At 38.6% G+C, this 288,358-nt stretch overlaps 8 protein-coding genes across 20 annotated transcripts; 6 read left to right on the top strand and 2 right to left on the bottom strand.

The window, feature by feature from the left end:
* The first annotated feature begins 1,728 nt into the window (after window positions 1-1,728).
* Window positions 1,729-23,375, top strand: cica (capicua transcriptional repressor a). Its single transcript, XM_056242034.1, has 19 exons — window positions 1,729-5,442; window positions 7,607-7,738; window positions 7,884-8,037; window positions 9,610-9,709; window positions 10,002-10,184; window positions 12,314-12,446; window positions 12,560-12,847; window positions 13,372-13,469; window positions 14,806-15,640; window positions 16,678-16,817; window positions 16,915-17,075; window positions 18,100-18,275; window positions 18,434-18,844; window positions 19,285-19,457; window positions 19,583-19,707; window positions 21,089-21,240; window positions 21,364-21,495; window positions 21,588-21,713; window positions 23,065-23,375. The coding sequence occupies exons 1-19, from the start codon at window positions 1,899-1,901 to the stop codon at window positions 23,334-23,336; spliced, it is 7,335 nt and encodes a 2,444-aa protein (XP_056098009.1). The 5' UTR covers window positions 1,729-1,898; the 3' UTR covers window positions 23,337-23,375.
* Window positions 23,376-27,059: 3,684 nt separating this feature from the next.
* On the top strand, window positions 27,060-51,076 carry gsk3aa (glycogen synthase kinase 3 alpha a). 2 transcript variants are annotated; one of them, XM_056242050.1, is made up of 10 exons: window positions 27,060-27,421; window positions 28,451-28,638; window positions 38,681-38,764; window positions 39,158-39,268; window positions 40,694-40,824; window positions 41,799-42,003; window positions 44,417-44,512; window positions 44,871-45,057; window positions 46,271-46,348; window positions 49,004-51,076. In XM_056242050.1, the coding sequence occupies exons 1-10, from the start codon at window positions 27,166-27,168 to the stop codon at window positions 49,054-49,056; spliced, it is 1,389 nt and encodes a 462-aa protein (XP_056098025.1). In that variant the 5' UTR covers window positions 27,060-27,165; the 3' UTR covers window positions 49,057-51,076. The 2 variants fall into 2 exon arrangements, with proteins under 2 accessions (XP_056098025.1, XP_056098026.1); XM_056242051.1 differs by lacking the exon at window positions 46,271-46,348.
* Window positions 51,077-74,236: 23,160 nt separating this feature from the next.
* On the top strand, window positions 74,237-196,187 carry LOC130076798 (glutamate receptor ionotropic, kainate 5). Of its 12 annotated transcripts, none has more exons than XM_056242038.1 (23): window positions 90,263-90,540; window positions 90,835-90,878; window positions 93,514-94,607; window positions 94,758-95,074; window positions 147,889-148,062; window positions 149,124-149,288; window positions 150,833-150,930; window positions 154,892-155,057; window positions 158,395-158,573; window positions 159,008-159,061; window positions 161,945-162,106; window positions 162,774-162,926; window positions 164,255-164,359; window positions 164,726-164,833; window positions 166,163-166,366; window positions 170,211-170,324; window positions 171,910-172,019; window positions 172,149-172,322; window positions 175,486-175,651; window positions 176,755-176,980; window positions 192,313-192,441; window positions 193,947-194,125; window positions 195,163-196,187. In XM_056242038.1, the coding sequence occupies exons 5-23, from the start codon at window positions 147,939-147,941 to the stop codon at window positions 195,775-195,777; spliced, it is 3,231 nt and encodes a 1,076-aa protein (XP_056098013.1). In that variant the 5' UTR covers window positions 90,263-90,540; window positions 90,835-90,878; window positions 93,514-94,607; window positions 94,758-95,074; window positions 147,889-147,938; the 3' UTR covers window positions 195,778-196,187. The 12 variants fall into 12 exon arrangements, with proteins under 12 accessions (XP_056098014.1, XP_056098018.1, XP_056098013.1 ...); XM_056242035.1 differs by having other exon boundaries at window positions 93,514-94,143; window positions 94,184-95,074; XM_056242039.1 differs by lacking the exon at window positions 90,263-90,540 and adding an exon at window positions 74,237-74,304 and having other exon boundaries at window positions 90,840-90,878; window positions 93,514-95,074.
* Window positions 196,188-205,624: 9,437 nt separating this feature from the next.
* si:ch211-264f5.6 (carcinoembryonic antigen-related cell adhesion molecule 5) lies at window positions 205,625-217,863 on the top strand. Its single transcript, XM_056242019.1, has 9 exons — window positions 205,625-205,673; window positions 206,404-206,688; window positions 207,299-207,580; window positions 208,589-208,852; window positions 210,900-211,178; window positions 212,067-212,321; window positions 213,049-213,169; window positions 216,649-216,694; window positions 217,238-217,863. Exons 1-8 carry the CDS (start codon window positions 205,625-205,627, stop codon window positions 216,665-216,667), a joined length of 1,554 nt encoding a protein of 517 aa, XP_056097994.1. The 3' UTR covers window positions 216,668-216,694; window positions 217,238-217,863.
* A 23,827-nt stretch (window positions 217,864-241,690) lies between these two features.
* Window positions 241,691-247,348, top strand: zgc:174904 (uncharacterized protein LOC564690 homolog). The gene is made up of 6 exons (XM_056242056.1): window positions 241,691-241,828; window positions 244,336-244,464; window positions 245,445-245,615; window positions 245,703-245,884; window positions 246,128-246,243; window positions 247,072-247,348. The coding sequence occupies exons 1-6, from the start codon at window positions 241,744-241,746 to the stop codon at window positions 247,229-247,231; spliced, it is 843 nt and encodes a 280-aa protein (XP_056098031.1). The 5' UTR covers window positions 241,691-241,743; the 3' UTR covers window positions 247,232-247,348.
* Window positions 247,349-251,137: 3,789 nt separating this feature from the next.
* On the bottom strand, window positions 251,138-257,166 carry pdk2b (pyruvate dehydrogenase kinase 2b). The gene is made up of 11 exons (XM_056242053.1): window positions 256,995-257,166; window positions 256,375-256,516; window positions 254,218-254,289; window positions 253,928-254,112; window positions 253,641-253,730; window positions 253,477-253,554; window positions 253,287-253,363; window positions 253,097-253,195; window positions 252,528-252,638; window positions 252,333-252,446; window positions 251,138-251,755 (listed from the first exon to the last, which is right to left on the bottom strand). The coding sequence occupies exons 1-11, from the start codon at window positions 257,110-257,112 to the stop codon at window positions 251,612-251,614; spliced, it is 1,230 nt and encodes a 409-aa protein (XP_056098028.1). The 5' UTR covers window positions 257,113-257,166; the 3' UTR covers window positions 251,138-251,611.
* A 15,014-nt stretch (window positions 257,167-272,180) lies between these two features.
* On the top strand, window positions 272,181-279,057 carry LOC130076792 (uncharacterized). The gene is made up of 5 exons (XM_056242020.1): window positions 272,181-272,316; window positions 272,945-273,689; window positions 273,979-274,197; window positions 274,782-274,890; window positions 278,911-279,057. The coding sequence occupies exons 1-5, from the start codon at window positions 272,214-272,216 to the stop codon at window positions 279,055-279,057; spliced, it is 1,323 nt and encodes a 440-aa protein (XP_056097995.1). The 5' UTR covers window positions 272,181-272,213.
* Window positions 279,058-281,766: 2,709 nt separating this feature from the next.
* LOC130076804 (4-galactosyl-N-acetylglucosaminide 3-alpha-L-fucosyltransferase 9-like) lies at window positions 281,767-282,940 on the bottom strand. The gene has a single exon (XM_056242055.1). The coding sequence runs from the start codon at window positions 282,896-282,898 to the stop codon at window positions 281,903-281,905; it is 996 nt and encodes a 331-aa protein (XP_056098030.1). The 5' UTR covers window positions 282,899-282,940; the 3' UTR covers window positions 281,767-281,902.
* Window positions 282,941-288,358: the final 5,418 nt, after the last annotated feature.

A 288,358-nucleotide genomic window follows, 5' to 3' on the forward strand; every position in this document is an offset into this window, starting at 1 on the left:
CGATCCATATACTTCACATCGCGGATGCAAACATCGTGATATCGATGATAAAATGATATCCTGCAGCCCTACTTTTGAATATTAACCATAGTATAAACGTCCTTGTCAATTATTTGAGGTGCAACATAAAGCTTGTGAGCGGCTTATCTACTTGGAATTGCTTGCCCAAGCATAAAATCGATGTATTGTTGCCAGATATCGATTACAGAAAACAATCTAAATGCAGTTGATGTCAAACTAAGCAACTAAATAAAACTAACGAAAATTAAACCATAACTGTATTTTGATGTTTTTCCTCAGATAAAACAATTTGTGAAAATCCATGGAAAACATATTCTCCCACATTTTGACAAATTATAGGCTACATTATCTGGCAACATGGCTTGGGTCTCGAGTCTAGTTTTCTTGGGTCTGTCTCAGGTCGATTTTTATTTTTTTAAAACTGAATGCTTGTTGGATTCGGGACGATTCAGTCAGGTACAGATCTCAGGACCCTAGAAGACTTCTAATGAGTTGAGTAAAAATAAATAAATAAGCAAATAAATAAATAAATATTGAGTGATGTCAGTATAAACCCCAATCCAGCCAGTTTGAGACAAAAACTGAGTGCACCTTTAAATAGAATCTTTCATTATTTAGGCTACACTTTGTGTTGTCTTAAATGCATTGGAATAGTTTAGTGACCCAAAACCTATACTCATCTACATGCCCAGGCAATATAAGTCTTAACAGGTCTTAGTAAAGTGTTTTATGATATAATTTTCTTACTGAAGGTAATATACTGCATCAGATTTGCATATTGCCTGCAAACTTGTCTATGCTAGTGTGGTTTCTGTGGGTTCTGCTCACAAGAATGGGACAGTTTTGCACTGCGGACCTGTAATGATCTGTTACATATTCGTCAATTCGAGCATGCATTGGTTCATCAAAAGAGGTAATTTATGTCCTGACCTTTAACCATAATATAAATTAGATACACATCCTTAATTTAATAAAAACCTGCAGTCAGTCATATTGTATAGTCATAAACCCTGCACGCATTTTTTGAGATATTCAAATCTTCAATTAATTCTCATTTGACTACACTGGATTATTTGTAATCTGTATTTAAACTGGGTTGTAGCTCCATCCAAGTGTCTAAATATATTTATGCAAACATTAATGTTGATAAAATATCTCAATTGGGTTTTAAACACAATCCTCTCTGTAAGTTTGGATGATGAAGAAAAGGTGTTTTGGTAGGAGGAAAGAACGTGTAAGTAGTAATGTGTAAGGTTGGTATTGTACATTGAGATGTTGTAGTGCTGTGACAGGAAGTGAGGACTGTAGGGGTGGATTGCCTTTGTAACGAATGTAAAAAGGTCATTTGAAAGAGCGAGCGAGAGAGAGCCTTAGAGTCACAGAAATACCACTGAACAAGGAATTCCCCCGCCTCCTCCGATCCAGCCAAAAAACCAAAGTGTGTGTGACTTGTCTGGGCAAGCATTTTTCTTTGTATTCCGTCTTTGTCAAAGTTTTTAGTATATAGTTGTATTATATCCACGTTCTAAGGCTAAGGTATATAATATCACTCTTATGATGTTAGATTAGGCACTAAACTCAAAGCATTATCTCCTTGCTCTAACTTGTTTTTTAATTATGCTGTATTCTATACTCCCTATTCTCTCTATGCGGATTATAAGTCTGAATAATAAACTGATCCATCTCATGTGCTGTGTTTTATTACAGGGTTTAATTAAAGAAAGAAAGGATATCGCAAACAGGAAGAGGCTTGTACAAGAACAGAAGAAAAAGACAGAGAAGGGGCGGGATGCAAGAAGGAAACAGAGTGGAAGATATCGATAGGCTGGGACTTGCAGGAAATCAGGAGGATTAGAGACTCTCTTTGAGCAAAAAAAATGAAGCCCATTAAAAAGCAAGAAAGGCGGTCGCCCCCCTCCACTCGTGCCAAGGGAGTTAAGAAGAGGATGGTGGATAGTAGCCCACAGGAAGAGAAGAGAGAAACTGAGGAAATACCCCAAATTTCAACTACCTCTCCCAAGAGACATATCTCCTCAAATTCTGACTCATCACAGGAGGGGCCTCTGAGAAGAAGTGGGTCTCCAGAAAAGGAGGGGATCCACAGTGATGGGGTCCTCAATATAGCAGTGGATTTTGGGAAGACGGATGAACCCCCCGGGAACTCCAAGTCTGCTGGAACACAGAGTGACAGCAACAGTAGCACGACCAGTGCCAGCAATAGCCCCAACCCTTCGTCTAATCGTAAGACGGCCACTTTTAAGGCCCGCGTGCCCAAGAAGAAATACACTTCGGAGCACTGTGCCGGAAACCATGGCAATGCCAACACTCCCAGCACACCCCCACAGAGCAGCAGCAGCTCTCACAATAGTACTGGTGCTAACCAGGTCCCAGCTGCCTCTGCTGCACACACAGACCCACACAGTCAAAGCCAGCAGGCTGTGGACAGCATCACTGAGTATGGACACAACAACATAATGGGGCCCACAGGAAGAACTGCAGGTGAGTGCGGAGAGAAGGATGGGACGAGCGTATCCAGCCCACAGCGTTGCTCTTCAACCGATACGGCCAGCGAACACTCGGCCGAACTAGAAGTAACAGCTTCAGGATGTGATTCTCACTCCAACTCTCAAAAGCCACAAGCACATAGCACAACACCTTCACAGGAGAGCCTGTCATCTGGGTTAGCCGGAGTCCTCGCTAAAGGTCTTAAGAATCAGAGAGTTCTGGCCCGACAGGGTCCCAGATTAGGGGAAGGCTGGCCTCACGATCGGGGTCGGGGTATGTCAGGAGTGTTTCGCACTGGTGTCGTACGGAGAGTTAGTGAGGCGCATGGGAGTGTGGAGGTGCAGCTAAATGGAGAAAAGACCATATGCAAGTACCCTTTTCGAGTGGCTACTGATTCTGTTGATCTCATTCTAGATGCGTCACCTCCTGGTGTTGCCCCGGTGGCTATAGGCACACAAGTTTGCGTCCCCTTTAAAGGTGGTGATGAGGGCAGCGAGGGAGCCCAACAGTGTTACAGAGAAGGTATAATCACTCAAGTAGATCAACATCCAGCTGTTTCTTTCCCATACCGTGTCCAGCTACGGGAGGAACTATCTGATGAGAGAAAGGAGAGGAGAGCTGTAGAGGATGATGGAAGGGCCATCAGTGCTCAGGCCGTTTGGGTATCACGACAAAATCTTCGCCTCCTGGTTCCTCCTTGGGACTTAGAGCCACCCCAGCCAGCAGAGCCAGGGATTGATTGTAGGAGGGTAAGAGAACGAGAATGGGAGGAAAGAGAGGACATGGAGGTGTTTCGACTGACAGCGTTTAAAGTTCAGAGTTTGTTGCACCCTGTCACTGTACCTTTCACCTCATCCCATTCTTCGTCTTCTGCCATTAACACTGCCATCACGTCTGTATTCAGTGTAGCCCCAAACAGAGACTATGATCATCACAGAGAGAAGGATCAGGAGAGAGACCTGCATATGCACTTAGAGAGAGAAAGGGAACAAGATCGCGAAAGGGAGAGGCACAAGCATCATCCTCTTCATCCATCCACCCCAGAGGAGGACATGGAGGTCAGCCGTCTCAGTCAGCTAAGGGATGGCGGCATCACTGCAGCCATGGGTAGCAAAGCTCTTGGTGTTTCTTCTCAGCATCGGCACATTCTTTCTAAACCAAACTACCTCAGCCCCGGGAGAGGGCTTAGCACCCCAATTGCACCCCATCTGCCCCTTGCTCCTCACCCAAATCACCCCCCTATGCTCCTGGGCCTAGATTCAGCCACAGGTGCTGCAGTCATCTCCTCCACACCCCAGCTGCCTCCGTTGCCTCCAAGCTCTTCTCGAGGCTCCCTGGACAAGACCCCCAGCTCCAACTCGCATGGTGCATCAGGGGGAGGCTCTGGATCCTCGTGCTCCTCGTCACGTTCCCGCACACCCCTCACCGCCGCTCAACAAAAGTACAAGAAGGGCGATGTGGTATGCACCCCTACAGGCATACGCAAGAAGTTCAACGGCAAGCAGTGGCGCAGACTGTGTTCACGTGAAGGCTGCTCAAAGGAGTCACAGCGCCGCGGCTACTGCTCACGACATCTCTCCATGCGCACCAAGGAGATGGAAGCCGGAGGCGGGGTGGGCCGAGAAAGAAGTGGCGCCAGTAGCACGGGCACTCTCACACCTGACCTTCGTTTAGGTGGACGCACCAGCAGCGAGTATGACTGGGACGACAACTCACGAGACAGCAGTGAAGCAAGCAGTCGTGGCGGGGACTCTCGACCACGTCTGGTGATGACTTCTCTCATACCGCAAGAACTGCCACGTGAACTATCCCGCTTTGACTTTGATGAGTGCGAGGCTGCAAACATGCTGGTCTCACTTGGCAGCTCTCGCTCATGCACGCCCTCATTCTCACCCGTATCCAATCAGTCACCATTTTCCCCTGCACCTTCCCCCTCACCCACACTATTTGGCTTCCGCCCCGCTAATTTTAGCCCCATCACAGCACCTTCACCTCTGACCCCTCGCCGCCCTCGTCACCTCAGTGGCACAAAGATCCCGGGCACCCCCGGCACAGAACGTGAGCGCCACATCTCTGGCATTGTGCCCACTTTTCAGACCAACCTCACGTTTACTGTGCCTATGAGCCCTAGTAAACGCAAGTTGGATGCCCCACACCCCCCGCTGCCCAGTGCATCAGACTATGCGAAATCTGATCCCCAACTCAATGACCCCAGCCTCAGCCTCAATGCAGCAGCATTCAGGGTTCTTTCCCCCCAAAGCCAGCCTACCACCCCCTCTTCTCTGTCTTTCCCTCGACAGAGGAACATCACAAGTCGACCCTCATCCTCTGCTGCCTCCACTCCACCCCCAATGCTGGTTTCTCCCACACCACCCTCACCCCTGCCTCAAGATCCACGTCGTATCGTTCCCCTACGCGATTCACCTGTCATTGTTCGTAACCCAGATGTGCCGTTGGCAAAATTCAGTGATAGTCCCCTGAGCCGTAGAGGAAGCTCACGCTCTAGGGAGCACAGCCAGCCTCCTCACCATGCTGTGGGTCTTCAGGCCCCCGTTCCCATTAACGGTGCTGCCACCAACGGAGCCGTTCTCCTCCGCAATCCTGCTCCCACCTTAGTCCTGGTGACCTCCTCTCAGTCATTGACACCTGTGGCTCCTGGACATCCCACACATTCAAACTCTTCCACTTTAAATGTGTCCACCTCTAATGCAAACACTGGACCTGTCCTGGCAATATCTGGCTCAGGAAGTAAAGAGCAAGAGAGGAAATCAGGTGGCCATGGAGATGCCGGTGGTGCTCTTCCACAGCCTGTGGCTTGTCATCCTTCACCCACAGCCCTGTTGCCCCTCATCTTGCCAGCCGAGTCCCCTCACCCTGCTCCTCGCAAAGACATCATCATGGGACGACCTGGCACTGGTAAGAGTCATGAAAGATAAATAAAAAACAATTAGAACACTAATTATTATTGATAATTACTACTTATTATTGATCAGCGTAGTCATCCACAGAGTTTTGGTTAAACACTACTGTTCAAAAGTTTAGGGTAAAATAAGGTGTAATATGTATATTTTTTGTTGATAAATTAAAGGGGTCATGAACTGCTTTTTTTTTATTTTATAATGTTCTCTGAGGTCCACTTATAATGTTATCAAGATTTTTACATCGAAAATAATAATAAATTAGAAGTAATAAGCTATTTTCTATCCTGTTTTTGACCCTCTCTTTCGATCACTCCATTTTGATGGGTGTGCCACATTCAAGACTCGGAAGTAAACGCCCACTGCTATGATTGGGCAACAGTTTTGCATTTTAAAATAAGTAAGTACTTGGAGTTACCAGTTATAACTGACAAAGGATGACTTTGTTTCGTGTAAACGGAATTATGAATGAATGTACCATCTTTTATCGCACTGGGACTCGTTCCTATTGGCTTTTCATAGTTCATCCTTTTCGATAAAGTGAAAAACGTACACATTGTCATTTGCAGTGTCGTGTTCTAAATGAAACGTGTTGTTATGTCTTACTGATGGCATGTAAACACCTTAATCGCATTATTACCACTCTGACCAAAGTGTGCATGTGCTCGAAGGTACACGGATGCAGTGTGTTGTTCACAGAACGTTTATGAATGAACTCTGTGACATTATTCTGAAGTTTTCTCTTCCAAATCACTAAACTCTGTCAACACAACTCGCGGCGCAGTCTCTGCGCCATGCTTCACCCAGACGCGAACAAATGAACAGTGTCTTACTGATGCGATCTGACTGGAACTTCGTTAAAAAGTTCACCCACGCTTTCTTAATGTCAGGGTCACAAGGAAGGCAATGCAAAGACTGTGTTTTTACACAACTTGGCACTGCAAAGCGTCTTGTAATTTTGTTGCTGGAGTAATCCTGTTTGCATCTCTCGTATTTACGACTACATGACATGTGCGAATCAGTGGGCGGGGCTAAAGAAGCAATGATATAAAAGTAGGTGTTAATCTTCTGCAGAGTCATTTTTTCTCGCATTATGCTGTAATAATGTGACAAAATCCAAAACGAGTTGTTTTCTGACCTTGGTTTCAATAAAAGCTGTTTTTGGACTAATGAGGAAGTTTTGAGTTTTGAAACTTGCAGGATACTTTTATAGCACAATGCCCTCTTATATGTCAAAAGATCAAGGACATTTTTATTTCTCAATTCATGACCCCTTTAATACTTTTATTCAGCAATGCATTTGATCAATGCATTAAATTGATCAAAAGTGACAAAAAAATATGTATAATGTTACAAAAACATTTCTTTTTCAAATAAATGCTGTTCTTTTGAACTTTCTAAATCCTGAAAACAAATATCACGGTCAAAGTTCTTTCTCTGCCTAATTTTTTCTCCTGAAAAAGATTCTCATGCGTGTCTCTAGTTTTTCAGAGAAGATAAATGTCACACACTTTGCTCAGATCTCCCAAGATAACAAAGTCAGTTTCAATGTTCTTTCCACATTGATCTTATCTATATTCATTTTCTGCCTAGTTTGTTTATATTTTATATTACGAAAGAGAAAACTAAAAATTTTGTTGGATTCATTTGTGCAGGCTAGAATATGCTGTTTTGTAAGATGGAGGACACCAACAAACTCTTTCTATTTCCTATTAGACTGGTAAACTGTAAAAATAAGGGGGGCTCAGATCAACTTTGGTATGCTGGTCAGCAGCAGGTGTGTTTGGGTGTGTGTAGTGAAGAATGCTCTGTGCTTTCAGGGTCAGTGTTTCTTTAGACAGTTGCACCATGTCTGAAATGATACACAGGAACTTGCCCAGACATGCACGGCTAGAGGGTGATTGGACCTCCCTGATACTCATGAGTACTTCATTTGAGATATATATTTCACTGAATGACAGATGCTTAGGACATGTTACACACATTCTTAGTGTCACCATTCATTGATACACAGACATATGTATATGAATGGCTTTCATTCAAGTTCATTCTGACACAGAGAGGTGCTGTTTCAACAGTTCCCTCTTACGAGAACAGAAATGTAGGTTTTCCAAGACAATCATGTGTGTATATATAAAAGGTTTGTCTGTTTCTGCATTTAGTTTGGACCAACGTGGAGCCCCGCTCTGTGCCAGTGTTTGCGTGGCATTCATTGGTTCCTTTTCTGGAGACCAGCCAAACAAAAATGTCCACGCAGCCTGCAGATGGCCTAACACTTGTAAATCAGAGCAAAGGTAACATTTGATAGAAAAATGGAACACTATAATTTGACATTGCAACATTTTCTTGTATGACTGCATAGAATTTTCACAAAATCGCATTCAGAATATACATTGATGTTTTTAGTTGATTTTAGTTTGAAACTGAATAAACTTGCAGAACCTCGCTGTGGAGTTGCCCTTGTTACTGAAGGACTTGTTGACCATCCAGCAGCACCAGAGAGAGGTTCCCCATCTTGCCCCCCTCCTTCTGCTGAAGACCCACCCGTGGAGAGAGGAGGCGACAGTGAGACCGAGAGTGATGCTGACGACCTGTAAATATCCGTTTGCATCTCGTCAATGTATTAATAGTCGTGGGCGAAACATTTTTTCAAATAAAATCTTTCCCCCATAAAGTATGTATGTTATGATATAATAATTATGAACCAATTATTATTATTTTTTTTTTTAAATGTAATCTGCCTATATCGCCCACACCGATCAGCCGCAGCCAAAAGTATTGGCAGTGATATAAATTTTGTGTTTTGCAAAGTTTGCTGCTTCAGTATTTGTAGATTATTTTTTCACGTTTCTATGGTATACTGGAAAATGATGATAAGCATTTCATTAGTATTAAAGGCTTTTAATGAAAAAAATTTTTTTTCTCAATATATGCAAAGAATCAGTATTTACAGTGTTGACCCTTCTTCATAACCTATGCAATTCGCTCTGGCATGCTGGTTATCAGCTTCTGGCCCAAATCCTGGCTGATGGCGTTACAAAATTGTGACGTGGTGCTCCATCATGTTGGAAAATGCACCGATTATCACCAAATTGGGAGAAATTCATCTTTCAGGGCGTTTTGATACCATTCTTTATTCATGGCAGTGTTTTGAGCAGAACTGTGAGAGAGTTCCCTCCTTTAGATGAAAAGCAACCCCACAAATGAATGTTCTCAGGATGCTTCACTGTTGGCACGACACAGGACTCAATGGTAGAGTTCACCTTTTCTTCCCCAGACAATTGTTTTTTCCAGATTTCCCAAACAGTCGTAAGCAAACTGCATCAGAGAAAATACCTTTGCACCAGTCTTCAGCTGTCCTATCCTTGTACTTGCTGCAGAATTTCAGTCTGTCCTTGATGTTTTCCTTTTCTTCACACCCACCTGCTGCCAATATTGAGTAAGCTCTGCACTGGTAGTGACATGATCCCGTAGATGAATCCTCAGGAGGAGACGGTCCTGGCGCTTGCCAGACACTCTGGGATGTCCTGAAGCCTTCTGCTGTTGAACCTCTCTCCTTGAAGTTCTTGATCCAGTAAATTATACTTTATGTGCAATATTCTTTGCAGCAATTTCCTGACAAGTGAGGCCATTTTGATGCAAAATCGCTGCACATCTTTCTCTGGAGGCAACAATTGCTAACACAAGAACACAATGATAGGAAGCACTTCTTCCCTCCTTTAATAGCAATCAGTCTGCTCTCATAATCCAATCAGTATGAGAGTGAATTCACCTGACTAGTACTTGATCACACTTCCCATGTGCTGATGATGTGATTTGTGTTTTCACTGAAAACAGTCAAATTTGGGTTTTTGTAATAAAGTTCATATTGTTTGGCCAATGAAGCTTTTGGGAATGATTTAAAATGTATTTGATCACTCTGCACAACAATCTAGAAACAATGTGAATCAACACCACAACAACGAAGCACAAAATTTATGTCACTGCCAACACTTTTGGCCACGGCCATATATATACAATGTACATTGTTAGAAAGGCCACCCCTGAAAACAAAAATGATATCCACCTCGATAAGGCATTTTGAGACAAAATTACATCTGATTATTTTTTGCACACTTAATTTTTTAAAATCTAATTCTCACTTTAAAAAAAAAATGTTTTTCAGGTTTTTTCCAGTTGTAGCTCAAGACCCTGCTCCATCCATCAGCTCAGTGAAAAGGCGTACACAATCTCTCAGTGCACTCCCGAAAGATGTTGACAAGAAGGTAAGTTTCAGTCTTCTATTCCTGTTAGTGTCTTCATTCTGAGGTTTTGTCCTAGTTGGCTGCTAGTGACATACAATACAGAAATTTTCTAAGTTGCTTGGTTTTCTTTGAGTAGTACTGGAAGTACCTCTCCACCTCGCTTTTAGCGAGGACAGAAAAATAACCCCAGACCCTTGTCAAGGGGTTTAGGATACAATTGTTAAGCATTGTACTTTTAACCATTAATTTCCCTTATTGTCTTCTGTGCTTCTAATTTCTCCTCTCTTTCTGTCTCTCTCAAACCTACACAAAGAGGGAAAAGGACCACATCAGACGGCCAATGAACGCTTTTATGATCTTTAGTAAGAGGCACCGGGCACTGGTTCATCAGCGGCACCCCAACCAGGACAACCGCACTGTCAGTAAAATACTGGGCGAGTGGTGGTATGCGTTGGGACCCAAAGAGAAGCAGAAGTATCATGATCTTGCCTTCCAGGTACACTCGTGAAATATTGCACAAGAGGAAAATGTAATGCCAATCTGTGTTTTTTTTTAAAACAAATTTATTACATGGAGTTGAAACATTTGATGTTTTTGCATTTGAATTAGTGGTAGACCGATAAGAGTTTTACAGCAGTCAATATACATTACGTACTGTAGATGCAAATATTTGGAAAGCACTATGGCTGATGACCAGTTTGATGACTACAGTTCAAAAGTTTGACTTGATAAGATTTTTTAAATGTTTTTGAAACATTACGCTTTTGTTTTCTTTTGCTCATCAACAGTTGTATTGCTTAAAGGGTAACTAAACACTAAACCAACTTTTTTTAGTTAAATGATCTGTAAGACTGGGGCTTTATTAGTGCTGTTCATTGATTCGAGTAACTTTTTTGACATTTGGGTATAAAGTGTTTTAAAAGGGTCATGAACTGGCTTTTTAAATTGTTTTATATTGTTGTCTGAGGTCAACTTATGACGTTCGCTTGGTTTTTACATTCAAAAACATCAAAATGAATAAGTAATAGGCTATTTTCTACCCTAGTTTTGAGCCTAGCTCAAAAACGCTCGGTTTTTATGGGCGTCTCGCATTGAAGACTTGGAAGTAAACGCCCACTGCTGTGAGTGGATAACAGTTTTGCATATTATAATGAGTTTCGTGTAATGCGCGGATCGGTGGGCGGGGCTAAACCGGCCGTGTTGAAGTAGGCGTTGATCTTCTTCTGCGGGGGTGGTGTTTTATCCTCTTTGTCGTCATAGTTCCCCACTTTGAAAAACAAGTCGTTTGCTGAGCCTGGTGTCAATAAAAGCTTTTATTGGACTAACAAGGACGTTTTCAGTTCTGAAACTTACAGGATATTCTTATAATTTGATGACCTCTTAGATGTCAAAACCTCAAGGAAAATTTGATTTCTCAGTTCATCACCCCTTTAAAGGAGCTGTATGTAAGAAATGTATTTCAATTAATCATAAAATGGCCCTGAAATGTCACTAGACATTAAGAAATCATGTACATTTCAAATACTTATATCACTGACAACAGTAGTCTGGCCAGGATATTGTCATTTAAAAAGTGCAGTTGCAGCCCTCAACTGATGTTGATGTTGTCATGTTGTGTTTTGGTCTGATGCTCCACCCTCCACCTATCTACCAATCACGAAGTCAGTAGTGTTGCGGCATCCGGGTTGCCAGCTCTGCTCTAGTTACCACAGCTGCAGCTCGTCACGTTCCTGCTGGATCCTGCAGCCGATCTGGCAACCTCGAGTCAGGGAGGAGGGGGAGGGGATACACCACTCTACAGTAATTTGAAAGTGATTGCAGTACTAGTTTTGGCCACAATCTTACATACAGCTCCTTTAATTCTACAATATATGGTGTAAAAACGTCTGAGTGCTGCCCTCTTCAGGTTGAACGGTGGCTACTGCAGTTGAATTTTCGGTGAGAGCTGACATAAGCAGGTTTCAGCTTACCACGCCCTTGGTACCAGCTACCACGTCCATGGCAGTATAAAAACCATCTTGTTTTGTCAAAACCAATGTAGCGAGTCAGGAGTTGGAATTGCGAGTATTGAAAACGATCAGGATAGAGTATACGTTCATCCCCTCTATCTCCGCTGGGCTCCGCCCACTTTCCCAGCATTTTTCAAATATTGCCAGTGGGTGGAGTCAGGCTCTGACCAGGGGTTTAGTTACCCATTAACATGTTAGTGGAAACCAAACCATGTTTTTTAGGATACTTAGAAGAATAGAAAGTTCAAAAGAACAGCATTTTTGTAACAATGTAAAATCGTAACTGTCGCTTTTGATCAATTTAATGCGTCCTTGCTAAATAAATTTATTTTGCTAAATATGTTTGCTTCTTAAAAAAAAAAAGTAAAAAAAAAAAAATCTTACTGGCTACAAACGTTAATATAAAAAAGTAAAACAGTAATGTGTATATACAGTATAATAATTTATCATTTAATAATACTATTTAGTAATGATACATTTATGAAATTAATCAATTAAAAAAATTGTGCACATTACATTCATGTAAAAATAGTAGAAATTAGATTGTGCATGATCCAACATTTTGAAAATCTTTATTTATTCAGCCTGTTAACAAATTTCTCTTGTTCTCTTTTAGGTGAAGGAGGCTCATTTCCGTGCTCACCCTGATTGGAAATGGTGTAACAAGGACAGGAGGAAGTCCCTGTCTGAGGGCCGGGGAACTCCAGGGGCCAAAGAAGCTCGCGAGCGCAGCGTGTCTGAAAGCACAGGTCCGTGTGGGTGTTTGTTAATATGCGTGGGCGTTTGTTGGTCTTGTGAAACTATGAGTGCACAGTAGTGTGAAACACAACTGATGTAGAGTTAACCTTCTTTGTCTCCCTAGAGGCCCATTCCACATCTCAGGGGACAGACCACAAAGGAGCAGGGCCTAGCTGGACTTCCCCTCGATCTGACGGTCACAGAGGATCAATGGGCGGGCAGCTTCATCGGCCCCGCGCCTTTTCCCAGAGCGCTGTGCACACTCTGGAGAGGAGGGAGGAGGAGACAGATCTGGAAAGTGCGGGTCTGTTTCAGCCCCGCACCCCTGCTCACCCTCAACAGCCGAGCGAGGATGTGACCAGTGATGAAGAGCATATGGTGATCTGTGAAGAGGGGGATGATGATGTCATAGGTAAAGTACATGCATTATATACATCTTTGTTAATAATATAGCTAGCAACAACCCAGAACAGCATGCAATGCCCTAGCAGAACTCCGTAGCATCTTTATGGCATGTTTTGCATATGCAAGCACCACTAATAGTTTCTTCAGAAAAGGAAAAACTAATGATCTGTCCGGCGTTTTAATGTCAAATATTAATTTTATAAACCAAATTTTTTGGGATCTGTTGAAAACCCCTGATGTGTAGATAATGCTGTTACATGTGGAATGTACCCACCATTAGAAAATGATGCTTTTAGCTATTTTGTTTTGATTTTACAAGCGTTTTGCGTTCCATTCTCATTGTCTCATTATTAGTCAGTCCTGACTGATTCTTGAGTCTGTGTCTCCCACGAGTCTGTGGCACCACCGCCATCAGAACATCATGCATTGAATTTGGAAAGGCAAAATCCCCTCACTGCTCAGCTCTCTCAGTCTCATGAGTGTGAGATATGCCAGCCCTGGTCTCACAGCTAACGTGTGATTCCTTCACAGAAGACTCGTTTGCAGACGGCTCCATTGACCTGAAGTGTAAAGAGAGAGTGACAGACAGCGATGATGAAAACGACCATGCAGATGAGGCTGACAGCAAGGTAACACTAAATACATCACATGGCTAGCTGGCATGACAATCCCACAGTGTTTCATTTATAGTTCAACTAAAACTATTTTAAACATTTTTTTCTGTTTAATTGATATACATGCAGTTTTTTTGGGGGGGATTTTTTAAATTAATAAACATTCTGTACTACAATTACTAAATTACTGACACTTTTCCATTATACATTTGTGCAATTTATAAGATAAAATCTTGATGTTTGAAAAAATGTCACTGTTATTTGGCTACTAACCTCATCCAGCTGTGATACGTTGTCTAGACTCTAGAGAACAAAGTTAATGTTTATATTTCATTGGTGAAAGGAACGCTTGTTAAGGAATATGCTTTAAATTAGATAAGCCTTATTACCATAGCAACAGAAATGATATTTGCTCTCATCTAATTATTATTTATAAAAGCAGATTATTTCAGCATCTTTGTTTGTCTGGCAAGTAAGCACTATTTCTTCAGGGTTTACTCTTGAGGTTTTCCACGCCAATGGATATATCCACAAGGCAGCAGATGTCGTTCTTTCTCTTAGATGGTTCACTGACCAAATTTTTGCCTTAAAGGTATAGTTCACCCAAAAATGAAAATTTTGTCATTGGTTTGGAATGGCAAGAGGATGAGAAAATAGTGTTATTTTATTATAAATAAAATACTATTATAGTTTTTAGCAGTATTTGTTTTTATTTGAATATTTTCCATTTTCATTTGACTTTTATTCGTTTTGTTGTTTTTGTCATTTTTATTATATCTATATTAGTTTGAGTTATTTTAGTAAATCAAGTTAACCTAAATGAAAATGAGATTTGTTGCCTTTCATTATATTTTCATGCAGCTTTTCCATACATAAATAATATGTAGTGATCACATTTTATCCAAAAAGGACCCAAAAAAAAGCACGTTAAAAGTAGTCCGTATAACTCTTGCACAACATTCCACTTTGAGCCTTCCTAGAGATAAAACAGTAAAGCATGACCCTAAAAACGACACGGTCATGGGTTCAATTCCCAGGGAACGCACAAATTGATAAAAATTATTATTGATCAGAATGTAAGTTTCTTTGCATAAAAGCGTCTGCCAAATGGATAAATGTAATGTCAATGTAAATTCCAAGTCCTCTGAAGCCATACATTAGTTTTGTGTAGAAAGTTGAAGTGGTTTTTCACTTAAATCCTCATATTCTCTATTCTCCACATTTGAATTGTCACATCAAACTTACAACACAGTGTCATCAACGTCAAATCCAGCACAAACCTAATTTTTAATCAGAACGTGAATGAAATGATCAGTGTAGTCTGATGTAACAAATGATCCTTTCCTTTCAGCGCACCTTCCAACCAGTAGTCCGTTCCTCTTTGGCGCTCTCTCTGGCTGGCACAACTGGCAACAAAGATAAAGAAGGGCGTGAAGAGAACCTGGAGAAGAAAAAGAGAGGGATGGGTGGTGCAGAGCTAAATAATGGGGGGCCCAAAGGAGGAGGTGGAGGAGGGCATGTTCCGTTCCATATTAACTCAGCCTCCGTCAGTAGTATAAAAACCACTTTGCTGCATGATGCGGGGACGTACTATTCACACGGCACTGCAAGGATGGCCCCCACCATAGTGACCAATGTTGTTCGACCCATCACTAGCACCCCTATCCCCATCGCCAGCAAGCCAGTTGATGGGACCCTACCTCCAGACGGGAAGCCCAAGCTACTGATAGGTGCCGGTGGAGCAGGAGGAGGTGGGTACTTTTCCTCCTCTTCTCCCAAACCTAATGGGCAAGGAGGCTTAGTTACTGGCCTAGTCTTGGGAGGAGCCTTCCCAAACCAGCCCACTGTTCAGCTCATCACCCCACCTCATCCTACTCCATGCAACGGAGCCCCTAGTAACAGTGCAGGACCCCTTCCCCTACTTCATCACCAGTTCCTCCCCACTGCCTCTATTACACCCTCTAGTGGCGGGAAACCTGTAACACAGGTGCAGTACATCCTTCCAACTCTGCCTGCAACTGCCAATCCCAACAGTCCCTCCTCCCAGCAGACCTCCAGCGTCCTTGCCCTGCCTAGTGCCACACCCACCCATGTGACCCTGGCCAATGGTGTACATTCGGGGGCGGGACAAGGGATAAGATATGCTTCAGTCCCAGCAGTGGGAGGAGTCAGCCCAGGAGGTGGAGGTGAGATTTGAGGCGGTTAAATTGTTGTGGTGAAATCTAGTGCGATTTAAGTTAAATTCAGGGTTCCCACGGTTTTGAGTTTTTTCAGGCCTGGAAAATTCCTAAAATCTTAAAATGCATGCAAATTATTCACTTAATTTTGCTTCGTTTAGAAAATATATATTGGTTTGATTAGAGTACACTACCGTTTAAATGTTTAGGGTCGTAATGTTTTTGATAGAAGCCTTTTATATGCTCACCAAGGCTGCATTTATTTGATCAGAAAATAATGATATTCTGAAATAAATATTATTACAATTTTAAATAATTTATTTTCTATTTGAATATCTTTTGAAATGTAATTTATTCCTGTGATCAAAGCTGAATTTTCAGCATCATTACTCCAGTCTTCAGTGTCACATGACATGATCCTTCAGAAAACATTATAATATGCTGATTTGAACAGCATTTATTTGAAATAGAAATATTTTGTAACATTACAAATATCTTTTACATTCACCTTTGGTCAATTTAATGTATCCTTGCTGAATAAAAGTATTAGTTTAAATAAAAAATTATTATATATTTTTTCCATAACAATGACAAAAAATAATTAGCTTAATAATTTTTTTTTAAAAACAGTCATTTTTTTAAAAACCTTTTGACAACCCTAATATTTTTATGTTTCTGCTTTAAAGGTTTAACAAAACAAAACCTCTGGTTTTGAATCGCTGGACTAGATATTGCTTTTTGTGTAAACCAAGCCCAATATTTGATGTGTGAGTGAATTGGTTCTTTTCAATAAATCAGTTCACAAATGACTCATTCATGAAGAAGTCACTGAAATTCATTTCAAAACATGTGGGAAATATGTGATGTGTCCACATCCAAGTCAGAGTGAGCTTTAGCATGTTTTTATTCATGATTTTGAGAGATTTAATGAGGTTTCTCAAGCTTAGAGGGATCAGGATTATGCACACAGTGTTTGGGAAATTAGGCACTTCATCAAATCTATTCTCGGTCTCTACTATATCAGTCCTTTTCATCTCTCTGCACAGTTCAAGCGCAGTCCCCAGTCTTGCAGAGCAAGATGCTTGTTCCCATGGCAACTGTCGGAACAGGATCTACACCTCCACAGCCAATTTCCCTGGTGGGCCCACCCCTTCCTGTTCAAAATGGGGCTCAACCAGGAAGTAAGGTAGATTGACTTGAGTTACTTCCCTGCTACATGAACAAGAAGTATTTATTGTACTAACAATAGATGAGTCGGACTCATGCGCTTCTTTGCTTTTCAGATCATTCAAATTGCACCAATGCCTGTGGTCCAAACAAATGTGCATCCTGGTGGATCAGTGCATACCGGCAGCTCATTTCCTGTCTCTATGCCAACCGCGACTGTCATGGCTCCAGGGCCCACCCCTTCTCAGACGGTGCTCTTGACGCCACCACCTACAAGGTACTCCACCGCCCACTGTCTCTTTAAAACTGCTGCCAGACATCTGAGTACTGAAACATAACATAACCTAACCTAACCTAGTGACTGTGCCAAGTAGGACATGCTCCTGGATCAACATCCTTGTTGGTCCTGGGACAACATCCTATAAAGTTTCAGAAAGGGTAGGGTTTGAGCTGGGGTTAGGGGCACCCGATACCAAAATTACTGACTAATATGTTAGTTGACAAAGTTTTATTTTCGTCAGTGATAATGAAGATGAGACAAAAAAGACGTATAATGTGACAATATTTAAATAATTTTAATTAAAACACACTGTTAAAAAAAATAACATAGTTAACAAAAAATCTTCTGTAGTCTTTATAATTGATTTGTATTTTTTTCTTATTAAATATGTAATTAGGGGTGTGCTATACATACATACATACATATATATATACACAACAATATCTACAATAATGTTGTAATTGTTGTTTTAACGATGTGCAATCTGACATTATCAAGTACAGTATGTCCCTCACTTTGCAAAAGCCAGACAAAAACACACGTAGAGAGTGCATTCACTGTGATGTTGCCTTTTCAGTTTAAGTTAGACTACTGTGTGCATGCTCTTAATGCATGATTTACTCTATTAAAATGCAGTAAAAATGTATATATATATATATATATATATATATAATATAATTCATATATATATAATCATGTCCCTTGCAATTTGTCATTTACTAAAATTATGTGCCAGTTCAGTCCGTGTAAAATGAACTAACATTTTTCAATTTGACGTGAAGAATGAATGACTGCATTTAAAGAATTTTTTTTTGGTCAAAACACAAAAGCTGTGTCTAAAACTCAACTTAGAAACGGTGTAAAAGTGAATACTTTTATTCCTTTTTTTCAGTCGTTCATCCTCTGACTTTAGGGGTAGTTAGGGTAAGGCGTTTGCTCCTTTGACAGGATTGTTAAAAAAGATCCAGGTACATGCTTTACTTGGGAAAACCTAACTTTCTGCTGTGCTTTTGTTGTTCAGGATCACATATGTCCAGTCCACTCCTGGAGTTGCGACTCCTTTGCCATTGGGTTCTACACCTGCAGTCTCTTCCACCCAGCAGACCCCGTCACCTGTGGGTCCATCTCCAGTGGCGACTCTTGGCTTCACTGCAATTGCCCCAGCTGGTCAGGCCTTGGTTCAGCCTATTGTTGCAAGTAAGTATGTTACGTCCCCTGGCGTTATAAAGGGGTATGGGGAATAACATTAACTGTTGGAGTTTGACTTCGGACCGATGTATAATAGCTGACAGTTCTTTAAATCACCAACACATATTTAAGACTGTATGACAAACATTATCAAATTTCTACCACAGGTCAGCCACCCCTCCTGGCTCAGTGCCCACCCCCGAGCGGATTGTCACAACCTGCACAAGCCTCGACAGCCACCCGTCAACTTGTGACCGCCATTTACCCCAGCTTAGCCGGAGGAGTTGTGTCAGTGACAGCCGTGCCACAAAGCACACCAAGTTCCACATCAGTTCCGGCATCATCCTCAACGCCTCAAGCGAAGACCTCCTCAGCCGTGGCTGCGCAACCACACACGCAGACAGATGCGCAGCTGCAGTCTCAGGTAAACATGCAAATGGAAAACGAAAGAGGAGCAGAATCTAGGAAAGAGATGGAGAAACAGAGAGACCTGGTGGTGTCAAAGGATGGACATCAGGCGCCACCTAGTGGTTTGGAGGAATCGGTGCAACCCATCTGTACATCACACAAACATAAAGGTAAAAGTAACATCATAAACTTCAGTTGTACAGTAGTAAAAAAAAAGTTTTACCAAATTTCAAAATACTCTTTCATTTTTTTAGTTTAACATATTAATTTCAGTAGATTAAAAATACTGAATTTTCACCAAAAATACTTTATTGTGAGACTTTCATTCAAAAGTTTGGGGTCAGTTTTCTTACAAATAATACTTTGAATACTTTTATACACTTTTAATAATACTTTTATTCAGCAAGGGCACATTCAATTTATCAAAAGTGACTTGAAGAATTACATTTTAATACTGTCACCATAATATAAGCTTCAAAAGATGCTTCAAAAGTATATTTTGGCCTTTTCGACGTCTTTAACAGCAGTTGTTATTAAATATTGATCAAGCATTTGTCTCATACAGAATGGGTTTGCAGTCTCTCAAAGTCAAATTCAAAATGTTCAACAGGTCAGCATTGCGAAGGGAAGGAGGACGGAAAGAAAGGGAGCAAAATGGAGCGAGAGTATGCGAGAGATGTGGGAGGGGGCCTGTCTCAAACAGAGAGAGTTGAAACAGCAAGAGCAATGGACGGGGAGACGGAGACTCAAGCTGAGACCAACAACAAAGACGAGAGTCGAGAAGTAAGATGCTTTTTTTAGCTGTACAATCCAACTTTGATCAATTTAAACAGTTCTCATACAAAACTTCATTGTGCAAGATCGAATCACCATGTTCTCCATTGATCAAAATCAATTTTTTCTTTCAGTCAGGGCGCAGGGAATCTTCTGTTTTGGACCCCCCGCCACCGCCTTTGCAGACTGACACTCCTTCAGCTAAAAAGGCCAAGTTCCGCCCACCTCCACTGAAAAGCACTGCTGATGCTGGTGACAAGTGAGTGGCTTTGCCCTAGATTACACGTTGACTAGACTAGCAGTGTCATTTTATTATTTATATACTATAATAGTATTTATTAATATTTTAAATGGCCTTTTATGTTTATTAGTTTAAGTTTTAGGAATTTTGACTTTGACTTAAAGGGATCGTTAACCCAAAAATGAAAAATTCTGTCATTACTCACTCACCCTCATGTCGTTCCAAACCCACAAGACTTTCGTTCATCTTCGGAACACAAATGAAGATCTTTTTGCTGAAATCTGAGAGCTTTCTGTCCCTCCATTGACAGCTACACAACTGACACTGACGCTTCATAAAGTTCATAAAGAGATCATAAAACTAATCCATATGAATTGAGCTGTTTAGTCAAGATTTTCTGAAATCGCTTTATATGATGAACAGGATGAATTTCACATAAATATTCATCAATGCACACATCAGATATGGTAAACGGAAGCTCAAGCATGTTCGCTTGACGTGCGAGAACCAACGTCAACCAACCAAAGTTTTGACTAAACCGCTCTATTCATATGGTTTTACGATCTCTTTATGAACTTTTTGAAGCGCCAAAGTGTCTGTTGCATTATAGCTGTCAATGGAGATAGAGAAATCTCTCAGATTTCATCAAAAATATCTTCATTTGTGTTCCGAAGATGAACAAAATGGCTTACGGGTTTGGAACGACGTGAGTAATTAATGACAACATTTTCATTTTTGGGTGAACTAACCCTTTAAACTGGTTTTATTTCAGGTAGTTGCCTAGAAAACAGTTGTATTTTTTGTTTATTTTTAGTTATTAATCTATTTATTTTTTATGTTTCATATGTTTTAATTTATTTAACAATTACAACACTGGTCGAAGCCATTGGCATGAACATTATTAATTGTATCACTGGGTGGCCAAAAACATAATATGCAGTAAATTCTTGGCCAGTGAATTGCAAACATGTGGTCCAGTATACATACTTAACGTACATCCTTGCGATACTGTACTATTAACTCACCTTAGTACTCAAGGGTTCAATAGACCTTCAAATATATGTGCCATTGCCATGTTGACAGTTTACTAACTTCACACTTCAAGATTCTCCTCAAACGTTTGCTCAGCCATGACAATATTTGACCTGGAAGGGAAAACTGACTGTTGCAGACCGTTTAAGCCTATGCATTGTGACACATTTGTTTGCACTTATGTTTAAAAAAAACCTTATTCTTTTCATTTACGCCAAAATGGTAGTCATTGGTAGGCTTGTCCCTGCAGTTCTGCTCACCTCATTGAAGAACTACTGTATATGTGATGTACATTATTTCCCTGCTGGTATGTCATATTCATCATTATATTTCATTTTCTAAAAAATATATATTTGCTCTTTCTCAGGACGCTGTTTGGCTCCACTTTTGAAGAGCGTCTTAAAGAGCTGCCGGAGTTCAAGCCTGAAGAGGTGCTGCCCTCTCCCAATCTACAGAGTCTAGCAACTTCCCCTAGAGCCATACTGGGCAGCTACCGCAAGAAGAGGAGGAACTCTACAGGTGAGAGCAAATTATAATTAGAATGAGAATTCTTTTATAAAGCCATTATTTTAATTGTACCGTTTTCCTCACTTTTGCTTTTTTGTGTGATTTTTGATCTTTCTCTTTTCTTCCCTTCCCTAGATCTAGACTCGGCCGACGACCCCAGTTCACCAAGGAGGAAGAGTCGTCGCCTGTCCAGCTGCAGCTCAGAGCCCAACACACCCAAGAGTGCTGCCAAGTGTGAAGGGGACATCTTCACCTTCGATAGGGCTGGTGGGCTCATTTTCATGTATAAACTCACTCTCATTATCCCATACATAATGATATTTATTTATACATGTTTTCTTGTCTTCTGTGTTTATCAGTTGGAGAGACGGAGCATATTTTGGAGGAGTTGGACCGCGTGCCGCCCTCCTCTCTGCGTCGGATGCTGGACCAGCGGCGTGCACTCGTCATGCAACTCTTCCAGGAGCACGGCTTCTTCCCCTCAGGTAACATCAAGTTACAACATATCCCAGTATAATAAACATGAATGAACATCAGAAGGTATGTTGAAAGATACAGTACAACTTACCAAAATGTAAGTAGCATAAAAATCAGTTCGTTTTAATATTATAGTAATGTACCAACTGGGGTTCCCTGTATAGTTTACACCATTAGTTGAGTGATATTTTTTCCTTGAGGAAATTTGCCATGTACTGTACCTGATAGGCCGCTATTAATCAGTATCGAATCGCAAACTTGTGAATCGTAATCGAATAGAGGAATTTGTGTCAATGCCCAGCCCTGGTTTTTACTATATTTTCTTTCAAAAGCATAAAAAAAATCTCCAAACTTTTGAACAGTAGTGTACTTTTTAGAAAAATAACCACTCAAACCACTCAATAAAAATGATTGTGTACATTTATAATTGTAATGTTATGAAAAAATTATTTACATTTCAGTTTCGACTATTAATTATAAAAAATAAAAAAAGGCTATTTCTGTAGACTATTTCACAGATATCTGATTTGTTAGTCAATGCTATTCATATATATATATATATATATATATATATTAGGGCCGGGACTCGATTAAAAAAATTAATCTAATTAATTAGAGGCTTTGTAATTAATTAATCGCATTTTAATCGCATAAATATTTGACCTGAGAACTGTGAGAAGTAATTTTTTTCACATGGATTTTTAGGATACCATTGAATAATGACTGCATACATAAGCTTAAGCAACAAAATATTGTTTATTTTTGTTCAACCAAGTCCAGCAGACCAGTGCAATTTTTGCCATTAAGTGTAGCAATAGCATATTGCAACAAAATAGCATATTGCTACACTACACTAATAGCACTACACTAATAGCCATAATAGCCATTAAGTGTAGCAATAGCATATTGCAACAAAATAGCATATTGCTACACTACACTAATAGCAATAGCGAATTCCTTGTTGCATAGCTTGCACACAACCATGCTCTTATCGACGCGTCCATCCGTTCGTTTTTTGTAACAACATTTCCCAGCCACCGGCCAACCAAAGCGATCTCGTCAGCTTCTTCGTCATGAACGCTAGTTGGTGCGCCAGTATAATCGGTCCGCCGAAACTCATCCAGTGAGAAACGTTCCGCGGTGCAAAAATAAGTGCGATTAAAAATAATGTTTTGTGTAATTAATTAACGCGTTAAAGTGTGTAATTAATTAATCTTAATTAACGCCTTAAAGTCCCGGCCCTAATATATATATATATATATATTTTTTTTATGCTAACATTACAACAACTGCAAAAATTCCTCAGCCATCATTGGGAAGGTGCAACTTAGCATGCATATTTCATTTTTTCTGTTACAGCGCAAGCCACAGCTGCCTTCCAAGCTCGCTACTCTGACACGTTTCCCAACAAGCTGTGCCTGCAGCTGAAGATTCGCGAGGTAAGGCAGAAGATCATGCAGACCGCCGGCAGTTCTGAAATTGTGGGAGGCGTGGCTCTTGCCGGCTCTGACTTCGCCTCTACATCTGGACCATCCAATCCAGCGCCCAGGGAGAATTCCGAGCCAGAAGAGAGGACCAGGGCCACGGAAGAGCCAAAGAAAGACGCGGGCGATCCGCAGGAATCGAGATGAAGAACGGAAGGATGAAAGATGAATGTAGGGATGGATTGTAGAAATGTGTAAAACCATTTCCGCTGACAGTACAGCACTTATGTGGATTCTGCTTCATTTCTAATCGAACTGATTTCGTTGCCATTGCGTTCACTTCGTTGATGTTCTGTTGTTATGCACAGTTACACACGCAAACACGCACATGTTCACACACGTTATGCAATTACATAACAATATCACTTTCACACATTAATGACTTGCACAAGGAACTATTACAAAACAGCGCACGTGGTCGCACTCATTTGCATATGCCACTGGTGTTGGGGCAGTCATTGGTCCACCTCTGCATTAGGGCGGGCATCACTTTCTGTCAGAATTTTAGAGCCCTTCAATGCTGCACCACAGGCAGCACCAAACCAGCCTGTCTGCACATGCTCAGTAAACACCCCGCATGGGGCTAGCACAGATTTTTATCGAATGGACTGGATGTTTTAGAAGAGAAATTAGACTGTTTGAGGTACCGGTAACTTTCGATTCAAAACGGGGATGGGGTGGGGGGTGGTTGGCGGGGGACAAATGCGCTCGCACTTTCATTTTTCGAGACCGAGGAAAGCAATAGCCGGGGAGGAGAAGGGTCTTCGTGCAAATGTTACACCCCGTGGCGGGGTACATGCATCGGCTGTTACTGTTCTTCAGCACGGGCTGTAAATTCACAACAGGTTTTTTTTTTTTTGTCCCAGAAGCAACAATCTCAAGACTCGTAATCACGTAGACCAGCGGAGCAGAAAACAGAGGCTACAGCGACCACCACAATCGCATAACAACAACAACAACAACACAGCACACTCACAGCGAGAGAGGAAAACATTGTCCTAACCTCGGAAGAATCATACAAAAGAAGACGAAAATGAATAGAGACACTACCCCTCTTTGAATCAACGTGTAGATATGCTTTGTCGTTTTGTTGTTGTGTCGTAACGGTGGAACTGACTGATATCTTTTTTTGTATTAGCTTGCGCCTCTCTTCTTCTTATTATTATTACTATAGTAATATTTTCAGCATGGACTAATCCAGCTATCTAAGTGTTGGAGAAATTACGTTGAAAACAAAAAAAAGACTGTGTTTTAGCCTCTTAGCTGAAGCTCCTCTTCTCTGGCCGCCGACTTAGGCTTTTCCCTGTACACTGTATATATATATATATATATAAAACCGTGATGGCTGGGGAGGGGGGCAGAGGGTGGGCACGAGGCTCTCTCTGTGTTCTTTTCCTCGTTTCTTTCTTTCTTTTTTATATTTCAATCAGGTGTTTGCACAATATATGGTCTTAGACCATGATTTAAATCAGGAAAGTATTTGTTTTTAGATATTTAAAAACTAACCGACGACTTTGTTCCATTGCGTTCGATTCTCCCTTTCCGCAACCCCGTAAGGAAAGTCCTTATTTTTTCATCTCCTTAAGACTTTTAACTGAAGTGTTGATGGAAAGCGCCACTTTAAGCACTGGTCTGGAGTCAGAGCAAGCTTTGTAGCCTGCGAGGACTTTGATTCAGGATTACGCAAGGGAAAGCTGACCCGAGACCAGCGCTGGGGCGGCATTTCTCAGGATCTCCTCTTTCTTACTCTGCCTCTTCTTTCATTGGTGCAATAGGACGTGGGTGGGAATTTTTTTGAAGTAGACGAGTGACCTGTTAGTGCCATAGATTTTCACTGTACAAGCTGTAATAAAATGATATATATGTTGAAAAGAGAGTGGGAAAAGATTTCAGAATTTAGAAGCGAGTATCGAGAGAGAAATCCAAACTGAACAAACTAAAATCTGAAAAAAAAAAATGAAAAAAAATGTAACCTAGCACTTTCTTGCGTCTGGTTTTGCTGAAAGAGAAGGAGTGATGAGTATAAAAATGCTACTCAGTCTTCACTTGAATGTGTGACAATATAAATGTATAAATATACCTATATATTTCTATATGTCCCATGATATACAGATGTCTGTGTGTGTGCGAGCGTATGTGCGTACATTACATGCACCTTGACAAATCGAATTTACTCCCAAGCAAATGCTATTCATATTTTCCCTGCCAGAAAAGCAGTGGCACTACATCAAAAGACTGTTAGCATATGCTGGCTACTGACCAACTCAATTCTTAACTTGACTTATCTGCCCTTTCTTTCCCTCCCCCAGCAACAGACAAATGCTTGCACACACACACACACACATACCTGCACATGTATGCGTGTACACCTTATGATTGTGTATCCAATAAACTGTCGTTACTTTGGAGAAGGAGTTTTAGAATGAGAAAGGTGAGTGTAACTCATCAACAGGCATGTTGACCATGTGCAATATTTCTAAACGAGATTATTGAAAAAATTAAAGACCTAACACAATGCTTGGTTTTTGTGCAGTTCTTTTGTGGTTGTGAAGCGAAGTGATGTAGTATATAAATATGGTTTCGAAATTTTAGATGCTCATGTTGTCACTATGTTTTCTGGTCCTGTTTGTAAATTAGATCTTAAAACAGTAACTAAATATCCATAATTATATACAGATTCTTTTTTTAAATTATTATTAACTCACATGTGTGTGTGTGTGTTTTAAAATGATATTCTATATATAATATGCATGAATAAATATATATTTTTAATTAGATTTCAAATATATATATATATACTCTAGAGAGAGAGATAAAGATAAATCCACAAAATAAATGAATACACTGAATAATATAGGTTATTTTTATAATCTGTTTTGATATTTATTATCTTTATCTGTCTTATTTATTAGAGACAATAGTTTTTTATTAATAAGAGTTTTAATGTATTTTTATGACTATGGTTTTTTTTTTTTAGTTCTTTCTTGTTGATTATTTTATGTGTATAATACACTAATAACTAATTGTGCATGATAAAGTTAGATGCAGGTAGTGACCCCTCTGCTCAGGTGTATGACACCTGCAGTTTTTTTAATATATTTTTTCAATATAGTGAGCCTACAGTGCGCTCAGTGTTGCCAACTTAGCGACTTTGTCGCTATTTTTAGCGACTTTTCAGACCCCTTTAGCGACATTTTTTTTAAAAAGCGACTAGCGACATATCTAGCGACTTTTCACACAAACGTCAGTAATCTCCAGATGTTGCCAGTACTGCGAGCGCGAGGTCTTGCCTTCTCCCGGCCGTCTCTCTCTCTCTAACGGCGTCTACCTTGTTCAGTGAATGGCTGAGACGAGCAGCAGCACAGCTCGCGCCAGTTTTTTTTTTTTTTTTTTTTTTTTCACGGACTTGTCACTTAGGCCTATCAGCTTCTCTTTTGTTTTATTTTTAAAGAGTTTTGTTTGACCATTTTAATTCCGTTCTTTTCTTGTGCTTATTACTTGTAATACTCACTATCACAGAGCTTTCACCCATTTCCCGAACTCTCTCAATTCAGATAATTTTACACATATAAAAAAATTTAGTCATTCACTAGCCTATATCATAGTTAGCCTACTTGTTCTACTGTCTGACAAAAATAATATAGGTAATGAGAACAGCTTTATTGGACATTCATATTATATTATATTAAAATACAGAATGTGAGCATGAATTTAGAGAGAAAACACATTAGGCATGGCAGAACGCAAGTACGACGCGATGACGTCATGAATATGCTAATTAGCGTATGACGTCATCTAGCGACATTTAGCGACTTTTAGGGAAGGCGTTAGCTACTTTCCTTAGAAAATAGTTGGCAACAGTGAGTGCGCTCGAACTGCATTCCCCATGAGGCTGCGCGTATTCTCAGCGCGTGAGAGAGTGGGTGAACGCTGAGGGTCGCGGCAAAACGTTTGTCATCTTTTCGTTTTTAACTGAATGTTTCACCCAGCACCAGGACAAGTCGTCGAGGGAACAGCTGATCATCGCCTCCCAGCCTCGGCAAACTTTCAGTCAGATATGAGCGGCAGCGGGCGGCCCAGGACGAGCTCGTTCGCTGAGCCTCAGGGGGCGTCCGGAGCCGCTGCAGCATCCGCCGGAACCACCGCTGTCGTGGGGAGCAACGCAGGAAAGTCCGGGGTCTCACAGGCCTCGGCGGATAGTTCATCGGCTTGCTCAAATTTAAAACTAGCCAGTGAGTATATACGCGAAGTTATCTCAGTTATGAGTGTTTAATGAACATATCGCTTGTATAATTAAATAACACACCCATGCTTTCTTGATATTGACTGTTATGTCATCTCCACGAAACTAGCCCATGCTAGCCAAGGAAAATTGGCAAAATTCTGAGTTAAGTTATTATAAACGAGAGCTATTGACTTGGCCTCAAAACCTTTTGAGGTGTGTAGACAGCCTTTTGGGACATTAACACGAAGTCCTGTTGCGTTACCATGGTACAGTGATGCTAATACCATGGGTACTTTGATATAACATGGTACTGATTTCCATATTCATGTGCATTGATATTTACATTGTACTTGGTAAACCATGGTGCTACCAGAGGAAGAAAATAAATACCATGGCAATACTATGCCCAAAAACATTGCAGTAGCCTAGTCAGTATTTTGTAGTGTATATGCATTGGTAACATGTGGATAATGTTATCTAAATAGGCTGCACACTAGGCTTTAAAACACTATCATCAACTTGAGAATAAATGGTTGACAACCAGTTCAAGGCTCTTTCATTACAGTGATTGTTCAGATAGGCAACTAACTAACTACCTGTCCCGACACGCCCACTGTCATAATGTCCTGTGTGAAGGACACAGGCAGGACAGGCCCGTATTTAGTGAAATATGTTTCCTTTACAATGACAAATACACTGTTTTTTTTTTTACACTTTTTACTAAGTACACATGCACAAGGTTTGGTTATGTTTCTGTCCAAATATGCATATCAGTCTACAGCTTTTATACCACTTGACACTTTGCAGTGAGTGATGTTTTCTGTAATTTACTTTTTTAATTAAAATGTTTTCTTAATATTTTATTAACCAATACACCCTGAATATGCCAAGTAGGTAGGAATATATGTATATTTAGAGAATGGCTTTTTGAATTAATGTAGTTGCTGCAAGACTGTATTGGCTAATATTTGCTCATTTGCAGGAAGCACCTCAGCTTTGATTAATCAAATCTAATGTCTCAAATGTGTTTTTTTAGGAGATAGTGGGAAGGTGACCACAGTGGTTGCCACCCCAGGCCAGGGCCCGGATCGCCCGCAGGAGGTGTCCTATACTGATATCAAGGTGATCGGTAATGGCTCCTTTGGCGTGGTGTACCAGGCACGCCTCATTGACAGTCAGGAGTGGGTGGCCATCAAGAAGGTACTTCAGGATAAGCGATTTAAGGTACGACACACACATTCAAGCGTATTGGTACGTTGACCCAATCTGTTTAATAATATATTTTTTAAGTATTTATATTTAATATAATATGGTTACTTTGTACTAAATTACAGACGAAGTTGTGACAAAGTATTATAATATTATTAGTCTTTGATATTAACAACAAAAGATATGGAAATCGCATTTAGTTGCATTACAGAACAGACCTGGAAACCATATGGGTTGTGACCAGTGCTGTTAACTAAAACCATTAAAATGTGTTTTTGGTAATTGACATAAAGCTGAAATCAAAACAATTTTGTGTGTATATATATATATATATATATATATATATATATATATATATATATATATATATATATATATATATATATATATATATATATATATATATATATTAGAGATGAAACGGTATAAAAATTTCATATCACGATTATAGTGGCCAAAATAATCATAGTAATCAGTTAATATCAGTTAAAATGTGCTGGAAAATGTTCAAAAAGTACTGCTACACACTGAAATCATTTAACCAAGTTTTATAACAAAACCTAACAAATAAATTATAATTAGCAGCACTGTGCAATTTTTGGTTTGGCTAACTAATATAAAGTTCAGACATTATTAAAGACAAATATACAGCCAGATAACAAATAAACAAACTACAAGCAATAGCACAAATAAATGCAATGGGACAAAGATACAAATTAAATAACAGTGCTGTTAGGGCTGGGCGATATGGCCAAAAAAAATTATCATGATAATTTTTTTTATATCAGTCGATATCGATAATTATCACGATAAATGTCAAATCTTTATTTCTTTCAAGTTTAAAGGCAGATTTTTGCTCCTAAGTGAAAGTTGTAGAAACCAGAGCGTTAATTGGTGGTTTTAAACTACTCTTTATTGTCAGAACATATCATGACAAACACTTGCCAAACAGGTGAACATTTCACAAATCTAAGGTAAAACATCATTTGTCATTTTTCCTTAAATAAATATCTGAATAAAAAAAATATATTTCTTAGTTTCTGCATGTGCTAATGGGGGATATATTTTTAAGTCTTGAAACTAGGGATGGGCATTCGATTAAATTTTCTTAGTCGATCGTCGGGAGAATTAACGATCGACTATCGATTAATCATTAATATTTTTTATAATAAAATTAATTATTTAACTTTTATAATTCAAAAATGCAATGAAAACAAAAATACAGCGTGTTTTTCCTCGATGAGACCTTTATTGCAAAATCAACTTGTGGAAGACAGTTAAACTACGTTCAGTCAGGCAAAATGAACATATATGCGCGTGCATATGCGGTGCTCTAAAGCAGCGGAACCTGCAACTGCGAGCCGGCGTTCTTAAACCGAGACCTCATTTGTTCTAAAATAATAATAATGAAAAATCATGTTAAACAATAACTTAACCAAAAAAACATAATAATACTTAGATCTGACAGGTTTTGTCAAAATGTAACTCAAAACTATCCAAGCCAGAAGAAAGAGGATGAGATAGCCTTCCTAACAATTAGGCTAACTTAACAAATTAGGCTACTTAAAGCCTCGTGAAAAATAACTAACGTTAGTAACTCGCATACAAATTCTGCACCAGTCTACTGATTTTTGTTGAGAAATATTAACATGTTGACATGATCTGGGGTCAGACGCGACCGCAACCTGGTGACCGTCAGTCCTGCAGCCGAAAACACCCGCTCTGCGGGGACTGATGTTGCCGGGATGCACAGGTAGCTCCGCGCTAACTTGGCCAGCCCGGGGAATCTTAATTCGTTCACTTTCCACCAGTCTGTAGGTGTGCAATTCAGCGGTGGGGGAGTCTCCCTCAGAAAGTTCTGAAGTTCTGCTTCGATGCTTGCCTCGCATTGAGTAGTAGTAGGCCTACTATAGTGATCCCCAAGGAGTTGTGCCATAGCAGATGACTGGGAGGTCGTGACTTCAGTGTTAGCGCTCCCCTCGTCCGTGTCAGACAACGCAGCCTCGACCGCCCCAGCCTGTGGGATAGCCGCCCTATCGGTCCCCTGACTCCCCACCGCCTCTCCCAGTTCAACCAGTTTCACATTAGCAGCCAGTCTCTGTGCTGGTGTAAGAAAGCCCAGGTGCTTGTGACGAGGGTCCAGCATTGATGAGATCATGGGGGCGAATGACACAAACTCATCAGACTCAATCTGTATAAATATATGATGGGAAATCAATAATCAGGAAAAAAATGCTTTTTACAAAACGAAATATTAAAATGATTATTCTTATGGAGTAACAGTTTTATTCTTTGCGGGGCTTGTTGATTAAATCTAAATAGGTAACGAATAAACGAATAAATGTTGTTATATTTTTGTTGTTTATTTTATGAATAAAAAATATTAAAATGAATATTTTATGGAGTAAGAGTAACAGTTTTATTCTTCGCGGGGCTTATTGTTTAAATCTAAATAGGTAACGAATTAACGAATAAATGTGTTATAATAACTTCTTTTTTATGAATAAAATAAATATTAAAATAAATATTTTTATGGAGTAACAGTTTTATTCTTCGCGGGGCTTATTGTTTAAATCTAAATAGGTAACGAATTAACGAATAAATGTGTTATAATAACTTCTTTTTTATGAATAAAATAAATATTAAAATTAATATTTTTATGGAGTAACAGTTTTATTCTTCACGGGGCTTATTGCTTAAATCTGAATAGGTAACGAATTAACGAATAAATGTGTTATAATAACTTCTTTTTTATGAATAAAATAAATATTAAAATAAATATTTTTATGGAGTAACAGTTTTATTCTTCGCGGGGCTTATTGCTTAAATCTAAATAGTTAAAACAACGCAGATAACAGGAAAGTATCCATGTAATTATGTGTAAACTAAGATAAAAAGATGTAGCTTACATTCATTCGTTGGATGAGAGAGGAACGCACTTTTGTCTTGAACTCGATGAGTCTGGGCCCGTCTCCTTCACTGCGCATGAGGTGGATATTGATGAGGCCGAAGGTGACGGGATAAGTGTTCGAGATGGAGACGTCTTTCTCTGCAGACATAACCGTGGTGGCACATTTAAGTGCTGACAGTACGGGCTGTGTGTCCTCCATCAGCTGCCAGTACTCGTCCTTCAACTCCAGGATCCTGGCATCTTGAAGCTTGGTCACGGTTCGGTCCGACAGCACAGCAACAACAGCCCACCGCTGCTCCACCAGCCGATCAAACATCTCGCACACGGAGTTCCACCGTGTTTTACACGACTGGGTAAGCCGGTGAGTTGCGAGGCCCATTTGCTCCTGTTTCTTTTGCAGCGCTTTGGTTGCTGCAGTGCTGTGATTAAAGTGGCTAACGAGTTTACTAGCCGCTGATATTACCCGATAAAGATACAGTGCAAATCCGTCATTTATGGCCAACTGGAGGGTGTGTGCAAAGCAGGCAACGGAAATCCAGGGCACTCTGGTGTGACTGTTGGCAGCTACAATATTGGCCGCGTTGTCATGAACGCATGCAATAACTCGGCCTTCAAGTCCCCACTGCTCTACCGCTCCATTCATTTTCTCAGCGAGGTGGTCAGCTGTATGCCGGCCTGGCAGACTTTCTGTGAGCAGGACCGCTGAGATCATTTGCCAGTCATCACTAATGTAGTGGCAGGTTATGGTGATGTAGCTCTCAGTTGTTAAAGCGGTCCAGCAGTCTGTAGTTAGAGCAACTCTCTCAGCTTTGCTCAATTCTTTTAACAGCTGCTGCTTTCGTTCTTCGTAGCGAGTTTCTACCAGTCTGGTGATGGTACGTCGTGATGGAATTTGATATGCTGGTTCTAAAAAATGTATCAGTTCTCGAAAACCATTGCCCTCAACAATACTTAAGGGCAGAATATCCATCTCAATGAACTTGCAGATCCCTTGGGTAATTTTCTCTGCTCGTTGTGCATCACAGCTCCGAGTCCGAGCTAACGCCGACTTGATGCTAGGTTGAGACTGAGAGCAGGATGCACCGCCACCGACATTAACCAGGGACGGATGCACTTTGTTTAAGTGGTACATCATTTGAGTCGTGGACGTGTTGTACTTATACACAGCATCGCAATGTTTGCAGTGAACTATTTCGCTTTTTAAATCAAAATGGTCCCACGCCACACTTCGCCGTGACCTCTTCATGATTATTGTTTTGAAATTAAAACGGAAGATCACAGATAACCGAGTAGCCTATATGGTGTCAAATATTGCCCCCGGGTGGTAAAATGTTTAATTGCTGCCACACAGTGAAATTCATTTAATTGCATCAAGACTCACACTACGAAACGCAACCTGCATCAGATTTATAAAAAAAAAAAAAAAAATCATTCGATAATCGATAACAAATTAACGGGATCGACGAAATCCTTAACGATCAATTATCGATCGTCGATTAATCATGCCCATCCCTACTTGAAACAGGTTTGTGTTGCCTGACTTTGATGGCACGTATCTTCAGCACAGTTTGCAGTGCAGGCTGCAATATTAATATTACATGTTTGTCTCGAAACGCATATTTGACAGTGAGTAGACAGTAAATTTGCATCCTAACTCAAGCTAATACTACTATGTTAAATTTATGTTCATTAACAAAAACAGTAACCTCTGTTAAATTTTATTTGGTAAAATGTAATATTCTGAGTTTTATTAAAATGAACCTATGGTCATCCAGCATCATGCATTTAGATCATGATAACCACAGATAAAGCCAGGCATAGCCTATAGCACCTCACTATCATGGCAAAATGTAACTTTATGGTTTCTATGGTATTTGTATGAAAAAAGTAGCCTAAATACATTATTAAATACTGTAATTATATTCCATTAGTCATTTAAAACATTCTCTACATTAATAATATAATACAATTCAATATGTATATCCCACATTTAATGGTGCAGTTGATATTACTAGGCTAACCGTACAGTAAATCCATGGTAAATGGATTCAGTATCAATTCATATTCTGACTGTATCACCGTGTTTCTCCTGTTTGTCAGCGCTGTTTCATCTGCCTTTAAACTGGTTTAAGACATTAGTGTTCTTCGCTTTTTCAAGCGCTTCTCACTGGATCTCGTGACCGAGGCCGATCAGAGTAAACGCGTCTGCTCTAGTGAGCTCGCTCGCGCTGCCGTTTGGACTTTGAGCCGAGCGGATAAACAGTCCGTGAGGCGCGTGCGGTTCAAATGAGTTCCGCTTTTGGCGCATACACATTATCAAACATTTATCGAACTCTTGATATACTTTTTTCAGGTAGGTCTAACATTATACAGGTACAGAAACTGAAAAATCAAATGTCAAGCAAATGCAGAGCTAACCTTGTTAAAGCTACAAAAGTTATTCAGTCAAGAGCAGTGAGTGATTTTCTCTTTGTCTTGTGTTGTTTGATTTAACAGTAATGGAAGACAGCAGACGGTTTATTAGACTGCTGTCACTTTAAGACCGAAGGCACAGATTCAATATGATACACATCTGATTTCTTTCTCAGCTGTTTATGTTCTCTTAAGACATAACTGACAATGTTTACGAGGTTACTCGACAAGATGGGCATTTTGACATCATTGTGTGTGTATTTGTCTGTTGAAGTGCAAGAAGACATGAAGGAGAACTCAATTCTGTGATTGTGCGCTGTCTGAGATCCAGCTCTCTGTGTGTGTGCACAGAAAACAGCGTGCAAGTATTGAATCGAGTTTTCTTTTGCGTACAAATAAACTTTCGTCACAATCCCGATCACTAGCCCGATCAATTCAGTCAACTGTCCCAAGAGTCTTTCATGCTGGCTGTAAACATTGCTTTCAGTTCCCTTCAGAGATACATTCTTGTAATTCATTCATTCCTATGTAATTTCCCTCAGCGCTCTTGTAAAACCTCTCACTGCTTTCTGCCGGGGTTTCACACAGAACCTATGCTGCGCCTGCGTGAGACTGTTGTTAACTTGCTTAAAGCTGGACAGTATTTACCTTGAGTTTTTCAATCGCTGTAATCAAATATGGTTTTAATGATAATTAAAACATGAAACTGTAATACTAACCATTGGGAATTTCATCATGATTTATCGTCAAACGTAACCGCTTCATCCCCAATATATATATATATATATATATATATACACTGACGAGCCAAAACTTTGACCACTCATAGGTGAAGCAAATTTCGTTGATTATCTCCTAACAAGGCCACATGTCAAGGTCTGGTTAAATTATATGGAAAGCAAACAGGTTTTATGGGCCTACAACTGGGTCATAGCATCTCTGAAACTGCAAGGCTTGTGGGTTGCTCCCGATCAGAAATGGTGAGAACCTACAGACTGTGGTCTGAGGAGGGACAAACCACAAACTGGCGACAGGGTGTTGGGCTCCCAAGGCTTCTCGATACGCAAGGCCAATGAAGGCTATTCCTTCTGGACCAGATTGACAGAAGGCCTTTTTGGCACAACTTGTAACACAAAATTTGAATGATGGAGGAATGTGTCACAACACACAGTGCATCGCACTCTCCTGCATATTGGGCTGAGTAGCCGCAGACCAATCAGAGTGCCTATGATGACTCCTGTCCACAGCCGAGAATGTGTACGTGTGCACTGTTTACCTGGGGAAGTGATGACACCAGGATGCACTGCGGGACGACATTCATGTGGACGTAAATTTGACACATGCCACCTACCTAAACATCGTTTCAGTCCAGGTACACCCCTTCATGACAATGGTGTTCCCTGGTGGAAGTGGACTCATTCAGCAGGATGTTGCACTCTGCCGCACTACACACATTGTTCAGGACTGATTTTTAGGAGCATGATGAAGAGTTCAAGGTGTTGCCATGGACTCCAAATTCCTCCAATGTCAATCTGATTGAACGTGTGGGATGTACTGGACACACCAGTCCATTGTGGGTCCATCTTGGACATGAAGGATCTGCTACTGATTTCTAATGTGCCAGATACCACAGGACACCTTCAGGCGTCTTGTAGAGTGCATTCCTAGGTGGGTTGGCTGGACACAGAGGACCAACATCCTATTACAACATAGTGTACTGTCATATGGTGCTTTTCCACTGCTGGTACGGCTCGGTACGGCTCAGTACGGTTCGGCTCGGCGCGGCACGGTTCGGATCGCTTCGCTTTTCCACTGCTTGGTACGACTCGGCACGGCGCGGCTCGCTTTAGCTCGGTTTGCTTTTCCACTGCAGATAGTACCGCTTCAAAGTGGGTGGGATTATAGTCGGACCGTTATAGTTTATCCGCTCCTCGGCAACCAACGAGACGAACGTCTGCACTTCGTCCACTGACCACGATTCAGCCATTTCTTTTTTATGGAAGTTTTCTTTCTTTCTTTTTTCTTCAAGCAAGTCAAGCAAGTAGTTTTAAAACAGGTGCTACAGCGGTGGCTGTTGTCCACTGGCTATTTAAATCTAGTGGGTTTAGTGTCTCGTGTCGCAAATACAATGACGCTGATAGTGACGATTCTATCTGTCTGACCAATCAGTGATCTGTAGTGTTTTCACGTCACATTTTAGTATCGGTACGGTACGCTTGGAACCTCAACAGACCAGGTACCATTTAAAGCGAGCCGTACCGTACCGTACCATGTAGTGGAAATGCGCCATAAGTGAGCCGTACCGAACCGAACCGAGCCGTACTGTACCATGCAGTGGAAAAGCGCCAATAGTGTCTTTGCTTATCAGTGCTAATAAATATTAGATGGAAAAATGTACATTTTTGAAACTTAACTGAAAAGTAGAAATGTTGCCTTGGCAACTAACTAGTAATTAAGTTGAAGTACTAAAATTACAAAAACTGAAATAAAAATGGGCTATATAGAAATATAAAAAACACTAATAAAAAATACGAGAGCGTGTAATAAAATTTTAACTAAAATTAAAACGAGCTAATTTAAAATGTTCAAATACTATAACAGGAATAACACTGGTTGTGGCCCACAAGTTGGTGGTTTAAAATGTGAGGATTACAAAAAAAAAGAAAGAAATAAAAGTATATATTAAAGGGTCACTTCACCCATTTGCATTAAGGTTTGTATTGTTAGAAACCCAGTTATATATTATAATGATGGTGGAATTTTGCTTGTTTTTTTTCTGAGATGGGAGAAAAAAGGATTTAAGTGTTTTACTTCCGTCCTATCGTGACGTAAATATCGTCATTTTGCGTCACGATAGGACGGAAGATAAATTTCATTGCATATTAAGAAAACTACAGCCTTTAGCTCATTATTATTCAAGGGCGTGGGACCCACTGACCCCACCGGCCTATTACAGATCAGTGGGTGGGACTAAACCTGAAGAAACTAAACTATTAATCCGCCATCTTGCTTGGAAGACAGCAAGCTAAGCTAACAAGCGCTCAAGGAGTTAGATTTACCATAATGCCTGAATTTACGACACACGATATGGAAGACGAGGATTTTGAAAATCTTTTGCTCGAAACTGATGTTCGTGGCTATTTATACGAGCCACAATATAGCGAAGAGCAGCTGAGGCTGATGGAGGAACAAGAGGCGGCTGCGTTGTTGTGGGAAGAATGAGACGGGAATCGGCGAACATTTACACATTTTAATAGTAAAATAAACAAATACAAAACAAAAGTATAAGCCAGCAGCCCCGCACTGCTGGCCACACACAACAGAAACAAAACACACCATAAAATCAGGCCTGTTCCTCTCTCGATCTGCCCTGTCGCTCCTCGTTTTATGCGTCCGCTCCTCGGTGAGAGACGCGAGAGAGACCCGTGCGTCTCACAGGTGTCGTTCATTATCACTCACGCCACCGGCCTCGCGCCGCTCTCACGTCCCTCGTCCTGCTCGCCACAGCCAACTAACTATACATTTTGTGTGAAATGAATTTCTAACTCTGTTGGCAGCTAACGTTAGCCCTGTAGAGTAGACGAAAGAGTGATTTCTCTGATGTTTGCGACTTTGCGCTGTTCTGGATTAGTGGGAGTGGCTTGCGGAGCTGTGCAACGTGGTGCATTCTGGGAGTTGTGGTCTTACACACAAATGCGCCCTAAAGTTATTTTCTGTCTTTTCTCGGTCAAGAGGGCACCAAATTCAAAATTTCTTTTACATTTCGACTACATATATGACCCACTTTCAATAAAGATTAATGTTGAAATGGGTGAAGTGCTCCTTTAAAGGGGTCATCGGATGCCCATTTCCCACAAGTTGGTATGAAATTTTAGGGTCTTCATGTAAAGTTTGTAACATATTTTGGTTAAAATTCCTCAAAGGTTGTGTAAAACAACACCCTTTTACCTCCTCAAAAACAGCTCTGTTCACAGCAACCCGTTTCGGTGCATGTCTCTTTAAATGATAATGAGCAACTGCTCACCCCACCCCTCTCTTCCATAGGGGGTGTCGACACAAGACACGTAAAGTGCTGCCTTGGCGGACAGTATACAAATGGCTGAGGGCGGAAATATGCTAATACGGGACAGTCCGTCAGTGGTCGTGGGCGGAGCATGAACGATATGACATCATATTGCTCAGAAAATCCAAACGGCTTGATTATTGAGAGTGTTTAGACTTTTTGAGGATTAAAAAGAGTGAATGGATTTTTTTCATCGTATGGTGGTTGTGTCCACACACTGCAAAGACACATTTATATGCAAACACCATATACAAGTGAATTTTGCATCCGATGACCCCTTTAAGCAAACTATAAGTGTATCCAGTTCTTTGTATGTTACATGACAATCAACAGATGGTTTTCATTCAGAGGTTGGCAGTACACACATTTTTGGAAAGCAGTCTTGGGTTAAGAGATCTTCTCAGATGCACAGCGATATTCTGATTTGAATATATCACCAGTATATGGTCATTTAGTCGACCAACGCCGCCCCCTTTTAGCCTGAAACCGCTAACTGTTTACATGACCCACTTGTGCTGTCCACTACCAAAGCAAACACTGTGCCCTTGAACAAGGCTCTTAAACCCAGGCTGCTCTAGGGTGATTGTACTGTCGTGATTACTTGCTTGTAAATATTGTGATGTCTTTTATCCCTGAGAAATTCTAACAGTCTTTCTTCTGTGTTTATGAAGAATCGAGAACTACAGATCATGAGAAAACTGGACCACTGCAATATAGTGAGGTTGCGCTATTTCTTCTATTGCAGTGGAGAGAAGGTAAAAACCTGTGACATTTGTTGCAAACCTCTATATTATGACCTCAAAGTGAAATCAATATGTACACTACTTGTAAATGTTTGTGTAATTCTTGAGAATTCCTGCTGAATTAGGTTGAAATAGTTAAAAAGATAATGGTGACTCTCTTCATTCTGATGGCCTGTTCTGTGGTTCTAGTGTTGTCTAATGGTCTTGTTGTGATTTTAAAGGGTTTATATCCTCTCCATAACTACACTACATGATAGAATGATACATAAATATTCATTTACACTACACTAAATGAATATAGATGCAAGGATTTTCTCAAAATAGTTTTGGCCATGTAGGTTTTTTTTTTTTTGACAGGTTATTATCTTTCATAATCTACAAATTTAATGTGTATTTATTCCACAGAAGGATGAGGTATACCTCAATCTGGTGCTGGAATACGTGCCCGAGACTGTCTACAGGGTGTCACGACACTTCAGCAAAGCTAAAGCCATTATTCCAATCTTTTATGTGAAGGTAAAGTTGACTGAACAAACATTCTCTAATACTGAGTCAATTCCTGACTTCTTAAAGGCAAAACAAAATCAAAATTCACATTATTTATTCTTTTAATAAATGCTGATGCCAGCAGCCATATCATCCTGTAGTCCAAGACTGGTTGCCCACTGAAGCTAAGCAGGGCTGAGCCTGGTCAGTACCTGGATGGGAGACCTCCTGGGAAAACCAGGTTGCTGCTGGAAGAGGTGTTAGTGAGGGGCGCTCACCCTGTGGTCTGTGTGGGTCCTAACGCCCCAGTATAGTGACGGGGACACTATACTGTCAAAGAGCACCGTCCTTCGGATGAGACGTTAAACCGAGGTCCTGACTCTCCTCATTGAAAATCCCATGGTTTTCCTTCAGAAAAAAGAGTAGGGGTTTAACCCTGGCATCCTGGCCAAATTTGCCCATTGGCCCCTGTCCATCATGGCCTTCTAATCATGCCCATACATACATCCAGGTGGATGCTGCACATTGGTGGTAGCATCCACCAACCCCCCCCTCTATGTAAAGTGCTTTGACTATCCAGAAAAGCGCTATATACATGTAACAAATTATTATTATTATTAATAAATGCCTTGGTCCTATTGTGCACAATTCGTCAGTTTGTCAAACACAAGCAGCTTTCAGTTTGACTGATATTACTACAGTTAGAAGAACTAAATTACTTGTGTAAAATTGTTGTGATCATGATTAATCAATTTAACTGTTTAGAGTTTTATTGGATTTCTTTTATAGTTTTGCTGTTGCCACTGTGGGAAAATCACTGAGACACACAGCTTCTCAAGGCTTATTGTTTTAATAATTACTTTTCACCACCTCTGACATAACCAAAGCCATATGGACAGGAAATAAATATTAGCTGACAATATCATAGCCTACTTTGTTTTATTCAAGATTTGACTGGATTGTGCAAAAAAGTCCCTCAGTCTACCGTACATTTCCTGTGTGATATTCTGTTTTACTTGTCACAATATGTCACATGAAATATGTCACAATGTTATAATGTATTAATTCATTTATTCATAATACTGTTAATAATAATAATATAACAACAACAAAAATGAAAATAATAATAATATTATTAATAATACTTTTATGTATATTTATGTATATTATTTTGGCAAAATGGGTTAAAATGTGGGGGGTGTTCAATTTTGCATTTTAAACGTTTTTTTTTTGTGGAAAAGATAAAAAAGAAATGCATTACATTACTTAATATAGATGCTTGGAAAATATTGTTTCATGATGTCATTGAATTTTCTTGAAGATGCTAGTAATAAAACTACACAGAATTTCTCATTAATCAGTCTTCATTAAGGAAAGATGGGGACTGATAAAGATCTTTATTTTAAAGAAAAAAGAAAGATATATTTTTGCTTACTTGCTTTTATTTTCTCTTAGGTGTATATGTATCAGCTTTTCCGCAGTTTGGCATACATCCATTCCCAAGGTGTGTGTCACCGAGATATCAAACCACAAAACCTTCTGGTGGACCCAGAAACAGCTGTTCTCAAGCTCTGTGACTTTGGCAGGTCAGTGCTGCGTGTGTGTGTGTGTGTGAGAGAGAGCACGAGCGAGCAGATAGATTTGATGGGTTCTCAAATGTGACCTTATGTCCGCCAGTGAAGATTATGTTCGGTTTTAATGGGTGTTACACTATTACAGTCATTGTATTTTGAGAGTGCACCTCTTTATAAGGGCGGGCCTTAGTTGGTGTCTAGATTTGATGTATATTGTCAATGCATTATCTCGCCCTCCCTGCGGCCTTATGTAAGGGATTGTTTCTGATTGGGTTGTTAAATACGTAAGCAAATGCCATTGTTCATGTTCTTTGACAAAAGCAATATGCATTGAGATATTGATGCTGATGGTCAGATTGTCTTTCTGCTTTGTCCCCCTTTTTTGATGGATTCTCATTAAAAACGGTTTCTTTTTCTGAGCTGTTTTTATGAAGAACACTTGAACTATTTGATGGCAGGCAGACATGTTGACCACTGTAATCCAGACCACATTTGTTTAATATATTGCAATTTCAAGTATTTATTTTTGTGTATGTTTAAGGCACTTGTTGGCATTCAAGTCATTGCATTTTCTTTTGTTTCTTTTGAGGGAACATGAACACTGGCTTTTGTGTCTGGAAAAAAAAAGTGGACAATTTGGCAAATGAAAAAGCTTGAAAATAGTTATTTGGCCGAGCATGCACATCAGAGTGGAGTAATTGCTTTGTTTGAAAGTGCATCTGCATGAGTATTATTCTGGAGCTGTTTTCCCAGCAGTTCTGTCATATGCCCTTTTTTTTTTAAATTGCAAAGCATTTAATACAGAATCTTATGAACAGCAGTGGTGCTGTGCACTTTTTGTGTGCCGGGATGGAGGAAGATTTTTTTTACTATTTTGTGGGGTTGAGCTTGTTTCAGTGTTTGTTTTATTGAGGATGTATAAATCTGTCATTTTTTCATACTGACTGCCTGATTAAAGTTTGTCTCATAATTCAAATCTGTCTCAGTGCAAAGCAGCTGGTGAGGGGTGAGCCTAACGTCTCTTATATCTGCTCACGATACTATCGCGCCCCTGAGCTCATCTTTGGTGCGACAGACTACACCTCCAACATTGACGTCTGGTCAGCTGGATGTGTGCTGGCCGAACTGCTGCTGGGGCAGCCCATCTTCCCTGGAGACAGTGGTGTGGACCAGCTAGTGGAGATCATAAAGGTAAAACTAACCCTTTAATTTTGATCAGTACTTTAATGGCTCGTTTCCACCGAGTGCTACAGTACAGTACAGTAAAAAGGCTGAAAAAGCTTACGATTTTCTGACGTTTAGCTCCACTCTTTAGTCCAAGACTACTGTGCTAGGTACCCCAACGGAAGGGTCCCAAAAAAGTGGTGCGGTACAGTTCGGAATTAGGGTACCATTCACAACTTCTGTCAATGGAAATGGCAAACATTGCAGACTGTACTGTACTGTATCGCTTTGTGAAAATGAGCCATTAGATTCAGTTCTACTATACATCATCAAAGGATACGCCTGGCCTTACGAGCTTTTAGGACCTTCTCCAGTTCAGAGTCTTTATACAGAAGCCAGAGATCCTTCACTCCACAACAGACCAGAAGTAATCCAGCCTTCTTACCAGTCTTTCTCCAGGAATATCTTTATTTATAAGAAGCCAGACCTGGGTATATTAGACCTTGATGAATGATGATAAAAACTTGGAGAACCTGGACATTAATTTGGGCATCTTAACTTAGACTCACTTTTGCACTATTCCTCCCTGGGATCTGAAAAGGCCAAATGTCATATTTATCCTGAATCAACACAAAAAGACAACAACACACCCTCATGAATATCGGCTGAAATCTTTGGAGTTAAGATGCAGTTTTCCTCTTCATAGACCTGTATTCACAGATGGATCTGAAGCAGATAAACATGAGTCGGCAGACGCATTAATTGGAGATAAATATCATGGCATGTGAATCCCAGGACAAAGTTCTACCCTTATAGATGAAGCTCGTGCTTCACTCCTGGCTGTAGAAATTATAGAAAATGGACAAGAACAAAATGTCTTAATCTTCACCGACTGCCTTCAGGCAATTGAATTAAATCATCATCCCATAATTAAAGTATAAATAAATAAAGTATATTAGCTAAAGTAGCTAAGAAAATCTTCAGTATCTTTTTCTGCTGAGTTCCAGGTCATATTGGTTTATCTGGTAACGAGAAAGCCGACATCGCTGCAAAGGAGGCTCTCAACTTGAATATTTCAGTGTCAAATTCAACCCTCTGATCTCAGACCAGTAATAAACTCTTATATTAATAAAATGTGGCAGATGGAATGGGATGAATGCCACGGAAATAAGTTACATGAAATAAATCCTAGTATAAGAAGAATGTTTTTTTTTACTAATTTCAAATCTAGGTGATCTTGTTTTTACATAGAAAACTTACACATGGCTATTTATTAAAAGGTGAAGAACCACCAGCATGCCTCCTAAAATGACTGTTAAACATATTTTAATGGACTGCACTGTGTTTAATGTAAATAGAGTGCCGAAGTGATGACGTCACTTTGTAGGACAACTCGGAAGCTAGCGGCGCATGGGTTCCCTCGATCGAAAAGCTATGCATTTTCCCCATAGACTTTTGGAAAATCGCAAAACATAAGATCTGTGTTTAACAAAGAGTTGTGACCCTTACACGTTTTGTCTATCAAGATAATCTTTACAAGTTAATCCAAAATTTATACATTTTGAAGCCTATATAAAGTTTTTAAAAAACACAAGCAGACACAATAAAGTTTAAAAAACCACAAGCAGGTTATAACTGTGTGTTCTATGTCATAGATCAAAACGTGAAAATATTTAGAGGCTTTGTTCACCACAGACCTTATTTCAGGCGATTTAGCAAAATCCCATTCAAAAATCCCATAGACTTTAGAGCGAGGGAACCAGGAGTGCTAAAATGCTAACTCACTTCCGCCTACAGAGTGACGTCGTAACTTCGGCACTTTATAGACAATGGTTTTATTCAGAGATGAGTTTAACTGATGTATTTAAAGTTTCACCTAAATGCAGGGGTGTGAAGTAACAAATTACAAATAATTATGTTACTGTAATAAGTACTTTTTATCAGAAATGTTACTTTTTTGAGTAGTTTAAAAATGTTGTACTTTTACTTGTGTACATTTTAAATGATGTATCGGTACTTTTACTCCGCTATTCTCCCTCTGTCTGTGGTCGTTACTCGTTACATGCTTGTTTTTATTTATTTTTATCCATCAACGTGATTGGATTGAGTAATCGGTCTCGTGACTGTCTTCAAATCAAATTCTGCATAGAAAACTTTAACCCCCAACCGCTTTTAATCATGGCTGCTGTGGAAGTGCATTCTTCAAGCATCAATTCAATCGAGATATGCAGCGTCTTCCTCTAATATGCTAAGGTACATTTCACATTTATGCGTACTGAATGATCTTTATATAGGCTGGCCTATCTACAGGGCCTGACATTTACAGCGTACAGTGTTGTTAACTCCCTCAAGTGCAACGTTCAAAATGAATGATTGAATGAAACATGTTTTTTTTTTTCAACCCAGCATTCTTCACAGTTGTTTCTGTCTGTCTGCTCAGGTACTTGGAACACCCACAAGAGAACAGATCCGTGAAATGAACCCGAACTACACTGAGTTCAAATTTCCACAGATCAAAGCACATCCATGGACCAAGGTAAAATCTCACACCCATATCTGGCTCATATTTACGGCCAAAGCCATAAGGTATCTGTTAGCAGTGTTACAAGACTGGCTTATAAATGTTCTTTGGACATTTGGCAAGTTTACTGCTTGGTCTGGTCAAGAACTGTTCACTTAAACAGGAAAAGACCAAATGACTGACATGTGAGGTAAAAGACTATTCTTGAATATCTTACAAAGATTTTATACTTGAAAATGTGTACGTACTTTTTTACTAGTGGATTGAGTAAAACATTTTTCCAGAGAGTAGCTAATGTCAGTGAGCTGTCTTTTAACTCTCCTGTTGTTTCCTCTTCGTTTCTCATTTCTTTTTTAATATAATTCCTCCACAGGTGTTTAAACCAAGAACTCCTCCTGAGGCAATAGCCCTGTGCTCTCGGCTGTTAGAGTACACACCAGTGACACGACTGTCCCCGCTTCAGGCTTGCGCTCACACCTTCTTTGATGAGCTGCGCCAACCTGGCACCCGTCTGCCCAGCGGTAGAGAGCTGCCTCCACTTTTCAACTTCACCATGACAGGTGAGTCACATGAGCCTTTCATGCGTATACTTTGGATCAAACTTCTCACCGATTACATACAGATGTCGTTCAAGTAATGCATCTCAAAACAGATTTCCATAAGACTAGTATCAGTTTTAGCCTGAGGCTCAAACAAGGACAAGGAGAACAAGGATCCGGATCAGGGCATTTAATCCGCCTTTTCTGTAATACCACCTGTGAGAATCACTTAATGCAGACATCAGAAATCCCGCCAGTGCACCCAGAGCATTTATTAAAATTAGCCTGCATTAACGGCTTGTTCAGAGAATCACACATTAATAATGCTTTTACTATTAAGCACTTTGATCCACTCTGATAAAAGGCAGTATAAATAACACGATCCATGTGTCATGTTCACAGTTTTACTGTTTTTACTTTTGATCAAACTAATGCAGCTTTGGTGAGCATAAGATAATTATTTCAAAAACTTTATAAAATTCTACCAACCCCAAACTTTTGAATGGTAGTGTTTTAAAATGCAAAGGAGGAGTTCGCTGTCATTATTTACTCCCCATCTTGTTTGTGTGCATGATGACATGTATGACGTGTTCTGTGCAGATCTGAAGAAGCTTATCAGATGATTTAAATGAAGTCTTTCTCTCACACAACAATGTATCGTATGACCAGAAGACTTCAGACGTAATCATTTAGACTACTTTGATGCTGTTACGGCCTTTTTGAAGCTTGAAAGCTTAATTTCCCATGGAAATTAATTGCATGAACAAGAGCGGCCAGTAAAAATCTCGTTTTGTGATCCACAGAAGAAATAAATTAATACAGGTTTGGAAAGACATGAGTGCGTGTAAATTATGACAGAATTTTCATTTATGGATGAACCGTTCCTTTAATTCTAAGGGTTAGAAAGCGGGCAGCAAATGGTCATGCAAAGCTAAATTACAACTAAGTCTGATGCTAGAAACCTTGACTAACATAATTGGACTTCAGGGAAAAAAATCAAATGCTTCAGAAGCGATTTGGAGGAGACTAGCTGCACTTTGCTCAGCTCCTACAAAATTATCCTATTGCTTTTCTTGGATTTGGTTTTCTTCGGTATTGCTTAGTGATACAGTGCTTCCCCATTTTATGGAATAGTGTGTTAATCGTTTCTGTTCCTAAAAGAGCATTTGATATGTTTGCTTAGTAGTTTGTTCCTCTTAGACATGTCAACAGAGTGTGTTTCTCTTTATTTCAGAGCTGATGATTCAGCCCCAGCTCAATTCCACTCTCATTCCACCTCATGCCCGTGCACAAACCGTAGCATCCTCCAACGGTAATGCTGTTATTCTTTTTAGTGATGGTCTGGGAGTGAATGGGGTTAAGCATTTAATGGGGACAACATTTTATGTTAATAAAGTCTTCCTGTTGTTTTATTGTGCATGATTCATCAGTGCTTTTTGTCTAATGAGGAAAATGCTTTCTTTCATTATCTTTCATGGACAATGTTCTTCTGAAATTAAATTCCTGATGTAGTAATGCCTTCACAGCGCATTTAACTCCTGTAACACCAGTGGTTCCCAAACTGGGGGTCACAGTTATGAAAAGGGGGGTGCGGCAAGGCCACAATTTTTTTTGTTGTTGGTACGAATATAATCTGAGGAATAATCACGGTTTCATGATTATTATGCATTAATTAATTTCACAACATTATAAAATCACATGAACACTCTAGATTTTAAAGTGTTATTTATTGCTGCCTTTTGAAACAGAAATAACAGTTACCAAACAATACAGCAAAAAATTATAATAAAAACAAACAAAAGTCCATCTCTCCCTTTGGAATTAAAGAATAGATCACAGAATTATTTAGTGTTTTCAGTTTGTGCATTCTTGTGCATACATTTCATTTGGACCTGAGGTAGAGAACTTGGAAACATGGTGAAAAAAATTATCTTGGTTTTTTTGGACTTAACAATAAATAATACTATAACAGGGATAATAAATTAAGTCATTTTCTCTTTGGAATTAAATATAAGCTACATATTAGCCATGTATTTCCCTTTTAAAGAAAACAAATGTAGTCAAAGGCTGCTTAACCTCTGTGTGAAAGGCTCTTTTGATAAACTATCTTTATAAGTTCACTGACTGGAGATGCTGCCATTAGAGACCTTTGTGAAAATGTATTAAAAAAAAATATGCTACCTTCTCCCGCTCCTCCCCCCGCAAAATTCATGTCCTGTTGGTGTTACTTTTTTCCCCTGTTTTGTGCAAGTTGCAACAGTTCAATTCTGTGCAACAGAAACGCTCAGTGTAGCGGAGCCTTTACAATTAATTATCCGTGACGTTTTAAAGCGAATAGAGAACCCATTATAATCAGTGATGCTGTCTACACTGGATGTGTGGCAGCTCAACGCGACAACAAATTACCGCCAGTAACCCAATCCCCCTTTCTATTTCTGACATACTCCAAGAGCTTGCGCAACTTCTGACACAAAATGACAATTTTTCCACCAAATCAGAACGTACACACTTAACATCAGTCAATCAAGCATGATATAATGATAATCACTATTTAATGATAGAACTTTACTAATTAGAACTAAAACTTGGTAACCATGTATGAATGCATGTTTGTCTTTTTAACAGAATTTAGGACTGGTGGTGGGGCTTAAGATATTGTTGGTCATTCAGCGAGTGAATTAACTGAAAAATAGATAGTAATTATTATTAAAATATAATACTACTACTACTAATTCTACTACTAATAACAATATACAACACGCTAAGGATTGATGAGCTGCTGGGTTCATGAATATTAATCACATTGTCAACTCTCAAGCGCTCAGTCAGTGTTCAGCGAGTGAAAATATATCTATGCTATACTTAGCCTATAACAGACTCTGGCAAGTAAAATCTAAGAATTTATTAGCCAATGGCTAATCATAGACATTATTTAATCGCCCAGAGGGAAGATTTAGTTCCATATGCAAGTGATTTACCCGCATTGTAGAGGGTTGTGACAGTATGAAGCCGAGCAAGTTAAGATGCTTAGAGACTACACATCATGAACACAAAGAGAAGCCCATTGCAGTTGAGAACTTGTATTACTGTTTTAATTACAATGTTTCAGTTGTTGCTTAATGTTTCGGGGCAGTTGTGGCCCATTGGTTAGAGAGTCGGACTTGTTAACCAAAGGTCGCGGGTTCGAGTCTCGGTACCGGCAGGAAATGTAGGTGGGGGGAGTGAATGAACAGTGCTCTCTTCCACTCTCATAACTCACAACTGAGCAAGGCACCTAACTCCCAATCACTCTCCGGCGCTGCAGCAAAAATGGCTGCCCACTGCTCTGGGAGTGTGTGTGTGTTCAATATTCAATGCTGTGTGTGCACTTGGATCGGTGAAATGCAGAGCACAAATTTAGAGTATGGGACACCATACTCGGATACACGTCACTTTTTTTTCTTTTTCTTTTTTTTTAAGGGTTATGTCTGAGAGTGTCTATGTGGGTGAATGTTGGTGTGGGGCTCGAAATTATTGTTTTATATTTATAATATTTTTTTAATATACAAAATCGGGCCTGGCAGAAAAAGTTTTGGAACCACTGTGTTACACTATAATTGAAAAGTTTTGGGGTTGGTAAGATGAATAATATATATATATATATAATTTTATTTTTTAAGGAGTCTCTTATGCTTGCTGAGGCAACAATATCGCAATCACAAGATCATTCAGAAATAATTCTAAAATGCTGATTTGGTGCTCAAGAAATACATTTTTTTTTTTTATCAATGTAGAAAACAATTGTGCTGCTTAATTTTTGTGGAAACCTGGGATTCTTTGCTGAATAGAAAGTTACTGACCCCAAGCTTTTGAAAGGTACTTGGATGTATTTTGTGTGTAAATATGGAGCCTTGTGTATGCCTATCATGCTGACAAATGTTATTTTTCAAAGTCCTCTTTTTGTTTTGTCCTCTCTCTTCTCTGTCAGATGGCTCTGAAGGTTCTGTACAGCCTGGATCTACTCTGACCAACAGCACCTGAGGCTGTGACTCAAAAAACAAGCTTGCACACCACAGCATCTGAGCCACCACAGTGCACATCTCTCCCTCTGACAAACACATACACAGTCCTACACCCTCTTTACCTCATAGACGGCTTCTCCTCCCTATAGCTCTAATTCACACATTTACAGACTGATTCAGGTGTCGCGCGCTTCAGAATTACCAGTGACTGCACGGCAGTCTGGAAAGCCTGATGTTTGCTGACTGTCTACTGAGAACCGTACTGTACACACACACACACACACCGACACACTGCCATGTACATGCAACAAACAACAACAAACAGAATTATACTGCTAATATTTGCTTCAGATAATAGAGGTAGTCAATATCGAGCCCAGAACGGCTGCGTAGGCCCGTAGCAAAGCTCACACGCATCCATAACGCAACACCACACGTGCTTTGGAGGTCAAATGCGATTGGTTCAGTGGCTAGGGGCAGGTCCTCTGTCTAATTTTTATCTTAATTTATTTAAATTAACATTTACAGTGGATGTTTTACCTTGATTTGTTGAGCAGTAACGCTCACTCATCCCTCTCAATCTCCCTATCTGAGGTATAATACATTTCGCAGGGAACAAGCAGTCACGGTAAATTATGTATCTTGTTGTAAATGTCAAGCAAAAGAGGCGGGACTAAATGTTGTGGGTTTTATACAGTTATTTTAATATCTTGCTTTTACCTTCCAGTAAATGTATTTATGGTTTTCAAATGCCGAATTGGAGGGACTTTTGAGAAAGCATCTGTAGACCTTTCCTTGTGGAACAAAGGCACAGCGAAAAAGAGATAGTTGGGAAACAGTTAAACGTTATTGTTGACCATAAAGAAGGGAAAGAATGATTGAGAGACGTATGCAAGACAATAGCATATTAATATTGTTGTACTGAAGTGACTTTATATTCCTGGGCATTATCATTAACTTTTAATGATGCTCCGGGTCTAGGCTTTTTAATTTATGCTTGTGAGATTACAAAGTCTTCATCCGTTCAAAGTCGTTTTTAAATGACATCAGGCCTGGAGACTGAACCATGCATCATAATTCAGTGTTTCAGAACGTTTCCTTTCTGTTTTAGCATTTCAGTCAACATCATTTTTCTGATCAATTAAGCTACTCTTATATTTAAAGGCCTTTGTGGTAGAACAGTTCTATAAAATGTTTTGTGAAATCTCCACACGAGTTTAGAATCGTAACGTTAAATGGTCTCAGTCAATCGTATCGATCCACAAAATGACCGCTATCTTTTCTTTTCTTGAGAACACGTGTTAGCTTCTCAATAAACCCTGTTCTGAGCCCCTCAAAAAGGCCCATCTTCCAACTCTCTGTGATGTTCATGCTATTCTCCTGTTCTGTTTCCTTTTTTTTGTTTTTGTTTTTCGTTCAGAGGGTGTGCTTTGACCAGGTTTGCTCCACCCATCTTTATGTAAATATACTTTGGTTTTTAAGCCCTGTGCAGGATGTAAATATCAACACTGTACCACTTTTGTGTTTTCATTGATGTCTTTCTCTCCCTTCATCTCTCTTGGGCTGTCTTCCCTTAGCTTTTGAAGATCTCCGCGTTCATTTTGTTTGTCATTTACAGTATTTATTGTTTTTGCACTGCAATGTTGGGGCTGAAAGTTTCACTTTTCTGTGAAATAGTAACTCTTATCAGCGTACTGTATGTCAGTTCATAAGCTCAGCACTTAGTTTGGGAAGGAAATGGAGTAAAACTTGAGGTGCATGTCCAACAGGGTCATGCTTTGTTCTCGACTTGGCGATTTGAGCACATTTTTGCAAAGGTGCAATAGAAGTCATGCTCTTACGGTCTGTTTTTCATGAAAAGGACGCTCTCTGAAGCGAATCAATTGCCTGAAATACTGTGGCGGTTTTGCAAATCTGGCTTGAAGCCTCAAAGACAATGGAATGTGTTTATTCTTTAATCTGACATCTGTGAATCAAGCCCACAGCAACATGTATGTGTGCTCTTAGAAAAATGTGAATTATTATAATTTTTTTTATATTCAAATGTTGGCTTTGAAGTTTATTTTCCTCCCCCTTTAAGGCTTGTTAAATGAATTGAGACCAGCCAGCGAAGTCTCTTCCCCTTCATTGCTCCTGTAATCCTGCCCTCCCCCTTGTCTCTGCCTTAAGCCTACCGTACAAACGTTAGCCTGTTATTACCTTTTTTTGGTAATTGTTGGAACTTTCTGCCTCAACGTTTCGGCCCAGGGGAATCGTGTCCTGAGACAAAGAGAGACGAATGGAGAGAGCCTGTCAGAATAAATTGAACTCATTTAATAAAGTGACGAAACTGAGATTTTAGAGGCAGTGCTGGTGTGTGTGTGTGTGTGCTGTGAGTGAATTGTAACATGCCTTACCTGTTTAACATTACTTTAAATGACCATCTATTTGAATTTATATATGGTAGGATCAAAAGTGTGAGTCCACATTGAACCTTTGTGATTCAAAATCTATTTGTTTTGAAGGTGTAAATATAAGTTTGGGTTCGTGAATATTAAAAATTAAGACATTAGTAATGGAAACCATTTGTATTAAAATAGAAAAATGTAAAACAGAAGCTTAATTTAAAGTAGAGGTCTTGAAACTCTAAACCCCGCTGAATGTGTAATATTCTGTGAATATGATGTCTGTGTGTTTAGAACAATATTTGTAATTCTATATTTGTTTTTATAAAAGTTAATTTGTTATTTAGCAGATGCTTTCTTGCCCAAAGCAACCTCTTATACAGGACAGGCAGTCTGGAAGTGACCTGGAGTGAAGGGATATGCTCCGTGGAATAAAAGAAAAAACAGTGAGTACAGTATTATATTATGACACAACCTTTTTGAATCCTTGTTCAGTTTGTACCAGCTTGTTGTATATTGTTACAGGCGGTGAGGCCATAAAGTGCTGCAAGGATGACATCAAAAACCGGAAGACTAATTCACCGCTGGTTCCTTCAAGATTTTCATATGGGTTTTTTTCCCCTTCAATTTATAAATAAAATAAGGTCTCTGGTAAACATAACTTGACCATACCACGATATTTTATTTCTTTATTCTCCGTTTGATTCTAAACTACTGTATTCTTCCTTTTGATTCTAAACTGAACTCAAATGGCACTGATTGATATGATGGACCGGTGTTTTGCACTAAATCCTGTGGTGGAGTTTGAGAGGGATTGACTGTGTCAAGGGAACACTGTGGTGACTAGTACAGATTACTAGTCTGGTACGGATTATCAAGAGAACACTGTGGTGACTGGTACAGATTACTGGTCTGGATTGGTACAGATTACTAATCTGGTGGGCTCAGATAATCCACAGTACTACTGAAAATCCACAGAAGAATACTGACCCTCATGGGTAATTTTAGAGTCAAAGTAAGATACACAGATGAGTTTTGACTTAAATTTTTTACTATTTTAATTAATTTTACTCTAATTAATTTTATAACTATCATTTATCTCCCATCAATTAACTGCTTTAATTCCCCCTGTTTTTATTTTGTCTATTTTCTATGTAAAGCTTTTGAATAACTGTTTTTCCTTGCTTTTATTTTGTGATTATTTCCTCTTCGTAAAGCACTTTGAATTGCCATAGTGTATGAAATGTGCTATATAAATAAACTTGCCTTGCCTAGCCATACTTGAACGTTTTGCTCTACAATGTAAATTACACAACCATATCGAAAATGCGAATTTTGAAGCTGTTTTTTTTAACCTAATAAGTACTAGATAAGACAGCTTTGGGTGAGTGTGCAGTTTACATTGTTTAAGAAAACGTTCAAGTATCGTCAAGTTATGTTTACCACAGGCCTTATTTTACTGATAAATTAAAAAACCCCATAGGAAAATCTCGAGGGAACCATTGGTGAATTAGACTTCCAGGTTTTGACGTCATACCTGCAGCACTCTTACATCCTAGATAGGTCCTTGTTCCTATGGATATTTGAAGGCTTTCTCAGACAGTACAAGATTACAACTCAAAGCAAAAGATGCCTTAAAAGAACTGCATACTATTGTTCGCTATATTTTGTTTTAATGTCATAAGAAGGCCTTTTGTAAGACGAAAACAAATTATAATCTTCATTGCCACTCCTTATAAGTTGTTGTTGCATGTTCAAACTATCAAGAAGCAAATCATAAATTAGTGTTTTCCGCACACCAAGCTATCATATGGCTTCAGAAGAATTTAAATATAGTTCATTTGTATTTTCTTTTTTTAAAATCATCTATTTGAAGCAGAATTTCTCATTGAACTATCCCTTTCACAATGCCACCAAATGCAATAATCTTTATTTAGTCTAAATAGTCCAAAATTGACAAAGCAAGGCCGTCATCTGCTTACAAAGAGTTTAAAAATAGTTGTTTTGCTTGGTGTTTTCCCTTCAAGCCTCAATCATTTTCAAACTACATTTTGAAAACCCCAGTGTTGTGAATGAGCAATAAAAACAAGTGCGCACCAGAGGGCATCATCGCACAAATATACAAAATGACGGGCAATAAACATGCTTCTAAATTCTGTTAATGGAAATGATTTTTGAGGAACCTTGTGAGTCTGAAACCCATCATGTGCCGCTGAACCCATCAAACCTTGGCCTCACGGCATGCATTAGCATGAGACGCTGATTATGTTAATAATTTCACCCACCTTTGGCCTTTTCAGATTATCACTGTCTGATGGGTGAGAGCCTTAAGAGATTGTTGCCTGGAAACAACCTGCGCATTAATTGCCAATAATTCTATGTAATCGGTTCAGAAAGATTGACTCGCTAGTGCTCGTCTGGGTGTTGTCAGTTTAATTAAATGGAATCCCAGGGAAAGTTTCACCTTCCTGGGGAAAACAGCCCATTTTCGCATTAGTATCGGCTTTTCTGTTCATGGGTCGTTGCATAGCCGTCAGGTCATTACTGCTGGTACTGATGCACTTTGAGTCACCCCATGATTTATCTGATACTTCGCATAACTTGTGTATTGCTTGTGCGGAGCAGAGATATCGACATCCAGGGGATTGTATTAAGTGTTCAGTGAGTATTCCTTATGTCTGCAAAAACATCTAGTGTGTTATGCACCTCTTCTCGCAAAACGTGCTGCGTAACGCGAGAATTAACCTCATTGGTTCTTGCACGTCAAGCGAACATGCTTGAGCTTCTGCAACTGATGTGTTGATGAATGTGAATAAAATCCTAAATTCAGTCTGTTCATCACATAAAGCGATCGTGTCTCTTCAGAGAATTTGGACCAAACCGATCAATTCATGTGGATTAGTTTTACGTTCTCTTTATGAACTTTTTGAAGCGTCAAAGAAGTTGTAGTTGCGTATCTGTCAGAGGATGGACAGAAATCGATCAGATTTCATCAAAAGATCTTCAGTTGGGTTCCGAAGATGAATGAATGAAAGTCTTAGGTGTCTGGAACGACATGAGGGGGAGTAATTGACTGTTCGCAAAGACCCGCCCCCCTTTAGTTACCGTTGCAATGTCCGACAAGCCACGCCGCTGTCACGCCACACCATGTTCTCACGCAGTGAAAAATACATCACTGAGTAAAGAGTCAAATCCACCGACGTTAATCTACTAACTTTCCTGACTGCTTTGTTGGACAAAAATGGTGGATTCGGCGGATGGCGGATTATGATTGGTCAAATCTCATGTCAATCAAACTCCCTGCTAACCCTTTAAAACGGTCCCTAATTTAACTAAGACTGTCTCCTGGTTTAATCTAAGCGCTGTATATAAAACCAGGCCATAGTGTTTTTAACTGAGACTATTTATAAAGCTTAGAAACGTGTTTCCTTTTGGCACTGAATCCAAGTTCAATGCTAATGCATGACTTTTCCTCCCACTTAAAATATTCTGAGCCATTTGAAAGAAAAATAGTCAGGTGTCTAGGAAAAAAATCTTATATTTTAGCTTTGATGGAATTGAACATTTGCAAAAAAGGTTACAAATTCCTATGCCTTTGTTCGTCATGATTGAAGAAATTCTGTAATGCTGAATTTGTGCAGTTAGCAACCCTGTTAAAGGTGCATTAGGAGCCATTTGTTGAAAGTGGAGGTGGAAAGTGTTTTGTGAGAGCATTCATTCATAATAAAGGGGATCCTTTGTAATTGTTATTTAGAGAAGTAAGAAAATGGCTTTTGCGAACCGTGTGGGAGTGAGTCATTAATTAACTTTCAGCAGGCTAATGAAAGACCTCTAAGGAAAGAAACACACTAATGAGATTAACAACGGTGTAAATAAATTAACTTCAGCACAGCCCTATCAGTCACCATTGCCGCTGACACCAATTGCTGTTGTTTAGCAAAATCACTTCACGTCAGTCTGGCTCTTCTACGGTCTGTTATCATTGCCCTTCTATTGGCCTTTTCTGTATTTTAATAGAGATTTCAAATATGAGCAAAAAGCACTCACTTGTAAGGTTTATGATTGCACAGCCATATTCACTGAACAGATGGTGAAATGTACCATCTCTGTCATATCACTATGCCTATTTATACTTACAAAGCTATTAATAAATTGACATATGTAAGAGTGAGACTTAAATTAAGCTAAATGAACAGGCTTTGTGTGGATTGTCGAAATGTAGGAAAGGCTATAAAGCGGAAAACTGGACCGAAATGACATCTTTAAATTGCTCTCGTCTACAGCGACCACAATTTCAGCTTCATTACCACACCTCTCACCCCTTAAATTATATTATAGAAATGACAGGACAGAAAATGTGAAGTAAACAATACAGTTTGTAACATTTTGTATAAGTTGCATATCAAACAGTGCAGATATTCAGACGAACTCATCGATTTTAGGCTGCTCACGATTCCCCAATGCGTTTGTTTTAGCTTTTTATTTAGATACATTTAGAAGATGACATACGAAAGGTTAGGTTCGTCTTTTATAATATACAGGTTTTTATCTAGTCTGTCCCAAATTGTAGTACATTTGAAAAGGTCAAAGGTGCTTGGATGGCATACCATATTCAGGTGGATTATTCAGCACTACCTTTTTGGGCTACGACTGGCTTGCTTCATCCAAACGTACAAAATCAGTGCAGTATGTACTCTTTGTAGTAGTATGCAAATTGGTCTCATCTAACATTAGCACTCCTTAGTGTTTGAGAAGGCTGCTGCTTAAACTCCAATACATAGTCATTGATTCATGAGTTCAGAGTTGAATGAGTTAACCATCATCACTGCGCTAAGTCATTATTGGTGTAGTTCACGTGGACTCTTGGCTCTTCCTAATAAAAATGCCATGCGTGGTTGTATGTCATTTTAAATTCTGCACATTTTCATTCAGAGTAACGCTCTGATCGTGACCCCAGATCGCACCTCGACAATCTGTTCTTGATGAATGAATTTATTGTTGCTGATCTTGTATCTCTCGCCCATCAGTATTTTATTCTCAAACCACTGAACTCCAGGCAGAGAAATGGATATGCATTCGTTATTGTACGCATCAGAGAATATCTTTCAAACATTTCTTTGAAAAAGAATAGCATGAATATATCTTGAAGATAATGTTGTTTATAACAGTATATTATTTTAGAGCAAATCAGGCAAATTATAAAGACATTGCAGAGAAAAATGTCAGTTTGATGTTTTTGAGTCGAGACAATTATAGGCTGTAAATGACAGATATTTAATGGAGATATATCAAAATTATTCAGTCAGAAATGATGCTTTCTATGATGAATGTTCATCTTGTAAGCGTTTTAATTTGCTTCACTCTTATGACTAGGTTCTTGTGAAAACAAACAGACTGTCTGCAGGGTTTCAGATGGACCAGAAAAGACCTGAATGATCATTTGTTGTACCTGTTGAATCATCTAATACAGTGGTTCTCAACCTTTTAAACTCCAAAGTTGTCTAAAACAAAATTCAAAGGCTCCGTGGAACAGAAACCATGGGTTTCATGTTTGTTACAGCAGAATCTCGGAGATCTCCAATAGATTAATTAGCAGAAGTTATTACTCCTCTACCTGCGCGTGACGTCATTTAACGGCACTCCTACATTGTTGAACCAATGTGGTTCAAACGACAGAGGTGCGGCCATGTTACTACGGTTTTGGGAAACAGTCGTGACTAGTCGGTTAGTTTCTTCAACAATGAATCGTACTATGGTAGTAATTCAGCGAGTTACATTGTTGTACGGGAATTGGGAAACACACCCCTGGTTGAGAAGCACTGGTCTTCTGCATACACAAAGCTTAAAATAGTGTTAAAAAAGCTTAAAGTGTAGCTGGAGTACATGCTTTTGCAAGCTTTCAGTGATAAGTCATAGTCTTGTGCTTTTCTGTTTGATGATTTTGTTTACCAAGCAACAACAAACCTTTGGGATTTATCAAGCATTACGACAAAAAAAAAGTGCCATGGTAACTACATTTTCAGCCAAAATTCCATAGTAACTGCATTTATTTTCATTACTAGAACACCAGGGCTACATTTTTACATTAAGTTTTACTAAGGTAAATTATGGATGCTTATGTGAATTCCAAGCCCTCCTAATTACGGAGTAATATTAACTACATGTACTCGTAGAGTTAGGTTTTGGTTTAGGGTTAGTTTTATTGTAATTATGCATAGTTTACTGTTATTACTATACATGTAAGTACATCGCCTTAAAATAAAGTTTTTACCAAGATTCTCTTCAAACTATTGCTTTGTCACAAATTTAGTTGACCTGATAATAAAACCTTACCGTAAAAAGATTTGGTTGCACTTGCATTTGGTTATGAAACACATTTTACCTGCACACATTGAGCCCTGCATGTACTCAAGTGTTTTGTCATTAGGTGAAAATTCAAATCCCTAATCCTAACTATGAGCAATGATAGTGGAGATTTAATTCAATTCCGTTTTAGAGGTGTCTATCACCAAGTTAATAACAACAACACTGTGTTTTTTTGGTGGATGCTATGGTTACAAAGTTTTTAAAAAAATAATGGTAAAAAGTCGTCATAATATTATGGCAACCTGACAAAGAAGATACTTCAGAAAAAAGTTGAGACACGAGATTAAATGTACTTTCTTTCTCATTCTGTGACGACAGAGGCTAATGGCAGAAAGAGAAGGAGATGGGTTATCATGGGTTATCAGGCGATTTGTAAGAACATGCTCCGGTCGTAAAAAAAAAAATCCATCGTTGTTTAAATCAACAAAGCAGCGTCTCAGATATATTTCACTGATATGGGATTCGAATGCGGAGCACTGGATTACAGTGGAAAAACATCAACAAAAGCACTCATATCTAAGATCTCTCATACCCGTCGGGATGTTTGTCTTTTGTACGTCGTTCATTAATTTCATTCACATTGACTGCGGAAATTACACCTGTATCGGTGACCATGAGGCCTTTCATTTTAAGCTGGTGTTTTCTGCGCGACGGTCGATGGTACGGAACGATATCATCGGCTTAACTTGATCTGGTCATTCAAAACGAAAGGATTCACAAAGTGAAACTGACAGAAGAACACGCATATTTCCTTGTTTTTATTTTCATTTTGGGTGTCATTGTCTTTGCTGCACATATGCTTGCGGGGGTGGCTAGCGACGTCCAACGCCAGAGCGTTGAGAAATGGCCATCTGTCTGCGATGTCTGTCAATACATACAATCCAATAAGAAAGGCAATGTAATTCACAGGAGGCCTTTCACACCTCTAGACTCCAAAGGGAGCGCAGACACGCCGTAGGTTTGGATCGTGTCACTAAGCCGCCATTCATCCTCTCTGAACGTGTGCGCGGCACGATAGCGGGTATTTAGCACTCATAAAACCAATCCTGTTATGTGGATGTGTGTGTTGTTCTGATTCATTCTCATTATCTCTCTCCCACATTACTTTCATGTTCACTGTACTTGGTTTATTGTTTGTGTTTCTGTTTTTTTCCAGGTCTGTTGGGATGGATTGTAGGCTAATTCCTCCCTGTTCCTCACCCTTTCGGCAGCTGTTTGGATCCCTGGAGGAAGTTCACCTGTAACTCCTGTTACACAGCATCGAATGGGGCTCTACAACATCTGCTCAGCCACTGCAACACTTCTGACAATAGAGATTTTGAAGTAGGATTTCAAATAACAACTGTGAGACATGAGAAGCTGCATTCATATAGTTATGAATTATTGTTAAGCCTAAAGTATCTTAGCCATGATACAACAACTGTAATGCACAGGCTCAAGAAGCTTCACAGCAATTTAATAAATAACATTATTATTTATGTTTACATCAATATTTACAAGAATTATTGTCAAAGTAATTTTCACCGCAAAGTAACAAAAATCGTTGTCAGCGACAAACAAATGGACACGTTTTTTGCATGTCAATTAAATTTCGTTTTTAAAATTATTGACTTATTGACAGTTATATGGCATGTTAGTAAAATTAATGGATATGACAAACAAAATATTAACTAAAGTTGGCACATTTCCCCAACAGGTTTTTTTTTTTTAAGTTGCATGCCACCGCCAGTATTTTTGATAATAATAAAAAAAAATCATGGCCCCCAGAATATTTTGTTGTATGAATATCTGAACATGCAATATATCGAAAGAAAGAACAGAGCCTCTGCTTTTAAACAAAAAAAGCCCCTTTTATTCTAGCTTCATGGATTTTTTTTTTTGGTTTTTTTTTTCAACACTTGAATGTGGATAAGTTTAATAAAAAAGCAACATTGAGCAAAAAGCTCAGAAAAACTCGTTTTTGTCAGACTACTTGTTTCTGCTTCTTTCGTCTGTGTTTTTGATCCAGAGATCTGTTCTCATTCAGAAGATGTGTAATAGCATTCCCTACCGTACAACAGTGAAAACACAGAAAAACTGAAATGTCCTTCAATGGCGGAGAAGCGTTGTCTCATAATTGATGGAAATGAATAGCTAAATGTGACTGTACAACAGTTCAATTTAATGTTTACTGTAGGTTGGTTGTCTCTTCTTCAGGTAATGCTAACAAACTTGGCTTCTTTGAGTATTTTAAAATAACTGGATATCAAGCATGCTAGTTAATTTACCAAACTTGTTTTATATTCATGTGCATTGAATAGCAAAGTGGTTTACTTCATTTAGAAGTAATTGTAATCACTTTACACACTCGGGCTGTCATTTTGTCTTGTCATAATAACCTTCTGAATTTTCCTCTAATTAAGGGCTCTAATTAAGTTGATAAATGAAAATATACATATTTTGGCTATAAACAGACAAAATCGTGGCACTATTCAGATGTTGTGTTATAATAAAGTGTGACCCCTTTATTCATAACTCAAGTGACTCATCAATGTTAAAGGGTTAGTTCACCCCAAAATGAAAATTCTGTCAGTAGTTACTCACCCTCATGTTGTTCCAACCCCGTAATACTTTCGTTCATCTTCGGAACACAAAGATATTTTTGATATTTGATATTTTTGCCTCGAGATTTCACGTAGTGTAACTGCGCAATGCTTCTAGGTTGTACTTCACACGCATCACACACATGACCAGCGTCGGCCAATAGTGAGTCTACGTGTGACGTACAACACAGAAGTGTTGCGCAGTTCCACTACGTGAAATCTCGAGGCCAACAAAGGAGGAAATGAATAGTTGAATAAAGTCGTTATTTTTTTTGTTTTTTTGCGCACAAAAAGTATTCTCTTCGCTTGATACACTTAAGATTGAGCCACTGTAGTCACTCGGGACTATTTTAACGATGTCTTTAACTTTTCTGGGCCGGCCAGTTTCGATCCCTTAAGAAGCCTATGGGGGAGTGATCAAGCTCTCAGATTTAATAAAAAATATCTTAATTTGTGTTCTGAAGATGAACGAAAGTCTTACGGGGTTGGAACAACATGAGGGTGAGTAATTACTGACAGAATTTTCATTTTGGGGTGAACTAACCCTTTAATTTCTTAAGATTCTTGTCTAAGTCTTTGATTTGTTTGTTGCAGGTATAGCTCTGACTGTAGTATTAAGATCTTTCTCGGGTGAGTAATTACTGACAGAATTTTCATTTTGGGGTGAACTAACCCTTTAATTTCTTAAGATTCTTGTCTAAGTCTTTGATTTGTTTGTTGCAGGTATAGCTCTGACTGTAGTATTAAGATCTTTCTCGGGTGATCTGATCAGAAGTGGACAGCACGATATAGGCAGGTATGAACGATCGCTGAAACCACATTTGGAGGTAGTTGAAAACTGCACACAGGAGATGTATGTTACTATCAGGTGTAAACCGAAATCTGTCTCGCCTGACCACTTGTGATCAGATCCCCCGAGGTGGATTTTAATCCCAGGTGTAAACACAGGGCACACGGCTTATCTCCAACATCCTCTCATCCGTTACCAGTGTCAGGAGTCCAGGCTCTGTTTGTTTCTGTCCAAGCCTGTCAGAGCAAGCATGCTGCAGTTCTTCACAAAGCCATTGCAGGATGTAGGAGAGAGCAGAGAAAAATGCTGTGACACAATCACAGCCAATCAGAACATGATTGATGTTTAAGCCGTATTCACATCATGCCAGGATTACAGGCATGAATAACAGCAGTTAGTCCCTGCTGGTAGATGCCAAAATTCCCCCATTATGCAGGCAAAAGGCATGTTTTATTAATGACCATTCAAAAGTAGGTCTGTTTTGAGAATAAAAAATACAGTAATACTGTAGTATGTGAAATATTATTACAAATTACTCTGGTCTTCAGTGTCGCATTATCCTTCAGAAATCATTCTAATATGCTGATTTGATGCTCAAGAAACGTTTACTATTATGCCGAACACAGTTGCGCTGCTTAATATTTTTGTGGAAACTGTGATGCATTTTTTCAAGATTATTTGATAACTAGAAAGTTCCAAAGAACAGGATTTATTAGAAATATAAATCTTTGCAACATTTCCAATGATCAATTGAATGTGTCCTTTTTGAATAAAATATACTTTTCCGTTACAAAAAAAAAAACCTTACTGACCCCAAACGGTACTGTAAATCAGTAACAAAGTTATAATAGCAGATATTTCATCAGGGCCTTATTTTAACTGTGTGAAATAGACTTTCACTGTTTTTCACTTTTATTTTTCACTGTCTGTGGCAAGGAGCCACATATAGAGTGATCAGTCACATGACATTTATGGCTTTGCAAAAAAAAAGAAAGAAAAAAGGCCAAAATGATTGTTTCTGGAACAGAGTAGGGCGGCTAACCGAGGAATTGTGATGAATGGGAATGCTTAATGGACGATATTTTCCAGGTATATTAGAACTCCTCAGAAGAGAGGCTGTCAGAAGTCCAAACAGAAGCCATTTTTCAGGGTCCCACAAGAAGACCACAGAAAACGTCAAGACCTCCATCTTTGTGTTGCCTCAAGCTTCCTTACAGTATCTGATCCAGCCTACAGCCATCTCTTCATTGGTCATGCTTTAAGGTCAACATGCAGGCAGGTTTTCATGCAACACTACGAGCTGTGCTACAAGTCATTTCCTTTCATTTGAGATAGGGACCATCCCTGCCATATGCAACAAGCGCACTTCACCCAGTCAGGCACAGATGCAAAGGATTGTGGAGGAAATACAGGAGTGGACAGAGGGAACAACACTGGCCCATAAGTAAGTGTGCACTCAACATTTAGTTGCCATGACAGCAGTAATTTAACTAATGACTGGGAGTGAAATAAGAGGTTATGATTATGATTAAGGTCACTTCATAACAATATGACAGCAGCCTTATTCACAGGCCGCAGAGAGATCATTTGTTGGCAGAATTGCTTACAGAGTGATCGCTTTGAGTGTCATTTCACATGTATGGAGGTCAGTCGGTAATGCCAATAATGGTCTTGTGTCAGTCACATTATAAATTATACTAATGATAATGCCATTGCTAATGATTACAGTTGCTGTGTGACACAAGCATTATGCAGTCATTTGAGCTGATGCTTGCAGTATATGCAGTGGTGAACAATGTACAAATCATGTACTTGATTTAAAAAAGCATTGCAGTACTGTTAAGTGCTTATTTTAAGCATACAACAGTATTTACTTTTGAGTGTACACTGCCGTTCAAAAGTTTGGGGTCTGTGTCTTTTAAAGCGTCTATTATGCTCACCAAGGTTGCATTTATTTGATAAAAAATTAAGTAAAAATAGTAATATTGTGAAATATTATTCTCATTTAAAATAACTGCTTTTATTGTAATATATTTATAGATGTAATTTGTTAAGCAAAGCTGAATTTTCAGCATCATTACTCCAGTCTTCAGTGTCACATGAACCTTCAGAAATCATTCTAATATAATGATATAAATGATCAATGTTGAACAGTTGTGCTGCTTAATATTTTTGTGGAAACCATGATAGTTTTATTTTCAGGATTCTTTGATGAATAGAAAGTTCAAAAGAACAGCATTTATTTGAATTAGAAATCTCTTGTAACATTGTATCGTCTTATACTGACACTTTTGATGCATCCTTGCTAGAAGTATTATTAGTGTAGTGTAGTCAAATATCAAAAGTCACAAGTTCTTATTTATGAGGACATTGTTCTTTTTTCATCATGTTCGTCTTGATTTCTTCATGCTTTGAAATGTAGTCAAATAACCATTTTCTAAAACAAAAATAATAGTGCAAGATTTTATGGATCATTGTGCTTTATATCTTTTTTTTGGGAGTTTTACAGCCATCAACTCCTTTTGCATTCCATGGAAGCAAGAAACTCAAAACAGTTTTGGAGCAACACAAGGTTGAGTAAACGATGATAATATGACCATTTTTGGTTGAACTATCCCTTTAGGAGTTTTGCTCAACACATATTCGTAATAGCTCATAGCTTGCAGGGTTTGCAACCTTTTGGTTACCAACACGACATACAAATGCAGTTTAGCACTCGACCAGCATGACTCGAACCTCCTTTGGCCTAGTTACACGGCACTAATAACCTGCAACAGATTTAAGGTCTAATCGAGTTTAAACTTGCTGCTCACCCCACAATGCATCTCCTCCAGCCACCCACACAAACTTCCGCTCATACACACTCAGTTGGCCGCTGCAGATAAACATTGGCAGGGCTAGCTGAACCAGGCTGGCCATGCAGACAAGACTGCAACAGGCCAGGCAAGCACCCATAAATTAGGGTGTGCAAGCGGAAGTAATAGCGCAAGCAAAACGACTCATTAACTTTGATAGCTGGGGGTTTCTGATTGCACCAGTGCAATACTGCGGCCCGACGCTGGGTGTGCACGTGTCACTGACACCGTGTCCTCTAGCGGATGTGTTTTGAAGGGCAATAAGAGAAGGGAAAAGATGAGTGTTGTAATAGAGCCCCTGTCTATGAAATAATGGCAAGCCAGAGGATCGGTCAGGCTGCTTAATGAGAGATAATCCTAACTGGTTTATAGTCAATTTCTTTAGTCACATTAAATGAGAGAGCCGTAATGAACTTGTGATTAGCTATTAAACAAGTCAGACGCATTATTTTCCTAGTCAAAGCTGCTGAATTAGACTGTAAAAGTCCTTTTGCAGCTTTTCCTAAGATGGCTGTGGCAGAATAATTGCTATGGCACAAACCACATCTTTGTTGTGCTGATGCAAGAGTTTGCAAAAAGATTTAATTATTTACTTTAGCTTCAAGCATTACATATAGTGCACTGAAAATGACTATTGACACGCTGTGCACGGTGCAAATTTAAGTGATGTCCTCTCTGTTGGTATTTTTCTATGCTCGCTTTGCTCTCGTTCACTGGGCCTTAAGGGATTTAAAGGGCTTCTAATGCAATTTTAACATATCTACAAAAGATGCATGGGTTTGGTGAGCTATATCCATTGTTCATTCTAGTTCGGTCTGTGATAAATCTTTCCCTTGCTACAAGCATCTACTGCTTCACTCCCTCTTACGTCAAGGTCAGAAGGAGCATGTTAGTCTGAGCCTGAGATTGAAAGAGAGAGAATTAAAAAATAGTTTGGCCTGATGTCTTAGTAATGAGTCATATACCTTAAAGTGATGGCTCCCCCACAAATGAAAATGGTGTATGATTTTATTTCTACAGTGGGTCCACAAAAGTAAACATTTTGAAGATGATTTTCATGCAATTACAGTGAACAGAAATTGTCAGAGAATAATGAGTATCATTTTAAAGGTACAGTGTGTGACACTTTGTTTTCTAATCATTTTAAGGTGCTTTTGTGATCTAAAAGCTTCAGTGACTATTCATTGTAATTGCATGGAAAACAGTCTTCGATACTGATGTCTCTTTTTGTGTGACACAGAAGAAAAGTGAATAAATGATCTTTTTTTGTGTGAAATATTCCTTCAACTGTGGATTGAAAAAGCTTCACCTGGAGGCTGAGGAGATGATTCACTTCCTGTGAATGTATTTTTGTTTATTTGTTTTTATTCATGTGGGATACAGCACACATGCTGTGTTATAAGTTTATATCTGATTTCCTTGTGTGTGTGTGCCGGTGAGCCAAACTCAATTATTTTATCGCTGCTGTTGCATCACGTGTATGTTTATTTCTGAGCCCCTTCTTTCCACCTCCGTGCACATGTTCATAAAGATTCTCTCTGACTTCTTATACTTGTCTTCATGTATTCGTCACATTAACTTTACATTTACACTGAGCTGCTTTTGTCCACATTTGCACCTTGGCTGCTTTTGGCAGATTTGTGTTAATAAACTCAGATCTCCTCTCCTGCTCATCCAAAACCGATGAACACACAGCAGCAGTGGCAGAGGGAGAGATGAAGAAGAGATGTAGTGGAGCGTAACACATCCAGTCGTCCAGTGGCCCGCAGCAACACTCGTCACACTACCCACTGCCAAAGCACATGATGGCTCCTGGAAACCACTCCACTGCCTCTCCCGCTCGTCCTGTTAGCTGCTGCTGTACATCATCTCTGTCCTGCTTTCTTATTGTTATTAAGAAACTTTTGTGTAGGGTGCAGCATTGTTGGGTGTCAAGTATGTCGTCGAGTTACTATTATTAGTACTATTATTACTATCTCCAGATTGATGAAGAGAGACCAATGGACCAATCTGACAGAGGACACCAAAGTCCATAGACCATTCATGCTCGACAAGTGAAAGTGATGTGAAGGTCAACTATGGCAACCCACACTAGCATGCAGAGGAATTTGTCCTCTGCATTTAACCCATCCAAGTTAGCGCACACACATTAGGAGCAGTGAGTAGTTAGCACACACACTGCAAGCTAGTGACATACACACCTGGAGCAGCCATTTTGCTGTAGCGCCCGGAGAGCGATTGGGGGTTAGGTGCATTGCTCAAGGGCACTTGTATTCATTTCTTGCTTGTATTGAGAATCGAACCCACAACCTTCGGGTTACCAGTCTGACTCTCTAACCATTAGGCCACGACTGCCTAAAAAGCTCATCGCTTGCAGGCAGGATATGAACCTGGGATGTCTTGACAAGAAAGTAGACTAAACGCTTTCCACTTGCAATGCCTCCGTCACATCCTGGGCATTACCTGACAGGACAAGATCCTCAACTGAACCGTCTTTGAGAGAGCAGGGATCTCTTCCATGTTTACCCTTCTCAAGCAGAGACGCATGTGATTGGACGATGGGGCGCATCTCCTGTATGGCGAGCTGTCACAAGGAACGCGACCAACAGGCAGACCCCACCTGAGGTGCAAAGACGTTTGCAAAAGAGATCTCAAGGCCCTCGGAATCGACTACCGCCGCAAACAGACTTCACTGGAGACAGGCTTTGCTGAAAGGCCTCTCCAACTTCAAGGAGACGTTTAATCAGCAGTCTGAGGCAACGCAGCTATGGAGGAAGGCCAGGAGCCAAACTATCCAACCTGCCGCAGAGTTCACCTACAGGTTCTGCAGCAGAGACTGCCACTCCCAAATTGGACTTTCGTGTCACAAATAGAATTAGAATTTTCGTAGAATTAGAATGATTATCAGAACTGTATAGTTATCGTTCTTAGTGTGAACAGCGTTTTACAATTCTAAAAATTGTAAATAAACAAAATTATTCTTTATGGCTATTTTAGTCTTGGTTCTCTGTTTGTGTCTTCTGATATGCTTCAAAACTATTAAATTGTTTTAAACTCTTTCCCTGCTGGCGTTTTAAAAAAAAGTTGCCAGCCACTACCTGCATTTTTGATAATTTTTTCACACAATTTTCATGGCCACCAGGATATCTGAACATGCAATATATCAGCTTCACATATTCAGATATCAAATCTAGCTTCATGCCTTCTTTTTTTTAATCTACATTTAAATGTTGACTGAAAAACTCTTGGACATATTTTGAAAATCCAGCGTTTAGTTGATCTTGATAAGTGCTCATTATCACAGTTGTAAACACGATGGCGTTCTTTTTCCATGAGGGGGTTTGGCGTCACGGCATCGTTTCCAGGCAGAGCATTAAAAAACGTAACATACGTCTCCCAGACATCCAGTAGAATTCAACCAATCAGATGACGACTTTGAAAATCCTGAAGTGTTTTCAGTTAAGTGTGCCATATGCATCAGACGTTGAGCCAGTGGTCGTGACGTCTGAAGCCGGGAACACACAAATGACAGAAAAAAATTCTGTCAATGGCAATGAAAGAGTTAAGTCTTTATAGCTGTCATTTGAAACCTTTTATTTAAAATCCTTTATTTCTGTTTTCCGAGCATTCAATGAAGGTCAGCCATAAAAAGCAAGGCCATAGCAGGATAAAAACTCAACCATCGTCATTGCTTGCTGAATAGTAAGGTCGCATTGTGACTCAAAAAGGAGCTTGACCTTCATTGGGTCTCTCACTCCAGGCTGTAACCTCTATTCTGTGTGTTGTGTATGCCATGCACACAATGCATTGCTTCAAAATCTGTCCTTCAGCAGCACCTACTCACTACGACCCATCATCCTCCACAACCAACCATTGGCATGAACGAATGTGCAAAGCCACATCCATACCACTGCCATTACTGTACAATACTTCCTCACTCAATATAGTGTTGAGGACTTTAATGTAACCATATTTTTAGTAGTGTGAAGATAGATAATCTAAGTAGTGTGGTAGCTCGACAAAACGCTATATGGCTGAAAATGACAAATGCTAGTGTATTTTGTTATATAATTTACAAAATACTAAATTGTTCATTACTGTATTCAGTTAAATGAATATATTAGGGTATATTGTCGTTTTTATCTTAATTTATTTTAACTGTTTATCAATTTTCTATTCAAATTATCTATTTCAGCATCTACATAATGCTGTCACTTTAATTGTTAATTCGCTGTAAAACCTTAATTGTTTGTGTCCCAGAAAACGGATAAAATTATAAATGATATCATCTGATAGTTTTGTATTTAAAACGTTCTTAAAAGAATGTAGCTATTTGCTTCCTTTTTTTTTCCAAAAGCTTTACAGTAGTTTAACTACTTTAAACTGAGAGTAGCTTGTGGCTTTACAACCATTCAGGGGGAACATTCAGGAAAACAACACTGTCAGAGTAGAGTTTAAACTTCACATATGACACTAAATCTGCATTTCTAAAGTTTGCTTTCCAATATTGTTTCTGTGCAAATTTCTATTTGCAATTCACACTTACTGTATTTTGACAGTGCTGCTTTTGCTTTCATCTTTCTTCATTGGCTTTAGTGGTTAGTGTGGGAAGCATTTCCAGCAGAACCTTCTGCATGTAGCATGTGCTGTCACAGGCTGGCAGAACATTCATGCCCACACAATGGAAAGAAACCCCTCCAGTTGCACCTGTGCTACCTGGCCTTCCAGTCAATGTCCAACCTAGGCAAACACAAAACACCAGATGCTGCTGCTTGTGCTGTGTGTTGTCCACTGGGCTGGAAACGGAAGGTCTAGAGTAGTCTCAACTGGTGGGTATGTTGCAACTATTACTTAATCGGTTTTCGCATTTCTTATTATTATAATGTACTGCTCAATTGTTTTGTGTAAACCATGATTACCAACATATTATTTTTACAGGATTTACTGTCAATTTGGATCAATTTAATGCATCCCCTTGCTGAATGAAAGTATTAAATCTAGTTGGAGCGACTGAATGGCAGACGACGGCGTGACAGCCAGCCACCAGCTGATGCTCAGCTGATCCGTAACTCCTCCCACTACCAAGTAAGCAAGACATACAAGTTCATCATCACAGACGTGCTTACCCATCCTCCATCCCCAAACCCTCCTTATGCAGGCGCAAAATCGTTTAGTTGCCTGTCCATGGAGATATATTTCTATCCAGCTTATTGTTGGTCAATCTTGTCCAAACTCATTACAGTACTTGTATTGCTTCCATGTGGAGTTATGTAACTGTTGCTTATACGTTTCTGGTTAATTGCCTTAGGCTTCGTCAAACCTCAGCAAGGACAGTCTGAACTCTTCTGAGCGAAGCCAGCCGCCAAATACACACACACACACACACACACACACACACACACACACACACACACACACACACACACACACACACACACACACACACACACACACACACACACACACACACACACACACACACACACACACACACACACACACACACACACACACACACACTATAAATAAAACCCTTGAGATTTAAAATCTATTTTACAAAAGGGTCCTGGCCCAACACAGGCAGCACACTTATTTAAAAATAAAACAAATACATTAATTTACACATACAAAAATATACACAAATAGCCTATATCTCTTTTGCAAAAAAATACCCACAAATATATCTCTTTTGGAAAAAAAATACCCTTCAATCCATTTAATAACTATCATTCAGAATCTCTACAATAATCTTAAGCAAACGGAGTGGTCCTGACTGAATTTCTTAAAAAAAAAAAAAAAAAAAAAAAAGTCCCCAAAATTTCGAACACTAGTGTATTACTACAGCAGAGTAACATTCCAAGATTCAGATTATTTTTGCCATCAACACTTTAAATTCATCTTTACTAATTTAATAAAAGAGTTAAATATAATCTTCAGAAAAATAACAAAACAAACATGCAAGTAGCATCCCGCTTTAACCGTCCTTAGCATATCAGACTATTGGGTAAACGACAACGTTACATCACATAATTCATATTCAAGTTCCAGGCTTAGAAGTTCTATAATATTCCCCTCCCACTTTGCAAATTGCTGATATGCCCCCATCTCTGAACCATGTGTGGTGGTATTAGTATTATGGGATGGCCAAGACAATGGATGTGAACAGTTGGCAGCTGCCCGGGAATGCCGGCCAAACTCTAATGGTGTCAGTCTTCCAGCATTGTCCTCTTCCTAATGCCCAGCACACTGACCTCACAGTGTCGTGATACTGGCTCAGGCCTGCCTCCACCACTTAGGCCTGGGTCTGCAATGCAGGGGAAGAAAAGGTGGGAGGGCGAAAGGGCTAGAAAAAAAGCAGCACGTTAGTTTCCATGCACGCAATGACACGATCAGGATGCCCAAAGGGTCCTTCGACATTTATTGCTGCCTCCACTTTGCAGGCAAATAGTATTATCCTAACATTAAGGACATCCAGCCAAATTACACTTGCAAAATGATACTCTTGAAACTGATCTGAGATCTGTCCTCAGGGAAGAGGAGTAGGCAGTCACCCTTTGCTACTATCAGCATTTATCAAGAGCAACATTATATTAGGTGCTAACTCCTCAGCAGCGCATGTTCTCACGGAAAGCTGATTCTAGCAAATCGCTGACTCGATGTGAGGGTGCGTTTTAATGCCCATTTCACGATAATTCATCATTTCTTGAGCCTCGTGTGTCTGTTTGTAAATGTCTGAGGTGCCCGGGGCATTGTGATAACCTTTGCTTGGGTGGAGTAGGTGAGGAGCAGGTTCAGAATTGATCTAACATAGGGAACATAAGTATCACGTTTGGTTCATTTTTTGTTTGTTTTGTTTTTATTGCTGAAGTAAGAGTGTTGAACTTCTGTTCTTCTACAATCCAGAATGGCAGCACAGCTGAAAGGTTTGTTTGAGCTGTGCCTTAGCCTGGGGCTTATTTCACTTTTAGTGAGAAAGGGCCTTTACATTTTCCAAAAATAGATTATTTTTTTTGTTGTTGTTTAAAAAAAACAAAACAAGCAAGCCTAGCCAAGGTGAGAAAAAGTAATGTAACGCATTGGTTACTTTTTAGGGAGTAACACTGATCTATATAAACACAATAAACCTAACACAAAAATATATGGTAACACTTTAGAATACTGTATCTTACTTACTGCATAACTAATAATGAATTATTGAAGTACTAGTAGGTAATTCTTCATTAACTACTTCTTCACTACTGTTAACTACTAAGGAAGATGTGTTAACTAATCAGTATGTAATAGAATTTTATGATTGTGTTAAGTTACAGTTAGTTAATCAATAACTAATATATTCTGTCTACCTCCTGAAGAACTACCATTAATTATCTATTAATTAAGGTTCAAGAAAAATAACTAAGAAGTAACTAATGAACAGTCATACAAAACTAACCTCAGATTAGTTTTTATATTTTATATACAGTACTGTGTGTGTCTGTTTTCCTCAGCATAGAATGCCATTGAGTAAATTCATGTATTTTAGGCAACAACTGAGGGGAACTGAAAATATAGGGAACTTATTAGTAATTAATAAAGAATTATTAGATAATTCTTCAGGAATTATTTATAACCTGGAACAGTATTCTAAAGTGAAAATACAGGGAACCCATTAGTAATTAATAAATAATTATCAAATAATTATCCAGGAATTAGGGTACTTTTAACCTGAAACAGTGTTCTAAAGTGAAAATATAGGGAACTTAATAGTAATTAATAAAGAATTACTAGGTAATTCTTCAGGAATTACTTAGAACCTGGAACAGTATTCAAAAGTGAAAATATAGGGAACCCATTAGTAACTAATAAATAATTATCAAATAACTATCCAGGAATTAGGCTACTTATAACCTGAAACAGTATTCTAAAGTGAAAAATTAGGGAACTTATTAGTAATTAATAAAGAATTATTAGATAATTCTTCAAGAATTACTTATAACCTGAAACAGTATTCTAAAGTGAAAATATAGGGAACCCATTAGTAACTAGTAAAGAATTACCACATACTTCTTACTCAAATAAAACTTACTGTAAAAAAAAAACACTATTAACGTTATCATCCATAACCTTTGTAAAATACATACGACTCGTTTAAGCTACATGATATCTTCCTTTATTTCAGATGATATTTTGTTTTAAAATCTATACTGCCTACATTTAAACTCGTTTAACAAACAGCTCTAAGAACATATTTTAACATCTGATGTAAATAGATTTACTATCTTTATGAATAAAATAATGTGTTTTATGCAAGGGATCATGCGTTTCCATTACGCAAAAAAGACCGACTCAGCAAGGTAGGCTAACTGACCTCGTGTCCTTGTATGTTGCCTTGCATAAAATAAAATGATTTACAGCACAGTACTGATTTAATAGATTAAATAAAACGTACACAATCCTGTATTTCGCAGAAGAAATGCACCAAATCGGCGGAGCTGAGAACTCTCCAGAAGAGGATGCAAATGCCCGCGCTCTTGCATCACCAAATCACTGTAAAATGTAGGCTACCGTGATATTGCCGGAACTTGAATGGTGCAAAATAAGTTTAAAATGTATAAGAACTAAGTATAATAATATGCTTTTTACTTTTTAAGTACTTTAAAAATTAATTACCTTTGTACTTTTACTAAGGTAATTTTGAAAATGGCCTAATTATAATTTTACTGGAGTAATATTTTATTGTGGTATATCTGTACTTTTACTCAAGCACTTGAGTTGTGTACTTCTTCCACCACTACAATGCTAAAAAAAAACTGGATTATTGACTAGGCTACTGTGTACTGTGTTCATTAGTAGTTACTTCATAGTTATTTTTCTTGAACCTTAATTAATAGATAATTAATGGTAGTTCTTCAGGAGGTATGACAGAATATATTAGTTATTGATTAACTAACTGTAACTTAACACAATCATAAAATTCTATTACATACTGATTAGTTAACACATCTTCCTTAGTAGTTAACAGTAGTGAAGAAGTAGTTAATGAAGAATTACCTACTAGTTCTTCAATAATTCCTTATTAGTTATGCAGTAAGTAAGATACAGTATTCTAAAGTGTTACCAAATATATTTCTTTATGTACGTAATTATGGAGGAAATATTAAACGGGAACATATATCTGTTTAGTTGCAGAAAATGATTTGAATAGCCTATACAATACATATTAAAATAAGCCTGTTAATATATTGTATGAATGTTTCAAAGTTTACCATGCATCATCTTGGAAATCAAGCAGTCAGCATTATTTGTCTGAATAAGTTATGATGCGTATTTTATTTCCTGATTGAGCAACATCTCTTTTAGACTCTTAAAGACAGTGCAAATTCTATGGCGCTTTACTAGAATTACGGTTTCCATACGAGTTAAGTGTTTTGTAGGCTATATGTTGTTGAATGAATTATTAATTTAATCATCGTTTAAATCATTTGCTTCGAAAATGCATGCTGCATGCTGTTAACAAAAGAGGTAAAAACTATATAAATACTGTTCGTTTTCTCACACAAACCGCTCGTTTCGTGACTTAGGCCATCAATGTGTACTTACATTTACGAGTCATTAAATCATGTTTAATTTGGACTTCTCTGTGCATGCTCTTTGAGGAAGTTACCATAGACCTGCATTATATGACTGACAGACAAGAACGGTTTGACCTAAAAATATCAAAATTGAAACTACTGTAGAAACAAAGACATCTACATCTTGGATGTCCTTGAGGTAAGCTAAAACATATCAAAAATTAATTTCGAAGTGAACTATCCCTTTAAGTCACTGATTACTGAAAGCCTGAAAGTTCCACTAGATGTCTTTGGCACGTTCCTGAGAAAAGTAGAGAATAATTCATGATCAAATTATTCTTTTTAGTCATATCATTTCAATTAATCTTTTGATCTAGTTCACAAGACTAGTCTAAATGATTTGTTCATGAATTGAATGACTCTTGGGATAAAACTCATGGCTCATGAATCTTGAATGACTTGGTGTGGTTGCAGTGGTTGACGGCTCACGAGAGGGGAACATTATCAGCAAGTAAAAATGTTCGGGGTTTTTTCCCCACACAAAGCTCACACACAAATCAGTTGCCTTCAGAATACTTGGACTATAGCTCACAACTCGTACATATTTTTATGATGTTTAAATGGCACTTTTAATATATACATTTCTAATTAATTGTAACTGGAAACACATTATACGAAAATCTTCCTTTTTTGTTCCACAGATTCAAAAAAAGTCTTGTGGGTTTGGAAAGACATGAGGGTGAGTAAATGACAGGATTTTTTCTTTTTCTTTTTGCATGTACTCTTTAAATAAAAAGGTTAATTTCTGACAGTGGTGTGGAGAAGTTGAAGGTTAACAGGAGAGACGGGGCACTTAACCTCATACAGCCCCGGAGGGCAGAGGTGTCATGTGGTACATGGACTACAGTTCAAGTGTCAGGTTAGATGTAGTGACCTTCTATGTAGACAGCGCGTGGGAGTCTTGAATGACAGGGGTGCAATTATTTCCAAGTAATTTTTTTGCCTCAGAAATGTCTACTTCCTTTGTGCAGTGCTGCTTCTGGTGAGAGAATGCAGCGATCAACTTTTCCGCTACTTCACCTAAACGCAAAAATCATCTATGCACAAAATAAGCCTTCATATGCCATTGAAGGTTAACAATGGTGGGCTGTTCCATCAGTGACAGTGAAGTGTTGCGGCATTAAAAATGTGATCACCGTAGTCAAATATAAAGAAGCAAGAAAGAGAAGTGAGAAACAAACCAATGGCAAAGCTAATCAAGTCTCTGCCTGGGGCACAAGGCTAACAGACAAACTCATAAAGAGTCCTAAAAGCTCTGGAAAATGCACTTCTGCTTAATGGCTTCCATCTTAAATTTTGCCCTTCTTGCTGCTAAGCCCTGCATTGAGCGTTTGATTGCTTCTATCTGATGTATTATTCACATTATGCTGAGAGAAGAAATACCATCTAAGTTATGTTGATGTGCACCCTTATCATTTGTGTTGAAACCTCAATTTCACACCGTGTGAAACAGGCATACTGTTGAACGGATGGATTTTAAATTGACTGGAGATTTTGTGACTGTTTATTTGAAGACAAGGACGATTTCAGTTAGTGTTTATAATGGTGAAACATTGTGTGCTTTGTGCAACCCATGTTTTTACATTTGCCGCAATTCAACAGTGGAAACTGCCTGTAGTGACCTTTGAGTGTGGAATCTTTCTTGGTTTGTCATTTTTATTATTTGTTATAATAACATGTATTATTATTATTAATTTAATTACTGTGACAGTACCATGGAATAGTGATTTATCAGAGGGTAATACCATGCAGAGGTGGGATACTCGAGTCATATGACTTGACTCGAGTCGCAATTTTCTGCACTTGAGACATACTTGACTAGATCTCGGAAAAGACTCGACTTGACTTTAGACTTGCTCCTTGTGACTTTAGACTTGACTCGGACTTGTGCCTATTTGCTTGAAATGACTTCTGGAAATTTTTTTTTGTTATACGTCATAAGAGGGAGCGCGGGCGGTAATGCACTCACTCTGTGTGTTCGGGTTGAGGGAGAATAAAACGATTCACGGGACTCCCGCAAACTAGAAATATCTATGAATAAAACATAAAAACGAATACATTTTTATTCATCTGTTGCAGAAAAGTAAGGGTGCTCCGATTGATCGGTCGCCGATCATAATCGGCCGATAATTGCTTTGGGATGTGTGATCGGCGGTCTCTATAAAGGCCGATCCAGAAAAGCCGATCAGATGACGCAAAACTCGCGAGACAATTTTTTTACGCACTGGTAAAAATAGCTTCACCGGTCTGGCAATTCTATTCTACAACAGGGCTCTCAAGTGTCAAGCATTGAGCGTGACAGTCACTCATTTCGGTCTTTTGTCACGCTCTCCCGCCACACATTGTATTTCTCACGCTGAAAAACTATTTGTAATATATTTAATATGCCGCAGCGGCCAAAACTCTGAACGCGCCGCTCTCACTGTGGAACCATAGACAGTATAAGAAATGGACAGAGCCATCTCATTGGAACTCAGTTGAGACAGTTGAAGCCCATTTTTAGCGATTTTTGAGCACTTCCGTTCCTGACGCGCAGACTCAAACCGACTCAAACTAAGCTTGATGACGTGAGCAACCTGTCTGACAGACGTTACTCTTCTAGTAGCTGTGCGTGAAAATTGCCAACGTTAATCTTGCAGAGACGGGGAACTTGAGCAAAGAGTTCTTTGGCGCGAGTGAGCAGGAGTAAGTATTCCGTTGCTTTTATGGACTCATTATCTATGGGCTTCTCCCTTGACGGGACGTCCCCCCGATTGGCTGCGATCTTCTCCTCCTGTCTGTACGGTCATTTCTGTGCAGCGCGACAGAGAGTCGAGTGGTTATGACGCAATCGTTAGCCTATTTTTACTAAATCTGTTTCTACGGGGCCATAATGTAACATAGAAGGTAATGGAGCACTTTATACATTGTCGTGTTTCTTTAGAAATAAATAATGGACAAATGGAGTCTTTAAACGCCTCAGATGTAAAGTTATTCGCTGTCAAAGTGACGCCAAAATGAATGGGAGTCAATGGGAATGCTAACGCAAGTGAAGTTCTGCTACAACATGGCGGCACCCGGCCGGCTTCAACTTCCGGTCGATGGATTACCCCCTTGTGTGGAACCGGCATGAATCAAGCGCGTTTCCTCTGGTGTTGTTCGTCGAGCTACACAATAGCCAATCAGAAAATAGCACTATTGTATCTGGGTAAGATTTAACGCAACAACCAATGACAAAAATGTATCCAACCCCCGTGCGTCCGTCAAATCACTCGTACATATTTTCTCTCATCAAAACTGAATAGGTTCATCAGCGGTTACAGTTATATCAAGCAAGGATACGTTTGTGTTTTATTTTGTGATTACACCGGAATGAATAAGAGTCCGCAACGGCGATAGATTGAAGCGCGCGTCCGAGTGAAGACTGCGCGAGACACAGAGCACTGTATCCATGACACCTGACACTGATCGCCGCGGCAACGAGCGCGCAGCTTGAGTTCAAAAACACATTTTAGCGCTAGATTTCTTATTTAATAGCGAACTTAATGCATAATCTGCTAGTTAACTGAAGATGTTTTATTTATTTATATTAGGTACATGGTGGGACAGACTTCACCGGATCTAAAAAAATCTATCTAAACATAGATATGACCCGTAGTGGGGACTTTCTTAATCTGTTTAAAATAATTTTGCAAGGGTTCTTCACACACACACACACACACACACACACACACACACACACACACACACACACAAAGGTTTGTCTACCTCTCTCTTCCTCTCTAAATGCCCACAAAATCTGACGAAGCATCCCAGAAAAAAGCAAAGTTATAGATACAGATATGGAAGTTTTTTTTTTTTTTTTTTGTTGTTGTTGCTGTGCACTTTACTACCTGTGGTCCTTTAAGTGTATTAGAAAAACTGATGGCTGACTGACTCTAAACTAAAAACAGCAACAAAAAAAGGCTATAGTCAAAATAATGTTTAAAGTAGTCTAAAGCTAAATTTAAAGACTCAGATGTTCTGTCTTTTATTAATTTTATTTTATATTCTACAGGAAAGTTGTATGTCAAGCCCTAAGCTGCTCCCAATAACCAAGCTTCTATGTTAATACATGTTGCTTGCAAATAAATACACAGGTGTCAGTTCATTATGCATTGTCTTCTCTTAAATGTAATACTTAATGTACATTGTTGTTAAATATAGTTTAATAAGTAATGCTAGATGATAAAAAGAAGTCTTTAAATAGACCCTGTAATTGGTGATCGGTATCGGGTGATACAGCTTCCAGTAATCGGCGATCGGTGATCGGCCCCAAAAATCCTGATCGGAGCACCCCTACAGAAAAGCAATAAGAACAACTAAAACAAAATAGAAACGATTTACAGGCCAGATGTTTCTATTTATAACATGTTTGCAGCGATGAGCGATGTAGCCAATCACAGACATATGTGTTGATTTCTAGGAACGCAATGGCCAATCAGAAGCATTTACGATGGACTCTCCTCACCGCTCAAAACAGACTTTTTGTTCAGTGCTGAATTCTGTATGATGGCAAATCCTCTAATTATAACAAACATAGTGTATATATTATGAAAGCTTCATTGATAATAACAGAGTGTGAGATCGCGATGAACTGATGTCAGCTTTTTAGGAATTATTAAGGGAGCGCAGTCATGCCAAACCTTGCACGCAGTATAGCTGCTTGCTTTTACGTGTAACAGTGGTTTGTGTGTTAATGCCCTTTTTTAACAGTCTATGGAATGCTTTAATAACAAATAATTTATCAGGAGCATTTAAGCTCAATCAATCAATAATTTATTGCCATGTCAACTAAGTTGATAGGAATTTGTCTTGGTACAACTCTCAGACATAAATAACCAAAAAACAGACATCATAAGTACACCAACAATGAACCCAACAATCCCCAGCAACCATAGGACATAGGACCAAAACCCTGCAGACATTAAAAAGGACAATACCCTATGGCAGAGAAAAAGCACAATGCATACAGTTAATGAGGTGCTGCTAGCCGTCAGTGCAAATTCAGATATCTGATAGCCAGAGGGAAAGTGCTGTCTCTAAAACGTGATGTAGAAGTTTTAATGCTCCTATATCTTCTTCCTGATGGGAGTAGATTAAAGAGATGGTGAGCAGGATGAGAGTGGTCCGCTATGATGTTTTTAGCCTTTCTGATAATTCTAGTGGAGAAGAGTGAAGAAAGTGAAGGGAGGCTACAGCCTTTGATTTTTGATGCTCTGCGTACTACTCTTTCCAACCTAGTTTTGTCCTGAGCGGTTGTGTGACCGAACCAGACAAGCATGGAAAAAGTAAGGACACTTTCAATTGTTGACCTATAAAAGTGGAGCTGATGTGTATGGTGGCGACACGTAGGCTAACTTGAAAGTAAACCCGCCTTTTTGCGGGCGGGAGCGGGACAAAACATAAATGTTGTGGGCGGGAGAAAGTAATATAGAAAGTAGTTGAGAACGTCAGTTATAACGACCCACATATTAAAAAATAGTCGGGTTTAAATCATTTAAATTATTAGATTTGTTTTCTTAAAATTTCCATATAATATTTTGTGTTATGGGATCAAATCACCTGAATATTTAGAGTAAGAACATACAAACTTTGGCATACAGTACTAATTTAGAATGCAATATCTTTTTAGTTTTTTTTTTTTACAAGATGGGAAAAGTTTTATTAATTCTTGTTTACTTGTGTTCATTTAATTGATTCTTATTGATTTTTATTGTTTCTTAATGATATTTTATTTATTACACACAAGTTAATTTATTTATTTTTGTAACCCATCAGCCCTCTGTGTCTAAATAAGTAATAAAAGTCCCAGAGTTAAAAAATGTGTAAAACTAGCCTGTGTACGACTTGGTATGACTTGATGACTAAGTTGCGACTTGACTTGACAAAGAGTATGACTTGACTTGCATTTAGTGACTTACTCCCACCTCTGATACCATGATACATGTCCAAAAAACCCATGGTAGCACGGTACAAATTGGTGGACTTAAACTAACCATTATCTAATTATATTTTTTATGTGCTTTCATTATAGGTGTAATTAAGAATGACATTTTTTTTGGAATTTGCTGGGTAAATCACGTCTCATGGACGGATAATGGGAACATGTGGTAGAGCATATTGAAGGATGTAATCTCCACTAAGCTTGTTGCACATATTCCATATGTCCAAAGTGGTACCGTATTAAATTATGAGCTGGAGACTCACCTTCCCCCACGTCGCCCCACAAATCACTGCGTGCTTTTGAAGTGAACGACATTGCATAATTGCAGATGGTTGTCCAGATGGTGATTATGCTCACCTTGAAGATGACCACATGTTTTGGCGAAGCTCACATTGGGCTGCTCTTGTTTCGATTCACCCTTTCAAAAGTCATTGAGAAAATTTTGCACACGAGCCCATGTAGATTTCACCGTTACATTGAGTCTGAACCGCACTGAACTTTTGTACGTGTCGGTTTGCACGCTTCATTAATCGCAGTGAGCCTCTGGTGTTGTGTGTTTGGAAGAGCTGCTGTGAGTTCGGTCTCTCTCTGATCATTTTTCCTCCCTCTGATTCGTATCATCACATTGATCACTGCATGTTCCACATATACAGCAAATGATGGATCCCCGCTGTACACGCCCTCTGTGAAACATCATTCCCTTCTCTCATCCCTCCTTTTCTTCTGCTGTCCATTCTTCCTTTTCATCTAATCCCTCTTTCGTCATCTTTTTCTCTCCGTCTCTTCTTCAATTTATCCCTATTTTTCTTTCATCTCTTCTTTTACATGCCATCTCTGTGTCACCTCATTATTTCTTGTTCAATCCCATTTCTTTTTATTTATCTCATCCCTCCTTCGTCATCTCTTTCTCTCTGTTGTCTCTTCATCTCATCCCTCTTTTTTCATCTACTTTTTCATGCCATCTCTTTTCTGTTGTATTTGTCAGCTCAATCCTTTTCATCTCTTCTTTTCAACTCATCCCTCTTTTTCTTTCATCTCTTCTTTTTCATGCCATCTTTTCTCTCTTTTGTATTTGTCACCTTATTCATTCTTGTTCCCCCTTTGCTTTTATTTCTGTTCTCTTTCATCTCATCCTTTTCATTCCATCATTCTCTTCTCATTTTTTCATTGCATCTCTTTCTCATGTCATCCAATTCCCATCTTTCTCTTCTATCGTAGTAGTAGTAGTAGTAGTAGTAGTAGTAGTAGTACTTTATTGATCCCAGTTGGGAAATTAAAGTGCATTAGCAGCAATACACGAAGACAGTAAAGTACTCACAGTACACACAAAACATACTATATTACATCCCAAACTTTCTTTTTTATTTAACTCTTTTTTTCCTCTCTTTGTTGTCTCTTTTCATCTCATCTCTTTTCTCTCATTCTTTCATCTGACTCTTTTTTACTCTCTCATCCTCCTTTCTCTGTCATTTTTTTCATCTCCAATCTTTCTTTCGCCATATTCCCCTTTTCTCTCCGTCTCATTTTATCCCTCTTTTTGTCTCTAACCTCCCCATAGGAAACAAAAATGAATCTCTTTAATACCTTCGATAGTCTCAACCCACACCAGAGAGCGAGAGCAAATGGAGAGTCGTTTGCTGCTTCTCAGACTTTTCCTCCTGAGAACAAGACCTCAGTAATCTCTTTATATCATTTTCTTTTCTTTACCTTTCTCCTGTGTACACACACACACACACACACACACCTCCATATCCTAATATCTCTATCACTGTGGGCTTGCTAAGGTGACTCTACCTGCAGTGTCTCTGCCAGGAAGTGTATAAGAGAGGACTTAACTGCACATTCATCCTGTGTTCACATCTGCACATGCGTGTGAACCTGTCGGTCCGTGCCCTGCTCTGCTCGCCCTCCTGCCGTCTGTGAGTCCGTATGAGTCAACACAGTGAATGTGCATGAATTTACATGTGTGAAGCCTCACAGGCGCCCTGCAGTGTGTGGCATTATCTGTGATGGAGTGTGTGCGCGCATGTGCGCTCGCCATACATCTTCATCAGTCATGCTTAATGCTTCATCTCCGCATTTGTCAGTATTTTGCATCAACATTCCCGAGCTTCCCTTCCCCTCTCCTCCTCCTGCTCTTCCCTCCCTCTTTCCATCGAACCTGCAGCCCACCCTTCTCCACCTTGTCTCTCTCTCTCTCTCTCTGCATGGCTCACTATCTCTCGCTCTGTCTCACTCACTCATTGATAGTGGAGCTCATGTGACCGGAATGCTGATTGGCTAATCACTATTCCATGGATGAGGTCGTGTTGTGGGATGGAATGGCAATCTGTCTCTCTTTCTATGAACAGAGGGACCACACAGTCAACTCTAGGAGAACAGAATGAGTCTCTCTCTCTGTCGTCTTCTCTTTCAGTCCAGCTGACATATATAGAAGGCAGATAGTGGTGAACTTGATAACGTTTCATTTAACCTGGATTACTTTTCTTTTTTGGCATGGAGGAGAGTGTGGTAAGCTGTGCCACTTTTCAAGTTCTTCTCTAGTCATGAAGAAATGGGACATTAACTAAAACTAACTCCTAATATCTTTTTAGAAAGTTGTAGAAAGTGGTCCAGTGAGTCAACTTGCCCCACGTTAGGAGTATAGCTGAACCCTTTGGAAATATATGAATGATTTGCATTCAAAATAATTATGTGAACAAGAGAACAAGGCTAATTTTTTTATGCACAATCACATTTTCTAACCATCCAATTAAAGGTGTAATAATCGGAGTAGGGCTGTTGCATTATCAGATCACTACATTATTATCACCAAAATAATAGTCAAAAGAATTCACAATAACAACAGTGCGATAGCTAAAAAATAAATAAAATGCTATCAGCTACGTTTCATTTTTAACTTGCTTAACTAACTTTGTTTAGTCTTTTTTAGCCAATAAATCACACTGAAAATACAAGTGTAGGGAGCTGGATTGAGAGTTTGTAACCATAATTGTACAAAAGCAGAAAAAAAACCCGTACTGTTGCTCTGCCCTTCCTGCAGACTGGGGTGTCTAACACCCCTTCTTTTTTATGGAAACCAAAAAACTCCTACACTGGCGAGCTAACTTTTTTCGGATGCTGGTAAAGTGTTTGACTTTCGTCTGTCATCTCCTTGACATGATTTTGTGCGGCAATAGTAGCTACTTACTGCATTGTCGTCTTATTTTTCTGTTTAATGATGGGTGGCATCCAGCATTAAGGTACAAAATCGCCACACACCACTGTATGTTGGAGTGCCAATAGCTACTGGTGCTGGATTTAGGATATTATCATAACCGATCAGTATTTCTTTTCTTGGGGTTATCGTCAATATTGTGACACTCCTAATCAGGATATTTAAATGTATAGTGAAACAAATTTCTATATTTCCCTATCCCTGAAGCAAAAGTGATTTAAAATAAAATAATTTTTTACATGCCATGTAGAAAAATGACTTTTGTCATTGTTTGTCATGTTTAAAATATGTTGTGCAGTAAGAACGCATGAAGTGACCATGTAAACAGGCCTATTCTTTTACTGTCACTTTTGATCAATTTTATGCATCCTTGCTGCAGTATAATTTCTTTAAAAAAAATCTTAACGACAATACAGATTTATTATATAAAAACAGGGGTGAGGTGTGTATGAGAGATGCAGAATCAGATAAGTTAAACTGCAATTCTTAAAAGACTGATATAGATGGACATAAATTATCAGTAGATATGTTTTCCGTCTTAAAGTTGTGTATTTTGTTGCGTGTTTTGTAATTGTTTTCAAATAAATCTGACAGGATGTGCTATTTTGCACGTCTTAAAAACAAATCATCAGTAGATGTTACTAGATCATTTTGGACATGTAAGTGCCACTAAGATTGTGTTTTTATAAACACAAACCTAAATCAAGGCTCTTTGTGCAAGTGTTTGCTAAATGACATTTTATTTACTATAACTTCTTTGATGGTAATTTGCAGCCGATCTTGCTTTTATGTGTTAACAAACACAGCTGATGATGGGTGACCTAACTGTCCACATTTATGTACTTAATTGTTGCTTTTGTTGTGATGTTAAAATGAATGAAAATGACAGCACCAATCAAGCAGTCTATCAGAGGCTGGTTTGAGGGCATCACATTCATATCTCTGTGTATATGACAGTATTGGCATGCTGTTTAAAGGGGCTTTTCGGAGTTTGATTGGTCTCCTTATTTCATCTTTCCTTTTCTTCGTATAACTATCAGGCCCCTATATATACACATGCGCCTGTATGATATTTATGCAAAGTCTACTGTCAACACATGACCCTATAAATGACTTTATACTTCAATCTGATTCCTGCATTTCCCTGATCTGCACTAAAGAGACTGAGGTGTTCATGCAGCAGGCAGTTGTGCGTGTCTATGAATTTTAAAATCCTTACTAAGTTTTGAAATATGGTCTTGTTTTTTTTAGTCATGTGAATGATTTTGCATTTATTTGGAGAATCGTAAATTCAATTAAAATGTATAAACTGTGTAATGCGCATCTAATAACAGAGCTAGCAGAAATGTAAGGAAGGGTCAGGAAACCTTTTGTCGTTTTCTGGGGATGTTCACTGTTACCAGTTTCTAATTGATTTCTGTAGAGGAACTGACAAGGTATTTACAAAAGATTTGGCTATTTTCAGAAATAAAAAAACATGTTTGAAAACGTGTTTTGTTGTTGATGATGATGATGATGATAATAGGAGAAAACTGGCATTTTTTATATTAGATAAAATTAAAAATGTATACATTAAAATGTATACATTTCTAGATTACTCTTTTTATAATGTATTAATAAAGTGATAATATACTAAAGGACAAAACACTACACTTATGGTGTGTTCACACTTGGCATGTTTGGTTCGATTAAAATGAACCCTGGTGCGATTACTCTTAGTGTGGTTCATTTGAATAAGTGTGAACGCTGCCATACAAACCCTGGTGTTAATCAAACAAGCTAGCCGAGACCGCTGAAAAGATGGGTCTCAGTCCGCTACCAAACAAACTCTGGTGCGGTTTGAATGAAATATGAGCACAACTCGGGGCCAAAGACATGTAAACGAACCAAAAACAGGAAAATTAGACCCTAAAAAAGAAGACAGAATGTTCACACAAATCAGTTTTTTCTCGGTACAGGCATCAGAACCGTGTCTTCTCGCAGCAGATCTTCATTTGTGTTTGTGACTGAGGGATTCCTGTCGCTGTTTTGACTCCTTTACACATTTTATAAGCTCTTCACGAGTTCTCAGCTGGTCAAAATACCATCATATGTAGGCTACGCACATACAACCAGCACATTTAGCCCAGCATACAGCATCGTTTTGGATGTTCGGTAAGTCCAGTCACGAGATGTACATAATAAAAGCTGAACGTATTCCTATATCTTTAGGTTCGGTGATAAAAAAGCCAATCAGAATGGCTAAGCAGACCTGGAAAAAAAAAAGTTTTTGGTCCGGACCAAATAAACCAAGCGAACCATACTACAAGTGTGAACACATCCTTTAAAACTTATACTGACTTGTTGACTTACTGATTTTATCTCGATAGCAAAATGCATCAGTGCTTTTCACTGAACCTTAATGGATTTAGTTTCCCATGCAGCTTATAACGGAACAAAATAGCCTGTGTGAAGCTGAACGATTACTGAGTTTGCTTGCCATGTAGATGCAAATGTCTTCAATATAATTAAAAATATATATACAATTAAATAAATGAATATAAAGTACATCTCAAAGTTATCTTGTGTGCCATGTTGTTAACTCCTGATTGTTGTAGGGTATTTCGTTCCATGCTCTATGCCTGTGTCATTCTCCCTGAATAATGGTAAATCTATTGCTGATTTATATGAGAGATTATTCCATAGAAAATGCTTGCTCACTTGATACAGGTACTACTGTAGTACAAATCACCTGAAGGGCACTAACCTTTTTTAATGTAATATTCAGGGGTCAATAATAGTTTGTGAAGGCAGTTAGCCTTTCATCTCAATGGCCCTTTTGGCATTTTGGTTTTTCTGCGCTCCATGTTCCCTCCCTCCTTTCTGCTGCTTTAATCTCAGGTGAAAACACAACCATGCATTACATACATCAATATGTTCCTGCTGCGAGATCTCATTTCCTGCTGTCACCCGTGCGGACCAATGTCCCAGCATTCCCACGGCGAGAGCTGACTCTACTAGAACAGAATGGATGGCTCATGCTAATGATAATAAATCAGGTACGTCGTCCAATCAAAACACTGTTTTGCATCTGTTTGTGGTGCGTTCTGTGTCTTTTCTGAATGCCATGGAGAGTATGTTTGATTGTGTGTGCCAGAGGAACTTGTGTGGGTGTGTATGTTACAGAAAGAGAGGGGAAATGAGACAGACAAGGGACTCACAATAACCAATTCCCTACAGGGCATCACTCTGAGCTGAAGGAAGAGCGAGAGAGAAAACTGTGTGTAAATGCATGTGATTGAATGAGACCGTACATAAGAGACTCCTGCAGTGATGAGTTTAAAGCCTCTACCTTATGTTCAAACATGAAGTTATGTGTTTTAAAATGAGCCCAAAAAAATAATAATGGGGCAGTACACCTATTGTTGAAATGTATTATAATTTTCTTAATACTACTTTTTATTATTATCATCTTTTTATTTTCTCTCCATGATGTCATTCCAAACCGTTGTGGGTTTTTTTTCTTCTGTGCAGCACAAAATAAGACATTTTGAATAATGTTCACACTGCTCATTTTTGTATAACAAAAGCACCATAAAGAAGTAAATGATTACAATTTTAATTTTTGAATAAAATATTTATTAGAGAGTCTAATTTTAATGTTTGGGAAATGTCTGCCAGTGCACACTAAATATTAAATTAACTAGTTTAATATGAATTAACTGATTAAATAATTAAAAAATAACATAACATTTTTTAAATAACAAAATATATATAAAGATTTTTTTTATTTTACATGTTTTTATTATATTACATTTGATATAATACAGTGGGGAGAACAAGTATTTGATCAACTGCCGATTTTGCAGGTTTTCCCACTTACAAAGCATGTAGAAGTCTGTAATTTTTATCATAGGTACTCTTCAACTGTGAGTGACGGAATCTAAAACAAAAATTCAGAAAATCACATTGTATGATTTTTAAGTAATTAATTTGCATTTTATTGCATGACATAAGTATTTGATCACCTACCAACCAGTAAGAATTCCGGCTCTCACAGACCTGTTAGTTTCTCTTTAAGAAGCCCTCCTGTTCTCCACTCATTACCTGTATTAACTGCACCTGTTTGAACCCGTTACCTGTATAAAAGACACCTGTCCACACACTCAATCAAACAGACTCCAACCTCTCCACAATGGCCAAGACCAGAGAGCTGTGTAAGGACATCAGGGATAAAATTGTAGACCTGCACAAGGCTGGGATGGGCTACAGGACAATAGGCCAGCAGCTTGGTGAGAAGGCAACAACAGTTGGCGCAATCATTAGAAAATGGAAGAAGTTCAAGATGGCAGTCAATCTCCCTCGGTCTGGGGCTCCATGCAAGATCTCACTTCGTGGGGCATCAATGATCATGAGGAAGGTGAGGAATCAGCCCAGAACTACACGGCAGGACCTGGTCAATGACCTGAATAGAGCTGGGACCACAGTCTCAAAGAAAACTATTAGTAACACACTACACCGTCAAGGATTAAAATCCTGCAGCGCACGCAAGGTCCCCCTGGCTCAAGCCAGCGCATGTCCAGGCCCGTCTGAAGTTTCACAATGACCATCTGGATGATCCAGAGGAGGAATGGGAGAAGGTCATGTGGTCCGATGAGACAAAAATAGAGCTTTTTGGTCTAAACTCCACTTGCCGTGTTTGGAGGAAGAAGGATGAGTACAACCTAAAGAACACCATCCCAAACGTGAAGCATGGAGGTGGAAACATCATTCTTTGGGGATGCTTTTCTGCAAAGAGGACAGGACGACTGCACCGTATTGAGGGGAGGATGGATGGGGCCATGTATCGCAAGATCTTGGCCAACAACCTCCCTTTCCTCAGTAAGAGCATTGAAGATGGGTCGTGGCTGGGTCTTCCAGCATGACAACGACCCGAAACACACAGACAGGGCAACTAAGGAGTGGCTCCGTAAGAAGCATCTCAAGGTCCTGGAGTGGCCTAGCCAGTCTCCAGACCTGAACCCAATTGAAAATCTTTGGACGGAGCTGAAAGTCCGTATTGCCCAGCGACAGGCCCGAAACCTGAAGGATCTGGAGAAGGTCTGTATGGAGGAGTGGGCCAAAATCCCTGCTGCAGTGTGTGGAAACCTGGTCAAGAACTACAGGAAACGTATGATCTGTACCAAATATTAAGGTCTGCTTTTCTGATTTATTAAATAATACTTATGTCATGCAATAAAATGCAAATGAATTACTAAAAAATCATACAATGTGATTTTCTGGATTTTTGTTTTAGATTCCGTCACTCAGTTGAAGAGTACCTATGATAAAAATTACAGACTTCTACATGCTTTGTAAGTGGGAAAACCTGTGTATCAAATACTTGTTCACCCCACTGTATATAATATGAAATTTTATATACATACACAAAACAAATTTGATGAGCCAAATTCAAAGCTTTGTTTAATAGCCGATTTACATGCAAACTGAATGGTAATTGACTTCTATATGAATGTTGCTTCAAACCGCTAAAACATACATGTTGTGACTGACATACTCCTCAGTCGTAATACACAATGTCTCATGGCTTATTGCTCTATTATTCATGTATGTGCATGTGTATGCATCCATTCTTGATGTTTTCCAGTCACTGTGTGTGACTGATGTGATTTTTAGGGTAAAGCCGCCGTTACACTAGACTTTGAGCTCCATTGACTTCCATTCATACCTCATGCAGTTGTGTGGGTAGGAGCAGATGTTAGATTTTGTGATTATTGTTTATTAAAAACAGAATCCCTAAAGCATGACATCATGTCTAGTTTGTTGTGGTGTGTGAAGTAATATTGAAAAGGTCCTCGGGTTAAGGCTAAAAATACACAATGTAATTAAGGGATAGTGGTTTTTATCACAAAATAAACCTCAACAGAGTGATTGAGAATATGTACCTGATAATATAATATCTTGTATCATCCTGAAGGTTTATTTTGCAATGTCAAGCTAAACATAATTTGATACTTGTTATTCCGCAAGGATGCATTAAATTATAAATGTCTTAACGGTCACTTTTAATTAATGTAATAGGTTTCCATCTTAAAGGGATAGTTAATCTAAACATCATTATTTACTCACCCTTATGTTGTTCCAAACCTGTAGGACTTTCATTGAAAATGATCTTTTTGATAAAATCTCTGAGAGTTTTCTGTCCCTTCATTGACAGCTACGCAACTACCACTTAAACACTTCAAAAAGTTCATAAAGAGATCATAAAACTAATCCATATGAATTGGGTGTTTTAGTCCAAAAGTCCAAAGAGACATGATTGCTTTATATGATGACCAGATTGAATTAAGGCTTTTATTCACATATAAACATTAATCAACTACTCACACATCAATTGTGGTAAATGGAAGCTCAAGTTCACTTGAAGTGCAAGAACCAATGAGGTTCATTATTGTGTGTTACGCAGCAGTTTGAGCTTCAGCCAGAACCAATTAATTCTATAAACTTTAATCATAAAATAAACAAACAACAAAAAAGGTTTTTTTTTGTTCCTCACGGACAACTGCTGCACAAACATAAACAAAACCCAATATAAAGTCCAGCCCTGGTCCTCTCTCATCCTTCACTGTTGTCACTCCAACTTTTATCCTTACGGAGCTCCTCCTTGAGACTCGAGACCGGTGTGGTGTGCAGGTGACGCTTATTAGCACTCGTGTCACCGGCCTTGCTCCGTTCCCACAGCTCTCTGCCCCGCACTGCGTGCCACAATCTGTTCATCATATAAAGCAATCGAGTAAAATTTGGACTAAAACTCAATTCATATGGATTAGTTTTATGATCGCTTTGTGAACTTTTTGAAGTGTTTTTATTTTTATTCATCAAAGAATCTTGATCAGTTTTCAAAAAATATTAAGCAGCAAAACTATTTACATTGATAATTAGAGATGTTTCTTAAGCACCAAATCAGCATGATTTCTGAAGAATCATCATTGTAGACTTTTGAACAGACTTTGAACAGTAATGGTGACATTATTATGTGAGTAAAAAGTGATAGACATGAATCATGAGAGACATGAATCTTGTTAGGAAGGACATTGTTTGCCTGGAACAAGAGTCAGTTATATTTTATTTTTATTGCCATATGTGCTGTACATATTTAAATGGTGTTCAACAAATTTACCAGCTTATACTATATTTAGTCTATACTTCAGTATTGTAACTTAACAAGTTTCCTAATTTATCGTTTTCAGAAAGAATTGTATAGTACTAAATGTGGGAATTATCCTTGCCAAGTGTGTGTTTTGATGGAGAATAAATCTCAGGAGATAAATGTACATTTTGATGTTTATTTTACAGTATTTGTGGGAGTGAGATTAAACATATATGAGTTAGAGAGATGGGGAGAGAGAGAAAGATGTGCTTCTGATTGGATTAGAGGCAGTGCCGAAGAGACACTGAGAGAGAGAGAGAGGGAGAGAGGGAGAGAGAGAGAGAGAGAACGAACGAGAGGGCACGAATGCAGTTTACACATTAGCCCAGCTGCCAGATTTTACAGCAAGCTCAATTCTGCCGGACTGGAACAGGGGGCCGTGAAACGGGAGGATGGCAAGGACGCAGAAAATGAAGAGAACCCACCATTGCATTCTCTTGGGAAATGATCTGAGGTGAATAAACAAAAACCGCAGAAGAGGCTGAGAAAGAGAGAGGCAGAACGGGGGAACCGAGGAGGAGGGGAGAGCCTAGCGTTCTCTGAGGTAGCGCCTGTGGAGCCTGCTCATGCCGCTGCGTGTCTGCGTGTGTGTGTGTGTGAGTGCATGCGTGCTGACATGTTGATTTATAGCTGCATGTGTAATTCTCTAAGACTCCCATTAGCAAGTCATTTTGCATTTATGCATATGACCGGGACTGATGCGGGGAGCTACTCGGACACTTGAGCTCATTTGATATTTTCGTCTGATCTTCTTCGGTTTCGCTTTTTTTTTGCACACATTCATAATTTCAGTCCTTTTGGCATTCTTTTGAGGTTTGTCTCCTTCTCTCTCTGCCAGTGCAGTAGACTTTCACCGCCTCAACTGAAGGAAAAGAGCCATGGGTGAGTGTGTCTTGCTTTTCCCGTCTGTTCTTCATCCCTCCTTTTTTTGCATGATGCACTCTAAGTTGACCGCAATCATTTTCCTCATCCCTCTTTTTTTCCAAATCCCCCCTTTTCTGTTGTCCTTTAGCCATTTTATCCCCTTTCATCATCTCCTATACTCTTTCTTTCTCTGTCTTTCATTCTTTCTCTCATCTGTCACGGTCCCCCCTCCACTCTCCTCATCGGTCCCCATCTGCCCATCCCTCAACAGCCATTAACAACTGTCTGTGTCACAGGAGCACTCAACCTAAACCAATGCGCTCAGGTCAAACACATCCTTCACACATGCTTCGCACAAACACACACGCAGTACTCGGATATCGTCACGGCAGTATATGCGTCTGCCGGTGAACTCTGCTTGTATTTCATTGGTGAGGCAGGGAGCGTCCAGATTGATGATGATTGTGACAGTTTATCCACGATGCTGTGCTTTTTCTGGCTATGCTACCACTGCCTCTAAGTGTGTGTGTGTGTGTGTGTGAAGGTTATTTAACTTAAGCACCTGAGAGGAAGGGGAAGCATACAATCACATATATAAACCACAAATTTTGGGTAAAGCAGCTATTATTTTATGGTGTACAAAAATCACGAGATCTCTTTAATATCTCAATTGTTTCTCCTAGACAGCGAAGAGACTAAATGGAGACCAAATAGAGACTTCTCAGAGATTCTCAGATTTTTCTAACGACCTAAGTAACCTCACATCGTGTCTAGAGTTTCACAAGAGATGTCATATTCTGAATCAGTATGAAATCAAATATTTCTCATCAAATTCTAGTTATGCTATCCACATTAATTGAATAGCTGTATATTCGTACTGTATGCCAATTATTCTCATTTGTCTCCATTTTTATTCCCCCAAGTTATCTGAGACCTCCATTAAAACTCCTGAGCGATGAAAGAGCATCCACTGAGCAATAAAATTCCCTCAGTTGCTAGTCTACAATAATATGAGGATCTCCCTCCTCTTGACAATACAGATATAAGCTCAACCATTCCTAAACAATTGTAAAAAAGTACAAAAGATAGCAAAAATATAAATCAGCGATGTTGAGAAAGGGGATTTATCAGAAGCTGCCTTATCGCCTGCGTGACGCGATTCATAAATTACCCTGAAATAGAGTTGTGTGATAGAGTGAAATACCATTGTTGTCTCTACCTCAGTGTAACTGAGATGATGCAAAGCATTGGATTTATCAGGGAAATCTTCAGAGTTGTGAATCCTTTTCTGAGCCGCTATCTCAGACAGAGAGGGGCAGGAATAGAGGATGACAAAGCAGACCGAATTATGTTTCACTGTACCACATGCGAGAAGTGCAAGAGAAAAACGAATCTCGTTTTCAACCTCTCACCTTCGCTTGGTTTCTTGGCACGATGCTCTGACTCGCTCACGGAAGCATTAGATCACACAGAGAAAAGTACAGAATGTGATCTCTGTGCCCTTTACTGAAGTCTTTGTTAATATGTGTGCCGAAGGTACAGAGTTTGATGTCTGCTAGGGCTCAGACCTATTGATTTAACATGACAGCTTTTAAAATGGTGTAATAGGCCTTTGAGTAGGCAAAAACGGACTGGTTTGGCTCAATGCATGATCGGATAATCCTAAAAAGTGCCTTGATTTACCTGTTACATGGCATGTTTTTCAAGGACAAATGCTCTGACATGCATTTGAAAAGACAGTGTTTTCCCTAGAGTCAAATTTATTTCAATTCTTTCCTTTTGTAAAACATATTAGCACAACTGTCACACAGAAACCAGAAAAACAGATCCAACATCAAGATTAAAAATACATCTTTCTCAAAATAATTGTAAAAGCAATACTTTATATTAGCCAAACAAACCAACAATTGTGGCCTGTACATACCTAACCCAATAACCTCAAAACAAATCAAATTTGACTAGAGAGCCAAACCATAATGCATTTTAATGGATTAATGTGTTTACAGCGTTAAGCACTCAATTCTCATGCCATGATGTAAAAAGCATCAGCTTGTGAGTGTTCATGTTTAAAAGCACAGTAGATTGGTAGATTGACAGATTTAGAAACATGGCAGCCACTTGACCAGTTTCCCCTCTCTCTTTATTCCAGCTACGGCTAACAGGCTTACGTAACGTTCAAGCATACAAGGAGCCAGTGTTTCACTAATATTTATCACAGAACATTTTACATACGGTCCCTCGTAACACCACTTCACTCTGAAAATATAATCACAGCGATTGTTCTCTGCTCAAAGCAGTAGCATTGGCTTCTCACTTTATCTGAAGGACAATTGGCTGTAATTACTTTTTACATAGTAAAAACTGAGCTTGAAGCTTGTATGTAGGATTAGAGGTAAGATTATATTGAAATGTTAGTGACAGAAGAACACATAAAAAAAGTGTGAAAATTGAAGGTAAGGACTTGGGAAAGGTATAGGGAGGAAGAATGTCGATGCAAGGACACCATAGAGTAAGAGGTGTGCGGTTGCACTCATAAAATGAGTAAGTAATGGAAAAAGACCATTCCGCCCCACTCTACATCCCTGGCATTACATCATTATGTCTTTTCCTATTTTAATTATATGTTCCTAATTGTCTGTTCCTCCGGCTCCAGGCTGTTTCCTGCGCTGTAAAGGCCAATTTCTCCACCCTTGACGCGTCTTAACGCTCCTGCCTGCTGACAGCAAGTTCTTCTTCCAAACATCCCCAGACACTCTCAGAATGCACCTACTTTCCTGCCAGCAAAAGCGCAGTGACAGGATCGCAGAGACTTAAGGATATCTGGTTTAAAAAAGTCGGCTGAGGAAGTAGGACCGAAAAGAAAGAACAAATCCTTGATTAGGATTTTTTTTTTTTTTTTTATCACTTGACGTTTACTACTACAAAACCATCCAGCGCTTTAAGTTGGAACGGAACCCTGAGGGGCCAAAGGAATAAGTGTCATCCAATCATACCAAGATCCTTTGATTTCATATCGCACAGAGAGGATCCTAAGCGTACCATTCAATGGGAGATAATTGAACTTCTTGCCTCGCAGGCAGCTGAAAATGGAGAAGTAGAGGTTCAAGTGGTTTTTCTGGGAGATAAGTTCAAGAACCCCACCACTCAGGATCAGATTGGAGGCCGGCTCTGACGGCGACCTTCCACCGATCTGTGCGGTTTTCTTTCTTTTTTTTCCTGTTTGTCCAGTTCTGAGAAGGGAAAACAGATTTTGGGATTGTTTTGTGCTAGACCTCAGTCAGATGTTAACTTTTAGACTGACATTCAACAGTTTTACTGTGTAGGTCTAGAAAAAAATAAGAAGAAGAAATTGGATTGAGAAGGCTGTTCACCAGCAATCTGGGGAAAACAAAGGACATTTTATTAAGTGGCTTTTATTTCACTATTCAGATTCAGGTAAACTGAAAGACAGAAGGAGAACAAGACCAAAAAAAGCAAAAAGGGGAGGGAGGGGGCCAGATGCCACAGATCGTCGTTAACTCCAACCTTTTGATCAGTTAAGCTTCTTTTTCCATTTTCGTCGTCTTTTCATCTCGAAAATTAGATTTCTTTTGTTCTTTTTTTTTCCAGATGACCCTTACATCTGTAAGGGAGATCGTAACACATTGCTGTGACTGAGATAAGGTGGGGGGGGGGAAAGGAGGGAGAAGTTTTTTTTCCATAGCTGAAAAAGAATGTTCTGTTGCCTTCTCATTTTTGCAGTTTTGGGTATTTTTCTTGTCACTCCATCTCCGTTTTCATCCCCCTCTCCATGCCTCTGGGAGAGCATAGGAGGGAATTGAGTTATTTCATCTCCACTGGAATTTTTTTTATTTGCTTTCCCGACTGATTTTTCTTCTGTACTCCTGTTTGCCCCAGACAAAATGCTGTTGTATCTAAAGTCAAAATCAGGAACCTGATAGTGTTTGGCACAAGATTCCACAAGGAGAGCCAGGCAACGAGAACAAGAGACGGAAATCTTCTGAAGCCTAACCTCCGATCTTAAAAAGCGTGAGATCTGCTTTCCCCCTTCCCTCTCCACCACCACCACCCCCTTTCCCGTCCAGTTTCAGACGTGTCCTCGAATATTCCTTCCTTTTTCCCCCGGAATCTGTCAGCATTCCCGACGGGACGCAGCCAGCTTGTATCCGTGCCAATCCTTTGATATTAGCTCCCGGTGTCGTCTGCTTCATTCTGTGAGTAGATCGCGCTCTCTCCTCCTGTCTGTGCTAGTGTGTGCAGTCATGTGTGCGTGTGTGTATTTGACTTTGGCTCCATATGGTGTTCAATCCCCTGTGTAGCTTATCTATCATCTGTTTATGTGAGTATGTCTGGGTGGGTGTTTGACTTGAATGTGTACGCTACGCTAACGAAAAAATGAGTCAAGGTTAATGGCACAGGCTTCTGTGCTGGGCATAGTACACAGCTTGTTTTCCGTAATGGACAAATATATGTTCTGCTGCAGATACAGTGTGTTTGTAGAGGCACGTATGTAGCAGGTGTCACAAGCGTAATGTTCTCGTGCACATGTACCTTGTAGGCTATAGGGTGACAAGACCATGATTAGTTTCCGGAGGTTGTGCGCTAATGAATGCAAATTGATGTAGATGTGCTCAATAGAAGATAAAAGTTATTTTGTGGCGTGTCTCTTTATAAAACAAGCACAGTAGAGTGGCATATTTATTCTCTGCCAGTCAAAACTGCACTAATAGATGTGTCTTCGGCATGAAGTTTTTGTTCAATGGAGAGGTTTATGGAGTAAGCTGTGACGATAGCTATTCATTCGTAATAAATGTGATTGACAATGCTGTTGCGACGTGAGATGATTGTGTTTTTTTTTTTTTGCTTTGCCCCCCAGATTGAACAGCTGTGGTCTCAGTCTCTTCTCTCAGCCTTTTTTCCATCACTTGCTCAATCAGTGTCTGGACCTCACTTGGGCCCGGCCAATAATTGAAAAGCTATATTGATATTCTGCTCGGGGGAGATGGAGGGGAAAAAAATACACTTTTATTTACAGTTAATTACATGGAATGGGATACAAAAAAAAGTGTTTGTGAAACATTAGGTTGGAGCATCCTGTCCAGTTAATTGTTTCAAAGCTGTTAGCTGGGCTTGAGAATGACTAGAAGGTTTTTTGGTTTACTATGGGCTGACCATGACTTGTTGCCTGGTTGGTAATAAGCTTTGGGGAGATGAAAAATGATGCTGACAGGACAGCAATCTGAACAAAAATGGGGGTTTTGTGTGGTGGGCCACCGTTCAAAGAGGATGTACATCTCAAATGACAATTGAATTTAAAATATGTTCAAAAGGAAACAGTAGTGGAGGTGTACTTTTCGAAGAATCCATTTTAGGCCAGGGCTTGAGTGATTAATTTACCACACACGTTGTTCTTAATCATTTAAAAGGGCAGTTTTGTTCCTAAAGGCAATGTAGTTTTGTAAATGTCCAGTTTTGTAAATGTCTTTATTCTCATTTGCTTTCTGTGGAATGACACCTGTTGGCTGCCTCCTGTTGAAAGTGTGTGGTTGCTAAAGGTATTGCTAGTCTCAGTTAGATTGGGCCCTTTACCAAAATGCCATGTGTTCCTATCTGTAGTCCTGGCACTGCACAGGTCAGCTGCTGCCATACTGGTCAACATCTGTTGCACTCTTGATCATAGCAGGTCCAAGTTATATTGCTTGTGAATTGCAGGTTCATATTTTGCTTATTCATTCCAGAGAACTCTTGCAGAGAACTCTTCGTGCAAAAAGATACTGCAACACGTACAGATTGCAATATAGATCATAACATACAGATTTAGAATCTCTGCTGTTCTGCCTACAATAACTTTCTAGCAATGCATTTTGGTACATGGTTGGTTGACAGATAAGGTGAAAGACTTAGAATAAGAAAGAATAAGACTGATCTATTATCTATACTTCACTAGGTTTAGTAATTTAGTAGCATGGAGAACAAGTATATTATATCTATTTTGTTGTCCATTAGTGGTGTAGTCCTAATAAAAAAGTGGTTTACTATTAAACCAGTCATAGTATAATATTACAAGCTTGTGTAGTCCCTACCAGGCATTTATTGTACTCCTTAAAAAGCTATTTCTTTAAAAGAAAATATCTCCCTTTGCTTTGAACTTTGAGCTTCGTAACTTTGCAGATGTTGTTTAGGCTCAAACAGCAACATTACACACTAACTAAAGTTAGGAAAGTGAAATCATAATCAACCACCCCTTTAAACTGCAACAGTTTTAAACAACAAAAACTAATACTAAGACTAATAAAACTAATACTAAACTAATGTAAGTAAAAGGTTCTCGAGCTTACTGCAGGCTGAGGCAAGTAAACAGTCTAATTATTAATTACAAGCAAAAGAACAAATAAATTAATTATACAAAATAGTTTTTCTGATAGGTCTAAATAGTAGGCTACAGGCTACTACAGAAATATACTACAGACATTTAATAAAGTAATAAATGTAAAAATAAAATCTCATCATAATCTTAATTGTATGCATTAAATATACAGTGATTAAAGTAAATACCTAGTTCTGGCATGAAACTCTAGATGGTGCAGGCTGATAAGTCTGACTCATTTGGAAGCGATCACATCATTATCTACATGGCACAGCTGATTGGTTGCTGTTGCATCAGCATCCATCAGCTGATAGCAGTATGCAGCGCGCTTTCAGAAACGCAGCGCGCTAAAGGTTTTTAAATAGCGTCATGTCAACAGTGCACGAGCATATGAGCAGCAGTGTTTACTGCATACAGCAGCAGCGGTCTATTGTCATTGCTGCTTTATATGCTGTTAGCAGGGATATGAAAACAGTTAAAATGATATAAGCATTTGCGATTTAAACTTCGTTTACCGCATTTAGCGGTATAACTTTAATGACGCATCCTTTTATTTCCAAGAGCAATGTTTTCATTAGCTATGCTAAATGTGTGAGGTTGATTCAGATGCTTGTGTGTTCGGGTCACGCTAAAAGAACAATCAATACAGTTAAACTAAGCATCATGATTTTAGACTTGTGAAGGAACTTACTAAGCGTAAGTTGGAGCGTTATGCAGTTGTGTCTATGCAGAAGAAATGGTCTATTGTTTGTATCTCGTGAGTATATGCTGTCTAAGCTATGGATGAAGTTAAAGTATTCACATTCATTGGGATTACATGTTAGCAAAAAAAAAATATATATATATATATATATATATATATATATTATATTTCAAGGGTAATGTTTCATTAGCTATGCTTAACATGTTTATGGAGCATCAGAGCACACTGTCATTCATTATCGCTCCTAATGGCTTTTTATTTATCAAATAAGAGTATAAGGGTTATGTTATTATGTTATCAAATAACTTAATTGATGATACTTGCTCAGGTGGTTGCTGGGTTCCTATCTCTATCACCTTGCAACGTTATATCTATTATTCACGAGAGCACATAGCATGCATTTCTAGCGTTAAGCCGATCGGCAAGGTAGCCAAGGCGCACATAGACTTAAGTCACTGGTGCTAAGCCGGTCGGCAAGGTAGTCAAGGTGTACATAGATAGTAAAACATGCTGTCCCATAAAAAAAAAAAAAAAAAAAACGGATATACTGTATGTCTTGCCGATAGATCTGCTGTTTTAGGGGGAAGTTTTTTCCTATCCCTTCCTGTCTCCTGTCTATGTCATTTCATTGTGCAGATTAATGCATATCTGCAGATGCAGTAGCTTGTTTTCTCACTCAACAACACATGTATATTACTTGTATTGTCTATTTCTCCCATTACCCAGTGCAACTGTGTAGGGTGAAAAGTTGCTTTACAAATGTGTATCAATAGTCTTTTCAGCTGTGCACAACAGCTTTATTGGCATTGGCTCTACAACTATAACTGATCTGTTTAGATTTGTGTTGAAGAGGACTCTGCCCTTTTCTCTTGTCTTCTGCTTTGTTGGGGGGTTAAATCATGTATGTTGCATTTGCAGTAGCATGTCTGTCTTGCTCTGTGAATGTATTGGCAGTAGCTAGTCTCGGTATTTGCAGATCTATTCCACCAAGACCAAATACATTAACATATCCATATCCATTACCATGCCAATCTCTAATACCATACAATCTCCCGAGAGTTGTCATGACAGAACTAAAGTTATTCAGTCAAGAGCAGTGTGATTTTTCTTTGTCTTTTGTTGTTTGATTAACGTTAATGACACACAGACAGCAGCAGGTTTATTAAGCTACTGTCACTAAGACCTGGTACACGGATCAAATATACTGACACATATGATTTTCTTCCAACTGCTTAGGTTCACTTAAGACATAACTGACTATGTTAATGTGAATATTCACCAAGACGGGCATTTTGAAACAACTGTGCGTGTATTTGAGTGCGTAGAAGCACAATAAGACGCGAAAGATAATTTAATTCGGCATTTGCATGCTGACTGAGATGTGCTTTCTGTGAGCACGCTTTGGGTGTGCACGCACAGCTTTTTCAAGTACCGAATTGATTGCATAAACTGGCAAGACTTTAAAACATGCAAATAATGGAAGAAGACTTTCATAACAATGCAGTACTGACCCGATCGGGCCGGTGGCAATTCCAGCAACTGTCTGTAGCATATTTCACTGAATCCAGGGGCAGCCCTGGACTCGGTTGCACAAATGTTTTTCGAGTCTCAGAGTCTGAGTCAAGTCCAAGTAAAAATGCATCTGAATCTTTGACAAGTCAGCTAAAATTTGTACTCGAGTCCGAGTACCCCAACTCTACTTATTTTCTTTGGCAAATGCAAGGTGTTTTTTGTTGAAGATAAAACAAATAAATTGTATCTTTACCGGTACACAACCTCTCAATCCAGCCGCGTATAGCCATTGGCTTACAGTTCAAGATGAAATTGGAGGTTGGAGGTCTAATCCAGGACTTTAGAAGCTGTTTTGAGGTGGTCCCACATTCAAGTGATTTTCATCCTTCTGTCAAAATGTTCACATAGTTTTCCTAGACCAGCCACAGCACTTTACATTTTGCATGGCAGTGGTCTCACAGTGCTTTGAAATAATTATGTGGACATTGTGACTATTCAGATCCTGCACATGAGCAACATCCAAAAAGCGACTGACCAGATTTAGCCATTTTACCAATATCTTCCTTGGTTGCAAAGGACAGCTCCTTCCATCTGGCAATTTTGACTAAAAACCACAAAATAACATCTAATAATATAGCTAATACTTCCCACATAGGGATTTATTTAATTATAGTCTGGGAATAATGAGTGCAAGCATGGTATGACCACTTGGCCAAAGATGATGTCCGCATAATTTGATTTCATTACGTCATGACAAGTGATACAATTTGAACGTGGAATGCGTGCACTTCAGGCACAACTTGCATACAAAATAATTAATAAATATTTTAAAAAGTTAGAAAATATATAAAATATATATTTAAATTATTATTATTATTTCCACCAGGAGTGGAAATCGGAATTATTCACATTTAAACCCTGACATACAAACAGCTACCAACAGTGACACTGGACGAATAAATCTGTCATCTATAGCTTGGTGGGGCTCTTTGGGTCAGGTATTCTGGTATTGTTGGAACAGCATAGCTTAGTCAACAGTGTTCAATTGAGCGAAAATATTTTTTTCTGCTGCCTGTCCTCTCCCATCTCCATTTGCCTTTGCAGCCACCATTACTTCTAATCTTCAAGTCTCTTTCTCCGTCTGTTTTTTTCTTCCAGTCCATAGAATTCAGGGGTCAGAAATACACATATTCTTGCTGTGGTCACAGGCTGTGCCACAGAGAGATGAGAGGGAGGACCAGTGTTTGAGAGCTAATCCATCACTGTAGTCAGGGCCGGGTCCCCTTGCGTTTGTATGAATGAGAGTGAGAGCACACAGACACCGTATGAAACAATGCTGTCCAAATACTAAAGCCCTGCTTTAATAAGCTTTGCCTGCACCTCCTGGATTTGTTACAATAGTGATTATAATATATAACATAGAAAAATTCAGTCAGTACTAGTTTTTCCTCACTTCCTGCTCATTTTTCATCAGCATTGAAGAGTCAATTCACCCAAAAATGGAAACACCTTTATTTTACACAGCCTCATGTCATTCACAACACATATGTCTTTTTCTTTTGCAGAGACAAAGGAACTGCCCTTTAACGTACAATGAAAGCATAGAGTGAACACAAGCTGTCAAGCTACAAAATAGTTCATTGAACCATTCCTTTAAAGGAATGCAGTATCCATTTTCAGACCATTACATTTAGAAAATAACATATATGCTTCAAAGGGTGTTTATTCAGAAGTACATTTTGTAAATACAGTACTTGTGTGCACCACTGTTATCATTTTCTTGTTCAGTTACCTGTATTTAAAAATCTAGTGACAGTAGAAATAATTCTATCAATCAGTTGTCAACACTTGTCAGTGGAAAAAAAATCTGTCCAAACACAGGGAAAAAGTGTTTCAGACATTACTCTCTCAAACAGCTGCATTTATCGCTGCCGAAATATTTTAAAACTATAGAAATTTTCATAACTTTAAATATTTTTTTTATTTAGGTATATTTTATATTAGCTTTAAATTGCTGTTTGAGTGTACTAAAAACATGCTTTACAGTAGTTGTTTTTCACTTGATTTTACTTGTATGTAGATATTGAAATTAGATATGAAAACCACATATTGACAGTAGGAATAAAAAAAGTGTTTTACTAGATATCAAAGTACATTATTAAAAATGAATCTTGCTCTGCTGGAACTACATACTGTATAACAAAAATATATGCTTTATTCCTAATCACCAGATCTTCACCACTGAGTAATTACCAAAGAGAATATGAGAGGAATTCTTATTGGTAGTTTACAGTACATACAGTAATTCAAATTATGCTATTTTGTCCTATTAATGGCAATGAATTTCTTGTCATGATATACTGCACTCTTCTTTTTACTTGCCTTGTTCGAGATGTTGCCTTGTTGATGCGGTGTTTATAGCATAAAGCAATAGTTTTCATATGCTGCCAAAGCCTTATGTAGCATCTGACGCAAGCATGAAGAACTTTTATGAAGTGAGATGTTCATTCTTGTTTAGATGATTCAGGAGACCCTCAGATACTGAAGGGCTTTAAATAAATCTTAATGTGAGCTGACCTTACCTCTTTCTCTGTACATCCTCTTATTAACGCATATCTTTTATACCTTCCGCCTAGTTCCCCTGCAGGTTGAGTTACCAGTTGTCCAAAGTCAACTGGTCTAATGTCAGTTACTTACAACTGATAGATTAAAAACTGTTATTGATTTGAAAAAAGGCACTTCTATAGATTTTCTCCTGACCTTGTCAGGTCTTGATCTTCATATCTATATTTAGGACCATGCATTCTCTACCGCTATCTGAGCCTTCACTTTTCCTCAAATAGCTCAGAGCTAGCATGAATCTTGTTCTTGGCAGTTTTTGGTCCGGTGAATGTACATGTATTTTTCTACAGGACAGGCACTAGGGGCCATCTCATTCACTGTGAGGCGGGATGACTCCTGGCTTTAATTACACCCGCAGATCCCAAGGCTAAGGACAGCCAATCACAGGTTCATCAAAACCAGCCTTGGAGCGCAATTCATCTCCATGTGTGGAAAGCAGATGGGGGAAGGAAAATAGAGGCCTTTTGGGATGAGCAGCACAAAAATCAATATGTGCTGTCTAATGTATACACGAGCAAGGAGACCATCCCCACCTACCCAGAGGCTTAAGTTTTAGATCAAAGAACCTAAAGAGACAGATCTTTGCTTCAGCTGGTTGAGGGTAAGATGGGGCTAAGGAAAACAAAGAAGAGTGTAAAGCATTAAAGCATGTGGTGTCAAAGAACGTTTAGCATATGGATTAACTTGTTAAACTGCCATTATAGGAGTATGCCACTATTCCAAGATAATTAGATATTTTTATAATGCAAAGATCACAAATTGGTGAAGGATCCATGTTAGCGACGTGCAAAACTTTATATTTTCAACAATCAAATAGTTGTAGGTTGCCTGAACGACTAATGTGGCTAATTGGTATTATGGAAGCCTGTGTAATTAGGCTGGTTTTAGGCTGAACACATTTCTTAGGGGGCATTTATACGAGGACTGCAACCAAATGGAAAAATATGCTGTGGTCTCTAGAGGCAGTTTGAAAAGTTTGACTATTCTTAACTGCCACACCATCTTAAAGATGCAATGCTTATGGCAGGGTGCTACAAACATTATGTCTGTCTGAATATGCATGGCGCTTTTGAGAAAGTTTTACTGTGCACAGTAAAATCATACAGTCATCTTGCTAATTGAAGCACCACTGCTGTCATAACTAAGAAATACTGTATATAAGATTTAAATATCAGAGCAAAAAAATATGCTTTGCCCGCTTAAATCATGCTTTCATAATTCTTTTTATCCACTACATTGGATATTAACAGCATCCTTCAGGTAAATGAGTTTCTGCATTGATGTTTGGCATTTGGTTGCGCATACATTCCTGTGAAATGAAGTTTAGCATACAATCTAAACAATTGGCCAATAAACTACCTAATGGAAATAATTTGCTGTTAAAACCTGCAGGGAATCAAATCCTATTATTAGACTGTTAGGGTATTAGTCTGCTATACATATACAATTCCACCCGCCTAAGCATGTTCGGTGGACAATATCATCATCGCTCCACCACAAAGTAAAGAACCTCATTATAAAACATCATAATGGGTCATTTCACATCTATCAGCAATTTTCTAGTCTAAATGAATGCCTTCGGTGGGAGACACACACAATATTGCTGATCTTTGATCATCATAAAGTAAACCGTGTGCGCTTTAATATTAGCACTTTTTCCATATTACGTCTTTGTGAAAAAAGGCTTACATTATTTTAATTAACCTTCTGCATACATTACATAATATAAGCTTCTCCTCATTATAAACCTATTTCTATAGGTGGCATCCAATATATCTGTGGACAAAAAATCCCTTTTGCACACAAGCCGCACATATATATTGAAAGTGCCTGCTGTTAGCACAGATATAAAGGGATTGACTTCTCCCTAGTGACACCAGAGTAATTTGGGACGCAGATCTGAAGGATGAGGGATTCAGACCCGAGTCCTCCTGGATGGTAGTCCCTGGGGGCCCATTTCTTCCTCAGTCTCAGCCACCTTAGGTTTCCCGTGTGCATTTGTTCAATTTGAAAAATATAACAGGGGTTGCTAGTTAATCTTTTGTTTCATATTTTCTCATCTCTAGCTTTAGACTCATAAAGTAGAGCTTGCTCTGACAGCCCGTGGCACGCAGCTCTAATCTGGGGAGGTTATTCCAAGGATGCTCAGTACCAAGCAAATTTCCCAGTGGCCGCAGACCTCTTTAAGCCGGGGCCTGGCGGAGCCATGATGGCACCCAATCAAAACGCATCGATCCGCTGTCAGCTTGAGGTATGAGTTGGAAAATAAGTAGAAGCACAGGCCTGGGCACAGATTTAGCTTTGCTTCAGACTTAAGGAAGGCATGATTGAATACCAGAGAGACTGTTCTCAGGTCAGGGGAAAAGGACAGCCTTCAGCAGGGGACTTTAAGTGCCTCCTTTCTTAACTTTATAGACTATCTACCGTACAACAACAATGGTACTTTAGAGAGATAGTATGGCTAGTATGATTACATACAGACAAAAAAACAAACAAACAAAAAAACTACTCCTATGTGAAATCAAAATGTCAGTACACTGACAGTTCTTTCATGTAATCGTGATCTTTAAGAGCTTTGACTAAAAAAGGTCTGTCTGCTGTGTAGAAATGGTACACCATGACATCTCTTTAAATATGATATCGTTGTTCAACAATGTTTTTATAGCTTAAATCAATGTCATAATTGTGCAACAGTCTTTTTCTATAATTTTGCAGACAATGAATTCATTCACTACTGTTCAAAAGTTTGGTGTTGGTAAGATTTATAAATTTCTCTAATGCTCACCAAGACTTTTCGATTTGATTAAATAACAGCAATATTATAAATCATTATTACAATTTAAAAACAGTTAACGGTTTTCTAAATGTAACACTTTTGTAATGTACATTTTAAAATGTAATTTATTCCTGAAGTGTCAAAGCTGAAATTTCAGCATTATTACTCCAGTCTTCAGTTTCACATGATCCTTCAGAAATCATTCTAATATGCTGATTTGCTGATCAAGAAACATTTCTTATTATTATATTGAAAACACAGCTGCTTAATATTTCTGTAGAAACATTCAATAGAACATTCAAAAGAACAGCATTAATGATAGGGGTCGACCGATTATCGGCCTGGCCGATTATCGGCGCCAATATTAAGCATTTTTATGGTTATCGGTATCGGCCATTTTCAAAACCGATTTGCCGATAAAATTATTTTATTTTGAAATGCGCTATATTTGGCTCTGACGCAGCCACCTTTGTCGGAACTCACCACTCTGTAGACTAGACTAATGTCCCCGCACATCTGATTTGTTGGGAGTCACGAGTCCGGCCAATCAGTGCGGAAAGCTGAGGCACTGAAAGTGTTGCACTCTCACACCGAGAGAGCACTCGCTGACTAGAGCCGCTTCACTGATCACGCTTCAGTTATCTCTCAAAAGTTAAGGCAGCAGCAGACTTTGCTGAAGAAGCAATAGATTACTACACTGAAATTGCAAAATACCTCAATATAATAGAGCCCTGTGATTTCCGCGATGCAGAACAGACGGAGTCGCGGAATCCAGTCATCAAAACGGAATTTACTGTATAAAGCGGAATATCACGGAATTTGTCAACTTTGATGAATTAATAAAAAGCAGGTCAGTACAAATCAAACCGCAAAAAGGCTATTTAAATATGAATCCTGCATGTCTCTAACGTTAAATGAATGGCGCAGAGACGCGTGATTTCAGTTACCACACACACACACACACACACACACACACACACACACACACTGGAGCACGCGAGACGCTTGCGCTGTTTTCAGCCTCAGCCGCATCATTATATGAGGACATGATTGCATAAACATCATCTCCAGAGCCGCTTAGTCACTTCATGAGCTTTTTAATGCTTCAACTGAGAAAAGTTATCGACATATCATAAACACACAGAAACTCAAAGATCTCCACGGAAACCCATCAAAATAAAAGTTCGGTTTTTCACAAGGCCCAAAAAATACATTTTTTGTTAAACTGTAAATAAATTGAATAAGTTTGATTTTAATTCATTAGAAATGCTTTTTGATTACTAAAATTTTATTTAAAAATTAAAATAGAGTCTTTAAGTTTTACAAAATGTTTACAGAATGCTGCTGGGTGCTCCCTGCACTTTTTACAAGTTGTTATTATTATTATTATTATTAATAACAGTTCTCAGATTCAAAGATATGTTCAAAATCATTTAAAGAAAGTATTTGTCAAAACCCTTTGTTATTCTTAATTTAACAAGTTTAGTTTTACAACAGACATAGCTATAATATATATATATATATATATATATATATATATATATATATATATATATATATATATATATATATCGGTTCAAAATATCAGTTATCGGTCTATTTGACCTGTAATAATCGGTATCGGCATCGGCCCTGAAAATCACATATCGGTCGACCCCTAATTAATGAACACAACTACAAACTTTTACATACATGCTCCTCACATATTATTGTAGCAGAGTTTGTGGTGAATACAGTGTAATCAGACTTTAGCCATGGAAATGTAATATGTAAAGGAAATAAGCACAAATGTCAGGGCCCAGAAAACAACCCAGACCCTAGAGGGTTAAAGGAATCAAAATGGTTACAATTCCAATCCATAAATGTTAGAGCACTATAGGGCTAGTATTTTTCTATGCGTTTAAGCATACAGAAAACAGTGAATCAGTACCATTTGTAAAGGAACTAAATGTTCTTATTAATTTTCAGATCACATTACATTACCAGGTCACTGACAGTTGACATCAGGCTTTGGTAAACAAGCATGCAACTTTAGTTGCACAAGATAGCATGTGGTTAATATGCATAAACAATTTAATACATTAACATTTGCAAACGTTTTTTTACACAGCAATGTAAATTAAGACAAAGTAATACAACAGTTTAGTATGCGTAAACAAGCCCTTTACATTAATGTGCTACACAGTTAGCTTATTTGCCAAGGTAATTGATTTGGTTAATGATGATGTTTACCTCTAATGAGCCAATGACATTTCATACTTGCTCAGTGTTAGTTTTATATTCCCTTCACTCTATTCACTTCTTACCTTTGGGCTTAGCTGAAAGTGTAACCGGTCTCTCAATATCAATCATATTTCTCAGCGTAATGTCTAAAATGACATTACATTATGAACCTGACGAATAGATCTGGAAGAAAATCCAGTGTTGCTTTGCAGGGTGATAAAATGCTTAATTTCTTTCTTGGTTATATCATTAATGTGGGCTAAAAGTTATTTTGAAGCAAATTTACAAACTGTTACATGACCGCATATCTAGCCAGAGCATCTGTGATAGTTTGGCAGGCATGGTGTGGTTTGCTAAATATAATGCAATATTGGTTGTAAAAAGTTGTGCACATTTTTAGGTTGTGTTCTGTGTAATGATTTTTGGGTTGAATTTAAAGGGATAGTTCACTTTGAAATTAATTTTTGGTATGTTTTAGCTTACCTCAAGGGCATCCAAGATGTAGGTGTCTTTGTTTCCGCAGTAGTTTCAATTTTGATATTTTTAGGTCAAACCGTTCTTGTCTGTCAGTCATATAATGCAGATCTATGGTAACTTCCTCAAAGAGCAAGCACAGAGAAGTCCAAATTAAACATGATTTAATGGCTCGTAAATGTAAGTACACATTGATGGCCTAAGACACGAAACGAGCGGTTTGTGTGAGAAAACGAACAGTATTTATATCGGTTTACCTCTTGTAAACACAGCTACGTCCAAGTGATCTGCGGGCGCAGCGCCGGAAGGGATCTCTCGCGCGTGTACGTCACTCATTGTTTACACAGAACAGAGATTGTAGGTAAGACGGCTAATTAAAATGGTACTAATTTGCGCTTATCCGGGATGTTTAAACCGTCGTAAAAGAAAACAATAAAAAAAAAAACAATTGTATGAGTGACGTACACGCGCGAGAGATCACTTCCGGCGCTTTCCGGCAAAGACCGAAGCGCCCGCGCCCGCGCCCTCAGATCACTTGGACGTGGCTGTGTTTACAAGAGGTAAAAACTATATAAATACTGTTCGTTTTCTCACACAAACTGCTCGTTTCGTGTCTTAGGCCATCAATGTGTACTTACATTTACGAGTCATTAAATCATGTTTAATTTGGACTTCTCTGTGCATGCTCTTTGAGGTGGTGACCATAGACCTGCATTATATGACTGACAGACAAGAACGGTTTGACCTCAAAATATCAAAATTGAAACTACTGCGGAAACAAAGACACCTACATCTTGGATGCCCTTGAGGTAAGCTAAAACATACCAAAAATTAATTTCAAAGTGAACTATCCCTTTAAGTTTATATGAGTTCTTTCTAGTTCATAAGTATGAAATAACCCAATGAAATTCTTTTGAAGAGGCTGTGTAAACGCACAAGAGTGAAATCGTAATGTTGAATAGATAATGTAAACATTGCCTAGATCAGTTGGTACAAAGGTACGTCTCTTCAGGCAGTTCAGGCTACACCACAAGAAATGTTATAGCTTCCGTAGTTTTAATCTACTAGTGTTGTACAGTATTTTACTTATGTGCTGTTGTCTGCAAAATTTTTGACAGTTTTAAAGCGCATTTATTAGTGTGGGTGGCAGAGACCGTGTAAAGAGACATGGCCAGTTGGCTCGGTGGGTTTCAGACTTGTTTGTACGTAACAGGCACAGGGAGGACATCTTGAGAATTTTTTTGACCGGCTGGACTGTTCTTTGATGTGCTCAATGTTGGGGTCTCATACATAAACATGAGCCATGTTTGCTTTTGGCGTAGAAGCAGCTCAAACCAGGGACACAAACAGAGGGTTTAAGTGCTTGTGGAGGTTGTATTCATCAGTGGTTTTTGGGCTAAAACTAGATTTGGCATTAACCCTCTGGGGGTCTAAGGTGTTTTTGGGGTCCTTGAGATGTTTTGCCAGTTTTTTCAGTTGCTTATAAACATATTAATGGCAAAGGTGTAACTACACTCTATTTAGCACAAACAGGGCTACCATAATATGTGAGCAACATGTATGTACATGTTTGTATTTTTGAGAGAATAATGTTTATACATGGTTATTGAAAAAAACAAAAATGAAAGTTTCTGAAATAAGGCCACAAAACACATACTAAATATATGTCCACAAGACTTTTGACTAATGGATGTTGTCGCCTAGAGTTTTTGATTCAAAATGATCTGAAAATCATCCTGCCTAATCATTCACATAAAACAATACATTGATTTAAACTTTGTAAGACACGTTTTGTTTGGAAAGGCAATATGTGTGGGGGCGTGAATGATCATGAATAATCCTCTGACTCACACCTGAGAAGACAATGACCCGCATAATGAGCCTTTCATTCAGGTGTGTCACTGGGTACCACAAGAAAGAATGTGAGGACTTATTTTGTATGCATGCAAATTGTATATCCAAGGTAAACATTTCTAGTAACTATGCAGTTAATTCTCATACTGTTTTTTTTAGAAAGTTTTGGAATATATCCTCTCCCCAAATGTGTCACTAATAAAAAACAATAATAAATAATTTAATGAGAAGGCTTATATTGACCTATTAAGATGTTGCTTACATCTACCTTGTAAATATATTTTTTGCTATTTTATTAAAAAGTTTTCACATGTAAATCAATAATTACAATTTTAACAATATTTCAAGTGTAATCTTTCTTTGTAAAAATATACATTTTATCATGTACGTATTTCAAAGTATTGGAACAAACACTATAAAAACATCTTAGTTGATAATTCAATATACTTTATTTTTGACAAAAAAACTAAATCTTGTCTAAACATTCATATTTCGTCTGTAACATATCGTTTTTATGATATATTAGCATATAAATGTTAATTTGCAGTTTAATACGTTGCTTATACGGCACAGATGCAAGCTGTTCTTTAGTAAACAACAGCACACATCTGTGCAGTTCATTCATTCACACACAGATTCATATTTAAACAGTCTTTTTTGCGGTTTACAGACACTATTGCATATCGCGATTAGAACAAAGCACTTAAGAATAAAGAACTTACTATTCCACCTCAGCTGGATCCGTTGCTCCTCGAAATGAAACTAAACCGGCACTTCTGAGGTAAATTTTCCTGGATTATTATTACGCATCATGTTTATTTTTCTTTATTTGACAAAAAGCACAACACTTTGTTTTTATTGTGAGTATACACAAAAAATAGACACTTAACAGGATCAAATGATGTACAACACTTATATGTAAGATCAAAATCAACAGAGTATTTTGAGTCTCTTTTGCACTGATAAGAAAAAAAGCGAGCTGGTCTACTTTGTAAGTAAAAGTTGTGTTGAATAGCATCTAACTTTCTATTCATTAAAGAATCTTGAAAAGAAAAATGTAGCAATTTCCACAAAAATATTGTGCATGAAGTTTTATCTTGTTTTTATCTCTTTCCCCGCCATTGACGGCATTTTACGGCTTTCCGTGTTTTATACGGTAGGGAACACTATTACACATCTTCTGAAAGAGTACAGAATCTATGGATCAAAACACTGCTTACATCTGCTATTGCTTGTTTCTGCTGATGCATATGTAAGCTAACGCAATCATCAAATATGAAACGGCAGATGCATCAAAACTGCCTATTGTTACCGAATTAAATGCCGACCCAGGACGAGGTATAGGACTGTGAAACTTTGTGTTGATGGACTCAAATTCTCCAACTGTTTTGATCATCTTTCTGAATCCAATCTGGACGTAGTCTTTGACAAAAATGGGATTTTCACAGCTTTTTGTTCAAAATGTTGCTTTTTTATGACACTTACCCACCACATTCAAGTATTGATAAAAAAGAATGCATGAATCCAGAATTAAATTTGCTAGAATTAAAGGGTAACACTTTACAATAAGGTTTGTTAGTTAACATTAGTAAACTACATTAGTTAACATGAAATAATAATGAACTGCACGTTTACAGCATTTATTAATCTTTGTTAATGTTTTAATTCTTTGTTAACTCTTTTGTGAAAGACAAAAAAATTCTGATGGTGGCTGGCAACTTAAAAAAAAACTTGAGGTTGGAAAAGGTGAGGAAAGAGTTAAGAAATCAAGCATAAGTATTTAAAATGCCTTTAAATCAATTAATCATTTTCTACAAGCTAGGCTGATGAGAGCTAACGGCTAATCATCAGACTTTAGTCGATGGAGATCAGATCTTTACAAGATCATCTCATCTGCCTCGCATGAGCTCAACTCATCCATGTGATGCTCAGATCAATGAGCATGTGTAGTGGCCATTCTGCATTGATTCTGTTCAGTGGAGGAGCTTTTAGTGGTCTTTACAAACTCTGATGAGTTGAGTGGTTCATTGCACAGCCAAGAGCAGAGTCAAGTCGCATCCCCACCATCACTAATATCTTCTATAATGAAACTCTGACCTTACCCCGAATACTGGGGATCAAGTGTCTCGAGTTTAGTTTCTCTAAAGTGAAGATTCTCTGTTGTTGTTTTTTTCTTCCTGAAAGCATAGTGATTTACGATGTTCCACTTCTGTTATGGTTGATTGGATCAATATGAGGGCCAAAGCTGAGATCTAGCTATGGGATACCCTTTATTTATTGTCATTAAAAGGAGGGCTAGAAAAGTTGCAATAGGTGTTGTGATCCTATATTATTCTTGATCCAGACTTTTATCACATTTAGGGTGTGTAGTTTGGTTCGCTTGGTCTGGACCAAAAAACAAACAAAAAAACGTTAGTCCTGGTCTGGTTAGCGTTCACATTTGCATTTTAACACTGAACCTAAAGGCATAGGGATATGTTCACAACCTGATTGGTCGGCTTTTATTTTGTACATTTCGTGACTTACCGAACATCCAAAACAATGCTGTGTACTGGGCTAAATGCGCTGGTTGTATGTGCGTAGCTTACATATGATGTGGCACGTGAAGAGCTTATAAAATGTGTAAAGGAGTCAAAACAGCGACAGGAATCCCTCCGTCACACACACAAATCAAGATCTGTTACAAGGAGACGCGGTTCTGATGCCTGTACCGAACTGTGATGGGCAACATCTCGATTATGACGAGGAAAAATGGGTATGCTTGAGCATTTTGTCCTTTTTAGGGTCGCATCTTGTGACATCATGTCCTGTTTTTGGTCGGTTTACATGTCTTTGGTCCGTGTTGCGTTCATATTTATACAGTTCATTTGGTAGCGGACTGAGACCCATCTTTTCAGCGGTCTCAGCCAGCTTGTTTGATGCACACCAGGGTTTGTATGGCAGCGTTCACACTTATTCAAATGAACTGCACTAACAGAATAATCGCACCAGGGTTTGTTTTAATCGAACCAAACATGCCAAGTGTGAACACAGCCTAAAAGAGTGCCAAAGCTCACTAACGTCTCCTCACACCAGCCGAAATGGACTGTGAGAATACCGCAGGCCTGATCCATCATTTGTGCTCATGGTGTTTGACAAATCTGTTACGCATGTACTATACATGCATTCATTTGACTACAAAAGACGTAGAGCTGAAATAATGTCACATTTGAGGCAACATTTTTCATTCAGGGCCTAAAAAAATGCTCTTCAATCATAATTAGGTTTTTTGCAAGGAAATCAGCTCATAAGTCTGCTTTTAATAGTGTGGGGGCGTCAGATGTCAGTCATTGTTCTCCTCTTACTTGCTTTTAGACATTGCAGATCTCTTAAAGAGACAATAAAAATGTCATTTGCAATGCATTTAACTACATATTGTGACATTTTAAGGTGAATGTGAACAGAATTTTAAGCATGAAATAATTTGGGCCGACATTTCATTTTATTATCAGAACTGATTGGATTTGGTAAACTGGTCTATTATTGGTCAATGTAATTATTTTCCCCTGCCCACACGACTGTGGTTACATTGTTGAATAAAAAATTTGCTTCAGAGGTGGAGGAAATTATATTACAGGGCTCCAGACTAACTTTTTGCCTTGGTTGCACTGGTGCGCCTAACTTTTTTATTTAGGTGCACCAGCACAAAATTTAGGTGCACCCAAATGTTTCCTCGGCTCGCGTCGCCTTTAACGCCACAATTTCAAGCTCAGCTTTTTATCATGCTCCATATACATGCATATATATTATGTAAATGATTTTAAACAAGAATAAGGTGTAGGTAAATACTTTTTTTTAATTTGAAGCACAATTATATTGTATACAAAAAAAAATTGTGCTTCACTGAGCTGCCAAACTAACTATTTTGAGTCTCTAGCTCAGGCTCGGTAGGCTCACCGAGGAAGGACCAGGGCTTGGCATCTTACAGGGACTGGGGAGACGGGTGGCTGAAGTAGCTCCATGTCTGGGCTGTTGTCGGAGCATTGACCGGGGAGTAGGGATGGGTATCCATAAGGTTTTAACGGTATTACTACTACTCTTACCGATACTCCTTAGCGATCCGGTACTTTAACAGTATTCTTATCGGTTCTTTTTGTTTTATAAACAAAGATAAACAATTAAACAAAGATGCACATTATATAGGCCTACACAGTGCTTTAATTTCAGGAAGGTCTACTAACATTAGCTACTGTTCAAGTATGGTCTAAAAAGAAATCTAATAAAGTAATCAAATGTAAAATAACACTGCATATTTTATCATAGATAGATAATGCTTATTAAAGCTGAAGTTATTAATTCAAGAGCTGTGAATACAAGCCGGTCATTTTGACATATTTTTGTGTACATTTGATAGTTTAGACACGCACATGAAACCCAAAGTATAATTTGCTTGTCTCGTTACGTTCTGTTTTTAGAGCGCGCGTCGCCTTGGGAACAGCATCTCTTGTGCAGACTTTTGTGCTTTTAATAGCTCTTTTTATTATTAAACGCGTCCCGCAATTTAGCAACAGTAGCTGGACTGCATTTTACAACAATCACGAGCTGATTCTGTCGTTAAGTTTGAGTTTTAGGGAGAAGTGACAGCGCACTGCTGCGAATGGAAGTAAGCTGCGCCAGACCGAATGTGTCTGTAGTTTTTAATGGTTTTACCTCAATATATTTTTTTATAATCTTTGGAAGCCGAAATCTAAAACAAAATCAGACTAATATCACAGACCTAAAGTGTAACCAGGCTACGTTTGAATGTTTAGTTCTGCGTCGTCACTCATTAAGCAGAGCTGTCGTGTTTTGCGCGCTGTGGCTCCGCGTGAGATCTCTCTCTCTCTCTCTTGGACTGCGAATAGCAAAAATTGCGTAATATTATTATACACAGAAAAGGCTCGCAAGATAAATTTGTATTTTCTTAATTTCTCCAGTAAGTTACCGACATCAGAACTCACGTCCGAGCTGATCGATACAGCGGTCTTTCAGAAGTTGAATACCGGGTTTCGGTACCCATTCGTACCGGGCAGAGTGTTGGTGGAAACAGGCCTACTTTTCTAAAAGAAAAAACTCTATGGGTCTATTTCTTTTCATTGTTCGTCGTCTGTTTTCTTGCGTTTCTTTTGCTGATGCTGATTGCCGTAACTGATTCTCTGGTGCTCAGGTCGCAATTTCAGTCACACAGCACGGAGCAGTGTAGGCCTACCACAGCCAATCAGAGGCAAAGACCCGCCCTATCTCTGTCTCTGATTGGTTTAGACCACGATATGATCCAACCATGAGTGTGCTGTGAGTTCCGACAAAGGAGAACAAGCGCTTCGCTCATGGAAACTTGGCAGCGGACGCGAGGACGTTAGGTGCACCGGTGCGACCTTGGAAAAAATTTAGTCGCACCCTTACAAATTTTGGTCGCATATGCGACCAAATTGGTCGCACTCTAGAGCCCTGTATTATAAAGAAAGATTATGTAAAAACTGTCCTTATGGTAACATACAAGTTATATATAACTTACATATTATAATGTGTATATATATATATATATATATATGTTTTGTCTATGATAAAGCACATCTATGAACACTCTACCGAACAGAACTATCACTATGCAACACCCTCAGCAACATAAACATGTTATAGGAATATTGTTATTCTTGTTGCATTTGTATAGCCTATCTATACGACAAAACTGAACTAGTTGCGGGAACCAGCAGTGTAGAGAATTGTTTGAGACGTTATAGCATCCATTGTGGCAAGAATTCATTAACTGCACTATACTGTCTGTCACACACTGTTTTTGAATTATTTCTTTACATGCTGTGTACAATATCCAATTTCCAATATAATCTGCTGTGGCCCGCAGACCAAAAAACAGCTTTTGTTTCGAAGCAAAGTTCAGATCTCACAATGTTCAAATGTTTCAAAATGCTGTCAAGATAAAAAGCCCTGAGAGTGAAGACGCAGGATATGACCGGTTGTCTGTAGACAGTTTTTCTCTTTTTGTCACTTTATTTTGTGAGCTAGATTCCTCATGGCAGTTTTACCAGATTAATTGTTTGTGACATGACAAGCCACACTGAGACTCAATTTCAAGACAAGGCGAACATTATGAATACTCTAAAGCCTGAGATCTGATCTTAGGATTTGCACATGGCAAAGCAGTTTTTATAGGCTGCAGAATTGTGTCTGTCATCACCTTTGCATTTGTATTACAGTGATAATATGAATTAACTGGATTTTAAAATTTTCTGAAACCATGAGTGGTGCTTGCCAAGTGAATGGTAACCAGGGAGTGGCTATGCATGTTCTATGCGTGTTATTTGGTACTTAGGATATTCTTGGTGGTTTCTAGGCTGTTTTAGGAGATTGATAGGGTTGCTATGGTGTTTTTAGATGGATGTTACAATGTCCCGGCTGGTTACTGGGGTGTTTTTATGTGGATGTTTGGTGGCTGTTTACTGGCACACGTTGAAAGAGTCCACCCTCAAGTCTCTATAATATTCTGGTGACCAGATGTGGCTCAGTACAGATTGTGTCGCCAGTTTTATAATTCACTAAGTGGAAACTAATTCTGATTTCTCAGTGTAGCAATTTAATACTTATTTTTATTTTTATTTTACAATCCCTAAAACTAAGTTCAAGAAATAGTATTAGTGATGCTTGCACTACTGTTAAAAAGTAATGTGTGTAATGTGTTTCTAAAGTTTAAAGACCCTATCTGGCCAAAAAGTTAAAGTGTGATGAATATGATTTTCTTTTCTCTCGTAAAGATCAAATAACATTTTTGTGGACATCGTCCCAGTCTTTACCAACAGGAACAGCTTGGGGTTTGTTCCACACAAATGATTGACAGACGCAATAGCTGTGAGCAGATCTTTTTTCAGAGATTTGTTGGCAGACTGGCATAAAGTGTTTGTGTGTGTGTGTGTATACTGTATGTGTGCACACAGGTCTAAAACGTGTTCGTTTTTGACAGTGGTGGCATGCAGCTTGTTGTTCTGGAGATATCTATTATAAGTGAGAGACAAGCTAAATCTGTTATCTTAATGATCAACACTGAGAGAGAGAGAGAGAGAGAGAGAGAGAGAGAGAGAGAGAGAGAGAGAGAGAGAGAGAGAGAGAGAGAGAGAGAGAGAGAGAGAGAGAGGGGGGCGAGAGAACAGAAGAGAGGGATTAACTCTGAATCCTTTGGGGACAGAAATAAAAATAAAAGAGAAGCCACATAAACGGATGTGAAAGAAGGAAATCAATGAGAGTAAACTATGATAAAGTAACCGAATGGAACAATTCTGGGAGAGCAGATGGGGCAAACTTGTAAATAAGAACAAAAAATATGTACTTGAACAAGTTTTTTGAAAGCGTGTCAGCACAGCTGGTCACATGGATGACGTACTTTTGTGCTACCCATGTCGTAATGTTTACTAAAAAGACCATATTTGAACAATATAGTGTTGTTGCATTCCCACTGCCTTTTTCTTTTGACAGTGGATGCACAGGGCACACATCAGGTCTAATTTACAGTAATGAGCAAGCGTATTTGGATTCCCAAGAATTGTTTGGTTGCATTGCTAATGCTTGTTTGTTGTGCTTGTATCATGTAGATGTTGCTCATAACAGCCAAATTGGAAAGGAAATGAAAGATGCGCACAGAGAGAAGGCCAGGAACTTTAGCTTGAAAGGACATAGCAGTAAAGTGCAAACATACCAGTTGTGCTAAACAACGTGGTTTCTTTTGATTAATGTGTGTAGTAACAGGCTGCTTCTCTTTTGCTGCAGTCAAAGGAAAACATTCGAAATATTTGACCCCCAGTGGCAAGGAGAAGAAAAATAAGAGAGCGTCATGTACGATCGATCGTCCTTACAAAAATGTCACGCTTTGAAACACTGTCTACTGATTGATGCGTTTAAGAAAGAGAGTGCTCCACCAGACTGAGGGTATTTAAAAAAAAATACACTAACATATAAACACATTTGCGGAGGCTTATTAAAATTCACACTGCTGTTAGCTGTCAGTCACGAATTCAATGATTCATTTGTTTCATATTTCTCTTTCATATTCATTTATTGACATTTTTGTATTCACTTTTAATCATATATACACTCACCGGCCACTTTATTAGGTACCCCATGCTAGTAACGGGTTGGACCCCCTTTTGCCTTCAGAACTGCCTCAATTCTTCGTGGCATAGATTCAACAAGGTGCTGGAAGCATTCCTCAGGGAGTTTGGTCCATATTGACATGATGGCATCACACAGTTGCCGCAGATTTGTCGGCTGCACATCCATGATGCGAATCTCCCGTTCCACCACATCCCAAAGATGCTCTATTGGGTTGAGATCTGGTGACTGTGGAGGCCATTTTAGTACAGTGAACTCATTGTCATGTTCAAGAAACCAATTTGAAATGATTAGAGCTTTGTGACATGGTGGAAGTAGCCATCAGAGGATGGGTACATGGTGGCCATAAAGGGATGGACATGGTCAGAAACAATGCTCAGGTAGGCCGTGGCATTTAAACGATGCCCAATTGGCACTAAGGGGCCTAAAGTGTGCCAGGAAAACATCCCCCACACCATTACACCACCACCACCAGCCTGCACAGTGGTAACAAGGCATGATGGTTCCATGTTCTCATTCTGTTTACGCCAAATTCTGACTCTAACATCTGAATGTCTCAACAGAAATCGAGACTCATCAGACCAGGCAACATTTTTCCAGTCTTCAACTGTTCAATTTTGGTGAGCTCTTGCAAATTGTAGCCTCTTTTTCCTATTTGTAGTGGAGATGAGTGGTACCCGGTGGAGTCTTCTGCTGTTGTAGCCCATCCGCCTCAAGGTTGTGCGTGTTGTGGCTTCACAAATGCTTTGCTGCATACCTCGGTTGTAACGAGTGGTTATTTCAGTCACTGTTGTACACACACACATACACACGTGTATATATTACTTAACCACTGTTATATATTAATTAACCACTGTTTTATTAACTCATTTTCACATGTATTCACTTTTCAGTTATTTAGTGACTCTTCAATATTCTTCAGTAATCCACTTTCATGCAATTTACGGAATCCCTCATTTGCCATCATACTGTGCTTAATCACTCTTTTTGTTTTATTGCTATATTTCGCTCATTCATTTTTTTTACTTATTCACTCTTGTTCATTCATTTAATCTTTTTATTTTATTTATTTGCTTGCACATATTTATTTACCTTTTCATTTTATTATTCCATTATTCTTTCAGTTGTTTATTTTTTTATACAGATATTAATTTACTTACTGTATTCTGTCTTTCATGTCGATTCACTTGTTTAGTCATGACTGATATTCATTCACTCATTCTTTTTCACTCGGTCACCTATTTACTTGCATCTTCATGTTCTTTTGTCCCCTTCGCTACAATCTGTTCCCTCTTTTTTCCCCATCTCTCTCACTCTGTGACTGCTGCCGTGGCAACAGCAGACCAGAAGCCAGAGAAATGAGATTGGTGTCAGGGCTTGGCAGCTGTGTGTGTGTGAGAGAGAGAGAGAGAGAGAGAGAGAGAGAGAGAGAGAGAGAGAGAGAGAGAGAGAGAGAGAGAGAGAGAGAGAGAGAGAGAGAGAGATATAGGGAGAGAGAGATAGAGAGAGAGAGATAGAGAGAGAGGGAAGGGTGCAGCTGGGTTGTGGCAAACGTGTTTTTAGTGTGTGTTTTTAGTATGTATCCAGCGTACTTTGGTACATTTTCACCTCTCTGGTCTGTCTGTGTGATTGTGTGTTTTTAAGCGTACCTGTTGAATTAAGACCAAAGCTATAAATGGCCATCATCTACATCACTACAGTCTGAATTCAAAGACGTGGCTGTTGAAAAACACACGCACAACCTGGCTGTGTCCGAAATTGCCCCCTATACCCTTAAATAGGGTACTATTTGAGGGGAGAGCCATTTGTAGTGGTGTCCAAAACCATAGTGGACGTTATCGAGTGCACTCATTCAAACCCACAATACACTGCAATAAGTGTAAAACCGATGTACGCTCAATGGTTAGAGAAGACCCATAATGCACTGTGACGGTCGTGCTAAATGAATTCCCGCGTCTCGCTAGAAGATGGCGCCCGCAGCTGAATCATCCATTTTCCAAACCGCTGGTCTAATGTGGGTACAGCGTAATATCATACAGGTATAAATTCCATTTTAGTTCATTGATAAATTGTTTAAAAGGTTTATACATGCTAGTTTCCATGACAGAGTTCAAGGACAATCTTTTCATCTTACTACTGGAGCTTACTGAAGTTTCAAATAATTATTATTAAACAGCAAAACAAACTATGCAAAAGCGACAGCCCTTCTGGCGCACTCGGTGTTCACTCACTCGTTTTCATTCACTGTAGTAACGTAGGGAAAAGTGAATGAGGGTATAGGGGTGATTTCGAACACATAACAACTATACCGTCTTATTTAGTATACCTTTGTCTGTGGAACTCTCAAATCTTTTGTGTGCATTTAAATATAGTCAATTAGCATGGGTTGTGCAAGGTTTAATGTCATCAATCACAACATGTCAGTATGAATATGTAAACCTCCAACTGAGATTTGCTACAGGAGAGATTTTCAGATTTTTTTTAGTCTGTTTGTCACACAAAGCCTTCATGACTTCAGAAGACTTGGAATATGTACTTTTAAGGTGTTTTTTGTTTTGTTTTTTTGTATTACCTGTGCCACCATCTCTTGTTGTGTTTGACAGAAGTAAAGAAAGTTTTTGTATGAAGTCTCTTATGCTCACTTTTGATCAATTAAATGGGACCAAATGTGTGTACCCTGTCTGTCTTTTGTGATCTAGGCATTTTTGTCACATATAGGTTGTATTTGAAGTTTGAAACCTAGACGGCATATTTGAACATTCAAACGTGCCCAAAAATACTGTCAGGGAGGCAGCTCACTAGGTTTTGAAATACAGCCATATAGTCTTGGAGATCAAGGCTTTGTTGCGACACTCGGATTAGCAGAGGTGTTGCGGTGTGGATCCATGTGTTTGAGTAAGATCCATGTTTGGGTGTCCTTATTTATTGATCCATTTGCTTTTAAAATGCACTGTTCTCTGGCTGCTCTGCCTGGGTAAGTGTATTAAAGTGAGTTAGAGAAAGAGAGACAGAGGTTGGTCATCAGCCAATGCAGGTTTGTACTACAGAAGTGTCCTACTTTATGCATGATTTGACAAAAGGTGTCACATGGGAGTGTATTTTTGCAGCCATGTATTTGTGCGCGTGTATGTGTGCGCATGTGTTCAACACAGAATATCAGTGAGCCGTCTGACGCCTCTACTGCTGTGTGTCTGTGATTCAGCACTTCTCACAAACCTCCATCCACACATATACGCATCCTGGCAAAGACCGTCCCTGGGGACGTCTCCCAAGGACCCCCTCCCTGTTTGTTCAGAGGTGCGTAATATGGATCCTGCCAGAACACTAGACGCAGCACGGAGGCCAGATCCTCACATGAAAGTAAGATAATGAGCAGGGGCGCGGGAAGTAGGAGTTTTCACAGGATTGTAAATGCAACACAAATTTTTGTTCATTTACATTTATTCTTTCCTATATAGCATTTAGCAATTTATTTGTAATAAACACTTTCAATGTAAATTGTAAGTGGCTATAAAATAGGATTCATTTTACATGTTTTATTTCTTGAAACGGGACTATCCTATCATAATCTTTCCTCTTGCATCTTAATGCACACAAGACCGGCGCGGTATCAGACATGAACTGTACATGATGTGAACAAAATTAATTTTAACCTCGAGATAATGCTACTCCTGAGTGCAAGTCCACCTTTGGTGTTCTGTAAGGTAGGCACAAGTTTTTTGTGTTCATTTTTATTTCCTGTCGCAGTGCATGCTCTTTTATTGTATATGACAGTGTAAACAACGGCTCAATAACCCTTTAATTTAAAGGGCCCATTGCATTATGATTGCAAGCAGTATTGATAATATCAAAAATGTGGATTCAAATGTCCCGGTGTGTATGCTGTTCAAACAAGTGTTTTTCTCACCGATAAGCTTGACATGACAACCAACTTGAACGATTGGATATAATGCTACACAAACAGTCAGTAAGGCTAGTAAGTCATTCTGTCATGTTTAAGTCACTTATGTTTATGTCTTGTGGCTATATTGTTAAAACTGAGTTTTAAATATTTGATCATATCCACATGTACTTTTATTGTGCCTTACTGTAATCACTGAAATACTATCTAAATGATTTGTATTGAAACCAGAACAAGGGCTTTGTTGTGTTTTCAACAAATTGCGTTGCATGAGTTTGTAAAGTGACAAGAGGATTGGGAAACATTCTTTTAATTATGTCCTGATATTTCATTTAGAATTGATTAAAAGGACTAGAGTGGCCTTTTGTTCAACCAATGTCAGTGTTTAAACGGATTGAAGTGACCTGACAGTTTGTGCATCATATGTCTGACTGATGGACAGCAAAACTAATTACATCATGGCAGTAAGTCTAATAATGGATGCTCAGTCACTGGCCCTTCGAGACACCAGTCCACGAGATATTTCACTGCAAGAGTTCTGAATGGAGGGATTAAAGTTTCCATCGCTACGACAGATTTCTATCAATTGGATTGCAGAGAGGCTATGTATGAGATCAGGTCAGAAATTAATGGGCTTAGGGCAAAAATGCCACGAAAATACTCCCCAAATTCAAGATACAAGATGTTGGAATATTTGTATGACAAGTATTTAAATAAAGGAATATGCCATAGCCTAACTTCAGTCAGAAGTTTTTTTTCTTCTTTTTCTTTTTTTGCTTTAATCCATCCGCTTGCATAATCTTGCAGCAAAGGTCTGACCTATGATCAGTCATGAGCAATGTTCCCTCTAAGCTGCGCGCGTGCGCGGCCGCGCACTTCTGATGCCTCGGCCGCGCACTTCTGAAGCGGCGGCGCGCAGAAAAGAATAAAATGCCACGCAGATGACTGACGCGAAATGTGTGGGGAAATCCATTTGATTGTAGTTTAAGTGAGAAATAATTGCAGTGCTCTGGTCAACCGCTATAGAGTGAAAACTGGTGAATGCAGTTTACAGGTTTCATAGAAAAGATGATGTGAGCGCGTGTGATTGGCAGTGAGTCGTGTGTGCGGACCAAATAGCTCAATACGAGAGGCAACGAGAAACTCATAGACGTGCAAAAACATCACATCATCATGTTTTAAAGAAGAGTGGTTTGATTAAAGTGGTAGAAATAACGGTTGATGAACACAGAACGGTAACAATTACACACCCACCCGCGTGCAAACTCAAAATACATTAGTTTAAATAGATGTTTTTGTGTGGGGGGGAGTTTCAGGGATGGTTAGATTATAAAAGAGTTCACATTCACTTTTCTTGAAAATATTTAGCTATTAGATCTATTTAAATGCTTCAGTTTGTTTTCATATTATAATAATATAATATGTAAACAAATTGAAGCATTTAAACTGATATATTATATCACTTCAAATACTTCAATTCGTTTTTTTATATTATATTATATTAGGCCTATATTTTATTATATTATAATCCTAAATAAAGAATCTCACAAGGGTATTGTTTAGGGCTCCTTGCCATTAAAAGGTTTGAAACCCCCTGCTAAAGAAAATAGTGGAAATTCATAAGCAATAAACAATCATTTACCTTTGATGATTTAATGCTTCCTGTATACAATTAATTCACTGTACAAAATAGGGGTGTAACGGTACACAAAAATCACGGTTCGGTACGTACCTCGGTTTTAAAGTCACGGTTCGGTACGTTTTCGATACAGCAAAAAGTAAGAAATGCCAGAGAAATTTCCTATTTGTTAAAAGAAAAAATTTTTTTAAATAAGTGTGAGTTTTCCTACATCTTGAAACTTTCAGGTTTATAAATGGGTGTCATCTTTGAAGGATGAACAAATAATGTTTTGGTCATCACATTAAAAATAACATTTAAATATATGAAGAGTTCAGATGCAAAAGCCATTTGAAATTTTCTTCTAGAATGATCATTTTTATCAAGCTTGTATATTTAACCTGTTAAGCTTCAAGCCCATTTTTGAAAAATCCCCAGATATGGCATTCCCAAACTTAAACAGATACAGTTCATGAACCCTTTGTACTAAAAGCACAAGTAAGATCTCATTTGAAAGCTGACACCTGGAAGTTTATTGTAAATGTAGAATTAATTATTATCATAATGAAAAAAAATAGTTATAAATAGCTTCAAAGTTTTGTAAAGTTATTATACATTTATTTTTATGAAACATCTTCATGAAAATAAAATTGAAGTTGGCATTGTAGCAATCTAGAAATGCACTGCAGCTAAAGCCACATGTCTAACCATGTTATATTTAAAATCTGAAGATGATAAGTCTAAAACTCTGTATTTAGTTCAATGTTTTTCAAGATCATGTCATATGACTTTATTTTGATTAGACTGGTGTTTATTGTTTTCTTATAAGCATCTATTCAGTCTATTGCCTCTATTGTTTTGTGATGCAAAAACGAGCCCCATTCAGTCTCAGTCTCCCCTGCACATATTCACACCTCTCCAGCCAGTTTATTGCTCTAAATATGCTTTTCTTTTGTCTGCATTATAATCACTAACGACTAGCAATTCACACTGTTTCAATCCCTCATTTATTTTATAAAAGTTCTCACTTCACAGTGAAACTGTATCAAATGCCCTTTTTGAAAAACGAAACATTTCAGTAAGCATTCTTATTTAGAAAAAAATCATAAAAATTACACCGAAGTAAGGTAGCAGGTGCTCAGTACTAGCTAGCATGTTAGCTTAGCACACCCTCAATACACGACAATTTATGAGAATAAAACTATGTTTGTTCTCCAAACTTACTTCATAGCGCAAGTCGAGTGTTTTAAATAACTTTCTGTAATCTGATTTGGCTTCAGATAAAAAAATCAGATAGAAAATATATTATTTTATTGTATTCTGCACAATTTGAAAGTCTATCTCGATTAGCATTACATTATACATATAATCTATTATTATGAAAATACCTGACATGACTCGAAGAACACAGGTAAATCAAATATCATTGCAATCATGTTTATTGTCTTCAAAACATCTTTATCTGCACTTTACAGCGATCTCGGATAGCTTTGTTGTGGCAGGACTTCCTGAATGTCACATGATTATGGCTCTTCTTCATGTGATCCATATATGGACTTCTGTGCAAACAGCGCCCTCACTTTCAGGATGAATTGATAACACAGTACAGAGTATACAGCGCTCAAAATGATTACATCGACGCATTTGGGTATAAATTCAATAAATATTATTCCTGTCTATAGAAGTCTGATGTAAAGCTATGAGAATCTATCAATATTTCTCCAAATCTGCACATGTTTGAGCTAAAAGCCCTGAGGGACGTTGTTTTGTCAAGCGCTGTCATGACGATTGCACGGGAGTTTTTTTCTGAATGAGACCGGCTGACGCTCATAATTCATATTAAAGGTAACGACTCATTTTTTAATTTCATAACTCCTGACACAAATTAAGACATAACTGTCACTATAAGTTTCTCAGAATACAATAGTGGTCAAATACTGAATCTTGAGTCTTATATCTTTTTAATGATGTATAGTTTGTCAAGGTATAACATTAAATCTGATAGTATATTTGAACTAAATAAAAAAAAAAACGCTTCAGTGCGCCGACGCTCTGGAGACGGTTAAGATTAAAGTCCCCATGAAATCAAAATTGACCATACTTACTTTGTTTGCCTAAATTGGTCGTTTTGTGGTGAACAATTCATCCATGCAAGTCAATCCACACAAAAAAATTTTTTGGCTTCGTAATCTTTGATCAAAATCTGAAATTTCCCCTCTCCTCTGCGTTGGAGGACCTTGCCTGATGACGTAGGTTTCACGGTTTGGGCGTCTTCTTAACATCCGTAACCACGCCCCTCCAACTGACAGTAGACAGGCTGAATGCATGGCTCTGGCTGAATGAAAACACCTACTTTTATAGATCCAATCAGGTGCTAATTGGGAAAAAAGCCACGCCCACCATTTTGCCTCATTTAGTATTCCGTTTCTCTCGGAAATACGTCACAACACTGGAGAAAAGTCGTTTGCAACTTCCGGTTCACTGGGACTTTAAGTTCAGTAATTTCACTTAAATGGCAATGAAGATTACCTATTAATTGTTATTTGAGTGAAATTACTGAACTTAAATATACAAGCTTCATAAAAATGATCATTCTAGAAGAAAATTTCAAATGGCACTTATAGAGGCTTTTGCATCTGAACTCTTCATGTATTTATTTATATAATATTTGAGTTTTGAAGTGCTGGAAAAAGATGTGTGAAGTACTTGAAAGCATTTCACTATTCCAGCCAAACTGGTTACAGTTATGGTGAATGTTGCTGGTCTGTGGACGTAAAGTATTAGTTCATTCACGGCACAATATTTCTCCTGGTGTCCACGTCAGCGCTGTTTGATCTAATAGAGATCTACGGTTAATAATGGAGAAATGTGAATGCTTCTCACTAGATCTCGCAGCGATCTCTTAGCACTGTGTAGTAACAGTGTCGCTTGATCGAGATCGGCTCGCGCTGCACAGATGTTGCTGGTCCGAACTGATAAACGATCCGTGAAGCACATAATGAGTGGCGCAGTTTCGTTCCGCTTTCATTACGCTTGCCATTTGATGTTGCGCAACGTTGTGGTGGTCGCGGCAGCGCGAATTTTGTCGGCAGGAAAAATGGTCTAAGGAATCGTTCGGTTTGTATGCGTACCGAACCGGAAGCCTCGAACCGAAACGGTTCAATACGAATACATGTACCGTTACACCCCTAGTACAAAAACACTTTATGGATTTCCCAAACCATGTCAGTGTAACAGCTTAATTTTCTTCCATACTATATTCTACTATTGTAAAGAATTGAACTGTCCTGCAGAAGATTTTGTAAATTATTTTTCATAGGATTTCTTGCTAAAGACTGTACAGTTAACAGCACTGTAAAAAAAAAAAAAAAAAAATCAGGTAACCTAAAATGTGCTTCATTTAGTGACTTCTTAATTTGTTAAGAAGCTTGTTTTTCGAAAATATGATTTAATACCAATAAGTTACATCAAGGGTCAAATAACATAGAAATGGCACATTCAAGTTAAAAGTTACAACTGAATGTTGAAACCATTGTGTTTCTACGTATGCTGTACAGGTCAGGTATAAAGAATATTTTTGCTCAGGTGGCGAAAAATGTCCGCCCAATAGAAAAAAGTTTTGCTCAGCAAGAAAAAAAATTAGAGGGAACATTGGTCATGAGTAACCCCTCAAGATAGAAATCAGTGCATTGAGGATGTTGAAGGCCACTGTCAGTATTCACTCACTATGTTCAACAATCTAATATAATGGCTCTTTGCAATATCTTTATTATGCACCATTGCTGAAATCTCCACAACAGCTACAGTAACAGCATCAAATTCAAGACACGGTTTCAGTCTTTGCACTTTGCAACCAGACACCACAAGCCATGATCAAACTACACAGCCCATCTCTACATTATCATTCAGCAGGATTCAATCATTCTTCTATTTTCAAGGGACATAACCTACCTAAACTATAAAGTAATAGTTTGAGCTCACCATCCTCCCTCTATTTCTCTTTTTTTTTCTCAGGGATCACTGGCGATTTTGGAAAGGAAAAAATGGTTGTGGCTCACGTACGAAAATCACAATGAGGCAATATGCTCTCACCCAAGAGTAATAAAACAGCATAGTTCTGATGTACTCATTCCGAGTAATGATCTTCTTCATTATAACTTTGTAGTCAACAAAGGGCTTTATGTGAGATAATAAAAAAGACAGAAGCATACCTTGCATTAATATTATTCAATACACAAGGCAAAAAATGAAGGCATTTATTTATTATTTATAAAAATTAAATACATTTTTGAAGCAAAACTAGTTTTATTTTAAATGATAAAACCAGTTATATTGTTTGAAATTATGGGGGTTTTCCCACTGGCCATGTTTGCTGCATTCTGAATCCGATTGTGAAATCATCACAAACATGGGTCGATACATTGTGTTATTAATTTGGTGCCATTATGTGCAGCAGAGTGAAAGACACTTGTGTCTACTGTATGTGTGTTGCATGAAGGTGGTTTTCTGCTGCTTGCAAAAGGACCTTTTTGAGGAGACGCTGATTGTGAGCCTTTTATTTGCCACTAAGATTGCACACACTATGCAGGATTACACTGCACGCTCACACTCGCCTACATCCTTCAAGGTAAATCATCACTACGGTCATCTCCTACTTGTGTTTTGATGAACTAATAACATCATCATCATCTAAAGCACACGTGCATGTTACTTTACTAACTGAACAAGTCCGGACCCAAATCAGAGATGCTTTCACATTCGTGCAAAAATCGCACCACAGTTCCATTGCAACCGAGCTCAGACCACCTTCTCGAGTGCAGTACCACGATGCACTCCTGGGTCCGCATGACAGCTTTAACATGAACAATTTTCCATTCAAGCTGTGCCCTGTTTCGAATTAAACTACCAGTGTTAAAGCCCCCTAAGACCAAAGGTGTTTAAAATGTGTTATTGGATATATACTCATCTTTTAGAATGTTTAGAAATGTTGTTTTACTTAAATTGTCCTGAATACTTTTAGATGCATTATGCAGCTAAATTGTTTGCATAAACATACATATTTACATTTTCTCACAAATCTCTATTGCAACCTAAAATTCAAGGCAAAAAGGATTGATTTAAGGTCATTTAAAATTGCAACATTGTCTTTAAGCTTTAGAAGAGATTCACTGTCACATCAAAGACTTACTTATGCAGTAAATCTGATGTATGTCTCTTGTAAAGACTGAACCAGGGTGGCCATACGTCTGTATCACTTGTTCTGACTAAGCAGTGTGCTGTATGAGTCATTTGCCTCCTTGGCTTAAGGCATTTGCTAATTAGTCAGATCAAATGTTGTGCTGCATGGGTGGAATGAATAATAAGCAGAACCCTTTGCCCTTACAGGACTGAGTTTAGTAGCCCTATTTTAAGACATAAAACATCTTGGGGTCATTTGTGTCAGCCAGGAGGATCAAATTAGCATAAATTAGTTCAGTGAAAAATGTCTCTGGTAAGTGATAATATTATCTTTAAAGTCAACATGCAGCTGTATTCGCAACCCATTTTATTTGCAACCCAGTAAAACGTATTAATAAAGTCAATAAAGGTCAGTTTTGATTTCATGTTGACTGTAATGATTCTGAGCAGACCTGAAAGTATCGATCAAAACCCCATCTGGTACTATAGATGTCTGAACTGACCTCATCTTTCTGTGCAGACTGAGCATAGCAAAAAAAACAAAAATGCTTTACTGAAATGTATCGCCTGCATCACAGGTTAAAATGAATTTGAGGCTTTGTGCTGCCACTGCAGCATTTTGAAACTTTCAGTATTTTTTTCTGCTATGCATTTTTAATGCAGGTTTTGCTTTGGCTGTTGAAATATCATCTTCATAAAATTCATGCTACAAGTGTAGTGTTGAGATGAAACAATATAATAATAACAAAAATTATTTCTACCTGGTGTGTGTTAGTGCATGTTAGAAGAGATGTTTTATGCCACATCTTTAGTGCTAGCATCTGACATTTAGAGTAAAAGCCTCAGGGACACATGCATTGATCAGTATATTAACCCTATTTAACCTCTTTGCTGAAGGCACGTGCAGGTGGGTGCTCAAAGCTGTCGACTGTCTCTTGCTTATTCCTCTAATGGTCAAACGTAACAGGCAATTAGGAACACTGGTGTGTATCAGGTGCGGCACCACTCGTTGCTACTGGAGACAGGATGACTGCAAGTTAGCATGAAAAAGTCAGTTATTTACTTGGTTTAAAAATCTAATGAGCTACTGTTTTGTTGGTAAGCAGCATTTTAAGGCTTAATACTGTGCGAAGGCTGTTCCAAAAAAGATGGCAATAGTTTGGCCATTTCAAATCACTAGTTTTAGTTCTAGTTTTTGGTATTGAATTAATTAATTTTAAATTAATGAAAACATTAAATTAATGAAAATATTTAGAATTATATTTATGCATGTTTTTAGCGGCTCTATCTATCTATCTATCTATCTATCTATCTATCTATCTATCTATCTATCTATCTATCTATCTATCTATCTATCTATCTATCTATCTATCTATCTATCTATCTATCTATCTATCTATCTATCTATCTATCTATCAATCACACTTATTGGCCACTTTATTAGGTACACCTGATCAACTACTCCTAAAAGGTACAATATGTAAGATTGTATTGTGTGTATTGTATCAAAATATCCAAAAACCACTTGCACAGTGTTATACATTTCTTTCAATTGTGTACTTACATTATCCTAAATGTTTCCAAGAATTTGTAAATTTAGAGAAATTCACAATTTTAAATGGTGTCCCTTGTCGCCTGTCAATGACGTAATATCCGTGTTTTCGTCTAGCGTCATGCTGTTTTTGTCTCCTTCAAACATTATGGACCATGGTAAGCAGACTTTGGGACAAAAGGAGAAATAAAACGAGGATCAATATCGGCTTTGCCATTTTCGAGATGCCGCGAGCTCCACGTCCGCGACAAACTTTGACTTGACAGAGCTTCACGACCTGACAGAGACGCCGCTCTTGCATGTACTTTATTAGACAGGTGAGCAAATGTACATAAAACGAATCAGTGTTATATAGCTCAACATGATGAAATGTTAGAATATGATCAGTATGTTATTCTAATGTTGATCTAGTTTACTGCTAGTCTCATACAGCCAACAAACTAACACATAGAATAACATAACTTTCAACACAATCAAATGCAGTTTAGTATGATAGTGTAGACCAAGTGAAACAGCGCTGCGTTACCTCACAATTTTAATTTGTTACATAACCTGACCAGTTTGAGTATTAATTTCACTTGCGGGTAGTTAGGTAGAATGAAATGTCCTCATTCCTTTAATATCCACAAGACGTGTGGCGCTGATATCTGTCTCTCATTAGCAATCGCAACCTGCTTCATCCCACAGTCATGTTAAAAAACATTAATGTATTCACTCATCCATACACATTATTTCCCATAAACATTATTAGATCCATCGGCATGACGACAAGCTCCATGATTCCGCTTATTCACTGCGTCATAAATCTACGCCTTTGTTATTGTAAGAGGTTAGCAACCCCTAGCGGCAATTTTTTTTTATACATTTTGTAGCTTTATTGCAAATTGTTAAAAAAACGTATGATCTCGATTTCAGATGGTAGGGTCTAGGGGTGGAACGGTACACAGAAGTCACGGTTCGGTTCATACCTCGGTTCAGACATCACGGTTCGGTACGAGTTCGGTACAATGGAGGGAAAAGCAAAACAAAAATGCAGAAGGCATTGTATTTTTTAAATAAGTTTTATTAATAAAGGCATAGAACCAGTTTATTTGTAGTGCACTGATTAGCAATATTATTTTGCTATATTTCAGATCAATATATTTGTTTTCCTTAATTTTAATTAACATTATTAATTAACAATGTAACATTATTCTCATCTGAATTATAAATAATTGATTTCTGAATAAAATAATACTACCATTAAAAACACATTCGATTTTCTTTTTTAATCAATGTAGAATGTGTAAGATTAGTGCTCCGAGGACAATGAAAACCAATGCAATATGATGAATGTCCAAAAGATGGGACCCACAGACTGTTTTGAAATGGAGTTGGATAAATATGTTTTGCTTTTAAAACAGTGTGTGTGTGTGTGTGTGTGTGTGTGTGAGAGTGTGATTTTGGTTGGGTGACAGTTGTAGGTTACAGTTTGACAAGAGTTTACAGTGTGACAAAAGCACAATGTTGTGTTTTATTGCGAGTGTACACAAATATAAGTAAACACTTTGCAGGTTTAATGATCTGTATGAACAAAATTACGGAGTATGTTTTTTTATGTTTCCACTGTTCGATCGCGCCCGCGCCTCTCTCTCTCTCGCGCACACACACACACTCCAGGATTGCAATCTTGACATCGCAGCCTGTTCATTATGCGGTCACACCAAACGCGAATAGAGCGTCAAATTTGCGTCTATCGCGTCTAGTTCGACGCTAGTCCAAAGCGAGGACGCGTGTATAAAGCCAACGTTTGAAGTGAACGCGCGTTCAGAGCTAAGCCGATGGTACAAATTATGTGTCCCTAAAGAGCCCGCGTATCTAACAGTAGTTCCGCATTACATTAATTAATTTGCACACGAGTTTTATTTATTTTTATACCGTGTATTCTCCGTGTAAATTCTTGCACCGAACCGTGACGCCCGTACCGTTTCGGTTCAATACGAATACATGTACCGTTCCACCCCTAGTAGGGTCAGAATTAGGTGTAAACAACATGAAAGCATGGATCCATCCTGCCTTGTATCAACGGTTCAGATCACTTTGGGCCCCTTAGTACCAATTGAGCATCATTTTCATGCCACAGCCTATAATTATTGTTGCTGACCATGTCAATCCCTTTATGATCACAGTGTATCCATATTCTGATGGCTACTTCCAGCAGGATAACGCGCCATGTCACAAAGCTCAGATAATCTCAAACTGGTTTCTTGAACGTGACAATGAGTTCACTATACTCAAATGGCCTCCACAGTCACCAGATCAATAGAGCAGCTTTGGGATGTGGTGGTACGGAAGATTCGCATCCGACAAATCTGCAGCAACTGTGTGATGCTCATGCCAAATGTACCAACATCTCTGAGGAATGTTTCCAGCACCTTCCAGAAACTATGCCACAAAGAATTCAGTTCTGAGAGCAAAAGGGGGTTCAACCTGGTAGCAAGGTGAACCCAATAAAGTGGGCCTGGGTGTGTGTGTGTGTGTGTGTGTGTGTGTGTGCTGTTAGACATGAGGCAACATGTTGAAATATATGTTGAAAGACACAGATGTTCAGTGAATAATTTAATGTATTATTAATGATAATCACAACAATAAACAATTCTTCCGCTAATATAGCTTATCATGCTATCTGCAGAAAGTTGCCAATCAAACATTATTCTATGAAACTGATGTGTTCAGTTGAACAACTGTATGACGGCTTCAACTAGGGCTCATCCAATCCGATTTTAAAATCGAAACTGTCCGTTTTATAATTTGCAATTAGCTACAAAGCCTTCATCACAGCAGAGAGTAATAAAGGCATAGTCAATTATACAGCTTTGCCTCTGGAGTACACGCAAAGCGATTTTCTGAAGAGCAAAAACATTTAGATAAGTATGGTATGATAGGGAGAAGGGTTTGACTCCAGGCGTATAGAAGCTCGTCAGCGCCACTGTCAAAGTGACAAGTGAAAATAGCTGTGCAGGACAGAGCTAGATACAGTGCAGACAATTTTCAAAAGAACTGCACTGATTGCCTGGCAGTTTAGTGCTTATTGGTGCAGTGCTCAGAAAATCAGAGTAGACGCACAAAATGCTCCAATCTTCAATGCATTATTTATTTAGAACACCTACCGCTGATATGCACTTGAAAATGTTCAGTTTTTGAAAAGGCAGACACTGAAGACTCAATCCAATAGCACAACAAGCAAATCTAAATACTAACCAGAGGGTTTGTTTAGCATTGAGATTTTAAACTGTAGCCATTTCATAGAGGTGAGTGACGTAAACCACACAGACACAGCCGGCTCACTAAGGCAGAAGTTATCAGCAGACAACATCGGACCTCGACACCACCTGCTCCCAAGAAGCGGCGGGAAACCATATCAACAGTGTCTCGGCTGGCCTGTGTGACCTCCTCCTGTCACTGCCTCCCCCCCAGAGCACCCTTTTCACACCTTTAACACCATTCTAAGAGACAGAGAGAGAGGAGACAACTGGGGAACAGCACAGGTGAGAGGACTGAGAGGCTGATGTTAATCAGTCTAGCAGGAGTTTTGGTCCAAAAGGGTCTGTACAGATGTAAGTCGCAACAGGGATGGATTTAGCAAGGTGCTAGGGTGGGGAATCCCACCACAAATTTTCCCTCACATGCTTGCAGCATTGACGTTTTAAAGCATAATCATAATCAAAGATCTATCTATCTATCATTAAAGGTAGATGCATAAAGATGCATTAAAACTGAATGTAAAATAAATGTATATAGTACCAAATAACAGGATTAATTTTTTTTTAGAGAACTTTAAGAGCTTTTTATTTAAAAAAAACATGTACACACACACACACTTCTTAACGTGTAAATATGTATGAATATAAAAAGGTTCAACAACTGAGACATAAAGTGATCAAACTTTACTACACACATTTTACAAATAGAAGTGGAATAATCAGAGTCCCTGAACAGAGCGGGGGTCAATATCAAAAGTAATATCACCAGCTGCTATATGTTCTACGGTGCATCTTATCTTCATTGACTGCAGCAGATTTGCCAGATCTTGCTGTGAGATGTTACTCCACTGTTCTTCCAAGGCACTTGCAATTTCTCGCACGTCTTACATTACAGAAATCGCAGTTTATTGCTCGGTCCACATCTGCAGTCCTCATGCCTCCCTGCAGCAGGACTATGACATGTTCCCTCACGTGATCATGGACCCTAGGCATATTTTTTCTGTTTTTCAGAGTCAGTTGAAAGGTTTCTTTAAAGTTGACCTATAATTCAAAATTGAATTTACCTTGGTATAGTTCAGTGCATGGACATGACATAGAGTGAATCTCAAACTGGACTGTTTTCGCGTTCTCATTTAATTCACGTTTATGAAAAACACCCCTGAAAAACGGTCGGTTCTCCACACAATACCGACTGTGACGCAATAGTCGGGATCATTAATATGTAGGCCTCCAAATATTTGCATAATGCCAGCCCTCAATGCCAGGCGGAACTGCGCAGCCGAAGCATGGCAGTTGCTCAGTGTGGATGTACACATGAACACAAAAGTATTTTTTAGTTCCTTCATCTGAGCCTCTGAAGAAACAATGGGTTAATTTTATTTTCTCTGGAAATTTCCAAACATTTCACCGACTGTTTCCTCAACTTGGGCCAATACAGAGCTGGCCTCGGATCGAGCTACCAAGCAACACTTTCTGATGTGTAATTGTTCAAGTTCAGACAGGTAATCTTTCTCTCAAAATCGTTCAATACTGTTTATGCATCAGTAAGTCAAGCCAGTGACTAAAATACCAGCTTCACATCGTTTCTTTTAATAGGATGAAAATAATCGTATTTAAATTGTGAACAAATTATATACAGAAAGCGATCAAAGAACAATCTTTCCACACAGCGCGAGTTTATCTGGACACTTGCCAAACTCGTTATGAAATCAATGACGCACGTTACTGCACAACAAAGCTCTTACTGTATTTACATCATCGTGTTTGCATTGGTGAAAGCAGAGAGAGTGCAGAAACTGCTTTGCAATGATAAGATCTTCATTCTCGCGATCAACACACTGTCATCTGCTCAATGCTCATCACGGCAACATTTTATGTGATGGGAATAGATCTAAATACTTTAAAAACATCTCACGATTCGTTAATCTCGATAGCTGTTATAGTAAAAACGTATAATAGCAGTAGTAAAAGTATTCGGGAGAGAGTTTCACATGTAATGCGTAGCTATTTCATATGCAAGCATGTCAGCCAATCACAGCAGTGGCCGCGGTTACACTGAATCCCACAGCAGACACGCCCCTTCAAACAGAGTGTTCAAATCAGAGGCTAAAATCAGGCTAGGAAAAATGCCATTTATTTCTAAATTATGATTATTTTTTATCTAAAAAACATACTAACATTATAAGGGTAACCCAGGAAACATTATAAAATAATAAAAAAAAACATTCTAGGGCACCTTTAATGTGATAAGTTATTAGAACTGTGACTTTAATTGTCTACCATCTGTAAACGGTTACGCTGCGTTTGAAATCGAATACTTCTCTAGATCTCTACTATATAGTTTGTGAAAAACAGCGCGCCAAAAGAGTAGTATGTTCAAATTCATAGTATTCGAAAAACAGTAGGCAAAAAGTCCCAGAATGACCTACTCCGGCGAGATTCTGAAGTGCGCATACAATGGACATTTTACTATCCCATGAGCCCACGAGAGAGGATTTGTGAATGGAGGTAAAGGGACGTTACTGACGGTGGTAAGTCACATGACAATGACAACATGGCGAATGTAGTACGCATGGCGAGTTTACTACACACATTCATACTATATAGAACAAACTTTTTTAACAGTGCTTAATAAGAAAAGAAATTAAGAAATTGAATTTCTGTTTTGGAACAATTTTTCATTTTTTATTTTTTGGACTTAGTTTAGAGGAAAGAGGAGAATTTACAGGAAACGGGGAGGAGAACACAGTGAGGTTCCTAACGATGACAAAAAACGAGAAGAGCATCCCCTCAACGACCAGAGCAGGCCAGATCCGGCCCTGTATAAAGATATTAAATTCCAGTGATTTGAATGAGAGCAGACAAGAGCATAGAAGCAGAAAATATGAGTTGACTAGTTTGTCAAGATAAAAAAATATAGTACTGAAATACTACAGTGGTCTCTCTGTACACTTACAGTTTGAGTACAGAAATGTTTAAGGCTAGTCTCACTGATCATTGACTATGATAAGATGCCGCTTTAATAAGATTTTACTGCTTAAAACTCTGAACAGTTACCAATATTTAGAAGGGGAAAAATCCTGAAGTAACCTGAAAAAGAAAAAAGAACGCCATCTGTTCCAGAGGTTTTACAGCCGAGTCACCTGAGCTCAGCAGGTGCCCTACTGCCCTTTGGAGTTTTTGCTAAAAGGTCCGGGGAGGATTATACAACCATGCGAGTAAGAATATTAGAATGAATTAGAATATTAGTATGAATTGAAACCTCTCTTACTGAAACGTCAGAATTTTCCTTGATGTCAGGAAATGCCCTGAATGTAATAGTAAAATATCAACTTTATTGGCCAATGGTCAATCGATGGAGTTTTTCAAGCATGAGTGTGTCCTTCACTTCCACAGGCAGATGCAACGGTATTACTCAACCAAAGTGCAGTGCCAAGATGAAGGTAGTAGAAGTATTCAAATTATGAATATACCAAATCCATTGCTTTCCACCCCTAACAAAAATGATAAAAGTGTTAGGTAGATTTCACAGAGCTTGCAATGAAACCACCTCTTGGAAATGTATTTATGTATTTCCCCTAGCTAGTAATCAGGCTTAATGTCGCCACCTCGGCTTTATGTTTTGTAATCTGGCTTTACGTTTGGAATCCGGCTTTGTTACCTGGGACCCGCTGATACACGTGTAATCCACAATCATGTCGCTTATCTACTGTAGGTGTCGTAATCTTGAATCCTACACCTGAAGTCTTGGCAGTGTGACTGCTAAGAGTTAGTGCTTCTGTATCGCGCTATCATTACCATCTGCTTCTATCGACTTCAGGAAGATGAGCCATCACACGAGATCGGCCATGTGGTGTGGCTGTAAGCCATACTTTAAAGAGTTGATATGGAGGGGGTGTTTATAACAAATCCTGCTGCAACATAAAACCCATTGATTGATTTCCCAACAACACACACAACAATTTAAGTAAACAAAAATCTCCAGATCTGATAAATTATTGATGATTATTATTATTATTTATTATTAAAAGGATAGTTCACCCAAAAATGAAATTCTGTCTTCTTTTACTCGCATTGTTGTTTTGGACCCCATTGACTTTCATTGTATGGACAAAAACCTTTTGTGTCCCACAGAGGAAAGAAAATATGACATGGGTGTGAGTAAACAAAGACAATTTTTTTTTTTTTGCTGAACTATACTATTAATGTAATGTAGATATTATATAGCCTTGGGCTATATATTATGTAATGTGCTTATTTTACATTGTGCGTTCCTTTCTAGAACAAAGCATGCGGCTAGCAACACCAATGCCATGGGTTCAATTCCCGGGAAACTGATAAAATGCATGGTTTGAGTGCAGTGTAAGTCGATTTGGATAAAAGTGTCTGCCAAATTCATGAATGTAATTACATTTTATCTGTTTTCTCTCCCGATTAATGTACTGTATCACTCTGTTAATAGTCATATATTTGCCTAATTTCAGGTTCAACAACATTAATTGCAAGCAAAGTCGATTGCAGTTGTAAAAATTGCCTGTTTCAATAACGGGAAGAGAAAGGGAAACAATCTTTATCTATTTTGTATTTTACGGATGACTTGTGCACCAAAGCTTGACTTTAAAGGACATTTGTGTTTCATAATTGCAGCAACAATGATTAAATGCACAGTTGACATTTTGCAGCAATATTTGACTGTTTTGGCAAATTGAATCCTCACAGGAAGCAAAGGCAGGACATTATTGCTTGGTGGGAGGTTGAATGCTTTTCTTTCTTGTCTCCTCTGCTAAATTTAGTCTCATCAGCATCCTCATGACTTTGCTCAAATGAGGGAGGCTGCTCGTTTAAAAACTTGAAACGGGGGCTCCCACTAAGAATTTTTAATCATCCATCCACCTTAGGGATTATTAATTGTTTGGGTGGAGAAGCTCGCTGGAGGAGCACTTTCTATAAATAAAGGAGCAAAATAACAAGTTGGACATGCTTTAATGCTATCCATTAATGCTTTCAGCACTATCAGAGATGAGCTTCATTGTCTAATCATGTCATCATTTATGATAGTGGGGTTGAAACATCCCATTATTTTCCCGAGGGAAAGTTAATTAAAAGAAAAGGATGTCCTTGGCACCCCGGTGGTTGTCGTTCCCAGAACCACTAATTGCCTCTGAATGTAAATATTTAATGTTGAGCAGCTCATAAAATGGTATGACAACAACAATGTTGAACACAGCATCATGGCCTCAAGTGCTTCATGTTGTCTGTTCTTTGTCTCCACAAATCCTTGAATACTCTTGTTCAGAAATGTTCCTCTTGCCCTCCTGCTCACCCTATTCTTCCGCATTTTCTGTACATTTCTTTACATCACAATGCACTGGGTCAGCTGGCCAATCAGAGCACTCTGAGCTTTTTGGAGGGAGGGACTTTGTAGAAATCAGCATGTTTCAGACAGACTGGGAATAGAGGAGCTGCAACAATGTACAGTATGTGAAAAAAAGTTTTTAGTATGAAAGTATGTTAACTTTTAACATAGCATCATGAGACTATTTTGATTTTGAGATTCATTTATGAGGTGTGGGGACGTGAAAAACATTACTAAATAATGGTGGAAATTGTGTAAGAAATTTTGGTTTATAGGCTTCATGAATTTCTGGAGAGGTTTAGAGGTGATTTATGTGTTTTGAGAGAAAGTGAAGTTTCATTTTAGATCACATTGTTTGTGTCTCTTGATTGGAAAGTGTCATTTTATATGCATTTACTAGTGGTTTCAATAGAAACATGGCAGAGATGGTCTAACTGTACATATACAAATGTGAGAAATTGTAATTGAATTTAAGAAGCACAGTTTACAATACTATTGTTGTTCGATTTTATTCTGGATTTATGAAATATGTTAACTGAAGCACAATTTTGACAAACAGTCACATATACAGGTGCTGGTCAACGAATTAGAATTATTTTAAATAGTGCAATCATGAAATTCTTTGAATGCATTTTTTGTGCAGAAAGCAAATCAGGTGTTCACCGCACCTGTCCTACTCGTTAGACTAATGACAGAACTCGTTATCTGGAAAAAAATTTGCTCAGCTGAGCTTTCCAAAATGCCCATTTAGACCATTTAACTGTGACACTGTTGTTTTATTGAATTAGAATAATGGTGAAAGCGTTTCATTGAATTGCAATAATTTTTATTATAATTACAATCATCACTTTCTCAGTATTTTGTGGCTGCCCCTTTGGCTTGTATGACTGCCTGAAGTCTCCGCGGCATCGATTTGACCAGCTTGTCGCAAGTTTCCGCACTCACAGCTTCCCAGGCAGTGGCGATGTTCTGCTTCAGTTGGTCCAGCGTAGTAGGCTTTCTGTCGCGAATTTTCCGCTTGACGATGGCCCAAAGGCTTTCAATGACATTGAGGTCAGGCGAGTTGGCCGGCCATGCCAAAACTTCAAGCTGTTTTTTAGTGAACCAATCTTTGGTCGACTTTGCCGCATGAGCCGGTGCAAGATCCTGTTGAAATATGAAGTCTTCTTCGCCGAACTGTTCCTCAACAGTCGGAATCAGGAACGTTTCCAGAACATCTTGATATACGGCAGCATTGACAGTCTTCTTGAGGAAGCAGAGTTTCCCTACACCTCGAGCGGACATGCATCCCCAGACCATAACGCTCTGGGGAAACTTGACGGATCTTTTCACGCACTCGTGGTTGTAGGTTTCGCCACCACGACGCCAGACACGAGGACCTTGGTCACCGAAGGAGATGCAGAAGCGTGATTCGTCACTGAAGACCACTTTCTGCCAGTCTTCAGCAGTCCACTCGCCGTGTTCTTTGGCCCACTTCAGCCGTTTCACCATTTGTTTCTTGTTCAGCATCGGTTTTACTGCTGGAACGCGAGATTTGAAGCCGAGTTCGCGCAGACGACGGTAAGTGGTTGATCTGGAGACGTCAGCGCCGGTCTGCTTGTTCCACAAGTCGGTGAGCTCGGAAGTGGACTTGAACCGGTTGCTGACTGCGATCTTTCTCAGCTGCTTGTTGTCGCGAGCAGAAGTTTTTCGGACGCCGGAACAGTTGGTGCGCTTGCTGCAGTTTTTCTTGAGAGCTTTGCAGACGGAAGACTGGCTGATGCCGAGCTGCTCAGCAATTTTAGTTTGGGTCAAGCCTTGTTGGCGAAGGGCTTGAATTTGAGCCACTATTCCGGTTGAGAGGTCGCGCTGCTTACCCATGATTGATTTTACAACTTAGAAATTCTACTCAACCCTGACTTTATACTGCACAGTGAACACTCTTCACAGAAAACAAAAATTTGAGCATTTATTCTAATTCAATGAAACGCTTTCACCATTATTCTAATTCAATAAAACAACAGTGTCACAGTTAAATGGCCTAAATGGGCCTTTTGGAAAGCTCAGCTGAGCAAATTTTTTTCCAGATAACGAGTTCTGTGATTAGTCTAACGAGTAGGACAGGTGCGGTGAACACCTGATTTGCTTTCTGCACAAAAAATGCATTCAAAGAATTTCATGATTGCACTATTTAAAATAATTCTAATTCGTTGACCAGCACCTGTAGATTTCAATCTAGTAGAAAATGTAGGTGCTGTACTTGAATGTAAGAATCTTAGAATCTTAAGAATCAATCTTACCGATATTTTACGAATATGGCTGCTGAGTGAACCGACTTGTTTTAAAGAGACTTTGATTGCACATTATATTATTTTCAACATTCTTATGCACAATAATAAACAGTTATCAGCGTTTTATTGTACATATAAATGAACTCAATGCTTTATTTTCACCTCTGTTCCTTCTTCTATTCTGTAGGTTATATATTTATCTAGGATAAATTGAGTTGAAAATGCCAGTGCTTGCTTGCACCTTATTATTTTATGGGTTTGCTGTTGAAGTTGTAGTTTTGAAATGCCATTACATTATTTTTTTTAATTTGTCAGAGCTCTACCGCAGTAGGTAGGGCACAGTTTGGATGCAGTTTAGAAGCTGATCTGCTTCACGTCTTGCTTCTAGTTAAAAGTCCAGAGCTCATCTGTAGAATTAAGATAATACAAGATAAAAACGGCCAGTCTCTGCAACAGAGGACAGTTAGTTAGCTGCATGGGCCCTGTGTTTATTTTTAGCTTCTCTCATAATAGGCAAAGCATCTGGAGGGGGTTTGTTTGCAAGCAACTGCATGGCACGGGTAGCCTTGGGCTGACAATTTGTGAAGGTGACAAGAAAAAGGTCTGGAGAGAAACAGTGGTTGAGAGTGAAGTAGTACGGTGAAGTCACTATCGTTTTGAGTTGGGACAGATGATGCCTCCCCTTTCACAACCAAAGATGATGGTCACGAGCACAAGCCTGAGGCACTGACTAAATAAGATGCACAGTCTGTCTGCACAGACTGCAGACCTCTGCTGAAACATGAGCAGGGTCTAAATCTACCTGTTGAGGTCACTGACAAACTTATTCTTTGACTTACTTTGTCTATTTTTGCTGCGCTACTCACGCTCAATTAAAGTGAAAGCACACTTTTGATTTCACACAAAAAGTGCCCAAAATGCACAGAATAAGCATATCTAGTGTGTTTCAACAAGAACTGGAGTATAGGCTATGTCAGAAAAGAAAATGAAGACTCAAAAATATTTATAGAAAATGTACCCATTTAAACTTATTTACTTAAACTTTAAAGGTGCTCTATGTAACTTTTCTACTAAAATGAATCCTTTTTTTATTGCCTGTGTGTGAAAGGGTTGTAATCACACATTAAAATGATCCACTTGTCGAGTTTTGCTATTACCTCTGAAGGCCAGTATTCCTATTTCTATGTGAAGTCTCCGGGTCGGATTTACCGTGAAATCCAACGGATGTGACGTGCATGCGTGCTCCCGAGCCCCTCTCCTTATATACAGTCTATTGTAGACGGTTAGGGAGTTACGTCCGGTTAAAGGCGCACGTTTTTTGGCTTATATCTCAGTCAATCTTTGATCAATATTCCCAAGACTCTAATCGTTCGTAGTGCTGGACGGGGCCTTTCGAACGAGCCCACCCCCGAGGTCCAACTCGCCCGGCTCCCCGAGTTATAGCCGTTCGAAATCGGGGGTCCCAGCGAACGGCGATCCGGTAGGGGGCATCCCCGAGGCCCGCCACTCTAGCGTTCGGGCAAGGGTTCCCCTGGGACCTCCTCCCCCGAATTTGAGCTCTCTGGGTCTTTGCGTTCCAGAGATACGAGCGATTTTCTTCTGAGATCGTGACGTCACCGGCGTCCGCAATTTTGCAGCGCGCCCGATGGTTTTCTGCTAATATCTCCGCGAAAACACCACCAAAAACTATGGAACTTATATGGTTCTTTTCAGCTCGACTAGATAGTCCCAACGAGCTCGGTGCTCGCCGAATCCGTCTAGTATTCGCCGAGATATTTGCGTAATAGACGGTATTGTCTATGAGTTCGAGCACGAGCTCTCTTGTAAAATTTGGTTGCAATCTGAAACATCACCACTAGAGGCCGCTAAAAGTTACATAGAGCACCTTTAATTATTCAATTTGGGTGAAACTATGGTGTATGTGAGCGAATGTTTGACTTTTAACTCTTTACTGAAAACAATCTTAGAGTCGATTAGAATAAAATCAAATGTTTACAATTTATTATGTCAGGTAAATGTATCATGCCAATTACACAATCAGTTGAAAGATAATCAATACAAAACATCAAATGTCTCGGCGACTCTCAGCATTCACGGGCTGATCTGAGGTACAGAATCGCCCCGATGCTCTCGCGGCATTTCATTATATAGACAGAAACTTCTTTCACATGGAAACATGTGATAACAATGGAAATTTGCATTCAGAGGTTACACCTTTTGAGACCAGGAGACCATCTGCCTGGAAGACACACCCCCCGTGTGCAAGACACTTCCAAACTCATTATTACATTAAAGAACATTATTACCTTTTGTTTTACTTCTTTGGGAATGAAACCTTTGTACCAGTCGCACTGAGACATTACAAATGATATCAAACATGTGTAATGCTGTATGATAATTATTCACATTAAACTATATTTCTTGGGTGAATTTCAGGTGATCTCAGCATGAAAAAGAGAGAGAGTGGGGGAAGTGGGAAAGACATGTAGATTAGGATGATTCTGAGATGAGACTTGTGAGAATGTGATGCTGCATTCACAAGAGTGAGTTCAAATGTTAATTTCCTTTGTTCTCTCAGAGAGTAGCCCTCTCTTCCAGTTCTTCCAGTTTTTTCAGTCTTACAGTGTATTATAAGAAAAACAACTAATAAACTAGCCAGAAAATATGATATATATAAGCCTTCTTTTAGTTTATGTAATACACAGACGGGTTTTTTTAATGTATTTTTGTATGTTTACTGTCTTGTAAACATATCAAAGTACAGTATGAAGTACAAGATCAGAGCTGTTTTCTTTGATGTTTTTGTTGTTTACCATTTACATGCAATTGCACACCTCCACATCTTAACAAACTTCAAGACTATCAGGTTTATTAATGACCAACTTCTAAAAACAAATTTATAGTTGTCTTTGTAAAGAAATGCTCGCTTAGGCCAACATGAAGCCGCTGCTGTGACGCTGTACAAACGCTTCCAGTGTGAATACTCGCGATGTGACGATGTAGTTGCGCTGACGTTCGCGGTGTGAAACGGCCGTTAGATGAATAAATGCTGTAGAAGTATTGTTCATTTTTGTTCATGTTAAAGGTTCTCTAAGCGATGTCGGGTGACGTCACTTCTTGTTGACGTTTAAAGTATTGTCAAACAAAACGGAGGCTAGCTAGACCCTCCCTCCTCCTCATCCACGCACTAACCCCCCAAACCCCGCCCCCAAGTCCTTCTTGTCGGTGATTGGCTGGAACTGTTTGTCATGTTTCGGGGAGCGGGTCGCCGCAGTTTGTTTTTGTTGCTGTGTGTGGAGCCTGGGCTGTCTACAGAGATCGCGTTTCTATACAGTGTGTTCAGGGGACAGGCAGCCAGCGAATAGTGAGGAGATGTTTGCTGTATGTGACAAAAAATGTTTTGCCCTAAAAAACGCTTGACATCGCTTAGAGCACCTTTAACTAAAGTAGTTAACTAATTAAACTTTATTGTAAAGTGTTACTGAAATAGCTAATCCAGAAATTCTGTCACCATTTCAGGCTGTTCCTCACACAGAGCTTCATATGGCTTCAGAAGACTTGGCATAAAGTGCACAAGTTGTATGGACTGCTTTAATAGTCTTTTAAAAGCCTCAGACTTTTTTTACATCACCCCTTTCGTTCTACACGTCATCCACCCTCCATCCAGATGACGCTGTGAGTTTCTCTTTTTCTGTCACGCGTCCAAACATCCCAAGCTGTTCATCCCAGTTACCCCTTCATCCTGATAGTGTTTTAATGTTTATTCTGCTGCTGTGTAATGCACTGTTATACACACACACACCTCACCCATCACAAAAACAGAGCAAAATATATCCCCTGTCTGTGGCTAAATGAGAGGATTATCCCTTCATTATAGTATCTGAGGCAGCAGAGATGCCATGCCACAGCTGCCTCTGAGGCAAACAAACCTTTTTATTTGCCTCAACCTCACAGGATGAGCCACACTAATGTCCCAAACACAGAGACGCATTACAGTCAGAGTGACAGGCATATTAGGAACACTGTTTTACCTTTTTTTTCCCATCTTCTTCTTCTAACAGCCTGTGGAGAAGGATCATAGCCAGTTGGCTCAGAGTGGCTATTCCATAGTAAATCCGAATGAAACCGCAGGATAGCGTTTGCGGTGTGATGTGAGAATTAGGATATTGGATTTGACAGCATGGGAGCAGTGTCTGGCTGGAATATTTTCTGTGGTTTAGTCAAAAACTATCTTCTTCAATACCTGACAATGTTTGTAGTTTTATTTTGTTTGAGTCTCTTGGTACTTAAGACTCCCAAAAGCCTTAAAAGCATGGTCTTAAGTGCTATCTTTGCCTTCGATCAAAAGCTCAGCAAGGTCAGAGCCTTTCATTCTTCTTAATTTTCAAAAAAGCATCAAGAGGCGGCACTAAAACGACTTTCTTTAAGGTCAATAATAGTAGATGTATGGAATAGCTTATGCTTTATCACTTGCCTGATGCTTAGCATTTGTCACACACCCATTTAAGAATGGGATTTGTTTCTAGGCATATGCGCACTGTACCAGATGGGTTACTGAAGTAAAAATGTGATTCAAATGACATGGAGATTTAATATGAGCTTTAATAGCGAGCGTGTTCAATGGCAGAATTGAAGCTTATGTCTACACTACAAGCAATGCTATAGCGAGATCCACCAATCAGAGACGCTGCTACTACCATGGAAATGTGAACGGGGCTAAGTTTTTACAGGTTAGTTAATATGGGATGTTGTAGTGTTAAAGTATGAATGGCAGTATAGTGGTCTTATACACACACACACACACACACACACACACACACGCACACACACGCACACACACGCGCACACACACACACACACACACACACACACACACACCATTATGTAATTAAATGCCATTGTATAGTTGAAATTAGGGTTAAGTGCTTTTTAATGTGCTTCTAAACGGATGTTTAAACTATGTTTAAAGTCCTGCATACACAGCTGTGTTGATATTCTGCACAACAGCTTGTCTGAGAAAAAAAGAGAAAAAAAGAGAAAAAAAAAGAAAAGCAACTTCTGGAACCCAGGCCACTGAGAGAGACCTGTAAAGGTTAACAGGTTGTGAATGCTCATGCATCAGTCTTAGGATGTGTTAAACGCATTATATATTGTTATTAGAGAGAGAAAGCAGAAGTCCATTGATTAAGCAAGCCTGCGGGCGGTTACATTGACTGTTAAATTCAATGCTGGCGTACAGGAAAGCTAACAGTTAAATAACTAAAACAGCCAAGCTTGAATTTCTGCCCATTCAGCATGCTGTCACCTTATGTGGTGTTTACTTGTGTGTGTTAATACTTTCTTTTTCTTCCTACTCTCTCCCCTCACCATCTTTCTCGGTTTACTTTCATCTTTCTCTCCACGCTATTTCTGCTTTCTCTCGCATGCCATCTCATCCCAGCTGTCTTTCTTCTGTCCTCTCCTCCCTTTTTGGTTCGCTCACTTCATTTTGGTTCCATTCAGACTTCAATTTGAATGCATTCAAAGGGCCTTATTGGCAGGAAAGATAAACATTTACTTCACGGAGCTGGGGAAGGCCAATACAAATCAAGCTGTTGACAAACTCAAACACAGGCAGTCCAGGATTGACGGCGGCTTTAGGGATGAGGCTCTTGATCTTTAGCTTGACTTGTGTCTCTGTTTTGTGCGGCCCATGCACACACACACACACACACACAACAGACCGGAGTCTTTTCAGCTCTATTATGCTGCATTCGTCAAGCGTTCAATCTTTCTCGCTCTCTTCTTTGTCTCCCAAAGCCATTTCTGAGTCTGTTTCTTCTGGCTGCATTCAATTCTCTCTGCTTCTCTGTATTATGTTGTGGGTTTTCTTGTGGTGAATTGTTTTATAATGCCGCATGCGGCACGTCCAGAGGTTGCGCTACAAATAATCATTATACGTCATTTTGACAGACTGGGTAGTCAAATTTCTCTCATGGTCTATTTTTGTACATTTTTGATTCCCCTGGTAATTCATTTATTGTTCCATTTGTGTACATGCCCATTTTTCCACACATTCACCTCTTCTGGGATTGCTTTATCTGCGAGTTGTACATGTGAATTAACCCATCACACGTTATGCTATTCATGTGCTATAGCAGCAATAATTAAGGCTTATATCAGTCCTGTTCAGCCCTATAGTGACATGAGCACATTTAATTTGAAAGGTCTGGTAATTTTTATGCTTGCATAAGTCTAAACTTTCCTCCTTGCCTGAAAAGTTTTGGAAAACCACCCATAAGCTCATGTTATTGTTTAGTATAGTATCCCAGAATTACTATGTGAATCAATGTTTCTAGTGCAGAAACACAATAGATCAGATACCTTAATATTTTATCTGTCAAAAAAAAAATTACCATTCTGAATCATCCAGGTTTTCGTTTGCCAGTTAACAACACGACCTCAGTAAGTCATTGCAATTGATGCAAATATGTTTTCAGGTGCTGATAAACAGCAACATACACTTTTGCAATGGTCCTGAATATTTTTTCACATCACATCATAGCCAAAGCATCTTGTGTATGGCTCATATTATACCACTGGGACAAAAAAAGCCATCTTATGCGTGTGGGTATCTTCTTTCTCAATGTGTGGATGGGAATATATGCCTGTGTGTGTGTGTGTGTGTGAAAGGCATTGGGGAAAAAACAGGCATATTATGTATAAAAGTGGCATGTTTGTGCTGCTTGCAAACCAAAATGTTCAATGCTGAACCCTTTAATAGCTTAAGTGGATGATGCAACACATGGACAGAGTGGTGTGGACAACAGCGAAGTTAAACTGAATCAAGGGCTATGTTTGGAATAGAATAATAGCATGCTGCTTACTGCACATTGTGCATTATATACTGTACACGAAATACATTTTTAATTTAAAAAAAATAAAATAGTATGCATTATTTAATGCTAAACTTTTCAAAAACAGTACCTTGCATCATTGTTTTCACATGACCTCATTATGTTGCATTTTTACATTGAATAATGTTAAAATGTTGCATGTTTAATTAAACTTCTAGCATCTAGTTATCTTGGTTGTTATTTTGTGTTTTTTAATCCACTTTTGTGTAAAAATGTACACTGCTCATTTTGGATAATATAGGTGATCCCAGTATTTAACGCATACAGAAAGAAATGGACATATTGTGCACAGTATATACATACTACAAAAACAAAGTTCTTATGTGTAATTTTGTACCTGTCCTCTAGGTGGCGGTGCAGGCAGCCAGACGACCTTTCTCCATGAGGAGCAGTGGAAGATGCCGGCTCTGCCAGCGCTGCTGCTGTCGATTCACCTACTCTTCCTCCTCCTGCTGTTGCTGCTGCTGACCATGGCCCCGTCCTCTCTCAGCCAGGCGCCCGCTCTCGCAGCTGTCAGGATGGGTGAGAGGCCATGGACCACTTCCTGTTAGACGACACACAAAAGTGCATCTTCACATTATCTCCCGGGTATAGGGTGTTGGTGATTGCTTATGGTCCAAGTCAAAAGATCCAAGCCTGTTTTATCATGCACCAAGGCAATAAAAATATTACATCGCTGAGGAAGTCTCCTCAAAAAGTCACATATGTATCATCCACGTCTGTAGCACAAATAGTTTGAGGAAAGGTTAGTACTTAGTGTCAGGGGTAATAGTGCTGCTGGCCTACGCTACTAACCTAGTCCACTTTCTACCCATCAAGAGTTCTAATTCTGCCTCAGTTCTTCCAGCTTTATCTACAGAGGCTTTGTGGAAAAAATAAAACTTTTTTTAATTGGAATGAGAAAATCGGCTGCACTGTTACAGTCTCCAGATAACCCAAATGCTTTACTTGTAATGGAGGCAGCAAGCATCAACGTGAAGCCCACATTTAAAGAGACTACAAAGCTTGTTCTTGATTTAATGTTTAAATACATCTTTTGAAGTACTGACCTCCTACTAGGCTTATAATCCTTTTCAACTAAACACCTGTTACACAGAAGAGAGAGTGTGAAGCGAAAATCTCAGATATGCTGGGACTGTTTTGTTTAGTTTTCTTGGTCGATTTATAAAAACTAAAATTAAACCATTAGATTAAACCACTGACTGTAGAGCAGAGTTCAGGCGAAATAAAGCAATATTATCGGATTCAAACAGGAGCTTTTTTCAAAGTCGCTTATACTAGGCTGTTACTTCACAGCATGTGACTGATTGCTTCAAGCATCAGCATGTTCATCTTGATTATTGCGAACAATAAAGCATCAATTAATCTCTGGAAAGCCTCCAAATGAAATGCGCTCAATAGAACAATCTAATCAGTTAACATCACAACATGCGACATTCGTTGCAAACTTGTTTCTGTTCAATCTAGATGAGTAACTCCATCTTCTTGCAATAACAAATGAAATTTCAATCCTCAACATCAAAAACTCAATTAAATTCCAGAGCAGAAAACAAAACACAGAGGGTTTTTTTGTTCCTCTTCAGCTGCTATTTTAGATGATCAGTCAGCATGTGGACGTGGAGAGCGGTTGGCATTGGCTCTGGCCCGAGAGAACATCAACAGTGCGATGGAAGGTTCGTCACGAGCCCGCGTGGAGGTCGACATCTTTGAGCTGCAGAGAGACTCTCAATACGAGACTACAGACACAAGTGAGTCTAACTAAATGACTACACACACACACACACTGGTAGTCACATGAAACCTCATTCACAATTTTACTTCTGTAATGTGAAGTATTTTGACTAAAACTTCAACGTTTTGAATGAAAATTCAACAAGAACAAATTATAGGGTCGGGAATGTTTTTATTAGAATTTGATTGGATTATGAAAAATGGGCGGTCACCTGAGATTATATCTCTTTCAAATGTATTGTCATTTATATTATATTATCAGATAGAGCTGCACAATTCTGGATAAATTAAGAATTATACTTTTTTATTTTAAATGGAGATCATGGTTTTCCCACTTTTCAAAATGTACTTTTCCCACTTTTGTAACAGAAATATTGATACTGTGTAGATGAAAAGACTGTTTGTGAAGCTGTTTCATACCTATACATAACAACTGCTCTCTCTGGGTCAGCGATGAGATGTTTGAATGTTCGCTGTGACTGTATTTGTCAAAGGTGTAATAGACATGGCCGAATCATTTGTCATTTGGGAATAAGATTGCGTGGGTGTTGAATAGAGATTGCGATCTTTCAACGATTAATCGTGTAGTTCTATTATCAGAATTAAATGAACTATTGGCAAGCTTTGGCGCTGAATTACCAAGAACAGTAATCTATTTTTCATTCATCTTTTTTTAATCTTCATTAGAAATGTATTGGATTATAAAAAGAGTTCCATGGAGTTTACAGGATGCTTTTTGAATGGAAAGTTAAAGGTCAAGTTAAAGTGATTTCTTTTTTTAATGTATTGCTATATTATATTACATTATACCATTATTGTTAACCAAAATTTAATTAACTTATGGTAACTAAGTAGTCTACAATTTAATATTTTTGTAAGTCATTTGACTGCTGGTTAACAATATTCTCAGTGGAGAAAGTTGATGAAAGACATTTTTTTTCTCTCTTTAGAATAATATGCACTGCTGAATTGTGCACAATAAGACCAAGAATAAAAAGGGAAAGAAAAAAAAAAAAAAAGGTTCACTTTAACCATTGGACTGAAATGGACTAATAACACACACTCACCGCATGTGAATATAACAGCAGGATAAAAGATTTTCATTTGTCGCAAAATGAATTACATACCCTTGTCACACATGCACATTGCCCTGAACATTTCAATGCAACAGTTCAAAAGCAAGCAAGGAAAAAAATCTTTTCATCTAAATATACACCCTGTGCTCTCTCTCTCTCTCTCCTCCTCATTCTTCTGTAGAATTAGAGCAGCAATCTCCTGTAGGCAGAGCATAAATCTGTGTTGTGCTTATTGATGTAATTAATCAAAAAGAGCTTTACATTGACTCCTAATTTGATATATCATCTAGGAACAGGACACAGAACTGGACGGCATCCAAGATGTTGGCTTTTTCTCTGCTCACTGCAATGTCTGTCTCTCTCTCTCTCAATCCTGTCCCTCTCTCATTCAGTCACTGTCTTGCTCTATCACCCTGTTCTCTAGCTCTCTCATGGTATCTCTATTTATCTGTCTCTTTCTAATAATATATCTTTACCCCTCCAAGTGTGTCAGATCTTGCCAAAGGGAGTGGTCTCTGTCATTGGTCCTGCCTCTAGTCCTGCTTCTGGATCCACTGTCAGTCATATATGTGGGGAAAAAGAGGTGAGAATGAAAGGAAGTGCATTTGCGTATGTGTCTGTGAGAGCATTTCCTGAGATGATAAATTTACACTGCTCCTCAGCCACAGGCCATTATTTCCTGTGTGCCTTTGCTTTGCTGCTTGAAAAGCATCTCTCCCTCTGACCTAATTTCCCATATTTTCTCTCTCTCTCTTCCTCCTTCCTTACGGTTAGAGAGAATGATATATCAGCCAGGATGATTAATTGGCCGATATCTGGCCGTTTTGGTGCCCACTCAGCCAATTAAGAATTTTATACTACGTAAAATGAGCGTGCTTTTCATTTCAGTCATTTTGTGTACACCTAATTTACTATCATTAAATTGTATTATATTTATTCACAGTGTGGTCTGCATTTTCAATCCCAGATTTTCAATATAATTAAAATAAATTAAACAATGATGGCTTTTTAGATACTAGCGCTTTAAAGAAAAGGGAGACAAGCATCCAATAGTTTATCTGTCGTTCTATAAGGCCAATAAACACTTCAAGGCTTTAAAACTTTTGAAACTGTCAAGTAGGGGTGGGCGATATCTCGATATTTAAAATATATCGAGATATTTTTTAAACACGATATGGATTTTGACATATCGTTTATATCGATATATTGTTTATATTTAATCCTGATTTCGCCACTTTGCTTGTTTGCCTTCTCTGTGCTGTGCTCGCCCCCGCCTCCTTGCTTTTGTTCCCCCTCACCTCGCGTGTTGTCTCATTCAACAATTGTCTCATCCGCAACCAGCCCGGAGGCTACAGAACTCCGAGTGTGTCTGCGCGCGAGCGACAGAGCACGAGAGAAACCGAGTGTGAGCATTAATTGCATTAGTAAATTGGTAGCCTACATACTACAATATATAATTACTATATAAGAGGCATGGAAGTTCGATTAATGGACTCCAGTAATCAGAAGGCTACTACAAACGTCTTGTTTTAAACTATTGCAGGGCTCGAATTTCGGCGCGGGTATTGCGCATAATTCTAATCATTCCCGCAGGTCTCCCATTTATAATGCGGGAAATTCCCGCAATCGTAATCCACACAGATTATAAAATCAAATCATTCCTTTAACAACTATCTGCCAGACGCAATTTCACAAACAGCGTGAGTGTTCAGCGGTGCCGCTTCTTTCTCGTCTCTCATAATGTGTTGTGCAAGGCAAGCATCAAGAGCTGCGGCGATAAAACACACTCGCGTTTAGGAGTCGGGACATGATGGATATTCACTCGCACAATCGGGCCAGCAGTGCATCGTGACTGAAGTTTACCATTTGCTCGTGTTTTTAAGTCTTACCAGTTTAAACATTCAAGCGATTTTAAACTAATCAGTGCTCGCGCGCTCTCTGAGAGATTATTTTCAATGCGCACATTCATAGAAAATCCGCCTTAAGAACAGCTGGCCAGTAACAAAAGTTATTTTTCGCGGTTTATATTGCTTTAACACGCTAAATTGTCAATTTCGGTCGTCGTGAGTATACTCTAAACATAGTCGGTTTTGTCTTTAATAAGCATAAAACGCATGCCAGTATAATGAACACAGGATCCGTGCACTACCTCTTAAAGTGACGGCAGCCATATGTGTGTCATTCATTTTGTTGTCAATACAACAAAAGATAGCTTTAAGTTAAAGGAATCAGGATTAATAACAGGATTAATAATAATCAGTGTTATTTTCCATTTGATTACTTTATTCAGTTTCTGTATATGAATCACGTGATTAATAATGATGACGAAATTCAGGCCCTGTGTTTAATTTTTCTCATTTGGTTACATTCTGTTATGGAAAATTAATTTTCTATTGATTGTAGGCCTATATTTTGAGTTGTATTCACATCCATTTTCCTGTAAAGATATCGAGATATATATCGAATATCGAGATATAGCAAAATATATCGAGATATATTTTTTGCTCCATATCGCCCAGCCCTACTGTCAAGACTTTAGAAAGTTTAAAAAATAAAGTTAATTTTGCAATTCAACATTCTGTCTGCAACCTCAATTCAAATGTTGGAACTGAAAGGCATTCTCAGTTCAATTCTGAACAGCACACAACCATATTCTCATTGCTGCAAGTGAAATGCCATAGAAATAATCATTTGTAACATTATAATTGTTTACTTTAAAAAAAAAAAATAATAATAAAGTAATTACTTTCAGAAACACATTTCATTGTGAAAATGTAAATCTTTGGTAGTATATACAGTATATCAGTGGTGGAATGTAACGAAGTACAAATACTTCGTTACTTTACTTAAGTACATTTTTCACGTATCTGTACTTAACTTAAGTAGAATCAATAGTGCATACTTTTTAATTCGTTACATTTTGCAGCAATTATTATACTTTCTACTCCACTACATTTCTACAACGTTCTGTTACATTTTCGTTAAATTTTCTGATCAGTTTTTCCCGTCAAAACGTCATCCTGACCGTCCGTTCATCGCACGTTTCTGTCTCACCAGTGAAGTTTGGTTGCCATAGATATATCAACCCGGTCACACTAAATGCGTCTCTATAGCACGCAGTGTGTTTATCATGCAATTTATACGCGAAAATTAGTTTTTACATGCAAAGGAAACGCATTGGTAGGTTTAGTAGTGATGTGGGGTGCGTGTGTATTATACGTTTGGTTAGGATTAGTATGGCAAGCCAAGAGGTTCAGAATTACGCCATAAATGAATCGCGTTTACAGCCAAACGCCATCATATACGGCGTTTTAACATAATATGTGTGTTTATATATATATATATATACCGTATATAGTAAGGGTATATAGTAAGCTTGATGTGATGTATATTGCCTAATTGCAAGAAATGGTGACAAAAACTTAAAATATAACTGCTTTTCCATCATATTGAACATCATTATATGAGTATTAGGTTGAATGAGTTAGAATTAACTGTTTTATTAATCATTAGAATATACACATTAAGAGAATAAATTGTTATGCAAGTACTTTTACTTTTAATACTTAAAGTACATTTAAAATCAGGTACTTTTTACTTTTTACTTAAGTAGGGTTGTCATTGTGGTAGGCTACCTCTACTTTTACTAAAGTAAATATGTCTCTGGTTATTTGTACTTTTACTTAAGTACTGAGATTCAGTACTTCCTCCACCACTGCAGTATATACACATCTCGCCATTATCGTTCAAAAGTTTGGGGTCTGTAATTTTTTTTAAAAAAAATTTTTAACTCGCTTGCTCAACAAAGCTGCATTAATCTGATCAAAAATATGACCATTTAAAAAACTCGTTTTCTATTTTATTATATTTTAAAATGTAATTTAATGCAAAGTAGAATTTTCAGCAGCCATTACTCAGTCATTACTACCTTTAGAAATCGTTCCAATATGCTTATTCGGTGCACAAGATTCATGTGTTATTATTATTAATCTTAATTTCTTTGATGAATAGAAAGTTCTGCACATTTTATATGTCTCTCTCATCTGACATGCTCAGTTTATGCTGCATTCACGGCATGTCGTAATTACCGTAATTAAAAACATGTGACGTGACTTTCTACTCGGAGCTACTCGTCCTCAGAATTATGCGTTTCAATAGCAACACTACCAACAGCAGAATAAATCTGCAGCGCTCAGGTGGTACAACGGTCACATGATACTAGTCGGAGCGCTCAGAAAAGTTGTAATTATAAGTTCTACGAGGACGTGAACACTTTTTTACAAGTGGGAATAATTACGGTAATTCCAACAACAAGGCATGAATACACCTTTACCTCATGGAGCTCCTTTCTAACGAGCTAATGATTTGAATCAGGTGCCATAAATAAGGGAGACATAAAAAATGTGCAGTGCTGTGGGTACCCAGGAGCAAGATTGAAAACCGCTGCTTTAGATATTGGCATCAGCCAATGAAAAACCCGTGTGGGTCAATCACACAATCTATTCTTCTAAATTGCCCTCTTTATTTTTGTCTGTTCCTCCCAGATCCCTCACATCAAGATCGGTCCAGAGGAGACTCCACGCTTGCCATATCTGCGCTTTGCCTCAGTGACGCTGTATCCTAGCAACGAGGACTTAAGCTTGGCGATCGGTGCCATTCTGCACTCTTTCAGTTACCCGACGGCCAGCCTGATCTGTGCCAAAGCAGAGTGTAAGTCTGCAGGGAAAGTGTTGGCACCATCAACTTTGAACTGCCCATTCTTTCATTCAGCTGTTATACTGTGTAGATCAAGCTGAATTGTTCATTGTTCACAGGACCTTTTCCAATTCATTTCACAGTAGCCGATTCACATTGCAATTCATTTAAATTTTTAACATAAGTGCATTATCCTTAGGCTTGGTGCCTATTATATTATGTTATTAACGACGATGCCACTGCTTCAGCAAATTACATATTTTTATAAGATTACACCTTTTATTAGCTTTATTCTTATGGATTAAATTTTTCTGCATGGCGATGATAATGACATTATATTCAGTAAAAATGTTGGTCGCTGTGGCCTAGCAGTTAGCACACATGCATTTGTTCATACAGTAGTGCAAGTTCAAATCTGGATTTAACATTTTAACATTAACAATTTATATTTCCTGATCACCTATCTCGTTCTATATCCCACTTTCCCTAAAAAGTAGCATTAAGGCCAAAGTAACATTATAAAACTGTACGGTACAATGCGGCTAAAGGCGCACGGGGGTAAACGGAGCATTTTACTTAATTCTCTTTTAAACCAGATGGCAAAGAAATTCACCTCAGCACTTTTCTAAACAACCGCATTTTTGATGATGCACGTGGAAATTTGGCTGATCCCAAAGCTGATTCTGTGCTAATTTGATCTAACATTTAATGTTTTCTTAAAATGTTGTAGATTTACGTAGCAAATGAGAATTGATAAAAATGAATGTCTATATTTTGAGACAAAAGACTTATTGATTTTCAGTTTTGTTCAAAGTAATTAAAGCAACAGTTTTTCAAAAACGGTAGAACATGTGAAAGTAGGGTATGTGGGGTAAAAGGCGTACCTGCTGTTGGGGCTAAAGTAGGGGTGGGCGATCTGACGATTTTCATCCACGTCCAACTTTTAAAGTGAATCGTAGAGATCGTGATCTTTTATGTCCTCGTAATAATGTTAAAATACAGCAATGACTGCCTACTAGATGCCTGTGCTGACTGGCCAAATTATATCATGTGTCACTATCATGTGTCTTTCATGCGTGGTGACACATTTGATTTGTTAAATGAATTGTGTGAACATTTGAAAAAACAATTCAACAGCAGTAGGGCTGTGCGATGATGAATCAAATTTTAGTTTCACTTTCAATTTGGCATCCAACGATTATGAAAACATGATAATCAAGATAAAATGATCATTGTGGCGCATGCCATTCCTTTCCTTTAAAGGGGTGTGCTTTCGCCCCTCCTTAATAGCCTAAACTTAACGTCCAAATCAGTCAATGTGAATGTCGTAAAATGCAGTCTACTGCGGGACAGGCTTTATATTAAAAAGAGTTATTAAAGCGCATTAAACTGCGAAAGAGACTGATCCCCCCACACTCTTTCTGTGTGAGCTGCGAGATGGAAAGGAACACTGACGAGCAAAGAATACTTGGGGTTTCAGATGCATGCATGCCTATTGCCTAATCAGTGAAACATACATAAAAATTGGTCAAAATGTCCATCTTGGTGAGTATTTACAGTCAGTTATGTCTTCAGTGAATAAACAGTTGTGAAAGAAATCGGATTGCGTGCCATTATATTAGATCCATGCATTCGGTCTTAAAGGGATAGTTCACTTTGAAATTAATTTTTGGTATGTTTTAGCTTACCTCAAGAGCATCCAAGATGTAGGTGTCTTTGTTTCCACAGTAGTTTCAATTTTGATATTTTTAGGTCAAACCGTTCTTGTCTGTCAGTCATATAATGCAGGTCTATGGTAACTTCCTCAAAGAGCATGCACAGAGAAGTCCAAATTAAACATGATTTAATGACTCGTAAATGTAAGTACACATTGATGGCCTAAGACACGAAACGAGCGGTTTGTGTGAGAAAACGAACAGTATTTATATCGGTTTTACCTCTTGTAACCACAGCCACGTTCAAGTGATCTGAGGGCGCGGGCGCTTCGGTCTGCGCAAGCGCCGGAAAGCGCCGGAAGTGATCTCTCGCGCGTGTACGTCACTCATTGTTTATCAAAGAAGAGTTTTAAGGGATAAAGTTATTGACTACAGTGGGACTTTAAACAAACTTGAATTAATGTTCAATAAAAACTTTTTTTCTGCAATCATACACTATGGGAGTAGTGAAAAGCAAATTTGTCTTAGGGTGTGCCTTCAGCCCCATTGTGCCCGATTTTACCTTATTTAATACATTTAACTGTTAATATAGGCACAATTGGAGGCACTTCACTTTTTTCTCAATTAAAAAAGCACACCTGCCTTTCAGGTGATGTAAGATGATTATCACTGATATATAAAAAATACTGCACCAATGTTTTTCGCATGAGTAGTGCTGTCCACATTCACTCTGATTTGAAGGATTTCGCATTGAGGATTGTGTAATCATGCAGACAAACAAGAAGCAATCTTAATTGTATTTGTTACTTTGTTGACTAAGCTTAATGAGTAGTAGTTGGTGCACTAGAGTGAAACGCATGTGAGCTGTTACGATGCTGACTGCAAGTTGATCTCTTGTAACTTGCTGATGTGAGCAGCTCTCACTTGATTGGTATGGTCTGGGTAATGGTGCTACAGTTTTATGCACCACTGTTTACTGCTGTTTGCATATCTGCACTTATCCATATAATTACTCCAGCCTGTGCTCATGTTCAAGTGTAACTGTGTTTGTCTGTTTAAGATGCAGGCAGTTGTGTTTGTGCAGGCATGTTTGTGTTCTCTGTGCACATTAGCATGCATGGACGTGCTCATCTACACGTTGGTTTCTTACTAATGTGGATGTTTGAGAGAGCATGGATACCACCACACAGTGGTGTGGTAGTTTTTGTTTGTTTTTGTGAGAACGCACTCTTTCATCACTTCATCCTGCTGTTATCGTTAGCTGTGCATCTTGTTGACTGCAGTCCAAAATCAATGAATTCACCATATAGATTTTGTGGTGGCTTAGAGCACAAATTTATGTACATACAGAATTAACTTTATTGGCTCTCAAAGTCACTTAATTCGATAGTCACTGACTTTAATATGGAGGAGCAGGGTGGAAAGTAAGGTAAGGTTTACTGCAACTGACAGTTTATGAAAGTTGTTAAAAGGTTTTAGATGGTTACATGACATTTATTTTAATGTGTCGACGTAACATTTATGCTGAACGGCCATTCTGATATACTAAGAATTATAAAATTTGTGAGAGCTTTACTAATTTTTCACAAATATATGTATTGTTATATATTGTGAATATATATTGAGAATGTTTTCATGAAATGCTTATATTAAGGAGTAGTATAAAGTATTTTTGGGGTTTTATGCTATACCCTCAGGCCTGCTGCGATTGGAGGAGCTTGTGCGTCACTTCCTCATATCCCGGGAAACACTCTCAGTCAGAATGCTCGATGAAAACTTGGACCCCACCCCCCTGCTAAAGGAAATCCGTGATGACAAAGTTGCGACAATTATCATTGATGCTAATGCATCAGTGTCTATACTAATATTAAAAAAGGTATGTGTGCTTATTTAGGGGTCCATAAATCAGAGGCCACTAATGCAAATGACTGCATTTTACTTTTTCCTGATTTAAGAATATTTAATTTTTTCCGGTGCTTTTTTTAAAAACAATTTGATGAGTTGCATTGAACAATTTAATTTCATATTTACAGTATAATATACAGTATATATATATTTATTTACAATCTTATGTCATCATTTTTATCTTTGTTTTTACATTTTTTGAAATACTTATGCTTACTTTATTGCTAGGTTTAAATGGGATTTTAATTCACATTTTCAGACTATTGTGTTCAACACAACTGAAACAGTCAGACAGACGGAGATAAAAACCTGACATGACTCAACTGTGCAAATGTAGAATGAATTATGATTATAATTAGATTTCTGAGATACAACATATCTCTTGCTCTTTCTCCCTTTCTCTAGGCCTCAGAATTAGGCATGACATCAGCCTTCTACAAGTATATTCTCACCACAATGGTAAACAACCCCCTTTTTTCACTTTGAACAATGACACACTACCCTTTCTCCCCTTAACCCACTTTCATCCACTAACAGCGATGGCAGGCCTGGCCATTGACCAGCTCATCACAGATTCACAGCGCATCAATGCCGTTTATCATTATCATCGAGGATGAGGTGGATTATGTCCTTGTTTTGAGGTCGCATATGCTTCTGTTGTGAGTTTAGGATTTTAATACCACTGTTAAACGCCTGGTTTCACAGACAGGCCTTAGTTTAATTAAATAGTTTAATTAGGGCATTTGAGTAGCTTTTATAAACGTGCCTTAGAAAAAAAACACACTCATTTGCATCTTGAGACCAAACAATGGCACTGACATATGTTAAGATATGTCAGTCCAAGTTGCTTTCAGTTAAAGACAGCTCAAACATGCATTTTAGTCTGGGACTAGGCCTAAGCCTTGTCTGTGAAACCAGGGGAAAGTGAGGACGGCTAAATCTTTTGACCTTGAGAGGCAAATTGAATCGTGGGAGATGAAATTTGAGACTGTCCAAACATGGCCTCAGTAAATGGCAAATATTTAATATGTAAAACGTTTAGAGATTACATTTCTTAACATGCATTTTTTATGGAATTTTTATTTATTTTGTATTTGGGAGGAAGCCAGAGCTTACTCTGCAGTAGGGCAATTTTGCTAAGAGCATGCCAACTAAAAAAAGAACTAAAGATACATGAATAGGAGTGTGAAAGAAGATGAGTTGAATGATATTTTAGTGTGATTTTTTTAATTTAGTAATGCACCATTTTTAGTGTTGTCATGGCATCATAAATAATTTTTGATGTACATATTTTATAAAGTGTAATTAAATTAAATTCAGTCTTTTTTTTCTTCTCCTTATAAAACAGCTCATTTGAACATTCAAGTTTAAGCTTAGCCTTTTATTAATCTGACTTTGGCAAGCTTTTCCCCAAGATCAGGGACAAATGCAGACAACCACAAGGCAATATTGCAGTTGTATGCTAGATTCATTGGTGGCTGTTGAGTGATGGCTTTCAGTAGCAGTCTCAAAAATTAAGTCTGCGTCTTGAATAAGGTCATCATCTTGTCAGATTCACATTGTCGGCAATCTAATTGAGAGCAAACTAAAGATGAAAGACACTTGCCATTATCAAGCCCTTCAAAAACAGTCACGGTATCTGTCATACCTCCATTTATAAACTGTACGAGGAGCATCCTCAAGAGGAATCAAAAGGATTTAATGCTGCTGAAGGAGTCAATGACAGAAGAACATTCTACGGCTTCACTTGAAATGCACCTGACTTCAGAAGGTTTTAGAGTCTTGGGAATCAATATATGCAGAGATATGGGAAGCTTTTTATGAAAAACTCAATGGGTGTCTTCTGTCTTCATAGGCGGAGTTAGATCCTCCTTCAGCTGCCATATAGAAAGCAAATATTTTGTGATAAATAATCTAATACCAATTGATGGATCCACCAAGAGCTTTCCCACTGCTTCTACACAGCTATAGAAAAAGTATTTGTTGACTGTACCATTGACAAACATACTGTACCTCTTGGGATTATCCACTTGCCCGTAGGTGAGAAAGCACAAGGGCTGACTGATTTAGCAGACAAGGTGAAAGCCATGATATTTGAGCCAATTTTTAATGTTTTCCTTGAACGTTCCCAATGGGCACCACTTATGTCGAGTGGAATTCTAGCTGGGTTGAATATTGCCTTCAGTAAATTACTATTTATTTATGGATGAGGGTTTTACCAAACCCGTAGAGAGCAGCATTTATTTGCAAAAAACTGGCCAAGAAAATGTAGCTATTACAAAAAATGTAGACCTTTTCTGAATAATATGTAAATATTGCATTTGAGTTAAGCACAAATTTACCAAATCACGATAAACGTGTGATGTTGTGTATGGTGCCTCCATTGTAATATAGTTTTATACTGTACAAATGATTTCATTCATGGTCCTTTTTGTCCTTTCTATAAGATTTTCAAAACTTTCAAATGAGTTCATCAGTAATTAAATTACTGCTGTTAAATAGTGGTTTGATTTTACTTAAAATGTATTAAACCTATCTTTAAGTTTGCAATCTCATAGGATTGAAATACTGTATAATAGGCCACTATATAGTAGAGGTCTCACTACTACATCATTATAAGCCAAGATCAAAACAAAACCCTCCGGGAAAATGCAGTGAATGATGGCATTATAAATAAATCAAACATCCATTTACATTTTACTTTTATGACCTCTAACTACTTACCCAGATTTAATGTGCTGTAGTTTTAATATTCTGAATCCATAAATGGTTAATATTCAATGATTTCGTTCTTATATTTTCACCAGTAGCCTACTGAATATGACTTTACAGCACCTTAACTATATTAATAATACTTTTAAATAATATACACACCCCGTTTTTTGTTGTTGTAAAATTGTCCTTAAAATATTTATACCGTTAAAGCAGTGCTGACAACAAGGTGCTAGTGAATTCTATCAAACTCACCTTGGCTCACGGTACAGCGGCCAAACTGGGCTGCCTTGCAGTACTTTTTAACTGTTAGACAGAAAAGACAGTTTATACTAAATACTGTGTGAAAAAAAAACGGAGTATTTTGCATGTTTAACTGTTAAACACTCACTTTCGCGGGACCGTTGTACATCGCGCCTGTTTTCAATAATGAGGAAAAGAATACGCGCATGCGCATCAAAGGCCTTCGCGTCACGTGTACTCTACTACTCTCAGTGCAGCGGCAGCGGTGTTCATTCATTCCTAGATTTTTTAAAGTATTTAAAGTGTTTCTTAGCGCCAAAATCACAATAATGTATATGTCCACGGTACTTTTTAAGTAAATAGCTCTCTATCATCTCTCTCTTTCAGGATTTCCCTCTGTTGAGGTTGGATGACGTGGTAGATGATCAATCAAATATCGTTGGCTTCTCCATGTTGAACAGCAGTCATCCTTTTTACCTGGAGTTCATTAGAAGTCTAAACCTGTCATGGAGGGAAGGTTGTGACCTCAGTCCCTACCCTGGTCCAGCGGTGAGCTTACAATACTTTCTTGCCAGTGCCAATACATGAGAAACATTACAACTCACAAATTACTCAGGGTCAGCGACTCAGGGGCAATTCAACCTTTCCGGGTAAAGGGTGCAGACTTACTTGTTGTGTTAACGTTACTTTAAGTGTGAGAGGTTATTATTTCGTTAACATATTTTAAATCAAACAATTAAAACCACATCTGTCAGGAGATATCAGTAACAGTGATCTATTTGGTTCTGTTAGCATCTAAAAATGCTTTTTAGATTCCAAGAGCCTATTTCAATAATTTGATTGACATTTCACTGCATTATTTAAACCAGATTTTGCTGAGATTTGCTTAAGTAAAAAAAAAAAAAAAAAAAAAAAAAAAAAACGTAAACCGTAGTAATACTAACTCAGTGGAATAATGAGATGTTATTTCTGCCAGAAGGTTTTTTCAAATGTGTCCAAATAGGATGTGCGCCACACAACATAATTTAGGAGGAAGACAGTTGCTGTAGGGCCCCTAACAGACGTGAAGTCTCCTTGTCCCCCTAATGACCTCATTTGCTGTCTTTCTCAATTCTACATTCCTTTTTTCTCTTTTTCTTCTTTTTCCACTATCTTTCTGTCTTGGCTTCGGCATATCTCTCGTCTCGTTTCATTCATGTTCTCTCTCCACCTACAGTTGTCATCTGCGCTGATGTTCGATGCAGTTCATGTGGTGGTCGGAGCAGTGCGAGAGCTGAACCGCAGTCAGGAGATCGGAGTGAAGCCTCTGAGCTGCACTTCCTCACTTATCTGGCAGCACGGCACCAGTCTCATGAACTACCTGCGCATGGTACTTGTCACCCCATTGGCAGCCATTTTCTGATGCATTTGATGACTTTAGTGATCAGTCTTTACGGCTGTTGCTACTGTCTTCTCTGATGAGCTGTGGAAGCCCGTTTTAATCTGGTTGATGTTGATGGGATTCTGCATGCAACTGCTTATTGGCTTTTATTGGCTCTGTTAAAGTCAACATGAATTTAAATTGAGCATGTCTACTTTCTCAACATACGTTCTGGTCTCGTTGCGCACAATTCATCAGTGCATGTTATTCCAAGGAAAAACGTCTTTGTAATATTTCCCCTTGGCGTCGACATACAAGACACAGACAGTTTATGATGGATGCTTTTCAATTTACTCCGCGATAAATTTAAACCTTGACTAATGCATTATTGTGCATTGAGTATCGTTGTGCATCATTTAACACCATCAAGAAACATTCACCACTGTTTTAGCACTGTGAAACTATGCAGAAAACAGCAAGAACAGTAAATGAACCAAATTAAATGTAAAAATCTAAATTTAGATATAATAATATACAATAAATAAATAAATAAAATAGTAATAAATAAATTAAGGAAATAAAAAAAAATACAAAATGCTAATAAAATTATTATAATAAATCTTTTTAAATAAATATGGTATTATTTGACTCAATTCACAGGCCCCTGGACTTTTTTTATAGGAAACTCCAAAACATCATTTAATTTATACCACAAATAAATGTCAATTTTCAAATAAATGTCTTTTTTTCCACAAGTAGCTTGAGTATTAACTTGAGTAATGTGCCGCCCTTGTCACAGTGACCGGGACAATATTCCTGGTTGTCCCCTCCATCGGCGGCCATCAGGTGACCAATGCAGTATGACTTTTACGTCCTCTGTTATGATTATACTCAGCCATAGTAATTTTACAACTGCCATTAGTTTCAGAGCAATTATAACTGTGTCCTTAACACCAGATGTCCATTGTTTATTACAACCTGTCTGAAGGCCTGTTTGTATTTTATCATTTTAATACAGCTATTAGAAACTGTGAGATCCTAGACTATATTTGTGTTGTCTAGGCACAAGTGCGGTCTTTCATTCATTGTATCCTTCCATATCCTTCCACTTCCTTTTTGCAATTGCAATTGGTGATGCCGGTGGAGCAGAAATGACACTTCACCTTAACTTTCTTAATCATCTCAAAGTTTTCCTCTCACTTGTCCTCTGGCTGTCTCTGTTTTTCTCCGCCTGTGCTATAATTTCTACCTTAATATTGTAGGTCAAAATTAATGCTATTCGTCATTTTTGTTTGTTACCCTTGGTTTAAATTTTCCCTCTCTCTTTTTCATTTTAGGTAGAGTATGATGGCCTAACAGGCCGCGTGGAGTTTAACAGCAAAGGCCAGAGGACCAATTACACGCTGCGTATTCTTGAGAAATTCAAGGGGGGTCACAAAGAGGTAATGCACACCCACACAAACACACTCTCATGAACACTAACTCTGGATTTTATCCGGAATCACGAGAGAGGTTGTGAGGTCTAATGAATGGGTGGTAGCTGGAGTAATCACCACTTCACTCCTCTCTTATTGATCATAGTATTGATCCCTCGCTTCATGCTCTTTTATCTCTCCTTCATCCCCTCGTCTTATTCACTGAACTTGTTTATTCCTGCCTGTTTCCCCCTTGCGAGATCAAACATGTTTTCAAATGATTTTATATTATTTAGTTCATTTAACACAGATTTGTTCATGCAAGTAGTTCTAACTGTGCATAATATTTGTAGTAAAGCATCTTCTACAAACTTTTTTACTTTACATATGCAGATTGGTGTCTGGTACTCCAATAACACGTTGGCTATGAACTCCACATCTTTAGACATCAACGCATCTGAGACGTTAGCCAATAAGACACTCACAGTCACCACAATACTGGTAAGAACTTCTCCAGTTATGACTCCATGATGCTTAGGGCTTTGGGGCTTTGGCAGCACGTGAATAAAGAACTTTTGAGCATTTCAGACCAGTATGTAAGAGATGATGTGAATTACAGGGCTTTTACAGATTTGGCTCTCACTGTTACAAGCATTGCAGATTCAAAGGTTGCACAAGTCTGTTCAAACAGCACTTCTTCAAACCCAATGTGTCTTAAATATTATTATGGACGCTACAAATATTTGTAAGATTTAAAGTAGAGAAAATATGAGGGAATTCCGAAGCCTTGCTTGCTTACACAGAGCTTATACAGTATAATAATGTTGTTTTATTGAGTTTGTAATTGTAAGAAGAGCTTTGTAGATTCCAATTTGACAATCACAAAACGTAAATTGATTCAGACTCGACTCATTTTTGCCATCAGAAATTGGCCTAACAGTTTAAGCAAACCTACATTTCTCTGTTGAATGCAATTATGAATGTCATTTTAAAGTCAACATCAAATCAAAATTGATTTTATTTTTTTAACGCACTTTCACGCTCTTACTGTGGAAAAATCATCAGTGCACATTGTTCTAGCTCACACTATAGGATGATTTCACCCAAGATGATGTTAAAAAGCATTGTTTTTAGCAACAATTTCTACACCAGCTTTCGGTCTGTTTCCATTCTGGTATAGAATGCCTATTTCTCACTATTCAGTCAATTTTAGATGGATAACATAAAGAACAGTGCTACAGTGCTTGAATGTCCTGTTTTACACTGTCCCATTATGAAAGTATAGTGTATAGAAAATATATACTAATTGCAATATTTTAGAGAGCATCTTCATTGTTTGCATCCATATTCACTGCATCATTATTCATTCCAATTTCATACAATGTTGCTTCCAGGCAACAAACACGTTTAAGCAATTTCTTATAACATAAAAATGTATCTGACTCTGATTGTTTTAAAATAGCTTACTGCTAGTATTTGTTCTGTAAAAAAAAAAAAAAATCAAAACAACCACAAGTCATCCCTTCATTATTAACCATCTTATTTGCATCATGTGTGCTTGCAAAAAGAAGAAAATAGGTTTGCTATCCACAGGCCACATTTTACTGATATAATACATTCAAAATATATGATACATTCAAACCAAGAAGCTGCAGCCAAAAATTACTTTCACATGTCAAGGCCAAGGAATCACCGTTTCACTGGATTTTACTGCCATTTCATGGCTTAGCACCAATCAAAATGCCACTTCCACTGTAAGGCTATTGACTTTCATGGAAATTTAGAGTGGAATATTACAGCGTTAAATGTTACCTTCATCCTGTTTTATAGGAGAATCCATACGTGATGCGCAAGGCAAACTACCAGAACTTTCATGGTAACGATCAGTATGAGGGATTCTGTGTGGATATGCTACGAGAGCTGGCAGACATACTGAAGTTTTCGTTCCGGATCAAGCTGGTGGATGACGGCCTGTATGGAGCTCCAGAACCTAATGGGTCATGGACTGGCATGGTGGGGGAATTAATCAACAGGGTATGCATGCCTGCACACACGTCCATAATTAAGCTCTGTGAATACGTTGTGTAAATTCAGAGACGCTTTCTAGTCTCACTGAACCTCAATGAAACAATTGGGCTTTTACAGTAGTGTAATTGTATGTTTATTCATCAAAACATTTGAAATAACCTCCAAACATTATTAAAACATCATGTTCAATATAACATTTAATCATGTTTAATAATTTTGTACACCTGATAATTGATTTTAAATCTTCTAAAGCATTGTCTTTGAAAATGAGCTTTTTATTAAAATTTGTAAGAGCCTTTTATATGTTTGTGTGGAGCTAGCAGGATTTCAACACTGGACCGTTGCCAGCTGATGTTTCCATTAGAGTAACGATTACAGATATTAGCGCTATTCACACTAATGCTAAAAATAATGGCAGCAGTAATAAGAACGGTAATGTCTTTCTATTAACCCCAGTGTGGGCAGGTCTCGGCAAAGTCCTTTTGAACACACACACACATACTAATCAGTTCTTTCTGTGTAATTATTCCGTGACACTATACCATTACAGCTGCCGAAGCCAGTCACATGTTGGCGTATTGTGTATGTAAACTGTGTATGCACACACATCTTTCTCTCCATGGACCCACAATTCAGCTCTTCCTTGACACCAGCGTTTGATGACACCCTTTGAATGTGGTTTAGAAAGCTATCTCTCAGTAATCAATTAGGGAGTAATTAAGCAGATTGAGAGATATCTGGGGTACACTTGGGGTTTTTTAAGAAGAAAGAACTGCTATTGATCACCCCTAGTGTTAGGGAAATTACTTTGCTTGACAAGCTACTCGTGATTTTAAATCGTTCAGGTTGACAAAGGTTGACTATTATCTTTTAATACAATGTAGCTAATTACATTAAAGCTTTTTTGGTCAATATCAATGTTTTTTATTTTATGGGGGCATTACATGGATTAAAAAATATATATATATTTGATATGTTCCTTGAAGTTCACTTATAAAGGTTTTTTTTGCAAACACACACACACACACACACACACACACATATATATATATATATATATATATATATATATATATATATATATATATATATATATATGAAGGTTGAAAAAAAAAAGAGTTCCATATACACTCACCTAAAGGATTATTAGGAACACCATACTAATACTGTGTTCGACCCCCTTTCGCCTTCAGAACTGCCTTAATTCTACGTGGCATTGATTCAACAAGGTGCTGAAAGCATTCTTTAGAAATGTTGGCCTTATTAGGAACACCTGTTCAATTTCTCATTAATGCAATTATCTAATCAACCAATCACATGGCAGTTGCTTCAATGCATTTAGGGGTGTGGTCCTGGTCAAGACAATCTCCTGAACTCCAAACTGAATGTCAGAATGGGAAAGAAAGGTGATTTAAGCAATTTTGAGCGTGGCATGGTTGTTGGTGCCAGACGGGCCGGTCTGAGTATTTCACAATCTGCTCAGTTACTGGGATTTCCGCGCACAACCATTTCTAGGGTTTACAAAGAATGGTGTGAAAAGGGAAAAACATCCAGTATGCGGCAGTCCTGTGGGTGAAAATGCCTTGTTGATGCAAGAGGTCAGAGGAGAATGGGCCGACTGATTCAAGCAGATAGAAGAGCAACTTTGACTGAAATAACCACTCGTTACAACCGAGGTATGCAGCAAAGCATTTGTGAAGCCACAACACGCACAACCTTGAGGCGGATGGGCTACAACAGCAGAAGACCCCACCGGGTACCACTCATCTCCAGTACAAATAGGAAAAAGAGGCTACAATTTGCAAGAGCTCACCAAAATTGGACAGTTGAAGACTGGAAAAATTTTGCCTGGTCTGATGAGTCTCGATTTCTGTTAAGACATTCAGATGTTAGAGTCAGAATTTGGCGTAAACAGAATGAGAACATGGATCCATCATGCCTTGTTACCACTGTGCAGGCTGGTGGTGGTGGTGTAATGGTGTGGGGGATGTTTTCTTGGCACACTTTAGGCCCCTTAGTGCCAATTGGGCATCGTTTAAATGCCACGGCCTACCTGAGCATTGTTTCTGACCATGTCCATCCCTTTATGGCCACCATGTACCCATCCTCTGATGGCTACTTCCAGCAGGATAATGCACCATGTCACAAAGCTCGAATCATTTCACATTGGTTTCTTGAACATGACAATGAGTTCACTGTACTAAAATGGCCCCCACAGTCACCAGATCTCAACCCAATAGAGCATCTTTGGGATGTGGTGGAACGGGAGCTTCGTGCCCTGGATGTGCATCCCACAAATCTCCATCAACTGCAAGATGCTATCCTATCAATATGGGCCAACATTTCTAAAGAATGCTTTCAGCACCTTGTTGAATCAATGCCATGTAGAATTAAGGCAGTTCTGAAGGCGAAAGGGGGTCAAACACAGTATTAGTATGGTGTTCCTAATAATCCTTTAGGTGAGTGTATATACGTATATAATATACTGAGCTGTCGCACTACTGAAAAATGTAGTTAAGTTTAGTAGTCACTACTGTTACAATAGTTACTCCCTAGCACTGTCACCCCCTCCTCCCTCGAGGAGGAAGGAAAATAGAAAGGCCAAAATAATGCCACAGCCACACCAAGGTTTTTAATTCATTATCGCTCATTTCCTTCCTCAGGAACTTTCACTCTTGTACTTTTATATTCTCTTTCTCATTTTTCATTCCGTATCCCTCGTTCCCTTCATCTCACAAGGGCACAATATTCCCTGTGTCCTCGCTGGAAGCCTTCTCTTTACCAACTCTCTGTTCTTAACCATTCCTCATCACCCCTTCCCCTACAAGTATCTGTTTTTTCTCTCAAGGACCGTCACTCTATTTCTCCCCCTCTCTCTTTCTGTTTTCCACCCTTTATCCCTGTTTTTCTATCTCTCTCCATCCCCGTAATAAATAAATCTCTTTCCTTTTACCCAAGGACTCTCATATCAAATTCTTCCATCAACCCAGTGCACTTACATCCTTTTATTATCTGTCCATTCATCCATCCAGCTGTCCAGCCTTGACTTTCCCTTTTTCAATTCTTTGCTGATTCTCCTTGTGCTAAATATCCTTTTCTTTCCTCTGCCACTCCTTGTCTTTATCAGTGAACCTCAGATAATGTCAAACGCTTTTCTTCTCGAGTGTTTCTTGAAACCAAGGTCAATGTTTAGCAGGGTACCACGCGTGGAGCACAAACAACATGCAACGAAATGGCATGCCTGGTGCGAGTCAAACACTGTACAACTGACACAGCGGTATGCTAATGAGCACTTAGAAACATCACTGAATTATCACCACAACCGAGGGGGTTGGTAGTTAGTATCTGTCTGTAAAACTCCTCCAAGTTACAGTATGTTATAGAAACCCTGAAGCTATACCAGAAGCCAATCAAGACGATTATAGGTCTTTTTTGTTTTCTTTTTTTCTTGCTTTTTATTGTACATTAGGTCTTCAAAAATGTCAGCAGTGACTGAACTTGGTTCAAATTATAGAGGAAGTACATGTATGCCTGATTTTACTTGGTAAGATGACAGCCATTTCTTTTAAAGGTTTTTTCTATAAGCTAATCCATGAGTAAGGCACTGCAAACTTATCTTTGTGTTAAATAAATCAAAATCAGAATAGAGTTTTGCGGCTTTTACTGTATTTCATGTCTGTTTGAGATCATCTACACTGTATTTGGTGTTGTACATTATCTCAATAAACTCCCTGTTATTGGAAATCATGGGTGACGAATACCTCTTGAATGTAATTTTGTTGCATCAGTCAGACAGTACAATATCAAACTAGCATTGCTAATTCTTTCTCTTTCTCTCTGTTTGTTGCAGAAAGCAGATCTGGCAGTGGCTGGATTTACAATCACATCAGAGAGGGAAAAGGTCATAGATTTCTCCAAACCTTTCATGAACCTTGGAATCAGTATCCTGTACCGCGTCCACATAGTAAGACACTGAATTGAGATTGTATACTACATTGGTATTTTTATATCAGAAATTATTTTGTTACTATCATTGACTGTAATATTCTTGCGTGAATCTCACAAAACCTTTCAAAAAATGTATAATGATAATAATTAATTTTTGTTGTTATATTATTCAGGCAGCACTTAGTAAAGAATTTTCATAAGATTTTGTTTAGGTGGATTATGTCACATTTAAAGGGGTCATATAATGGTACATGCACTTTTACAAGTTGATTGTACTGAAATGTGTGTTGGCAGTGCCTGTACACAACCATCATATAATGATAAAAATCCATTCAGTGTTTTTGTTTTAATCTCCTTATATGTTTTCCCCTGCCTCAAATCAAGCCGTTCGACCGTGTGACGTCACACACTCGGACGCCCCTCCCACGATTGTTGATTGACAGCAACGTTTCAACACAGACCCTCTCTCGTTCGTGAGCGAGCTGTCAATCATAGTCTGCGCGGACCGGCGTGGTCATTCATTGTTGATATGCTGGAGCACTGTCTATGAGCAGAATGGCGTCTAAGCGATTGTGGTGTTCTGTTCTTGGGTGCAATAAGGAACACAGCAGTCAATTTAATGTTCCTAAATCCGAACCGCTGAAGACGCAGTGGCTGAGTTTGTTTTCGAAGGGAATATTCCCCACGAGCAACGTCAATGCTTTCATGTTTGCGCGAATCATTTCTCAGCAGACTGCTTTATAAAGGAGGGTCAGTATAAAGCTGGTTTTGCTAAGAAGCTGCACCTGAATAAAGGATCGGTACCAACTATTCGTGTTCCTGCTGAACCTCTAGAAGAACTGAAGTGAGTGTAACGTTTTATTAATCTTTAAAAAATTTGCAAATCGCTTGCACGCTTCATGATGAATGCGTCTAAGGTTTACACTCAGGGTACATTACGGCATGTTTTCTATGTACGACGTTCTCAATATAATTCATAATCCCACGTTTATAATGAACAACGCGTTATGGTTATTGTGTTATTGTGTTACAAACGGTGTACGCACAGAACAGAGGGGCGGGGTGAGCAGAGCTCATTATCATTTAAAGTCATATGCACTGAAACGGCGTGCTGAAAACAGAGCTGTTTTTGACCAGGTAAAATAAGTGTTTTCTTACAATACTAATGAGAATTTTTAATTAAAGTATATTACAAACTTTTAATTTAGACCCTAAAGAATCATATTAGCTTGTACAAAAATGGCATTATATGACCCCTTTAACAATCTTGCATTCTTGTAGCTAAAACATCAAAGCATGGTCCAAAAGTGTAAGGCGGTCGGTTGCCTTCGAAGACATGAATTGATCAAATACATATCTTTAATGCATTGTACGTTGCTTCGGATGAAAGCACCTGCCTGATGCATAATGCATAAATGAAAAATTGTGTATAATGTTTTGTCCGTATCAATAACAAACTTTTAGCAAATCTCTGCATATGAAAAGGTGAACTATACCAAACAATAACAAACAGCAATTGTATCAGGAAAAGCTTTCAGCTGTTTTGAGATTCTGTAGGAGTGGTGAAAGCATTGTTTGTATTGTTTATGTGCTTTCTACAGGGCAGGAAGCCAGGTTATTTCTCCTTCTTGGATCCGTTTTCGCCAGCTGTCTGGCTCTTTATGCTTTTAGCCTATCTGGCCGTTAGCTGTGTACTCTTCCTGGCTGCCAGGTGCCACACTGCCACTCAATACACACAGATCTATTTTGAATATCATTATATTCACAGTCCAGCATTCTTCTTGAGGTAACAGTAGTCTTTCCCGGTTTCATTGTTTGTTTGTTTCTCTCCCTCCATCAGGCTGAGTCCATATGAGTGGTACAACCCCTTCCCGTGTTGGCGGGACCGCAAGGACCTCCTGGAGAATCAGTACACGCTAGGGAACAGCCTGTGGTTTCCGATCGGTGGTTTCATGCAGCAGGGCTCAGAGATCATGCCCCGGGCCCTGTCCACACGCTGTGTCAGTGGTGTTTGGTAAGTGTGGGGATGGTTCACACTTCCTTTGAGGTGTAAGAGACCATGCAGTAAGTGTGAATGTGCATCTGTGAGTATTAAAGACACAAGCTGGTTCTGCACACATGACCCGAAAAGCTTACAGTACTTGTGGTACAGTGTTGTTATTGTTCACTAAAATCAACACTATATTATGAACTGTATTTGGTAATTGAAATAAAGCTGAAATCAAATAAACTATAAATATTGGATGAAAAATCTAAACCTAAAATAGCTAAAATGAGAAATGTTGCCTTGTGAACTACCTGAAATAAATATGTTTAAGATCTAAAAGTATTAAAACTAAAACTGGAAAGAAAGAAAAAAATTATATATATATTTATAATTTATTTATTTGTTTAAACAAATCTTTAGTTTCTGGAACTTTTCTGTACCCAATGAGGATTTTGAAGATTTTTTAATGCAATCCTAGAAAGATTATAATAGCTTTAAACTTTGTATTGTTTCTCTTTAATTACTTTTTCTAGTGTTAGAATATGATTGTTAAATGGTTAGATTTCCCAGAATTTCTCTATTTTGTGCTTTTGTCCCAACCCAGACTTTATAACTTCCCTTTTATAATAAATGCATAAAAAGTTAATTATACTGCACTTTTGCCAATGAACCTAAAACGTATTTCCAGTTAATTTTATCGGTATACTTTTTTTTTTTTTTTTTTTTATGACAAAGAATCAGTCACCAATATTACCATTGCACCAAACGTTTTTGAGAAACATTTTCCCCCAAAAAAGCCTATATTTCATGATGAAAATGAGAAGAGGGACAGATAAAACAGTTCTTTTTATTTTCATATCTATTCATATTTAAATGTTCATATTTAAATTATTTAATTTATATAAATATTCATATTTAAATGTAAATTAATTATTTTATTGATATAAATATTCATATTTTCATTGACTGCTGCCTAACTTGGTGGTGTGAGCAAGTACAAAAATCCACACTAGCATTATATTACCAAAATCTACTTGAAGGTTAACCAACACCAAGATCATCTTTTTATTCCAGGGCATGTTTAAACATAAATTAAATAGTTGAAAGAATTTACATTTTTCAAGATTTCATGTGAAGTGCCTCTAGCTGAATAATCACTCATATCAAATTTGTTGGTAGGTCTTGGTTTTTGTGTGTGTGTGTGTTTTTTTTTTTTCTGGCCAAGTAAACAAAAAAAATGACCTATAGGTGTAAACATTTTCTGTTGGGCAGATTTTCACACATGGGGATGCGTTATTTCAATTTAACATGCACTGAAAATCTGTTCTCTGTGTGAAGAGACCATTAAGAGTGTGTCTTTTCTTTTATTGAAAGTGTAAAGTGTATTGAAGTTTGTATGGGGATGTTTGTTTTTGTGTGCAGACATGTATTGTGCGCTTCGCTCTTTTGTAGTGTATTTCCAGATTAGTCTCCCACCTCTGTTCATTTCGCTATATCAAGTCAAGCTGTCTTGTGTTCCATCTCTTCAATTTCAGTCTTGCGGCTTGCTGTTGAGGTCATTTTAAGTTGAACAACCACTTTCAGGAAGACTAACAATGGAGTTGAAATGATTTGATCTGTGCATGCAGTGGAAGCCAAATGTTTAATCATCTGTGGTGTGAATAAACACAATAGATGCAACTTTAATCCCAAACAGGGGTGACCCAGAAACCAGAGAGCTCCCGTCTATCTCCACTGTGTCCCTCAGCACAACGCTGAACTCTGTGATGCTCTGGGGGACGCGTGTCTGCAATTGGTGCACTTTAATTTTTGATAAAGAGCTTTTACTAAATAACAAGTAACTTATCTGCCTGTTTGTGCATTTTTGGAGGCCAGTCTCTTTAGAAAAGTTTTAAATGCTTCACCAGTCTCATGAAAGCTCTTTCTCTGAGGAATTGAGAAGTTTCCTTTCATCTGAGCATGATTTACTTAAGAGCACAATCCATGTGTTTTGGAAGGGCTCTCAAACTTCCTACTAAAAATTCCTATCATACAAACACACAAACTACTGTTCAAAAGTTTGGGGTCAGTGAGAGGTTTTTTTTAATCAATACTTTTATTCGGCTAGAGACATATTAAATTGATCAAAAATGACAGTAAAGATGTTACAGAAGATTTCTATTTCAAATAAATGCTGTTCTTTTGAATTATAGAAGTGTCCTAAAAAAATATTGTGGTTTCCACAAAAATATTAAACAAAACAACTCTAATAATAAATCAGCATATTCTAATGATTTCTGAAGGGCAATGTGACCCTGAAGACTGGAGTAATGATGCTGAAAATTCAGCTTTGCCATCACAGGAATAAAGGTCATTTTGAAATATATTAAAATAGAAAAAAGTTATTTTACACAGTGATATTATCTCATAATATTACTGGTTTTCACTGCATTTTTAATCAAATAAATGCAGCCTTGGTGAGCATATTTAAATAAAATAAAAATAAAACTTACCCACCCCAAACTTTTGAATGGCAGTGTTCTTTCATAATGTGATGGATTTCTGACTTAAACATTTCAGATTCAACAGAGCATAAATACTTTTTTTCTTTGGAATATTATGTTGACTATTTGTGTACAAGAACATGGCTTGTTTTTTACCTGGTTAAAGCTAGTTAGGCGTCTGACCAACTGGACTACCAATTAGTGGTGCTGAGGTCAACCTGGCAGACTATCCTGACCAGAGCTAGTAGACCACATTGGCTCTAGCGGGGGACTGGTTGAACTGGTTAACAGCATTCCTGAACATTGTTTAAACCAGTTTATCAACTTGTTTTTTCTACAGTGGAAGAAGAACTTGCCAAAACCAACTTTTGTTGGTTAGAAGAACACCTGGCATGAATAAGAGTGTTAGTTAAATGGGTAATCTGTCATCATGTCTTAATTCATTCACATTACGGATAATTCCACAGAGTTTGCAAACACTATTCACTGATCTTTTTTTATTTTTAGCTTGCTGTTTTGCATTTGATCAAACTAGGTTCATCTGGTTGATATTGCAGCTGTGGGTGTCTTTCAATATTTCAATGAGTGATGTTTGTATGTAAGCATATCTGCAAACACCGGTGTCTAATGTAAGCATCTGTCTCTAATATACGTGCATTTATATTTCTGGTGGAAAAAAACGCTGTGTTCCTGTGTGTACGGGACAGGTGGGCATTTACGCTGATCATCATTTCCTCCTACACGGCAAACCTTGCAGCTTTTCTGACGGTCCAGAGAATGGAGGTGCCAATCGAATCTGCTGATGACTTGGCAGATCAGACGAACATCCAGTACGGGACTATTCAAGGAGGAAGTACTATGACCTTCTTCATGGTACGTAGGGCCTTGTTTGTGCAAACGTGTTTGTGTGAAATTTGTGTGTGTGATTTGTTTCACTGGCCTTCCATGTGTGCACATGTGATGTCACAATGCATCACTTCCTGTTTATGGCGGTAACTGGACTAGTGACACATATACAGGCCCACGCGTAATCTGTGCTGACAGAACTTCACAGAAAGCTTCAGATTTCCACAAATTGAAATGCCCTTCATTCACAAAGTTCTATACAAGACCCACCTTTTGCATGTACAGTGTAGGTATTAATTAATATTAATATATATATATATATATATATATATATATATATATATATATATTTTAATAATACTGACAATATTTATACAGTACTGTTCAAAAGTTTTGCATCAGCAAGGTGTTTTAATGTTTTTGAAAGAAGTCTCTTATGCTTAAAATAACTTTTCAATCCTGTGATTGCAAAGCTGAATGTTCAGCATTATTACTCAAATCTTTATAGTCACATGATCCTTCAGAAATCATTCTAATATGCTGATTTAATGATCAAGTATTGCTAATATGGCTAATTGCTCAGAAAAGTAGTCGACTAGTGTGCGTGTCAGTGTTTACCTTGTGTAAATAATTTAAAATACAGGATGAAAAAAACAAAACGAGTGGAGCTGAAATCATGTGATACACGATTAGTCGAAATGCATCCAACGATTTAAATAGCAGTAGAGCTAATCGACTAGTTTGTGCATGTGGTTTAAATGACGTTATAATGCATCATGTCCTGTTTATGGCAGCAAGCAGTTGGCTTAGTGAGTCACTGCTACATTTATATTCACACTGGAGGCCAAGTTCACTTCCCCTATTACATTAATAATTTATTATCCATCTTTCTTTCCCTTACATTTTCACTTTCCTTCAATATGTTACCTTAATCTAGTTCACTCTCAATGTCTGCCAATAAAATGTCTCTTTATTCATTCACCTGTCCTCATGTCACCGCAAATATAATTTCGTCTTTGATTTTTCTCCGCCTTTCAATACTATGTCTGTTTCACCTCTCTTTTCTCTCTCTGTCTTTTCCAATGACTTTCATCTGTGATGACAAACCCACTCTGCACTCTCACTCTCAGAACTCGCGCTATCAGACGTACCAGCGCATGTGGAATTACATGTACTCCAAGCAGCCTAGTGTGTTTGTGAAGAGCACGGAGGAGGGCATAGCACGGGTTTTAAACTCCAAATACGCCTTTCTTCTGGAGAGCACTATGAACGAGTACTACCGACGCCTCAACTGCAACCTCACACAGATAGGAGGCCTGTTGGACACCAAGGGCTACGGCATCGGCATGCCTCTGGGTGAGTAGGGCGGAAGTGGAAGTGTCAGAGAAATAAAGAGAGAGGCTTCAGGTGGGATATAAAGGTTTATAAGAAACCAAAGTCTGATTTTAACCTTGTTATATAAGTAGACTAGAAATACTTTTGAATGTGTCTAGGTCGGAGGTCTATAATACAATATCTGAAGAAAGCCAGAGGTTAGCTTTAAGTGGTACAAGCAGCAAACTAGGGAAAAGTTTGATAATTTTTGCCTTTTTCACACTGTGACTTTATTTCTTATTTTGAACTTCATCTCACAAACAACTGCTTGCTTTAATTTTTACTCCGAGTTGGCAACAGGCTTCCACATATGATGTGATTCAGTTATTTCAGGGGAAAGCATAACACTTTAATTTTTTACATGCGTGCAGGTTACGAGTTTCGTCCGTCTCAGTGCGGCTCCGTTCACAGTAAATGCTCCAGTCTGGGTTTCCAATAACGTGCAATTGGGAACGCATAAAGTATGAAACGCTTAGTGTTTCATGCTACAGTAAGTCTGACGTAGTATGGGGTATAGGGCTGCAGAGCCAGTGGTTGCTCTCCAGGCAAACATCAGTGCGCTGAATTTGATGCGAGCAGCATTTGGCAACCAGTGCAAGTTTATGAAGAGAGGTGTGACGTGCGCTTTCTTCAGCTTGTTAAAGACCACTCTTGGTGCAGCATTCTGAATCAGTTGCAGAGGTTTGACAGTGCATGCTAGAAGGCCTGCCAAGACAGCATTATAATAGTCCAGTCTGGTTAGAACAAGAGCTTGGACAAGGAGTTGTGTAGCCTGCTGTTGTATAAAATGTTGTATAAGCCAAATCTGCAGGACTGGGCACTTTCAGCAATGTGTTCTGGGATCATCAGTCACAACTCAAAGGTTCCTGGCTGTCCTGGATGGAGTTATGGTTGACGAACCTAGCTGAATGGAGAAGTTGTGGCAAAGTGTTGGGTTGGCTAAGACCATAAGCAGTTCAGTCTTTGCAATGTTTAGTTGACGGTGGTGGTCCTTCATCCAGCAAGAAATGTCTGTCAGGCAGAGATGCGAGCAGCTACTGTCGGAACATCTGGCTGAGAGGTAGTGTTGTGTGTCATCAGCATAGCAGTGATAAGAAAAAACATGTTTCTGAATGGCACATGATACTAGTGATGATATGTATATGGAGAAGAGAAGTGGTCCAAGCGCTGAGCCCTGAGGCACCCCAGTAGCTAACTAGATGTTTCAACTTAGACACCTCACCCCTCCAAGACTGTGGAGTGTGTTTTTTGAGATACCCTTCGTCATGAAGGTTAAATGGAGGATCTGGTGGTTAACTGTGTCAAAAGCAGCAAACAGATCCTGCAAGATGAGTACTGATGATTTGGAAGCTGTTCTTGCCAGCTTCAATAACCGAGAGCAGGGTGGTCTCATTGCCTGGCCGCGTTTGAAACCAATACATACAGTATAATGTGCATAAGTTACTTAAGTTTATATTATGTATATTACATTATGTATTTTAACAGTGTTGTTCAATAAAACCAAATGATTACTTGTAGGGCTGTGTATTGGCAAGAATCTGGCGATACGATACGTATCGCGATACATGGGTCACGATTCAATATATTGCGATATATTTCGATACTGTGCATAAGGCGATATATTGCGATTTTTTTAAAGTAGGACTACAATTTTAGAAAGTATTATTTAAAAAAAAAAGACATGATGTGGATAAAATTCAAACAAGTTTACTTTAGATAAACAATTCAGTACACAGAAAATCAAACTGCCAGTTTGGGATTGTGGTTCACAGGTTCTTAGTGAGCAAATTTGTATATGCTCAAGTAGGCCTTAATAAAAGAAAATACATAGCCCCTGTCACAATACATAACATACACACATGTGTGCAATCTGTAAAAAGAAAAGACATCTGTCTATGTCAATAAAAATAAATAAATGCTTGCACTATTCCTAGTACACAGGGTACATCCAACACGTTTTGTGTTGCAAAAACACGAACACAATTCAAGTCAAGTCAAGTATATTTATATAGCGCTTTTCACAATTGTATCAAAGCTTCACAGTATAAATCAAAATAACATAACAATGTTTGTTTCTTAGTGGAAAAAACATCCACGTTAGGTAGGGCTGATCAATGGTATTAATGATTGGTTAATTAATTTGAATATCCCCAATTCCTAAAGGAAACATTGAGGAACAAATATATAGTCAGTTAAAGAAAATACATAGCCCCTTACTGTGACATCTAGGATAATGCATAACACATAAGGTGCAATCTGAGGGGCAATCTGTCATTAAAAAAATGCTTGCACTATTATTCATACAGGGTACATCCAACACATACCGTAAAACTTCAAATAATAGCGAGTCCCATATAGACGCCGGTCTCTTTTACACGCCTGATGTGGCGAGTGGCGACAGGTTTGGGTAAATAAAGGCCAGTCTCAAATAGAGGCGGGGTCTGTTTTTTAGTTTCGGGTTGTATTTAATCTTTTAAAACCCGTCAAATCGTCCGCTTTTTAGCGGCTGCCAAAACAAATTTGTGTCCCGCCAAAGCCTTTTTTTATCGGTGAGTGATGTAGAATAGAAAGACTGCTGCGCTTGACAGGACGCAAACGAGCAGAGAGAGAGAGAGAGAGAGAGAGAGAGAGAGAGAGAGAGAGAGAGAGAGAGAGAGAGGGAGAGAGAGAGGGAGAGAGAGAGAGAGAGAGAGAGAGAGAGAGAGAGAGAGAGAGAGAGAGAGAGAGAGAGAGAGAGAGAGAGAGAGAGAGAGAGAGAGAGAGAGAGAGAGAGAGAGAGAGAGAGAGAGAGAGAGAGAGAGAGAGAGAGAGAGAGAGAGAGAGAGAGAGAGAGAGAGAGAGAGAGAGAGAGAGAGAGCGAGAGAGATGTATATGTACTTGAGCATATACATCCCCCCATACGAGTCTCCTTATTATAATGAAGACATCTTCCCAACCCTACAGTCAGAGATCGTTTACTTTCAAGCTCTAGGGTCGGTTCTGTTAATGGGGGACCTGAACGCTAGAACGGGGAAGGAAGCGGATTACATTACCTCAGATGGAGACAAATATATTAACAACTCACATATATATCAACGGAAACACTTTACGAAGGCACGTCAGAATTATGACAACACGATAAACAGGCACGGAAAACAAGTCCTGCAGCTCTGCAAAAGCCTGGGCCTGTATATAGTCAACGGCAGGACAAAGGGAGATTCTCTGGGTCGGTTCACCTACTGCTCATATCTGGGCAGCAGCGCAGTAGATTACGCCATCACTGATGTAGACCACAGTAAACTCAACTATTACACAGTCATGCCACAGCTGCCATTATCAGACCACAGTCACACAGTCCTCAGTCTGAACAGATCCGTGAATCTCCGGCCTTCAGACCCGAAGGTTAAACTGCACCCCCTCCCCTCCACATTTATATGGGGTAAAGACAGTCCTGCCCAGTATGAAGCCCAGCTCCACAGCACCCGGGTCCAGAACATGATAGATTCATTTCTATCTACTCCATTTAGTGAAGAGAAGAAAATTATCAATTTAGCAACTCACCAATTAAACGAAATATTTTCTACAGTGGTCAGAAAAGCCCTGAGAAAAAGAAAAAATTATAGATGTAAGAAAGAAACTGCTAAAGATGGTTGGTTTGATAAAGAGTGCCAAAAATTAAGAAAAGAATTAAGATCATTATCAAATATAAAACACAGAGACCCTGCAAACCAACAAACACGAGACAAATATCAGCAAACCCTCAAAACATACAAGTCAATACTAATACAGAAAAAAGCGGATCACATGAAATCAAAGCTTAATAAGATTGAGGAGGCAGTAGATCAGAATTCTTTTTGGGAATTATGGAAAAAATTAGATAAATCAAAAGAACCAAAACACATTCCCATCCATGACCCAAACATCTGGACCGAACATTTTGGAAAACTCTATTCCCAAAACGAACCAACCCTCACCCAAAAACACCTGACCTCCCAACTCCATAACCTGGAACGCACCGTAAAAGACCAGCTAAACCAGTTAGACCAGCCCATATTACTAATTGAACTAACAGACAAGATAAAATCCCTAAAAAATAAAAAATCCTGTGGCATGGACTTAATATCAAATGAGATGCTGAAACACAGCAGCCCCAAACTGAAAGAGGCAATTCTCAAATTATTCAATCTTTTATTAAAAGCAGGACACTTTCCTGAGACATGGAAAGAAAATTTGATTACCCCAATCTTTAAACAGGGCGAGAAGTACGACCCAAATAATTACAGGGGCATCACAGTGGGCAGCAACCTGGGCAAACTCTTCTGCTCCATCATCAACGACAGGCTAGTTCAGTTCCTCCAACAACACAAGATCCTTAACAGTTCTCAGATTGGATTTATGCCTAAACAGAGAACATCAAACCACATCTACACACTCCACACACTCATACAAAAACACGTCCAACAAACAAAACAAGGCAAAATATTTGGCTGCTTCATTGACTTTAAAAAAGCCTTTGATTCGGTATGGCATAATGGACTTTTCCTAAAACTAATCCAAAGTGGAATAGGAGGAAGGACATATGACATTATAAAGGACATTTACAACGGGAACAAGTGCGGGGTGAAGATTAATGACAAACGTACTGATTATTTCAGTCAAACTAAAGGAGTCCGTCAAGGCTGCAGCCTCAGCCCGACTCTCTTTAACATCTATATTAATGAATTGGCCTCAGCACTTGAGAAGTCCTCTTGTCCTGGTCTGACCCTCGAGGACAGAGAAATCAAAAGCCTCCTGTACGCTGATGATCTTCTGCTGCTGTCTCCTCATGAAGAGGGTCTGCACCACAGCCTCTCGCTTCTGGACCAGTACAGCAGCGACTGGGCCTTACCCATCAACATGGACAAGTCCAAAATCATGATCTTCCAGAAAAAACCTCGCCTTACTGACAAAAAATACACATTTACACTTGGGGGAACAATTCTTAATCATGTCACCTGCTATAATTATTTGGGTCTGAAAATCTCAGCTTCTGGAAAATTTGACACTGCAATAAAAGATCTGACTGATAAAGCACGTAGGGCCTATTACAGTATAAGAAAACCCTTGTTCAAATTTAACCCACCCATCAAACTGTGGCTGAAAATCTTTGACAGCATCATCAAACCCATCCTTCTTTACGGCTGTGAAATCTGGGGCCCCAAATTTAAACTAAATTATGAATCCTGGGACAAAACCCCCGCTGAAATTTTCCACCTTGAGTTCTGCAAGAACATCCTGGGAACTCACAGAAACGCTCCAAGTCTGGGTTGCCGGGCAGAATTAGGCAGATTCCCTCTCCTATCCGAAATCCAGAAGAGAGCCGTAAAGTTCTGGTTTCATCTATCAGACGCACAGACAGAGAGCTACCATCACTGCGCTCTCAGATACAGGGCAGGACACACAGAGAGTGACCCCATGATACATTTAGTGGAAAAACACCAACTCAATTCATCAATTCAATTTAGACACTCAAAAGTAAAAGAAATAGGGAAAATAACCAAAGAAGAATACATACACGATTGGCAGATAAAGGTCACGCAACTAAATAAATTAAAATATTTCCACAAAATAAAGTCAGATTATAAATTGGCACCATACCTGACTGATATCAGTAACTATGGCCAGAGAAAGCTCCTGACTAAGTATCGCATTAGCGACCACAGTCTGTGTGTGGAGACGGGCCGACACCAGCAGAGCTGGAGAGAGAGAGAGCTCAGACTGTGTTCACACTGCCCTGACGGGGCCGTAGAGGACGAGCTGCACTTCCTCACCGAGTGCAGCAAGTACAAAAACATCAGGGACGCTTATTTTACACAAATAGCACAGATTATACCTCAATTCCAACAAGAGAGCCTTATAAACAAACTGTCTTATATATTGGGAGAGAAAGAAGAGTGTATTCAGCTGGCAGCGCAGTATGTGTCCTCCTGCCATCATATGAGGGAGAAGGGCTGAACCCTCTGCTCCATTAAACTGCTCTCTGTACTTTTTTTTTGTTATTGTATATATTTTTGTTATTTTATTTATTGAGATATATTTATGCATAATATGGAAATGTTTTTTTATTGTTCACTTTTATGTATCTACATATATGTTTATATATTACTACTGCTTTGGCAATATTGTGCTATTTTACAGTCATGCCAATAAAGCTCAATTGAATTGAATTGAATTGAATTGAATTGAGAGAGAGAGAGAGAGAGAGAGAGAGAGAGAGAGAGAGAGAGAGAGAGAGAGAGAGAGAGAGAGAGAGAGAGAGAGAGAGAGAGAGAGAGAGAGAGAGAGAGAGAGAGAGAGAGAGAGAGAGAGAGAGAGAGAGAGAGAGAGAGAGAGAGAGAGAGAGCCCCGAGGACACTAGTGGTGCGTCTCATTCTAGCCATCTAGTGGTAGGGATTTAAACACAACATAAACGCGAACCACGGCAATAGTATGAATATTTTTGCACGTAAACTAAAAAAAAAATAGATATTGCGTTTTTGAAAATCGATACAGTATTGCAAAATAAAATATCGCGATACTCAAGTGTATCGATTTTTTCTTACACCCCTAATTACTTGCTTTTGATACTTCATTTCAGGGATGGGGTACATCGGTCCTGGAGGGCCTCGGTCCTGGAGGGCCGCTGTCCTGCAGAGTTTAGCTCCAACCCTAATCAAACACACCTGAACAAGCTAATCAATGTCTTCAGGATCTCTAAGGCTGAGCTCACTAAAGCAGGTGAGTTTATTTTTCAGGGTTGGAGCTAAACTCTACAGGACAGCGGCCCTTCAGGACCGATGTTCCTCATCCCTGCTTTATTTGAACCAATTATTGATGTCTCATTGTTATCATACCTATGTATTTAAAGTCATTTTAATGGTTATTGTTCACTTTGGTCTATTTTTAGTACCACACAAAAATCAGATTACTCGATCAATTGTCAAAATAATCGACTGATTACTTGATTACCAAAATAATCGTTAGTGACAGCCATCCCAGTTTAATGTGCAAAGACAATTAAACAAATTTTTTTTGTTTCTTCACAAGAGTATAATCAATGTGGCTCCGTAGAAACACACTTGGCACAGAAATTACGCGCTTTATAACACAAACAGTATTTATTTATTTCTTTGACAATAAATATGCCTAGTAAATATACAAATAATATACATTAGCATTTATTTGTTTATTATGCAAAATTTCTGTTTTAGTTCTGTGTGAGATGTGACTTTTAGCTCCCGAACTCTGACATGTTACTCAAGTGAACGGCGTAAAGTGGCAGTAAAAGTATCAACATTTCTTTTTTGTTCTCTCCATTATCCCTCTGAAAAAAAAAATCCAAAAGTAAAATAAACCATTTTAGTTCTGTCAGAAATAAACATGATGATTGCCCACAGAACATCAGACAGACAAGATGTCACAATGATAGCATCTCTTCACGCTCTGATATTGCACATTTCTATCTAATTTTTCTCCTGGATAGATGGCTTGGCACTTTCCGCAAAGCTTGATAAATAGCATTTCTGACTTCGGCTTTGACATTTGGCATTTCCAGCAATTATTCATTGACAGGCAGAGATATGAGGGAGGGAAAAGAAACAATTTATGGCATATGTGTTTTGCTTTGAGGGCTTTAATACTCACTATTGGGTGTTACAATGAGGGAGGCAGGAAAAGAGAAAACATGGGGTCTTAATCAAAGGATTGGGCTGGGTGAGATAATGGCCAGCACTGAGCCACTGTATTCATTGGAATAATGTAGAAGGGTTTTCTGGACTTGAGTGCAAAGGGGCTTGTCAAGTCAAAATTTAAGAAGCTTACATCCAGCTGTGAAAGTGAAATAGGCCGTAAAAGTGTTATTGGCGTCATGTGGTGATTTCGCACAGTAGGCCTACTACTCCAATTCCCAAAGACTTCGAAGCAAGCTAATAGTTCTGTTATATTTTTCAACATTCTTTTGAAGCTGGTCAGCAGATGTCCGAAATGCTAAATGTCTTTAGTTCAGCTCCAATGTTGTTCAGTGTACAATTCATCAAAAGGCTGCATATATTTAGCAATTGTATTGCTTTTTGTCCTGGAATTTTGATCCCTTCTTTTTAGAACGGAGACTAGAGCTTAAAATGTGAATGCTCTGGACTCTAATAAAATCTATCATTAGTAGATTATGAAAATAAAAACTTTAAATAGTATAGTATAGATTTTCCACATTTCTAAATCAATATGAAAAAGTTTTGCCTAATAACAGCCTCACCTCATGTGTGGCATCTTTTCTAGAAATGTCATTATAGTGTGTTTAGTGTCAGTTATATTTATGAGGGGGAAAAAGAGCAAATCTAAAATTAAAAAAATCTAAAAAGTTCTGTTTTATGAAGTCTTGACTTGGTTTGAACGGTCACCAAATGCTCTTGGCAACAATACATAGCCAGTTTCATATCAATATCTCAAAGAATTGCAAAGATATGACCTTACGTTTCTGTGTTTAGTGTCTTTGATGTGTTGCTCTTGAACAGTGTAGTATATCAGAAACCTTTTAATAGCTCTTTACTGACATGGTCTGTGAGATTTCTGATGAAATTTGGGTAGGATTTGGTGAAACCTGAAGAAGGATTAACAATTTTGTAAATCTAATGGGACAGGAATTGAAAACACTGGAAGCAATAAAATACATGGGAATGACATGTCCTGTTATTTTTGTATTATTTATATTATAGCAATTTGACTTTAAATTCACTTAGTAATTTTGTTATGAGCTTTTGTCTTTTATATATATTTCATTTAGCTTTAATTTATTTGTATTTCTGTTTTTATATATTTAATATTTTTATTCAGTATATTTCTAAAAAAAAAAATCTTTTTTTTTCAGCTTTATTTTAATTAAAGAATACATTTTTGAATAGTTTAAGTTAACAACAACACTGTCCAAATCATTCGGTCCAAAACTAGCTCAAAATCAGTGGCGTACAGTGTGTTCTGAAATGTGGAGGTAAAGTCCTCTCCGGTTTTTTTATGAGTGTATATATATATATATATATATAAATTCATGTCCCAGTTACACTTAATGTTATCACACATTTCTGGTTAAATAAACATTACATCAGAAAAAGATAATAATAGAATAGAAAATTGAAAAATACAATTCTATTGAATGTTTTTACATTAACTTTGTAATTATTGTTCCATGTATTAAAATCGAGTATAAATTAATTATGTATAAATCTCATCAATTTAGTTTTAAGCATTTTTAAATCTATTTCTAAATAATTACTGAAGGCTTAACAATTTAAATAATATATTTTATTTGTATGTTCAGCTGTTCTTTTTAACATTTTGTTCATTCAGACCTATTTGCGAACGCTCACGAAAACAAGAGGTGGGATTTATCACACGAACCAATCATAACCAATCATATCCAATAATAGTGTGATGGAGACATTGCCTCCTCTCACGTGACTTTCCCCTATTCATTATCAATTACCCCCCCCATCAAACCCACCACATGCTTTAGGAGGTCTGTTAAAAGTCAATGGACTCAGGAGGCAAGAGAGACGTGCTGTAACTTTACATGCGGGTGTCGCTGTTGGACAGGGTTACTTTAGAAAAACAAGTGATTTATAAAAATTTTACTGTCACATTTGTAAAATTTTCGGGTTTTATTTTTGTAATATTGATTATCTTCTCGTCTAATTTTTTGGACGGAGGAATCGCCTCTACTGAAAGCGGTTGGTGGCGCTAGAGTGTTTGAGGGGCCCAATCTGTGTGCCATTATGGTCTGCTGTAGACTCCCATGATGCATGAAGAATAATTAAAGCCTTTCGTTTTTGGTCCCTGAAAAAGATATGTTGGCTCCAAAAATTTAAGAAATAATGAGTATAGTCTTGTTTTAGCAGATAAGATTATGAAAATAAGAGAGAGGACATATGAAGGAGGGATGCTATGAATACTCACAAACATAGGTGGGTAACTTAGATATGGTGAGGAAATTACCAGTGATGCTTTGCTGTTTTTGATCTTCTGTCCTCCAGGAAGATCAGTCCAACAACCTTATGACCACTAGGCTAAACTGTCCTCCAAAGTATCACCATACGCTCATAATCGCATGAACCCGTAACTAGATTTGAAATTAGAACCTGCAGGAGCAGCATCCGTCTTCAAAGTCTATCTCCAGGTCATATAATGTCTTCCAGGAGTTCAAACATTCATTCCCTCCTCCCAGTTCTAACACATCTCTTCAGGTCGCCTTCCAAAGTTCTGGTGCCAAGTGATAAAATCCTCTCATCCACTGATTCATGAAGAGGTTGGTCACCATGGACACCCTCCAGGGGCGTCACTAGGCCCTTTTTAGGGGGGCTTCAGCCTAGCCCCCCTAATAATGTGAGATTAATGTAGGCTACACAAATTCGTGTTCGCTTCAGTCTGGTTATAATCAGATTTAGCGCGTTCTTCATCTTCAATCCACAGCGGCGCCGACAGAGAGCACGTCAGAAACAGAGGACAGGGTGTGTGTGTGTGTGTGCGTGTTCATGTGTGTTCATCTGAGCCTCATTGCTCTGTCACTGCTCGTCAATGTCAGAATATTTGAGATGACCAATCAAATCAAAGTAGGCGGGCTTTATGTTCACAGACGCTGCTGAGCGCGAATTTGAACAGTGCGACTCGACGCTTCAGTGTACGGTCAAGTGCGAGATAAGATGTAAGTTATGGCAAGCCGTTTTAACTTTTATTCATTTCCAGGATATTAATTGTTGATATCAACAATTACATTTTTGATATCAACAATTCAATTGTTGATATCAACAATTGAATTCTTGATATCAACAATTCAATTCTTGATATCAACAATTGAATTCTTGATATCAAAAATGTAATTCTTGATATCAACAATTGTATTTTCACTAGTGAAATGTCACCATAGACTGCCATTCAAAATCAATTGTTGATATCAAGAATTGATTTCTTACTAGTAGAAATATAATTTTTGATATCAATAATTACATTGTTACTAGTAAAAATGCGAATTCCTGATATCAATAATTAAATTATCACTAGTCTAAATGTCTATTCTTGATATCAACAACTGAATTGCTACTAGTAAAAAATTTCATTTTTGATATCTGAAAATGTATTTCTGATATCAATATTATTTCAGATATCTAAAATGGCTTTCTTACTAGTAACAATCACATTCATGATATCAGAAATTAACATTGTCACTAGTGAAAATTGAATTATTGATATCAAAAATGAACATTGTTACTAGTAGCAATTCAATTGTTGATATCAAGAATAGACATTTCAACTAGTGACAATTTAATTCTTGATATCAAAAATAAAGGTTTTTACTAGTAAGAATTGTATTTCTGATATGTGAAATTGGAATTTCAACTAGTAAGAAATCAATTCTTGATATCAAGAATTGATTTTTGAATGGCAGCCTATGGTGACATTTCACTAGTGAAAATACAATTACAGATATCAAGAATTATAGTTTTTACTAGTTGCAATTCAATTGTTGATATCAAGAATTATCATTTTAACTAGTGAAAATGTAAATGTTGATATCAAGAATTACCATTGTTACTAGTGAAAATGTAATTCCTGATATCAAAAATTGCCATTGTTACTAGTAGAAATATTATTCCTGATATCAATAATTATAATTTGAACTAGTGAAAATGTAATTGTTGATATCAACAATTCATATCCTGGAAATTAATAAAAGTTAAAACGGCTTGCCATAGTCTTTAGTAAATTAAAAAAGCTCAGCTTTAGGAGGGGAAGAGAAAGGGACGAAGAGACTGAGAAAAAAAGAAAGAGTGATGGAGATGAGAAGAGAGTATTGACAAATAATCTGCCCACTGACATGGTTTTAAAGCTATTTCTTATCCTTTTTTGGTCTTCAAACGTCTTGAAATGCACATATCAGAGAAATAAAAAATTTGAACCCCCTACCAACCTCAAATTTAGGACCTCTGTGACTAAAGCCCTGTCTACGGCCCTGTATTAGGCATAAGATCAATAATAAATGTGTAGCCTACATATTGTGAATGCATTTAATAAACTTAATTACCTTTAGTAGCTTTCAGTAAATAAACGCGTCTGAGAAAATGATTCATAGGCAAAATCAACCTATCAGTTGACCCTATGTTTACTTTCTTCACTGACAGACAAAAATGAAAAGCCTATCAGTCAAAGCTCAGCTTTAGGAGGGGAAGAGACAGGGCAAGATCAAAACAAAGAGAAAAAGAGTGTGATGCTGATGAGGAGAGAAAAATAATCAGCTGCCCACTATCCAAGTTTTTTGGCCTTCAGAACATCTTAAAATGCACATATGTAGATCAGAGAAATCAAAATTTTCTCGGGGAGAGCCCGAACCCCCCTATTTGCCCTACCTCACATTAGGGACCACAGTTATTATGAAACCGTGCCTTTGCATCGTAATGAAAATGGTTAATAGTGATCTTTAGAACCTAAACTAAAGTGTTACATTTTTTTATTTAAAAAAAAAAAAATCATATTGGGGGCTTAGCCCCCCTAAAATGAAAATCCTAGTGACGCCCCTGACACCCTCCATCTGCTTCCATAGCTACCTGGAGTGCAGATGATGTCATCACAGCGTCCTTAGACTGGGTTAAGGCCGGTACTCACCAAACCAACATCAAAGAACTAGTGGAACTAGTAGGCTCACATCGACTTCGTCTGGACAAAGAAGTTGCACTTGAACACCACAAAAACTAAGCATGTATGTTCTGTGCATGCATGAGAGATAACTGTCCACAACAGCAGATGACAATAGTTTATATCCGTCGTTCAAAAAAGGGAACTAGCAATGTGAATAAACAAAGCATTTTGAATATGAATCATGCTGATGAGTTTATCTATCATTTATATTGATTAAGCTAAATACGGCCATGTTGTTGTTATTCGTGTTTTGAAATGCTCCAAAAAAGATAAAGATGTAGGTACATTTTTAAGCGCCTAATTTGTATATAACTGTACACACTGCAAAAACTAGCCCCACCAATGCTCACCGACTGCCCCACGTTGGCCGACAGCCACCCATCGGCTTGGTGTGTCCCGGCCCTTAGACTGTAAAACATGGAATGACCTTTGTTTTGAGCAACTAGTAGTTAATTACTTTTCTTCCTTCTGTAACTTCAATAGGCATTTATTGATCTAGCATACAATTATTTTCGAATATATTGTTCACTTAAAGGTGCAGTAAGCGATTTCTGAGAAACGCTATTGATATTTGAAATCACCCAAACAAACACGAGCCTACCAAAAAGGATCACATCCCTATCTTTATAGCCCCGCCCCTGAATTTAAGAACACGCTATGCAACACAGGCACGTTCCCCTATCATGAGTGGACACGCCCCTTACTGCTGATTGGCTACAAGTGTGTTTTGGTGCTCGGTCCGATCCACTTTCAACAGCTTTCTCAGAAATCCTGCACCTGCTTTCTCAGAAATCCTGCACCTTTAATTCATATTAGTTCATATTAAATAAAGTTAAAAAATATAAATAATGTTAGTTCATTCTTAGTTCAAGATAAATAATGCATTGTTAACAAATAAAACCTCATTGTAAAGTTCACACACAATCCTTTTCTTGTGTGCATGATTCATCAGAATTTGTAATTCTATAAATATTCTATTTCAGTCAAAAATACATCACGTTACATTAGTAAAATGTTTGTGAATATCTTTTCATGTTTAATGGATTTATGTTTGTGGTAAATATTCAGGTTCAACAGTGATGTTCAATCAGGTCATTTTGCTAATAAAACCACAAATATTTAAACTTCTCCGAATATTTCAGTGTCGGAAGGTGAAAAATAATTTTTCATGACCAGAGATAACGAGCTTAGAATGTCATTAAAATCCAAGCAATGCAATATGTAGTTGGTGAGCTTTCAAATATCTGCTGTTTGAAATACCAGAATTGTTCTCTTGAAAATAAATATAGGAAGGCCATTTTCAAACAATTTTTATAAGATAAATAATAGGCTCGTCGTTGGAAAAACATGCCTCTACCTACATTCTTGTAAAACTCCAAAAACGTACCTATACATACAATTAATTGTGATTGCTTCAGCAAATGCTATATTCTTTTTGCTATCGGTTAGGTTTAGGGAAGGGTTGGTACATTCATTTTAAAATGCGATAGAGCATTAACTTATAAGCGCCACTCATAGGCTGTTTGCTGCAATACGTATAACAACCCACGTAATAAAACGTTGCTAGAAACACGTTTATCTGTTTCTGATAAAACAATGCGCTTTTAGCCCCTCTCACTTGACATTTCACTTTGAAAAAGTATTGTGAAACGTGCAAGAAGCTAAATACTATTAATTTGTAGAAATATGGCCACAGGCACGTTTTTTTCTAGGTTGGTTAGAAATCAAGGTTTTTAAAAGGTTGCATATTTCTTAGTCTACATGACAGAAAATACATGTACTTTAAATCCAGGGCTTGATATAAGTGACATTGACACAAAATATACATACAAAATATGTGTGCTTATACTGAGGTGCAAAAACATCCTCCTGTATGATACTTCGCTTTCACAGCCTTTGAATGAATAATAAAATTACATTCGGTGGCAGCTGATCCATTCCAGTGCAGATCTGCAGTGTCTCATTTAAATTAACATCTATTAATTTGATGAACATCCTTTCACGTCACATTGTTATTAGCGGGACATGATTAGCTGTGATACAGTAATGTCTAATGAAGGATGATGTTATTCTAACAAGTCAAATAATTTGAAATTAACCTATCATAACATTCATTTTCATTCTGACACACTAGCTAATGTAACTCATTTGCACAACATCAGTTGACTTAAGACATTCAGAGTGACGCCTTAGTAGTTAGCTTATGTGTTTTGGCACGTTGAACCATAGTGCTAATGAGGGCAACTCTTGTTTGGGTCATTTCCTATCACTGTCCCTGTCAGTAGAACTGTCTAAAAGGCCAAAAATTGTTTACTGTGTAGCATTGCTGGTCTTAACATGCCTGTAGCATTGCTAGCCTTAGCCTGTGTTCACTGTTCTGAAACTCTTATCTTAAGGTACAGTAGTTATCTAGTTTCCCAGCATTGCCAAGGTTTTACAGTAGATGGTTTTGGACACTTGTCAGCTGGTATCCCTTGGAGTTCAGTTGGCCAACTAGCTAATTTCACTCTCTCTCTCTCTCTCTCTCTCTCTCTCTCTCTCTCTCTCTCTCTCTCTCTCTCTCTCTCCTCTCTCTCCTCTCTCTCCTCTCTCTCCTCTCTCTCTCTCTCTCTCTCTCTCTCTCTCTCTCTCTCTTGCAGGTTCACCATTCAGAGATGAGATCACGTTAGGCGTGCTGCAGCTCCAAGAAAACAACAGATTAGAAATCCTAAAGCGTCGTTGGTGGGAGGGGGGAAAGTGTCTTAAAGAAGAAGACCATCGAGCCAAAGGTGAGTTGAAGCACTGTTATTATACTCATTAGCACTTCACCATAATGTACTGTTCTGTTACTGTACGTCTTGATGCCGACAGTACTGGCACTTTAATATATAGGGTCGGGTACAACCCTGGATGTTTATAATCTCAAGTACGTGTGTATTTATTGAGCTATTCTCACAGGGACAAAAATGTATCCTTTTTGTGTTTTATCCTTTTAACCTACAAAAAGAGATTCAATTATATCATATGTTATGTCTAAGAATACCAATATATGTATTTTTGGATCAGGGATGGATATATATGAATGCATAGATAGCCAAATTTCTATATATAAAGTCAATATATAATTTTTCTAATTTATAAAGTATTCATTTGTCTATAAATTACTTTTTGTGAGTGTGGTGTCAAATAAGTGTAAAAATGAGTTTTATAAACATAAAATCATGGAAATGAATTGGTCATAAAAGGGTGAAAAATGTACTTTGCCTACCCAAGTATATATTTTGCTCTTCAACAAACACCTGTTTGTGTTAAATCTAAAAAAAATATACTTTTACTCAAATCACACCAACATTGGCAGTGTGTATATTTGATTTCCTGTTGTTCTTTATATTGTTGTAATATTGCATATATAGGATGTACTTTATCCGTCGGTTTCAAATGACAGATGCTTCACAGTTCTGCCAACTCTGTGACTGTTTATTTATGTGGTCTGGTGATATTTGCATTGTGTGTGTTGTAGACTCACACTGGCCCTGGGGGAATGGAGGGAATATGGTAGCTATTTGTTGCGAAAGGCATGTACACACATGTGTGCCTATGAGTGTAATTTCTCTAGTGTGGTTCGCAAAAGCTTGTATTTTTTACCAGATAGTGACATTTACAGTCTCTCAAGGTTATTTACAGGTCTACAAGAAAATGTCAAATAATATGAGCTTCAAAATAATATGAGTGTTTTTGTGATCTGGTACTTCCTGGTCTGTTCCTGATTGTTCTAAACTGTTTTTGCTTCAAGATTAAAATTGTAATTGTCACCCAACACAGAACAAACATTGATTATCATACAAAAATTAAACAATGACATTTATTTCTATTATTATATAATTAAGAAGATATTTCTCCTGTTTGTTTGTTTGTTCCCAGATTTTTATTTTTTTTCTCTAGGTGTCATAATGCAGTTTATTCTTCCTAATATCATAAAAAAAACATAAATCTCAAACCACAGAATACAGATGTCACTTCCGTTGCTCAAATGAAACTTGAGTAATGCAAAAGGACCACTGCATTGTTTTGTTTTTTACCAATTCATTAAAACAAATCCTTTCAGTCCCAGTCTTCATTTTTTTTTTGCTGATAACTCTTAGGAATACCGCCCACACCCACCTACATCTCAGAAATGTAGTTTAATAGGATCCCTCTGGAATCCTACGGGAATGCAGATCTCTAATCAGATCCACAGTGTGTTTGTAGAAGGACAATTCTGTGTGTTGCTCACATTGCCATGTTTTTCCTGCAGGTCTAGGTATGGAGAATATCGGCGGGATATTCGTGGTGCTGATATGTGGGCTCATAATAGCTGTTTTTGTAGCCATTATGGAGTTTGTGTGGTCCACGCGCCGGTCAGCCGAGACAGATGAGGTACGCCCTCACTCCCGTACTGGGTACTGCCCTGCCCGAAACCACAGACATGCACGAGTAGGTCACAACGCCAACCAGTCACGCCGTCTGTGTTCGTAATGTAACTGTTTATAGCTTTCTATTTAGCGTTGCTCAAACGGTGAGCATAGTGCTAGCAAAAACAAGGTCATTGGTTCGATTCCCAGGAAATGCATCTTAAAAAATATGTACCTTGGATGCAGTGTGTGCAATTTGCTTTGGATCAAAGCATCTGCCAGATTCATGTATGTAAATTTAGGGACAGGTTTCTTGATAATGAATTAATGCTACTGTAGACCATTTTAGCATGTTCATTTAATTTAATGGAAAATTTTATATTTTTTGAAGGTTGTTTTTTTAGAAGAAAATGCTTGCCCATGCTACACTTACCAGCATAATAGTGAATCACAGCCTTTGAGTTTCACAATATTTGAAAACATATTATATTCATTTTATTTTAGACAAATGGGAAAGTAAAAACTTGGTTGTTCTTGTTCTGAAAACTTTACTTTGCATACATTATTCAATGGAGGATATTTCTGTAGGTCAAGTGGCAAAGCATGTCACTAGTAACGCCAAGGTCATTGGTTATGTTTCCCTATGAGCACATTTACTGACATCATATATATATCTAAAATGCATTTTCGTCGCTTTCAATAAAATCATCTTCCGAATGCATATATTTAAATTTGTTTACACTTATTTATTAGTCCACCTGTTAGAGAACCCCCTAACTCCGTGGTTCTCAACCAGGGGCCCGGGGCCCACTATGAGGCCTCAGCAAATTTCCAAAGGGGCCTCAAGATAACTTTAAATTATTAAAATAAGAAAAAACGGCATTAGAAAAAAATGGGGCCTTCAAATAATGTTGTGGACAATTGGGAGGAATTGGTTTGAGGTTGAGAACCACTGCCCTAACTCTCAGTACGATATGCAGTAATAGTGATGCCCACTTTAGGTAAATGAGACAATTGTTCTTTTTTTCATTTTACTCCTGTCCCGTCATTTCATTTAGTCTTTTTACATTTTTATATATTTCCTTCCTGACTCTCTTTTCACTCTTCCTCCTCACTAAGGTGTCAGTATGTCAGGAAATGATGACTGAATTCAGGAACGTTATCTCCTGTAAAAAGAACTCTCGTTCGCGGCGGCGCCGACCCCTCTCGTCCCAGGGCGTTCTTCGGCACCCAGCTCGTCTCCCTTTAGGAGTTCCCCGGCCCGTACGCCTTGTGCGGGAGATGCGTCTTAGCAACGGCAAGCTCTACAGTGGGACGGGGCCGTTAACCGGTGCTGCAGCAGGACCAGGACCCGGTGGCGGCGCTGCGGAAATGGGCCCGGGCCCTCAGCGACTGCTGGAGGACCCTCTCAGTGCCAGTGTCCCGAGCAGCACACCGGCTCTGCTCCCCACAGCGGCGCCCCGCGGCTGCACACACGTACGGGTGTGCCAGGAGTGCCGGCGGATCCAGAGCCTTCGCTCCACGTCCACTTGTTCGCGCATCTCGCCACTGGCCTCCGCCACATCATCTCTCCCGCGTTTGCCACCGCCACCGCCCTCCTCCACCTCCAATACAAACACCGACAGTGAGGGTGGGGGGTCAGGCAGCCCACGCAGGGCCAAACCCACACCCCCTCCGAGACCAATCCCGCCCACTAAAACCCCCTCCACTGATCTCCTCTGCAAGCAGGACTGAGGCCGCCTTTCATCTGGACAATAAATTAATGTAAATGAGTGCTGGAGGACAGATGCAATGACTCTGTCCACACCTCCAGTCAAAGTGACCTCTGGGATACTGCAAATAAAGGCAATTTTTGGATGCGAAATTACATTAATGGACACTGAGTGAGAGATAGATGATTCAGCCAACCGCTTCCTGTCCAAGTGTTTGGTTTAACACCACGTCATTCAGTGGCACTCGGAGAGCCTGGGAGGTTTGGCACGCTGTTGAGACTACATAATGCATATCCCGGGGAAGTATGCTATGCAACATGTCATAAAGGGAAACACGGAAGGAAACTATGAGGACGACTATCAGTTTTGCGTTGAAGTACGAATCTTCTCCATGATTTGTGTTGGGGGACTGTATACACTCCTGTGAGAGGACGATGGATGTGTGCACGTTGAACTGAAAGGACTTTGGTGCAAATTCTTTTCTTTTTCTTTCTTTCTTTAAACAAGGGGGAAGGGTTACAATTAATTTTTATTCCTGAATGTCACTTGGTTGTTTTCCTTTCTAGCTTTTTCTTTGGTTTCATTCTTTTAATCCCTTTTTTTTTTAAATACCTGTTTTTCCCCTCTTGTTAATTACTCTGAGGACAAAGTATATAGATTTTTGTAAGTTTTGAGGGGAAGTTTTATGGTTCTTCAACCTCTAAGATTACTCACCTGGTTTCAATCTCTCATCTTCTGCTTTATTTAATTAAAACACCAGCTATTAAAGGTTAAAATCAACATGAAACGGAATTTAAAAAAACAGTTTACTTCCAAAATGTAATACATTTCCAGATAAAACAGGATGTTCAAGAATGAAAATGTAGTGGGACTTGATTTTATTCATCAGGAATTGATCGGATCCCGCAAAGTGAGCGTTCCAGACCTGAATGTCAGTGGAATGTGAAGGTCGAGTTCATCCTTGAGACCATCTCAGCAAATCCCGGTGGTAACATTGCCTTTTCAAATCTATTGTTATGTAATATGTTTGCCATAACTTTTATTGTATTAACATAAACCGGGATTAATTTACTGTTAACTATTGGCAAGATTTTAGAAAGGCTGCATTATTGTACCTAATAAAGTAGTCTACAATAATGCCAATTTGGCTATTAGTTAACATTAACTAATAGCATGCACAGATGCTGTCAGCCAAACAGGAAAGTCTTTTTAGAAGTGAGAAAGTTACATTTTTATGAAACCTTATAATATTCAAGCATTTTTTTTTTTCTTTGGAGTAACATGCACTGGTGAATCGTTCACAATAAGACCAAGAATGTGTGTTAGGAAACTAAATAGGGTCAGTTTTGATTTCATGTAGATTTTAACAAGCTGTCCATCAATATTTGCAACTCGTAAGTAGGCCTACAGAGAAATACTTCTCATCCCCGGAACAAGGACAACAACAACAAGACGAGACAAAACCCACTTTGTGAACCTGAAGGGGCATTTATCTGATTATGTGAGAGGACAATTAATGATGTTTTTCATTATAGAACTAAATGAGCCTCTGTCATGAATGGTTTGTTGGAGTGCACTAGAAGTTGCTGTCTGGGTGCTTGTGAGATGCCAATATCCATTTATATCCAAAGTGTAAACATAGCAGCCCTGTTTAGAATCTGCAGCGTTCTAGCATTCGTGTGAGTGAGTGCGCGCGTGTGTGTGTGTGTGCGCGCGCGCGCGCGCGTCAAAGAGAGATGGAAATGTAATCGTCATTTTTTAATTCAAAGCTGATTCTTTTTTATTTCTCATTCATTTTCAAAGATTTCTATACCAGTGCTTGAAGAATCACATCCACAATTAAGAAAATGAGGCAAATGATTCAGATTATATTGTTATTAATATTCCAATAAAACTGTGGGGTTATGTAGGAGGGCTGTGTTACCCTCTTTCGTTAAATATATAGACACATGTTTGGAATAAAACAGAGTGATTCAAACTGTGACTATTGCCCTTGATGGATGTTTCTAGTAATTTGATCATTTAGAAAAAAATCTTTCACACTATATTATTTATCATGCATAATCTGTTTGGAATACTTTAAAGTCCCCTTGTGGTTAAAATCAAGCTTTTAATGTTGTTTATATATCTATGTGGTGTTTTTAATATGCTTTGAGACAAACTATGTGCAAATTCATAAGTCAACACCTTGCTGATTATTTCTCTTTAAAACTGCAGTGAACCAAAGACAGTCTCAAAAACGCGGTTTGAAATCGCTGTTGTTTCTGATGTCACAAACTACCTTGTAACCAATCACGTCAATGAGTGGATCTCTGAGCTGGTGTGAGTGAGTGGAGGCGGGGCTCATTTGCAGAACCACGTATATTTAATGAGGCAAGGGTGTAGAGTTACATTCATATGGAAGCTTGTTTCCGCCACAGAATAAAAAATAAAGGTAATTGCGACTTTTTAATCTCACGATTTTTTTCTCACAATTGCGAGTTTACAGATCTCTCAATTCTGACTTTATTTCTCAGAATTGCGAGATATAAAATCGCAATTGCGTGTTATAAAGTCAGAATTGCGAGATATAAAGTCAGAATTGATTGATATAAAGTCGAAATTAGTTAGTCTTTTTTCCCCCTTAGAATTGGCCTGATAACTCGAGAGAATTCTGAGAAAATATGTCAGAATTTCGAGATATAAACTCGCAATTATGTGTTATAAAGTCAAAATTGCGAGATGTAAACTCGCAATTGTGAGATAAAAAGTCACAATTCTGTCTTTTTTTTCTCACAATTGCCACTTTATTTCTCAGAATTGCGACTTTATATCTCACAATTGCCACTTTATTTCTCAGAATTGCGACTTTATATCTCACAATTGCCACTTTATTTATCAGAATTGCAACTTTGTATCTCGCAATTGCGACTTTATTTCTCATAATTGCGACTTTATATCTCACAATTGCGACTTTATTTCTCATAATTGCGACTTTATATCTCACAATTGCCACTTTATTTCTCAGAATTGCAACTTTGTATCTCGCAATTGCGACTTTTTTTCTCAGAATTGCGACTTTATATCTCGCAATTGCATCTTTATTTCTCACAATTCTGACTTCATATCTCGCAATTGTGAGATAAAAAGTCACAATTATTTATTTATTTATTTTTATTCAGTGGCGGAAACAAGCTTCCATACATTCAAGCTATTTTAAGGCATAAAGAAATATTTTTTCAAGGAAAAAACTTTTAAATATGTCATTTTGGTGATCAAAGATGAGTTTTAAGGGATACAATTATTGACTACAGGGGGACACTCAATCCTCACACTGACTCCTAACTGGGTGTGACACGATAAGTTAATTAATTCTGCTATTAATGCTTGAACTTATTCAATCAGAGCGATAAACAAGAGTACATTGTATATCGGCCACTTGGTTTCTATGGCTGCGTTTAATAAAGAAGGTAGCTGCTGTATTATTATTTATTTTTTTGGAGGGCTCTTAAAAGACTTAATTTGATTTGTATTTCTACTTTTGTGACAGCTCGAGGCTCGTGCACCTGCAGGTAGTCGCTAGTGAGTTTTTTATTTATTTATTTTTTACATGCCGTGAAAGCAGCTTAAACATCAGACATTTTCTGATTGCCCATGTTTGTGTCATGCAGGGCTGCATTTTCACTTTCATTGTGATTCACAAATTACTTGCGTCACACCTGGTTAGGGCACAATTGTTGTTGCATCTCTGTAATCGAAGGTATCCATTATGTTAACAATTAAATGTTTATGCATTCTTAGAAGAACAAGCACATGTGAGCAGAGCCGGATTAACGCAAAGGCAAACTAGGCACGTGCCTAGGGCCCGACTGGCTGGATGGGGCCCAGACAGAGGGATACATTTTTTTTTTTTTTTTTTTTTTACAAATGTCCTATCTACAATTTATTTCAATATTTATTAATTAACTAAAAATAGTGACGATGTTTATCTTAACCATAGACTGTTACATTACGTCACATTAACGCCAGCCCATCAGGTGCTGCGAAGCAAAAGCCTAAATAGGCACGCAAAGAAGCACAGCTCTAATGCAGGTGTGTGCGTTGTCGTCATCTATTTTGGAGTGATTGCAATGTATTCTAAATATAAACTTGTACTGTAGATCAGCGTCATTTCTGGAAAAAACATTCACCGCTTTATTACGAGTTTAAAAGAGCGCGAGCGTCATTAACGTGCCCAGACGCGACGCTTTGAATTTGCGCGTACAATGAATAACATCGCGTCGGGAGCTGACTAAAAACGCTACAAAAGTAAAAGACAAGACGTTTGAATTCAAAGTTAAAAAGCCAACACACTACAACATTTTTAAATGTTTCAAATAAAGGATCTCGGGTCTATCTTCTAAATTCTGCTGATGATTATACCCTGTCTGACATCAGCCTACTTACGCCAATAATATCAGTTTAGAATTTTTTTTCTAAATCAGTAGCGATCGTGTCTTTCTCTTCCACTTCATTTGTGTATAGCATATTTAAGCTAGCAATGCAATGCATAATATCATATTAGGCCTACTTATATTAATAATATGACAATATCTGCATTCTGCAGTCGAATATTTATTAAATGGGAGGGGAAAATCCTGCCCATACCAGCTATGAAAAAAATGATAAAAGCATCACTGAAGTGGTATTCTGGAACTGTGAATAAATTGAATAAAACAGCAAAATAACAATAACAATAACATCTTCATTAAACAAAAAAGATGAAAAGATGAAATTTGATTAATATGTAGCCTACTGGTAAAAAGTCTGGACCAATTACTATTTTTAATGTTTTTTTATTATGCTCTACAAGCCTGCATTTATTTGATCAAAAATACAAAAAAGAAAAAGAAAAACAGGAATATTCAGCAAGGATGTGTTAAATATATAAAAAGGGATAGTGAAGACTTTTTTAAACAACTTTTTAATAATAATAAAAAAAAAAATCCTGAAAAAAAGTATCACAGGTTACAAAATAAATATTAAGCACCATTTCTAACATTTGATAATAAATCAGAATATTATAACGTTTTCTGAAGGATCACATGACACTAAATTCAGCTTTGCATCACATAAATATATTTTAAAGTAGTAAAATAGGAAAACTATTATTTTTAATTTTAATAATATTTCACTATTATTTATCTGTATTTTTGATCAAATAAATCCAGGCTTGATTAGCATAAGAGACTTCTTTCAAAAACATAAAAAATATTAATGTGTCCAAACTTATTTACTGTGTAAGTAAAAACATTTAAAATTAAATGTTGTATAAATTAAAAGGTTAGGAATCATATTTGTTTCAAGAGTTTTTTATTGGGGGTGGGGGGCCTCCAACATGAATATTGCCTAGGGCCTCCAAATGTCTAGAACCGGCCCTGCATGTGAGTCAAGGTGAGTCACACTACAATTCACACGTTATTTAACCAAATATATACACTAGCCAGATGTCACCGACCTGTTCAACACATTTTCAGATGTCCACAGGAAAGATGATATTAAAGCATTTCCACATATTTTAAAGGATACTTGACATTTGCTTATGAATTACATAAGGGCAGCCAAGGGGATATGATAAGATGACTAAACAGAGCAGATGTCCTGATTTGTGCTTTTATATGCAACTGAGAGAAAAAGGTTAAATTATTGTTCAAAACTGCCTTCCAGTGGTAGACAGAAGCATTACCCCACTGATAATGCTTTCATTGAGATGTTCTCAGGCTAATGCAGCGCTCCTACGTGATGTTCTGGATGTCTGCGTTCAGATGAGGACAGCAAAATGAGAGGACATGGGAAGAAGTACAGGCTGTGAGTTCAAGTGAAATGAGCAATGCTGACTTAAAGAAAAATACAGAAAACAAAATGAGAATCTATTTTTAAAAATGTCTTCTAGTCTTCGTGGAAGGGACAGAACAGTATTTAGAGAAATGCTGTGAGCATGCTTTTAAAAATGCTTAACCATAGATGCGTCATGCCCCTAATGAGATCCCTAACTTTTCAGTCAAGGGGATTTTAAATGAAACTTTGGTCACACTTAGGGTCCAGTTCTCACTATTAACTACGACTTTTGCCTCAATAAACTCCTAATTACTGCTTATTAATAGTTAGTAAGGTAGTTGTTAAGCTTAGGTATTGGGTGGGATTAAGGGATGTAGAATATGGTTATGCAGAATAATGCATTAATATGTGCTTTAGAAGTACTAATAAACAGACAACAGAACCAGGAGACAATACAATGCTGAATAAAGTCGTAGTTTTTGTTATTTTTGACCAAAATGTATTTTCGATGCTTCAAAACATTCTAACTAACCCATTGATGTCACATGGACTACTTTAAAGATGTCTTTATTTCCTTTCTGGACAAGGACAGTATACCGTGTATACATTTTCAATGGAGGGACAGAAAACTCTCGGGCTAAATCTAAAATATCTTAAACTGTGTTCCGAAGATGATCGGAGGTCTTACGGGCTTGGAACGACATGAGGGTGAGTCATTAATGACAACATTACAACAAAGAGGAGAAATAGCAACAAAAAACTAAAATAAAATTCAGTCAGTTTTGCTCATATTTTAACAAGGGTGCCAATATTTGTGGAGCCCACAGCAAATCTTGGTCCAGAAATATTTATTGGCGGCCAATTTCAGCTGCAATTTCTTTTACAAAAATAAACAATAGACCTAAGATGGGATTTGAACTATATTTTCTCACCGGACTGCTGAAATCTTACATTTGCTTAAAATCTAAGTAGTTAAAGTTTCTAGTTCTAACAGAAGGTACTGTCATGATTTTCTGTTTGTTTTGTTCATTCCTTTGTACTTAAATCTTAGATAGGTCTGAAACTGAAGGTACAGACTTGAAGAATCCTGATTAATCAAAAAAGAAAAGAAAACATGATAAATCTGAATAATGATCATAAAAAGTGAAGTCAAAACAGTGATTCGAGACCTGGACGAAACATTTCCCATAAATTGTCCCAAAATGATGCCATTGCATCATCCCTTACTATATCCCTTAAACCAGCTCTTCAAATTATAGTAAAATTAAATTAAATAATTAAAATAAATAATATAGACAATTTTCAGCTGGACAAGAATTTTACCCCAGACAAAATTATCCACTATTGACAGCTTTCAACAGTAACATATTTCAAAATATGTATTTACTTGATTTGTTTTACCCTGAAGGGTAAAAATTGTCTAATTTGGTGCCCTGTACTAGATAAGAAAACATGTGACGGCAAGTCAATTCTCTCAGTTCCCATATGCAACACCCTTGGGCAGCTATTAGCTGGGGGTACACATAAATCAGAAAGTGGTAGAAAAATGTGTTATCTTAAAGTAATTGTTTTCAGTGAAGCATACTCTTGAGCAGACCAACTGCCAGCAGTGTTGTTCCACTGTCATCCAGCTCTCAAGGGGATTGTTGTAAGAAGCATGAACACCATGTAAACCTTTATGGTCATGTATTTCACAGGAATCTGTCTCTGTAAGGTGTTCTTGCAGAAGTATCTGCCGTGTCCTTTGACTGCAGGAAGGATGGAGAAGAACCACAGCATATAGCAGGTGGGCAGACACAGAATTCACAGATGAACCCTCAAATGTTCCTACACAAAGACTAAGAAATGTACATTTTTGTTTAAAATGTTTACCCATATGGAAGTTCTGTCATCATTTACTCACCCTCAAGTTGTTCCAAACCTATTTTGTTGAACACACACAAAAAAAAAAGATATTTTGAAGAATTTTGGTAACAGTTGATGGGCCCCATTGACTTCCATTTTTATTTCCAGGTGGAAGTCATAGGATAGGGCCCATCAACTGTTTGGTTACTGACATTCATTCTGTCACACAGATTAGGGTCCAATTCTCACTATTAACTACAACTATTGTCTCAATAATCTTCTACTGCTTATTACTTGTAAGGTATAGTTGTTAAGTTTAGATATTGGATTAGGGATGTAGAATATGGTCATGCTGAATAAGGCATTAATATGTGTTTTATAAGTACTAATAAACAGCCAATATCCTTGTAATATGCATGCTAATAAGCAAGTTAATAGTGAGAATTGGACCCTAAACTAAAGTTTTCAGCAGAAGAAAGAGATTCATACAGGTTTGGAACAATCTGAGGGTGAGTAGGCCTAAATGACAAAGTTTTCAATTTTGGGTGAACTATCCCTTTAAGTCCCAAAGCACTACAGAGAGCATGTTCAAAGAGACCAGTAGAACTGCACTTTCTCTTATGATGCTTTAGTGGTAAAGTAAGAGAGAATATAAATACACTGATCTAAGAGAGCTACAGAAACCACTATCATTGTTGAACTCCCTTAATGATGTTAAGGTCAAATCCCTGCCAATTACTAACTATATAGGCTATTCCTAATATTGGCTGCTGTTCTTTTGCTTGCTAGTAGCCTAGCCTATTACTATGCACATGCGCAAGCATGAAATGTCTAATTTTGACGCTAGGCGTCAGTAGAAGCCAGGGGCCGGTTGCACCAGCTGTGCGTAAGTTACAATTTAGCCTAGTTTTGACGTAAATGGGCACTAAGTTACAACTTACGCACTACTAAATATTTTTCCGTTGCACCATTAAACTTAGTTTAAACGTAACTCTACGTTCCAACTAAATATTTACGGCAGCTCCGATCAGGAGTAACGGTTGGAATAAAATATCAGACAGACTGAACTGCATCAATAAGCTCTTATTTTACCTGACAGACTTCAATTCTTTAGACATATATGATAATGCTGACATTTACACTCGCATACATTTTAAGAGAGAGAACATTATGTGAAAAGATTACTTTGTTAGCAGCTCTTTAACACGAACCCGTCCTAAACATAGACTGTAAAAAATAGGTAAACAGCGCCGCTGTGTGCATCGGTCCATGTTGTGCATGTCAAATATCAGTCATAATCAATAAACGTAATTTCTTGTTTTTTTGTATGAATATTTATTTATTGATCCTTATTAATTTCATTTCAAATACAGTTTCTGAATGTTATTTATATATAAAAACACTTATGTTATTTATGATCAAGTATCGTATTAAATGGAAACTTATTTTTACCGTTAGTAACGTGAGGCAAAAGAAGTTAGAATGAAGGATAAACTGAAATTCACGGCATTTCAACAACTTCTGCTCACGTATTTGAAGGCTGCTGGTTCATCGAGGCTAAACGTCATATTATGCGACTACGCATTACTTTACGGAGAGTTTACGACCTACTAGCTAAGTTCTACCTTACGAACAAATGGTGCAACGGAATAAAGTACAGAGTTAGTTACAAACTAGCTAGTAGTTACTAAGCCTCTAGTGTGGACTTTACGTTACAATTTAAGAAAGAAGTTACGAACGGCTGGTGCAACCCAACCCAGAAGTACATCCTCATTCCCACATTTGATAAAAAAAAAAAAAAAGAATTCTCACCTGTTTTCATGTTTCATGTTTCAAGTTTAGTCTTACTAAACAACACGCAGCATGTTGACTATGTGCATAAAATACTTAATAAAACAATTAATGTAAACAAAATGTTTGTGTAAATAGCCTAATCATTTACACAAACATTTTGTTTAGATTGTTTTATTACATTATAAGTATTTTATGCACATAGGCAACATGCTGCGTGTTGTTATAGTAAGAAATGTCCATGAAATAAGGGTAATGTTGCAGTACAGTAAGTTTCTGACAGTCGTAGGTATGACATCCTACAGGTTGAGAACGGGGCGTGTTTTCAGATAAACTGGTTGGGTGTGTCCGCGTGAAGTTTCTCAAGTTCTTTCTTACAGAGAAGTCACATCGTCTCACATTCCTCTCTGTCGCTCCAGGGACTCACATCTTTCCATATGGATTTCTATAACTTTAGGGTTCCTTTGCTCATTTTGGCAGCTCTCGGTAAGTAAAAAAACGTGTTATTTTTATTTTTGGTATTACAAAAACTAAATTTGTGGATGTAAATCTCATGTTAAGTCTTAATTTGTAAGACTTCTACATAATGTGTAGGTTAACCCTTTATTTCACCTGTGTCCTGACTTAAAAATCGTTCCTCTTGTAGTATGCTGTTCCCAAAGCAGTCTGCTTCTGACCGTCAAAACTAATGGCGTAGTAGGTGAGTCGGTGTGTGTGTGTGTGTGTGTGTGTGGATCTACTGCGATATTATATAGCCTACGCCTATTCTATAATTAATGTCTAGCCTATATGTTTTCGTTTTCGAATTTAAAACCATTTTGGGCTTAAAATGAAACATATCTAGGTAGTGTAACTGTCTGGAGAACTTAAATGTTATCAGTATAATTTGGTAGTTTAGAAGTTTGCCGTTTTTATTGTTTCTTTAAAAAACGTTATTAATATTTAAAAATGTCTGCCAAATCAAAGTCAGTGTGGCATAACTAAGCCATTTTGTTGACATGTGACAAGTAAATGTGTTGTGTATTCAAGGTGTCTGGATAGATTTTTTAGTACTCTCAATAGATGGGTGCTCCATCATCTTTTAATTAAATCAAGTGTCTTTAACTCTAAATATTTGTTATTTTGGTATGAAACCATGAATGAAATGCTTAGATGCATGTCTAAAAATGTAGCACAGAAGTATTAAACTAGATTTCTCCTCACCACTTTGAACCAGGTAAAAATGTAACCTTCAAAACATCAATCACCTCAACAATGGATTTTCTAACCATATCATGGAATTTCAACAATGGTCAAAACATTGAATCTATACTCACACACCTACCATCATCGGGCACCATAAATATCGAAGAGAAATACGCCAGCAGAATCAGCTATAATGCGACAACATGCGAGGTTCAGCTCGGATCGCTGGTGATGGAGGATGGAGGGGAATATGTTCTCGGTATAGTCACTTCTAAGGCAAAGGCACTGACAGGACAAGTTGATCTTGAGGTTCTTGGTAAGTATTGAATATCACCTGCAATCTTCAGGTATTTAAAGAAACATTTAAAAAAACGGGGTATTGAAGACTAGTGGTTGAAGGTCTTACTGAAGACAAGTCCTGCACAAGTATGTTAAAAGCATTACTGATTACTTAAAAATTAACTTTAGCAGTTCTTAAAGACTCATGCCAACAACATTGCACTGAATAACGCAAAAAAAACAGTTCACAAACAATCAGTGATTAATAGGGTGGATAATATGGAGTTTGCATTGGGTTTTATAGAAATATGAATGATATGATTGAATCAACGCTTGTGGATAGTGAGTCATTTTGTGACTTAGTTTAAAATTTTGATTGTAATATGACTAACTTTAAAGACATTCATCCAGTGACTGGAAATCAAGATTTAGATGTAAAATGTATATTGTCAAATCTCAGGGTTGGTTATCTAAAAGTTGTTGGTTGGCTCTCCCAAGAAGCAAGTCAGGACCTGTTACTATTATGCCTTGAGCAAGACACTTAACCCCAGGTTTCTTTAAGGTTTCATTACTTGGGGAAACTCTAAGCAGGAGCAAAAGATGTTTCTAAATGCACACACTCCATGGTTCTCTTCTCTTCTCTCCAGAGCCTGTAACTGACGTCAAGATTTCGTCCAGTCTCCCTGAAGCTGTAGAGTTCAACAGCACCGTGGTTCTGACCTGCTCTGCCAAAGGCTCCTTTACTTACAAGTGGTTCAATGGTTCAGTCCCTTTGGTGTTGGATGGCACGCATATGAAGCTGAACCCAACCGGCAATGAGCTAATTATTACCGAAGTTCGCCGTACAGATCTCAAAGGACCCATCATCTGCATAGCAGAGAATGCACTGGAGTCCGGCAAGAGCGCTCCCTTCAATCTCACTGTGAGCTGTACGTACCTGGTCACACCCACACATGCATAGTCTGACACATAAATACACTTTGCCTTAAAGGAACAGTTCACCCAAAAATGTCATGATTTACTCACCCTCATGTTGTTCCAAACCCATTTATGCGGGAAAGACCCGGCTATGACTCTGCTATTGTATAAGTTCAGAAGTTTCTTTTTTCTTTTTTCATGTTATTATTCAGAAAGTTTAAAAATTCTTAAAACAATAAAATATTTATTTAAATAATGTCAAATGTTTTGGCTGAACTGTTCTATTAAGACAGTGTGATGGAATTGCGTTTTCACACAAATATTCACATTTCTGCCCATACAATTACTCTCAGTTAAGTAGCAAAATTAAAAAATTAACAGCCATACTGGATCTACTGAAGATAAGTTAACATTATCTTTCGTTTTTACTGCCTGCAGTCTTTGTCTCTGCAGATGGTGTGCACTAGAAAGCACACATGACAGCAGAGATCTGAAGAGACTTTCTAGTTAAGACAGGTTCTGGTGCAGGTGTTGGAAAAAATGCAGGCTGAGATTAGATAAAATATAGTTGTGAATGAATGAGCCTGTGAACAGCAGGAAGACTGTAAATGCATACACAAACACTATTTTAAGATATTTACCTTCCAAACAGATCAAACCTTTTTTAAAGCCTTTGCGAGTGCATGGTTTGGTCATGAAAGTAATTGCACTAAATAAAATGGAATGCATTGGCCTAAAGTTGAACTTTATCCACATGCTCAAAATACATCCACCTTTTGCACATTGCCAACTAACATGGCGCACCGTTTGAGGTTTTTCATCCAGCGACAACATAATTCCTGGTTATTTCATGTTGAGCCTTTCATGTCAAAAACTAGAATTTACCCAAAAAATGGAATGGGAGGTTTTAAGACTTTAAGTGTATCAAAAATCCTAAAAGCATAGCTGTCTTGCAAGCACTTTAATAAACCTTTACTCAACCTTCTTTTCATCATCTCCTTTTGTCCTTGTGTGTCTAGATGGCCCTGAGAAAATCATCACGACGCAGACTCCAACTGATCCATTCCTCAAGAAAGGCTCTAACTTAACACTCACATGCTCTGCCGATTCTGACCCTCCCGCTCAGTTCAAGTGGACTTTTAATGGGAACGATCTGCTTCAGCAGGCCAACATCACCATCAGCAATTTAGAGGAAAGGCACAGTGGCAACTATAGCTGTGTGGCCAACAACGTGAAGACCAACCGCAACGTTGTCTCACCTGTTGCTTTGGTGACTGTTCTGGGTAAGTCAAAAGCCTAAAGACATGCACCGATGCTTTGAATACAAACCGAAGTTCCATCAAGTGTATGTTGTATTTCTAGTGCTACTTTTTAATATATTCAAATACATACGTATCCGTACACTCGTAAAAATACACCATTGAAAAGTGAAGAGATCCGTTGAAATCTTTTGATTAGCAATGGAGCAGCACAGAGATAGACATGCTTTGCCATGGTGACTTCATTGCCAAGAAGAGCGATAAGGATTGAAAAAAAATGTTTAGCTCTCAGAGAAGAGGAACAAATACCTTTGCCTAGAAGGACAATGGAAAGAAAACTGAAAAGAGTCTTGATTTCTGTGTTAAATGTTGAAGGATTAGTTTACTCGGAACTGACAATTGTAAGACATCATTTACTCGCCCTCATGTTAGTCCAAACTCGGATAACTACATTTCTTCCGTGGAACACAAATAGGTGAATTGCTGCTGGTTGCACTTTTCCAATGAAGTTACAATGAGTGGGAACTGAGGCTTTCAAACTTCAGAAAGGGCATGAAAGTAGTCCATAAGACTCATGCGCTATATTCCAAGTCTTCTGAAATCATATGATAGCTTTAAGAGAGAAACAGATATAAATTTAAGCTGTTTTTGTCCCCATTAATTGCAATCGCATGGAAAAGAGCAGCCGCTACAAAATGTCTTGTTTTTCACACTCAAAAAGTTGCAAGGTTTATTAAAGGGATCCCTTTAATTTCACATAGCAACTGCTGTATGTCTGTCTGTCTTTATTCAAAATGGCTTCCTAACTTACAAGTGCTTTTAAAAGATGAACCTTTTCCTCTGCTTTACTCTTTAGTGGGTAGAAGTTTCAGGCATGTTCTGCTTTCTTTGACTGAGGGCAGATTGATTGTACACGGCTTACATGTCTTCCCCCGAGGTGTTTCCATGTGTGTGAAACCAGCACGCTAAAGAAAGCAGAATACAAACTTGTCTGACGTCACATACGTTTTGGGGTAGGCAGCACTTGGCTAAGGTTTCAGTCGCAGAATACCGACTTCTGCTTGGAGGTTCGTCTTAAAGGTGTAACTGTAATGCATTTTTGTCATTTATTTTGTATAAAATTTAAATTCTGAACGGTTTATGCAAAAAACCTCAACCAGCTTTAATGAGATGATCTAATACAAAGAATTCTCTCGGTTTCCAAATGCGTTTCTCAAAGTTTACTCGAGATGAGTTGAGAGAGTTCATTTGCAGCTGTTACATGCGTCTTACCCGAAACTAAAAACACTGGCGTGAGGAGGAAAACAAACTGTAGAGTGTCAGGTATTTGGTGAATGCAATGAGTCTGATTCAGACTGGCGCATTCCACAGTAATGATGTCTGTACAAACTAGAGAATAGCACAAGAGAATAAGCAATGGTCGATAAGTGCTGTGGTGAATGAAGTTGCTGTGAGAGATTATCTTATGCGGTTAGTATTGACTTGTGACTATTGACATAATATCTGGTCCACTTTGCAGCTTTTTTCTAGCCAAGAATCGCCCCCTTAGACAGAAAACTACTGTCTGACCAATCACAAATCAGATTGATTGATACCATTTGCACTACCTTTTAAAAGTGTGGGATCAGGGTTTTTTTCTTCTTTTATTCAGGAATAAGAATAATTAGAATAAATTATGTTTTTTTGGAACTTTCTATTCATCAAAGAATCCTGAAAAAAAGTATCAGTTTATACAAAATTATATGATATACTGTTGTTATTGTGTTTTCAGCATTGATAATAATAAGAAACATTTCTTGAGCACCAAATCAGCATATTAAAATGATTTCTGAAGGATCAGTATGTTTTATATTACAAATATTTTTCATAATATTAATGTTTTTGCTGCATTTTAATTCAAATTAATGCAGTCTTGGTGAGCATAAGAGGCTTATTTTAACATTTCAAGAAATCTTACTAAACGTTTTCAATGTTGTTCTCACCTTATAATCGACATTATGTCTGTCATTGGGGTCCATATTCTGAATGGCATCGCTTATGATTTGTCTTCTCTTTTGCTGTGTTCTTGTAGAGGGCTTGTCCGGGACAAATATTTCCAGCTCCACATCACTTCTCATCGCTGGCAACAGCACAGTCAACCTCACCTGCTCGGCAGCCGCTGGGAAAGCTGAAACCGTGGAATGGCTGAAGGACAGCAAACCTCTGACTCCTGGTGACCGGGTCACCCTTTCAGTCGACAAGAAAACTCTGACGATTGTTCAAGTTGTTAAAGAGGACATGGGCGAGTACAAGTGCCTATTGAAGAACAAAGTGAACAAAGATGAAGCCAGCTATAAGATGGTGATCAACTGTAAGTGTCCAAGAGAGGATAGTTTCATTGAAATACTGTCTATGTGGTCAGTAAATATATTCTTACATAAATTGTTGCATTGAATTGAGTGCAGCAATTAACGAACAAATCTTTAAAAGAAAGGTTATTTATTTGTATCGATGGTTTCATGAAGAACCTTTTCAATGCCCAAAAGGTTCTTTAGATTATAAAATATTCTTCACACTAAGAAAAGAACTGATCAGTCTTTGGGGAATCACCAATGGGTCTTCTGTGGCATCGCTGTGAAAAGCCCCTTTTGAAAGCTTTATTTTTAAACCCAAGAATGCGTAAAGGGGGTCAAAATTACCAAATTATTTAAATTTTATATTCATATATTTATATAATTCATGTAATTAATATATATTTAGTTTTATATTCCCGGTTTCACAGACAAAACTTTAGCCAATCCCAGACTAAAATGCATCTTAAAATATGTCATTGTTTTGTCTCAAGATGCACTTTTATAGTAATGTTTATAAAAGTTACTTAAATGTCCGAATTGAACTAAGGCCTAATCCTTACTTAATTTAAGCCTTGTCTTTGAATCTGGGCCATGATTTAATGAATATTATATTCAATCACTTTTTCCATTACTTCATCTCATTGATAAAAAAATCCACCTGTTATATCCATTGTTGAAAATCAAGCATGTTCAATATTTCACTTCCAAGACACGTGTCATGTCTACTTAGGACACGGTGACTTGTGTATCACTTCCCTGTTGTTGTCATGTCTAAACATTAGCCTATCTTGTTTGCAAATGGTGGTGTTTTCCTTTCTGCTTGTATTGTTACCGACAGTTTGCTTGCTTTACTCTAATGTAAATGTAACCTGCCTAACTGAGCCAATCTCTCTGATATCTCTCAGACGGTCCAGAGAACGTGAAGGTCAAAGCAAAGAATGCGGTGAAGTTCGAAGAGGCTATAGATATTACCTGCTCTGCGGAGTCTGTTCCTCCCAGTATGTACGCATGGAAACTCAACGATACAGTGATGAACTTCACTCAGGCAATCTATGTTATTGAAAAGGCCAGAGCTGCGGACAGTGGCATGTACACCTGCGAGGCACTCAACCCAATCACGGGAATAACGACAAAAACCACACACAAACTCGCAGTGACAGGTAAACGAGCCTCGGCATTTTTCATTCAAGTATTTATTCCCGTTTTCACCTCACAAATAGGCCATTATGCCAATTAATGCTAATTTTGAGTTGTAATTTACAATGCAATACTGACTACTTATATACTCATACACTGACATGATGATTATTTTAAATACGGTAAGTTAATATTCATATTTCAAATTAGTTTATATTATATTATAATTATTATATTGTATATTGTTATATATAACATGATATATATATTGTATAATATTATACAAGTAATATTTATCCAATCTTGCAACTTAGAATTAGACTCATATACCAATCAGGCTGATTATTCGGCCGATTTTTATCTATTTTATAACTTATAATGTGCCAGATTAACAGAATTATTAATATAGTTATATTAATTTATTATTATTTCAGTGCCAAATCTATGAACTGTTGAACTGTTTTATTTGTAGTAAATATCGAGTACAATTTCAAATTCATATTTAAAAAATTCAAATAATTTCAATAATTTTGTATCCAATCAATTTGCTGCTAAATTGTAGTCTTTCTCTCTCTCTCTCTCTCTCTCTCTCTCTCTCTCTCTCTCTCTCTCTCTCTCTCTCTCTCTCTCTCTCTCTCTCTCTCTCTCTCTCTATATATATATATATATATATATATATATATATATATATATATATATATATATATATATATATTTATGTTAAGCTAAACACCTCATCATGTTTTGCAGAGGTCGGTGCGGTAGACGAGGGCCTATCTGGAGGAGCCATTGCTGGAATTGTAATTGCTGTGCTTGTGGCTGTGATCATCATCGGTTGCATTATAAAATGCAAGAGAAAATCTGGCACAGAGTGAGTCTAAAATTCATTCCTCTCCCCTCTCGTCACATTCAGGAAACTGAGTATTCCAAAACATGCATGGATAATGTGTTTGTTAGCTGCAAAGGTTTAAAGTATTTGTTTTTGTCTTTTGGATATATGGATGTGATCTGACTATCTTTTAAAGTAATGTTTTGGGTTCAATGCAAGTTCAGCTTTCTCTACAGCATTTGTGAATTAAACAGTTAGTTCACCCAAAAATGAAAATTCTGTCATCATTTACTCACCCTCAAGTTGTTCCAAACCTGTATGCGTTTCTTTCTTCTGCTGAACACAAAATGTGGAAGTCAATGGGGTCCATCAACTGTTTGGTTACCGACATTCTTCAAAAGATCTTCTTTTGTGTTCAGCAGAAGAAAAAAGTTACACAGGTTTGGAACAACTTGAAGCTGAGTAAATTATGACAGAATTTTCATTTTTGGGTGAACTATCCCTTTAACATGATAGTCCAAAAATAGACCACAAAAGTCACATGTAAAGAGTAGCAAGTTTACAATGCACGTAAACTGGCCCAGAGTTTGGAGTTAGCATGTTGCTAAGCTAACGATGTCATACTCTAGCACGAAACCACATAGCAAATAAATTAAATAATCGAATTTTATTAGTATATAATATATAAATATAGCTTGGAAAATTATTGTATGGGAATCAACATTTCTCAACTCATTTTTCTGTATCCTCAGATGTGTAAACCTAATCATTAGGTAATGACAGTTCTTGATTGCACAATGCAAATAACTTCACCACTTAACATTTTGACCTCACAGGAAATGGGGCTGGTTTTAGTAACATGAGTCGTGACATGACTATGTCAATCAGTAGACCTTCAGACAACCCAGGTGTGTTGTAAGACATGACTGTCAGAGAGGATATGATGCGCTCTGTCAATTCCCGATTCCTGTCCATTCACTGTGATTTGCCAAAGGGGCACTTTAACACGAAATGAATTCATTTTTCTGTTTATCCAGGAACCACTGGTTAATCGTTCTTTTGTAACTTCAGTCTTTTATAGAGTGATGTTAGTGTGGTGGTGAGACATCACTAAAAATGTGGCAATATTGTTCAGTCTGAAAACTTAGTTTAGCACTTGTATTTGATAATGTAATCACACACATGTCAGTTAAACCTTTTAAGTTTATACACACTCATTCAAAAGTTTGGGGTTGACAAGATTTGTTTTAATGGTAATTCTCTTATGCTCACCAATACTACATTTATTTGATCAAAATACTGTAAAAACAGTCATTTTGTGAAATATTACAATTTAAAATATTGTAAAATATGTATTGTGCAACATTTTTTAAATGGAAGTCTTTTGTAACATTTTAAATGTCTTTACAGTTACAAAAAATCTTACTGAACCAAAACTTTTGAATGGTAGTGTATGTTGTTAAAGTAATACTTCACATGAAAATTTAAAATAATTAAAATTAAAAGCAAATTTAAATAAAATTAAAAAATTTTTTTTACTCATTCCACTCATTCCAAAAAATATTCCATATCTGAAAGTTCTAATAATTTTGAACAATCTATTGTGTTCAATAACAGCATATTCAGAATGTTTGGAATAATGTTGGGCTAAATAATGGAAGAATCTTCATCTTTGGGTTAACTATTCCTTTATGGACCATTTCTAAGGAAATTTGTTTTTATCTCTTCTCTTCTCTTCTCTTCTCTTCTCTTCTCTTCTCTTCTCTTCTCTTCTCTTCTCTTCTCTTCTCTTCTCTTCTCTTCTCTTCTCTTCTCTTCTCTTCTCTTCTCTTCTCTTCTCTTCTCTTCTCTTCTCTTCTCTTCTCTCCTCTCCTCTCCTCTTCTCTTCTCCCATTTTACCGCCAAATTCTCAAAGGAGTGAGTGTTTGCCAAGCTTGTAATCTTTCTACGCATGACACTGAATGCAGACAACAACATGGAATTCTACCTCATGAAGAGAGATAAATAAACTAGAGGACAGAGTTTTTTTAATTTAGTTTGGAAAACATTTGACATTGATTTAATCAGATAGATGATACTACACAGAAAGTTTGTCTTGTTTAGACAAAAATCTGATAGCTAAACGAAGTAATAAAAAAACTTCAAGGCTGATAATTTCATAGAAGGCCACCTAAATGTTCCTAGCTAAATGGATTTTGATAACACATGTAGCATATGAAAAGGACAAGAAATACTGGAAATGCAAAACAAAGCTTTGAGGGATATCATATGCAAATGCAACTGATAGGTTTAACAGAGATGTTTATTTGATAAGAAGCTAGCACACACTGTCTACACACTCACAGAACTACAAACACACACACACACACTGCATGCAAAACTTCCCAGGTATAGGTGTGTCACATCAATGATCTCATTTATCCTCCATACATGCAATTCTTTCTGTCAATTCTACGTTACCTTCAAATGTTTGAAATTCAAAGTTTGTCTAAAGAGTCTTGCAAAACAGATCAGATCCAAAACTGAAAGTTGTAACTTCAATTTTCCACCTGTGACTAATGCATCCTGGGAGGGAGTGAAGCCTGACTGTGCTTCATTTGTTTTCTGATGTCTGTCATAGATAACGTTCAACCTTAGTTCATTTCCTCTTAGACCACCTGGAAATGTTTTGTCTTTATTAGATATTTTCATTAATAGGTATGCATGTTTTTGACAATAGATACAGTTCAATAAGACACATTTGTAAAGAACATCTCTTTCTTTTCTCACCATTAGTTTTCCTTTCACTCTCTGTCGATCTCTATTAATGTTTTTTTCTGTTCAGGTGAATAAAATTGATGATGAAATGACATAATTACCTACATTTATCCAGTGTATAATTATTGTTTAATCCGAATCTCTCTTGTAGCTCGATGAACGAATCAGAAAGATTTCAGGAATATAGTTGGAATGTTAGTCATGTCCACACATGTCTGCCTCCGTCTCACTTCTTACCCTCGTGAATATTTCTGCTGCAGTTTCAGCCTTGCACAACCGTCTGACGGTTGCTTGCTAATTTTGCTCTGTCGTGCATGTCAATGAAGTCTCTCAATTGCCATGAGCGTTTGACCTATTTGTCATAGCGTGAATTGTTGAGATTTTTTTTTTTTTTTTTTTGTCACTGGAACAGAAATATATGGTTCATCGTGTAATTACATCACCAGAGAAGAACGTAATGTTTAATTTGTTTGTAACTAACATATCTTTAATGCTTGTGCAACCACCTATGTAAGCGAATAACATTGGCTGTGAGCCGCCTACCTAGACAGCACTACCTGGGTGTGCGCGCCAGACTGTGATATATCTTTATGCTTCTTGGCATATCAAAATGTTATGTGCTCAGTAGTGAGTGAAGCCTTCAGTCATTGAGAGTCATTGTTCCCATGTTTACCGATTCTGACTACACCCCATTCTTTCCTCCTCTTGTGATGTAATTATATCCTTCTATCAATTATTAATTATTTTTCCCCTTTTTGTTTTAGTATTCCATCTCCATATTAAAGCAAGACCTGGCAGTAAGGTGACCCGGTAAGTCTTCCTCTAGTGGTGCATAGCATCTTTTGTTTTCCGTACAGCAGGCTAACATTATTTACTTGGCTATTATTTATTGTTGTTTTCCATGCCGGCTCTTTGCATTGACTTCGGGCTATTGACACTAGCTTGCATGATATGTCCGAGCTGACTTTCAAAAGGCTTCCTTATCACATTTCAGTGTCTGTTTTGGCAGCATGCGTTGATTGTCTTGCTTCACTCTGCACACTTTCGCAAAGATATGCTTGACTTTTTCTTGAAAAGAAAGGAGGGACATGCTTCAATCTGAAGAACTAACAAAGGAGTGGCTGTTGCAAGAAAACTAGTTTTCGTGTCTGTTTGCTGGGTGTGGGTAGCTTTCTGCAATGGGAGCCTGTTTTACTCTCTGCGTCATGTTATTTTAATTGCAAATGGTGAATATTAAGCATTCGAATGGGTGATGCTTTGCCATCGGTGTGCTGAACGTATTCTCAGTCTGTCAGCGTTTGTTTGCACTCTCATTACGTTGATAACCAGAAATCATGTACATCTCTTCCCCAGACTTCCCTAGACTTCAAGACCAACCCTTCAGCCATTTATCAGTCTTTTTTTTTTAATCTGCAAAAGCTCTCAAGGCAACTGGAAAAACTGCCCTCACAACTGACATACACCTGCAGGTTTGGCCTTTTCAGGAGCTCAACGTGTTTTGAAATGTCCATTGTTTTTTTTTATATCCTTTTACCCTGTGCAAACGTACCCCAATCTTAAGGACACGATAGAGGACGGCGGTTAAACAGCGAGACTGTTTACCTTTATCTGCATCTCTTCCTTCTCTTGGCTGAAGTGGACAGCTTCCTTTGTTCCTCAAGAAACATGATACAGCCTCCATCACCCTCTCATTCCTTCATCTGACCCTTAACTGACAGGTCGGTCGTCCTGGCTTGACGTCTCAGAGGTCATTTTGAAAGAGCTCTGTTTTGGGTAACGAAATCCACCCTGAAATGCACTGAGGGGTGACGAGACGGTCAGGTGTTTGAGATCTCAAAACACCCACAAGGCACTGAAACTTTGAGATTTTAAGACCTGTTCAACATGCTCGGAAGTCCCAAGGGAATGAAGATATGTGGGGCCAACTTTACTTGAAGCCGAAGGCACTGTTGAGTTGTGGCTGGAAGGTCATTGGTGGCAGATCAGATACATGCTTTAAGCTTCTAACACCTTTTGCTACGCTTTTTTAAACCCTCGTCTTTTCTTGTGTCTCTTAGTGAGCCATACACATTTTATTTTAAAAGTAAGGCAAGCACTCACATGCTTGAACTGAGGAGCGGGAAGAAAAATCTGCATTTCTGCGGACAACGACATACCACAGTTTTGCAGCGAAAATTGCTACTCTGTCCTTGGGCGTCCCCACAAAGATTCGTCCTGCTGTAATCAGGATTCATGTTCTAAAACAGGCCCGTTTTAAAAATCACCTTTCGTTGACACAGGAACATCTGAAGTTTAAAACTGAAAAGTATTTGTGTTAATACGTTTAAGTTGCTTATTGAGTTCCAGTGTGTGTGAAATCTTTTTCTTCTTATCAGCTGATATCTGATCCTAATCCTTTTAAAGTTTCGTTTTTAACTGTGTTGCTCCTCGACCAAAGCAGTGATATGATCTTGTGGTGATCTTTTTGATTTTGATCAGATCTCTCTAGATAGATATACATGTCCCATTCATTTATAGAAATGTCTAAGGTCATCCCCTTGCTTTATTGCCACAGAAACATGCAAAAAAGCCTCTGCTCACAAATATATTCAAAAATGTATACATAAATGTATTTCAAAATATACAAAAAATGGCTAAATAAAATGCTAAAAATATATATTTTTGATTAGTTAATTTTAGCTTATTTTGAGCCATTTTTTTGTATATTGTCAGTCTAAATATATTTATATTGTCCTATATATATATATATAGGAAATATATTTTTTGGACCCTTGAAATACATTTTGTGATATATTTTTGCATTTAAACGGAATATATTTTCAGCTCGAAAAATATATTTCATTAAGCCACATTGGTTACAACATATATTTGAAATAAATATTGGCCAGAATGTTTAGCGGCCACTTCAGCAAAGACTACTAGGTGTACAATGTCACTAAATGAACATTCATGAGCTAAGCTTATAAGTTTATAAAATACAGTATGTACTTTTCAGACTGTTTTTCCAACCCTATATGTATGTAAGTGCCAGCCAAAACAATCTTAACGTATATGTATGTGCAAGTCGACAGCAAAAAAAATACACTAACACACATTTATTATATATATTTGTACTCCATTTTAGCATTAAAACACAAATATCATAACATTCTGAGCTTTATAACTCCTTGCAAACCTGTAGACAGTTTTATCTCCGGCAGCCTGCGTATGTTTTAGCGGTTTGGGCTGTTTGCATGGAGAGACCGGTAATCATATGAGTCTGACCACAGATACACTGAATTAACGTTTTTTGTACCGTCACAGTGTGGAGACAGACTTTCTTGACTCATTTGACAGTTTAGATGGAAACGTCTTATCCATGTGTACTTTGTAACAGAAATGTTTTCATATAGGCTAGATAGAATTTAAAATTAAATTGGATAATGTCAATTCTTGTTGTTGTGCACAACCTTTTTTGTTCAGTGCTTTAAAGTTATTTGAAGTTACCAAATTGGGCCCTGTGGTAAAAAAAAATTTATTTTATTTTTGAGGTGACGCACTGGATATTTGTGAGTAAAATACAATATATGCACATGCATTGGTGCGTTCCAATCAACATGTTCTCAGGTTTTGTTTACAGGGTGTTTATATTCTCTTAAAATGACTAGTTCGGTCATGTTTTGTATTTTCAATGTTACTTTGAACATAATTTATTTTCAAATGTTTTGCTTTTATGTAACTGTTATATATGTGTTTAAAAAAAGAATGTTTGAACTGCCCCATTTTCATGTCATTCACTGAATTATAAGAAAAATAATTATTGTACAACTTATTGTAATTAAATTTGATCTTTTTTCTACACCCATTTTTCGTAAGATTTTGTTTGAGGCCTCCAGAAATAAATGAGTGTTTTGTGCACATATGTGCACGTTTTCTTGTGCTCTTAGGAAAAAAAAGGTAAAGATCTCATCTGTATAAAAAAAATGATTGAAAATTATAAATAAAATGACTGGAAATCATGAATGGTCAGTTCCAGATTTGGCGAGGGACATTCTTGAGAGCATATGATTGGACAAAAATCTGTGTAGTACTGTAAATGGCGAGTCATCTACACTGTAAAAAAAATTATATGATCAGTAAGTTATGACTAATCAAAATAAGTTGAGCAATTTCAACTTTTTTTAATAAATGACTTAAACATCCAAGTTGATTGTACTTAATTTAAAGCAGCAACTTTTTTTCAGTTTATGTATGTGTATATGGTCCATTTTAATAGAAGAAAAAGACTGTTGATTTTAAAAGCGTACATCCAATTTGACTTCCATGGGGTTAACAGTGTCAGTGTTTTGAGCTGTTCTTTTTTTTCTATTGAAGACAGTGCTTTATGGATGTTGATATCACTATTCTTGGGCAGGTGTGAAGGAACTGTGTTGAATTGCACAGGTCCCCTTTCATATGTGACCAGTTGAGCTGGTTCATTGGCCTTGAGTCAACAGAAAGATCCTTAAAGCTTAATACCTTCACTGTGGGAGGCTCGACTTGAATGTGTGCACCCATTCAATAAATGTAAATGTCAAAAAAGGAAACAAATGTGTGTTTAGTCACTGTCACGACGGGCCGTTCTGAATTTCGAGTGCCACGCCTGGCGTACAGTGGAGGCTTTTGGTGTTTCTCCAGCTCTCCCTGACTGATACATTGAATGTGTGGTGTAACCTAAGTATGCATGACTGGTTTCTCACTGGTCATGAAGTGCAATTTATCATCTCCAGAGATATATAATCCAGTGTGACAGTGTATGTTTGTACAGTATATTGCATGGATAGACTTCTTTTTCATTCTGACTAGTGAAAAGAATTACCATGGAGACAGTAGTTTATGCCAAAATACCATAGATATGTTACTACAAAAACTGTTGCCTTTGCCATAAAAATATCATCCCCAAAGTGTAAAAAAAGAGTTGAATTCAATGCTATTTCTTTGTAATGATTTGTGAAATTTACTAGCACTTTCTAAGTGAAAATTATTTTTAAAAAAATTATACACCAGCATTTTATTTTAATGCAGTAGTGATTTGTGATGGTATTTGGTGTAATCTACCATGTTTACTATGATAAAAATTTTTTTGTCAAGGGTGTTGCCTGCACTTGAAGTGTATCTGCATGTCCATGAATGAGTTTAGAGGCATTCACTGATCCAATATAATTAAATCACAATTCCCATTCCATGGTATTGTCAGGAAGGTGACAACCAGGAATGACGAGAGGGTCTCACTTAGGTCCTGTATGCTGTAGTTTGCCCACGGGGGTCTGTCCCAGGCCTGATCGTACAGGTAAAACCTGATTTCACCAAGTGTTTCAACATGCTCCTGGATCAACATCTTTGTTGCCAGTCAACCAATCAGATTTGAGGGACAAGTTTACAGTTTATATCAAGTTTTGGCTTACAACCAGGGTTAGGTGCTTCTATCAGTGTTATTCACCCTTAATTTCCCTTTGATTTTGGGATAGGGTTAGGACTACATTTTCAGACAGGAATGTTGTTCCAGGATCAACAAAATATGTTGGAACGTAACTAACGCAGTAAAATTAGGACATACACAGTATGGGTTTTGGTTCATGTGCATGGTCTGCGTGTGTTTGTGTGGTCACCATATTTTAACATCCCCGCTATTGATTCAGTAAACAGCCTGAGGCTTCAGAATGAAGTCTTTCAGGTTTTTATCTTCTTGCCCCCCTCTTGTCCTCAGCTTTTTACAATAGCTCCCCTCCCCTGACACGCTCTCATTGTGTCCCTGTGGTATCAGTCTCTCTGCCGTCCGAGTCAAGCTTTTACGGGAGGAGATTTTCTACCATTAAGTTACAAACCTGTTTGTCTGCAGTGTTCTGTGTGAATGTACTAACCAGTAATTTACCTGTAGTGGTTCCTTCGCATGCATGTGTGAGAAACAGAAAGGAGGAGGTGGATGACAGTGTTTTTGTGTGTTTTTTGAATTCCGCTGTCGGAACATTTTCCCCAACTTGCTTGTGCAAGCCCCATAGGCTGTCATTACCTTTGGTGAATGCCAAAGGTTAGTTTTCTTAGTAACCACATTATTTGTTTAATTCTGATTTAGCCATTTATTCTTTTATTAAGCACTTGATAATGCAGAATTAGTTAATCTTTAACTAAAGCTCTCAAAGTCTTAATAATGTAGGCTATATGACAGATGTTTTGAACTGTTAGAGTTTATTAATTGAAAGTGTTGAAAAGATGGCTGACCTTAAAATGTAGAAATCTGTTGTCATTTACTAAACCTCATGTCTTTCCATCCTGTATGACTTTTGAGGAACACAAAACAGAGATTTTGAACATCAATGGGGTCCAATATTGGTATAAAGTTAAACCCCACTGACTTTCAAAAGTATGATAATCTAGAGAAAATGTGTAATTGCCAGAATAACCCATATAAGTTAATTTCAGGTTTGCTCACTTAACTGAGGGGACAACATATTTTCTTTTAAAACCTTATGCGGGTTTGTACGAGTACTGCATGCACTCCTTATATGTCTTTGTTCAGTTTATCCTATACGGCTGGACAATTTGTTTGAACATGCATTAACATCCTGTCTCGTTCGGGAGTGTTACTGAACGAGAGCATGGCCGAGTGATCTAGTTCGTCAGAAACAGAGAGACACGCATGTTCACTTTTACAACAGGCTTTCAGTAAGCAGGTCGGACAGGACTGAAAAATCTGCAGCACACCTGTGTTGAAATTACCACGTTTGTTTGTGTGCTTGTGTGATTTTAAAAATCAGTTAGCCCCGCCCCTAGACACACACTATTGGTGGTTGTGTTGGGTTGGTTGAGATGTTCAAATATACAGCAGTGTTTACTTACGAATGGTTTACTTATAGCTGGGGTAAGAGAAAGTATAATGCTTGAATCTGATTGGTTTACAAAAATTCTAAGGTGTGCAATTAATGCATGGCTAAAGTAGATCCAGGCTGGTCTTGACTTACATGAGTTCAGTTATTTCAAAAATCTTTACAGCCTATAACTGCAAAAGAATCAAAACCCACAACGACACTGACCAAGCAAATAAATATAGTAAAAATAAATAGGATAGGATAAAATAGGATAAAAAACAACAAATAAATGTCCATGTTTTTTGCCACAAAATTATGTTTTATTATGTATGGACAGCACTTATTCTCTTTCTCCCGCTCTTTCTCCGACTCAAATGCACACACACACACATACAGTACGGACACACACTTGTAAAAAAACGTGTTGTCAGTGTTGCTCTGACAATTTTATCAGTAAAATAGTTTAGCAACTTAAAAACTACAAGACATTTCTCACTAGCAAGGTAATAATGGCGCTGTTCTTGGAGCAGATAAACTTACAGTTTCGCTATTAGTAGACACGCTAGTGCTGAACACTGCTGAGTGACAGACTCAGGTAATTCATGCACGCTTGATAACGGTCTCTCTCTCTCTCTCTCTCTCTCTCTCTCTCTCTCTCTCTCTCTCTCTCTCTCTCTCTCTCTCTCTCTCTCTCTCTCTCTGCTATCAATGGCTCAAGCCTCCGTTACTAGCTCTAAAATTACGTTTTGGAATTAGCAACAGAGGCTTAGGATTAGATGCGTAAGAAATTAGTTCTATACACACGAGCGCTTTAAGGACAAAAACCTGACATCTTGAAATATACCAACACAGATGTTATGGGAAGAAGGAGGCGGGAACCGGCGAACGTTCAACACACAATTTAATAATAAAAATAAACAAATACAAAACGAAAGTAAAAGACAGCAGCCTCTCACGGATGACTGCTGTCACATATAATAAAACAAACAAAACACAAGTCCAGGCCTGTCCTCTCTTGATCTTCACTGTCGTCGCTCCTCCTTTTATGCTTCCTGTCCTCCGTGAGAGACACGAGACCGGTGCGTCACGCAGGTGTCGCTCATTATCAATCACGCCACCGTCCTCGCAACGTTTTCTCACGGCCCTCGGCCTCGTCCTGCTCGCCACAGATTGACTCCGGGCCATTGAATTATTGAAAAATATTGAACATCCGAGGTGTAACGGCCACTCCGCGATTAAAAGGTCTATTTAAATGGAGCTGTTCAGTTTGTAGTTCTAAAATCTGGAAGAGAACGAATCGGTTACCTAACGTAACCTCGGTTCTCTCTAGATGAGGGAACGAGTATTGCGTAAGCTAGCTTACGCTACGGGAAAGATTCATCTTTTCTGAGAAATTGAAGCCAAAAAATTATCCTATAATTTTGTATCCATTGTCAACGCAGTTCAGCTGCAGCAGACCATGAGCGGGCTAGCTAGCAGCTCATTGGTTCGCTCACAGAGAACTGCTTAAGCCTATGAGGAGATGCGAATGAACTCTCGGCCAATGAGAGTCTGACATGCTCTCATTACGTCAGAGCCCGCCGAAACGGGCGTGGTCAGAGAGTATAATACTGGCGTCCTAGGCTGTAAACTCTGGTTTTCATAGAATGAAGCGAGAACGCTAGTAGCACAAGCACGGCCAGGAACGCAATACTCGTTCCCTCATCTAGAGAACCGAGGTTACGTTAGGTAACCGATTCGTTCTCTTACGAGAGGTTCTCTCGTATTGCGTAAGCTAGCTTACGCTACGGGAACACCTGGTCAACGCCGTGCGTGCTAAGCATCCACTATGACTCCCAGGGGAGACCCCGGGGAACCCTTAAGAGTGGGAATAAATATATGTACATGTGACAAAGGCCAGCAGAGCGGGCCGGAGATTGTGTAGTACATAAGCACATGATAGAGAGGGACAGAGCGAAACCGGTCTGTGTGAATAACTCCCTATAGTGCAGCTCAACCAGAAGAGCTGTAACATACTAGACTGCTAGTAGTTTAGCCTGCAAGGCGGGAACTTCCAGATTGTAAAATCTGACAAAGGTGGAGGGGGAAGCCCATCCCGCTGCCACACAAATGTCATGAATGGAAATTCCGCTGGACCATGCCCACGATGAGGCCATGCCTCTAGTGGAATGAGCCCTGATGCCCAGAGGGCATGGCAGGTCTTTTGATGCGTATGCGGCTGCAATGGCATCAACTATCCATTTGGATAGAGTCTGTTTCGAGGCGGCCGACCCCTTGGTGCGCCCACCGAACGAAACAAAAAGCTGCTCGGATCGTCTGACCGGAGCAGTGCGAGTAATGTATAATCTCAGGGCCCTGACCGGACACAGGAGATTAGAGTCAGATTCGCTATCGGATGCAGGCATAGCCGATAGGGAAAAACTTGTGCCCTGAACGGGGTACCAATCGCTTTTGGGACATAACCATGTCTAGGTTTGAGAACGACTAAGGAGTCATTGGGCCCAAACTCGAGACAGGAAGCGCTAATGGACAGCGCGTGAAGGTCTCCCACACGTTTTACTGACGCGAGTGCGAGCAGAAAAACGGTTTTGAGCGAAAGGTATTTGAGGTCCACGGTGTTTAGCGGTTCGAATGGGGGGGCTTTCATAGCTTCGAGAACTATGGAAAGGTCCCAAATCGGCACCGAAGGGGGGCTTGGGGGGTTCATCCTTCTAGCTCCCCTGAGGAAGCGGAGGACCAAGCCATCTTTGCCCAGTGACTGGCCGCGCCGGGGTTCAACGAACGCTGCGACGGCTGCCACATACACATTGAGAGTGGACGGGGACCTGCCCTTGTCCAACATCTCTTGGAGAAAAACTAGCAAGGAAGGAACCTCGCATGACCGTGGGTCCAAATTTCTGTCGGTGCAGCATTTAGAGAACACAGACCATTTAGACGCATAGAGCCTTCTAGTAGAAGCCGCTCTAGCCTGCATGATCGTGTTTAACACTCCCTCTGGCAAAGCAACGGGTAGTTGTTGATCACCCACGCATGTAGCGCCCAGCGCTCTGGGTGGGGATGCCAGATCGTGCCGCGAGCTTGGGAGAGGAGATCTGCTCTGACTGTAATGGGCCACGGGGCTGTCTGTGACAGCTGAGTGAGCTCCGGAAACCAAGTCTGACCCTCCCAACGCAGTTTCCCTGATTCTCTGAAGCACCTGTGGTAGCAGAGAAACCGGGGGGAATGCATAAAGCGGACGGCTGGGCCAGGTCTGGGCTAGCGCGTCCTCGCTCTTTGAGAAAAATATTGGGCAGTGGGTGTTCTCTTCTGAGGCGAAGAGGTCCACCTCTGCTCTGCCGAATATTCGCCACAGTTTTTGGACTGTAAGAGTGTGCAGGGACCATTCCCCGGGGGAATGGGGTTCCTGGACAGACTGTCTGGACCCTCGTTCAGATGGCCCGGCACGTGCGTCGCTCTGAGCGAGAGCAGGTGACACTGAGACCAAACTAAGATGCGTTCTGTCAGCCGGAAGAGATTCCTGGATCTGACTCCGCCCTGACGGTTTAGATAGGAGACCACGGCTATATTGTCCGAACGGATCAGCACGTGGTGACCGTGAATGCGCGGAAGAAAGCGCGTGAGCGCGTTCTCGACCGCCAGCATCTCCAAACAGTTTATGTGGAGGAGGCTCTCCTGAGCTGACCAGGGGCCGAAGGCCGGTGAGCCCTCGCAGACCGCACCCCAACCCGTGTTGGATGCGTCTGTCGAGATGACTTTTCGGCGAGAAAGGGTCCCCATGGAAACGCCCCGCTGAAACCATTCTGCCACAGTCCATGGCTGCAGAGCTGTGATACAGGTCTGCGTTACATTTATCAGCTGGCGGCCCGTGGTCCACGCACGGTGAGACACACGGCTCTTCAACCAGAGCTGAAGCGGGCGCATGCGCAGTAACCCCAGCTGGAGCACCGCGGAGGCTGAGGCCATGTAACCCAACGCCTTCTGAAAAGTTTTCAGAGGTGTGAGTCTGTTCATCTGAAAAGATGCGGCGAGACGCTGAACACGGCGCGCGCGCTGTGTTGACAGACGAGCCGTCATCGTGACAGAGTCTAGCTCTATACCCAAGAAGGAGATAGTCTGACTGGGTTGTAGTGCGCTCTTTGTCCAGTTGACAGAGAGGCCCAAAGCTTTCAGATGGTCGAGGAGAACTGTACGATGAGACAATAGCTCTCTCTGTGATTGTGCCAAAATCAGCCAGTCGTCCAAATAGTTCAGTATTCGCAGCCCCTGACTCCGCAGGGGGGCGAGCGCCGCATCCATGCACTTCGTGAACGTACGGGGTGCTAAAGGATAGGCCGAACGGAAGGACGGTGTATTGATAAACCTGGCCTTCGAAGGCGAAACGTAAGAATGGCCTGTGAAGGGGATTTATCTGAATCTGAAAATAAGCATCTTTCAGATCTAGTGAAATGAACCAGTCCCCCTGGCGCACATGCGCGAGGAGTTTTCTGATAGTGAGCATTTTGAACGGTCTCTTCATGAGAACTTTGTTCAGAAATCTGAGGTCTAAGATTGGTCTAAGGCCGCCGTCTTTCTTGGGAACCAGAAAATAACGGCCGTAAAACCCCGACTCGCTCATAGACAGAGGAACTCTCTCTATATAGCCCTTTTGCACAATAGCTTTGCTATCTCTGAACAGAGCAGCGTCACTGCTTCTGGGTTCACAATAGTTTCTAGCCGTGCTCGAAAACGTGGAGGGCGGCGGTGAAACTAAGCGATAGCCTAGCCTTATTGTGTTTAGCACCCACTGGGAAATTCCTGGAATAGCTTCCCACGCTTTGAAGCGTAACGCTAGAGGGTGAATGGCTACATGGTCCCCGTCGCTCGAGCGGGTTGGAACCGCTTTATGAGAGTGGACTCTGTGTGAGACACGGGAACTGAAGTGCTTTGTGTATGAGTGAACAGTGTTGTGGGCACATTTTCTACACAGGAGGCTTTTATGCTCTTTATGAGATTTCTCTGGGTCGCCGTGAAAACGGCGTTTGTGCTCATGCAAGCGGGAAGGGAGATCGGCTTGGTAATGGCGGAGTACACTGCTGTAGTAGCCGCGTGAGCGGGGACTAACAGAGGGCGAAACTTTGACGGCGGTCCGGCCGCGGCGGGAGAGCGCCGTCTTTTTCTCAGCTGTGCTAGGCAGACTTCGAGTGATCGGGTTTCAGCGCGATCCTAGGCCGAGGCCCCCGAGGAGGCGGCGGTCTGTGGCGGCTGTCAGAGCGAGAACGAGGGCGGCCGCCTTGGCGTCGCTGAGAAGTCTGACTGTGCTGAGCTGGGCACTGGGGTGGGGCTCGTGCAGGAGGCAGGTCACGTGAGCGGCCTGCAGAGGAGCTAGCGCGACGAGGCAGAAAGAGATTCATGGCCTGGGAGGCTTTCTGCACTTCAGAAAATCGGTCGACAATACCCGTGACAGCAGATCCGAAGAGGCCGGATGGAGAGAGCGGGGCGTTGAGAAAGGCGGCGCGCTCAGAATCTCCCATGTCGGCGAGTGTGAGCCACAAATGTCTCTCAGACACACAAATGGCGGCCATGCATTTCCCCAGGGCTTGAGCAGCAGATTTTGTAGCGCGAAGGGCAATGTCCGTGGCGCTCCTCAAATCCGCGACTGAAGGGGGATTTTTAAGCTCTCGTCCCATTCACGAAGTATGTCACCCTGTAGTATCTGAAGGACGGACATGGAGTGAAGTGCAGAGGCTGCTTGGCCGGCGGCTGAGTAAGCGCGGGCGTGAAAACTTGAAGTCGCTCTGCAGGCTTTAGAGGGAAGCACAGGTGATGAGCGCCATCTCGCGGAGGGCGGGGATAGATGTGCGGCGACCAGGTCCTCTACAGGGGGAATGGAGAGATAACCCTTCTCTGCGGCTCCGTCCACAACTCGAAGCGGGGTGGAAGAGTCGGAACGAGTTCTAGCAGAGAGCGGGGCGTTCCAGGACTTCGTGAGTTCCGCGTGCAGTTCAGGCAGGAAGGGCGCGGCCCGTTTAGTGGCGGGAGTCGAGCGCTGGCGGAAGTAGCTGCCGTCCATACGGTTGATGGTCTGCTCGGGGGGAGGGGACCAATCGAGCCCGAGGCGTTCGACAGCCTGTGAGAGGAGGCGCACTAATTCCTCCTCGATTCCAGCGCGGGTCCCGGAGGATTCTCGGGCCGAGGAGGCGTGAGAACCGGACCATTCCTCACTGTCTGAGGCGAGAAGCGAACATGTCTCCTTGATGTCCGCGGCGTTATCGGAGGCGACAGAGCGGCCACTCGGCGGCAACTGTATGTCCGGAAGCGGCGGAGAAGGAGAGCGGGAGGCGACAGGCTGCGGCGGGATGAACGCTTCTGGCTGTGGTTCCGGCGGCCTCAGAGAGCGGCGTTTCTTCTTCCGCGGCGAAGTCAGAGGCGGCGCGGAAGCAACTTTAGTGGCCTGAACTCGAGCCCGCAGGGTCGACAACGGCATGTCTTCGCAGAGATCGCAGCCGCCATCGACGAGGGCGAGCTCGGCGTGCTCCAATCCGAGGCAGAGAGCGCAGATGACGTGGCGGTCTCCATTCTCGAAGGGAGCGCGGCAAGAACCGCTGGAAGATTTACGAGACATCTTTAAAAAGACGCTCGGCTCTTTTAGATACAAAATGTACAGGAAGCTTTTTGTAAAAAGGATACAAATCCGTCGGATGGTGCTAGCTCGCAGGACGGCTGAAGGTGGCGAAGACGGCCGGCTTCCTCAGTCTCCCAGATGCTCGCTAGAGTTGCCTTTTCGACGACGGCGGCTTCTCTCAGGATCAGCAGATGCGTGTAGCCTCGCTGAAGAGATGAAAATCAGAGTTTACAGCCTAGGACGCCAGTATTATACTCTCTGACCACGCCCGTTTCGGCGGGCTCTGACGTAATGAGAGCATGTCAGACTCTCATTGGCCGAGAGTTCATTCGCGTCTCCTCATAGGCTTAAGCAGTTCTCTGTGAGCGAACCAATGAGCTGCTAGCTAGCCCGCTCATGGTCTGCTGCAGCTGAACTGCGTTGACAATGGATACAAAATTATAGGATAATTTTTTGGCTTCAATTTCTTAGAAAAGATTAATCTTTCCCGTAGCGTAAGCTAGCTTACGCAATACGAGAGAACCTCTCGTAAGAGAACTAGTATTTTACATCCACGAATTCCCTCAGGAATGTCTAATGGTTTTGTAGATTGGGGACTTTAGATTTATGACAAAAATAAGGTCTGTGGTTGAAATTACTTGGGAACTTTCTCATTTTGATCTACATAATAAATTACACTGAATCCTCAAATGCAATTTTTATTTAAATAGCTGTGTGCTTTAAAATCATTGCGAATGGTCATTCCAGTTTCGCCTATGCATGTCATGACTGAACTGACTGTCAATTTACTGCTGATAGGAAGCTGACTCATTTTTTATGTTAGTCACATTTATGTTGTAATGCTCCTAAAGATCTCTGGATTATGTAGAACAGCAGTTTTACTGGAAATAATGTATCCATGCTTTATTCCATAAAACATTGTAAGAAGCTTTATTAATAGTCTAATTACTAGCAAAAAAAAAGAGTCAAAGTCAACTGATGGAACCACAAAAACACTTTTCTATAGCAGTCATTACCTCTATATATGGTATGTCTTATTTTGGGTAGCTCTTATAACAAAAAAGCAAAAGTCTTCTGGAACCACTAATATTTTATTTAAAAAATCAAGGAAAATGTGTGTGTTTTTTTTTTTCACAGCTTTCACATTTTGCATCAGAATAAACATGGTGTATTCTCTGAATATGGTGGGGATTTTTTGGAGAATGCTTTGAATGGCATATACACAATGTACATCCCTCTGAAACATCCAAGAGTTTAAGCTTGATGGATTAAGCCAAATAATCATCTCTCACAAAATATCTGTAAGCCTAGTGATTATGTGCCTCTTGTGTTGTAGTGCTCTGAAGCCACTATTCAAACAGTTATACTGTGTTGGAACTCAAGTGAGGACACTCATCATGATATTGAAAGCTCTAAAAAGCACATTGATTTTTAAAGAGCGACTATCACCCGCTTACTTAAGCGCAGTTTATTTGCCGAACCAACATTCATTCCAAGAATCTCAAGTTTACCTATCAAAAACCAGTTGGCATTGTTATCAATTGAAATCACCTCCCTTTATCCCTTTATGTGGTAGAAACCCAACAACCACACCGCAGACAGCTATTGGAATGAATCTCACAAACACCTCTCAAGGATAATGTAGGTCATATTTAATCCTAAGAATCAAAACTTTGTGTAATACAAATACTGTACAAAAAAAAGTATATACACACAGGCCACTTTATTGGATACACCTGGCTAGTACCGGGTTGGACCCCCTTTTGCCTTCAGAACTGCCTTAACTCTTCATGGCATATATGGTTCAAGAAGGTGCTGGAAACATTCCTCCGACATTTGGGACATTTGTCATGACTGCATCACACAGTTGCTGAAGATTTGTTGATGCATGATCTGGTGACTGTGGAGGCCATTTGAGTGTAGTGAACTCATTGTCATCTTCAAGAAACCAGCTTGAGATGATTTGAACTTTGTGGTATGGTGCGTTATCCTGCTGGAAGTAGCCATCAGAAGATGATACACTGCGGTCTTGGATGGACATGGTCAGCATTCAGCAACAATACTTATAGGCTGTGGCATTTAAATGATGCTCAATTGGTACTAAGGGACCCAAAAATCCTCCACACCATTACACCACCAGCAGCCTGCTGAACCATTGAAACAAGGCTGGATGGATCCATGCTTTTTAATGTAATTTACACCAAATTCTGACCCTACCATCTGAATGTTGCAGCAGAAATTAAGATTAATCAGACCAGGCAATGTTTTTCCAATCCAATCTTATTGTCCAGTTTCCAGTTCTTAGTTGGCAGGAGTGGCACCCGGTGTGTCTTCTGCTGCTGTAGCTCTTCTGCTTCAAGGTTGGATGTGTTGTGTGTCCAGAGAAGCTCTTCTGCAGACATCGGTTGTAACGAATGGTTATTTGAGTGACTGTTGCCTTTCTATCAGCTCAAACCAGTCTGGCCATTCTCCTCTGACCACTGGCAGCAACAAGGCATGTTCACCGACAAAACTGTTGCTCACTGGATATTTTCTCTTTCGGACCATTCTCTATAAACCCTAGAGATTGTTGTGTGTGAAAATACCAGTAGAGCAGCAGTTTCTGAAATACTCAGACCAGCCCGTCTGGCATTAACAACCACACCATGTCCAAAGCCACTTAAATCACCTTTCTTCCCCATTTTGACACTCAGTTTGAACTTCAGCAGATTGTCTTGACCATGTCTACATACCTAAATGCATTGAATTGCTGTCATGTGATTGGCCGATTGGATATTTGAGTTAAGCAGTTGAACAGGTGTACCTAATAAAGTGGCCAGTGAGTGTATATAAACCACTCAAGAAAAATGTAGGTCATATTAATGCTGTATGTATTCTACATGTATTATGCAGTAATAATAATAAACTTTGTGTCTGTATATGTTGATATTGATCAGCGAGTATTTAACATGAAAAGGCGCTTATTTGGCATGAAAAATATAACAATGCAAAATATCTCAACAATTTGGCATCCCTTATGCAAATAAGTTCTTGTTTTTTAGGCTGGCGTTTGAGGTGTATGTACGCATTTGTTTGAGTATTGGTGGATGTGACCATTTTCTGCTTTTAAGACTAATTTAATAAATCTCATTAAAGACCTGAAGCTGTAGTAGATGCAGCCTAAAAGCTTAAAGGGTTAGTTCGCCCATTTAAGACATGAAGTTGTATGCAATCCTTACCAGCACTATAGTGCATACACACTGACCCACTCTGTTGTCACCTCCCTGGTCAGAGTTCTGGCCGCTGGAAGTTTTTCAATAAAGTACTCCCGGTTATTTTCCGGGGCCACAAAACTGTGCGTTTTTACGTGAAAAAATTATTTGCGTTTCAAAGCTTGATCTATTTACCACACAAAAAACACGCCGGTCAAAATTCATACCTCAGTTTTAATCGGCACTATTTTCTATCCATTTCTATCAATCCGCGCTGCTGTCAACGTCAACAGTGCGCACGTTCCGATCAGCTGTTGATAGCAGCGACTCGCTGACAACATGTCTGACTGCGAAACTTCTGATGATGAAACCAATTTTAGCACAATGCCAGACGGATCAGATGATGAAAGTAATTTTAGCACAACGACAATGTTATTGATTGCAACACAAAACCTCAATTGTGTGTGTGTTCAATCAAATAGTTTTCTCAGCAAATTGTACCAATATCCCTATAGCTGTTTTTATATTAGACATCTTTTCACGTGTTTTATAATGGAGTCTAAACATCAGCTTGTTTACCGTACAGTTTAGACATGGGATCATAAAGTTAGTAAATAGAGCTTACCTGTGGTACTGGTACAGCAAAACTATTTAATTTTCCTTTTCCTCGTTGGTTGGGGATGTAATCGTCTTCGCTGAAGTGAGCACTACACACACGAAAATCCTTTATTCTGGATATTTTAGCTCCCGCAGAGTAGCCGATGGCAACCAGCCAAAGCTGTCTCATAGTTATATTCGAAACAGGAAAACGATGGAATCTGAACTTTGATCCCGGCACATCCTTGTGGTCACAGCCTGGGAATTTACAAGTTCGCACCATTGTTAATTTAATACTTTTTACATCGTTGTCAATCGATTGTGTAAACACTATGGAACACTGATCGGAACGTGCGCACTTTTGACGTTGACAGCAGCGCGGATTGATAGAAATGGATAGAAAATAGTGCCGATTAAAACTGAGGCATGAATTTTGACCGGCGTGTTTTTTGTGTGGTAAATTAATCAAGCTTTGAAATGCAAATCATTTTTTCACGTAAAAACGCACAGTTTTGTGGCCCCGGAAAATAACCAGGAGTACTTTATTGAAAAACTTCCAGCGGCCAGAACTCTGACCAGGGAGGTGACAACAGAGTGGGTCAGTGTGTATGCACTATAGTGCTGGTAAGGATTGCATACAACTTCATGTCTTAAATGGGCAAACTAACCCTTTAAAAGCATCTTTTCCATAATATGATTGGTGTGTTGTACAGGCGGCAGCAGGACGGGACATGCAGTGTGTAATTACTGAGGAATGCAACAGTAGAGAGCAAGCAGCTCTTTTACACTTGCAAAAATCAAAATGAGATACCCTACAGCAGAGAGGTGGGGCTTCTTTGTGGATATGTATACTGTTTACTCAAACAATTACATGTCGATGCAATGACCTCATCATAAGTGACATGTATGCACAGCATACTGGAGTTTCCGGTAATCTGAACGATGAGTTTGGGGGGAAAAACTACTGATTTATTTCAAAATGGAATGTGAATCTAAATGAGAAAATAGACCACACAAATGCTGTTTTATTTTGTTTTATTACTTAAGATATATGTGTGTTTGTGCCTTTTTCTATGGACAGGAAAGCACACGGCTCTTTTCTCAGACCTGAAAGCATACTCCCAATTATCGATCACTCCTTTACTCTTTAACCCATTAGCTCAGTAAACAAGACAGTGTGATTCACAGACTCCCTGTGGGCCTGTTGTGTTTTTTCCTTCCTTGCTCGTAGTACTTTAAGTGCTTTCTTTCAGTGGAAGCTTTGGCTTTTACATTTGAGTTAAAGCACCACATGCATCAACTATGCAATAAGGAACTGAAGAAATGTATGCTTTTCTTTGGCAAGCATTGTGTGGAATGATTGTGATTCATGGAATTATGAAAGTCTCTTGATCATGTGGTCAGTAGTAGATGATTTTGAATTGTGTCATAATTCCAGTAGATAGCGTCTGACAACACACTGCAATTTGAAGGATTCTAAATAAGTAAATACTGTTTATGAAACAGAGCAATCGTGATCATTTAAAAGATAGCGACTGCACAGTCATGTAAATGGCAGGTATAATCCAGTCATTTGAAAGGTAAATGCCGTCAACGGTTCTCAAGATCATTGCGCAATGTTACCTATAGCAGCCGTGACTCACACCCTGATGACATCAGCACACTTGTTTTTTGCAGTATTGTAACTGGTATGTGTTATTTGTACTGTAAGCCTCCAAACTACATTGCAGGAAACTGACACCAGTCATTTTTCAGCTGAAACTGAACATCACCGCAATCATATGACCCATTTCTATGAATAATACTGAAAGATGTTGGGGAGTAGGTCATGCAGTGATGTTTATGCATTTGTCAGCCACAAAAATAGATAGATTTAATCAATGCTGAGCCAATGCAGGGGAGTTATACACTCACCGGCCACTTTATTAGGTACACCTTGCTAGCACTGGCTTGGACCGCCTTTTGCCATCAGAACTGCCTTAATTCTTTCCATGCTTTCATGTTGTTTACGCCACAATTCTGACCCTACCGTCTGACTCACCAGATCAGGCGACGTTTTTCCAATCTTCTCTCTCTCTTCACACTTGAGCCTGTGTGAATTGTAGCCTCAGTTTCCTGTTCTTAGCTGACAGGAGTGGCACCTGGTGTGTCTTCCGCTGCTGTAATGTTTCAAGGTTCGATGTGAGATTCAGAGAAGTGCTTCTGCAGACCTCTGTTAGTTGAGTTACCAGTTTTCGCCCACAGAACTTCTGCTCTTTTTCTCTGTAAACCCTTGAGATGGTTGTGCATGAATACTGGAACTACACAGAGAGGAAACAGTGACCAAATTAGGAGCCGTTTTCAACTAAAAACATTGCGTTTTGGCTGTTCATTTACGAGACAACGCCATTTTAGGGGGCCTGAAAAAGCAAACTTATGGGGTTCAAAGTTTTCGAAAACGATACCATCTCTGTGTAAACAAAAATGCGAATTTGTTAAAATGTCGACATCATGCGCATGCATAATAAAGGGATACTCCACCCAAAAATGAAAATTCTGTCATCATTTACTCACCCTCAAAAGTTGTTGCAAACCTGGATGAGTTTCTTTCTTCTGCTGAACACAAAGGAAGATATTTTGAAGAACGATTGGAACCAAACGGTTGTTTGGCTCCATTGACTTCCATAGTAGAAAAAAAAAAATACTAAAGAAGTCAATGGTGCCAAACTTCCAATTGTTCTTCAAAATATCTTCCTTTGTGTTCATCGGAAGAAAGAAACTCATACAGGTTTGCAACAACTTTTGAGGGTGAGTAAAGGATGACAGAATTTTCATTTTTGGGTGAAGTATCCCTTTAAGTGTTCAGTCTAGGTGCAAAGGGTTCGTTCCAAAGTGACTTTCCTGATATAATCTGAATTCCATTTACCACACAAAAGATTCACCCACTAAATCTGACATTCTACAATTTTTTTAAATCCCTGTGAAATAAAAATGTATAAAAATAAAAGTTTTTTTCCAAAACTTAGTCTCTCACGATCACTCTGCACTTCCGTTTCTCATCAGATTTTCCGTCCAATCAAATGCTCTCTAGAAGCGTTCAGACGGTTTAAATTTGGCGAATGAAGCCTGGTTTTATGTTATTGTCACGCGAACCATCGCAGCGCGCACAGTCTGCTCCGGTCCAGAGACACAATAAGCACAGAGTGGATCATATGAGCGAGTCGGCGCAGACCAGAAACCATAACGGATCCTTTTGAATTCTGCACAGAATGCTATAGTTTAAAGCGATATGGAGGAGAAACTGTTAGAGATTAGAAGAAAACTGCGGCTTTACCGAGCTCAACGGCTCTGGTCGAGCTGTGATATAACTAAACGTTATTGGCTATTTTTAAAAAAGAGGAGGAGCTGCTCGCCATGTCTTCCTGTTTTAGTGGAAATTATGTCAACACATTGAATAACGCTGCACTTTTCAAAGCCTGAGCCTTTAAACTCACATTGTGGCTTGTGTATATCAATCTGATGAGCAAAAGAACTTCCTGCACTGGCTACCCCTTGACCCACAATGCCGTTTCTCACACGCCTCAGTCTAACATCGCTGCCATTCCCACAGCTCTGCAGCTACGCTGTGGTTTATTGGTGGGCAAGCAAAACACTTTGGTTTGGCACATATACATATTTATATTTTAGGTCACGCCAATCAGTGCATCTATGCCAGTAACAATGTTTTCCATACAGATGTAGATCAAAGTGTGATCAAAAGTGTGGAAAATGAGCGCCAAGAAAATCTCATATTGGTAAGTATGGTCTGACATTTAATAAGTCGAGATACAAAAGATACACTGCCCACACGCCTTTCGATTTGTTTGGCCATGGTTGAGAGGTTAAATCAATGTTTTATGAGGGACTAATGTTAGCCTCCATTAGAATGAGACAGCTTGATTTATTTTCAGAGCGAGTGTGGTCATAGATTGTGGTAGTGTCCATTATAGTTTGAAGCTTTCCATTAAGGATAAAGGTTATGCACTTAGCTCTCACTTATTTCACTGCTGAGGTTTGTTGTTGTCAGATGGATAAAATGTGTGGTGTTTCTGTAACTATTCATGATATGTATTAATGGAGCCCAAAAGCTAAACTAGTCTCATATGCTAAGTGGCTTTTTTTTTTTCATTCAGAAGCTTTACACTGTAATGGTAAAGTGTGCTGTTATGTATTTGTTCGTCTGTTTATAATGGAATGAATGAAACCCTAAAAAACCCAAAGAGGCTACAGCACCCCCTGCAGGCTGCAATGGTCCTGCACTTGTTGACTTTTTATTTTTAGTGGTGTTTCATAAGGTAAATAAATACACTTTTATTATTGCTCATACTTAAAGAACAAAACAAAACACTGGTAACGAATTAGATGTCTAAAATCTCGAAGCTTGAGTTTGTTGCCCGGCCGTATTTGTTTGAACCGCGAGAGGCGTCTACTCTCACCTAAGCTCACGTGTACGGCCGCTACGTGAATTTGTCCATATGTCGGGTCAGAGGTCACTCTTCTGCCGGAACTCGACTTGCGTACGACCGTTACCGAAAGCCAGTGATTAGAATTTAACTGTTATAAATATGGATAGATTTCTTACAAAAATGCATCACTTTGCTTCAGAAGGCCTTAATTAAGCCCTGGAGCCATTTGGATTACTTTTATGATGGATGCGCATGCGCTTTTGGAGCTTCAAAGACTCAGGCTATAATCACTCTCATGATAAAGCTCAGATTGGGTTTGGCTGAAAGAAGAAAGTCATGTACACCTAGAATGGCTTGAGGGTGAGTAAATCTTTTTTGGGTGAACTAACCCTTTTAATAGGCAATTTTACTCTTTTCAGTTGCTTTATAGTGGGCTTTGGGTGCCAGTTTCTTCATATGAGAACAGTTTGGTGCCTCCTCGTCTTCCTATAATGAAAACAGACAGAAACATCGTCATAATGACGGTAATGGTTGTATTTTTTTTAAACCTCGATCTGTCCTCCAGATGGAACGGCTCTGATATGAAGAGAGACTATCAGTAATATGAGTGTTTATAAATTCCGTAGATATCACCTCCTCTCATTCTTGAGGCCTAAATAAACTCAGTCTTTAATATATTTTTGCAAAACAACCAGGGTCAATGTAGTATCCTGGATTAGTTGTCGTTTTAGTATTTCAAGTGTTGTGTCCAGGATAGCACAGTCAAACACAACAGAATGTCATCTGCTAAATGAGTTGTATAGGATAAGATATGACATTTTCAACAACTTGCTGGGCCTTATTTTTAATCCAAACCGCTCTTTTAGATTGAAATGCATTCAAAAAGTTTGTAAGAATATAAAATGTCTTTAAAAAATAAATAAATAATGTTATGTACTGCCTGGTAAATCTTTAAATATTTTTTTTTACTTACTGGGGAAAAAACAACAACAAATTAGCTTAATAACATTGCAGTCGTCATTTCCATGGGTAAAATAATATTTAAAGGCTTAGCTTTGCAATTATAAGTTTCTGGCTGTCCTGGATCATGTATATGCTTCCATCTAGTGGTTGAAGGTGTATAATGTTTAATGGCATGTCACCTTGTTCCTGGTTAGCATGGATCCTAAAACGCCTCAAACCTGTATGCTGACACTATTAAAGGGATAGTTAACACACAAATAAAATTCTGTCGTTTAGTCAACCTCATGTCATTCCAAACTGTATGATCCTTACTCACACACACACACACACACACACACACACACACACACACACACACGCACACACACACACACACACACACACACATATACACTCACCTAAAGGATTATTAGGAACACCATACTAATACTGTGTTTGACCCCCTTTCGCCTTCAGAACTGCCTTAATTCTACGTGGCATTGATTCAACAAGGTGCTGAAAACATTCTTTAGAAATGTTGGCCCATATTGATAGGATAGCATCTTGCAGTTGATGGAGATTTGTGGGATGCACATCCAGGGCACGAAGCTCCCGTTCCATCACATCCCAAAGATGCTCTATTGGGTTGAGATCTGGTGACTGGTGCATTATCCTGCTGGAAGTAGCCATCAGAAGATGGGTACATGGTGGCCATAAAGGGATGGACATGGTCAGAAACAATGCTCAGGTAGGCCGTGGCATTTAAACGATGCCCAATTGGCACTAAGGGGCCTAAAGTGTGCCAAGAAAACATCCCCCACACCATTACACCACCACCACCAGCCTGCACAGTGGTAACAAGGCATGATGGATCCATGTTCTCATTCTGTTTACACCAAATTCTGACTCTACCATCTGAATGTCTCAACAGAAATCGACACTCATCAGACAAGGCAACATTTTTCCAGTCTTCAACTGTCCACTTTTGGTGAGCTCTTGCAAATTGTAGCCTCTTTTTCCTATTTGTAGTGGAGATGAGTGGTACCCGGTGGGGTCTTCTGCTGTTGTAGCCCATCCGCCTCAAGGTTGCCCGTGTTTTGGCTTCACAAATGCTTTGCTGCATACCTCGGTTGTAACGAGTGGTTATTTCAGTCAAAGTTGCATCAGTCGGCCCATTCTCCTCTGACCTCTAGCATCAACAAGGCATTTTCGCCCACAGGACTGCCGCATACTGGATGTTTTTCCCTTTTCACACCATTCTTTGTAAACCCTAGAAATGGTTGTGCGTGAAAATCCCAGTAACTGAGCAGATTGTGAAATACTCAGACCGGCCCGTCTGGCACCAACAACCATGCCACGCTCAAAATTGCTTAAATCACCTTTCTTTCCCATTCTGACATTCAGTTTGGAGTTCAGGACATTGTCTTGACCAGGACCACACCCCTAAATGCATTGAAGCAACTGCCATGTGATTGGTTGATTAGATAATTGCATTAATGAGAAATTGAACAGGTGTTCCTAATAATCCTTTAGGTGAGTGTATATATATATATTAGGCTATGTTATAATAATCTAATAATATTAGGTTAAGCCTCTGTTTATCTTTATCAACTAATTCAGGCATGCCACCAAACTCCAAATTTCACGAACACAAGCTTTAAGTGTCAGAGGGAACGGCTGCAACTCTGGTTGAACAAATTTTCTGCGTTTCAGCATTTACACTACCGTTCAAAAGTTTGGGGTCAGTGAGAATTTTATTTTTATTTTTTGGAGGAAAGAAATCAATACTTTTATTTATCAAGGAATAATTAATTTGATCGAAAGTGACAGTAAAGACATTTATAATGTTACAAAAGTCTTTTGAACTTCCTATTCATCAAAGAATCCTAAAAAAAAAAAAAAAAAACTGTACAACTGACAGACCAACAACTGTTTCAACATTGATAATAATAATAAATGTTTCTTGAGCATCAAATCCTCATTTTATACTGATTTGTGAAGGATCATTTGACACTGAAGACACTGACACTGGTGATGCTGAAAATTCAGCTTTGTTTGATCACAGGAATAAATTACACTTTACTACATATTCACACAGAAAACAGCTGATTTACACTGGAATAATATTTAATACTATAACTGATTTTTGTTGTATTTTTAATCAAATAAGCGCAGCCATGGTTAGCAGAAGAGAATTCTTTTAAAAGTATTTAAAATCGTACCGACCCCAAACTTTTGAACGGTAGTGTAAATATTGAGTAAGATAAGGTGAGGATGTGAGGATCGATTCTACTTGTTTTAAACACAGTAATTGTTAAGCATGGATCAGAATAGTTGGAAACTGTTATTTGAACTGTAATCTGGCATCTGAATATCCACATTCAAGATTTAGTCAGTTGAAATAGTTTTGAGGTTGATTGCACTAATGTTGTGTCTCTGGAAAATAGTGATCTGTGACATTGTAATAGGCTATTCAAAGGTTTTTGTGCACATTGGTTTATGAGGGATTTGTGGACAGATCAATGTTTTTAGATTTGTGGAGTACAAAATTGGGACAGAAAGACATGAGTCAAGCTGTTTTAGTGTTATATTAATAATGAGGTTATTATTCAATAATTCCATTCCATATGATTTTTTATGCTCATACTGATAATTGGGTGAGGGAAAGAAATGGAAAAGCAAGAAAATGCTCTCTGAAATAATAAAAACACTTAAAGCTTCAGTCCTTAACTTCTGACGCTAATAAACAGAACTGAATGCATCTTGCGGAAGAACAGCCGGAGCTACTTCTCTCTGTTTATGTCTGACGAGTCATGCAGCGGACTAACATGGTCCGAATATAAACACATATTGTACCGTAGTGATACAGAATAAGACAAAAACACGATTTGGAAAATGGATACATGAGGTACTCGCTTATTATGTAAATTTTGAACAAAAAAAAGTCACCTTAGCTTTAAGCATTAAGCAATGTGTGAGTGGCTTCTCAATCATTAGAACAAATTAAATAATGTAATGTTTACAGTTAGGGTGAGTCATAAGCTGCTGGTTTACAGAAAACAGCACAGAATAATTGTGTCAGCTCATTTTTTTGGGAAATTGCTTATGACATTCTCTGGCTAAACAAACATCTGGATCTGTCATGAGATACAGAGAACTACAATGTCAACCAATCCCACGTCACAGCACACGGACTCAATATAATTGTTCTAAAACACCCCTGCAGTTGAGCAACTGCTGCAGTGAACAGAGAGACTCTATAGCGTGCAAAACGAGAGCAATGTATGCAAACAAAGAGGGAATGCACAACAATCTGATCGACGAGCCTGAAAATGACTACATCAGTCCAGAGGTGCGATATTCAGGTGAGAATCAGAACATGGACACATGCTTGTGCTGTGTCTTGATGTTTACATTTACACTGTGTGTAGAAAGGCATGTGTTTCTCCAACAAAGTTTGTAAAAAAATAAATAAAAAGCTCTTTAAATATTATTTTAGAATTTAGAAAAGTAAAACCAGTGCTTTTTGAGTTAAAGTGTATAATACATGCAAATTGTCACATAAAGGCTAGAATTGTTGATTAGATTTTTAACAAAAAAAAAAAAAAATAGCAATAATGTCTGGTTGACATTTTGTTGAACATTTGAAACCTTGATTAAAACATTTCAACTCTAGATTTTACATTTATGTGGCAAAGTTTTATATTTAGGCCAGGGTAAGGAGATACAAATCACAAAACCTTTGGTATGAGCAATAGGAATAGGGATGCATGACTAACTGCGTCCTTTGAGATTTTTAAAGACTGTTTAAATATTTATCTGATTTTAATTACACACTGTCATAGACCTCAGATTTTATTCTCCATGATTAATTCAATAACTTATCCAGGTTGCCAATTTCATGTGGAGCGCTCGGCTAAACTTTGTGAAAAATATTTGAATGTTTTTTGATGATAAAGTGATAGCCATTTGTTCAATGTTGTATTGATGTTACTCGATCTTACCGCTGTCTTTAATACTGTTGATGATAATATTCTTCTTTGGCATTTAGAACATTTAATTGGTATCAAGGGATACTGCCTTACGATGTCTTAGTTCATGTCTAAGACATCGTAAGGCATGGGTAAGTTTTCCTCATACTCAACTCTTATTATTGGAGTACCTCAGGGCTCTATTCTGGGCCTGCTTCTTTTTAACTTGTATATGCTTCTGTATGAATATATTATTAGGAGGCACTATCTATGTTTCTTTTAATTTTTATGCTGATGATACTCAGCTTTATTTGCCTTTGAAAGCTGGCAACTCCATTCAACATTTGCTGGACTGTCTCGAGGATATTAAGAAATGGTTGTCAAATAACTTTCTCCAACTTAATGAAGACAACACTGAAATAATTATCTTTGGTCTCCTGATATTGAGAGGTGGTCTTATTAATGAGTTTGGTAATCATTTCCCTTCAATTTATTGTCAGGAAATAAACCTTGACATCAAGTTGGTGTCATCCTGGACTCAGAATTATGCAGAATAGATTTTGAGAAGGTTATTTATGCTTTTATTACATCACGTTTAGACAATTGTAATTCATTGTATTTGGGTCTTCCTCATTCATCCCTTGCTCGCATCCAGATGGTTCAAAATGCCGCTGGAAGGCTGTTGACCATGGCAAAGAAATATAATCACGTCACTCCAATTTTAGCATCGCTCCATTGGCTCACGGTCCATTTTATGTTCCAATTTTTTAGTTTGTTTTAAAGCTCTTAATGATTAAGCTCCATCTTATCTTAAATATCTTCTTATTGCCTATTCATCTAGTAGACCTTTAAGATCCTCTGACATGGCTCTTTTGTTTTTCCCTCGTGCCCGTTTAAAAACTAAGGGTAACAGACTTTTCAGGTGCTGCCCCCCATTTATCAATTGCCACTGGACATCCGCCTTGCACCTTCTATTATCTTTTTTTTAAAATAAGCTGAAAACATATCTCTCCAGGCATTTTAAGTTTGTGTTGTTGTTTTTATTATTTTGTTTTCATTCTTTATTCTGTTGGACTCTTTTTTTTCTCTATTCGGCATTTTGGTCAGCTTTGCTGTTTTTAAATGTGCTTTATAAATCAAATGTACTTATTAGACAAGTATAACGTATTAAGTATACTTTTTTTTTATGTACAAACATTCATTCTGAAATGAATTTAATGTTTACATTAATAAGGCCTGTATTTCTCCATACCTTGTAAGAAAGCTTGTAAAAAAAATAAGACTCAGTAGTTTTAGATTAATGTTGCTAAAATTGTTGATTTTATTTATTTTATTGATAAAGTAAAGTATAAGTTTTGTTGCATACTACTTTTATCAGATACATAATTTTTGGCCACCCTAATGTGCTTCAAACAGGATGTTTGTTAAATTTTTCCAGGGTCAAACCACTATTACATTGACCAATATGTGTTTCTCAACTGATGATTCTAAAGGATTACTTTTTACACTTTCCTGAATATGAACATTTGTTACCTTTTTGGGCAATTATTCAACCTCAGTTGCTCCATAAATGTCCAGTTGTTTTAAATGTTTATCATTTATGCAAAAAAAAAAAAAAAAAATCCTGCTTGACAAACACACAACGTTATTTGATAAAGTACTCATCGATACTCTCAGGGTTTGAGTTACCCTGGCAGTGGAAAATACTGTAAATCATTCACTGAAATGGGTGACAACATGTAATCCAAAAAAGTTTTCAAAAGCTTTTATTTCTTGTGAAATAAATGTTATGTAAAAATGCTTCATTTGTTTAACATTGTGTAAAAAAGTGCATTGTTAGACTTGGCCGTTTTTACACAATTGTTATATTGTAAATCGTTGTTTTATTTGTTTGTTCACAGTATTACAGAATGCTGCAGGTAAAAGTGGACAGCGATTTTGCCAAGAACCCTTCAAAGTGGCAACAGCATGCCTGACTGCCTTCTGCCTCATCTTACTCATGATCCTGGTGGTCACAAGTATTCACAGTGGTACTTCTCCTTTCTCACATACATGACTTGCGCAATTTGGTGTGATTGTGTTTATTAACAAGTAGGGCTGAGCATTAGGACAAAAGTAATGCGAAACATTTCACACCAACAAATACTTTAATGACATTGCATTCTAAATACATAGACATTAATATGAAATGGGTCCCTCCCCTTTCACTCCTCTGCGAAGGCTTTCCACAACATGGAAACCCATTCCATGAAGCTCCTGCCACACAGTATTTGTGCTGATATTATTGCCAGTGGAAGTTTGGAACTCTTTAGCTCTGGAACCAACTGAGCGTTGGGGACTTTTACACACCTCAGCACTCGGTTGAGCTCTATGACTTTACATGGTCTTCCGCTTCATGCTTGAGTCGCTGCTGTTCCTAAAACGCTTCCACTTTCCAATACAGACAGTTGGTCGTGGAATATCTACCAGGGATGAAATTATACAAACTGACTTATTGCAAAGGTGGCATCCCATCACAATACCACTCTTGAATTCATTGAGCTCTTTGATGAACCCTTTTTTCACAAATGTTTGTAAATGCAGATTGCATGTGCTTGATTTTATACAACTGTGACAATGGGTCTGATTGAAACGCCTGAATTCAATAATGAAGAGGTGTGTGCCACAATACTTTTCTCCACATAGTGTATTTCCAGATTCAATTTGATTTCAATTCACAAGTTCTTAATTTGATTGAATTCTATTTTCGATTCCTTTCGACTCATTTTGGTACTATTTCGAACTATTAAACAGTTCAGTTGCTATTTATCTTCCAGATCAACACAAGCACATAATAAAAAAAACGTGCATTTCTTGTGTAAAACAGTCAAGTTATAATAAAATTATAACTCATAAACACATCAGTTTCATTGTAAACTTCATCTTTCTATCTTTATTTCTCAAAATCCCTTATGTGACATCTTTTTATCGACAACCCACTTCTGCTTTTATTTCTTCTTTCTCGTCTTAGGTAAGGGCCGTTCCTCTGGTCAGGATTCCCCCTCCAGCGCTTCTGAAACACACATGCAGACGGGCTGCGCTAATGTAACGGCTCTGACTGAAGAATTGCAGACTGTGAAGAAAGAGAAGCGGGAACTTGAGAAAGAGCGGTCGCAGTTGAAGGACAAAATCACTGAGCTTGGTTCGTGAGGTGCAAGTGCATGCATTTGTGTTATTAACAAGCAATCTCTTGCATTTCATAACGTCAAAAAATGTTGGGTCTTTTCAGAGGCAACCCCTGCATCACGCACCACTCCAGCACCAACGAAGAGTCCCTGCCCTGAAGACTGGAAGCTCTTTAACGGCAGCTGTTACTTCATCTCAGTGTTTGGCAGGAGTTGGTCAGACAGTCAGAAGTACTGCAAGCGGAATGGAGGACACCTGGCCATCATCCATACACCTGAGGAACAGGTGAGGACAGACTGTGCATCTCACTGCGCTTTAACTATGCAGATATATTTGCAGAACATCTAAGGACCTCAAGTAACACTGACAGTCCACATCTATATGTTTGTGTAAAAAAGAGAACAGAAACTGCTAAATATGCAATAGAGGAAGGGATCTTAGCCGAAACATGTGAGGCATTAAAATTGATTGCTAAGGTTTTTTTCCCCACTGATTTTTAATGATATTTGACTTATTGACCGGATAAAGACGTTCATTTGGAACCTGCTGCCCCGTGGACACTGGAACGCTTACTGGTTTGGCATAAGTGATGAAAAAGTAGAAGACGACTGGTACTGGGTGGATGGAACCAAACTGGTTGGAGGGTAAGAATGTCAAATTTGACAACTTAACAAGTTAAAACTCTCACACTAGAAGTCCAAGCTTCAGTACACATCTCACATGGAGTTAAAACTACTGAAGAGTCAAAAAATACAATGACTCTTCACACTTCTTTATTTTGTTAAAACTACTGAATCATATTTTTCTATTTCTGTTTTGGAGACATGGTCCCATGTTAATACACTGAATCATCTCATTCTTCCTATCTCTTCTTCCTCTTTGTAAAAAGCTGAAAATATAAGAGATCTTGCATTCACTCATTTTTTATTCATATATCCTCAATGTTTAATGATAATCTGACTTTTATTAATGTTAGTGAGTGCTTGGGAATCAGGAATTGATATTTTACCTTTTAAATATATACTGTAATTATTAAAGTGAAAATTACAGGAACCAGGACTTTTATTTTATTTTGTGCTCATATTATTTTATTTTGTTTATGCAAAGCGGTTATCTAGACATTCACTTATAAAAATTCTTATTACAGCCGGATTAATTATTGATTAAATTAATAAGGATATAAAATGGTCCTATAGACATACAATTACAACTGTTTTGGGTGCTACAGAATATAGATATTAACGTTACATGTGGACTTACTGTTCAGAGAAAATATTAAAAAATGCCAAATGCAATGTCCCTTTAAAAAAAGTTGAGAAAAACCTTATTAAACATATTTTAGCACCACTTTAATTTGCCATTGTCATTTTTTTATTATTTTTTATTATGCTGTCTCCACTTGTTAAGAGCAAACAGACTGTAATGAAACCAGGATTTCTGACTGGGACTAACCCATTGTTTTTCCTCCATAGTTTCTGGGAAGATGGCGAGCCCAACAACCATATCAATGAAGACTGTGGCTACATGATAAAAACAGATGTTTTAAGCCGTGTGGCTATAAAGAGCTGGTATGATGCGCCGTGCTACAGGTCCTTGCCCTGGATCTGTGAGAAGACGACTGAGTCTACTTGATCATTGCTCCCACCAATCCAAACAGACCACTAGCAATACAATCTGTAATGCAATTACCATTGTGTTTAGCATGCATGGTCTCGGGGTTTTAAATGTTTGGAAAAAAAGAAAGAAAGAAAGACTAACTGCAGTAATGAGTCAAAAAAAGCAATTAACATATAAAGCATATGTGCATTTATTTTGATCTAACTTTAGCTATGCTTTTTACCAAGGGATGATTTTTGTAAAGTAATTAAGTGCTTGAATTTTATAGAAAGATCAATTGATTTATCAGTTTTCAATGTAAAACTTATTGTCTTTTCCTAAACAACTAAACGTCTTTGAATGACTTATGCTGTGTTTGCAGTTCTGGGGTAACTATTATAACTATATCACTTTTATGTAAATACGTCTTTCTCTTTCTCGATCGTCTTTCTCTTTTTTGCATATAAAACAAGTGCTCAGTTGCCCTGTCTAGTTTTGCATGTTGGATGTAAGCGTTTACGTAAGGTGTGCATGCATGGATGCATTTTGGGTCATTTCCTTTCACGTCCCATCCGACTGTTTTTTATGACAGAGGTGTAACCGATTGCCACGGTTACTATACCACATTGAGGCCTAGCCTACTATATTTGACCTCCCACCAATCCAAACAGACCACTAGCAATACAATCTGTAATGCAATTACCATTGTGTTTAGCATGCATGGTCTCGGGGTTTTAAATGTTTGGAAAAAAAGAAAGAAAGAAAGACTAACTGCAGTAATGAGTCAAAAAAAGCAATTAACATATAAAGCATATGTGCATTTATTTTGATCTAACTTTAGCTATGCTTTTTACCAAGGGATGATTTTTGTAAAGTAATTAAGTGCTTGAATTTTATAGAAAGATCAATTGATTTATCAGTTTTCAATGTAAAACTTATTGTCTTTTCCTAAACAACTAAACGTCTTTGAATGACTTATGCTGTGTTTGCAGTTCTGGGGTAACTATTATAACTATATCACTTTTAAGTAAATACCTGTTTTGATTGTTTTTATTCAAACTTTGGTTATGTCCGGCAGTTCCACTTACACTCAGTAGGGCGCAGCATTGAGTCAAAGTTTTGAACATAATGGATCAGTCAATAGCTGGGACCTATACCATGAAGCAGGTTTAGGTGGATAGCCAGGTATGTTTCAGTTTAGTGTGCACCACCAGCCCTGTGTTTTAGGCACTATGAATTTGCTCTGCTTTTAGTGGTGTTCATTGCTATAGTAATTTACTCCTCGCTTCGCATCGAGCGGTTCTTTGCCTCCAAATAATTGAATGCACCGCTAGCCATGGATTATCTCTTACTACATTATCAACTATATAAACTAACTTCACAACTTTTACTTGCGCTGATATACCAACATGTTTTTTTAGTTGTCCTCTTTCATAGCCAACTCTTTTCTTGATGTGTAAATGCATGTGTAAATCTCAGAAGAGAGAAGTGCAATTCTGCAGAAGAGAGAAGTGAATAGTTTCGCACTGTTTTAGAGCATGTGATTGGTTGTCCGCTACTGATGTCACACTTTCTTGTGCACATGCTCCATAGTTATTCCTAAACTCAGGATCAAAGCCTGAGTTGTCAGAAAGTTGATAATCAGCGTCATGGTACCAACAAATCCTGATCAGATTGGTTTGGTTTTGTCAACTCAAAACTATAACCCTGAGTTTGTTCAACTTCCATCATGGTACGTGATGGTACAACTTCCATCGTGGTTTAGTTTTCTTTTTCTCTTCATATTTGACTTGTGGATTTTGCAACATAAACGTTGATAAACTGATCTCATCCTAATGTTAAAAATAATCACAATAGCCTTTAAAAGCTATGCCTTTGTTGCTTTTTCCCAAACTATGGGCATCACTCAAGATTTAGAGAACCCATTCAAACAAGGTTCATTTAGACCATTTAAACCAGACTAGAATGTGATCAACTAAACCCAACTCAAAAGTCAAAGTCTATGGCAAGCACAAATAATCTTTCGATCGTCTTTCTCTTTTTTTGCATATAAAACAAGTGCTCAGTTGCCCTGTCTAGTTTTGCATGTTGGATGTAAGTGTTTACGTAAGGTGTGCATGCATGGATGCATTTTGGGTCATGTCCTTTCACGTCCCATCCGACTGTTTTTTATGACAGAGGCGTAACCGATTGCCACGGTTACTATACCACATTGAGGCACACTATATTTGACCTATATCAGCATAATCTTAATCATAGTCCATAAACAGGTTGGGTCAGACTGATAGAGAGCAGTACGTGGGCTACATGCATTGTGTTTTCAGCTCATCATTTAAGCCCTGTTCTCAGCAAAACACCTTTGTTAAAGGGATACTCCACCCCAAAATGAAAAATTCTGTCATCATTTGCTCACCCTCAAGTTATTCCAAACTTGTATGAATTTCTTTCTTCTGCTGAACACAAAAGAAGATATTTTGAAGGCTTTGGGTAACCGAACAGTTGATGGGCCCCATTGACTTCCATAGTTTTTTTGTTTGTTTTGTTTTTTCATATTATGGAAGTCAATAGGGCCCATCAACTGTTTGGTTACCAGCATTCTTCAAATTCAATTATTTTGTGTTCAGCAGAAGAAAGAAACTCATACAGGTTTGGAACAACTTGAGGCTGAGAAAAAAGTTTGTTAGTTTAGGTCACGTTAACACCATGAAACCCTGTATGAATTTTTAAACTTTCATATAAAATTGATCTATTATGCTCATATGCCCTTTTTTTCCCCACCAGGACAAGCAGGGCTAGCATTGCTTTGAATGTTTGGAGGACCAAACCTCCCTCTTTGCACACGGAAATAAAATAAATAAATAAATGTAAGCTATAGTAAATAAAATGAAAGCAGGTGGTTATAAATAAATATTAAAAGAAACAAACACACAAAAAAAAAAGTATATAAAAATACATGAAAACTGAAACGGTTAACAAATAAAAGTTAAAAAGAATAAAAACATAAATGTACAAATAAATACAGAAAATAATTAAGAAATGAAAAAGTAATACAAATAAATCAGGATTAAATTGAATTAAAAATAAATTATATTTGTTTTATCAAGTCATTTATTTTATTTTCCCCCCAATATATATATATATATATATATATATGAAATAACAATGTGTAGTAAACGGTAAAACTATTTAAGATACAAAGTAATGTGTTTCTGATTATGCAAATAAATTAAAATGATAAACAACAGTTTGCAACATTAAGCAACATGACGGACTGTTTTTCTATAGCTAAAATAACCGGAAGTCCTGCACATCTCCACTTTTGTCAGTAGGGCAGATTTTGGATGTCATGACTCATGTCTCTCTTTTCTGACCCATGGATTTCAGGTCTTAAAGTCTCAGCTGATGAGTTGAATCAGGTGTGGTTCGAAAATGTGTGTGTTTCTAAGAACAGGGTTGGGACATTAGCTTATGTTTTCTTATACTGTGTGTCTGCACATTTTCCCGTACATCATGTTCTCGATTACACAATCACATATCGCTAGCCTCATAGCATAATTGCCTAAGTCATATTTCAATGTCTTTGGAAAAAAGACAAAATGACTTGGGCAATTATGCTATGAGGCTAACAATATGCGATAACGGTATTTTTCCACTGAAATGCTTACAAATTGCTTGCAATAACAACAGCTTATGCATCTTGAGGAAAAATGATCAATTTATTTAATTTATATAAAAAACTCAAACAACAAGGGTCCTTTTAACAAAGATAAATATTGTGGTCATTCATAATACAATGAAACAAAACAGCACAGTGTTATTAATATATACTAACATACATGCTTTTCTTAAATATAAGTATCACACATCAAGTATGATTTCAAAACTTCCAACCTCTTTAAAGATGGAAAAAACGTCTTTGGCCACAGCCTCTTTTTTTATTTTATTTTTTTATTGACACTTATGACAATTCATCCATTTTCTCCAACCTCTGAAATGTCTCATATCTCACCTATCCTTCCAGCTGCATTTCTTTTACTTTCAGTATTTCACTCCTTTGCAATACACAAACTTCTCTTCAGACTTCTGCAACTTAACTCTGCTTCAATCATGTTCACATGCATCTAATCACCTCTCGCCCCTCCAGGGCTTCACACTCTTCGTGCCTGAGAGCTTTTGCTGAAAAACACCCACTTCAGCAGCACCACAGTAATAACTTACTTTTTATACTTAGGAATCTACTGTTTGGCATCTTAAATTCTGGCCACATGCAGTTTAAGTGTTCCCAGACAACAATACTCCAAGAATATTGGGAACTGCCGTCATTGGTCCCTAGTTCGGTAGGGAATGCGAGCATTCACAACTTTGGCCTTTCTTGAAGACCTTTGTTATTTCTTTAAGGCAACCAACTCCTGCGGTTCACTTTGCAGACTTGTACGCAGCCAAGTTCAGTGGCTCCTTGCTCGGGACGCACCAGTCATCAGCTTCCTGGTTGAATTTGTAATGCCGCAAGGCAGTCTTATTAAACACCGGAAGCTTCTCTACTGAATCTGTGGACAGGGCCTGTGGGCAGAAGACCGTCATTGTGGATTAATGATTTGAAGAGTGTAATGTAATGTCCAAAGTTAACAGGATGTTTTGCACAGGTACAAGCTCAACAAATAAGGTCAGTGTAAGCTAAACTCTCAGTATGATTGGTCATCTCGCTGATTGTTTAAAATTTAACCTAAAATGCAGATTCTGTCATTGTTTACTTATTGTACCAAACCTGTATGACTATCTTTCTTTTGTAGAACACAAAAGGAGAAGTTCAGCATAATGTTAACTCGGTTCATTTTTATGGTTAAAAAAAAACATACATCGACTACTTTTGTGTATATTCACAGGGCAAAAAAAGTCTTTAAAAAAAAATAAAGGTTCCAAAATAGTGTTTTCGTAAAGCAGTGCCATAGAAGAACCATTTTTGGTTCCCCAAAGAACCTTTCAGTGAACAGTTCTTTAAATAAATTTTTTTTTTCTAAGTGAAAAAGACCATTTTAAGACCTTTTGAAGAGTGTATGGGTTTGGAACAGCATGAGGATGAGTGAATGAACATCATTTCTATATTTATGCAAACTAACCCTTTATTTTATGATCTTACCTTCAGCTGAATAACAGCATCTGTACCATAGCCCTCCATTGGATAAAGCTGGAGATCACCTTGGAAGTAGCGTGCGTACAGGCGGGAGATGGGAAGGCCATGACCAAAGCCAGCCTGAGGGAATAACAGGGCAGGTTTGAAACACATGTACATGACTGTTATTATGAAGTGTTAAAGAGTGTCCTATGCTCTCACCATTGGGGTCCGTTGATGGTCACCAAGAGTAGGTCTGGGCGCCGTCGAATACATGTAGCTAAAAAGTCTATCAATCTTCCTGAAAGGAACGCCACCACCCCTGTCACTGATCTGGAACATGAAAAAGTGAATGTTTAGAGAACAATAATGTGTTTTTTGAGCTGCATTACATCAGATGACAAATATGTTTGGGTTGCGTCAAGACTGAGACTAAGGGATTGACTCTTGTATATGTATATATATATATCAGCTAAGTAGCATGGATATAGCATTTCAATGTCTGCTTTGTTGCGCTCTTTAGCCACCAAGCAGGGCAAAGGTTGACGGTATCATTAATACGAGTCAAAGCTGATCTGGTTCATTTGAAAGATGATCAAGGGTGGTTAGAATATTAATCTTTAAGAGAGTTTATATAACGTTATTATCAGTTATCGCTGGATCTAGGGCAGGTTAAGACGAATGATTCAAACAAGGCGGTGGCGGTGTGACCTCACACAAGGTAATAGGTCGAGATAAAAATGATTCTCACTGCCAAATTTCTCTTAAGACTTGAACTTTCATTTACGCACCTTGATCGACAGGTCCTGCCTGCCTAGAGCAACCTTGACTTTGATTGGTGGCAATGTGCTGCTTGTTTCATGATTCTCAACAGTAGCCCTCATTGCATTCTAGAGAGGGGGAGACATCAAAAATGATATATTTACAATCTATAATTATATCTTCAATCCATGTGAATCTGAAATAAAGCACCATGTCTACCTTGAAGAGCTCAAAAACCATGTGGTAAAGATGAGAAGGAACGTAGGATATCTCGATTGGTTGCGACTTGTTTTTTGCTGCAACAGACAACAAATATTATAATAAGATACAATGAAGTTTGTGAACATTAGGTTACTAGATGGAATGTGGTTTATAGTCTGCATAGTCTGGAGAATGATCTGTTCCTCACCGTTCATCTCTGCAAGCTCCAGCTCAGGGGATCCGAGGTAATTCTGCTCACAGAGCATTTTAGCACACTCATATGCATCTGAAGCAGAACACAGGACATTAATGTTGCATTTGCACTTGTCGCTAGGGTAATATTTGTATTACAGTATGCGCTCAAGCACTCACCTCTGATTACATCTGTGACGTCACAGCAGGAGTCAATGCACCCGATGCTGCTGGGATGTCCTGGCTTTGTGGTGCCATCAAAGATCAGAGCTGGAGATAGAGCAGGAAACAAAAGGGAACAGAGGGTTAGAGGTAAAACATCATTCTCTCATATCTAGTGAATAATTAACTCAAACAGGAGCAGGCCGGATTATTCAAGATCTAATGACCTGCGCATTCAAAGTGCTGACTGTTGTTGCCAATAAGTGCTGATAGAAAGTCCAGGTGTTAGGACAAGATTTACTTACTGTGCTGGTTGATGAGCATGCGAATGGAGATGCGGTTCATGTAAAAGCGGTCCAGGAAGTACTGAATGTTCTGACATGTCACAGGGTCTACCCCAAATGCATCCCTGTATTCAATGACACCCTGGGCCATGGTGGGTACCACATCATTGTGCCTGTTCCTAATGGTCACCAGAGCTTCCGCAAAACTTTAGGGACAAAGAACAAAACAACACCATGAGTCCTGCCGTTTAGTTTTAATACTACTGCTTTAATTATTCATGTTGGATGTGCATGTAGATTGAAGAACCTACTCTTCAAGAACTCTAGGGTCATTGGGACTCTTGTCTTGGAATTCTAGGATGTCAATCAGGCTTTGAACAAACCTGAGAAGGTAAGAGAGAGAAGACAAACAGGATGAAAGGTTAACTTGTACACTATCAAGATGGTGCCACAAATCAAGTAGGGCGCGCTGGACTTCCAACCCCGCCCACATCCAAGTGGGACCAAACCTGATTTGTTGAATGTAGGTTTCCGATTGAACGGGTTTTCAGGCGTAAGGGTAGGTTTTAGGTTTGTTTCAGAATGTAAATTCTCAGATTAAAAGGGTTTTTTAGGGTTTTGAGTGGGTTTCAGTGCGGTCTGTCATATAAGAAGTAAATGTGTAAGGGTTTAGTCTTCTAGATGCTTCTTCCTGTTTCAAAGTTAATGTGGAAGCATTTCCTGTGTTGAGCTCTTCAATTCTTTTGCTGTTTTTGTTTGTTTGTTCTGTTTAGTCATTATTTTCCAATCTTGGTACTTTTTTTTATATACACTACCGTTCAAAAGTTTGGGGTCGGTACGATTTTAAATACTTTTAAAAGAATTCTCTTCTGCTAACCATGGCTGCGCTTATTTGATTAAAAATACAACACAAATCAGTTATAGTATTAAATATTATTCCAGTGTAAATCAGCTGTTTTCTGTGTGAATATATAGTAAAGTGTAATTTATTCCTGTGATCAAAGCTGAATTTTCAGCATCACCAGTGTCAGTGTCTTCAGTGTCAAATGATCCTTCACAAATCAGTATAATATGAGGATTTGATGCTCAAGAAACATTTATTATTATTATCAATGTTGAAACAGTTGTTGGTCTGTCAGTTGTACAGTTTTTCTTTTTTTAGGATTCTTTGATGAATAGGAAGTTCAAAAGACTTTTGTAACATTATAAATGTCTTTACTGTCACTTTCGATCAAATTAATTATTCCTTGAAAAATAAAAGTATTGATTTCTTTCTTCCAAAAAATAAAAAATAAAATTCTCACTGACCCCAAACTTTTGAACGGTAGTGTATGTTATTCATAAATGTTATTATGAGTCTTATAATATGTGTGTGCTGAAAGCTTCAATGCCAAGGTAAATTCCTTGTGTGAGAGTTTGTTTTCATTAACAAACGTCTCCAATAAGACCCTCAACCTACACAATGTTTTCACGCTTGCTCGGTGGCAAGTTTAGCCATTTTAAGCACTCACCAGTGTTGTTATTGTTAACTAAAACCAGTGCTTTTATTAACTAAAATTCGGTATTGAAAAAAAGCTCAAATTAAATGAAATATAAATAAAGTACTAAAATGACTAAAACTGAAATAAAATAAATTAATGCTAATTAAAAAAACTTAAATATTAGTATTAATAAAATATTAATGAATACTATAGTAGTATACAAATAATACTAAAATAACACTGGCACTCACACAGAGTATTATATAATATAATATTTTAATTTTAGATATTCTTTTGAATATATTTGATGATATTAATATTAACTATAAAATGTAAATGACTTTCCCCCCTTGATTTGTTTATAAAACGTTACCACTCATTTCCCTCCTCCTCGCGGTGCTGCGGTAACACATGTACCGTAGAACACACTGTTCTCGAAAACAAGTCTGCGCGTCACAGCTATACGTCGCGCCTTCTCAAATTTCACTTTCGGAAGTTAACCGCCATACGTTGCATAATTTCAGACAGCCCTCTAGTAAACAAGTGAGTGTACTCGGTAATGGCATTTGAGCCCAAAACAGCATTCTATGAGCAGGCGTAAGAAAGAGAACAAGCATCAAATTGAATTAAAAAATAAAAATAAGTATATTCAGTTGCATTATGGGGTCATAGTAAGACTAATGATTCATATGGATTAAAAGTAATGGAAACAGGATGAAGCTCAGAGTGGTGTAACGTATTGAGACTTAGAAGATTCTTCGAAAATTTCAGGCTGGGGAACTAGGGCAAAGTTCATCGTTCAGTTACGAGCCGTGGGACAAGTTACAGAATGCACGCGTGAAAAATACACCATTTTAATGGGTTAATAATGTTCAGCAATGTATTAGATAATACTTTAACATGATTCATCTTTTTCTTTTATGTCTGTTTACTCAATCTATAAGACATGGGACACTTTTTGTTTGATACTCAAAAACATGAACTTACCAGCTGTGAACTAGCTGTACGGACTGTGTCATTATCAGTTGGTCAGGTAAAAGGTGGATCTCCTTCAAACTGTTACTTAGTCTCACGGGAAGCTCTTGTCTGATGAAAGCGAAAGATGTTTTCTCGCACGCATTTGTGGATCCTGCAAAGAGAACGTGACAGAACATCAGCGATAAACTATAACTGGAATATCAGCAAGAACAAACGTTCGTTTCGTGCACACATTAGCCTATATTTTGGCGTCCCTATAGCACCAAAAGCTAAAATATTTAAAATATTTTTAACAATACATTTTCGCATTTTATTGAATAAGTGATGTGTAAATCTATTATAAAGTTACAAATAATGGCACTCCGATAACCTTACGGAAAGTGCTAGAGCAGCGAAATGTTACTATGGTTACCCCATCAGTTGAACGCGTTCGCGGGCGTTAAGCACATTCTACAATAGAGTTTGTTGTTGGAACTTTCTTTTGTTGCGTACAATTACATTTCTTTTTTACATAAAGATATCAATCCAAATTATAAAAAAAAAGAATGTATCCTCTATGGTTGCAAAGCATGTGCACAAATGACCAATGTCATGTTCATCGTATTTTGCATAAAAATGTTTAAACTCACCGAAATCCAGAAACTGCTTCATTGACAACGGCGATGGAGAAAATTTCGCGTAGTAATCAATATGTTTTGGTACATTTAGCATAGCAGCATTCCTCATAATAAATCTTACGAACTTCATCTTAATATCTGAACTAAAAACAAAACAAACAAGCGTTGTAAATGTACAAAACAAAGACGTATCTGGAAAAGTTATCAGTATATCCTCGCGTGAATTTCTTTATTCAGTCTGGGTCTGTCTTGAGACCTGGTGTTTGCAACTCTTTAAAGTTAGAGTTCTTGCACAGTGACACGCCTACATTATTACGTCGATGTCGAAAGTGACCAATCGGACAGAGGAAAAGGGGTACACGTCAACGCTCAAGATCGCGATCAACAACGTGTTTTTCCTTGCACCCTATGCATCTGCGTAATGTTTGTGCTGAAACATGGAAAATCACACGACACGTCAGCATCACAACAAGACGCCGCATAAAAATGATACAGACAGCTGGACATTATGATGAGGTCAGGCTTCACCCATCACCCAGTTGGACCCGAGTACAGGAATTTATCATAGAGAGCAGCGTCAACGCAGCCTGAAGAAAAAAACAAAACACTGAAAAATAAGGCTGCCAATAAAAGCATTAAAAAATCCAATAGGCCTATTTAAAAATGATAAAATACAATGATGCATCATAGAAATGTGCAACATGCAATAATAACCCGAGTAAAAGGGAAGAGTAACAGAGTAAGTCAGTACGAATTTGACGTCCCATGATGTGGTGACTTCATATGCACGTAAATGAAAAGGAATCAAATTAATGACAAAGGTAAATGAGAGTATTGACCTTGTTTTAGGACACACTCTCTCTCTCTCTCTCTCTCTCTCTCTCTCTCTCTCTCTCTCTCTCTCTCTCTCTCTCTCTCTCTCTCTCTCTCTCTCTCTCTCTCTCTCTCTCTCTCTCTCTCTCTCTCTCTCTCTCTCTCTCTCTCTCTCTCTCTCTCACACACACACACACACACACACACACACACACACACACACACACACACACACACACAAACATTACGTTACAATTTATGGTTTGCTATCTTTCTTTAAAACAAATGTTACTTGTTCTGATAATTTTGTTATATTCTTTTAACACGTAGTGTGACTTAAAGGGTTAGTTCACCAAAAAATGAAAATTACACCATAATTTACTACACTTAAGCAGGTGTTTATGACTTTCTTCTTTCAGCAAACCCAATTGGAGTTATTTAAAATATATATATCCTGGCTCTTCCAAGCTTTATAATGAGAGTGACAAGTGATTCTAGTTTATATAGTTATGAATATGGATTATATATATATTATTTTTTTTTTTTACAAAAACACATCGCTTTGCTTCAGAAGGCCTTTATTAACTCCGGGAGCTGTATGGATTACTTTTATGATGGATGGATGCTTCAAAATCTAGGGTACCATTCACTCCCATTATAAAGCTTGGAAGAGCCAGTATATTTTTTGATATAACTCCAGTTCAGTTTACTTAAAATATATCAGTTCTGTGAACCTGAAAGAAAAAGAAAGTGCTAAATACTCATAAAAGTTAATTTGACTAAACTAATTAGTTTATTTTAAGTTTGTCCTACTCAAACCAATCAAGTATTTTGAGCGTTAGGGTTTACAGTGGATGGCTTGAGGGTGAGTAAATTATGGGATCATTTTCTCATTTTTGGGTGAACTTTGGCTGTTCTGTCGGACAACATCTCCAAGACGTTACACACCGTATGACTAGAAAATCAAATTCCAAATCACAGTCTTTGCTGTGCCAATTTAATTGATATAAGTAGTGTAGAACATTATATAGAAACTGTGTCTATTCCTCGTTTAGTGAGGCCAAATAATAAATCCACTGTAGGATCTAGGAAAAATCTTATTGTAATTAAACCTGAAAATCTAAATATCAGTGAACAAAAACAATTTTTAAAACTAGGTCTTTTAAACATTAGATCGCTCACACCTAAGGCGGTTCTTGTAAATGAAATGGTCACAGATAATAGCTTCGATGTACTTTGCCTTACTGAAACCTGGCTTAAACCAAACGAGTATTTCGGTCTAAATGAGTCTACCCCGCCAGGATACTGTTATAAACATGAGCCCCGTCTGATCGGTCGTGGCGGCGGTGTTGCAACAATCTATAGAGATATTATTAATGTTACTCAGAAAACAGGTCACAGGTTTAACTCGTTTGAAGTACTTGTGCTAAACGTTACGCTCTTAGATGTAAGAAATAAATCCCTATTATCTCTAGCCTTGGCTACTGTATATAGACCTCCAGGACCATATGCTGATTTCCTAAAAGAGTTTGCAGACTTTCTCTCAGATCTATTGGTCAATGCCGATAAAGCAATAATTGTTGGAGATTTTAACATACACGTAGATAACACAAACGATGCGTTAGGGACTGCGTTTACAGATTTATTAAACTCCTTTGGGGTCAAGCAGAATGTCAGTGGTCCCACTCATCGTCTAAATCATACACTAGATTTAATTATATCATATGGAACCAATATAACCGATATAGATATTATACCGCAAAGTGACGATCTCACCGATCATCACATGGTAACTTGTATAATACGCACTGCTGAAATTTGTCATGTTGCGCCACGTTATAGACCAGGCAGAACAATCCTTCCGACCACTATAGATAGATTCTCAAATAGCTTACCTGAACTATCTCAGCTGCTCAGAGAACCCAAACAAACAGATGAACTAGAGGAAATGACTAGCAGTTTGAGCACCATTTTCTCTAGTACATTAGATATTGTTGCACCAATTAGATCAAAAAAGGTTAGAGAGAAAACTAAAGCACCATGGTACAACAGTGCTACGCATGCTATCAAGAGAGAAACTCGTAAACTAGAGCGTAAATGGAAACAAACTAATTTAGAGGTCTTTAGAATCGCGTGGAAAGACAGTATGTCACGTTATAAAAAAGCTCTAAAAGCAGCCAGGGCTGAGCATCTCCGCAAACTAATAGAAAATAACCAAAATAATCCAAGGTTTTTATTTAACACCGTGGCTAGACTAACAAATAAACAGACATCACCCGAGCAAATTATTCCGTTACAGTATAGCTGTAATGATTTTATGAACTACTTCAATGAGAAAATAGAAAGCATCCGAAACACAATTGTAAATGTACAATCCTCTATGGTGTCTTATGATTCAGCCTCAATTATCGCCCCTCAAGAACAACTACACCGCTTTACAACTATAGGACAGGAAGAGCTAAATAAACTTATCATTGCATCTAAACCAACAACATGTTTATTAGATCCAATACCAACTAAATTTCTGAAAGAAGTGTTACCTGTAGTGGAAGAGCCTCTTCTTAATATTATTAACTCGTCTTTATCTTTAGGTCATGTTCCAAAAATATTCAAGCTGGCAGTAATAAAACCTCTCATTAAGAAACCGCAATTAGATCCAAATAACTTAGCAAATTACAGACCGATTTCAAATCTTCCATTTATGTCTAAAATACTAGAAAAGACTGTGTCCGCTCAATTGTGCTCTTTCATGCAAGAAAATGAGATATATGAAAAATTTCAGTCAGGATTCAGACCGCATCATAGCACAGAAACTGCGCTAGTTAAAATTACAAATGATTTACTTTTAGCTTCTGACCAAGGCTGTATCTCAATATTAGTTCTACTCGATCTTAGTGCTGCGTTTGACACTATCGATCATAAAATACTCTTGGATCGACTACAAATCTACACTGGTGTTCAGGGACAGGCATTAAGCTGGTTCAGATCATATTTATCAGACCGTTACCATTTTGTTTGTTTAAATGGGGAAAAATCGAAGATAACGTCAGAAGACTATGGAGTGCCGCAAGGATCGGTGTTAGGCCCTCTGCTATTCTCAATATATATGCTGCCACTTGGTAATATTATAAGAAAACATGGAATTAATTTCCACTGTTATGCTGATGACACTCAATTATATATTTCATCACGGCCAGATGAAAACACTAACTCATCAAAATTGACAGAGTGTCTTAAAGATATAAAATGCTGGATGACGCATAATTTCCTGCTACTAAATCCAGATAAAACGGAGGTATTAATTGTTGGTCCAAAAAACTATCCACAAAACCACTTACAATACAACTTTAATATAGAAGGATGTCCTGTTACTTTATCCTCTACGGTAAAAGACCTGGGAGTTATACTAGACCACAACTTGTCTTTCGAAAATCATATTTCATATGTTACAAGAACAGCCTTTTTCCATCTTAGAAACATTGCCAAATTACGTAACATGCTATCTGTTTCCGATGCAGAAAAGTTAGTTTATGCATTCATGACCTCGAGACTAGATTACTGTAATGCTTTATTAGCCGGTTGTCCTGCATCCTCAATAAACAAGCTACAGTTAGTGCAAAATGCAGCCGCTAGAGTTCTTACTAGGTCAAGAAAATATGATCATATAACACCAATTTTATCATCTCTGGTTACCTATCAAGTTCCGTATCAATTACAAAGTACTATTACTGACCTATAAAGCCCTAAATGGTTTAGCTCCTGTGTATTTAATGGACCTTCTATCGCCCTACAATCCATCGCGTTCTTTAAGATCACTAAATTCGAGGCTTCTAGTCATTCCTAGGATATCTAAGTCCACTAAAGGAGGGAGGGCGTTCTCACATTTAGCTCCTAAACTCTGGAATAGCCTTCCTGATACTGTTCGAGGCTCTGACTCGCTGTCCCAGTTTAAAACTAGATTAAAGACGCATCTTTTTAGCCAAGCATTTACATAATGCTTACCTTTTATAATACTGCTGAATCAGATCAAATGCATTTAATACTATAAAACTTGAAGAGACTGTAGGTTATCTGTATAGGTTGCATAGTATTTGCAGTCATTACGTTCCTGTGTATATTGCGTGAATGACGGGTGGTTGGGCAGATATTGTGTTGTTGTAGGTAGTATGCCATACGGAACCGTTGTCCACTGAAACTGCCTATTCACGCACCAGTGGGGCTCGACAGCCTTAGTCAACGGGTTGGCGCGTATGGTTGGGCTGCGGAGAGATTGTGAGATTGTGGTTAGGTCTCAGCAGCAGGAGGGACGTAGAGGTCAGTAAGCAAGGCTGAGTTGAGTGGGGGACGGAGGGGGGTGATTTTGGGACGCAAGAGTCACTGTCTTCATGTTTTGTCATTTACGCCTGTGTAATGGAAATCATCATTATGAACAGCAGCTACGCTAATTATTTTCCCTTTGCTTTTCTGCTGTTATCTCGGGACGCGAGTCCCGAGAAAATGGCGTTCGTCAGCTCCAGTTTGTATCCAGCCTCTCACGGAGACTTCAGATGCTCCAATCACAAAGCCTATGAAGTGACGACTCAACACGGGCGATATGGACTCTCTATGGTGGACGGCACTGATCCTCAACAACTCGTCTTAAGACCGGCGTGCATACTTGGACTTCCAAAAAATACTCTAAATGTTCCGATCCAATCTGACTTGTAATGCTGCCCGAATCATGCACTGTTCCTTCGTTGGCCAGAGGAGAACTGGCCCCCCGACTGAGTCTGGTTTCTCCCAAGGTTTTTTTCTCCATTCTGTCACCTGATGGAGTTTTGGTTCCTTGCCACTGTTGCCTTGGCTTTTGGCTTGCTTAGTTGGGGACATTTAACATTTAATATTCAATAATATTATTGATCTGCCTTACTTAAGGTGGACGTTGACGCAATTTCTTTTAGAAACAAACTTTGTTATATTGTTTTCATGTTATCACTGTGAAGCGCTTTGATACAATCTGTATTGTAAAAAGCGCTATATAAATAAAGGTGACTTGACTTGACTTGAACTAACCCTTTAAATGTCCATATAATTTTGGGGGCCACTCTACATTCTTGGTATATATAGACATTATTTATAAAAACATAAAATATGCAGCTTTTATTCGCTTGTTATAAACGATAAAAAATCTGCAGATTATTTAATCAATAGTTACAAACATTTAAAGAAATAAAACAGGTCTAGATAGTGTGACTTCTTTACAGAAGAAAGGAAAAACACTTCAATTCAGAGATATCAATCACTGCAGTATAGACTGAACTGGATTGGCCTTCTGAGATGTGAAACACTGCAGTAAACAAGACTATATACTGGAAAACAGATTGCATAAAAGCAGCGTCTAAACGTCTCACAACTGCTCCCTGGAGGAGGAAGTCGGACAGCCGTCAGCCGTCCTGGTAGCTATAGCTCGTCGCTAGTCCAAGACATGATCTACAAGTGTGCACAAAGTGAGAAACCAGTTACCATGTTTCAAAACAACCACCAGTTCAAACTGTTCATAAGTCAGTGTGAACTAGAAAACTGGACTATTTACACAATCATCACGTAACCCTTTAAGATGAGTCCATTTTCGACTAATAGTTCACATTTTTTTTGGTCTTTTTATGCCCTGAAAAGTAGGCTAATCTTGAGATAACGTAAACGCGTCTGCATCTGCTTTCTTATTCCGACGGCTTCTGCAAACACCCAGCCTGAACAAAAGAGCCTAGAGAAATTAAAAATAATACTGAATAACATTTCAATGATGAACTGAAAGAGCAGGCCGGAGCCCATTCATTTTCATTTTATTTATTTTAAGTTATTGCATCCTTATGTGGATAAACCTTGTTTGTTTATTTGAAAATCTGGAATCTGAGGGTGCAAAAAAATTGAAACATTGAGAAAATCGCATTTATGTTCGCGATTGTGCTGCATTCACTCACAAAAATAATATACTTATTTTAGTTTTATATACTTATAGGAAATTTACTAAATATCTTCATGGAACATGATCTATGATTTTTGGCATAAAAGAAAAATCGATAATTTTGACCCATACAATGTATTGTTGGCTATTTCCACAAATATGCTTGTGACTGGTTTTGTGATCCAGGGTCACATATTAAAATTAATTTGGTACATTAAATTGATCATAAGTGACAGTAAAGACTGTAAAATTGTTACATAATTCTTAAAAAATAGATATTTTTCTTTCAAATTGAAGACAAATCTATCATGATTTACACTAAGGGTAAGACGGAGTAAGATGCTTCCCGGGGTAAGACTCTTAACCTTAACCTTAACATTAACTTAAGACCTCTTAACTCTCGACCTTTAAATTTGCATTCATAATGTTGCTATTATGACATAGGCCAATATTTGTATCTTTAAATAATATATAAATATATTAATAAGAATTATATCAAAGCCATTTATACATTCTGTAAAAGTTTGCACCGGTTGTGGGGTAAGATGGCCATTTTAAATAATTTTACATTTTGTTCTACAATTAAACAATTTAATTAACAATTAAATTAGCAAACGTTTATATTTATTTCCTAAAATAACACATTGGCAGATGCATCATCATTCTGCACATGCTAAACTTATATCTAAATATGTTACACTTTAAAAGTAAATGTACATTGTTCTTAAAATTTGCATCTTCCCCCATGTTACCGTATAATAAGCTGGACAACTGTTTTCAACTGCAAAAATATTTAGAAATGTTTCTTGAGCAGCAAATCAGCATATTAGAATGATTTCTGAAGGATCATGTGACACTGAAAATGGAGTAATGGAGCTATGAAAGGAATTGCACAGGAATTGCAATTTGAAATACATTAAAAAATAAAATATTTATTTTTAATTGTAGTAATATTTTACAATATTTCATATTTGGTAAATATCTGTACTTTTATCAAATAAATGCAGCTTTGGTAAGCATATAGACTTCTCCCTTTGAAGCTAAAGTCATCAAACACACTTCACCGCCAGACATGTCTCCAGTGGAGCTGCAGAGGGCAGTATAATATGGATATAACAATTCTAAAATGCACAGGTAGCCAATGCAGTGATTTTAAGATAGGTTACACATGACCAAATTTACGTTTTCTTTTGAGGAACTTTGCAGCAGTATTCTGTACTAATTGGAGACGAGCAATAGAGTGTTTGGGTATGCCATAGTAAAGAGAGTTGCAATAATCCAACCGCGATGTAATGAGCACATGGACGGCAATCTCTACGGTTTTCTCAGAGAGAGGATTTGATCTTAGAGAGAAAACGTAGCTGGAAAAAACAAGAACTAATCACCGCATTTATTTGTTGTTCAAATTTGAGGTTCTGATCCCAGAGAACACCTAAATTCTTAATGCAAGCTGAAGTTGGATAAAGATAATCCAGATCAATGTTACTGCTATTATAGTTGTCATGGAGGCCAAAGACTATAACCTCGGTTTTGGATTCATTAAAAAATAAGACATTTTGAGAAAACCACATTTTTACTTTTTCTAGGCATGCAAAAAGAGATTTCAGAGCAGTACCTTTGTTGCGTTTCAGAGGCAAATAAATTTGTGTATCATCTGGATAGCAGTGAAATGATACACCATGCTTTCTGAAAATGGAGCCCAGAGGAAGTAAATATATGAAAAAAAGAATGGGTGCGAGAATAGACCCCTGCGGCACTCCACAGGAGAGTTGGGCTGGCGAGGAAGAAAAATTACCCAGTTTGACAGAGAAACTTGTATTTGTTTGATACGATCTAAACCAACTGAGGACAGTTCCCTGGATGCCCACAACATATTCTAGTCGGGATAAAAGAGTTTTATGATCAACTGTATCAAAGGCCGAGGTTAAGTCTAACAGTATTAGGATCACAGAGTCACCAGCGCCAGTCGCTAACAGTATATCATTAGAAACCCTTAATAAAGCAGACTCAGTGCTGTGCAGAGGCTTAAAACCAGACTGGAAAGTTTCAAGAATTTGAAGCTAAGAAAAAACTGGAGTTGATTGAGAACCGTTTTCTCCAATACTTCTGTAATAAAAGGAAGGGTCGAAATAGGTCGAAAATAATTAAAATCCCTATCATCAAGTGAAGGTTTCTTGAGAAGAGGTGTAACAGTTGCTTGTTTTAGTATATCAGGGTCCCTGTGCTCAAGCATTTATTCAGAAAAGACACCAAACATGTTCCAACTGAATCAAAAGTTTGTTTCAAGAAAAACAAATGCACAGAAAAAAATTATGCACAGAAATCAGCAGAATTGAATCCACGTGGGATTATTTTGCACTAATAGAAATTGCACAGTGGGCCGTGTGCCAGCGCCCAAGAAGAAGCGACACTCCTAGTGGAGTGGGCTCTCAACCCGGGCGGGCTTCGTAAGCCAAGGCGATGGCATCCACTATCCAGTGGGCCATCCTCTGCTTGGAGACAGCCTTTCCCTTCTGCTGGCCTCCGTAACAGACGAAGAGCTGATCTGAGGTCCTGAGGCTTTGTGTTCTGTCCACGTACAGGCGGAGAGTGCGGACGGGACAGAGAAAAGCCAGGGCTGGGTCTGCCTCCTCCGAAGGCAGCGCTTGCAGGTTCACCACCTGGTCCCGGAAGGGAGTGGTAGAAACCTTGGGCACGTATCTGGGCCGGGGTCTCGGGATCACGTGAGAGTTAGCCGGGCCGAATTCTAGGCACGATTCATCGACCGAAAATGCATGAAGATCCCCTACCCTCTTGATGGAGGCCAATGCAACCAGGAGTACTGTTTTACAGGACAGAATTTTTAACTCAGCTGACTGCAAAGGCTCAAAGGGTGGTCTCTGAAGAGCCGAAAGGACCAGAGACAAATCCCAAGAGGGTATAGAGAGCGGCGAGGAGGATTTAGTCTCTTCGCCCCCCTCAGGAATCTGACGATCAGGTCGTGCTTTCCCATTGACTTCCCTTCAACTGCATCGTGATGTGCGGCAATAAGCGGCAACATACACTTTAAGGGTGGAGGGAGACAGCCTTCACTCCAACCCATCTTGCAGGAATGAAAGCACGGCTCTGATCGAGCAAGTTCGGGGGTTCTCCTCGTGAGAAGAACACCAATCAACGAATAGGTTCCTTTTCAATGCATAGAGGCGCCTCGTAGAAAAAATCAGCTACAGCTCGTCGGCTGCACGGTTGAGCAGGCCAGGAATATAAATGGCACGAAGCGACCTCAGATGCTTCTGACTCCAAAGGAGGAGATGGCGGGCGAGTTGTGACATGCGGTGGGAGTGTAGACCACCCTGATGGTTGATGTACGCAACGGTCGCAGTGCTGTCTGTACGGACCAGTACATTCTTGCCTTGTAGCGGCGTTTTGAAGCGGCCCAACGCAAGATGTACTGCTAACAACTCGAGGCAGTTGATGTGCCAATGCAGTTGAGGCCCCGTCCACAGACCTGAAGCTGCATGCCCGTTGTACGTGGCCCCCCAGCCGGTGGCAGAGGCATCCGTGGTGACCACAGAGTGCCTGGACACTTGTTCTAGGGGAATACCTGCCCACAGGAACGAAGGGTTCGACCACAAGCTGAGAGTTTGGCGACAGTGCGGGGTTATTTGGACCCGGCACGAGCCGCTCTGCCACGCCCATCTCGGGACTCGATCGTGGAGCCAGTGTTGGAGTGGCCTCATATGAAGCAATCCGAGCGGCGTTACCGCGGCTGCAGATGCCATATGCCCCAGGAGCCTCTGAAACAGTTTCAGTGGTGCCGCTGTTCTGCGTCTGAGCGTGCTCACGCAGTTCAACACTGACTGGACGCGGGCCTCGGTGAGGCACGCTGTCATGTTTATCGAGTCCAACTCCATTCCGAGAAAAGAGATCCTCTGCCCGGGGGTGATTTTGCTCTTTTCCTAGTTGACCCGAAGCCCTAGGTGACTGAGCACCATGTCCCTGTGTTCGCACAACTGCTCTCTCGACTGGGCGAGAATAAGCCAGTCGTCGAGGTAGTTGAGAATGCGAACACCACGCTCGCACATGGGAGCAATGGCTGCCTCCGCTACTTTCGTGAAGACACGAGGCGACAGGGCCAGCCCGAAGGGTAAGACTTTGTACTGATATGCCCGTCCCTCGAACGTAAAGCGAAGAAACGGTCTTTGTCGAGGGAGAATTGAGACATGAAAGTACGCGAATGAAACCAATCTTGGGGACGGATGCATTTGAAAATGCGTTTCTGCGTAAGCATCTTGAACGGCAGCCTGTGAAGGGACCGGTCCAGGACACGCAAGTCCAAGATTGGCCGTAACCCACCGCCTTTATTGGGTACAATGAAGTATGGGCTCTAGAAGCCGGTCTTCATATCTGCTGGAGACCGAGAAGGGTTCCACACAAGCCCGACCTTCTCGGCGGCCCGGGAAAGGATAGCCGCCCATTCTGGATCAGACTCGGGCAACGCTACACTCCCCGAAGGCGGTAACGAATCTTCATCTCCAGAGGACTGAGACATCTGGTCGTCAGGTGGAGCTCCAAAGGACACGGCTGGTCGTCCATGAGAAGGACCAGCGCGTTCATTTGGAGGCTCCAACGGCCGCAGCGCTTGTGAGGCGTGAGGGACCCACAGAGATTGCCTCGGCGGGGAAGCCCTCACGGTAATCCTCAGATCACCCTGACCATGCACAGAAGTAGGTCTATTCTAAGGTCCAGAATAGACACTAGATCAGGGCATAGGCGAGGGGACTGCACCTCCCTTGAGGTAAGCAAGTCTCGATCTCAGCGCTGTCATGAACTATTCACACTGCTGGCGCCAGGGAACGACCACATCCAGAAACGCATAAGCGGAATGACATCCTGAAAAGGACGCAGGGTCACACTTGTGTTGCTCTTTTAGTTGAAAACAAAAAATATAAAAAATAAAAAATTACTCTCTCAGTGCTGAAGCACCCAGGGATAGCCGCGGTGTAATCGGGGTACACACTCACGAGAGGAACGCCCACCGAGACCGACACATACAGACACACACACACAAGCAATGCTGTGAAAACACAGCAGTTGTGAGCTGTAATGCTCGCGGCCACCGCTGATCGCGCCTTCACACCAGCACTAGAACAGAGTATTTCCTTTAAGCAGTCTTCAACGATGCAGCAGTCTGCAGAAACTCAGAGTCAAAACGAAAGCTCGGCTCCGAAGCGAAAGACAATGAGTGCGTGCGCCCGCTTCCTGTTTATACCCACGCTGCGGGGCGGGGCGCGTGGCGCTTCTCACGCACGCCAACCTTCATTGGCTCGTTCTGTAGACACTCGAAGTTTATAGGGCTCCCTGAATTACGTCGTCACGTCGAACGTTAGCGACTGAAAGGGAACGGTAATTAATTTATTGTTCTAGTGTTGTTTGATGTTTTAATTGTCAAGATAAAAATAGTTTTTTTAATATCTAGATGGTTTGTGATGATAATTAGGGCGAGGCTACGTAACGTCAGAATACCGGCTCGGAGATAGGACTGAGTATTGATGAGAAGGCCTACGGTCTCTTTTTAGGATGATTGTCTATTTTGTGTGTGTGTGTATGTGTGCTGTATCCTGTGCACTGTAATGTAAAATTTAGTCAGTCAATTCGTCTTTTTCAACGAGTGATTATTTATCGAATCATAAGAGTCGGACTACGCGTAGCCTAAACAGGCGACTCTTTCTGATTTGATTCAACCTTTCAAAAGAGTCATTTATTTGTGAATCGAGCTACATTGACCGCCACGCTGTGGCTGCATTACACCGCGGAGACAACTCATATGGCAACACTGTTCGAGATATTCATGTTCACAAATCACAATTTAGCATCTTCCATGTCTTAAAAACCTTAGGAATAGTAGTTTAAACTTAGAGCCTGATTTAAAAATAAAAAATATGGTCGGAGCTAATGACTACGTTTACATGTGAGTCATTCTACGAAACGGGTGCCATTTCCACTCTGCAATTTTCCAAATTTTCATTAAGAACAAACTTATTCTTTTTTTTAAACTTACAACTTTAAAGATATGTTAATCCTCCAAAAAACATAGCCTATTTTCCCACCTCAGGCACAAAATCCTTACCTAATAATATTATCCTTTTTATTCAGGCAGTCTTTCTTGTACCCCGTGACGGACAATATGTTTGCCGTTAGTGTAGTAAAAAAAGAAATATATATTTAAAATCTGATGTTTTCCTAATAGTAAAATGTCCCTTTTTTGGAAACCATTAGTGCACCAATAATGCAATTATTTATAATCAGAAGGTCTTAATCGCAGTATAGCCTATATCAGGGATGGGCAATGTCCTACAGAGTTTAGCTCCAACCCTGAAAAAATCACCTGCCTGTAACTTTCCAATAATCCTGAAGACCTTGATTAGCTTGTTCAGGTGTGTTTGATTAGGGTTGAAGCTAAACTCTGTAGGACAATGGCCCTCCAGGACTGAAGTTGCCCATCCCTGGCCTAGATGTTTACATGGCACGAGCAAAACTCTTCACTCCAGGTTCCATTTTCATTATTCTGATTATTTGCTAATAAGTATGCTTATACCACACTCAGATGGATCACACTTGTTCAACAACACACAGCATCCGTGTACGTCCTAGCACGTGCGCACTTTGGTCAGAGCGGTTAAGGTGTTTACATGCTTATTGCGATTAAAATCGGCGGATGCCACGTAGTTTAATGTGGATGATTAAGAGCTTAATCGCATTAGTTTGATGCGTTGGTGATTGGTGTTTTCAAATGTGAGTAAACATGGTTCCTTGTGTTAAAATAAATCGCATGTGTTGAACTAGCCGACTGTAATTATGTAGTTATTATGTATAGCTAACAGGGGAGCTCCAGTAAGGACACGTACGTTTCTAAAGTGGATTTACATAAACCATATAGGCTACATCTTAAAGACGCTTATTTTAAATGTCTATTTACATCTGACAGGAAAATCTTCTGACAGGAAAGTATTGCAGATGAGCACATCACAACATGAAATAGACATCTGAGTGATGAATGTGTGCTATTATGTAGAATTATCTGTTGTCAACACTCTTTACATCATTAGATAAATGAGCTGTAAGGTGAGTAACTAATCTATAAAGTAACTAAACATAAGTTATCTATTTAATTTGTACATGTTGGATAAAAAGTGAGTTAACACATCAGCAACAACCTCAACATGTAAATGTAGTATTGAGCACATGAATCAGTACAGGCTCTCAGCCCGATCTCACGGCAATTCGTACAAATTTTAGGAGGTGGCTAATTCGTACTAATTCATACGACCTCACTCGTACAAATTCGTACGATTTTTGCTAATTCGTATACATATTTTACGAGTGACCAAATTCATATGAATTCGTACGAATGACCTACCCCTGACCCCGCCCCTAAACCTACCCATCATGTGGGTTTAGACAAATCGAACGAATTTGTTCGAATTGGTCGTGAGATAGCGTTGTTGGCTCTCTGTATGATGTGATGAGGCAGATGATCTCAGGCAAGGACAGCCTACGGTGGCCGAGAGAGCTCAACGCGCTGCAAATGAGAAAACACATGCAAATAGAAAAAAACACATGCAAATAGAAAAAAACACATGCAAATAGAAAAAAACACATGCAAATAGAAAAAAACACATGCGAATTAAGAAAACATCTTCATCAATTTTACAAAACACGTGTGCTCCAAAGACTCACAACACAACCAAATACGGAACGCGCTGCAATTACGGAAACGCCCTGCATATATGGAAACGCGCTGCAACTACGAAAACGCGCTGCAAAAGTTCACAACACAACGGAAATGATTCCAGGGGACCCAAACAAGTGACGAACCCGGCTGGCTGGGACATGCGTAGACCTTAATAAGACCTCGTCAGTGGTGTTGTCGTCTGTCCATGACCTGAAAAGTAAGTTTGTTTTACTTTATTTTAAAATCCTGATCGTATTCATTGGCCCTTTGGATATTATTAGCCTAAATAATCTGAAATACACAATTAACTGTGAAATGTTATGTTCATGTTACTGGATTACTCTAAATGAACAGGGAACAAGCCAGTAAAACTACCTATAGGTTTTGCTGACACTACTAATATGAAATTAAATCTTTTTATTTCTTATCAGTTAAAAATTATTAACCTTAACTTAACTAAACTCTGATCAAAGGATACTAATACCAGTTATATAACTTTATGAAGCTAACAAAGTACATTGAGCATACAATTTAGAGAAAATAGCCCATTTCTTATGAGTGTTGACAAGCTATATTTTCATTCAGTGACAATACGTATGAATACCTTTTGTGTATGTTGAGTTTCTCAAATATCTGTTTTCCATTCCAAGTCAAAATGACTGCTGTAAAAATGTCTAGGCTATATCAGTGGCTTTAATTTGCTTAGTTACATGTTAGTATTGTTTAGTACTAAGCAGTCACATTGTTTCTCTTCCAGGTTATGTATTGTCCATATTGTGGACTTGAATTGGCTGGATATATTGGATGCTTTTGTGGTTCCTGTGGTAGCAACATTAGATTTCTGGCACCTTTTCTACAGAATGGTAAGCTCTGATAATACACTCAATCAGTTGTTTATTTAATTATCAAGTTGAGCCAAGTGATTGTATGATACACAGAACTAAACACAAATTCATGGAATCAACATAGACCTCCTGATACGGCCTGTTAAAAGTGGTAAGCTTAAATGGCAGCCCAAGTTGTTCTTTTGTTCTTTGTGCCTTTTAGTACCTGGATTTGTGCAGAAATGAGCAGATTACATATGTACATTTTTCAAACTGCATCAAATAGTTTACCTGTTTATTTCTTTGTTAATGCTGAAACTATAGGGGCACAGATGTTTTTTACAAGTCTGGTTTTGACGTGTGCTTCTGCCTTGAGTAAAATAAACACATTGTCCATACCTTCTGGTTAAAGTCGGATATGCCAAACTTAACTTCTACTTTCTGCTAACAAACAAATTCAAGATAAAGTGCTACGGGCACGAGCACAGTCTTGCATGATATGCTGCACAGCATGCTCGACACGGCTTGTTTGACCTTCCATTGTGCTACCTGTAACTGTATAAAAACAAAAACTCAATATAATGTCTCTAACAGAAACATTTTTATGTTTAAGATTATATTTTTGGATTCTTGCATTCCTAATGACGCTGTTCTCTTTTCCCTTCAGGCCCAGAAACAGTGTCAGCTGAACTCACAGAGGCAGACCTTATCCATAAATATTTCTCAGAGGGCCACACATATGAAGTGATCCTTGATTTTCTTGGAACAAAGCATAATATTTTCCTGAGTCTGAGCACCTTAAAGAGAAAGCTAAGGAATGCAGGCCTAACAAGGAGGACAGAGTATACTCCCATTAACACTGTGAATGCCGCTATTACACATGAACTGACAGGCTCAGGTCAGCTTTTGGGTTACAGAGCTCTGTGGCAGACATTGCGACAGAAGTATTTCCTGACAGTTAAAAGGGATGATGTAATGCATACAATTCGCAGACTGGATCCATCTGGAGTTCAACTTCGCCATAGGCACAGATTTGTCCGAAGAGGATACATTACAGCAGGACCAAACCAAGTGTGGCATGTTGATGGGTATGATAAGCTCAAACCATTTGGTGTTGCCATCAGTGGCTGTATTGATGGGTTTTCTAGGAAAGTGATGTGGCTCAGCAGTGGCAGCTCTAATAACGACCCAGGGATAATTGCTTCCTATTACATGCAGTGTGTATCAGACTTTGGACTTCCAGCACGCCTTCGCACAGACTGTGGGACAGAAAATGGCACTATGGTAGCCATTCACTGTGCATTAAGAGCACAGCATACAGATGATTTTGCAGGAGCCCTCAGTCACATGTATGGCACCTCAACTGCAAATCAACGTATTGAAAGTTGGTGGTCCTTTTTCAGGAAGCAAAGGTACAGACCTTTTAAGATTAATCGCAAAAACAAAAATGTAATGCTACTAATTAGTCAGGTTTTTTTGTGTGTTGTCACATGATCGAGGGTTTAAGCTGTGCCACAACATATATTATAACACTAGACTAAAATTTAATGTAAATCTTTTTCCTGATGCTATAAGGTTTTATTTACGAATACAGTTTAACTAATACCATTTGTTTGAAACATTTGTTTTAGAAATAATTTCCATATAACATTTATTCAGCACTGAAGTAAAACATTGTGTATACTGTCATTTCATCATTAGGACCCAGTTCTGGATTGAGCTCTTCAGTGACCTGAGAGAGAGGCACCTTTTCAATGGCAGCCATGAGCATAAGTGCCTTCTACGGTATGTCTTCTTGAGCATCTTGCAGAAGGACTTTGATGAGTACAGAGAACTCTGGAACAACCACACCATCCGACCTGTTCGTCAGTCTCGATGTCATTCTGGTAAACCAGAAGCAATGTATCACCTGCCTCACAGGTTTGTATTTAATCCATGCAATGTGTGACCATTTTCAGTAAAAATCAGATTGCGTTTTCACATGATTAAATTTAATCATTAATTATTTAAGAAATTAAATCATTATTAAATCATACTATATGATTGCCTAAAGCTGACGCAGAAGTGTAAAGTGGAATGTCTCAGAAATTTCTACTGGGACCCTTTCCACAAGTCCCTCACTTGACGATTATCCTATTTTTTTTAAATCAGAAAACAAGATTGATATTTAAAAAATAATTCCAATACTCTTAGACAAAAAAAAAAAAAACACCATTCCACAACAAAACCGAAATGTACAATGCACAAAGCAAAAAAGGTGGATTTTTCAGATTCAGTAACGTAAAGTCCCTTTGTAGTCGAAGCAAATATAATGACCATATTTGACCTCAGTCAACCTTTTGCTGATTTGACGTCAAATTCAAAATAAAAAATTGGGTTATAATTTATTACAGCTGGGGAACTGACTTGCATGAGCATTTTTTCCCACCTCAGCCTTTGTAGTTTTTAATATTAAAATTTGTAATGAGTTGACTCGTAGTGTTTTGATTTCTGACTGGCCTTAGGTTTGATGCAAGGGATTGTGGATTCCCAGTGTCACAGGAAGTCATTCAAGATTTTGAGGACATTCTACCACCACCGCAGCCCAGTCGTTGTGGTGACGGTAATCTCCAAGTTCGCTTTGCAGACTTAGAGAGACAGAGTGGGCTGTCTCCACCAGTCAACTGGATAAATGCTGTTGAGAATTACATAACACTCAAAAATATGTCTGGACTATAAAATCATTAGTTTATGATTCTGTGATATGATTATTTGTGTTACACATGCACATGTTACTGATGCCAATACAGTTAAGTCTTCTCATAATCTACTGGGTAGCTTGATCTGCTATTTGCAAAGAACATTTATGCTTCCAGGAGGGTATTGATTCTGGAGATCCTGTGTGAACAGCCTTCACATACTTTAAAGCACAGTATTTGTTATAATCCCTATTTTACTCATGTACACAGTATAGTGTAACTTATTAACTATTGACTGGGTAGATACATGTGCAGAAGTCAGAAGATTTTCACTTTTTTTCTTCTTTTTTATAACTTTGTCATTTCTAAATGAAGTACATCCAACAGCTTTATACATTTTAAACAACTTTATTTGTTCACTGCATGTTTACACCAGTGTTTTTCTGAACATCAGTGATTTAAGCTCTGTGTATAACACAAAATCTTAAGTTTTGTGCCAAGAACATGGCACGGCTGAGCAGCGAGTTGTGTTGACTGAGTTTAGCAATTTGGAGAATTAGAGAAAACTCCAGAATAATGTTACGGAGTTGATTCATGAAGTTATGTGAACAACACGCAGTCAGCATCCGTGTACGTCCGAGCACATGCGCACTTTGGTCAGAGCGGTTAAGGTGTTTACATGCTTATTGCGATTAAAATCAGCGTATGCACACTAATAGTTTAAAGCGAATAGTTGGGGTAGTTAACAGGGGCGTAGAATTTAGGGACGCTAGGGACGTGTCCCTACTGTAGCAGATTGGGGATTTTCCTCCATTACTCCCCCTGGTGGAGAACGGGAAAAATTTCCCCATGGATTCAGCTGTGTTCAATACCGGCTGGTTAATCATTATCATGATTGCACTTTTAATAAAAGCAAGCTGCACAGGTAGCTGAGCTTGTGTTCAGCCATTTCTAATTGTCCATTTTATGCCTTTCCCGGATGGAGTCGTGTAGTTTGGGTTACTTGTTTCTCCAATCTCTGGTATGTGATTTATTTTTGTGTCATATTTGTGTGTAACCTAAAGCCTGTTCTGCAGTTGTTGCGCATGCAGTGGTTTTAGATACGTTGTTCTGACGCAGTGAGTATGATCTCTTTTTGGGGATTCTTTTATGCTTTAAATATGCTTAAACTTCACTGCTGTAAGCGTGTGTGTGTGTGTGTGGGTTGGGGTCGTGTTCGGAGCTCTGTAATCAGCAGGACACACGGACCCAGACTACGCTGCTGTTTTTCTTTATTGTAAATGTATTGCTGCTTTTGTCTTCTGTATTAACATGCTGTGTGTTGTGAGTATTCTTTTAGGGAACCTGCAATTTAAGTGCTGTGGTTTTCTCTCTGAGACATTTGTGAAAGGCTATCTGGCCCACCCGCTTTTGGGGTGTAGTGTTCAACACACTGGAGTGTGGATTTGTTTCATTGCCTTTTGTAGTGAGGGTCACTGCGTGTGGGTGCAGTCTAATGAGTGATTACTTCAGGGATTCCTTTTCCTGTTAGTGTCTTTGATTAACCCAGTATTTATCTATTTTGTTTTATTTAAAAATACCTTTTTCTGTATTAACATCTGTGGGTAATTAAGAGGTAAATGTCTGAATGGTATTTATTAGTGAATGTGGTGTTCTCAATGTGAAAAGATTTTTGTAATAAATTGCTTTTAATTGTCAAAACTGTCTCAGTCCTCCTTGGTAAGAACGAACATGTGTTGTCTTGCATATCCTTGGGTGAAAGTCCTGAGGTGGCGTAGTTAGCTACCATGTAAACCGTGTTAGAGTTTTATTAATGTGAACTTTCAGGCTGCTTACCTTGGCTTCATCATCTCCCTCGCCACACAGACTGTAAAAAAATATAGGTCCCTACCAATATCCAGTGACACTGATTTGTCCCTAGCAATAATTTCGATCAAAAATTAAAATATATTTATATATAGCCTATAGTTGCCCGGTTGGGTCTTGTGGTTTTTATGTATTTCTTATTTTAGTTAACCAGGAAGCATCTCATTTAGATTAAAATCTCTTACAAGAGCGTTCTGAGAAAAATGCGCAAATCCTGGAACACAGACGGTTAATATATCTAGGTCCCGCCTGCTTAACACATCGCTGATTGGCTTTGTGTTTTCTTTCTAACTTGTGAGAGACTGTCTACATTTGATTGTGCGAAGCAGCAAAGCTCCTCCGAAGGAAACCTATATGCGGCAAGCATTATCGTTAGTGTGTGTGTGTGTGTCTGTGCGCGCGCGCAAAGAGCACTGAAACTTAGTAAAAACATCACTTAGTATGATTTTATAAGCCGTTTTCCAAAAAAAAAAGAAAATCCCCACAAGGACAATATTTTCGTATATTGCCATTTTTGTAGGGACAAAGACAAAATGTCCCGAAATCCTTGTCCTTGTGGGGTTTTTTTTATTTATTTTTTATAAATCATACTAAGTGACGTTTTTTGAAAATGCAGAAAGTTATGTGATAGGGTTAGTGTAGGGGGATAGAATAGCCTACACAGTTTGTAAAAATCATTATGACTGAAAGTCCACATTAAACATGAAAACACAAATTGCTTGGTCTGTTAATGAAAGGTCTGTTTTATCAAGTTGAAACCCTTGTCATCCCAGTATCATCAGCTGAGGCTGAAATAAATTTCATTGCTCTTAGGACACTGAAAACATGGCTCAGAACAATGGCACAAGTTGCTGTGTGTCCCAACAGGACAAACTGGACAGCATTGATGTGAAACAAATATGCCAAAAGTTAGTTTCTGTTAATGGGATTTCCTTAAATGAAAATTCTGTCATTACGTTGTTTCAAACCAGTTTCTTTCTTCTGCTGACCACACAAGAAGTTATTTTGAAGAATATTGGTAACTAGACAGTTGATGGGCCCCATTGACTTCCATAGTATTTTTTTTTCTTACTATGGAAGTCAATGGGGTCCATCAACTGTCTGTTTACCAACATTCTTCAAAATATCTTCCTTTGTGTTCAGTAGAAGAAGGAAATTCATAAGGGTTTGAAACAACTTGTGGGAGAGTAAATGATGACAGAATTTTCATTTTTGGATGAACTATCTCTTAACTATCCCTTTAATGACAGATGAAGACATGTGTTTTGCTTCAAAAAGCAAGGAACAAGACCGTATTGCACTATTGCATTGCACTATGAACGGAATAAAGTTAAGTCTCTGTTAAACTCTTCTTGTCTTTAATAGTTAACATTACAGAATTCATTAATGTATTGTTGAAGTCAATATAGACTAAAAACCTTAATATTATCCTATTAATTCATTTCCTGATTCCTCAGCTTCTGGGAATGTCCCCACCAATCTCAAAACCAACCTACGCCCTATTAAGAGCTTAATCGCATTAGTTTGATGCGTTGGTGATTGGTGTTTTCAAATGTGAGTAAACGGTGAGTAAAATCGCATGTGTTGAACTAGACGACTAATCTGTTGAAGGTGTAAAGACGCTGGACAGTAGCCTATGGTATAGTTGTGATTTTGCTGTAAAAACACGTTTTATTATGTATAACTAACAGGGGAGCTAAGGACACGTACGTTTCCAAAGTGGATTTACATAAACCATATAGGCTACATCGTAAAGACGCTTATTTTAAATGTCTATTTACATCTGACAGGAAAATCTTCTGACTGGAAAGTATTGCAGATGAGCACATCACAACATGAAATAGACATCTGAGTGATGGATGTGTGCTATTATGTAGAATTATCTATTTTGTTGTCAACACTCTTTACATTAGATAAATGAGCTGTAAGGTAAATAACTAATCTATAAAGTAACTAAACATAAGTTATCTATTTAATTTGTACATGTTGGATAAAAAGTGAGTTAACACATCAGCAACAACCTCAACATGTAAATGTAGTATTGAGCACATAAATCAGTGCAGGCTCTCTGTATGATGTGATGAGGCAGATGATCTCAGGCAAGGACAGCCTCGATGGCCTTTTCCCATCCATGATCAGATCCCAGTCTGACTGCAGTAATGAAGGACATGATGGACGGCAAAGACAGGCGAAGGTGGGAACGGTGTTCATCAGATTCATCAGAATAAAGCCGTAGAATTGGCACAGCTGTGTTGTGATAAATACGTTACCCCTCACACTTCCATATCAAAGACTGTATGTTGAACAGTGAAATTAGCTTTGCTGTTACCACAACTTTTTAAAAATATAGGTAAACATATTAACTTACCATAAAACACTGCCCGCTCCGAGTGGCGTCATCCTCGAGTAAGAAGTGAAGAATCCAGAAAGTTCCGCAAAAAATGAAAAAGTAATAAACCAGCTGCTGGGTCAAAATAACCCAACCAGCTGTTTATTTGTGAATGACCCCCTTATAACTCATTTGACCCCGCATAAGCAACCCAAGAATGTGTTTACAGTACCCCAAACAACCTAGCATTTTGACCCAGCACAATCAACCCAACAATTTGTTTACTGAAACAACCCAGCATTTTTTTGTGTATGTGGGGTTCAGCACCTCATGTGTTTGAATAAAGCTTTGTTTCATGTGTTGTTGACTTGTATATATAATATATTTATAATATTTATAATACATAATGTTCTTTTTTAAATCCTTAACTCATTTATTCATGTTTCTTATTGTTGTCAGTAAATAAAATATAATTAATTTCATTAATTCATTGCTTGACTGAAAATTGAGATGTGTTCACTGCATTTAGTGTATTCATGCATAGCTATGTCATATGACAAAATAAATTACATTTAGCTTGTTTTACTAAAATATATCATTTTCAGTTATAAAAAAAGTAATATAATTAAGTATTGGTCAGCATTTATCATTATTATTGTGCATAAGTGTTGGGGTGGGCTAGCAATGCAATTCATTTTGGGGTAATCTAAATTTGTAAGGAGTGATTAAATTTCCCCAGAATAAAATCAAGCTGCGTCTCCTTTGTACAGACATTACAAACGCTGAGGAAAACCGTTCGTAGGGCTGTCGAGTTACTGATGTTAGTGCACCTGTCGCTCATATCATTTTGTTATTTCAGAACTTATAGTTACATAAAGATCAAGGAAAGATACCATGGTTGTATCTTTGAACAATGAACAATCATAATGACAAAAAAACAACAACAGAAAACAGAAATATCATGGGGATGCGTACATTATATACACAGGGAAAAAAGCACAATGACAAGGTTAAATATCTTTGAATAATTCATCATAATAAAGAAAATGCATTTTTGAGGGATTAAACAAGAGTTAAATTCAACAAGAAAAAGAGGAAAACAATGGAGATTAAGTGACTTTTGCTTGTGGGTGAACATTTTTGCATATAAAATGAAGACATTAAAAACATATTCAAATAATAAAAATAATATCTTTAAGGATAAAACTGTGGGTCACAATATAAGAACTTGAATCAACCCATAATTTATTGGTTACACTACAATCACAAAATAAATGGGAAAGTTTCGTCAATATCAAGATATTTACAGATAGATGAATTAAAGTTGTTGCTTGTGATAACGTCGTACGTCACATGATAGCGTCAACATGGCGGATGATGTACGGATCGCATTCATACTTAACGAGATCAGGCTATAAAGTACTCTTTTAGCACTCGTTAAGTAAGTACTTATTGAAATTAAGTACCTACTCAGTGAGTATATTTCGGACGCAGCCAATGTGTGCAGAAGTTATAACACTTCCTGTTTCCCTTTTTTCGCCATAAATTCGTTTCAAAGCCATGGCCAAACTGTTCGAGATATCAAAAAGTTGTCCTCAATTTAGCATCATCAATGTATTGGCTTCATGCTGACCAGGTTTGGTGGCAATTATGAATTGCCTAGGAGGAGTATATCAAATTCCTTTCAGGACAGGGACCCTAAATAATCCTTAGAAAACAATTAAGCCCTCCGCCCCTTTGGGGCCTGGGCCCCAAATAGTAATAACTGGTCTCAAGGTCATTTGTCCTGATTCCTCTCACATTCATACAGCTGTAGCAGAATAACCACTGGTGTAGTTCATCACATTAACAATCAACATGGACACTCCAGGTTGTCAAAACCCGTGGAACAAGACTTTTTGTCCTCATTTTAAACAATAAATCTACTTCATAATCTTAAAATCTACTTCAGTTTTGACTGAAAAGTGTGCTTGGATTATACTAGAAAATTATATAACAATATACAAAGACATATATATATATATGTTTTTTTAATGGTTCCTTCAGTCTCCAAATACTTTTTGTGGCCACTGTATGTGATCATTTGTAATGATGTGAAATTGCGTAATATTATTCATGTGGTAAATCCTCTGGTCCTATGATTAGTGGTTCATAGTGTTTAATAAAGGTTGTCATCCCGATGACACATGTTTCTGTTTTGTTCTGTTTTTGTTCCGCACCTCATTGTGTTGTATGGACTGGTAGCCTATATACCAGTACCCTGACAATACCAGGAAAATGGGCAGGTTCTCTTACTGTACAAACCAGTTTAACGATAAAGCTTAATAGACCTTCATTTCACAATAGTTTCAAACGGAACTGAACCACTTGGCTTCTAAACGTTTTGTCTGTCAATCAGGTGTTAGCCAAGAAACTCTTTCTCTCCAGTCTTCACATTATTCTTTGTTCAAAATATTCATGTTTGAAACGTTACATCAAAAACAGCTTTACCTTGTGCCATCTCGTCTGTCAGATATTTCATAGATGCAAACTCGATCCTCAACTTTCTGTGAAAATTCAACTTTTTGTAACCATAGTACAAGCAGAATATGTATTACATTCTACAGAAAAAAAACAAAAACATGTTTGATTTTGTTCTTTGAACCATTTTAATCCCTGCCCCAAACAGGTATAAAATAACATAATTTTCCATACATTTATAATGGTTTATAAATATAACGCTGGTCAGTCAGCGTTGTCTTAAAATGCCCCTCTAACCCCAGTACCAGCTGTTGATATCTTTGACCACTGCGTAGTGCTTATTCCTTTTAATATGATCACAAATCCGACAGGCATGGGCAAGACCGAATGATGTTCCCTTTGAAACAAAATGCTCTCTCCAGGTGAAGTACTGCCTGTACAGGTCCTCGTTTTGGTCCATGAGTTTCAGATGATCAGCCAGTTCTTTTGGGGATGGAAAGTCATCCACATGGATGAAGGCTTCACTGGGTATGAACTGCTCATAGTTCTCTCTCGGTGGGCCAATAACGACAGGAACGGTCCCAATCGCAAGAGGGTTGAACAGCTTCTCAGTTATGTAGTCTCTATGAATGGAATTCTCAAATGACAAGTAGAATTTGCAAGTGGACATCAAATTTAAATAATCATCATTATTAATTCGTTTGTTGAAGTGTCCTCCATGGACTTCCACATCAATGTATTTCACTAACTCAGTAAAGTATTGCGAACGCCTAAAGTTTGGATTATAGTGACTTACTACCCAGCAAACTAATTTATCCTTCTTTGGGATAGTATAATTTTTCTCTTCCTCTGTGGCCTCTGAGAGCCAACCGTAAGGTACAGGAATATCTGAATCATGGCGGTAACTTGAAGTCAGATTAAACAGATCCTTTAGCGGGGGATATAAACCTGAATTACTTGGAGACTCCATATTCCACCATATCCACTTCTGGATGGCAGGTCGTGGAAGTTTCGGCATGTTGGATAAATCCCCACTGATATCTCTATGATGAATCATAACCCCGTGTGCTTGGTTAAACAGACTTCTGTCATCTGTTAAACGACAGCCATGGATATTGTAAGCCGAACTGCAGGGTCCTAAGCCAAAGCTAACACCAAAAGGCCACATCCAGATCAATATAATGGTTTCTGGTTCTTCTTTCTCAGCAGTAGTCAAGGGTTTTGATGCAGATGTTGTCATCAGGGGTTTATCCACAGGGATATTCACAGTGCATGTGAGGTTCTGCATCTTAAGAACACCGAGGCATGTTTTTGTGCTGATGTTATTTATCTGGCCTTGAGCAGGAGGGCATTTGAACAAGTTTATGGGTGAATATTTGAATTCCGTTGGTGTGAGGTAGAACAAATACAATATAATACATGCCAACAAAAACAAGGCACATATAATGCTCCGTTTGGTTTTGGAAGGAGTTGCTGACATCATTTTATATGTTGACATTCACTAATGTAGGGAAGAAGATAGAGAATGCATTAATAATTGGCTTAAAATATCATAAAATAAGCTTTAAAATACATAAATTGTCATGCAGTTTTTTATGGGAAAATGTTCCAGTCTGTCTGTAAGTACAATGTTTATTTATAGTGATTATTTATTATATTTTACTCTTCCTTATATGCCTGTGGAAGGTTATTTAGCATTTTAATATCTGGTTTGTTTCTTAATAATAAAAAGTCTCTTTTAATATAATTTAAGGTTCATTAATCTTTTGACATGCAAGTTTCATAGCTTAAAACGTCCTCCTCATTTTAAACAAAGCATTTATTTAATCAAGTGCCAAAAACAGCAAGATCAACCACTAACCCTAGGTTTACTTGAACTATAAGCTCAACCATAACAAATGCCTAACCCCACCACTAAACTTACCCTTAATGAGGCTATAGTTAAATTTCACGAAAGTCAAATAAAAAAGAGCAAATCAAATGCTCATTATTTTAACCAATCCAGTGATTTGTTACTTCCCTAATATTTGGTATTTTTTATTGCATACCAATCAGTTCCACCTTTGACCGGTGCACAACTCCAGAGTCAAGCCGACTTAAGGCTCCATACTCCTGGCGTGGGGGCCCTCACTAGGAGACCCCCCCCAAAAACAGACTGGGGGAGGTTTACATGACACCGTTTTCAACTAAAAACGGGAAACTTTTTATGCGTTTTGGTGGTTCATTTACATGACAAGGGCGTTTTGGGGCCTGAAAAACTTTTTGTAGCCAAGTCAATAGGGGGCAATGCTGAGGGTATCTGTAGAGGGTGTAATTTCCCTTTAAATAGGCCACTTCCTGTACCTGAATTGTTTGGCATGGTCGCTGGAAGAACAAGCTCTGGTAGGTTTATTTTAATAGGTGTTATGAGAAGTGTTTTTAATGCTTATTTATGATGTTTGTGATCTTTTTGATGTGTTGGCCAAGAGCCAGCGATTTTTAGTGACAATGTTAATTCAAATGGGCCAGCTGTACGTAATCAATTCATTGTCTCTATGTAGTTTGTTTTAGATGTGAGGTCTAAATGCCCTAATGCTGATAAAGTTTGGCTGGATAAGCGGTGGACACTGAATTACCATTACGGCACGTGAGTGTTGATACGGTCAAAACGAGTTCTGTTTCTTTGAAATGATCATTGATAACCCTGTGTTGTATGTATTAGGGTAAATTACTTTCATTGTAGAGAAGTTGCTTTAAAGGCCTTCACGTTGGCCATGTTGACCTGGATAAGCGATGGATATTAACTGCTGCTGCACTTCCTGTGGCTCCTGAAGTTGGCCAAAAGCCAACTAAGGTATTTATTTTTCTTGATGTAATGTTGTAATAACTAGCATATTTTAACCATGTTGATTGAAATAAATATATGGACAGTGGTTTCTAGTTTGAACTAATGTTATGATGTGGTGCTATTTTTCAATGTTATGTTTAGATATAATGATTTCAGTAAATGAGATTGTGGTATTTGTATAGGTTGATTTGTGTATTTTTCCTTTCTTTAGAATTCGATTTGTCCTGCGCAATTGACCACTGTTTTTCCCTACCTTTATTTTTGTTTTTCATGGTTTTTGTGATCTTATTAATTTTGTTTGGTTGGCCCATGACTAACAGTTGTACATTTTTATATGGTTTATTCTGTGAACTATAACCAGGTCATCGGTAGCTGTGAGCATAGTAACTACGGGAGGGAAGATATTCTCTCTTGATTCATACAAGTGTGGTGTGTAAAGAGTTTTTGTGTATTTAGTGTGGCCTGTAGAAACTTTGTGATTTCTTTTGGGGTTTATTGTATTTATTCATTTTGTTGTGTGCATTTTCTTTTTGAGTGTTATGTTACCTCCCATAGTTAATTGTACCACCACCTCTCACACTTACATTTGGCCAGCTTTGAGTGAAAGCAGACGAGACCAGAATCATTGTATTTAATAAAAGTGATGTTTTGATCTTTATAGTAATTTTGCCTTTATTCATTTAATTGGATAGCCGAGCGGGAAACCCTCTAGTGACTTGGGATCTCCTCCCCAAACAAAATTGGAGTGGCGTAGTCCAGTGCTGTAAAACACACACCTACAGCCTCATTACATTTTGAAAATAGTTTTCCAAGTCAAATATATTTATATAGCGCTTTTCACAATACAGATTGTATCAAAGCTGCTTCACAGTATCAATCAAAACAAATTAACAGTGTTTGTTTATTACTGGAAAAGACATCCAAGTTTGGTAGAGCTGATCAGTGGTATGATGGGTCATTTAATTTGAATATCCCCAACTGAGCAAGCCAAAGGCAACAGGTTACTTAAATGTTGAAAACGTACAATGTTTTGTTGTTCGGTCTAAATCGGTTTAGTTTTCATTGAAGGTCGTGTTTTTTACACCTCTTCTCAAGAAACCTTCACTTGATGATAGGTATTTTAATAATTTTCGACCTATTTCGACCCTTCCTTTTATTACAAAAGCATTGGAGAAAACGGTTCTCAATCAACTCCAGTTTTTTCTTAGCTTCAAATTTTTTAAACTTTCCAGTCTGGTTTTAAGCCTCTGCACAGCACTGAGTCTGCTTTATTAAGGGTTTCTAATGATATACTGTTAGCGACTGACGCTGGTGACTCTGTGATCCTAATACTGTTAGACTTAACCTCGGCCTTTGATACAGTTGATCATAAAACTCTTTTATCCCGACTAGAATATGTTGTGGGCATCCAGGGAACTGTCCTCAGCTGGTTTAGATCGTATCTAACAAATAGAAGTTTCTCTGTCAAACTGGGTAATTTTTCTTCCTCGCCAGCCCAAATCTCCTGTGGAGTGCCGCAGGGGTCTATTCTCGCACCCATTCTTTTTTTCATATATTTACTTCCTCTGGGCTCCATTTTCAGAAAGCATGGTGTATCATTTCACTGCTATGTGGATGATACACATATTTATTTGCCTCTGAAACGGAACAAAGAAACTGCTCTGAAATCTCCTTTTGCACGCCTAGAAGAAGTAAAAATGTGGTTTTCTCAATTTCTTATTTTTTAATGAATCCAAAACCGAGGTTATAGTCTTTGGCCCTCATGACAACTATAATAGCAGTAACATTGATCTGGATTATCTTTATCCAACTTCAGCTTGCATTAAGAATTTAGGTGTTCTCTGGGATCAGAACCTCAAATTTGAAAAACAAATAAATGCGGTGATTAGTTCTTGTTTTTTCCAGCTACGTTTTCTCTCTAAGATCAAATCCTCTCTCTGAGAAAACCGTAGAGATTGCTGTCCATGTGCTCATTACATCGCGGTTGGATTATTGCAACTCCCTTTACTATGGCATACCCAAACACTCTATTGCTCGTCTCCAATTAGTACAGAGAATACTGCTGCAAAGTTCCTCAAAAGAAAACGTAAATTTGATCATGTTTAACCTATCTTAAAATCACTGCATTGGCTACCTGTGCATTTTAGAATTGAGTTTAAATTATTCTCTTTGTTTTTAAATCCGTAAATAATCTGTATTGTCTGATCGGACTAGTACGTGCTGGTTCTTAAGCAACGCATGGAAGCGGTGCAGAGTGAGACGTACTGGCTGAAACTCGAGGCAATCGACATGCCAAAAGGCGCTGGGGTCCTGTCCAGGAGCCCGCGGCAGCATGTCCATTGCACATGGCACCCCAGCCTGTGGAGGAGGCATCTGTTGAGACAACAACATGCCTGGAAACTCGTTCTAAGGGCACTCCGGGCCGTATAAAGCTGAGGTTCGTCCACGGGGTTAAGGTCTGATGGCAGGTCGGAGTTACTAGTACTCGGAGCGTGCCTTGTTGCCATGCCCACCTCGGGACTCGATCACGAAGCCAGAGCTTAAGCGGTCTCATATGAAGCAATCCGAGCGGCCTGGTGCTGCTGGGGCCGGGCGGGAGTGGGCGGAAGTCGCAGTAGGGCGCGTTTGGAGGCAAACGGACTGAGGCGTCTGAGCCGGCGGCTGGGTGGCAGCAGCTGGCCGCGGGGTCAGAACATGTTTGGTAGCCTCAGTCTGCTTCTGGGCGGCCGAGAACTGTTGGGCAGAGTCCTCGACCGCGCCACTGAAGAGGCCAGCCTGGGATATGGGGGAGTTGAGGAAACGGGTTCGCTCAGCCTCGCGCATATCAACCAGGTTAAGCCAGAGATGTCTGACCACGCATGTGGACATCACCTGACCCAGGGAGCGTGCGGTCACCTTAGCCGCTCGTAGAGCGAGGTCGGTGACGGCAGGCAGCTCTTGAATGAGCCCTGAATCAGCCCTACCCTCGTGCATGTCATTGAGCACCCTGAAGGATGGCAATAACATGCAGTGAGGCGGCAGCCTGCCCCACAGCTCTATAGGTCTTTGCCACCGGAGTAGACAAAAAACCTACAGGCATTGGAGGGGTGCTTAGGGTCACCACGCCAGGTGGAGGCGCTGTGGGTACACAGATGTGTTGCCACAGAACACTCCACGGGGGGAACCCCAGAGTACCCTTGCCCGCGGCCTCTGCGGGGGCAGAGAAGGCAGAAGAGGCCGCTGAGCAGTCGCGAAAAGTCAAAGGAGGACCTCTTCATGCACGTCCGGGTAGAAAGGATTCAACTCTTGAATCAGACTCGTTATGCTAGCACACCCGAGGATGGCGGCACAGACGAGCCCTCATCTCCAGAGGACTCCAGATGTCGCAAAAGCACAGCATCAACTGCTAATATACAGTAAGCTATATATTTTTAACTTCTGGATATTGATTTTATGTAATTAAGTAATTCAATTCATGAGAGTTGCATTTGGTAGGGACATGTCACACCTGAAAATTACAGTGACTACTACCGTGATGCATACAGCTTTGTCGAGATAACACCACAAGTCACATAGCCAAATTGTATTACTGTATTTTATTAGTCACTTCTTGTACTGCTGTAGATACAGCTATCTCCAGCTGAGAGTCAGAAACTTCCCGTCTCAGGCAATAACTGCAACAAAATCGTCTCACACTCCTCGCCGAGCAACCTCGCCGGACACCAAGTTGAGACAGGTGCTCTGCAATGTCCGTGTGTTTTGTGTTTTAAAATCATGGCAGAAATCACCTCTCTGTATGGATCCAGAGACATGGCAACATTTGAATGACATTCCTCCACTGGACACTGAACAATCTTTTATACTTTAATAGTAATGAATGACTAAAAAAAAGCTATACTGCTATATGTCAATGTATAAATGTTGGTAAGTATTAATTGGTTT

The sequence above is a fragment of the Rhinichthys klamathensis genome, unplaced genomic scaffold, assembly GCF_029890125.1.
Source record: "Rhinichthys klamathensis goyatoka isolate OS25496 unplaced genomic scaffold, OSU_Roscu_1.1 h1tg000690l_1, whole genome shotgun sequence".
NCBI classification, from domain to species: domain Eukaryota; kingdom Metazoa; phylum Chordata; class Actinopteri; order Cypriniformes; family Leuciscidae; genus Rhinichthys; species Rhinichthys klamathensis.

Coding starts and splice junctions, on each gene's coding strand:
- cica (XM_056242034.1), top strand. CDS start 1,899: ATGAAGCCCATTAAAAAGCAAGAAAGGCGGTCGCCCCCCTCCACTCGT. Junction 13,470..14,805: donor CAGATGAGGCTGACAGCAAG/GTAACACTAAAT, acceptor CTTTCCTTTCAG/CGCACCTTCCAACCAGTAGT. Junction 21,496..21,587: donor CTTCACCTTCGATAGGGCTG/GTGGGCTCATTT, acceptor TGTGTTTATCAG/TTGGAGAGACGGAGCATATT.
- gsk3aa (XM_056242050.1), top strand. CDS start 27,166: ATGTTTCACCCAGCACCAGGACAAGTCGTCGAGGGAACAGCTGATCAT. Junction 28,639..38,680: donor TTCAGGATAAGCGATTTAAG/GTACGACACACA, acceptor GTGTTTATGAAG/AATCGAGAACTACAGATCAT. Junction 42,004..44,416: donor AGCTAGTGGAGATCATAAAG/GTAAAACTAACC, acceptor CTGTCTGCTCAG/GTACTTGGAACACCCACAAG.
- LOC130076798 (XM_056242039.1), top strand. CDS start 147,939: ATGCCGGCTCTGCCAGCGCTGCTGCTGTCGATTCACCTACTCTTCCTC. Junction 150,931..154,891: donor ATATATGTGGGGAAAAAGAG/GTGAGAATGAAA, acceptor TGTTCCTCCCAG/ATCCCTCACATCAAGATCGG. Junction 166,367..170,210: donor TGGGGGAATTAATCAACAGG/GTATGCATGCCT, acceptor TGTTTGTTGCAG/AAAGCAGATCTGGCAGTGGC.
- si:ch211-264f5.6 (XM_056242019.1), top strand. CDS start 205,625: ATGGATTTCTATAACTTTAGGGTTCCTTTGCTCATTTTGGCAGCTCTC. Junction 205,674..206,403: donor GCTCATTTTGGCAGCTCTCG/GTAAGTAAAAAA, acceptor ACTTTGAACCAG/GTAAAAATGTAACCTTCAAA. Junction 212,322..213,048: donor ACACAAACTCGCAGTGACAG/GTAAACGAGCCT, acceptor CATGTTTTGCAG/AGGTCGGTGCGGTAGACGAG.
- zgc:174904 (XM_056242056.1), top strand. CDS start 241,744: ATGTATGCAAACAAAGAGGGAATGCACAACAATCTGATCGACGAGCCT. Junction 244,465..245,444: donor GGTCACAAGTATTCACAGTG/GTACTTCTCCTT, acceptor TTCTCGTCTTAG/GTAAGGGCCGTTCCTCTGGT. Junction 245,885..246,127: donor TCCATACACCTGAGGAACAG/GTGAGGACAGAC, acceptor GACCGGATAAAG/ACGTTCATTTGGAACCTGCT.
- pdk2b (XM_056242053.1), bottom strand. CDS start 257,112: ATGAAGTTCGTAAGATTTATTATGAGGAATGCTGCTATGCTAAATGTA. Junction 254,113..254,217: donor GACCCTAGAGTTCTTGAAGA/GTAGGTTCTTCA, acceptor TTGTCCCTAAAG/TTTTGCGGAAGCTCTGGTGA. Junction 253,364..253,476: donor GGAGCTTGCAGAGATGAACG/GTGAGGAACAGA, acceptor TGTCTGTTGCAG/CAAAAAACAAGTCGCAACCA.
- LOC130076792 (XM_056242020.1), top strand. CDS start 272,214: ATGTATTGTCCATATTGTGGACTTGAATTGGCTGGATATATTGGATGC. Junction 272,317..272,944: donor GGCACCTTTTCTACAGAATG/GTAAGCTCTGAT, acceptor TTTTCCCTTCAG/GCCCAGAAACAGTGTCAGCT. Junction 273,690..273,978: donor TCCTTTTTCAGGAAGCAAAG/GTACAGACCTTT, acceptor TTTCATCATTAG/GACCCAGTTCTGGATTGAGC.
- LOC130076804 (XM_056242055.1), bottom strand. CDS start 282,898: ATGCAGAACCTCACATGCACTGTGAATATCCCTGTGGATAAACCCCTG.